Here is a 283,794-nt window from a genome sequence, read left to right on the forward strand (position 1 = left end):
CAGAGATCTACAGTCGAAAACAGAGTGAAACATTAAAAAAATAAAACGCCATAGATGATTTTATATTAGCGAAAGGTGAGGGAAAAATGTATATGATCTCTTACTAATATTCTTAAACTGGTAAAAGATAAATAATTTAATAGAAAATGAAAACCAAATATTGAAAGAAATGTAAATAACAAATTAAAACAAGAAAAAAAGTGCTAATTCGTTTTTTTTTTCTTTTTGGGTCACACCTGGCAATGCACAGGGGTTACTCCTGGCTCTGCACTCAGGAATTACTCCTGATGGTGCTCAGGGCACCATATGGGATGCTGAGATTCGAACCCGGGTTGGCCGCATGCAAGGCAAATGCCCTACCCACTGTGCAATCTCTCCTGCCCCAAAAGCACTAACTCTTATGATCAGCACAGACCTCCTTAATTAGTAGAGGCATCTTTCTTATTCAGGAGATACATCTGGCAACACATAAATATATGTAAACATATGTAACATCTAAGATTGTTGAGAATCTTATGTCTGTTTGAATAAACTGTTAGTGGAAGTGACAATTGGTGTAGTCTTTTATTAGGGAAATTTTATCCCATTAAAATTGTATCCCATTAAATTTAATTAAATTTTATCCCGTTAAAATTTTAAATAAATGTAATTTATTGAAACTTTGGTTTTTGGGTCACCCCAGTGATACTCAGGGATCACTTTTTGCTTTGTGCTGAGGGTTCACTCCTGGGGGTGCTCAGGGGATGATATGGGATGCTGGGGATTGAACTCGGGTTTGCAGCCATATTCCTGTCAACTCTACAGCCCCGTGGTTGCATATGCTTTTGTCAGGAAATAGGACCCATTTCACAGAGATTCTGGCATTTTATTTGAGCGTTTCTTATTAGCATGAATGCAGAAGAGAACAAAATCACTTAGAATGACCTAAAAAGTATGTCTCTCTATGGGATCCATAAACCACACTCATGAATACAATTTTTAAGATTTTATTTCTTCACATGGTTATAGTGCTTTTACAGAGTATTTAAAACTAGTAATGTGGCTTAATTCAAAGGTTAACTTCCAAAGAATAAAGAATAATGTGTTGGTTAGATTATCTTACATTTTGTGTTTTTACTTTAGCTGAATAAAATCTTCAGTCAAAGGAGGAAGTTGCTGACTTTTAGGAAGTCTCATCTTCTTTTAGCTAAAGGCACTCTGAAGCAATGTTAAAACCTTTATAATTTCATTAACTTCCTTCACATTCCTTAGTTTTGCAATTCCATTTCCATGCAACTCAGAGAAATAGTCAGTGCAAAATGATACTCACAAGGGTGTTATCTGGAAAATCAATCTTATTACTGGAAAAGCGGAAACAGCAAAAAGTAAATAGCCAAACTGACTATATGTTCATATTATAGAATATTGCACATACCATATAGCCTTTCTTTTACAATGAGGTAGATATATCTTTATATTAATATAGGTAATTTTTCATGGCACATGCTTAGCAATTAAATTAAATAGTAAATAACTAATGAACAATGTATTTTTTGTGGAAATGAAATTTTTATTAAGTTATAAAATTGATTTTCGAAAATAAGTAGAATTTATCAGATAACATAAGTTTTTCCTGTAGCAGAGAATTTCCATTTTTTTTTCATTTTTTAGTAAAGTATTTTCACAAAGGATAATATTGTCATCTATTATTTCTTAAAAAGTGACTTTTAAAAATAGTTTTTATGCTTATTGTGATGAGATAAAATGCTTCAAGTTTATGGGTATCTTACATATCTATAATATGTATGCACCATAAGAAAATAATGGAAATGCTTACCTAAATGAAGAAAAATTTAAATACTGTAATGTGTACATTTAAGAAGATAATTCAGTTTTCATTTGGATATCAAGTAGCATGAATGCAGTTAAGGATCCATTTTAGTAAAGCCTATTCCAATTAGTAAATTTATTAAGTTTCATTATGGAAATTCCCAAAGGCAAGTTGTGGCATCTAGTAATTTAAAAACTGACAAGTTAAGTATTGCTACAGAGTGAATCAATAGAGGAGTAAATTTCTCTGTCTAATATAAAATAATCTTTATGTTAAGCAAAGCACATGAAGTTAAAGAATATTGTTAAAATGTTTTTCAACGTGTTTACTATAAAATGTGTGATATGATCATGAAGCAAATATAAATTAGAAATTCTTCAAGCCTCTTAAATTTTATTTTCCAATAATAGCAAGATGCAAAAATAATTTTGTAAAACTTAGCTAATTTCAGTTTTTAATTCTGAGTAACTATCTGTACTGTGCTCCAAATGCAAAGAGCAGATTCATTTGAAGTAGTCTCTGAGTAGTGTTCAGGGAGTGCAGCGAACAATCTTACCAACACTCAGTCCATCAGGCCGGAGGGGTCAATGGTTGGATCTGGCGATGGAGCACTGGCTGACATCAGGGGTGGACTCAGAGGTACTAGGGATCAAATTCAGGTTCTTCTTCATACAAGCCATACACCCCTATTCCCCAAAATGTCTTCCTGGCCCCACAGAGAGGTTGGCTTACTCCTGACTTGATCCTGTGTTCAAGGATCACTCCTTGCTGTGCTTCAGGGACCATATGTGATACTGGGGGTCAAAACTGGGTCAACTGCCTGCTAGGTAAGCACCTTAGCCTTGAAGAGTAGATTTTCAAGAACTCTTACTCATACACAAATATCACGGTATGTTGATTAACTAGAAAGTGCAAATCTTTTCCTACTTGTATACACATTGAACCATCATCTCATGAACCACAGATGTTTTAAATTTTGCCAACTGTACATAACAAATCTGGAAAGACTGGCAGTTCAATGAATGGACATTAGTCAAAAGAAAGCACACACAACACTTGCTTCAGAGAAATGTCTTCGCCTGAGAATTCTAAGTGTCTACTGCAGTTTTAGGGACCACTCCTAAAATTTTTTATTGATGTTTTTCTTGTACTGTAGCTTGATGCAAAAGGCTTGTTAATATAAATGTAAACTTGGGTAGAAAGAAAACAAGGCTTGAGGAATATGAATAATTACGTAAATTTGAAGCTAAGGATGTGAGTTGTATATATATATACATATACATATATATATATATATATATATATAGTCATCATTAAGGCATCATCTAGTCCTGTATTACTAAATGCTTTACTTGTCTTCTTTTTATATGAGGATAACAGGATTCACAACAATTCTCTCTGCGGCTCACTGCACAGGGCTGCCATGCTAAGAGTTTCAGTGGTGAATGGTGCAAGGACAAATACATACTTTTGGGTACTGTTGTTCTCAGCAAAACTCCAGTCAGTACTTGGGGTTTTCACAACATTCAAAACAACTCAAGTAGAAAAGAAAAAGTTCAAACCAGTCACCAGATCCAAAATTAGCATTTTATTCAGAACGCTGGGGTCAGAGGTGTATCATTTATATTCTGGTACACAATACAGAGGCAAAGCTGTTGTCAGAAGTCTCTCCAGTTTAAAAGCTTTTTCCCCCCCCATTTTTGTTTTTTAGAAAACACACACTTAGTGCCACCAGTGTCAGACCACCCCTTTCTTTCATTATCTTCCCTTTTTTTTTCATTTTTGGTACAAATTATGTAAAACGTTTGTGCTAAGAACTTTTCTCCCTTCCCTCCCAAAAGAAAATAAAAATAAAAAAAATTAAAAAAATTAAAAATTGAGTATTCTAACTACAGCTCAACAATTAAATCAAATGTCACTTTGTTTTGTAAATACTTTATCCATAACGAAAGATATAAACATGCAAAAAACCTGAATCCATAGTCCAAATAATACATACACATGTTCTGAAGTTTCTGCACTTCTCCATAGACTATGCCAATAAAACATTATGTACACATACCATTTTTACAGTGAAGTGGAAAAAATACAGTAAATAAAAAAGTGTACATGGATTAAGACCAAAATGTGTCTAACATTCTAGTTTATGAAAAAATTTAATTTTGCTACAAATTGGTGATATGAAAACTCCCTTTACTTGCAACCAGCTGCGTAAGTTTTAAGATTTTAGTGAAAAAAGAAAAAAAACAAAAACAAAAACAAAAAAACCCGAAACTAAAGTCTAAAACTAGAAGTAATGTACATTTTCCAATCTCATGGTTTCATCCCCCAAGATAATAAAATCGCTCCATGAGTTTTTTGTTTGTTCGTTTAATTCCGTATTTTAATAAAAGCAAATGCAATGTAACAAAAGCGTGTTGAAGCGTATCACGGTTGAACTTACTGCTCCCACCACAAAATATTTTGTCTTTTACTTATCGTTTCAGAAATCAGTACCATTAAAGCCTTAAACATAAAACTAATTCCAATCTGAAAAAGGTACAAAAAGGCACATAAAATCCCAGTGCTTCTGTACTGTAAAATTCAAGTGTAACTGAGCTCAGTGTTTTTCCAAACAGGATTGGATCACTGATATTCCCTCTGAGCCCAAATTGGTTTGCAGCCTATGCCAAAGCCTCCAGCAAGCACGGTGCTAGTAGACTACAAAGTTAAAGCCTAGCTTCTGTATGCTTTTTGGGAATATCAGTTGACGTTGTTTGTACTTGTCCAAAAACCAAGTTCACCCTGAAGTTCAGTCATCACCTCCACCGTACATGTCAGCGAGTTTCTTGAAGCGCGGCCCCCAGTCGTTCAGGTAGTCATAGTCCTGTTCGCCACCGCTACTCGAGGAATTCAGGGAGCTCAAGGACCCGGCAGTGGAGCCACTGCCTTCATAGTCAAAGACTAAGAGGGAGTCATATGGCGGGGCTGTAGGGTCATTGTCAGCAGCTTTAAGGCCCTAGGAGTTGGAAAGACAAAGACAAAAAACAGACTGGTTAGAGTTGCTTAAGTCATAGAAATTGGGTGTATTGAACCTGCTGTGAAAGTTAGACCCATGTTAACTTTTGTCTTTCCCCTGCCAAGAAAGACCCCCATGAGTCGAGCTCGGCGAGGCAAAGATATACATTGGGAGGAAGTTAAATGGATACTATATTGGACAGAACGAAAGAATGAACAGCTTGAAGCAGAAAGGAAAGGGCTTAAGGAAATAAGATTACAGTAGTGTTGATACGTATATTACTGAAATATAAAGCTAAACTTATTATCAGTGATTATCACAAAATCAATTCATTTACTCATTCATTCAATGAACACTTAGAAGGACAATTATGACTGAAACTGGGCCAGACAACTTTTGAACGAGCAATTACTGCTGAAGCACGCTATTGAAATACTCTGAAGGGCTAAGACACCTCCATCCCTTCCTCCTCCCTCTCTCTCTCCTTCTTCCTTCCCACTTCCGGCAGGTGAGCTTCTACCATCTGTGCTCAGAGGAACATGTGGTGTCACGGAACAAATTCCACATGTGAATCATCCACACTAGCCCTATGCGTTATTTCCCACACCCTAGCATCTTTCCTCTTCCCTAAAATATCTAGCAACTGCAAACTAAGCGATAGGTGATTTACTTAGTTCAGCACTAACGTAGGTCCATATAAGAACTGGCTGAGAAAGATCTGAGAGAAAACTAAGAAAAGTCAAAAAAAAATTTCTAGTGAGGAGAATGGACCCCTTATGACAAATATACAAATATTGTTTTAAATTTTTGCTTTATGGGTCACAACTGGCGATGCTCTAGGGTTACTCCTGGCTCTGCACTCAGGAATTACACCTGATGGTGCATGAGGCACCATATGGGATGCGGGGGGAACTGAACCTGGGTTGGCTGCGTGCAAGCCAAACACCCTACCTGCTGTACTATTGCTCCGGCCCTGACAAATATTCTTTTGATCATATTGATGCTGTATTTCATTTCTTCTTTGCCAAACCCAGTAATGCTCAGGGCTTACTCCTTGCTCTGAACTCAAGGGTCACACCTGGCGGGCTCTGAATACATGTGGTGCTGAGGACAAAACCCAAGTTTATAGCATCAAGGCAAGCCCCTTCCATATTGTGCTACTTCTCTGCACTGATATTATTTTTATTATGTCCTACAGTAAAGCTACAGAATTATGATACAAACAACATGATAATTACAATAGAGACAGCACAGACGATAACCAAGGTCACTGTGTTCTGGTTGTCTGCTTTATCACAATACACAACTCAAAAAGACCCATGCATGCAGAGTTCAGTCCAATCCTAATGCTTTCAGCACCACACTGGAAATACGGAAAGGTTAAGACTAACATTAGCTTTGAAGAGTCAGTGGCAGGATGTCCAGTGTGTCTGACTTCAGTGGAGAAAACAGTGCTCGTTGATGTTAACTCTGACTTAGGAAAAACTGCTGGAAACTGCCATCTTCACAAGTAAGTTAAAGGACCTGAGAATCTTCACTGACTCTTAAACCACCTAACAATATTAACAATGATGGTAATCTAGTCTCAAAATCATCAGGGAAACAAACAAAAAGTGCTCATTCAAAAATTTTTATTTTATCTCCTACCTTGGATTTCTGAATATCTCAGTGATATTAAAATCTGTTTAATAGTTTTTTTTGAAAAAAAAGAAAAGATGCTAGGTGGACTAGTGGATGTTTCCGTGGCTAAAACTGCCCCTTTGCAAGCCTGAGGTCATGAGTTTGATGCCAACACCAGCACGGGTGGGATTTGGTGTGTGGCTCAATATCAGAGGGTGCAATGTCTCGAAGACAGTGGTATTTTCAAACATCACAACTGAAGGATGGGTACCACCATTAAAGATAAGGTGTGAGTACAACCCATGGTTAGCTTATCAACTAGCACCATGGAGACTCCCAGTGAGCAATATGATCAGGATGTGGGAGCTCCACAGACAAATGGGCGTGCGTGTGCAAGCAACACAATCAGAAATATGATCCCTAATGAGTACCACAGCTGAGCATGTGCAATGCCAGGTCACAGCACCAAAGGGAAAGGAGGGGGGGCAAGTAATAAAGAGGTTAAGGCCATGTAACCCATTAGGGAACATGATAATATGCTAGAGCATTGCACTATCTCAGGTTTTAATAATTTTAAAGGGCAAAACCCACTGAACTTTTCAAGAATTCTTGGGCAATCTGCCCGTCGAGGGTGAAAATTAAATACTGTACGCTCCTTCCACTTGAATAGCAATTTTCATCAGAGAATAAAATATGATTCATCTGGTTGAGGCGCATATAACCCCCTGGTACTATTTCAATCATTTTAAAATGATCATTGTCAAATACTAAGAAACAGACCAAACAGGCATGCAGCCAGAGTGAATGCACAGAAGGAATCCAGTGAGTCACATGACCTTCTGGACCTCCCTTATGGGGTTTCTTTATTTTGGGTTGTGGACAGCCCTTCATGTGATGGGAGGTAGCTGCTAGCCACCTGCATGAATTTCTCCCTTCCTCCCGAGTTTGAATAAACCTAGATGAGTATGTGTTAGTATTACTTCTGGAGATCTTGAAGTCTACATAAATTGGTACTTTATTTTTATTTATATATACGGGCTGGAGCGATAGCACAACGGGTAGGGAGTTTGCCTTGCACGTGGCCGACCCGGGTTCGGTTCCTCCGTCCCTCCCAGAAAGCACGGCAAGCTACCGAGACTATCCCGCCCGCATGGCAGAGCCTGGCAAGCTACCCATGGCATATTCGATATGCCAAAATCAGTAACAACAAGTTTCATAATAGAGACGTTACTGGTGCCCGCTCAAGCAAATTGATGAACAATGAGATGGCAGTGCTACAGCTTTATACACACACACACACACACACACGTGTGTGTGTGTGTATGTGTGTAGAGACACAAAAAGAGAGAAAGAGAGAGAGAGAGAGGGAGAGAGAGAGAGAGAGAATGAGAGAATTGGTGTCACCTCTGTCAAATGAAAGAGCTGTGGCTCTGGCTAGATTTTTGCTGGTTTTATTTATAGACTTCTGATCCTAGATCTTTCTGACACTTTATGGGTAGAGACAAGCCTTCATGGGGACAAAAACTTGCTACATATTTTAGGGAAATATAATGTGAAAAGGTCCATTTCCCACATCCTATCTTCTATTGTCTCAGTGGGTGGGTGCCTTCCCTGAGCACATTATATTGAGCATGATCACAGTGACACTCTTCTAGTCCACTGTACTATTTCTCTTTCTTTCCTATCAAGTACAATATATATTTTAAATTTTTTATATGTGTGTGTGTGTGTGTGTGTGTGTGTGAAGTCCTTGTTTAAGAGGTCCTTGGGTCATAAAAGATCATTTTGACTGGTCTACTAAAAATTCCCTTTAAATTAGAATGCTTTTTTAATGTTTTATTTTTGTGTGGCACACCTGATGGGCTCAGGGACCACATGTGGGTCTGGGGATAGAATCTAGGTTAAATGTATGCAAGGAAGGAAGGGGTCCAACATATGGTACCTACCTACCAGCCCCAGAGTTCATTCTTGATTAAAACACTTTCACATTAAATAATAAAAAAATATGTGAAAAACATAGAGACAGATGCTATTCAGTGCCTGATGTTTGGATAACTTACAGAATTTAGACCAAACCATTTAGAGCAGCATTCAGTGATCCTACTCTGCTGACCACATTTTCTGTTTTACTTATTCTTAGTTCCTGTAGTTAAAATCATCACCAAATTATTTGTCCAAATCTCCCAAACTTAAGAAAAGCGACAGTTTTCTGAAGTTTATTAGTGCATGTTAAATTACTGCTAAGTATTGACTCTTTATTTGAAATATTTTGTGTCACATTTTAATTTAATTAATATCCATATATCCATCCATTCATCCATCCATCCATCCATCCATCCATCCATCCATCCATCCATCCATCCATCCAAGCCGATTAGTGATGTCACTTAGATTGCATGACTTTTCTCTTCCAACCATGAATAAGAGTGATTTTCATGGTCTCTCTGGACCCCTTTACTTTTACTGTTGTGCTTTGGTTATGTTACATTGCGATCCTATCTGCTGGGTTTCTTTGTATTCATCTTATATCTTGGTGTCCAACATACTACCTGGTACCAACAGGAATTCTAGAAGGTAACCTTGCATTGTAATTGTCCTGGACACAGTTTCTTTCACCTCAAGACTTACTTACTTTTAAAGCTCCATCTTTCAGGAGCAGCTAAGGTCCACATTATATGGGAGAGGACAGGTGACAGCTCTAGGGACTGGCTTGCAAGCTTCTCACGCAGAAGTGAGCTTAATAGTCAGCATCATATGATCTCCTGAGCCCCCGGACACTGTTAAGTGTGCACCACCCAATCATAAAATAAACAAGAAACTCACCATCGACACCACCACCACCACTAAACGCACATAAAAAGACATGAGTGCATAGAAGTATGACATGTATATAATTACAGCAGAATTCTATGCCTTGTCAATGTCAACCTTACTAGATTAATTTCTATGAGTTTACTTTTACTTAAAATGAATTGTTTTTGGAAGAAGAGCCTTTTGTTTTATTACAAGGCAGTAGAAAGTTTTAACTTCTGAAAGGTATCTTCAATAATTATTAATCTCATACTGATTAATAATTGAGAGACTTTAAATTTTGTGACAAGCTATGGAAAATGTCCCAATCAATTTACTTGGATTACCTCATTTAGTGCTCTCTAAAAGGCTCTAATATATCCCCATTACATCAATAAAGAGAATTATAAATTAAAAAGTTGAAATCCAAAGGCTTTTACTTTTGCAAACAGCTATAAGGCAAGGCAGCTGGAGTTGAATTAAACTGCCCAACTCGTAGAAGAATGTAAAAAGACATTTTTAAAGACAAATTGTATTTAATTAATAGGAGAAAAAAGTTTTAAAGTTTAGTAGTTTTAAGCAAGTTATTCTAAAAGCACTTTCCACAGTTTTAAAGTGATATTAATCAAAAGTCAGTCTTGAAAAATGTCTGTCTTTTAACAGAGTATGACCTTGGTTTTCATACTTATGAGATAAAGAAATATACAGGATTAGTAAAGTTATTGAAGGTATGCTAAATCTACTGTCAGACTGAGATTAACATAATTTGTTTCAACTTTTCACCCTTTGAAGGTCATGTTTAAAAACCTCAAAATAGACTGAAATTCTGTAGGTGAAATTTAAAAGTGTATGACTTATTTTATTCTATATATTCAAAATAAATGATCACTTTTGATATTCAAGGCAACATTTGTTCATTACTAAAATAAACTAGAAAATGTTCTCATAAGCTTATCTATTCCTTACATTTATGAAAATACCCCAATTATAATCACTACTATATAATTCCTAATTTGGAACATTTGGTACTATGCTAAATCAAATAAGCCCTGAAGATAAATAAATCTGTCTATATTTCAAAGTTGTTTATAAATGTGCTTGAGTTCTTCCTCAGTACCGTCAAGTATATATATTCAGTTTATATAAAGATACTGAGTACATCTCACGATGTCTGAGGTTGAAGACTCTCTACTGAGTTATGTCCTGTTTGGGCTACTAGAGAGTTTCATTCCCATGATGTTCCTCAAAGGAGGAAGATATTTATCTCCTTGCTGAGTATCAGAGAACTGACTTCACACCCCTGTACCCCCATTGTTCTCTATGTCATCTTAACCTCCTGAGATTTTTTTCCTATTCCAAACTGTAGTGCATTTCATGGTACAGACATTTTATCTTTTTCTTATTTTTTTATTTTTTATTTTTTTTGCTTTTTGGGTCACACCCAGCGATGCTCAGGGGTTACTCCTGGCTTTGCACTCAGGAACTACTCCTGGCGGTGCTTGGAGGACCATATGGGATGCCGGGGATCGAACCCGGGTCGGCCGCGTGCAAGGCAAACGCCCTACCCGCTGTGCTATCGCTCCGGCCCCTCTTTTTCTTATTTTTTTTACAAATTAATTTATGCTATAATCACATTAAATTTTATGCACTTAGTAGCGGTAAGGGAAATGCTTCCTAAATGTAAGACTTTAATGTAGTCAGATATTCACCAATCAATTTACCTTCTCCTTACCAGTCCCCAACACAAGGGAAGCATTTCTTCTCTTGATAGGTTTTTTTTTTTTTTTTTTTTTTTTTTTTTGCTTTTTGGGTCACACCTGGCGATGCACAGGGGTTCCTCCTGGCTCTGCACTCAGGAATCACCCCTGGCGGTGCTCAGGGGACCATATGGGATGCTGGGAATCGAACCAGGGTCGGCCGTGTGCAAGGCAAACGTCCTACCCGCTGTGCTATTGCTCCAGCCCCGGTTTTTTTTTTTTTTTATAGGAGGGTTCCTACTGGACAGATGGGAACTTCAAATGGAATAAGAGTTTAGGTATGATGGGATGCCACAGGGTGGCATTAACTCACTCCATGTGCCTGCAAATTCTGTGTGTTTGTAAAGACAACAAAAGGTTTAATGTCAAGATAAAGGTGGAAGGGCATTCCAAGCAGAAGGAATGGCACGAATTAGACTCTGACATGAAGTTATAAGTAAGAAAGGAAACTACACGTAGAATTTCTCTAGATGGCCTGAAAATATGAGTTGGGGAAGACCTGAAATGACGTTACAGTGTGAAGAAGAATCAGATTCAACAGATGTCCTATACACAAGTCAAAAAGGTTCCCAGTACTTAATTATCTTCCTGTTACAAAGAGTGTGTAGTAGCAAAGTAAGAAGGCACACACAAAAATCATCTATGCTTAGTCCAGTTTCTTATTTATATTACTTGCTTGGTTATATACACAAAACAGATATTCAGTAACTGTTTTTTGAAAAAATGATCTCAGGCCCAGAATGTTGATTTTAAAATGAGCCTTAACAAATGCAGAAGAATTTAAAATTATCAAATGATTCTATTCTACAAGTTAATTTGAAAGTTGTCTGGAGCAAAGTCAGCCACATAAGAATTCATTCATCAAGGTCTTGAGTCATTTGTTAGGCAATGTATCTAGGCATTATTTTAGAAAGAAGTTACAAATGGAAAATGTTACTATGGCATGAGAGGAGAAGGGTAACTGAATATAGCTTATTAACTAGGCATTGCACTCCTTTCTTGACTGTTAAATCCAGTTACAGCAAAAAAAAAAAGAAGCTAAAAACACACACAAACTCAAGGCATGCACTAAAACATAACTCAAAAGAGACAATATCATTGTTTTATGAATGTATCACCACTAGAAATACAAACTTTCTGACTTGAGCATTGATAAGCCCAAATTAGCACACCCAAAATACACTCAGTTTTATGCACTACACTTTTGCCTCCATAGTTGGACTCTTCAAACAAACAAAATCTAAAAGCAAGACAATATAGCAAATTCTGAGGATATGCAAAGGATAAGAAATAATCTCCTTGGAGAGCATATACATGTTCACATGAAACAGGGACAGGGTGGTAGCTTTATCCCAGCGGAGAGGGTTATGGTAGATGAAGGATGAGGGATGTGTGGATTTCCCCTGAAGTATGAAATTAGTCTCCTTAGAGAGATGTTGGGATTGAATGTGATGTCTCAGTGAATATTTCACTTACAGCTAAGAAAGCAAGGCCTTTCCATAAATGACATAGTAGTTAAAAGTGATCTGAACTGTACCATGTAACACTGGATTTGCTGTGAGAAACAGAACATTGATGCATTCGGTATATTTCATCAAAAAATGCCATGGACATTTTTATATGAATTACACTGAATCTGTATAGTGCTTTGGGAAGGACTGTCATTCTGACTATATTAATCCTTCCAATCCATGAACAGTGATGAGTGCCCATTTCCTGGGTCTTATTTTATTTTCTCAACAGTAATTTATATTTTTCTTTCATGTCTTTTGTTAAGCTGATTTCCAGGTGTTATATACTTTTGAAGTGCAGTTGTGACTGAAATTTTTAAAAAATATTTCCCTCATCTATTTTGTTGTATGCACCCAGAAACGCCATAGATTTCTATGGCTTACTTCTGTAACCTGCCACATTACTGTACAAGTTTTACATGGAGTATTAACCCCCCCGCCACCTCCCACCACCACCACCACCAACAAAGTGAAAGCAATCCTAAGGAAAAAGAGATGAGAGGCTTTATTTTTCCTAGTTTTAAATTATACTACCAAACTACAGCAATTAAGACAGTGTGGTACTGGAATAAGGACAGACTCCAAGGCCAATAGAATAAAATTGAGAGCCAAGAGACAATACCAAGGTATACCAGTTAATCTTTTGACAAAAGAGCTAAGAGTATGGGATGATTTACAATACTATTATTATACTAGTAATTATAAGGCTTACCATACCTAGGATTAAGATTTATTCACTGTGATTTACAATACTATTCGAGGCTTTCACAATGCAATACTAGGGCTAGAGTTTATTCACCATGATTGTGAGACTATCAATGATAGGGTGCAAACAGTGTTCAGACACCCTTCACCACTGTCTCAAGGTTCCCTCCTCAGCCCCTATCCCAGGCTCTCTGCCAAAGTAAGTTCAGTTCTCAGGTTCTGCTGCCTTTGGCAATTAATAAATTCCTTACTATCCTGTCCCACATAAGAGATAATTCCATATCTGCTCTCTCCTTTTGGCTGAACTTCACTCAGCCTGATCTCTTCAGTTTCATCCACATGGCCGCTAACTGCAGGATTTCATTTTTTATAGCTGAGTAGCATTCTACTGTCTATAAACACCACACTTTCTATCACCAGTCATCTTCTCTCATACACTTAGGTTGTTTCCAGATTTTGTCTATTGCAAATAGTGCTACAATGAATAGAGGAATACAGTTGTCTCTTAATAAAACCTGATCCTAGGTACTGCAAGCCTTACAATTAATAGCATGATAACAGTATTGTAAATCACTGTGAATACAACCAAATGAAAAGAAATTCAAAGTGTGGTGCCTTTGAGGAAATATTCGTAGCTCAGTTGGGCTTGGCATAGGGAGGGATGTCGTTTGGGAAGAGGGCAGGGATTGGATTAGGGATAGACTGATAAATCTTACTTACTGCATAAACCTTATTGTTAAGAAGAGTGCCACGAATGGGAGGGAATCCCACAGAATAATGATACATAAGGGGCAGTAGAAGCATTCAGCTAAGAATCCAGTGAATTACACTGAAGCCAAACTCCTACCTTTAAAAAAGTCTAGTTCTCACATCTGAAAGATTCACTATATCTTGAAACCTGACAACCCCAGGAATAACTAAACAATTTTTCATGATAGTGAAAGCCAAATCAGAAGTAAAATCATCAGGCACTCCTACATATTCAAAAGATCTATCGTATGTGTAAATTCCTGCACATTTCCCTAAGCTGGCCTATATATAAAGAAGCTGGAAAAGTCAAGGCATATTTTTTTTTAGATAAAAGTTACTGGCAATCTGTTGTTTTTGCCTTTTATCTGCTGTTAAATCATGCCTACTACAAATTAACCTATTACCTATTTAACAGAAGTGAATACATATGCTCAGAGAGCAGCATGTTTTTTATGAAGACAGCTATGCAGTTATAAGAGATAAATATTCTGACTTTGTTGCAAAACTTTGAAAAAAAAGAAGTTCATGTAGAAACCTAAGGTAGATTAATTATACCTACATAGAGTAAGAGGCTTTGGCAAAGACTGATTTCCCAAGTGGTGCTCAGAAGAACTGGAGGTCAATCTCAGCAGTTCTCCGTCAACTGGGCCAGTGCTAGGGCACAAGGATGAGGTGCTTCTTGGGTCCTGTGGCTTGGGAAACCCCAAGGATACCCCAGTGGTGTTGGGCAGGGTGATCATGCTAGCTGATGCCTGGCAGTTCATATGATGCTGGGGTTTGAATCTGGCTTGGGCACATGCAAAACGTGTGCCCTCATCCTGCACTATCTCCCCAGTCCCAGGCCTAAGTGTATCATCACAGCCCTGAACAGATAGATTGTGTTTTGTAATGCATTAGGCCAATTCTGACCTTGAGATAGAACATGTATGGCTAGAGAGTAGACATCCTGGCATACATTCACAATCCAAATTGATACCAAATGCATTGCTTACTTATGCTCCCAATAAAACCTCAAAAGAAAATTGTAGTTAAGACTGTCACTGTCATCCTGTTGCTCATCGATTAGTTCAAGCGGGCACCAGTAATGTCTCTCATTGTGAGACTTACTGTTACTGTTTTTGGCATATCCAATACGCCATGGGTAGCTTGCCAGGCTCTGCCTTGCGGGCGCGATACTCTCCGCAGCTTGCCGGGCTCTCCGAGAGGGGCGGAGGAATTGAACATAGGTCGGCTGCGTGAAAGGCGAATGCCCTACCGCTGTGCTATAGCAACCCAGACTATAGAAATGATTTTAAAAAATTTAATTCAAAACTTAAGTATGAGATGTAGCAGAACTCTTTTGGTCAGTTGTAAAATAAAAGAATGGCATAATAATTTTGACAGTGAAAACCATACATGTTACATTCAACAGAGAATTAGCTGCCTCTTATAGAAGCTCTTAAAACTCCTCAACTCGACAAGTATTTAAATCACTTACAAAATATTTAATTTAGCTGCTCTTCCTACTAATCTTATTTCATAGACCTCTTTAGTCGTTGAATAGGCTCTGAATTCTCACCATTTGTGAGATGGGATTCAAAGTGTGGAAAAAATAGAAAGTGAACTATTATTACATTTATCAGTGCTAATAAATGAAATTAGAATAACTATAATAGTATCAGTCAATTTATTACTTGTAATCTAGGGGGAAAATCCTTATTGGAGATAGTGTGACTAATACTGATAATATATATTAATGTCAATTACAAATGCAGAGTATTAATGACAGATCTCTTTTTTTGGCTGATCCAAGCAATTGAATCTGTTGCTTCTTATTTACATCACATTTGCTTTCACACAGATAATTTTAAGTCAAACAAGGATGCTTCAGTGAACATAGTAAATGTTTCATGAAGAGTCCAAGTAATTTGGGACAAACATGACAAACAACAAACAGCATCAGGAAAAAGCCCATGTAGGAGCAGGGACACAGTCCAGGGGTCAGCAAATCTGAACCTTTCCTCAGGTGAGGACCATTTCCCAGCACCTCCGGGCATGGTGCTGCTGGCAATGCGGATGGTCCCTGTCACTGCAGGCCCCAAGCAGCTCTGCGTCCTGGGGCACTAAGTCACTAAGTCCCCTGAGCAATGCTTGTGAGGTGCCTCTCCCCATCACTGTATTACTGTATCACTGTATCACTGTCATCCTGTTGTTCATCGATTTGCTCGAGAAGGCGCCAGTAATGTCTCCATTTGTCCTAGCGCTCTCTCCATAAACAACAAAAACAAAAATAAAAACAAAAGAGTCGTCATAAAGAAAGGGGCATCTTTTCCTACCTCATTAATGAAGTCCCCAATGTCCCCAGGGTGTGGGGCTGCAGATCTGACCGGGTACTGGGGCTCAGCGTGGATGGGTCTCTCGTCTAGCCGGCGAATTCCTACGGGCTTAATGGCATCAGGCTCCACGGTATCAGGCTGCTGAAGCTGGCTCAAGTCATAGTCCTACGAAAGATAAAATTGAAAAAAAAAATCATGGTGGATGGGCATAAAGATGGAAAATTACAACCTTTGTTTTTAAACACATACCCAGAATGCATAGAAATGAGTAAAATTTAACATAATGGAAAAGTTGCCACTGTGAGTTTTTCATGTTATGATTAAATATTTCTTTCACACAGCGATCTCTTCTCTGTTTTTCATTTCTACAGTCTGTGCTCCATCTGCTTTCCTATGTTCCTCATCAGTTTCCAATGGAAAACAGCAGTGAGATGAGGTCCCACTGTAAAGTGATTAAAACATCAACTAGAAAATAGAGTAGCAGCATAGAAGCAATGACTTTAATTTTATGGGGTTCAACACACCATCCTCGATATGGCACCTTATCACAGTCAATATCTTTCTTGGGGAGATCACACCTGATATTGCACAGGGGTGCTTAGGGGTGACTCCTGGCAATGTTCAAGGGACAATGTACAGTGAAGGTGATCAAACTGGGGTCTGCTGCAAATAAGGCAAGTGTCCTACCCCTTAACCCCTGCACTATCTTTCGGGCCTCAAATTTACTTTCTTAAGTAGATGAAATTCAACATGTCTTCCCCTCCCTCACCCTCCTCTCTCTCTTTCTTTCTTTCTCTCTCTCTCTCTCTCTCTTTCTCTCTCTCTCACACACACACACATACACACACACACACACACACACACACACATCCTTCATCCCTGAAATGGATGATAACACTCCCACGGAAAGGTCCTCTCCTATTCCAGAAAGAGGAAAAAGGAGGATTATTAGGAGACAAGGAATTTGGGGACACAATTTCTGTACAAACCAACCTTATGATACAAACTCTATCTTCCTAGTCATCACTGCACCTTTACTAGCCCTATTAGCCTTCTAGCCAGGCCCTTCACAATTCACTGTTTCTTTGCCTTAAAGGAATAAAATATCCCCATGGTGGTCACTTCTATGCATCTTTATTCTTTTACAAAGGCTCCTAAGGATTTGTATAAATTAGATAAAACGTGTGTTCTCTTCTCTTTTTAATCTTTCTTTGTCTTTTTACTTCTCAGCAGTGAGCGACCTAAGGAGGCTAAGAAAACTTTTTACTCCCTGACAAGTTCGTGAATATTTAAACAAATGAAAAACAACAATAACAACAAGACCCTGGCGTGTTTTTCTTCCCTTACGGTCCATCAAAGCCAGTGTTCCTTCCTCCCTCCTTTTTCTGCTTCTGTAGGGCAAACTAGGGTCTGCAGGCCTAGCCTGTTATTTTTTGCAAAGAATAGACTTTTACATTTTTAAAAGGGCACTTACACAATAATAACACACTGAAAGAGGAAGGCTGTGCCACAGAGATTATAAAGGCCACAAATCTCGTCCTCACAGGAGAGTCTGCCAAGCCGGGGCCCTCTCGGAGGCGTGCGGACTCCTTCCCCACACAGCTCTGTGGGAAGGTCTTGGAAAGCCGCCTACCCGCTTTCAGAGAGAGTACTACTCTAAAGAGGGTGGGGTGGGCCCTCCCTCCCAACTATTTTCAGCTTTAACATTAGCCAGATGGACAAGAATGGACAAAGAGACTGACTATAATGTGGCAATGCATCTAAATTTTAGGTTGGGGTAAAGACTTTGTAGTTTTCAAACCTCTAAATTCTGGTGAGATAAAATGTCACATCCCCAGCTTAAACCACATTCTCCAATTCAACATTTAGCATTTAGAGAAAGTACACATTTCCTGGTTCATCTTCCCCACCCCCACCCTCAACTTGTTTTTGGTTTGGGGAACATGAACCCAGAGCCTCACATCTGGAAGGCCTGTGCTTGAGAGATGGCACACACTCCTGGCTTTCTGCTGGGAGTAGCTTTTCGCTACTCATTTTTGTTGGGGCCTCTGTCTAAAATCAGTTTCCAAGGGCTACAATGAGAGTAAAGAGGTTAAGGTGCTTGCCTTGGCACAGAGAACAGAATGCTGATGCTTATGACTGCATACAAACCCTCGAGTAGGGCACCAGGAGGAAGCTACTGAATGTGACCACCAAATCAATACATGAATAAACAACAATTAAGTCAAATCAGTTTAACATTGTGGCGGCCGGGAAGATAGCCTCATGCTCACAGGCACCTGCCTGGCATGCCCAGGCCTGGAGGTCACCACATAATGGGTCCCGTGGATAACACCACATGACCCAAGTTCTCCTTTCCTTGTGTTCCTGATGGTGCAGTACTGGGGGAAACCTAGCACTCTGGGTGTGTGGTCCTGGTGGTCCATGGCCTTGCCAGGCTGACCCAGATCCCAGCCCTCAGGCCCGCCCAGTTGTCATAATATCTCTGAAAAAGGTCCCGGGGCCCCCTACGTGCTTCTTGGGAAGATCAGAATCAATGGAACAAAGAAAACATCCCTAAACAAACAAAAAAACCCCAAAAACCTAAAACCCAAAGCATAAACATCTTGTTGTAATTCTCTAGAGGTCTCAATTTATTCAGTGGTCAACCTGTTCTATGTTCAAGATGACATAAGCACAGTTTTTCCTCATAATCTTCTGAATAATACATTATGTTTCATTATTTTAATTTAAAAATTGAATAAACATTCTCATATTACTTAAGTAACTTGTCCATTTTCTCAGACTGACTGGCCCAGAGACAGACTATAACTTCAACTACATGAGACTCTCAGAAACTTAAGTATGGAACTTTGCAGAGTTATCTACATGAGTGAATCACGTTTGATCTATGAGGCTGATTTCTGTCTAAAGTGTAGGCTGAGGAACAGGGAGGCACAGGAATATGAGGAATGATTTAAATAACAAAGGACACAAAGTCCACTAGGGGCCAGATGCTAGACTGGGTTATAAGTAAGTGCTTTCTTACTACTACTTGTTAACTCACACTTGTGAAGAATTATTTATTATCTTTTTGGATAAAGAAAACAAACTCAGACAGAGTAACATGACCCAGGTCACAGACCATATGATTCAGATGAGAATTAAAAGACAAGTGAGATAACTTCATAATGTTGATCCTAAACTGAAGTGTCAGGGAGACTGGTACACAGTTGAAAGCATGCCACAAGTGAGCCCAGAGAAGGGACCACTATGACAATGAATAGTTGGAAATGATCTATCTGGACATGAGCTGAGTGCTGAAAGTATAGGAGAGGAGGAGGAGGAAGAGGAGGAGGAAGAGGAGAAGGAAGAGGAGGAGGATGAGGAGAAGAAAGAGGAGAAACAGAAGGAGGAAGGGGAGGAGGAAGAGGAGGAGGAGGAGGAGGAGGAGGAGGAGGAAGAAGAGGAGGAGGAAGAGGAGAAATAGGAGGAGGAGGAGCTCTTGTCATAAAGGCAAGGAAACTGTGGACATTGGTAGTAGGAAATGTACACTGTTGAAGGTACAGGTGTTGGAAGATTGTGTGACTAAATCCAATCATGAACCACTTTGTACCTGTATTTTATGGCGATTCAATTAAAAAGAAATATATATAATCTATCTATCTATCTATCTATCTATCTATCTATCTATCTATCTATCTATCTATACATACATAAACCCTAAAGTTTTGTGAGGCACACTCATCCTGATAACAGTCCCAAATAATCCTTTACCAAAATATTGTTTCTCTGACTGGTGCAGGAGCTGAGAATGTGTGTCCTCTCAGGAGCAGACAGGTGACATAGTGATATGGGGGCTAGGGGATAAGAAAGATTTGCCACACAACAGTATCACAAAGGAGCACATTAAAACTTGGTATATCACATTGTCTCGGATACCCAGCGAGGGAAGTTGGCTTCAGGTTTGAGTCCCGAATACATGGGCCTGGAGAAATCAACAACATGAAGAAAGGCGTGGAGATGCTGCTTGCTCTCGTCAGGATGGAGGATTTCTGAGCAGCCATCGAACACTTGAGTGAAAACATCTTGATCTTGCATAAATATGCTCCATTTAAAATCTCATAGAATTTCTAAGTTTTCCTTTATAGAACAGCTTAAGTAAATGCATAAAATGCTATAACAGCTGTGAAAGCTTTTGAAATGTTGAAATGTTAAAGAAAATAAAAAGAGGGATTTGTTTGGCGAAATTTGAGAGCAAGCAGAGTAAGCAGCAGGCCTTTCCGGGCCAGCTTTCACTGAAAACCAAGCATAAAGAGAGGGGGTGGGGCCTGAGAGTGTGCCTTTTAATCATTATTGGTGCTTTTTTGAAGAAAGGGGAAAACACGATTCTATACCTTGCTTTGTGATGACAGTTAATAAATATTTTTAGACTGGGGGTGTAAGGTGTTTGATTAGAAGTCTGAGTTACGTGAACTAAGCCATCTAATCTTATGCTGAGGGATGGCCTTCAAGCTGGGTCAGAGGGCAGAGCTGATGGTCCTCCATGGGACCACACAGTCCTCGCCATACCCCAGGGTTCTGAACGCAGAGAACTTCCTTGGGACTCTTAGAGACAGAGGAGGCCTTCAGGCTTTGCTAGTGCTCTTTACTAAAACCTCGTTCCTTCCTCAGTTTCCACTGTATCGAAAGTTTACAAACACAAATGCATAAAAAAATGGTCTGAAGGGCCTAAAATGGTTTCTTAATAAGTTATCAACTTCAAACATTGGCATTATTTTATGAACACAGGAGGCTCGCACAAATCAGAGCTGAAGCTCTGATGTCCGCCACTGGTCGCTTCTCCTTTGACCTAGTCTCCGCCCAGGCCCTTTCACTGTGCTTCTGGAGTCACAAGGAGGCACGTTTGTTTCACCTTTGTCGATAACTTTCCCTAGTCTTTCTGACTACCCAACAAATCAGAAAGTAGGACTAATCTTAAAATACTTTTTTTTGTTGTTCTGTACAGTCCTTTCTACCAGTGATAACACTGCAGCTGATGCTAATTTTAAAAGTCCATTGAACTAAATCACCTGAGCATCCAAGTCCACTTCACTCCACTCCCTGGCACTGTTTCACTATTAGATGGGAGGAAAGGACCCTGCCCCATTGACGAGGCTCAGTGTCATGTGGGTATCGCCCCCAATGATGGGAATAGGTCTTGGTTCACAGTTACAATACTAGAAAAGGTATTCTATGGAAACGAGAACTGAATTAGAAAATGGGGTATGTCCAGGAGAAATAGCACAGGGTTTAAGGCACCTGCATTTTCTGTGTCTGAGCCGGGTTCAATCCCTGACAGCACATGGTGTCCTGAGCACCACAGGGTATGCACACCAGAAGACCCAGTGAAGGGTCTGTGTAAATCCCAGCAGCCAGGTTGGCGGAGTACTGCCAGCGGAGTACACAGGCCTCCAAGCACTGACTTGGAGACACTCCAGATGAAAACAGAAGTAAAAACACAGGGTAGGGCCTGCGATAGTTTCCGCTTCCTATTTGACGGTATAAAAAAAATCAAATGGTCCTTATCTCTACTATCCTTAGGTGTTAGTCTCCTATTATGTCACTTTATATTCCACAGGTGAGTGCAGTCATTCTATGTCTCCACGGCTTAGAAGCCGATCTGGGGAAAAGGCAGCTAGGATAGAGAAGGGACTGCTAAGTAAATGAGGACTGGAGGGTTTGCTCGGGATGGGAGATGGGTGCTGAAAGTAGTCTATGGACCAAACATAATGGCCGCTATGTAGGTGTATTGCAAACCATAACACCCAGAAGAAGAGAGAGAGAGTAAAAGGGAATGTGCCTGCCACAGAGGTGGGAGGTGGGGGGGGGAGGGGTAGGGGTGGGGATGGTGGGAGGGATACTGGGAACTTTGGTGGTGGAGAATGGGCATGGGTGGAGGAATGAGTACCTGGACATTGTATGACCGAGACGTAATCATGCAAGTTTATAAGTCTGTAACTATATCTCATGGTGATTCGTTAAAATAAAAATAAAATTAAAAATCATATGGTGGTAGGAAACACCATGGCTGTATTTTTGGGGCAAAGGGGAGAATCCCCACTCGATCAGGGCAAAGGACAGGAACCGCCCTCCATCAGGGCAAAGGACAGGATCTGCCCCCCCTTAGGGCAAAGGATAGGATCTGCCTTCCATCTGAAGCAGATGGCAGCAGGTCTGACCTGAGGTTGCAATTTTAAGCCTTCTGATAAGGGGTCAGTTTATGTGAACCTTCTAAATTACACATCTTTACGATCCCATAATGTTGTCCTGAAGCACACAAATTACAGCATGTAAGATGAGCATTATAAAGAAAATTACAGAAACCCAAAATGTTCTCAAGGTCGTTGGGTTCAGTTTCACTTCTAGAGCCTGGAAGGAAGTGGTGCGAGGTCTGGGGAGGTGGCTCAGAGGGTTGGAGCAGGAGCGTTGCAGCGGAGCCAGGCTAGATCTCCAGCACCACAAGGTCTCCCAAGAACAGCCAGGGCGTGCCCTCCGAGCACTACACTCAGAGTAGGCTCCAATGTGGCCAAAGACCAAAAAGAAAAAAAAAGAAATATAATAAAAAACCAGAATTAACAATGTAAAATAGTTTGGCTATGACCTAGGCAAGAATTTGTTTTTTTGTTTTGAAATTTTTAAGGTGATAGATGTTAACTATATTGTGGTCATGACTTTGCAAGGCATGCAATCATTAAATCATTATACCTGAAAGTAATGGTTTTATATGTTAATTTAAGGTATTTGTAACACCTCCATTTGAAAATAATCCCTAAAAAATCTTTACATACACCATTTTTATTTTAGCATTTTTTACTTTTTTGTGTGTGCTCACATACACATGTATATGTGTATATATACATACACATATATGTGCATGTATATATATATTACATATATATGACTCCATAAACATAAAGATTGCAACTAGATGGAGGTCATAGTAATCATTATTTAGCAATGAGATACGTTGAGATTAAAAGACTTTTTTTTAAAGGAGGAGGGGTTGTTTTAATTTTTTGTTTATGGCCAGGGCTTGAGAGATAGCACAGTGGTGGGGCGTTCACCTTTCACACGGCCGACCCGTGTTTGATTCCTCCGCCCCTCTCGGAGAGCCCGGCAAGCTCCGGAGAGTATCGCACCTGCACGGCAGAGCCTGGCAAGCTACCCGTGGCGTACTGGATATGCCAAAAACAGTAAAAATAAGTCTCTCAATGAGCGACGTTACTGGTGTCCACTCGAGCAAATAGATGAGCAACGGGATGACAGTGACAGGGGCCAAGGCTTACTCCTCGGTATGGTATTCAGGGATCATTCCTGACAGTGCTCAGGGAGCATATGCACTGCTGAGGACTGAACTCAGGTAAGCTCTGTGCAAGTCAAATGCTGTACCTGTTGTACTACCTCTCCGACCACAGAACAAGACTCTCACAGATCCATTATACTGCACATTAACAGATTATGTTATATGTAAATAGCTTTTATATATATAGGGAACAAATTATAACCGCCTTATTGAGATATCAGGATACTTGGTTCCTAAAATTCTTTAGAGAAAAAGTGGATCTGCAGATTTTCATAAAGCTTCAGTTTTTATAATGGAAAATTCCCAAAGAAATTTAATTTTCAAATTAAAGCCAAGGAAAATCTTACCTTCATGTTTGGAATATATTATTTGACAATGACTATCAGAGGTTGGCATGGATTAGGCTTTTAAAACATTAACATTAAAAATAACAACATAATTTTTAGGAACTATGATTTAAAATATTTTAAGAGTGATAGAAAATTAGCAAAATGTTAATTGGCAGCTGAAGTTCTAGTTCTTGTTGAACTTTCTTGTTGAACACCATTGACGTGCAATGATTTATAATTGGTTCAGAAAATGATACAATAAATCTACCTGGAGGCTTTGTTTATATTTAAATAAAATAAAAGGCTACAGCAGTATGAACTGAAATTCTAGAATTCAAAGCAAAAACTTCAGAATACTGCATTCTGATAGACTCTCTAAAAATATCATACAATAAATCTGTGCTAGAGAGTGATGAAAACATTCATTTACTATTTCACAAGTGTTTAAGGAGTGCTTGCAGAGTGCCAGATGCTATTTTCAGCTCCAAGAGTGTGAAAGAAGAAAACCATCCTCAACCTGGTGCCCATTAGCTCTCAGGATTGACGTTAGGTGTTTTCTCATGTGGTATCTAATAGACTTCAAGCAAACAATCCTTCGAGTGAGCGGGGTCTAACTGTTCATTCCATAGATCATCACCATTCACAGAGGGTAGGGAGCTAGTTGCTCAAGGTCATGGGTACAGTTAAATGAGGGAGAGCGAAGTGGAGACTGCCCAAACAACTGAACTACAGCAACACAGAAAGTTACAGCTTGCTCTCACTGCATGCATGCATGCACTGGTCATGTGTGTGTGTGTGTGTGTGTGTGTGTGTGTGTGTAGTTTGGACTGTTGTGATAGTTTACATAGTAGGGTCACACTTGTTCACACTGTCGGTTAAATCAACTCTAGTTGAATTTTTTTTTTTTTTTTGTATCTTTCACTTTGGTCCAAAAAGCCTCCAGCAACCTGGAGGGAAAAGCAAAATTCAAAGGTCTTTATCTGTCTCCACTGGGTAAGAACCAGTGATGAAACACAACAGCTGTTTTTGCTATCTCTGAGGCAAGGGCTGGTACAAGTGGAAAATTTTCCTTTTATAGTAGTGAAGGCAAGTAGCTTTAAAATTCCATATAGATAAGAATAACATTTTTATTGTTTCAAGATGAAGTGATGGAGAGAAATAAAATTGCTAACAGGAAAGTAAATGGATAAAATTCTAAAGGAGGGGAAAAAAAAAAGGAGGGTATCTAGAAAAAAAGCTGACTGTGGCACAAGTGAGAAATCCCTCAGACAGACACTAAAAGGAATAGAAAGGGGAAGAGAATATTATTATCTCACACTCTATAGCTCCTGGCATTAAAATAATTGAATAAAATAGCGATAAGGTGTCAACACATTACCATACAATTGCTGACAAGAAAGTCAAATACCCTTGCAAGCTTTATGTAAATTACATTATGACCTGATTTTCTTCCCCGGCGGAATATAGTTATGATGGTGACTATCTACACAGGCAAAATGATGTGGAAAACTAAGTAGATTCTATGGATTATTAAAGCCCCTCAAAACAAAAGATTTGCTAAAAGCTTTCTGGTTTGAATCAGCAACCTGAAAGAGATAAGATCACTTGAGGACAGATGAAGGACCTCTCTTGTGTTTGCACATATATTTTGAAGAACCAGTTTTCCAGCTTCCCACAGGGGAGGGGACTGAGTCCCCATTAAGGAGCTGCTCCCAGGGCTAACTGCTAAAGCTATCCTGTCAAGGCTTCTTTTCAAATTCTGATTTCAGAATTATGAATGAGCTGAAACTCTCTTCTTTGGCACAAAATTATAGCTCCGCTTTAGAAAGAGGAGCAGTTGGAATTTTATTACAACTCATTTCCCATTGTAAAATTACAGCGTCTTCTTTGGGAAAGAAATGCCACAAATACAGCTTTGAGCCCAGAAACCATTTCTTCAGTCTCTCTCTCTCTCTCTCTCTCTCTCTCTCTCTCTCTCTCTCTCTCTCTCTCTCTCTCTCTCTCTCTCTCTCTCTCTCTCCAGGCTCAGTTACTGACCCCATAGAACTTTTAATCTCCAGTCTTTTTAAAGAGACATTTAGAGGGATAAAAGCGATATAAAATAGAAACTGTTGCAAAGATATGGAAAAATGAAGGAAGATGTCAGGAGGTCAGGAGAGTGGCTGGCAGGCACTTCACCAGGCAGACTCCTGGTGACTCCTCTGAGGATGGCACAGGGTACCAGCTACTGAAATGTGGCAGCTAGGACTATCGAGGTTTTAAAATCCCCTTGCCATTAGTTGAGAGTCAGCACAAAAGTCCTTGGATACCTTCAGAGGGGCGGGGTTTTGGGGGGGATAATCGAGAACAGCACGGAGAGTTTAGGCAGGGATAGGGAGGGAGAGAGGAGACCCTACACCAGGCAGAGATCTGAACCCAGAAGGCCCCATGAGTCCCTGGCAGGACCAGCATTTTGACGGATGCATGGGCGGTGTTTCTTCCACTTACCCGCTTTCCCTCCCGGCTTGGACAAATGGGGCTTTCCTGAGCCCCAGCCTTGAGGATCTCCTCCCCTCACAGAAAGATAAGGCTTCCCTTTGATGTCCAAATTCAAGTTATATTCTAATATTTTTCATTCCCCATATTTCCATTGCAGTCTCCTTACAACCTTGCGCAGATCAACGTGTTTCTTCACCCCTCCTCCCCACCCCCAGCTGTTTCTTCTGCTAGAGAAGACACACACCAAAAAATGAGCTATCTAAGTGGATCATCAGTTGCACATTCTCATTCCAAGCTCCTCTTTCTCCTTCAAAAAAGTAAAATTGGTCCTATTTAGAGGAGATCAAAGTCATTCTATCTGAGTGTAACCTATTATTCTATTTTGGAGGAAACCTAATAATATGTAATAAAGAAAAAGCAACATTTGGTTGGGAATTTGGTGACAGAATATCAAAATATTTCATGATTTATGTCACATTATTTTGGAATTTTTAAAGAGATGTAGTCTTGGCTTCTTATTAAGTTGATGGATAACTCAATACTGCAAGGGAGCATAGTCTTATGAGCTGAAAAGATGGATTCTGAAATTAGAGCAGCTGGATTTTAAATTCTCTCTCCACCATATCATGCTGGGTGATTTCGGACAGATTATACAAATTTCCTGTGATAATGTGGAAAATAGTCAATCTTTGGAGAAAGAACTAATGATGAAATCTGTTTATAGAAGAGGTCAGAGCAAATTTTTAGGCTTTAGGGATTCACAACATCTCAATTCTAGGACTGAATAAAGAACTCAAGGGACTATTGTGCATGTTTTGCACGCAGGAGGCCCAGTTTGGGGGCCCAGTTTCAATCACTGCCCTGAACGTTTCCCCAGCACCACCGGGTGTGATTCCCAAGCAACTGGCAGTACCTGGGTGTGGTCCAAAAATCAATAAGAAAAAGAGCAAAAAAAAAAAAACTTTGCTGAGTTGGGATAAAAAAAATGAAACTATAACACACAGATTCAGGTCAAAAGCATATATTTGCAAGAAAATAGGTAGTTTGTGAACTCGGTCAATTCCTCCAGCTCTGGCATACCCCATAAAAATACTATTTATAGGGCCAAGAGACAGTACAGCAGGTAAGTCACTTGCCCTGCATATGGTTAACCTAGGTAACATGCCTGGCACTCTTTGTGGTCCCCAGGGTCCTGACAGGAATGATGGATCCCTGAGTGCAGTGACAGGCGTAAGCTCTGAGCACTGCTGGGTTTGAGCTCTCCAAAACAAAAGCAAACAAACAAAGCCACCATTTTTTTTTCAAGCTTAATTTGCATGGTTTGAACATAAACTTAGTATTCAAATCCTTATCACTGTTACTTTTATGGGGTACTGACACCATTCTACTCCTCTAAGACTAAAAAATCATAAACTAATTCCTAATATAACATAATATAAAAAGGGAGAATATTGATATAAAATTCAGAAAAAGATTGTGTTCATCCCAAGAAGTAACAGGAATAGCACATAAAGAGTCATGTAGTGTACAATAATGTGTACAATTTTGTACACATAAAAATATTTAACGTGCCATAGGAAATGGGCACGGAGTGGTTCAGAGGATACCCTGTCTGTAGCTTACACTCACTGTGTCACCTGACGTGAGAAAGAGCGTGCAAAAACAGACAATGGCAACCCAGTCCCAGCTGAAACTCTGCTCCTGTGGCATCAATCTCATTATCTCAATAATTAATATATGCTAGTGTTTGCAGGTAGGAGTAAGTGGATAAATAACCTGGAAACATAATTAACAATGTACTTTTAGCCAACAATTAACATGTTGAAAGTGGTCTCCACAGTTATGTCCAGATTCAGCCATCTGTTAGTATGCTTATCCAGCACAACGATTTTGTTCAGCAATTATTCCAAGGAGTCAAACATCCATGGCTAAATTACCTAGCTTTACTTTCTGCTTGAGTCAGAGGGTTGGGCGTAGTTGCCATGTGCAAATTGTTTGCTGAGGCTGGCAGGGAATTCTCAGACACCCCCTGCTCCCTACTCCCTCTCTGTCCCACTTCCCAGCACAAGCAAACACCCCTTGAGTCAAGAAGTGGTTGGTTTGATGCAAAGTCGTTGGTTTGAACTGAGTCCTATTTCTAGGCATTCAGCTTAGATTTTAGATTTTAATTGCCGAGATCCTATGCTCAGGCCATTTAAAAAAAATCATAACTTGGCTGTTTACGTTGCATCCCAAGATTTAAATTTTGTTTATGTCCAAGATCTGCTCAGCTCAACTTTGTATCAATGACTCTTAGTCAACAAATAGGTAATCAATAAATTGGGACTTATTCATTGCCAGTTCTAAAGTCAGATTACTTGTGATGATTTGATAAACTGTGTCGTCTAATTAAAGTGTCCAGCTTCACTAATACTACCTTCTAATAACTATTACGGACCAGCCTGAAAAGTTCAAATTTTTGTCAATTGACTCCCAGCACAGTGCTTAGAATTGGTCTCACAAGTCATGTAGAACCAGGTTTGGCAAATGAACCCATGTCAGTATTTGCCACAGGACTGCTCCATGAGGCAGACAACAGAGCATGCACAAGTGACTGACATACAGGGGCTCCAAGAACACTAGCATCTATGATAGCTGTCATCGTTTCCTGGAGACAGCCAAGATTTCAAAGAAAGAACCCGAAGTTGCTAGGGGTGTACTGGGTTCTCATTAATCCTGTAATGTAAACTTGCAAACTAAGAGATTCATGGAAAGGGCTTAATGCACAAACATTTCATGAGTACCTGCCAGGTGCTGAGTGACCTAGATACAAGAACAAGAAATGAGTATGACAGGTCCCTGCATTCACAGAGCTGAAGGTCAGGACTGCAGATAGACACAGAAATTGGAAACAGAGACCAACGCAGATGCAAGAGGAGGCACTGAGCAGATACACCTCACTGAACCTGGGATCTACCCCGAGAGATTCAATCTTCAGATACATTTTGGGAACTAAGCAGTTGGGCAGGTGAGCGCCATGGACTAGCTACACATAATGTGAACTTGTATGACATATTGTATGACATAGGCATCCAAACACAGGCAGACAGACACAGACATCTAAATGCAGTCAGCTGGGTCTGACTGCAGGTTAAAATGCGCCATGGAGTGCCGACAGTGAGAGGCGAATCCAAACCGCCAACCTTTCTAGTGCCCTCTCTTCAAAGCCAGACCCCAAGTGCTCACAGACAGTCACACGGCTGCCTCTTCATTCTCAGCACTGGGACCCCTCACCAGGGTGCTTCTTGTGTCATGAAGATTCTGTGGTTCTCAATGAACAGAAATGCTGAGACTGACCTGCATAAGTCACAAATGCCAGTCTAATTTACAAAAGCAAAACCCCAAGAAAAACACAACTGAGGTAAGGGAACGGCACCTAGGATTTTTGTATTTTCAAAACCAAGACTATTAAACAAGCCCTCCTGACTTGATATACCTCAATATATCAATACCTGAAATGAGGTGAGACTCTTTCCATGATCACAAAGACCTCAGCAATCTCGGAGGACAGCAAGTGATTTCCAGGGAAGGAAAATAAAACCTTCCTGGTTTTATTTATTTATTTTTCCTGAGTGATCTACAATCTCCCGCTATCAAGGGCTGTTGCATGCCCCATCTCCTTTGTGTCAGGAAAGACCTTCTTTCCTATTTACCTATTGCCCTCTTTTAAAACTGGAGAAAAAAAAATTACCCAGTGTTTCCCCAGAAATCATTCTACTACTATAAGGGAACAAACTTTCCCCATCTTTCTGGCAGAGCTGGGTTATCAGAACAATGCAGGGGGTCAAGCAACCTACCTTAGGTATGCAGAACTGTCCCACAGTTCTGTGAAACTCTGTTCACAGCAGAGAAGGCTGGGTAAAAGCTCAAGGACAGAGCCAGGGTGAGGCTGACTTGCAACTCGTCGCCACACACACTGATCCTTATTTTTAGGCAGCAGTGAGAGTGCTGTATGCCACTTTCAGGACTGCCCCATGGAAATCGATGAGTCAGGCAGGGATTGATCGCACACGCACAAGGTTATGGTGGCCCTGGAAGCCACACGTGGGAGCAAAGATAAGCCACCGACGGGCACTCTGGGTCCCTTCCCATGACCTGAAATTCAGTTACTGCATAGTCAGCCGGAAAATGATTTCAAAATAGGCTTAAGTGGCTGAAAATTTAGTTTATTAGAACAGCTAAGAACCCTTTCTCTCTCCCCATCTCATCTTGCTGCCATGGGGGAAATTAAGCCATGTAAGGCATGAGGTCTACCACTGAGATGTTTCCCCAGTACATTAGTCTATTTTAATATGTATGGATAAACATATCTGTGGCTAATTCACTCTTTAAAAAAAAAAACCTCAGTATTATAGAAAACTATCCTAAAGTTTCAGAGCACTGTGGTACCTCCTACACATTGAAATCTATTTTTGGTTTCCAACAATTGTTGTTCTGTCAAAAAGCAGGCTATGTTTCTAGGTCTTTCCAGTGTTTGAAAGGATTGTAGGATCCAAAATTTAAAAAAAAAATTATCTTTGTTAGCCAAACACAATGCAGCCAAGGGCTTTATATAAACAGATGTTCCAAGTATGAACTGTGACTTTAAAGGGATACAGAATTTAGCTTACAGACAGGTCCCCTCATAGAGCAGAAGGCCCCAAGCTTATTTGGCATATTGCCCCCTTTTCAGGGAAAAAAAAATTACTCAGTGTCTACCCGGAAATTATTCTACTACTATAAGGGGACAAACTCAAAGTACCACCCAGTGACCCCTGAGGCTACTACCATCCCTGAATCTTTCCAGTGGCCCCTCACTGGGGCGGAGGTGGGGGAGAGTAGTATTGCCCCCTGGGGAAACTCACTGCGGTGTCAGTCATCAGGATGGTAACCTGGGACTTTCTCTGATAGCTGTGAATAATCGCTTAGGCAGAAGAAACAGAGCAAGTCTCCCAAGTTTAAGAAGGCACATCTGGGCATTCCCATAGAGGTCTCAGGGTCTTGGAGTGGGAGACTGGAGGACAACTGGTACCCAGCCTCGTTTGAAGGGTCTGAGATGATGGTGCTTCACTTGTGGTGCTATACTCAGCAGCTCTCTGTATGGAAATATGGATTTCCAGAGTTGCAATGCAGCACTCCTTCTCTTTGCATGGAAATGTAGAGACACAAAGGCCAAGGATCCAAGGGAAATCAAGCAAAAATGGGTGTAGGGGGTCTTAAAGGAGCCATTTTCACCTTTTGTCCACATTAGCTCTGACAAGATCACTTTGATCTCTAATGAACCGACTCTGCCTGAGGAAGTGATAAGTCTGAATTCCTCACAGGTGATGTGGTTTCCTTAAGCTCCAGTCAGAGCCCAAAGGATTCCACTAGTCGGTGGTTGTCAATTATGAACAGCAGTGCCGTCTTTCATAGACCAGAGTTCCCACAGCAGCCTAAAATCCCGGGAACAGAAAATAGAAACTTTAAGTGCAGGGCAAGCTGATGGATACCTCAGAGCCTATCCCAAAGGCGGGGCAATCCTTGGATTAAGTCGATTGTCAAAGTCTTTTTAATTGTCTGGCAAAGTCTGAGTTAGGCCAAGGATAGTTTCCAATATGGTAAAATCACCATCTTTGCACACAGGTAGACTGGAACCCAACTCACTTTATGACTTTCTGATGTGTCCGACTTTGCTGCAGTGTGGGAAGGTCAGCAAAATAATGGCTCTCCAGTGGGTGCTACAGTATAAAGGATACAATAATAGATCCTCTGCCATTATTAAAGAGAATATGTATCATTGTATCACTGTATCACTATCATCCCATTGGTCATCGATTTGTTCAAGCGGGCACCAGTAATGTCACCATTTGTCCTAGCTCTGAGATCTTAGCAGCCTCTCTTTATTTATTCTTCTCAGCGGTGCCATATTGGAGGTTCTTTCAGGGTAAGGGGAATGAGACCCATCATTATTACTGTATTTGGCATATCGAATATGCCATGGAGAGCTTGCCAGGCAGGATGCTCTCGGAGAATATTTATAATATGGAATTCAGACAGTTTGTTTGAAATATAAGAATCATGAATGGTATAAATGCAATATGCACAAAATCAGTCTTTTTTGTGCATAAAAGAGCAATAATAACTAAATTTAAACTATAAAGAGAAGGAAACAATCAGTTGATTTATTTGGGGGTGGAGGGGCACATCTGACTGTGTTCAGGGCATACTCCTGGCTCCGCACTCAGAATCACTCCCGGTGGGCTCCGGGGACCATGTTTGGAGCTGGGGATAGAACCTGGTCTTCTGGGTGCAAGATGAGCACCCTACCGAGTGCACTATTACTCTGGCCACCGGAAACAATTTCTGTATCCTCCTTATCCTTGGTAGTGAAGGGAATGGTTCCAGAGCAGTGAAATATGAGCTATACTGTACACTTGCTGTGATTTTATTGGTGATGCTGAGACAGAAGGAACTGGATGCAAAGATCATTAAAAGCAATACAGTATCTGCAACCAGCCCCACCAGGCAAAAGGGCACTGAAGGACACTTACTAATGAGGATAATTAAACATGACTTGATAACAACCCAAAGTCCTGCTGATTATGGCAGCGAGGCAGATAAAGAACAAACCTTATCCTCTGAAAAGAGATTGAACATTATAATAACACTGGCTTCCAGCAGCTGAGAGCAGGAGAGGAAATACCACACCTGTTCAGGCTACATCCCTCCTTTCAGTGTAGTCCCAGGCAGGTCTCCTGAATTTGAACCAGAGCAGAATCTCTCAAACACTGCTATCTACTCTACACAAAACAGGAGATTTTCTTTTTTATGTAGTCCTTAGCTGCTTAAGGAAACTGGCAACCTTTACTTGGCACAGAATTTAAATAAAGATGCTAATCAATTGCAGGGGAGATAATGACTACCCTTGTAAAGGACTGCTGTACTTTGTTTTCTTTCTAATCAGTTAGCTCCTTAAAGAAACTTTCTCTTGGCAGGAAGAAGGAGAAGCTTGGCTAAGAAGAGCCCAGCTTTGGGCTGGGGTGTCTAGCCTGGGAACAGCTGCTGCAGACCAGCTCTTGCCTATAATAAAGGCCATTAACTCCAATCGACAACCACATATACAGATCTCTGAGACCAGGCAGCCTTTAAAGCAAGGCAATTCTTTGGGATTGTGCAGCTGAAACACCATGTAGGCCATTGCCTGATTATTACATACCAGATCTGCATAGTCTTCATGCATATCTTGAAGTTACATGCATGCACGGTAAAACACCAGCTATGTGTCATAAAAACCTATTCGAACATGTACAGAATGTATGATGGGACCTATCTCATTCCTGAACACTACTCTTATAAAAAAAAAATTCTAAGCAGGCTGTTTTTTAAAAAGGATAAGACATATTCTATTGCTAAAATTCTAATGCATATTCAAGAAGAGAAATTCTGAAAGGAAGTCAGGTTGAGTTATGGAAAGTATAGTTCATCAAACCATACTTTTCAGAAACTGATAATGAGTTTTAAGACTTAGAACTATTATATATTATTTAGAAAATACGGGGGGGGGGGGTTCTGGATCGATAGCACAGCGGGTAGGGCGTTTGCCTTGCACATGGCCGACCTGGTTTCCGTTGCTCCGTCCCTCTCGGAGAGCCTGGCAAACTACTGAGAGTATCCCGCCCGCACAACAGAGCTTGGCAAACTACCTGTGTTGTATTCAATATGCCAAAAACAGTAACAACAAATCTCACAATGAAGAAATTACTGATGCCCGCTCGAGCAAATCATGAACAATGGGATGACAGTGCTACAGTGCTACGGAAAGTGGGGAAGTATTTAGGCTTAATTCAGTCCGGAAGTAAGGGCATTGGAATTGAAAGATTGTAGCAGGTAGGGTGCTTGCCTTGCATGCAACTGATCTGGAAATGGTTTCCTGAGTCTCAATGGAGTGAGCACAGAGCCAGGAGTAAGCCCTGACCACTGCAAGCTGTGGCCCAAAAGCAAAATAAATGGAGTTCTACATAATAGTTAATTTAAAAAATGATGAAATCCACCCAAAACATGCAAAAAAATGTTGATGAATTATACTGGAGAATTTATTCAAAACAGAGGAAGATATAATGAAAAGTGTTAGCAATGAAAACAAAGTGGGGCTGGCCAAAGAATAAACAAATTAATCAATAGTACAGTGAGGACTCTAGAAACCAACCCAGAGACCCACACCTAGATAACCACCTGCCACAAATGAGTGACTGCAATGAGGTGGAGAAGGGTTATCTCTGTAGCAAACAGTACTGGATTTCCAAAAGAGAAAAATTAAAAAAAAAAAACATCTGCATCTTTTATGAGAAGAATAATCTATTACAGACTGATTATAGACTTAATATGATTATAAATAAATAAATAAATAAAATTATATGATTCAAAAGGACAATATGAGGAATTTGGACATAGGGGAATTACATTAATTTTCCAAAGTATGTAAACACACTTAAAATAATAGGAAATCTGATAAATTTGGTCTCATTAAAATTAAAAACTACTGCTCATTATAATATACCATTAAGATAATAAGGTAGCAAGTTACAGAATAAGAGAACATATTACAGAACATCTGAGAAAGAATTGATATTCATAGTATATATGGACCTCCTAAAACAATAAGAAAAAAGAGAACTCAGTAGAAAAATAGACCAGCAAGCTGAACAGAAACTTCATATAGATATCAAAATGATATCAGAATAAATATCTGAATTAAATTACAATACTGATATGATTAGAGTGGCTAAAATGTTGTAAGAGAAGAAGAAAGTTCCGATGATGATGTACCACAGGTGGCATTTTCATACACTATGGTAATGAAAGAAGGTATAGACTGGTATAATTATGGGGAAACTGGCAGGGGTTGTACTAAAGCAACAAAGACAAGTATCTGAAGCAGCTAAAAGTTTAACCACTGTGAACACACAGTAGGACTGCACCCAAACATATGCAAATAGATGTTCACAGACGCTTTACTTGTCATGACTTAACTGGACAAAATTCATGTGCAGTGTAGTACAATGTAGAAATAAAATGTGGCTAACTCTTATAATGAGATAGCAATGACCCCCAAAACCCTACAAATAGCATGATGAATCTCACAGACAATGTTGTGCAATGTAAGTCAAAAAACCTGACCATGTGATGTTCATTTGTATAGATTTGCAAAATCCCAAACCAGGTAGTGTTAATCTATGGAGTGAAAAATTGGAAAAAAAAAAGAAAAGAAAACAGGCAATTTTTGGCAGTTATCATCTGGGTTGGAGTGATAGCACAGTGGTTGGGCGTTCGCCTTTCACGTGGCCGACCCGAGTACGGTTCCTCTGCCCCTCTCAGAGAGCCCGGCAAGCTACCCGTGCGTATTGGATATGCCAAAAACAGTAACAATAAGTCTCTCAATGAGAGATGTCATTGGTGCCCGCTCTATAAATCATCTGTTATAGGGGATATATGCAAACTACTAGGGTACTAGAAATGTTTTTTCTTTATAAGTAAGGATTAAAAATTTTGAAAGACTTCCACTTCTAGATAAAATATAGGAAGTCATGAGACTATTATTTGTATTCTAGAACCAAGAGCAAGGCAGGAGTTACCAAATCACAGATTTTGTGTGTGTATGATGTTACATGTATGTGTATGATCAAACACAGAGTTTCATACATGTGTGGCATGTACTCGACCACTGAGTATATTCCCTGTCACAATTACACATTCTTGAGACCTTTAGAGAATGTAATGGTTCTAACTGTACAAGAGGAACAAAAATAAAGAAGTTCTGAGAAAAAAATACAAATACAAGCTCTTTCTAGAAATAATACTCATGGGTGCTTCCATCTCTGGAATACAGAGGGGACTATGTTATTAAACAGAAGTACAAGGGACCCAGACTTCCAAGGAGACAGAAGCTGTTATGGGTGGACAGGTTGGATGGAGTCACATCCCAAGGGATTCTGAACCCACCAACAACTCTTCTGACAGCCTCTTACTAGTACCTGAGAGGGCATGCTGAAGGATGGATGTAGGATCACAGAGTTGTCAGGCTAAGGAAGAAGTTTGGATCTGACTGTTTCCAAATAGCAGCGGGGATAAGAATCCAGAAACAACACACTCAGATTCTGGCAGGAAGGTGATGATTCTAACTTAAGGTGTTGGAGGCAATGAATGTGTTTCATGAGCCATTTTAAACGTAGAGGAGACAGAACTCTAATGCAGCATTCTTATACTGCATATTTTGCTTTTATGAGGTAAAAATTAGAGTGAATAAAAGACCCATTATGTAATTTTGTCACATTTTCTATAATGAGCACTGCAAATGAAATCGTAACAGAGGATCGAAGATGGGCAGAGACTCTTGATCTAGACTAAAATTCCATCAAAGTACCCGAAGGCTGCAAAATGATGCAGCAGGAAGAGACCTGTTATAAATAGAGAAATTAACCACAAAGGGCAATCCAGAGAAAGCTCCAGAAAAAAAAAATCTTTGCACTGTTGGGAAATTGGATGGGAAGCAACACATTCGGGTCCCTGAGTTTATGTGAGAGGCTATGACAATTTTAGACATCAGGAAAAAAAGAGGTTATAGATTTATGATGGAGATTTTAAACTTGCAAATAAGTCAGGCTCACCATTTGAGCTCAAGTATCAACCTAAGTGGATAAAGTCAATAAAGGAAGATAGATGTTCCTAAAAATCACAGCATTAAAATTCATTTAACACCAATTTCTTAAAGGAATTGGTGCATGGGGGACAGAACCAGCACAGGTGACATATCAGGTGCTGTTCCAGCCCCACATGCTGAGGACTATCTTGGTTCTTGTCTCTGGCTCTCCTAACCTAAGCAAACTCTACTCAGGCTTCTCTTGGTTACTATTTTTACTGAAGCTTCATTGGCTTGGGTTTAGTTTTATGCCTACAAAATCCTGTGCAATGACAAGAAAAAATGCCGAAAGTAGATTTATGAGAGAATGCGATCAATATACATCTGCTTGAACATAGCTCAGGAAAGTGAAAGGATAGATTAATTAGGGATTAAGCTAAACATGAATTTTAATATCTAAAGACATTTATAAGCAAAAACCCCGAGGGTATATTTATAGAGCCACTTTAATTAGTCAGTATTCAAAACAGCTTTACACATGAGTCAAGTTTTCAACAAATTTTAAATACATGTCTCTTATAAGGGAGAAAGTTAAGGTATTGTAAATAAAGCCTAGAATTCTGTAATCAGAAAACGCAGCATTGAGTTCTGGCTCTGCCAGTTACAAACTCTGAGCAAATCATGCAACTTGTCTGAATATAGCAAATTGAAAACGCTAATGGGCTGTCACAGGGATTAAGCACAGTATGTTTTTATGTGGAGTGCATTGTGAAACAAAAATGCAATATATCGTTTCTTCATAGAAGTGAGGAACAGAAAGGAAAAATGTTATAACTTTACTTTCAACTCAACAGTCTTCTCAGTAATATCTACACCCCAAAACTTGAGATCGTATATTTGAATATGAAGATAATGATTCCATGCAAATAATTCTTTTAAGACCTACTGTTTCTGAAATTTACATTGGTCAGTAGAAATTACTTAACTGAATCATCTAGCAAATACAAGTCCTAATGATTGCTGGTGGGCTGCACAAAAATCTTCAAGAAAACTGAGTGAAACTATCAGAGAAGTTAATTAGGGTTATGGGATCAAAGAGCTGGATTCAAACTTAGTCATGCAAATTTGTATAATAAAACCACTAAGGCTCTGTTTGCTAATACAAAAGTGTAGATATTTACATTATAATACCAAAGGATTAAAAAATGTAAGAGAAAACATTTAATACCCTTACATGAATGGTATATAATACAAGAAGAATGGTATATCATACAGATCATATGAACAATACTTATTATGGTCTTAAAATTATTTTTCTGAGAAGAGAAAGATCTTCACTTCCTACTTGTTGCATTTTGTTATCCTCATTGTTATTGTTATCCACTGCCAAACAAGAATGCATTTCCTTATCTACACTCTTGGACAAAAACTCTCATAATTTTATATTCAGAAGGGACATTGATATTTATTGAACAACTATTATAAAGCAGGAATCAAGACAGATACTATGGATACAAAGATAATGTAGGCATTCTTTGAAATTTCAAATATTTATTAAGTATGTAAAACACTGGAGGGAAGTTAATTTGGGAGCTCTGCCTACCTCTATGTGACCAATAATTAAAATACTGAATTTGTTTGTAAATCCATGTGGAATTAATAGCTTAGGTTTATTTTTTATGACATATGTATAAAATTGCTACTATCAATTTAGAAACTAGTGTTACTTCTCTTATGTTTTTGACATTGTGAAAAAAGGATCAATATTTTTTATTTATAAATACAGCTAGAATTAAGTTTGGAGATAAGTCTCTTTATTTTATATTTTTTTGTAAAATAAACACACTGACATTGGGTAGCCTGAATAGAAATTTCAAGAAGAAATGTGCAGGACACATTGGAAAGAATTCTTTGATAATGTGATGACAGAGCGAAAACAATGCCATTATAAAATTGAACCTATTGATATTTGTCCTACTACATAAATTGGACAGTAAGTGTTCATTTTAAAACCTTTAAAATATTGCTCACCTGGTCTTCTTCTCCTCCACCTTCTTCATCGTATTTTAAAATGTTATCTCTTACATCATCTTCTGGATCAATTAAAAGTTGCTTGGCCTGGCGTTCTTTATCCCGCCGTTTCATCCAAACCACAAACATCAGAACAAGGACTAAACAGGAAAAAATTAAAATAAAAAAAAACCACAGAACATTTAGAAAGTCGTAATTTCAAAAACTTGGCCTACCCAGTCACAGTGTTAAACACTAAGAATTTACAATGTGGGGTGCAAAAGCTTATAATGCATCTTGTCTTTGATTATCAATTTTCAGACACAGGAACAGAAACAGGACATTAGCAAGAACACTGGGTTTTGAGCATAAAGACTTGAATTCCTCTGGAACTGAACTCACTGGGAGAGTGTTGTGAGTTTTCTCAGTTGCAAGTGGGAACAATAACTATTTCTGTATTTCACTTTGGCTTGGTAGAATATAGGATACCTTTTATATAATGATTTGTAAATTAAAAGTCAAACCCACAGAGTATACATAAATTTTTTACTGTTTATTAAATTGCTGTTTCATTCAAGATGATCAGTCATCATTACAGTTGCCAAATGAGGAAAAAAAAAAATCCCAGCATTTCTCAAAAAAAGGGTGCTGTATGCCAAGATGATTTAAGTAGCAAATTGGATCTTGAAGTCATAGGATTCTGAACAACTAGTGTTTTTCTACTGCAATATTGGGCATTCCCTTTCATATTAAACTTCATATTTCAGGTTAGAAGGCCAGGAGACTGTTTGAACACTGAAAAAACATTAGGAGTCCATGGTTTACACTTTTATGCCAGGTCCAGAACCATACATTTTCCAAAGAGTTGATGTTAAAATCAGCATTAATTCATTTTCCTTCAAAATGTTGTACTCACTTTTCCATGCCACAATCCATCATACCTAATTTGTTCTTGATAAGGTTGGCATATATATTACATTTTGGTTGAAATTGAAACATATCCCATAGTGCACATCTAGGAACACATCTCTCTAAAATCTGGGATATCAGTTTACATCCTGAAGCAAAAGATTTAATGACTCCTATTTGAGTACATTTTTTTTATTGGCCATAAAAGTAAATATCCTCCTTTGAAAGCCAGATACATGATCTCATTAGCCATTGTTCCTGGCTAAATCTAGCAAGTGGATTATTAGTATAACATGCAGGTTTCAAATTATAGTCAGAGTAGTCTCCGCACAGGAAGTAAAAAATGCTCGGGCTTCTATCGTAATTGCTTAGAATAAAGGACAGAATTCTAAATTACCACAACACTTGTAAATGGAGAAAACATAAAAGGAATGGCCAACATTTTCAAGAAAGTGATTGGTGCATAGCATGATGGCACAATAAACTAAGTCCTGCTGCTATTCAACAATAAAACACAGGGCCTGGGCAATTTATTCTTTTAACCTGCATGCTTAGAAGTGGTTCTTAAAGCACTTTCCAGTGGTTAATTTCTTGCATTCCATTGAACCAAAGATTGCAAACTATCTTAAAAAGGAGCAATTCCTTAATCCAGACTTGCTCTAAAGACAGACAATTTGTTGAGCTGTGTAATCGTTTCTATTATCAAATGTGCTGGATAAAGTACAACCTCCCACTATTTACGCAGCCCTTTAGGAACAAATATCTTGATCCTTGTGTGGTTCCTGCAAGTTGCTGACTGTGCTTTATAATGAAGGAAAGGGTAGAAAAGCAATATACTTGTTTTCATGAATCATCAACTACATGCCATAAATCAATCCAAATTGTAAGGTAAGTACCCAGATTTAGGAGAGTAATATTTCTCTATGTTAAGAGTTTGTTACATCTCCCCAAGCTCTAGGAGAATGGGAACAGGACATGGAAGAGATTTGCTGGCTGGATTTGCGCCAAAACTGGAGTGCAGGAAACGATGTTCAAAGTTTTTTTCTTATTCTGAAGTGGATGAAAGTGTCCCATAAACAATCGGCCAAAATAAAGAGCGCTTAGTGGTTTGAGAGAGCTCTTAGGAATTATTTTGAAAAGCAAAACAAGGAGCTACTTCTGCTAAACAACCTAGAAGCAAAAAAGAATTACTACCTAAGGTATAACTAAAGTACTTACTGAGCAGAATGATGATGCAAAGCAGAATGGCAATGATGGCACCTGTGCCAAGCCCTGCGCCGACAATTCTATCTACATCCGTGCAGTCACCATTGGAGTCACACTGACAAACTTTCACCCGGAGGATGGAAATATTTGACTTCGGAGGATTGCCTGAGTCGGTGATTGTGATGGGAAGTTCATAGATCCCAGCCTCGAGGAATTTTAATTTTAAATTCAGTTGAGCAAAATCGCCTGAAAAACAGAGTTTGATAGTTATTATGAAATATGGTTAGAAACACATTTTCAAGAATGTCTATGTTGCAATTTTAGATAGAAAAAGAATGACAACTATACTGCATTGTAAACTTTTCACTATTGCTCTAATTACTTTTTGTCTTTTATTTTATTTTATTTTATTTTATATTTTTTGCTTTTTGGGTCACACTCAGCGATGCAAAGTGGTTACTCCTGGCTTTGCACTCAGGAATTACTCCTTGCGGTGCTCAGGGAACCATATGGGATGCTGGGAATTGAACCTGGGTCGGCCGTGTAGAAGGCAAACGTCCTACCTGCTGTGCTATTGCTCCAACCCCTATTGTTTTAATTTTATGGGATGTTTTAATACCTTATTTAAGCTTTAGGCATCTTTTAAAGTATATTTAATGAGGAGATGGAAAAGCACTGAAAATTAACTTTTCACACCAAGATCCAAAAACCTCTCAACTGCACATATATTAAAATAATTAACCTGTTCTTACCATTAAGCCGCGTGATGGTCCAATTTTTCCTGAAAGTCAATGGAGACGTAGGAAGATCAAAAGCAAACGGTCCAGCATTTGGATCAATGTCATAATCGAGTGCTGTGATGTTAATTGAATTGGGGTCTGGAGTTTCACAAGTCTCTGCCTCTTGAGGTATCACTTGAGGGGCATTGTCGTTAATATCAAGTAAATAGATCTGCAGTGTTCCTGTTCCACTCATAGGAGGAATTCCTTAAAAAGAACAAAAGCCACAAACCCATGTTGAACGATACTCTCCCATGAGTCTCAATTACAGTAAAATTCTCAAAGCTTCTTGCATTCTTGCCCACATCACTGCGTAACCTTGGAAAACTCTAGTTGCCATAGCACCTGAGCAGACTGTTTCAGGACTGTTTCAAGCCACTTCTTCTGTTCTCAGATGATCCCCCATTGTCACACTTTGTCAATGGGAGTGGACATTGTGTGTGCCCAGGCGGGAGTACATTTCTAAATCTTTGTGCCCTTGCCGTCTGTTTTTCTTCACCCTGTGCATACCATCCTCCCCAAGGTACCTCAGGGAATGTAAGAGAAGCAGAACACCAGCTCATGATCTCATGGACCATAGTTCTGAGGGAGAGCTAAGACAGGTGCACAGAAGGACATAAGAATGCCTATGAAATGCTTAACGAGACTACAGACAAAATCATAAATTCATTGGGAAACACACACACACACACACATACACACACATAGAAGAGAAATCATTTGTCCATTTGTCTTCTTGGAAGAAGTGTTCAGCTGCTTCACATACTATGATATAAAGCATTATTTCCTTGTAAAATAGTAAAATTTATTGTGATTATATCATACGTATCATCATAGTCTAAACATATGAAGACAGATTAAAGAAATAAGGAACTTCTGCCTCTGTAAATGTCTCATAATTCCCCACACAAGTGGTGGAGGTTGCTAGTTACACCATGCTCTTTGATCCCAGACCTGTTTTATTGCACTGTAAAATATTTCTACCACTTGTGCTAATTTATTTTGTTCTGCCGTGAACAAGCATTTGTTTATATATATTTTGGTACAGTCACCACACCCTTTGGTAGTGAGGGGCTACTTTTACTTCTGGCTCTGTGCTCAGGGGTCACTCCCGGAAGTTCTGGAGGAACGTAGGAGGTGCCGTGGATAAAATAGGGGTCAGCCACATAGAAAGCAAGCAGCATATCCCCTGTACTTTCTGTATGCTCTGGGACTTATTATAAGTTATTCATTTATAGTTTGGATTTTGGGTCACACCTGGCAATGCTCAAGGCTTATTTCTGATTTTATGTTCAGTAATCATTCCTGGCATACTTGGGGACCACGTGGGATACCCGGGATCCCAACAAGGCTAATGCATGCAAACTAAGCACCTTAGCCTCTGTACTATCTCTCTGGCCCTCTCTACTATATTTATTAAAAATTTAAAAATATATTATCACTGTATCACTGTCACCCTGTTGCTCATCAATTTGCTTGAGTGGGCACCAGTAACGTCTCTTTTGTGAAACTTATTATTGCTGTTTTTGGCATACCAAACACGCCACGGGTAGCTTGCCAGGCTCTACTGTGTGGGCGAGATACTCTTGATAGCTTGCCAGGCTCTCTGAGAGGGGCGGAAGAATCGAACCTGGGTTGGCCGTGTGCAAGGCAAACGCCCTACCCACTGTGCTATCGCTCCAGCCCCATTAAAAATATATAATATCATAAAAGAATCACGGTATATATAAGCATAATATATCATTTTAAATGGCAGAATGTACATATATTGAACATATTCTATTGCCAGAAATGAAGCATTTATAACAAATGCTTACATATTAGACTCAGAGGTTTAAGTAATCTTCCCAACACATGCTACTTAGAAGATATGTATGGAAACATCTAAAGATCCACTGTCACTGTCATTGTCATTCCATTACTCATCGATTTGCTCAAGCAGGCATCAGTAACGTCTCCATTGTGAGATTTGTTGTTACTGTTTTTGGCATATCGGTTATGCCACAGGTAGCTTGCCAGGCTCTGCCGTGTGGGCGAGATACTTTCGGTAGTTTGCCGGGCTTTCCAAGAGGGGCAGAGGAATTGAACCCGGGTCGGCTGCATGCAAGGCAAATGCTCTACCTCTGTGCTATCGCTCCAGCCCACAGATTCAATAAGAAGAAAAATTTATGGATCTCTCTGAAGAATATGGGTAAAATTCACATAGCTCTGAGAGCCACAAGAGTTAACATGGAAGGCAGAGTGACTGTTATTAAGTCTTATATTTATATTATCATCCCCATCAGGATAAGATGTAGTTTAAGAACCTTTCAACTCTAGTATCACATTTAATATTATTTTGCTCATAACAATAGAATAGGGAAAAAGCAAAACCAATTTATCAATATTGAAACTAAGGTGCAAAAAGCCTAAGAGCTTGATGCCTTATTAAGGAGCAGAACTGAGAATCCAAATCCAGCCTTGTCATTTAAAGGCAATATATTTGCTATGCATTCCAGCTACAGAGACTCGGCCACTCACTCTTTTCCAATAGAAAACCATCTACCCTGGGGAAAGGAAATCTGGTTGCAACTCACAGCCAACCTGGACATATGTACATGCATGCGTATGTATGATTTTAGAGTTCTTTATAACACATAACGGTGTTATATACAGCGCCTTGTGTTTCACTGTGGAGTGCTACCTACCACTGACACACAGCAGGAGAGTATAAAACAGACCCGAGAGTTGTTTGCTCTGACGTGCAATGGCAGAAGCTGTTTCCACCCGTTTTCAACACGAGATATTCTTATATAAGAAAGGATAACAAATATTTCTTTAGCCCTGTCATCACACACATTTACAACAGATAACAACTCATTGAATCTTATTATGTTGGATATGAAAGATTCACTGAAACGGTTACAACAAAAGTGTTGATAAGAAACATCTGTCAAACTGCCTATCTCAAAACTATTTCAAAATAGTATGACGACTCAGTTTTAAAACTCTTAACACAGAATAGAAGCATTTACTTCAATACTTGTGGCAGGCACTGCTTTATTAAAAGCTTTATTTGTACAAACCATTTTATTTTCCCTGAGACACCATGAGTAAGATACTCCAATCATCACTACTCCTTTTTTTCTTTTTCTAAGGCTCTAGATTTAAGAGATTGCTGCCAATTACAGTCACAAAGTGGTAGAGTAGGAGTGTGGACCTAGGGCTTCAGCAGAACAGAACTGCCCATGTAAATACACATCACACCAGTGTCAAGAAACCATACTAGCCTATTGTTAGGTTTACACAAGTCACTTTTGTCGTAAAGTGCTATCAACTCAAGGCAATCACTTAGAATCCAGCAGAAAAACCAGAAAGAAAAAAGGTGCTAACCCATACACTCCCCACACTATACCCTTAAATAAGATTCCCTAGCATTTGGCAGGCTAGAGACTAGAAAGAAGAAAACTGCTAGACACAGATCAACCCCTGACAGCAAATACAGTCTCGATGTAATATAAATAGATTAATTAAAAAAAAAACACAGTGGGGGCCCAGGGATGGCAAACAGTGCCTTTGAAAGAGGACAAAGTTCAATTCCAAGACTGCACACATGTGCCAAGCATGCTCCCGGTGGTGGCTCTGCTGTTTGTGCTTCCTAGCATAGCCAGGTATGTGCTAGCTAGCACTGACACTGAATCATACACCCCTGCAAGCATGTCATCCAAGAATGTGTGACACCCTAGCAGAAGTGTGAACCCTGACAAGCATGTGTGTGAGCAGCACAGAGAGATCACAGCAGACCCCTGGGAGTGCAATAACTGGGATGAACACTGCAACAAAAAATGCATGACTCCTGGCAAGCACAAGTGTATGAGCACGGTGACCACTGGTGAGTGCCACAATCAAGTGTGTGGTCATCACAACCAAATGTGCATGCATCTGTTGGACATTATAACACAGGGACAAGAAGGAGGGGAATAAAATGGTTGATTATTAAAATAATAGTCTGTGGGGGCAAAGAAATAGTACAGCAGGTAGGGTGCTTGTCGTAGAGGCACTGACCTGGGATCAATGTCTGGCACCATGTATTGGTGCCCCACAGCCCTTCAGGAGTGATCTATGGGCACAGAGCCAGGAATAAGCCCTGAGTTCTGCCAAGTAGTGACTCAAAATCCCCAAACAAACAAACAACTGGGAAACAATACTGCGTCAATAACTAGCATATACATATACCAGACCAGAAAAAACACACAAGCACGTAATCACCACAGGAAGCTATAAAGGAAGGTGTGTAGCTATTAGGAATATTCACCGAAGAAGGGAAGATGTGTGTTTTTGACAACCCAATGAAAATAGAAATTAGAAGTTGGGGTCTTAGAGTACTAAAGGTCAGTTGTCTAGACAACTGGGTCATCAAGGAAGTCTTGTTTTTGGATGATGTACTCAATATGAATCTCTATTCTGTGTTACAGCACAAGGTTAATACAGTGACCAGATCAAATTACATACCATTGTCAGAAGCAAGAAAAGTAGCATTATATATATTGTTTTTCACATTTGGTGATTCTCTGTCCAAAACAGCAATTGTAGTAATTTGTCCATTCACAGGATCTATTTTTAGCCAGTTGGCAGGATCAGATAATTTTGTGTACCTACAAAATGGAAGCACATTGGATTTAATTTTTTTTTTTTTACATAAAAGCTTTGAGGAAATAAAGCAGAAATTTCAGGTTTAATTCCAGATGCAACCAGCTCATTAATGTGCACTTTTGCAAATGCAACCAGAAATACAGCTTTAACAGGGGAACATATTTTTACAGCATTTTGTGGTTTGGGGAACATGAAGGGTGTGTATGAGTGGGCATGAAGGAAACAGCAAATAGGGGTTGGAGAAAAAAAATCAGGAGCTACAGAAAATTGAACAGGTCTCATTGTAAGCTCAGTCTAGTTCCTGTTTTTAGCTTATTTAGTTCAACTGATAGCAATGTTGCAGGTAAAACAGCTTATAGATAGATAGATAGATAGATAGATAGATAGATAGATAGATAGATAGATAGATAGGCAGGCAGACAGATAGGAACGGGGGCTTGGGTCTTTGGACTACTATGGCTGTGCATTGGGCTTATTCTTGGCTTTTTGCTTAGGTGTCACTCTTGGTGGGCTCAGGGGATAATATGCTAATATGTGTTTCTAGGGATGAACCTGTTGTACTATCGCCTTCGCCACTTAAATATACTTTCTAAATAAGCAATAGTCCTAATATGTAGGACTTAAGAGAAAAATCAGGAATTGTACTTTTTATTTTCTGCAATATTTTCCACCTTTATCATGGCAAAGAGTTTAGAACTATAGTCCTATTAGGAACTTTTATATCGCAATAAGCCTCCAACCAATACCACTCAAGGGAAGTTGTACAGGCTGAGTCTGTCTGAAGCATTTTTATCAGTATGAATACATTTATCAAATGAAATTTATTTTTAAAATTTGGATGGCTTGTCACCGAAACTAAAATTGGGAAAAAAATTCTCTATTTTTCAGGTAAAAAGTTCAATATGCTATTTAACTATCTTGATTAAACACAAAGAGAAATGAAGAAGGTGCAGTTATCTGTGAGCAGCAGCTCTAAAAGAAGTTAAATAAAATATGAGCTAATTAAAAAAAATTACTATCACCAGAAATGGATAATAGTTGAGTTGAGTATGCTTTGCCAACCATGGACTCCCTCATCAGGAAGAGTAAATTAGATTCTGCTGAGGTTGGAAATCTTTACTGATGTTTTATAAATCCTATAATTACTATACAGGTAAGGGATGAAAATAATTAGCTCTTACATCTTATTTTTGGCATGAGTTTTTCTTCCTGATGTGTGGAGAAAAAATGAACATCAGAAGCTCCCCTAATATACTCACAGAAGATTTTTTCTTTTGTATTTTGGGGTATAAAGCCTGAGGGTAAATCATAATTATCATTTTTTTATGTAGGGAGGGCATGAAAGAACAGCAAAGACATTTTGAGTAGATATTTCCCAGAAAATACACTCATTAATCGATTGAGGGGAAAGTTCATCAGATAATTATAATTTAAGGGCCATGGAAATAGGTCTCAGTGGTAGAACTCATGACAAGCATGTGTGGAGCCCTAAGTTCTGTCATAAGTTTCCCAGGTGGGTTCCAGCGGGCTCCGAGCTGGGGTCTCCAGTTGTCAGTCAGGAGTTCAATGGATAGGGGATGGGACTCCAGTACACCCCCGCCCTGAAACTAGCTTACAGCATGGAACAAAATATACATTTCCGTAAAAGGCATTTGATACCTAATATTTTGCTGCATATACCGATCTGGGTCCTGAGCAGTAAATGTTGTTAACATGGTACCAGCATGAAGGCCTTCTTCTTGGCGAATGACCTTGGGATTTGGAGCAAAATAAGGGTTTTCATTCACATCAATAACTGTAACAGACACAGTTGCAGTCGACTGAGGTGGATGCTGGATCCCCTTGGCTAATGGCACTTGATTTTCCGCAGCAACAGTAAGGATAAACATCCTATTTGTTTCAAAGTCAATTGGCTGGAAGAAAAAAAGGGAGCCATATTTTTGCAGGAAATCAGGATATATGCATTCAGCGGTTTATTCTTCTAATAACCCCATTTCCAAAACATTCATTTGTTATTCACTACACAATAGGTTTCTTTCAGATTTCTGGAAAACGTGTCAATATGGACAATGGTTAAAATATTTATCATAATTTGACCTGTCAATATAAGATATTTATAAATCTTATGTGCTCTAGAGTTTTATGTTCATAAAATAATACATTTTACTATGACCCTGACTATATTTGTTAACTGCATATGATTATTCTAAAGACCAGCATCCTGACTCAAAATAGCACACCAAAAAGAGAATTTCTTTGCTCTGATTAGTCACATGAATGACCTCAGACTTAACATTGACTAATGCAAAGTTGTGACACAGTTCTAAGTGTTTCAATGAGCATAGACTTATTCACAATACCGCTAGGATTTAGGTACTGTTATTAACAGTATTTTCTGGAGGCAGAACAAGAGACATAGAAAGGTTATGCAACTTGCCACAGTCACATCAAGAAGAAGGGCGGAGTTGAGGTGCAAACATGCTTGTGCTCTTAGGTCTGTGTTCACATCCCTGTGTGGTTTCTCTGCAGGATTTTCAGCTCTATCCTTTTGGTGGAGATTCCACTAAACTCATGCACCAAGAAAAAGTCTTAGCAACTAACACTGAGTGCATCTCTCTATGTAAGTTCAACACTGAAGAGTTCACTTACAAACCAGAAGTGTTGGGATAGGACTCCAGGGAGAATAAAGGGTGTCACTTAAAGAACTCTCACTAGGATGGACACTAATGATGGGCCGAGAAACCGTCACTATTAGCATTGTAAACCGCAGAATCTTAATGAATAAATTCAAAAAACGTGAAGAGTTCTCACAATACAACTATGTATTTTTTTATACTTGAACTTTCCTTTTGCTTCTAGTATTCAGTTTTATTCATTTAGTTTTCGGCAATTATAAATGCAAATACCCATTTTTTTTAAGTCTTTGAAAATAGCAATATAAATTCAAAATCTCTTCAAAGCATAGGCCCTCTACTGGTTTGTTCCCTCTTACTCTGTGATCTTCAGTGGTCTGTGTGCCCTAGGTCATTGGCAAATTGCAGATGCTAGAATAGCAGATGTGGGGAATCATTTCTCAGTGCTTCCAATTGGGGAGTCATGGTTTCAGAATGTGACATATCAGTAATATATCAACTATATTGACAGCTTATATCGCTGAGGGCAATCCTGTCTTCAGATTCTTAAAAACCATCCATGCCTGTTTTAAAACAATCACAGTCCAGTGACTATGTGACAGGATTTATTCTACCTTCAGCTTCAACATGAACTGTAGCACTGTAGCACTGTCATCCCATTGTTCATCGATTTGCTCGAGCGGGCACCAGTAACATCTCCATTGTGAGACTTGTTGTTACTGTTTTTGGCATATGGAATACACCACGTGTAGCCTGCTCTGCTGTGCGGGACAGTGCTATAGCATAAACTAAATGTTAACAAATACATCTCCACTAAGATGTCAATTCCTGATGTTTGCAAAATATATATAAAAAAATTCCTATGGTTTCACCACAATACATTGTGTGAGCATATGTGTGGATGGGGGTGGGGCAGGGGGCAGGAGGAAGCTCTATATTGAGCCCTGAAACCAGAGCGAGACGACCAGAGCTGCATTTACCTTTACCACGGTGACTAAGCCGTCATTGCTGTTTGGGTCCGTCTGGATGGCAAAGCGGCCAGTGGGGTCCCCACTACTGATCCGGTATACGGCATTCCATGCTGGTGTATGAGGCTGATCCTTATCAGTCACCGTTAGATTTGCTACAATGACATCTACTCTGTTCTCAGGAACTTCGCCATAGAACTGCAAGGGAGACAAAGCTCAATTGGAGGAGCGCTGTGGACCCCTGAAGGACAGTGAGTTTTGATGACCACACCGCCCCGATTTTACTGCCCCATTAAATCTTTATGATCAACACTAAAAGAGGAGATCGGTAATACACGTAATCACAGCATTTATGCTGGACTCTAAAAAATACCATAACTTTATGTGCAGTAAATTTTGCCCCAAATTATGTTACAGTTTCATTAATATTAAAATGAAGCTTTCATTAGTGACTGCTGGCTGATTAATGGGCAGCTGGAGGAAAGGATCCGTCTGAGGAAATAGTTCAATTCAAGAGATAATCATCACATGATGACAAAGTCTCATGTTGGTCATGTGCCTGAACGTATTTATTGCAAATTGGGTAATGTATTATATTTCTACATAGCTGATATATTGCACATTCTAGTAATATAATTGTATCTTTATTATAAACTATATTAATTGTAACAGCATCAAGTCATTTTCAAGTAATTCTTCCAGGCAGCATATTTTAACAACTTTATCCATGGACTGGGAGACTATGAGAAAACAAATTACCTAGGGAGCCTTACTTAAAATCTTGGTGACAAAATATGTCTAAGTCAGCAGTCACTGTGCAATTAGGTTAAGAAAGTTCCACCTCTATTTAACACATTTATTATTCATGAAAAAAACTTCTCCATCATGGACCTCAGACCCGAGGATCTCTGAGTGACAGTCTATACTCACAGTCATGGCGGTAAACTCTGGAGGATTGTCATTGACATCTGTCACGGTGATGACAGCCGTAGCTGTGTTTGAAAGGCCATATGTGGGATTGCCTTCCATGTCTGTTGCTTGAATTATTAATGTATATTGTTGCACTTTCTAAAAAGACATAAAGATAACAACTTAAATGAAACTAATTCCTCAAGAAGACATAACAGTTGTTCTGTAAATGGCTTTTTATTACACACCGAGAGCACCACATCATTCATTCTGATTAACGTGACCCGAGATTTCCCAAGTGGAGTTTACTTTAACTTGTGAGGCACAGGTCTGGTTCTTATCTGCAGAGATTTAACTAGATATATTCACCTCTGCTCGTGGAAAGGAACACATTGGAGATGTGTGAAATTCACAGCTGAGCTGAAATTTCCAGCTTGTTTCAAACTTTCCCTTCTTTCCGACTTCACAACAAGTCTTTGGTTTATATTTACTTAATCATATGTTCATTTCTACCAAGTTTAGGGCACTGAAGACAGCAAGGATTTTAAGAGGACGAAGAAAGCATGAAAGAATCATAAAACCTACACACTGATATATTATTACATGTGGAGTTCTATTATTATAGGTGTAGGATGACATTACTTTGTCCTTTCCCCTCTTGCCACAAGGAGCTTATCCGGGTTTATCCCGGAGGAGTTTAGGCTTACCCCAGTCACACCCATCAAGGTGCTCCCATCCCTTTGTTTAGCTGTAACTACTTCTCTATGCTCTCTTCCCCAAAACAGTTAATCAGCTTTCCCCCCTAATCTGACTCTGTTAATTTGTAAGGTCAGACCTTTCTAGGACACTGAACTTATATCATAAGTTAATACGGCTTTTCTCCTCTCCTTCTGTCTTTTGAATAGTTTACTTTAAAGCAATATCCTTTTTGTATAGACACAAGAAGACAACATTATGCTTTTGTAACTTGGGATTTAATTGGCTTCGAATATTATTCATTCCCAGGCATCTGCTTTCTCCACTTAAGCCTCAGATGCCCTCAGTTCCTAGCACCCCAAAAGCAGGGTCCCGACAAGAGATGAGACAGACCCAGGGCAAGCGGTGTTTATGTGCTACCCTGGCATCAAGATGGGCCTGGCCAAAGTGCCTAATGCTTAACTATAAGTTAAGAGCTTGGCCATGGACAAATGCTGTCATGATCCAAAAGTAACGACGGGACTAGGACCCTGCTAGGGATAGGAAAGACTAATCTGGCCTGAGCACTGTAGTCTGAGATCGAGATGACCACAGGAGAGCAATTCTATAAGCTTAATGCATTTCTTATTGTGTCCATACAAAATGATTAATATTATGAATGCTTGTATGTTTGCTGGATGAGGAGAGGAGAAATACACTCATGGGACTCCGCCCTGTCCTAGAAAGAGCATCCCCGGAGGGAAAGAACTTTACCCCTATTGATTGTGACCACACCTATGTGTAAGCCCTAACCCTCTCATGCTGGGGGGATTTAACTAGGCTGTAAGAGGGGGTTGGGGGGCCAGATCAAGGGGTGAGATCCAGAGCCAGGAGAGAAGCAGAGAGAGAGAGAATGAGATAAACGAAAACTGATCGATCAACCGGCTTGGCCCTCGTTTTCCTCCTCCGTCTGCCCCATGGCCTGGGCCGCTCCAGCTGGGTGGGCAGCCCAGGACTGTCCTTCTAGAACCCGGGGGTGGCCCACAGGGAGAGCCGCCGGGGCTCTCCCCCGGTCATCCCCCAACCCCCGGCCCAGTTCCATCCATTAGTGTGTATATACATATACATATATATATATACATAACTCTATATGGTAAGATATATTCTTAAGTATAGTCATAATTAAAAGGCTTATGTTTAAATCCTTTGACTCGGAAGACAGTTATTTAGTAGCTGCATATTGCTATTTGGGCATAATATCTATTGTATTCACTGTTATTAGCACAGATCTATAAAGGATAGGGACATACATGTGGATGTCTATTACGAAGGCGGCATTATCATTTTCAAATTCAATACTGAATTTTATGAGAAGGTGTAAAAGTACCCTGTAATGTGTCTAAGAGAAGACGCTGAGATTGTTTGAGATGTCTGCAGCACTAGCTGACATCTTATATGTTAAAATCTAACTCAAATGAATGTCTAAAATCAATGAAAATCTCTGTGGAGATTAGCACAGATAAGAAAAACAGAGATCATTTTCACAAATGTTAAAACATTCCGAACAGCAAAATAATTCTTCATACAAAAATAAACTGTCACCGCAGAATGCGTTTCCTGGTTCTAAATATAGCTAACATTATGAATGGCCACTCTTAAGAGATTTCTGGAACTTGGATAGAACAGACACAAATTGCAGCTTTTGATTTAGTTGTTAGTGGGAAGGGCAAGGAAAGAGAAAGAAGTGGGAGGGAAAACAAAACCTCACACATTTGATTTGAAGTCTCTGTCCACCCAAATGCCAATCTCTAACAGTGATTTATGTAAGGTTTTCTTTTTTTTTAATTGTCTTACTAAAAAATAAAAATGCAACACTTCTTGTATCAAAATCAAACAAAGATATAGTGCTGGTTGATTCACTTTAGTCTACTTTAAGGAAAGAGAAAAAAGCAAAAACACAAGACAAAACAAAACACATAGCTGTTATATGGAAATACAATCCATCATTAATACCTGCTCTCCAAATACCTGTAAATATCTTTAAAATGACCCAAACAAATGTGTGCAGTTTCCATTGAGTTGAAATATTGAGAGTTCTGTACCAAATGCTGAACATTTTTTTAAACTTTTAAAATTGAATCACAGTGACACACGCAGTTATGAATTTGTTCGTGGTTGAGCTTCAGTCATATTATGTTCCAACACTCACCCCTTCACCAGAGTACCTTTCCCACCACTGAAGGTTCTGTTCCTCCACCACCCCCCACCCCCAACTCCCAGAGGCAGGCACTTTTCTTCTTTCTCTCTCTTTGACATTTAGATTCCATAAGCTTCTGATTTCCCACTCTTTCAGTCCAACATTTTACCAAGAGGAATTTGCTTAAAACACTTTCCTCACTGCCTGTTCTCGATGGAAGAAACTCAACTGCGTGCTGTCAACTATTCCCAAAGTGTAACACAGCTGTCTCCCAAAGCCATCTACTACCTTTCATTCACTTTCCTGACACCTCTAGCTTTTGTATCTATCTTCAAATGTCTATCATGACCCTCTGCCATTGCATTTGACATTTTTTTATTCTTATATCTGAGAGGTTTTGCCTTCTAAAAGACATTTGGAAATATCTCAAAGAATTGTTGGCTACCGAAATTGGGGGATACTAATGGCTTACTGATTCCTATTATTATGCTATGATAAACCAGACAGATTTTCACAACAAATATTAATCTCATCCAAAACATGAATAATGCCAAGGTTGAGAATTCCTGAAACAGAATCCATTCTTCTAAACTTATGTGCTAAGCACTGCATTGTATTAAGTAATACTGCATAGCAATACTGCTTCACGCAAATAGAGCTAAAATCCACATAAGGGATAACTTTTGAAAGTCCTTGATCCTATCGCGTTTGCACGTTACATTTCTACTACTCTTTTAGTTTAAAGTTTTTTTCAGTACACACACCTTTCTTCACCTTCTATGAACACATGTGCACACTCCATTCCCCAGGGCCCTTACTCTGCCAGTGTTTGTGTTGTTGATACAGAACATGAAGTCTGAGCTGACAATTAAAAATTGCTTTTGAATTTGAGGTTGCATAAATGAACGAATAGGAAAAACCTGTTTGTTGTCTTATTAGATTTTAAAAATCATCTCAACATACCTTCTGATTTATACGGCATGCCAACATTTATTCATTAAATCACAGAGTGAGAACATAAACCAGCTATTTCCAAACTACCGTGATTCATATAACATCCTCTCAATTCTGCAATATCCTATTTCTATACCATGAGTCACTTCACTCCTATTTATCTTGACATTGACTCCCATTTTAAAAACATAAATTAATTTATTATGAAAGAAGTAAATGGAAAACTAGCATCCCTTGCCATAAGTGTGTGTAACTATAAAAATAAACACAATATAATTCTTGTACTCTGGCCATCCCTCTTTGATGCAGTAGTATCTAAAAGGCTTGTGGTCTGGTTTCCCCTAGAGATTTTCCTATGTGTATCAATTAAAATAATTTTGCTTGTGTACCACAGTTTGAAATACCGAACTAGTATAATGTCAATGAATGAAGAGGTGAGAACATTCAGTCACTTATTGGGCAAACAAGTGATGAATGTCTACAAAAGGCCAAGCAATGGGGTATTTACTGGGACAAAACAATGATGTAAACAAGTCAAACAATATTTAGTTGAACAAAAACAGAGATGGCCTTGTAGACATTAAGTGACAGTGACAGATATTCATGGATCATGGTACCAGAAGGTATAATGAATGCAATTTTAGTGAATAGGGAGAAGTGACACAAGGAGTCTTTTTTTTGGGGGGGAAGGGTTGGGGGTTTTACACCTGGAAATGCCCAGAGGTTACTCCTACCTCTGCACTCAGGAATGACTCCTGGGAGAGCTCAGGGATCTTTACGGAATACCGGGAATTGAACCTGGTTTGGCTGTGTCGAGGCAAGAGCTCTACCTGCTGTACTAGCATTTTAACCAGTCCTAAAAGTCAAACAAGAGGCATTTCCTGGGTACACTGAGAGGAACTTACTACTGAATAGATGACGAGTAGGTTTATGCCAGGGTATGATGAAAAAAAGCAGACCATGAGCTTTGGAAGCCTGATAAGGTGGCGACTGTCACATAAAAGAGAAATATAGGGGGTTGGAGTGATAGTACAGCAGGCAGGGCATTTGCCTTGCATGCAGTCGACCCGGGTTCGATTCCCAGCATCCCATATGGTCCCTTGACCACTGCCAGGAGAAATTCCTGAATGTAGATCCAGGAGTAACCCTTGTGCAATGCCGGATGTGATCCAAAAAAGCAAAAAAAAAAAAAAAGATAGAGAGTAAAATAATAAAGAAACAAAAATTTGTATTAGATTAAGGGATAAACAAGCTATTAATAATATCACTATACTTTGGGAAGTAGATATTTATAAGCTTGTTAAAATTCTTAAATACTAAGGTCTGAAATGGGACCGATACTACCTATGTTATAAGCTTGTGACCTAAAATATGTCTAAATGTTGACTGCATGCCAACATTAACTGAAGACAAGGAAATGCAATGGCTTAAAGGGAGGGATGTCTATATCACCCTTGGTCCCACAGTGTAGGGAGAAGAAGGAAAGACAATAGGGGCAGGAGCGTGTGGGGAGGACAGTGAGACGGGTAAGGGTCAAGGTATATCGGTGGAGTTAAGAAATGACAGAGCTAGATATCCAGACTGCTGAGTCAATAACACTGAAATCAGGGGACCCAGTCTTCAGTAACTAAACTTAAATGGTTCCAGGCTGGGGGTGAAGGGGAAGAAGAGGGCACCTGGGAACACTAGTGGAGGGAACTTGACACTGGTGATGGGATTGGTGGTGTCTAAAACCTGACTATGAATAACTCTGTAACTATGAAGAACTTTGTAAGACACAGTGCTCTAATAAAATAAAAATTAGAAAATAAGAGAAAAGTTTTGAATAAGAAATAACAAACGTTTATTGAGATAGAGCAATACCTATGTGCCAGGCACTGTGTTAATATAAACACTGGCGTGATCTCGTCAGTCCTCAAAATAATCCAAATAAGCCCATTTATTTTCTTTTTAAATTTTATTTAATTTTTAATTAAAAAAAAATTTGGGATGCCAGGGACAGAACCCAGTTCTGTCGAGTGCAAGGTAAACAAAATACCTGCTGAACTATTACTGAGGCCCCTCTTTTTAAAGTTTAAAATAAGAATTAACTATGAAGAAAACCATGGTTAAGGAGGCTAAGTAGCTTATCCATTGACAGCCAGTCATAGGAGGCAGTGCCAAAAAATCTAGATCTCTGAGTTTGGAGTTTGCATCATTCACAGTCTCACTGTATTAGAACCATCTATGAAAGTCAGAATTTAGAGATGGGGTGTGTTCCTCATGTTTGGGGGAAGCATGAAGAGAGCCAGAGTTAAGGTGATGAGGAAGGAGTAGAAATTAAGTCTGAAATCTGTTTTCCCCTAATAAGAAGCGTAGTGATGAAAAGAAGAAAATCCAACATAGGGATTTCTTCAGGGTTTCTGTTCATGATCTCATAAAAGGTAGACGAGAAGAAAAACAGAAAACTTAGTGACTACTGGGAACAAGGCAAATATAAGCCAGGCTTCTCAGCTTGTGTACATTTATGGGTGCAAATTAGAGAGGGTGCCCAGAGAAAGAATGGCTGGAGGAACAACCCTCAGAGTCAGGATTTACCTGCTATAGTCAATATAGCAGGACTGGCAGAATGTCCTTATGAAACATTATATTTGTATAAAGAGTTTCTGAGCTATTTGCCTGGTAGGCTGTTACTGTTACTTAAATGCAGAAGGCGAATGAATTCATGAGATTAGGCTAAAGAAGGCTTTAGGGTCAAGATCTTAGAGGGTCTGGCGTGCCACGGGCAAAAGAGTTTCTGGATGTGTGAATGCGTGGCTTGGCTTTGTGGCTTTAAGAGAAATTTCACCTCCAGATTCTCAGCATGTCTGTAGATTATGCAGAAACCTGTGGGTTTTGTAGCAAGATATCCTGGAGAAAAGTAGAGAAGGGGAGATCAAGACAGCAGAAAACAGAAGAACATTCTTGCAGAAAGAACAGCATCAGGATTACAATGAAGAAGAACTGTTAGATTTGGAAATCATGAAGTTTAATATTTTCTTGGACATGAGAAAAATGACGATGAGATGAAAAAGTGATGGCACTCCCCGAGCCGATGCTGAGGCTAGATTTTAATGGCAATGGGGGGAGTCATAGCTAATATCTGTCCGGCAGGCACTCATGTTTATTGAAGACTTTTTGTCTTGTGTTATCTACTCGTTGCAACCATTCCACGAAATAGGTTATATTATAATCCCCATTTCCAGACTCGGAAGAGGAGACTTTGGGTTAATACACTGAAGGTAAAAAGTCCCATAAGAGGCAGAGGCAAAATTCAAGCCTAATGAGACAGAGAGTGATTCATCAACAAATCTGGCTGAAAGAGCATGATGTGGGCATAGAGGAAAAAAGGGAGACAAAAAAAGATGTGCCAGGAGAATGCTCCATCAAGTAATATGGCAAGAAGTGAGGTGGAGCTTAAAATCAAATAAAGAATAGGATGAGGGGTGGGTAAAGCTTTAGACCTAGAGAACCAAAGAATTGATATATTTTTTTAAAACCTGGAGATTAGAGGAAAATAAAAAAAAGCTGAACCTCGGTAAGCATTTCAATGATTAGGAATTCAATCACTTAAAGATGTCATATATCCTGGGAGAACGACAACTGAAATGACTTTTGACAGAAAGAAAACTGTGAATTCTAATAGAAATAAAAGAAACTCAAGCCTGCACAAGGCCTGGAGAAGTCAAAGTAATTTATTCCCGGCCTCAGGCAGAAATTACCATAAACCTTCTGAGATAGATACATTTTTTTTCTGTTAAATGACTTTCAGAAAAGGAAGGTTTTCCATGATTTCCCCTAGTAAGTCATTGTTTTGTTTAATAATTTTACTGTCAAGAAGCTATTTCTCACACTGTATCTAATGCATGATTCTACAGTTGCAAATTCATTTCCACATTCATTTCATCAGGAGTAGGGCATATCTGCTTCTGTCCACTGCAAGATATACTTAACTACGATCATGGTCCGATTTCAGACTTTCGTCCTCTAAGCTAAATACGATCTCTTTGATTTTTAAATGGTCTTGGTCTACTTTAGTAAAAGTGATAATTTTCTATGCCTCTCTTTTCATCATAAAACAGCCAGGATAAATGTGAGAGGAATACACACTGTACAAAAACAAGAGGAAGCCTCATTTCAGACTCAGAACCAGGATGTGAATCAAAGAGAAATATTAAGATTCAGAGAGGAGCTTCCCCTGTTTAGTCTATGAGCACCTGGCACTCAAGAGAATGCTGAAAAAATACCCCATATTCTCATTCAAAGTAAGGCATTCATGCAGTTATTGGCATTTAGGAGTAGTATTTCATAAAGTGATGGAGGAGATAAAAATATATACATGTCCCAACATCACTGATTGGATCCATGACACCTGGATTGTTGACACCTGGGAGCTAATGGGTAAAATATAATCGGCATGTATCTACCTCCTAAATGAAGCTCTCAGCTGAGTAGTGAATAAAGGAATCTTGATTGGCTCAGATTACATTATTACAGCACTTCCAGTACTATCTTGTGTATATAATTAATTGCAACAGTAATGTTTTCTTCAATCCAATTCAAGTGAGTGCTACTAAGGCAAATAAAGCATCGTAAGAACCAACTCCTAAAATTCTTGTCAATACTATTTATTATGGTAGCTATTATGTTTCCTTCTGACATACATTATAAGATGTCTCATCACTACGAGATCTGGCTCAGCCAGAAATATTCAAGGTATGAATCTCTGTGGGTTAGTATACTTGGAGAATTCACTACTACAGTGACTGCTGATGGTCAACAATGACCTTGGGGATCTGTGAGAAAATGATCAGAAAAAGTAAAAGAAATGGTGTAAAAATTCATGGTGGATGAAGTTTCCAGGAAGGGATTGTAAATGTTTGAGTAAGAGCATGAAAAAGTAAAAGGTGGAAGATCAAGAAAATGATACAAAACATTCCTGGCGGCAGAACTGCATGGAAAAAATCATATAAGTGTATCCACTTTGTCTATGACAGTGAGATGAGATGATCCCCCTGAAAATAACCAAAACCACCATTCTATTTCAGACTTTGATGCTGTGTACTTTCCACACAGCCAGCCTTTCATGCCTTTTCAAAAACACTGTCAGTAAAATAACTTCAGTTGTTGAAATTTTAAATCTGTCAAATAAGTTAATCTTAGCATTTGTACAGAACTAGGCTATACTCAAGGGCCACACACTTGTTAAGTGCAGATTTTAATATTACCCCCAATTCACCCCAATGTTTGGGCATGACTGTGAACCTATTTGCACATGAAAGTGTTTAGACACTGGGGGAAATTGACAAAATACCACAGATAGATTTTAAAAATAAGATGTCAGAGGTTTATTGGTTTAAGTCAGTCAATCATCACAATAAATTATTAGAGACTAGCAAAGGTTTAGCCAATAGGTACCATTATACCTACATTTAATCTATGTAAACTACTATAGAACAATGTTTCTCAACCAGCAAATAGTGTCTCCCATCAGTCCCCAAGATATTCCAAAGGGGACATCAATGAACACTTAATAGAGAAGGAAGCATGGCATGAGCATAGGGGTTAACTGGTAGAAGAGAGGGACAACATGAAGAAAGCAAGGTTGAGAAACTCAGCTATACAAAGTACAACTGCTTTTTAATGAAAGTAAATATTAAAATAAAGTTGTTGACATATTATTTCTTATGGTAATATGTATGTCATACCACATTACCTTAAGAACAAATCAAAATACAGTTTTTGGATGACTTACTTCTCTGTCAAGTCCAGCTGCTACTGTAATAATATCGCCAGTCTCATTGTTGATTGTAAACATGTTGGGAGAAGGGGTGCTTGGCGCCTGGGACACAATTCTGTACCTCAACATCCCATTTTGGGCATTTGGATCATCGGCATCAATTGCAGTGACTGTCATCACATACGTTCCTAGACACAATGCAAATGGATAATGAATGGTCACTGTCACTTCAAGGTGGTGTCCTAAAATCAAGGCAGACTTACTCTTTAAGTCAATCTTAGACTTACTGATTAAAAAACCAATCACTTGATTATCCAGGCCTAATTAAAATACTACTAAAATGAACAGAACTCATTTAAAAATACAAAACATGGGTTAGATACCAGGAAATTATTTTGTTATACATTTTTATGCAATTTTTCCAAGTTCACTCTATAATTCAAAGAAAATATCACTTCAGACTTTCACTTACCCCAAATGCAAAAATAATATCAATAGCTTTATAAACATACTTTATGGTCACTGTCAAATTTTTCCATTATGCAATAATATATAAAATGACATGCTGAGCATGATTATCCCCAATGCCTAAGTCACTTTCTGAAAGTAAGCTGTGTGCATAACGATGCACACTCCATTTATTCGGGTCATAAGGAATTATTTCAAGCATTACTGTCTTGGTACATTGAAGAGGAATTTGGCATTGTGGCTCATTATTTCCTAGGAGATTAAAAAACACTGTGACAAATTCTGGGAGTTCAATTTATTAGGTATTTTGGAAAGGAAATTTACAAAGCATTAGGATCAAATAAGTTCAAACTAGCTAGACAAACCTGTAATTTAGAAAAGAAATATAGCTACTGTTGAAAGTTGTCACTATTTTGTGGGTCTTTATAAAAGATAAATTATGAAAATTTCCTTTCCAAGCCTACCTCCTTCACAGTATTCTAAAGCTTTAGAGCTTTTACAGTTGCTATCCCTTTCCATGGTCTATTTGTGGCCAGATTGAAGAGTTAAGTATGGTCACATTATTCAAATCTCAAGAACCCGTTTAGTGCTTGACTGAATGAAGGGGTTATGAAAATTTTGTTTTAAAATAAACTTTTGATTTTTTAATAACAAATGATTTATCCTCATGCTTATTTTGTATCCCTGGAATCCTATAAATATTTTCTTGAATGGATATGGGCCTCCAATAAAAAAATTTAGAAATTTTGCTCTAAATAAGACACTGATTATGCATTAGATCTACACTTATGCTACTGTTTTTTTTTTTCAAAACTTTTTGGGTACTTGCATTTTTTTCCCCTTTTTATCTATTCCTTATAAAAAAATAAACACTAAAGGAACAGGAAGTAGCTGGTCACTGCAGTATGAGTGCTGTTGAGATTGCTTAGTACACAGTCCAGGTCTAAACTAGGTTAAATGAAAAGATTAATGAATGATTAAAACAAATAAACAAAAAGCTTCAGCATCTCAAACTAAAGCACTGATTACAGATCAGATGAACTCAGGGTTGATGACATCAAATACTGCCTAGAGGCAGGAATGAAGCAGTTGAGTGTGAGTTCAATCTCTAAAATTATGTCCATTAGGGGTTCAATCCTTGACATTAAAATATGAAGCAAAAAATAAGATTTTTTAAAAAGATAACATTTAATTAAAATAAAAGAATATATGTATAAATCTATTTGCATTTTAATAAGCAGTCATTTAACATGCTTGGATTTTCCAGTATTAAAATATGAAGGAAGTACATTTTGTGTCAAAGCAGACACACAGACCAAACTTCCTGCACAGACCCTTCCTCCAGTTGCTTCTAGCATTAACTTCTGAGGACAGAGACAAGTGTTTTTGGATCAAGAAAAAACATACACAGTCATATCTATAAATGGTCTGGTGCATAAGGGAGATTCCTAAATTCATGGAAACGACTAAGGTAATGGTACATAGCACATTTTTAAAAGCTGAGGTTTTTAAATACAAAATAGTGATAATAGAGCTAATTAAATCTCTCTAAACACCAAATTATCTCGGAAAGCCTGGTAAAACATGTCTTTTACCATCCTTATACCAACAGATTTTCTTGTTTACTAGGTTTAAAACTAAAAAGGCCTTTCCGTCCTTGCTGATTTATTGTGACTAAAAGTCTATTGTGCTTCTAGTACAAGAATACAAAATCTTGGTCAAACATCAGTTCACAATGCTGAAAGGCTTTTGGCAACTGCTGTTTCTAGGCTGGGTCACTTTCCATGACATTCGTTTAAAAGCTAGGTCTGCAGATGACATTAGGGTCAGCTTGAAAGTAAACATCTCATGCAGCTATAGGGCAGTAATCACAGCTGTCACCAAGCCCCTTTTCTACTTTTGGTTACACATCAGAAACACCCAGTATTTAGGACCCTCCAGCTGCATTGTAGTTGCTGCTAACACTAATACAATAAAACCTGTACTTCATGAAAAATGAAAGCTCCTGGTGCTCATTTTCTAGCTGTTCTGTATCCATGATTGCAGAATGGAAGTGCCCTACATAGGTTCTATAGTACAGAATTAGGTACTATGGTATCTAGACAAAGGTGGGCGGTATATTTTCAAAGGTATGAAAAGCCATTGTGAGGTAAAAAGTGATATTTTCTTGTTCCCCTCTTCCATTAATTTTTCTCTAAATGAATTTCTTTTCCCCCCTAAAAGCATTATGAATGAAAGAAAATGGCACCAATAAGCTCACCACAATTTTCACCTCTTCTTGCTTATCTAACAGTGTTGGATCCAGAGTTTCTTCCTAAGCCATCCCCTGACTACTATCCCTCCATAATACACTTACCAGGCTTTGATCCCTCTGGGACCGTCCCATTCCAAACCTGGTGTAAGAACTCTGGTCTATTATCATTCATATCAATTACATTGATGACAATGTCAATGGGATTCTCCACTTGATTTCCATTAATATCCACTGCATGTGCCCTCAACTGCAAAAGTAATTAGAAAATCAAAACGATTTAATAGATTTTATACCTCAAGTAAGAAGATAAAATACCCAGATACCATACTTACTACTAAATACCCAGTAACCATATTTAAACTAAAATAGCAAACAAGTATTGAGAAACTGGTAGGGGGAGAGATGGGGAGTAAAAACTATTTCTCCATAAAAATGTAAGCTTTACCAACTCTATATAATTAGGATTGATACTGTAGCAAAAAAAAAAACTACTGGTAGGTGTTGTTCTTATACTTTCATGGATTTTAATTCATTTAATCATCTTATGTAAGAATGTAGTAAAGATGGTCATCATTTGGAGATGAGGAAATGAAGAACGGCTAAGGAACTTTGATGTCTATTCACAGCCCAAATAGTCTGTTTTTGTTCAGCAACCAAATTCTTTTGGTAAACCAGTATGAAAGTAATTTTTTAAAAAAGAAGTGGCGCTGGCATAGAGTAGCCATGGAGATAAACAAAAAGGAATCCAGAAATAATCACTTATATACAGGAAATTTTGATGCTAAGATTTTTTTTATTACTGTAAAGTCACTCATAAATATTATAAGTGCTTGAGTATATAAGATAGCTGTGTCTTTCCAAAGTCTAAGTTCTCAATTTTATAGATTTTTTTCTAGGAAATTTTCTTTTCTTGTTAAACAAATACAATCACTCAGCTATTCTTGGCAGAATATCTTAAAATCTTTTCATCCAGTGTCCATTTCATTCTTTTCAATAGCTGTGGAGTGTTCCACTGAATAGCTTCCCTTAATAGAAATGCTTGTATGGTTTTCCTTTTAAGTATGATGCTGGCTATTGGTTTCTGTTGGGCATTCTTTATGAAATTAAAGAAGCATGAACTATTTTCTTATATTTAGAGGCTTAGCATAAAATATGACAAAATTTCTTATCTTTCTAACATTCTAGAAATAATTATTTCTCGCCAATTTGATTTCAAATATTACATTAATGGAGTACTAAATTGGACTCACAATTCTAGAAAATATTGTATTTTTAAAATGATTACCATTCATATACAATTAGTGACAAACTGGATAGTAGGTATTTACTCCAAAATAGATATGAGTTTTATTTCCCGAGTTTTAATTATAAAAATTTAAAGAGTAACAATTCAAATAGGAAGGTATATTTAGAACTTTTTGTATTGATACTATATGCATTAATAAATTAGATTTTAGTTTAAAAACAAGACTATTTATGTGCTGTTTTAAATCTATTATTGTTACATTTGTGAAATGTTCTGAGGCTTTATGTCTTTTTATTTTAAACAATTTATGAAGCATCATTAAAATAACTGATAAAACAACAAAAATTTTTGGAGAGAGGAGTTTTGAATGATATTCAATGTAAATAATTATTAATATCTCATTTTCTAGTTTGTGCATTTAGATCTAAACTCTTACTGCACCATATTTCAGTATTTTAATAATTAAAAATTTCAATAATTAAAAAATTCATAAAACTAAAAAATTCAGTACTGAGAAGATAAGAGCTTAAAATAAATAAGAAGTAAAAATTTTGAAAAACTAAGCATTGGTGATAAATCATTTAGAATACCCAATCAATGTATGATATTAAGTATCTAGCCTAGAAAAAGAAAAACAAGTGAATCAATTGTCCTTCTATCCTTTTAGTTCAATTAATTCCACAGAGGTTAAACATTCAGATGCAAAAAATAAATAAATTAATAAATAAATATGACATAAAATTTATAATGCAAAAGCCATGTATTATAATTGGGCAAAAATTATAAAGTTAAAAATACAAACAACGAAAGGAAAAAAATATATAACAGATAAATTTCTATTATCCCAATAGATAAAGAATAACAAACCAAAAGAAAATTTAACAAAAGACCGGAATAGGAAAATCTTTTTTTTTTGTGGGGGACTTCATTATTGTCAATTTATGAAAACCAACTTATACAACATAAACATCAAGTACATTATTTTTGGTTTGCTTTTGTTCTTTTTTTTTTATCTCTGAGGAAAGGAAGAAGGGTAAGTGGGAGAGAGAATAGTAAGAGTAACGCACTCAAGAGAGAAGGAGGGCTTCTCCAAGGGTGGAGAGAGCTCTACACACATCCTAGCACTGGACATGCAAGCATGAAAGTACACATTTCAAGAGGGGAGATGCAGGCGACACACCGCATGTGCTCGGCCACGTGGGCACAAGCAGCACATGGGCTCAGGCAGCATATGTGCCTCTTTTGTTCTTTTGTTTTTGAATCACAATCAGTGGTGCTCAGGGAGTATTCCTGGCTCTTGGCTTAGATACCACACCTGACGGATCTTGGGAGACCATATCGGGGTGCTAGGGATCAAACCTGGATTCGCTGTGTGTAACGCAAGAGGTTTACCTGCTGTACTATTGCTCCAGCCCAAAGACTTTTTACAAATACTCTGGCAAAAACTAAATGCTGGGATTTGTAATGGTATCAGGAGGTACTACTATGAAAAAAGAGGGTGGAATAGAGCATACTTATTCCAGAGAACAATTTTACTCTATTTACTGGAATAAATTTATTCCAAGGACACTGGTTAAATAAACAGGAAGAGCTTCATTGCCCCATTTTTTATAGTTAAAAGATAAAACATTAAAAAAAACAAAACTAACTCGACAAAATATCTACCAATAGGCAAAAAGTTAAAAATATTCTACAATTATTTAACAGAATAACTGGAGGGCAATAAAAATAATACTAATATTTACTTATTTACTGACACAAAAAGTATGTGGCAACATGTGGTTTCAGAATAAAATATCAATTTTAATAAAATATCAATTGATTCTTCAATAAAAAATCAAATTTAAGAATAAATTTATAATTCCGCATAAAGGAATATCTTATAGAATATCACCAAAACATTTAAAACCTGAAAAAAGATTATTTTTTGTATTGGTATTACAAGTAACTACATTTTTAGGATTTATTATTTGAACAATTTCATTTTTTATTTGAATAGTTTTTACATTTCTTGTATTATTTTTTAAAAGGCAATGACATTTTCAGTAAAGGTTTTGTTATTCATGAAAAGAATTGGAAAAGCAATAAAGATCAATTTAAGTTTCTATATTAAAGGCTATAAAAAAATGTTGAAATCTTATTCCAGAAAAATGTATAAGCAAGGCTAGAGGAACACAAACAAAAATGCCTAATGGAGTTTCTATTTTAATATTAGGTAATTAGTGAGTTTTAAAATGCTTTCTACAATATTGTTTTTAAATTGAAAAAATTAGTATAGAACAGATTAATCAAATCAATATATAATATACCAATTTAAAGATTATATACATATAACTAACATCAAGAAGCTTTTAAAGCTGAAAACAAAATGAATAAAATTAAAAAATTCAGAACATAATTTAAAAAGTAAGATAAGAAATTTAACTAGATAATATAAGAAAAGATTGTTAAAACCAAAGGCTGGCAGAGCCCGAAGTGAACTGAAATCTCAATTTCCAGTTGAAGTGTAACAGTGGTACATCTTTCTAACTAGAACAGGGCTAGCAAATACAAAATACAAATGTGCCACCTACTTTTTTTTATTATTACACTTTATGGTAATAACTAAACCAGCTAGACAGACAAATGACAACATAGATGTCCACTGACATACAACTGATTAAAGTTATAGTCTATAGATACAATAGTATACTATGAGGTCATTAAAAGTGTTACAATCTCTACTTAACTCACATGCAACAATCAGAGCCTCTTTAATTAAATTTATTCTCATAAGTCTTTAGGAACATCATCATGTAGAAAGAATAAGATTAGGCAATTGCACTTTCTTCTTTAACACTGTTTTGTACTACGCATAGATAAACATTTTATTGTTTTTCTAAAATTGAACATCTGTTAATTTTAGAAAAAAATTACATTGAAATTACATGGAAAAGGCTACATTTTTGCAGTTAAAGCTGAGTATAACACTAAAGCTTTTATGTGGATGTGAGAGGCAAATGTTAAGCTTTGCTAACACTTAGAAGAGTTTTAGTACACAGAATTTCAGCTGGTTGAACTCTTACATGAAATCTGGCTATCAGCTCTCGATCCAGAGGCTTAGTCACCGACAGCTGTCCCGAGATGGGGTTGATAATGAAGATACCAGTTGGAGGCTGGTCGGCTCCCGGCCCCGTGACGCTGTACCGCAGCGAGAGGTTTTTATCTCGATCAGACCTGATCTGAGGATCAAGAAGACAATCACATTAAACCACAGACAAAATGAGATCTGTATCAGGGAGAGGGCATGCCCCCCACTCAGGCCCCTTTTCGGTGGCAAACCTACACCATGTCTTCACATAAGTCACTGAAACTCTCCCAGCCCTGTTCCTCTTTGTTTCTTGGTGACAGACTTCAAAAAGAGATGTCCCCACCACTGGAAGGACAGGGACACCATTAAAATCTGAAAGAAGAGCCCTGTAGGAGCCGTGGAAAAAGTCAAAGTGAAGGAGTGTCAGTTTGGGAAAAGAATTAAATTCTATTCTAGCAGTTTCTAGGTCAGAACATTTAACTTAGCAACAGATGTCCAATTTATCTAATATAGGAATTGTTTACCATTGAGGGTCAGGTATCAAATAACTGTCTAACCATGGTGTGAAACAGACTCACACAGTAATTCTCACAGGGTTGGGCGTGGAGGTCAGATCGCTATGGTTGCATTATACTGATATTACTAATTGCAATTTGGGTTTGCTTTTGTTCTTTTTTTTTTCATCTCTGAAAAACTGTCCACAGTGTTTTAAGGGGTCACTTATTACTCACAGTATTTTATTAAAAATAAATAATAGAAGAAACAATTATTTTGGAGGAGACACACTCAGCAATGCTCAGGGGTTACTGGTGGCTCTGCACTTAGGAATTACTCCAAGTGATGTTCCGAGGCCATGAGTAGTGCAGGGATCAAGTCTGGGTCAGCTCTGTCCAAGGCAAATGCTCTACTCTCTGTACTACCACTCTGGCCCCAAGGAATCATTTTAAAAGTAACCTTATTCTCTCAAACATTACAAGCATCAAGGGCTGATTACTTTCTCTTCCAGACACAATTTCCAGTAAAAGTAAATTTACAGACGAGTGGTCAGAGGAACGGACAGAGTGAGAAAAGGAAGAACATCACCAAGAAAAGGCAGAGCAATGCTATGGAGATCTTTGCATATACACACTTCACCCAGCAACAGAATCTACAGTGGTTTTTTTTTTTGTTTGTTTGTTTGTTTTTGTCTATTTATTACAGTAGAAAAAGAAACACCCTTTTTTGAGGATTATGTCACTCTTTGTTGAATTCAACTATACCATGCATTATAACGTAAATGACATTAAAAATACAGCCTCCAGAAAGTATGCATTGGAATGCTACATTAACCACATACAGAAACACCTATCTCCTAATACATGGAAGTACAATGGCAGTTTTATGCTCATTTTGTAATACATAACAGTTGCTAATTTTACTAAACATAAAAAAAATAGGCATAGCTTTTTTCTTTGTATCTCATGCTATCCATTTCAAGTAAGTGAAAAAAAAAATAACATCTTCTAAATTTGAAAGTCTATGTTTTTGCCCCATTCCATGGATTCTGTCAGTGGTAGCAGAGTCTGTTAATTTTCACCTCTCAAAAGCTCTTGGTGCTAGAAGTTTCAGCAATGACTCATCATCATCATCATCATCATCATCATCATCATCATCATCATCATCATCCTGTTGATCGTCGAATTTCTCAAGCCGTCTCGGTAACCTCTCCATTCATCCTATCCCTGAAATTTTAGAAGCCTTCCCAACGATGCTGATGCCGCATTGGAGGCTCTTTCAGACCCAGCTTGTTGCTGGCTTTGGCATATGAATACACCATAGGAAGCTTTCCAGGCTCTCCCATGTGGGCAGGAAACTCTCAGTAGCTTGCCAGTCGTTAGTGATGACTACCCCTTTTAATTTTCTTTGGCTGAAATCTATCTAATCAGGGCAAAGATAATCATGGGTATTGAGAATTTCAACAAGTAAACTAAGGGGTGTGTGTGTGTGTGTGTGTGTGTTTAAAGTTTATGTACTTAGATATCATACAGCTTAAATGTACAAAGAACACAGAAGTGCAGAGAAGTCTACCGATAAATCACTGAATTAAACACAAAGACTTTCTACAATGTTGTGCCATTTACTATTTATTTCATCTGCAAATGTATGTATGTATGTCACAAACTATTTATTTCATCTGCAAATGTATGTATGTCACAAACTACCTTATAAAATAGACAAAAATACTTCTAACATACAATCAATATATTCCAAAAAGATATTTAAAGTTGTGTCACCTACCCTGACGAGTTCTTGAGGAAAAGGTCCTCTGGAATTTTCTGGCAAGTTGATTGGAGGGATAACCCAGTCTCTCTTCTGCCTTTGCAGGTGGCCATCCTGCTTAGTCAATTGTCTTGGAAATACTATCTCTTCAATTTCTTGTGATTCCTTTGCATTAAAATACAAGACATTCCTGAGAACTATGAAAATGTTTTCAGGAAGTATATCACGATCAAAGGATATCTAAAAACACATGGACTGTAGTGTGAACAAGAAAATAAATCTGGAGGCCCTTCCCTTGTCCCTTCTTTATTATGGAAAATTATAAAGTTCATCAAAAATTGAATAGTAAACAATTAATTATGTGTCACAACTTTGTAAACTATTTTTAGTTTCTACAAACTATCTTCCATAGGAGTTCATACTGAGCAAAATTTAATAGTACCCTTTAATATATTTCTCATTAGTTTAAACCACAGTTCAGGTAATGTGCTACTGTACATTAAATTTAGATCTTGATGCGCTAAAATATAATTTGAATTCCAAGAGAAGTTTAATACATACTGCTAAGGAATGTCTCAAATATTTATGACCCTATTAAATCCCACAGAATTAATGCTGTAATTATTCTAAACCTATGTCAGCCATGATGGATGCTGCAGATGACCCACTTTGCACACTGAGTATTAATCTTTGCTGGATGTCAACATTTTCTTCTATTTCTCCCTATATCTGTAGACATTTCAGCCATTAGTCCTTGCTGCTTCACTGAAAATGCCCAAGCAAGTTTGCTGGAACACTGTGAATCATCATCAACAACAAAAGCATCTTTTCACTCGATTAGTGATCGGTTTCTCACTTTATAATACCCAAATGATATGATTCCTCTGAACAGTTAATACATTAACAAATTACATTTCACATAACCAAAAGCCCAATACTTACAAAAGAGAAAATGTTATTCCCTCTGATATATTTCTTATATCCTATTTTATTATGGGCATGCAGCTCACATTTACAATTAAATACAGAAAAGAATATGTGCATTCCTATCTCTTGCAGTTCAATGCATATGAAAAACATAATACCATAGTTCGTAATTTCAATAATAGTTCAGAATATAAAAATGCATATCCCCTCATATTGGTTTCAAATTCACTCCCCAAAATACACTATTCAGAAAAAATATAACTTTACTGGAGAAGTTACTGTATTTTATTTACAATACTAATAAAAACAAAATAAGTGCTCAATAAATTGATAAAGGTCTGCTGCACTAGGGCAAACTGTACTCTTTGGAAATGTCCCTGATTTATCTTAACTCAAAACAACATCCACCAGAGGGACTGAATTATTCCTAAAAGCCATGTCATTAATGTAAATAATTCATTCCCCACAATTTGATTATTAAGGGACAAGACCAAAACCCTATATTCTTGCCAGAAGGGCTTTACTGTTCCTACTGCAAACCTGCTCTTCACATCTCATAAATATGACTGGTGGCAAGTGGCATCTTGCTAAGAATTGCTTATTTTGTGGTTATATTTAACACCTTATAAGGAATATAAGAAAGTTGAGCAGCTACTTCTAATATAAAATTAAAATCTAAAGTTCCATGTATAAACCTTTCAAGTGTAGTTTCTAATTTCTTAAGTAATAGTGTTTTGAGTGTATTTTAAAACTGCAAAATAACAAAATGCCATTGCAATAACTAAGGTTGGTAACAATGCAAATACTGACCATCCATTAATGTGATGTACAGCAAAGAATACAATGAACTTAAATTGTATATATAAAAAAAACCCTTATATTCAAATCTAACTTCAAGTCATATTTCAATACTCTACCTTCACTGAATCTTCGGTTAAGGTTGGCTTGAGGCTCAATTTGACTGCAACTTGCCACTTTTCCTGAGTCTCTTTGTCTTGGGCATATATCAGGAACTTTGCGTGTTCAGAGGAGAGGGGGAAACTTCTCACAGCATACACCATGCCATCTTCATCCACCTTAAAATCTGCTGGTTCACTGCTTTCATACTGCACTTTCCTCTTTCCATTACAGTTGCTGAACTTCACTGTAAAAGAGCATAAGAAACCTCAGATGTTTGATTATACTACAAAGGCAAAAAGAACATCTAAATCCAATTCCTGCTTAGGTTACACGATCAAATAGACAGAAAAGTTTTATTTTCACATTGTTAAAAGAATTCTCATAGTAGAGGTCCCTGGACAGTGCTTCAAAGTTGTTCCCTGGCATTTCCTTGTTCCAACTCTTCTGCTTTCTGTCAGAATCACCTTGATCCTGAGCACTTGTTTCTTCTCGCTCTGGCTCTCACTACCAGGGCCTGCCACTATCTCACTTCCACCCCACTCATCTGTCAGGCCCCAGCTCACAGGGCATGGAAGTGAGGGTCACTCTGTCCTCTGTTTTACATTTAGCAACCTAGATTCTGCTACCACACTTTCACAGCCATGTCTGATATTCACTGTGAGGAGAACTTTAGGGCAAAATTAAAAAAAAAAAATTAACTGAATCACCATGAGACACACAGTTAGAAAGTTCTCGTGATGGGGTTTTAATCACAGGATGTTCTAACACCCATCCCTCCACCAATCAGTGTACATTTCCCACAACCAATGTCCCAAGTATCCCTCCTGCCTGCCCCAACCTCCCAAGCCTGCCTCTATGGCAGGCACTCTACTCTTCTTCTTTCTATTTTTCCCTCTACTTTTGGGCACTATGCATTATGATTTGCATTACGATTTGCAATACAATATCAAAAGGCCATCGTGTTTGGTTCTTTACCTACTTTCAGCACACATCTCCCATCCAGAATGATCACTACCAACCAACAGAGTCATAGAGGTCCCTTCTCTATTCCACCTGCCCTCTCCCCCAGCACTTCAGGCAGGCTTCCAATTGTGGACCCAGTCCTCCTGGCCCTTGTTTCTACTGTCCTTGGTTATTAATCTCATACTACGGATGTTTATATCCACCAATGAGTACAATCATTCTATATCTGTCCCTCTTCTTCTGACTCATTTCACTTAGCATGACAGTCTACATGTCCATCAATTTAAAAGTGAGTTTCATTACTTCATTATTTTCTAACGGCTTACAAATTTTTTCAACCCAGAGCAATTTCAACTTTGTTTATACCTGGGAACCAACCATGGTTAATGGACTGGTGGTTAAATCAATAGTTCTGACTTATCTTGTGTGCTGTGCACATTTCTGTCACATAGTGTAAGTATTCAATTTCTGACTAAATGTTTAAAGAAAACAATGGTATTTATTAACACTGGGAAACATTCAAGGACTTATGGTAATTAAAAGATAATAATATGCAATTTCTTCTTTTGGAACTTATAGTCATTCTATGACACAGTGACAATTTTATACATATTAAAATAAAATACAAGAATATCTCAAAATGCAATTTATAAAAATGCCTCCATTACGAACAGAAAATTCAGAAATATTTCAGTAGCTTAATTATCTCTTACAAGTAACAAATTAAAAAAAATGAATGCCTCATTAAAATGCTGTCAACATGATTCTATTTGGAAAACAAAAGTTAAAGCCCACATTTATAAACATGTACCAAATAGAGTTAAGCTAAAAAGAATTACAAAACAATAAAAATATATTATCTGTAAAAAGATTATTTTTTGAAGCCATTAATCATTCCATTTGGAGAAAAGTCTATAAAATAACAAAAAGTGATTTAATTATTTTTCTTTTCTATAAGCTTGTGATATTATCTGAGGACCTCAATCACATTAGGGTACACTTTGGAAATGTACTAAATGGTTGGTACACATTTACAGAATACAACACATACCTTTTGTATTTCTTAATACTCCATATACAGTGTTTCTGATTAACGTTTCTATTCCCCATACATGAAATTAATAGATTTCTTTGATTTTCATTACTAAAATTTTACCGAGACATGCACAAAATTATTGCCAAATAAATGAACAAGCAGCATACATATTTCCCTTTGTGCTTTCAACCAGTGGAGTCAACAGCTTAACAAAACTAAGGCAACAGTCAACTAGAAATGTTTTCCTTGGTGAAAGATTAGTTCTGACTGGTTTTAAATTAATGCATGTATACCTGCTTTTTTTTTTTTTAGCAGAGTCTGATGCCCCTGTGCCTGACTGTTTTCACTGGGGCCCCTCAGAGGGGGCAGGTTGATTTTCCCTCCCTGTCCTGAGCAGCCCCAGCAGCCAAAGACTTCCAGAACCCAGCCACAGCCATGCTCAAGACCATTCTCCACACGCTTGGATGAGCCTCACACATGAAGGAACTGGCAGAGGAACCCATGTATGAGGGACCCGGGACTGAGATAGCCAAGCCTGCTTGGATCAGGACTGTGCCTCCTCCACCCAGATCTCCCATTTTCCAGTAGTTAGGCGGTCACACCCAGAAACTGCCCCTGGCTCCTGTAATCCCATCAAGGGCCAAGATCCAGAGACTATAAAACAAAGCTCCTGGAATCCTTATTGTCTAGTTCTTTCTCTTGGAAAACACGGCAATCTACCAACAGTATCTTGCCCGAAAGGCAGAGCCTGGCAAGCTCTAGATGGCATTTGATATGCCAAAAACAGTAACAATGATGGGTCTCATTCCCCTGATCCTGAAAGAGCTTCCAATGCTGCACTGTTGGGAAGGACGAGTAAAGAGAGGCTGTTAAAATGTCAAGATAGGACGAATGAAGACGTTACTGGCACCTTTTCAAGCAAATCAATGAACAACGGGATGACAGTGATACAGTAATACAGTGATACAGTGATACCTGCTTTAAATGCAGATAATACACATATACCACCTGTATTAGGGTGGCATGTTTCTCCAGTGAAAATCACACTTCTGTTTTTGTCATAACATTAAATGGCTTACCAATTTCAGTGGTGTTATAATATTATCTATACCACCAAATTCATATTTTGAAGCACTAGCACCTGGTATCTCCATCACTGTATTACACTGTATCACCGTCATCCCGTTGTTCATTGATTTGCTTGAAAAGGTGCCAGTAACGTCTTCATTCGTCCTATCTTGACATTTTAACAGCTGTTCATTGATCTGTGTGAGCTGGTGCGAGAAACGTCTTCATTCGTCCCTGTCGCGTGCTACTCTAGCCCAGTAGCGTATTGGGGGCTCTTTCAGGATTAGGGGAATGAGGACCGTCGTTGTTATTGTTTCTGGCATATTGAGCACACCACGGGTAGCTTGCCAGGCTCTGCTGTGCAGGCAATATCTCCATATGTAATAAAAATTGTAAGTTGAAGAGAAAGTACAGGGATTCAGGCCCTTGCTTTGCTTGTGGGAGACCCCAATTTGACCTCCAGCACCACACATTCCTGAGTGTGGCGCAACCCTGCCCTTCAAATTTTAGATATGATCTTTTAAGGGCATAATTAAAGTTAAATGAGTTGATTTAGGTGCACACTCATTGAGGAAGACCTTATATGAGATAAAATTTTGACACAGATGTGCATGTTCACAGAGGAAAAACAAGTGAGGAAGCAAATGTAGGTCAAGGACAAAGGTCTCTGACACATAAAATCTGCTGACACCTTGTCTTAGACATCTAATTCCCAAGCTGAAATGAATGGCTGCTTAAACCATCAGTGTATAGTCTGTTATAATGTATGATTCATGACTCCATTTAAAACTAGTGGTCAACGTTTCGTTTGGTTCACTCAAGGCCTAGAATATAATGAAGAATATTTCCTTGAGTACTTGATAAGATTCACCTCTGTCCTAGAACCAATAATCGTACTCAAGAGGAACTCTTTCATCTTGAAGGAAAAATGTAGGAAAAAAAAGCAAAACTCTGTTATGCTGAATAATCTAATATGCACTGATATGCATTCATATTTATAAATTTTTCTGATGATTTCTAGCCTTTCAGAGAGTTATTCCTGCAGGCTTATGATAAAATATGTGCACAGAGCAAACCTCAGAAAAATGAAAAGAGTGGAAGTCGTTTGTAAAGGAGAAAGATATCCAAGTGCATAGTTTAATTGTTTAAATTATTAAAATTGGATTTAAAATTTAACTTTGAAGATGCAGAAACCAGGCAAATATCATAGATGTGTGATTCATGATAGGATAAGTATATAGTTAACTTATCATGCTAGGATAAGTATATAGATAAGTACTTAAATTAATTTGCTCCTAGTTTTAAATTTTTCCTAGAGAATGGTAGGCAAAAAACTATGAAAACTATAATTTAAAAAAATTATACTTTTATCTTATAAGACACAGACACTTTGTATCATTTGTAATAAGTGGGTTTTTTAAAAGGTGAAGAAAGATTTTGCTTTATTCAATTAATTACCTTTATTTTGTGGTTTTGGGTCACACCCAGCAGTGCTAGAGATCAAAGGCAGAACTCCATCACGCACGGCATGTGATTCAATTCCTAGAGCCACCTTCCTGGGTCACACATTTTACCTTAATTTACTTTCTGTTTCTTAGGTCACAACCAGTGGAAGTCACAATTACTCCTGGCTCTTTGCTATGGGTTGCTCCCAGGGTTTCTCGGGGACCATGTGGAGTCTCTGATCAAACCGAGGCCTCCAAAGGATAAAGTGTGGACACGAGTTAATTTCTCTGGCCCCAGAAGTTAATTCTATTCATTTCCTTATTTTGATAATTTGGGGAAGGGGCACAATAGTGCTCAAGAGCTACTTCTGACTGTGTTCTATGGTCACTCCTGGCAGTGTTCAAGGGACCCTCTACAGTGCCAGGATTAAACCAGGGCTGGCTGCATGCATACAAGGCAAATCCTGTAACTCCTGGGCTATATGCCCCCCCCCAATTTATTTTTAATTAATATATACCCTGGGTGGTGACCATACTCTGGAGAACAATGTAACAGTGGACACAGTACATCATGCATTTGTCCAGATTCTTAGAATTGCAACAACTCAGTGAATTCTAATACAAAGTTTGAAATTTAGTAACTAAGAATGTACCATTGATAGTATGATAAATGAGCCATAATGATTCAAGATGATAATTAACACACTGAAAATTTTGAGAATGAGATGAGAAAATCTGTAACCTGTATTTTGTGCTCAACTTTACCGTAAACCTAAAATTTGTCAAAAAACAAATTCTATGGATTTTTTAATAAATGATTCCTTACAGGTGATGACCTAACCTTATAAAGTAGGTTATATGACTAGACACTGAAAAGCAATGAATTGCTGTCAATATTCTCTATCTCTTGCAAATATGAGTTACAGCTTTAAGGCAGTTATTAGTCTAAACTGTGTAACATAACTGAGTCAATAGCTTCATATAATTACCCTAGGTGGGTAAATACTGAGTTGATATTTCACGAAGTCATAGTGTTTCATCGGATACATGAAATAACGTTGAAATTCTATTGATTTTAGAAAGAATCAGAAATATCTTTTAAAATATTTTACTGACAGAGCAATCTTCTTTATACTGAAACATTAATTTTGCTTCAGTACTTATATAAACTCACAGGAAAAGAAACTACTTAGATCACTGTGGGGACATCTGATCCACTGGATTTTCAAATTTAAAACCATTCTGCATAAAATTAAATGTTTGTGGATAAAACCTTCATAATATTAAACAAGGAGTTTATTATGAGAGCTCCTGAATAGCTTGCTTGTAAATACGCATTTGCAAATATCTATTTACTGGGCTATAGCCGACATAAAACTTTGTTAACATGATTAATATAAAATTAAACATTAGGGAAATAATTATTTTAAACTACTTTTATACTCAAAGAAATATCTCAAATTAATGCTAACCATAAGAGCATAATATCTAATAAAATATTAACCAGAAACCATATATATTATACATTAAATGTATTAGCAGTTAATAGCACTGCATAAACTATATAAATGAAAATGTGCAAATACCTAAGTATGGTTTATAATTTTTGCTCAAGTAAAACATCACAATGTACTTAGAAACAATTTGAAGAGAACAGAAAAAGAACTTTGTAAATATGCCTTCAACATTTTTATTGTGTTTCCACTTTAATTACTACTTTGAATGCTTAGTGATACAGTACTAGTATCACAGAGTTATACCACAACTCTGTGTTATAAGTTCTTCTTCATAAGTACAAATCATATTTATTAATGTCTTAGGCATCAATTAATAAGAAAACGTGAGGGAAGAAAGGTAGGGTGAGGTTTCACAAGAGTATTTTAACATTTAGAGATAATTAGTATATAAAATTGTAGCACTATAGCACTGTCTTCCTGTTCATTGTTCATCCATTTGCTCCAGCGGGCACCAGTAATGTCTCCATCGTGAGACTTGATGTTACTGTTTTTGGCATATCGAATATGCCACAGGTAGCTTGCCAGGCCCTGCCGTGCGGGTGGGATACTCTTGGTAGCTTGCCGGGCTCCCTGAGAGCAATGGAGAAATCGAACCCGGGCCATCCCTATGCAAGGTAAACAGCCTACCCTCTGTGTGATTGCTCCACCAAGATATAACATTCTGTCAGGTAATAACATACTGATTTCATGTTTGCATATATCATGAAATTATATAGATTACAATATGTCTAATTCACAGCTATCACCATGCATAATTAAAATTAATTTTGTGTGATTAAAATTTTTAAAGTAATATTGTATCATTTTTCAAGTATATGACGCAGCATTGTCAACTATAGAACTATGTCCATAACCACATTTTATATTATCTCCTTAGACTTTTTTTATAGCTGAAATTTGTACTTTTTATATTTAGCTCCTATCCTGTCAGCTCTCAGCACCTCACTTTTAATAACCACCAATCTGTTCTCTGCCCCATGAACTCATATTTTGTTTTTGCATTACACATAGGCAGAGAACATATGGTATTTGTCTTTCTCTGTCTGATTTACTTCACTTAGCAAAATGCTTTAGGTTTATCTAAGTTGTGACAAGGTCAAGATCCCCTTCTTTTTGATGCCCGAATAGTATTCCACTGTGCCTATGTATATGCATTTTCTTTATCCATTCAATCATGAACTTTCAGGTGACTCTTAAAATTTGGCTATCGTAAATACTGCTGAGATGAACAAAGGGATGTGTAAATGTTTTCAAGAAAGTGTTTGTTGTCTTCAGAAAAAAAATACTCTGAAGTGGTATCACTACATCATGTGGTAATCTACTTCTAAATTTCAGAGGAATCCCAATAATTTTTTTCATATAGGCAGCACCTATATATACTCACAATTCTGGTGTTCTAGGGTCTCTTTATATTCTTCCTTACCAGTACTGATGTTTCTTTTCAATTTGATGATAGTTTTCCAACATATGTGAGGTGATTTCATAGTGCCTTCATTTAGGATTTCCAGTGATAATTATCAATGATATTTCCAATGATAATTCCAATGATAATTATCATTAATCAATGAAAAATGTATTCACAAGATAGCAACAAATGGTTGCAGAGAACTCACTTTCACCCCTCTATATTTGAAAAAAGGTCTTTATTATCATGAACCATGGGAGATATGTACATTATTTTCATTATTTAAGTGGTTTCATATATATATATATATTTTGAGTTCTGGAGACGGAATTAGGGCTTCATATACATAAGGTAGTCAACCTACTGCTAAGCTACATCCAGCTTTCTGGACACAGTTATTAATTCTATGTTTTTTCCATCTTCCATAAACAAATATGTTTAAATTCCTCTTAAAATTGCTAACATTTTTCTACTATTGGTATCTAAAAACAATGGTAATCTTTACTTCAAGAATGCAAAGGTATTTCTCTAATAACTTTTTTCATGGGGATTGAAAATGTGACATGAAATCTTTTGGCCAATGTTAAACTTTGTCTTCAAATTCACAATCTCTGTGCGTAAGTGTAATATTTTTTACATGGCTTTTGCAGTTTTTAATTAAGTTCACTCAGGTGCTCCGAAATGTCTGTTAGCTAAGCTATTTTTTCAAGTGAATAACTCTCCAACAAATCTACAATGAACAACATTAAAAACTGACAATCCATGCTTCTATTAGCTAATAAACTGAAAATAAACTCTCCTCTGGACAGCTTGTGCTCTTGGTATATATCTGCAAATATGGTCGTCTAATTCCTTTATCTACGCATAAAGCTGTAGTAATTTATCTTCATAACATCAATTTATGGGGAATTCAGATTTATGAGCACACTTCTGTATGCAAGAACTTCTATGTGAGTAAAAACTTATAGAAGGACGGGTGTTCAGTCTTAACTCGATTTTTCTATTTTCAGATCATTTATATTCTTTATATCTTCATGGCCTTAGGCAAGAGCGTCAGACTTGTTTTCACTTAGCATCAGGTTTTAAAGAAATTGTTTCCCTGACTTTTAACTCATAGAAATGAATATTTAAAATTATTATTTATTTACTTCGCAAGACTTGGGATCAAACTCTGGCCTTCTGCATGTGAGGCTGCTTGGCTTGACAAATTTCTTCCCGTTTGAGCCACATGTTAGGTCTTCAACTTAATCATCTATTTTACTATTTCTGTCACTGTGATGAGTGAAACGCCTGCACAAGTTCCCCTGAGTGTATAACTCAAAACCAGCTCTTTTTTCTATGTCTTCAACATCACTGGCTCCCTGCATACAGTTAATAATGCCTATACGGCTGGTAAAATACAGTACTTTGCAATTGAATGAGGCATCCTGGCATAAGACGTTAAACTTGAAATCTTAAAAATGGCTTTTAAAGTTTGATAATATAGTGATGCCCTCAACCTCCAAAAGGAATTTCCTTACTTCATGCTTAATAGAATCTAAGATTTCTTCTGCCTAAATTGGCTATTCTGAGGCATGGAGCCCACAAAGTGCCAATATATTCTGTAATGCTGTTGGGATATTGTGGCCCAGGCAGCCATTATTGATGTCCATAGAATTCCCAGTTTTTCCCTCTTCCTAGACATTGTGGAAAAATGATAGTTTTCATCTCCCTTGGCTATATGCTTGATTGCATGGACTGTGTTGGAGAATCAAGTATGAAGACTGATGTGACCCATACTACTTTTCAGCAAACATTTAAAAGTTGACATTATTGCACCCTACATGTAATTAGAAAGAACACGCAAGGCAGAGGCAATGTAAGATTGGATGTCCATAAGAAGTGAGTACAAGTGAAGCTGCCCCACACAGAGCCACCTGCATCCACAGCACTTTTCTGGGGTTTTAAAGAGGACCATTGGTCAGAACATTCTCCCCTGTGTCTTGCCTGATATGCTCTTCAGCTGAGTGGCCAAAAGTTTCTCAATGCAACAGGATTAGGTAGTCATCTATGAAATCAGAATTGAATGTGATATAAAATGAATATAGGCAGATATCGTACTTTTAAATGTCTTGGATATTCTATAAAAAAGGGGGGTGTTAGCGGGCTGGAGCAATAGCACAGCGGGTAGGGCATTTGCCTTGCACGTGGCCGACCTGGGTTCGATTCCCAGCATCCCATATGGTCCCCTGAGCACCGCCAGGGGTAATTCCTGAGTGCAGAGCCAGGAGTAACCCCTGTGCATCGCCAGTTGTGACCCAAAAAGCAAAAAAAAAAAAAAAAAACAAAAAGGGGGGATTAAAATATAAAAATATTCTGTAAAAGACTATAGACCGAACATGATGGTCACTTAATACTTCTACTGCAAACTACAACACCCAAAAGGAGAAAGAGAGCAAAAGGGAATTCCCTGCCACAGAGGAGGGGTGTGGGGGGAGGATGGGGTGGGGGTGGTTGGAGGAATGCTGGGAACATTGGTGGTGGAAAATGGGCACTGGTGGAGGGACAGATACTTGACCACTGTATGACTGAAATGCAAGCATGGAAGTTTGTAAGTCTGTAACTGTACCTCACGGTGATTCACTAATAAAAAAAAAATCTGTAAAAAATATAAAGTATAACAGAAAGGCTGCTAATTTAGACCCTTTCCAGGAAAGTCATATAATATTTAAATAACATTTGCATAGAAAATTATGAATGCAAGAATGGAATAAAGAGCCAAGATAGTCTTCTTGGTATAAGTTTCAAAAAAAGCAAAACAAGCAGTAGAGTAATTATGATAGCAAGTTGAACGAAATTTAGATTTTCAATAGTCCAATAAGGCTACTTACACAAATTTATGTATTAAACGATAGGATAAGCAGTAAGATTAGTGCATTTTCCTGTAATGCATTCTAATAACAAGAAGTGAGCTGCTATCAATTTCATTGATATTCTTCCTCCAAGCATTTCTATGACATGGAATTCAGGAAACTCCCTTTCTTTTGAAAGAATACAGCTAAAGATCACCAAAATTATCACTGCTTAAGCACATTCTCTCTCTCTTTCTTTTTTCCAGAATGTGTCCATTAACAAATTACAGTGAAATATAACTACCTCTGATTAAATTACTCTGACACAGCACAGGTTGTGTGGAAATTCCTTATCCCAAATGTACAACATTAGTCTCTTTAATTTGGTTCAATTTAGTTAGACTCAAAATTAAGACTACTTATGTTAAAAAAAAATAAAGAATCTCAATTCTTTTTGTGGCATGTATTTGTTAGTTTTAAAAGAAAAGAAAAAAAGTTTGTATTATAATTTACTGGAAACACAAATTCTTGCTAATTGGAGGTTTCAAAATCACCACTAGAAAAAGAGCAAAACAGGGCCAGAGTGACAGTACCGAGGGTCAGGTGCATACCTTGCACATGACCACCAAGTTTCAATCTCCTGCACCCCAGAGGCCCGGATTCATCAGGAGTGATCCCTGAGTGCAGCGCCAGGAGTAACTCCTGAGCACTTCTTGCTATGCTGCAGCTCCCTCCCTCCAAAAAAAGAGAAAAACTAAACTTGTTTCTATCAGGTTAAACAGCATAACCTTAAAATGTGCCACAGACTGGAGAGAATGAAAATCTTCCTAGAATTTCTAACTTATTTGGACAGAGATACACCAAAATAAAAAAAAAAAAAGATGCTATTTGCTTATGAAACTTGAATAAAGGAGTTCCATAATGGTGGGGAGAGGGTTCAAAGGGCTAGAGCATGCTTCAGAATCGCTGGCATCTCACTGTTCCTGGAGCACTAATGAGAGTGAACCCCTTCTCAAAGCACTGTCAGGCGTGGCTCCCCAAACCCCTCCCTCAATGCTCTATAGATCATAATGACCACTCAATAAATTAGCTCTACTAGTCTGACATGATACCACATTAGCTGAGTGTAAAACTCAATGAACTATTAAATTCAACACATTTTTCTCCTGAGCACTGCTTGATGTGGCTCAAAATTCCTCTCAAAAATAAAAAAAAGCAAAACGATTTCCTGATAATTATAACTGTCAGTAAAGTGATAAACAGAGCAAGAGTTTATACTAGATAGTTAAAAATAATTCAAGAAATACTTATTCATTTATTAAGAACTAGAAAAAATCATTATCATTTATGAAGAAACAACAATGAAAAACAGTTATTAGCCATTTTTTTCATAAAAATAGCTTATTTAAAACATGGGTGGACTCAAATTATTATTGCCAATTCTTCCCAAAATACCAACTTACTACTCACATTGTAAGTCATGAACACAGACCATCCACAAAAAGCAAATTATAAAAAATTATCAAAAAAAAGCAGTATCAGATCCCAAAATAGCATATGCATTATTTCTAAAGGCTATTTACACTATGAACACTAATATCAAATGCCTCCATTTTGAACACATACAGCATGACCTGTATTAAGCACTTAGTATGTGAAGGATTCCATAAAAATGTCATTAATATTATTACTATTTCTTTAAACTTTTAGAGAAGCTATTCAATTACTTATAGCCCCTAGGATCCTATTGAAATTTAATTTGCAAAAACAATTAGAAAACTAATATAAATTTATTTCATTAATGATATTACCTTACAACCTAGGGGAAAACATGGCCTCCAGAACATCTTTTTATTATCTTATATAAATCCTAAAAGGTGTCCTAGTAGCATGAGAGCATCATTCCAACCACCAGATATTTCTTGTATTGAGTCCAATTCACTCATACTTAGTCATGTACATAAAAATCAAAATTCTGTGACAGAAATTTAAAACATGGGCTATGGTCTTTAATACATTAGCAATTCGATATGCCAAAAACAGTAACGATAGGTCTCATTCCCCTGACCCTGAAAGAGCCTCCAATCGTTGGGAAAGACAAGTAAGGAGAGGCTGCTAAAATCTCAGGGCTGGGAGGAATCGAGACATTACTGGTGCCCGCTCGAGTAAATCGACAAACAACAGAATGACAGTGATACAGCCTAGAAATAATAAGGGTTAAATATCATGTGGCTTCATAATAATGTATAAATGCTTAAGTAATACAGTACTACTTTTTTCCCCCCAGCAATACCCTGTAATGATCATGGGTTATTTCAGAATCTTCTCTCAGGAGTGACCCACGGCAGCGTTCAGGGGAACCATATGCGATGCTGGGAACTGAAGTGAGTTTGGCTGAATGCAGGTGCCTTCCATTCTGAACGATCTATCCTTCCTTTTTCTTTTTTATGGAAAGTTATACCTGGAAGTGTTTTGGGGTCACTCCCAGTGTTCTTGGGGGCCCACGCAATGCTGAGGATCAAACCCTGTCCTCTGTGTAAAAAGGACAGGCTCAACCCTTTGAGATATCTCTTCAGGTCAAGGGATACTATTTTAAGAATCAATTAGTTACATTTGGAAATTGTATTTTATGCTTGCTCAGTTTTTATTATAACATCCAGAACTGGATTCATTTCTGTCACTGGTTAAAACAGATGAAAGTGTCCCTTTATCACTGTCCCAAGTCAACATCTACTTCTGTGAACACAGCAATTCAACAATATGAAGAACTGGGCAAGAAGCTGATGTTTTGATTGACAATAACAATGTGCCTTACCCTCATTAATGGGTTGGCATTTCCTCTTCGAGAAATGGTTTTTATATTTTAGTATTTTCATTAATAATAACGAAATGAATGGGATTGTCACACTGCAACATATGGTTGCCACAAATGTGCTCCACTAAGTATGAGTTATATGGAAAGATCTGAGTCATATGCCAATTCAACCTAAGGGCATTCATCTTCCTACCCCATCTCCCAACCCCCACCCCGCCAATCCCTGAATGCCACTATACCATTCACAGTCCATCCCAGTACTTTTAACTTTTATAGAGATAACATTTTGAACATTTCATTTTCCCCATGTAAATATATGAGCATATATTAAAAGATTTCCATTACATTAACCAAGGTGATGTCAAAGAAAGTTGAGGATGCACAAATTTGTTTCCAAGTTACCATTTCCCAATCTGTATGTATTAGCTATAATGAATTGAATTAAGCTAAAACAATATCCTTACTCTGTCCTGATAAGTAGCTGCAATAAGGAGATTAGTCTGACATATTTTTATATAAAAGCCCTCGCAATATTAATGCTTTAAGATGATATATTAAAATTCCAATTTAAAAAATGCCAGAGCAGATATTTAACTTCCAGAGACATAAAAATGAAATAACATAACAAGGAGTAAATAACTGAAGCAAACATGGGGCGGGAGGGAAAGACACACCTAAACAGAAATAATGAAAGTTATATTAATTATGCTTTTCAACTAAAAGAAGACCAATTTTAATAAAATAAGGAATACACAAACCAAGAACAGATAGAAGCGTAAATCATGGAGGAAGGCTTCATTCCACATAGTATGGAAGGCCTACACTTGATACCACACTTGATCTTAGACAAAAGGTCAAAATGGAAGGCCTGGGCTGGAGCGACAGCACAGCGGTAGGGCATTTGCCTTGCACACGGCCAACCCGCGTTCTATTCTTCTCTCCCTCTCAGAGAGCCCGGCAAGATACCAAGAGTATCTTGCCCACAGGACAGAGCCTGGCAAGCTACCCGTGGCATATTCTATATGCCAAAAACAGTAACAACAAGTCTCAAAATGGAGACATTATTGGTGCCCGCTCGAGCAAATCGATGAGCAACAGGAAGACAGTGACAATGACATGAAGGCCTAGTGGGTCTACATTTTTTTGTTGTTTGGGAGCTACACCTGGCAATGCTCAGGGGTTACTTCTGGTTCTTTTGCTCAGCGCTCATTCCTCACAGTGTTTAGTTTATGGTGCTGGGGATAGAACCAGAGTTGATCTTATGCAAGGCAAGTGTCTCTATCTGCTTCACTATTGCTTCAGGTCCACGCTGACATTCTGGAAGAACTACCTTGTTCCCAGTATTACACCACAATTAAAGATCTTATTAAAAACATTTTTTTTTAAAGTTACACCCTATCCAGGATCTAAACCTATAGCTATGGGAAGGAATGAATTAAATCTAAATTGCCACGTGAATAGGCAGGAAGTTCCGTGAAGAGAGAATAAAGGAGAGTCTAAGTGAGAAGAAGTAGGTGTGAATCTAGGATGCACTCAGACAGCAAAGAATGAGGCTGCAGCTGAGGGTGGGTTAGCTGGAGGGCAGAATGGCACGGAAACGAAAATCATACTCCCAAGAAGCCTGACATTTTCAAACTATTATGCATTGAAATAACGGCAGTGAACAAAACTGACAGTCTCAATCTAACATACTGCAACAAAATAAATTTCCTGGAACATCCATCTGGTTCCCCCTACCTGCTGGCCACGCCTTCACCTCTGACATTCAAAGGCATCAACGTTTTATCCAGAACCTTTACTTCTTTCTATTCCACTCAAGGTGATTTGAGAAGCACCAGGATTTTGAAAACCACTTGCACGAAAAAGATGAATATTGAATACATAAGTATAGACCTCAGCCATTCGGCTAACGGCTAGACCCTGCCGTGGGACATTAGAGTCGCCATGTCCGCTCAGGCATCTAATGGGCAACTCAAAGCGAAGAGGTGTCCACGTCAACTTTTGATTCACTCCGTTCCCCAACAACAAATTTCATTGGAAACAGTTTGTCCCTTCACCCAAGTATCAGACTTAAAGAATTTAAGAGTTGAGCTTAACTCCTGTCATATACCTCTGTTGTACTGAAAAAGTCCTGTCAGCTCTCCCTTCAAAATATATTACCAAAAAGGCCATTTCTCATCACCTCTTCAACGACCATCTTATCCCCAGACATTAAGTGGGCTGAATCATGGCCGGAGGCTCTCACTGGTCTATCACTTTCACTCTTCGTGACACCTTTATTTAAAACATGAATTAGATCATGCTCAAAGGATTCATTTTATACGGAGCACGAAATCCTAAACCAAAGCCCTTGGACCTGCAAACTCATTCCCCTGTCCTCTTCCTGGGTCTCAGGGGGGCCTGGCAGTCCGGGAGGCTTTCGTAGGATATGACAGATAAACCAGATCAATGCCTGCCATGTGGCCTTTTCTGTAAATCTGAAATATTACACAATACCAGAGAGAGGAAGGAGAGAATAAGGGGATAAGAGAGTAAGCAAGAAAATGTCGGAAAAAAAACAGGCAGGAGAGTAAGACAATGTTCCAGGTAACAGTTTACTAGGCTTGTTTTGGTCTTTCATAGGCTTCCTTGGTTAAAGTTACCGTTCCTTAACTTCCCCACCTTGCTTTCCTTTCTTTCCATGTAACTGGCATTCCAACAATTATTAGAGTCGACTTTATCCAGGTAATACCGATAATAAAAATAAGATTTTTTTTTTTTGGAGTAGGGGACACTGGTGCTGCCTGCTATGTACTCAAGGCTCACTTCTGGATGGAAAGATAAAATGAACTCTAGAAAGACCAAAGACAAACTCTGTGTGTGTGTGTGTGTGTGTGTGTGTGTGTGTGTGTAGTTAAATAGTGCTACTTAGGAGTTAAAAAAAAAAAAAGGAAAGAAAGAAGACTTACTCCTGGCATAGTGCTCAGGAATCTCTCCTGACAGTCCACTGTACACAAGTGGTTCTCAGTGGGGCTGAGTATTAAGCAGGGCAGAACTGTCTTGGCCCTGACTAGATCTCTGACCCCGTGACTAGAGCTGAGGGACACCCTGGCATGAATAGGGAATGCTTGTAGCACAGACACATCTTAATAAGAGCTAAGCAACTACAGAGATGTTTTTAATATAGTCATTGCCTTACTGACAGACAATCAAGAATGACAGGCATGTCACATATAAGCCATAGTCCTTCCTCTATTGCACCACGGTGCCTATCAAACAACACTGAACTAAAAACTCATCAAAGCAGAAGGTGGCACAGGACGAACACATTTCGCCTCGCTTCTCAGCAATAACAAACAAGACAAACAACAATGTCCAGGTGTGTAGCCAGTGTTCACCCACACGAAACCTTCTCAAATTAGGACAGTATGAATTAGCATAATGTAATGTACGGGCCACCAATCAGAACCTTGCTCAGTGAGAAGGCTCATAGGATGGCTTTTAAAATGAGGAAGCAAAGGGCAAAGATGAGGGGTTGTACCCACTGTCTCAGATTCAGTATTACTTGTCAATATTAAGATGCTGAAATATGTGTAGATTTTTCAATTTGCATATGAAAGTTAAATGTTTAGCATTATATTCTGAACTGAGTTGTCAACTATTAAACTACTGCTTCTGTTTCACCTGTTCATAATATATAATATGATGAGAAAAACAGGGACAAATATAAAATGGCTGCATTCATTTGTAGGATATAAAAATAAAAGAGTATAAAACTAATATCGAAGGCCGGGGAAAACAGAAGCCAGGAAAATTGGTCAATGGTTGAAAGTTTGACACAAGAGAGTGTGTGTAGGGGGGTGGGGGAGAGAGCAGTTAGGATAGAGAAGGGACCAGTATGACAATAATAGTTGAAAATGTTCATTTTGGACAGGAACTAAGTGTTGAAAGTAGGAAAAGGGATATACCTGATGACCTTTCAGTATCTATATTGCAAATCATGAGGCCCAAATGGTGAGTGAGAGAGACAGAAAGAGAGAAGAGAGAGAGAGAGAGAGAGAGAGAGAGAGAGAGAGAGAGAGAGAGAGAGAGGAAAAGTGTCTTCAATAGAGAGTTGATAGAGGAAAATTGGGACATCGGTAGTGGGATATGTACACTGGTGAAGAGACGGCTGATGGAACATTATCTGACTGAAACCAAATTATGAACAACTTTTCATGTTTCTTAAATTAAAAATATATATGATATAATGAATTTAGATATGGGGGATATCATTTGGATATCAGCTCCAATGTCTGAAATAATTTCATGCACTTTTTTCTATTCTGTTCATACATGTTTCCCTCCCTTATGTATGAGGAAACAAAAGGTCACAGAGCAGCCAGGGAGATAGTACAGGTGACAAGGCATTTGTCCTGCATGCAGCTGACCACAAAACCTAGAATTGCAAATGGCTGCCTGAATACTACTGGGCACGGTGCTGGATGACCTAGAGGCCCAGGGCACTGCAGAACCCAGGCTGCACCGCATCTTCAGGACCTATATCCGAGTGCTGGGCGCCACTGGCTAAAAATCGCCATGAGCAGTCGCTGGCCCTCTGAGAACTGCTGGGTAGGTCCTTCCAAAGCTGAATCAAACCAAGCAAACCAAACTGAGAGTTTATAAATTACCTGGGCCACAGAGAGTGTTAGAACTAATGCCTCCCATTCTCTGGACATTCTGAGAGGCAACCACTACATTTCAAACCCAGCGCAATCTATGTCTTGCTAAACTTCCTCAATGAAAACTCCCCACAAGCTTCCCCATATGCTACTTAAAGTGACTACAGAATGGCAGGTCCTTAATGTCCAGGAGTTCAATTGTAGGTCTCAATTACTAATATTCGAGTAAATACAGCATCTAACCAGATGAAGAAAACAAAAGTTCCTGACAATTATATTTGAAAGGAGGAAGGGATATAGTGCATATGTAATGGAAATGGCAGCTGGCATCTGATCTGAGAACAGAAGGAAAAAGAGCCAACAGACTGCCAGTGAGACAAATCTGTGTTTCTCAAAGTGGGTAACAATGGCCCCTGCCCTCCAGCACTGGGATAATGGCAGAGGGCGGAGGGGGGTGGTGGTAATGGGGGAGTAATGATAGTAGCTTTGGTGCAAGTGGGCACTTACAGTTTGCTCCTTTAAAGAAGGTAGATTTCCAGGGGACCACCACACTATTTATTATTATTATTGTTGTTATTATTATTATTATTATTATTGTTTTTAATGAAAAGGAGGAAAGAGGCCAAACAAGTCTGGGGACCTCAGGACAGGTTAGATGATAAGCAGTAGTTTTATCATAACTTAGGCATCAAACCCGGCAGTCAATGGCATTTTCTTTCATAGGAACCATCAGTGTTTATGTAGGGTGGTGTCACACAGCTCCTTTGTCAAGTAGGGATATTGCAAAATATATTTTTGTTGGGTAAATTATTTCCGTGTGTGTGTGTGTGTGTGTGTGTGTGTGTGTGTGTGAGGTGAGAATGTTTGTAGGACATACCTTTTTATCTGGAGTAATGTGGCAATATAGGACATAGAATTTTTGTGAGGAATTTTCAGCATCTAGAGTCTCTAAATCACAATCACGATCACGAAATCCCGTTAATCACCGATTTCTCGGGCGGGCTCAGTAACATCTCATTTCATCCTTTCCCTGAGATCTTAGAAGTCTATCTTGGCCCTCTAATGATGTTGTACTGGGGGCTCTTCAGGGTCAGGGGAATGAGATCCAGCTTGTTACTGGATTTTGCATATGAATACACCATGGGAAGCTTGCAAGGCTGTCCCATGGAGTCTCTAAATAAGAAAAGCATTTTCCAGGTAAAGTGAAATCCTTTACACAGAAAGAAAAATGTGAAGATGGGTAAAAAGTAAAGATCTAATACTGATTCACACACTGGCTCAAAGGATTTCAAAACAATTGTGTGTGTGTGTGTGTGTGTGTGTGTGTGTGTTTGTATGTATATGTCAAAGAGAGAGAGAGAGAGTTGCATATCTTAGAGAAATTAGTTTTAAACTATAAATGTCATTGTAGCTTTCTGTAAAACTTCTAGCATTTTTTTCTGTACCTGAACTAATGGGTTAGACCTATTAAGTTAAGGAAGATCATCCATGGCACTGTTTTAAAAAATGGGAATAATTCAAAAATGCATCGAATATGCAAGATATGATTATATGGAAATAGGGTTGATTTCATAAGTCACATAAAAAGTAAAATTCATTATATAACAAGCATGCCTTGTATAAATTATAGTCCAACTAACAGGGGCACTAAATACGCATTATAATTGAGTACAGTAGTAACTGCACTATCTAATGAGATGAATTATTAATAAAGCTAAAAGTTACTAAAAATGCCTGCTTGTAAAGAGGCTAATTCTAATCTTATACATCCTACAGGTAATCTTGAATAAATTATTATCATTTTATACTCAACTGAAGCTCCAGCTTCCCTCCCCACCACAAGCAGAACTCCTGGCGGTTGAAGACCACTGGAACCCAGCTGCAGCCATGCTGGAGGCTCCTCTCTACATGTTCGGACAGGCCTCATGCATGAAGGTACCAGCAAAGGAACCCAGGTGTGTGTAATCCCATCAACGGTCAACATCCAGAGACTTAAAAGCAAACTCTCAGAAGATAAAGATAAAGATAAAGATATCTTTAGCCTGCTTCTCCCTTTGGGAGAAACTGGCAGTCTTCTGAGAGTTTCCTGCCCACATGGGACAGCCTTGCAAGCTTCCCATGGTGTATTTATATGCAAAATCCAGTAACAAGCTGGATCTCATCCCCCTGACCCTGAAGAGCCCACAGTACAACATCATTGGGAGGGCCAAGTCCAGATGGACTTCTAAGATCTCAGGGAAAGGATGAAATGAGATGTTACTGGGCCCGCCCGAGAAATCAGTGTTTAACGGGCTATCATGATCGTGATCGTGATCGTGACTCAACTGAATCATACCCTCAACTACTTTTACTTAGTGTACTTTTGAATAGTAAAACATTGCATTGACAATGAGATTTTTAGCATTTTTTTAATATTAAATATGGGCAATAGCCAGTAAGTTCAGTTCTGGATGTGGATCTACAAATATTGAGTAAATCTGTAAGGAGCTTTGAAAGTTAATTTATTTTGCATTCATATAAGAGAGTCTTACTTCATGACGTTAGTTGCTTTGAAACACTAAAAAATACACATACATGGTCTAAAATCAAATACTATAACAAATCCCTGTGAATACCATCATGAGGGTTGTACTAAAGTTTTTTATGTTTTTTCAAATTTTTATTTTCTTGATGTTGAGCAGGTTATGTTGGGGGGAAAATACTTTTCTGAGACAAAAGAGCAATCTAAAGGATTTCACTCCTAAAAGAATAAAATTGTTTTAAATATATATTTTAAATCTATAAATCACAAAGCAGCGTTAATATTCCAATAACAAGTTCCACATAACTAGAGATAAAAGAGAATTAATAACAATAGTAATAAAAATCACTGAATTTACTCAATAGTGACAATTTCATACATTAGCAAATTTCAATGCTATTATTGAACTGTAATTTAGAATGAGATGCTTTTCTTTTGCTGAAATTTGTATGTTGTTACAAAAGCCAAAAGAAACTCACATCATTGTGTTTGAAACACCACTATTCTTAGAATATACCAGTCTCCTTCTTAGCATGAAATAGATTTCTGTCATTTCAGCACTAAGGAATCAAAATGAGTTAACAACAAATCTTGGAAGATCAATTGATACTACCAAGTATTTCAAGTTCCAGCGCTGTACCTGACAACTTTTAAAAATTATTGCGTGTCACTGAGAAAAGTTAAACTCAGTCTTCTTTCGTGTCCGTTTCTTGAGATCACTCTGGTGGGCCTTAGAGGATCATAGAGAGTGCTTAGCACCAAATGCCGATGGGCTGCTTGCAAGACAAGCATCCTTTCCACTCAATATCCCTCCAGTCCCCCAAATGACTCTTAGGTTTAAAGTTACAACCTAGAAGGTGCTCAGTTTTCTGTGATATATTTTCTTGTTTAAGCTCTTAATAACAGGGCCAGGCTGACAGCTCAAAAGAGCTGGAGGGCATGCATTGCTTGTGGAAAATCAGGGTGTGATCCTGAGTTCCACAGGAACCCCAAGTGCGGCCAGGAGTCACTGCAAGTTCTGAGTGAGGAGTATCCTCAAGCTCCAGGAGATGTGGGCAAAGACCTACACTAAAATTTACAGGGACACTGATAGTCATTTCCATTTTTTAAGATTCTTCTTTATAGGTGTATGATACATACACTTCCGAGTCTGAATATCACATACAGCTTTCTAAAAAGAGGGAGCATGAGGCATAAAAAAACAGGGGGGGAGCATGTGTTCTGTCATCAAGAAAGTTGATTTTATTTAAAAGTTTCTCTAGTGGTTGAAGTGTGCTCAACAGCTCAAAATGTGAGTTTATGGATTTGATTCCCAGCACTGCAAAGTAAGCAAATGAAGAGCTCCAATTCTAAGGGATGGGAAGATGGGTCAGGCTCAGAGGCATACGCCCTGTCTGCTTGACAAGATTCCAAATTGGTTTCCCCACATCCACAGCACCTGCAAGGAGTAGCGGGTATGTTCATGCAGGTCCCCAACCACCATCGGATGTGGCTCTGAAGACCCCTAGGTACTGTTTGGAAGGGTACAAAAAAATGAAAGAAAAACATTTCTCTAGGAATAACTACATGAATTAAGATGAAAATATATAGAGTGTGGATTAAAGAAAGTGAGTGAAAAAATTAGTAATTAATACAAATTGAAATATTTAGGAAAATGATTACAATATTATATATAGTATAGATCACCACAAAAGTATTTGACTTGTAAAACTTTTGCTTAAGTTTGAAGTATGTAAAGAGACACGTATAGCTTGTTGCAAAATATCACCTATAAAACACATACCTGGTTTTGAAACATAAATGTGCAGTTCAGGCCTAATACTGAAGAAGCCAAAACACAAATATTTTAAACATCCCTTTCTTAAATCACCACCCTGCTCTCACAGAATACATCTGCACAGTTTTATGCGATTATGTTTTAGTTTGGTTTTAGAATAACAGAAATTCATAGGATCACTGAATTCTTTGTTTAAAATATGAAATGTGCTTTGTACATAAGCTGCCTCATTTTATGCTAAGTTGTTTTCCAATTTAACTGAATCACCTTTAGCTTGAATAAAAGAAAGGCAATTTATGTTACCTGAAAGGAAAACATGATTTTGCTTGGTTCTTTAATTTTTCAGGAAAGTTACTCTCATAGCTCTTTAATAGAAACATTCCATCAACTTTTATTTCCCATAATTCCTTCTGCTTAGTGAACAAAATCATAAAAGGTATGTCAGAAAGAAAACAGGGATAAAGTTCTTTCAGGCTGACGGAAGCGCCAATGCAGCTCTTTATAACTGGAATACGGACTGTCAGGAAAACAGGGATTGGGTGGCTCAGACTGAGCCCCTATTACATCTGACTCACTGATCCCTTTCAAATTCCTGCCCCAACCCCAGAGCAACACAAAACCTCCCTGAGCTCTGCTGGTCCTTTTGTCTGTTTGCCAACCCAATACAACATAAGACCAAATTCTTAGTGGATAAATCTGCATTTTCATCTGGAAAAAGATAGCCCTTTTGGGTTATCTTATGAAGCGTGTTCTGTCTAGGCTCCCTCCCCCCCAGACAGTAACCATCCCTCACCTGCTTATTAGCAATCTAAGTAAAACTATCTGTAGCATTCCCAGACTTCTCTAAGCAAGCACCTTGGATGGAAAGTCAGTAATAAAGTGCCCAGCAGTGCTCACAGTACTTACAAAATAATTAAGATTGGTAAAAAGTTATTGGTTCTATACCCCAAGTTGAGTACGAAGCCAAGAATAAATGCCAAGAGAATGTATCTGTACACAAAACTTCACCATTAAAGAAACACACTCAACTCAGATTGAAAAAAATGCTCTAGGGGCAGAACTCGCCTTAATATAATTGTGCTGGGGCTGGAGAGTAGTACAATGGGGAGGGCGTTTTCCTTCCGCACAGCCAACCCAGGATCCATCCCTAGCACCGCATACGGTCCCTCATTCCCCACCAGCAGTACAGAGCTGGGAACAAGATCCAAGCACTGCTTAGTGTGGCCTCAGAACAAATCAAAAAAAAAAAAAAAAAGAAAAAGAAAAAAAGAATGGGAAGAAAGATAATTTAGTTGGGTATATACAATAATATTATTTTTTTTTCTTCCATAGATTTCCTGATACTAGTAATGCCATCAAAAATACTTTGTAAGGTTTCAGGTAGGCATCCCACACAAAGGGCAAAGCACAGGCTTGTCAGGTGCTGTCTTGTTCTTAAATATCTGCCTTTCAACAACTAACCTTCCTGTTCACTCCATGTGCTAAGGAGGCTAGTACATAAAGCCTAAGACAATTCTGAGAACAAGTGAGAAAGACTCCAGAAATACTCTGGGATGATGCTGAACCTTAGAGGATTCGAGTGTTGGCAAGTCTAGAAAAAAGGGAGGACCAATTCATGGCAGAAATAACACAGAACAGAAGAAAGCAAACAGATGACAGGCCCAACGACAGGCGAAAGTCAACTACGGATTTAAATACAGGGATTAGGGCTGAAGAGACAGTACAGGATTAAGGCACTTGCCTTGAGATCGGTCAACCACTGTCCGATTGGGAGCACCACATTTGAGATCAGTGAGCATCACAGGGTGTACTACTCTACCCCCCACCCCCATAAGTTAGAGTTTTATGAATTCAGTGTGTACATATTATATAAATTTTGTAAAAACTTGTGAGATAGATGCTGGAAGTTTGGGGTAGGGGAAGAACATGTGTCCTAACAAACACATAAACTGAAATTACAAATGAGAACCTGAATTGGCAAAGCCCTGAAGTACCTACACATGAACTGAATTAGGGAAGGAAATGGGAATTTCAAAGAAGAAATGCATTTCCCAAAAGGTGGAGAAGAAGGAGTGTGTATGAATGCATACTGATTAGAAGTGAGGAATGACTAAGCAGAGCAAGGAGTCCAATGTTTTGAATCTACTTGACTGGTAAATTATGAATGGAAATGGGACTAAATTTGAGAGACTAGGTAGTTTTATAAAAGATTATTTTCTCAGAATTTCTTCTTTCACATTAAAACACATGAATTATGCATCTTTTGAATGCCTGTCTTGACACTTGGCTAGGCAGAGGATTAGTGAACTATCTATCATACAGGCCTTACCTAGAGGAGCTCTGAGTCTGATTATAGACAGACACACAAATCTGTTTCCTAATTGAAGCCAGAGAAAGAAGGCAAAATTCTTCAGGGAGAAAGTCATGTGCCATCTAAATTTTTTTTCCTGCGGAGTTGATCTTGTTTAGTTGTCTTATTGACAGAAAACATCTGAGACACATATCCTATAATATCTTTCTAAAAAATATGAAATGTTACTGAATCAGCCCTCACCTTTCTTGCCTTTACTTATCAAATTTACTCATTTCTTTACTCAAGGACCTGTCTCGAATTTTGTTATCTGCAAGTTCAAACTTTTGAAATGCAAAATTCACAGAACAAAATCTCTTCTAAAAACTGAGTATTGGTAAAAAATGCCAGGATAAAATCTGAATCCCTCTTGAATGAAAACTACTCTTTAATCTTTGTAGCTCCAGTATGGCTTCTTCTCAGCTTATACATTTTGGGGGGATACTTGACAAGAGAGCCATGCAAACCTCATTTCTGGTCATGTGTACAGGCAGGGCAATGGCTTCTCTGCGTGTTTCTTTAGATTTTTGGTTCCACTGTTTGATTTTAATTCTCTTCCAGATTTATGCAGTCCAATTTTGAGAGGAGTTCCTTCATTCAGTCACTGCAAGCTCAACTCTAGTTGAGTTCATAATATTAGATGCTTCCTGCAGGAATCTACATTTCTGACATCAGAGGATTCTATAACACTGAGAAGAATGGAAGCATATGATGCAAAGTGTGTGAGAGTTATAAAAAAAAAACTACAGTGTAGGAAACATAGTGACTAGAGTGTTAAAGCTTATGGTGCTGATTTGCATTTACTGCAACCAACAGCCACCAAGTGCTGGAGACCCTCCACCAGTGCCCCCGGAAGTGAGAGGCTTGGGGACAGGGCAGAGAGGCAAACTGGTACTGAGTACTCTCCTGGCTGCAGTCAGCCAGGGTTCCTTCCAATCTCCCAGGGACTTAGATCACTATGTCACTGATTTCATAAACTATCTGATCATTACAACTCACTCCAGTCTGAGCAGGCAGCAACTCATATTTCCACTTTATAAATAAATTAATTTTGCTTAGGGAGATTAAGCAACCGACCCTAGGCACCACAACTGCCACAAAGAACAAGCTGCCTTTCTTTCTTTCTTTCTTTCTTTCTTTCTTTCTTTCTTTCTTTCTTTCTTTCTTTCTTTCTTTCTTTCTTTCTTTCTTTCTTTCTTTCTTTCGTCACATCCAGTGATGCAAAAGGGTTAACTCCTGGCTCATGCACTCAGGAATAACTCCTGCAGTGCTCTGGGGACCATGTGGGATGCTGGGAATCGAACCCGGGTTGGCCGCGTGCAAGGCAAATGCCCTACCAGCTGTGCTCTCACTCCAGTCCCAACAAGCTGCCATTATTGAGGACGAAATGAAGTACAAACAATGATAGGTTTCTAGCTTACATTTAGTTTATGGCTTGTTATAATAACCTATTATCTGCTCTACCAGTATCAAGTCAGAATTTCACAGTCTATGTCATGTATTATTTTTGTTCTCGCCAATTATTTGTGAAGCAAACAATTTTTTTCAAATTTTCTAGATATGGATAAGCATTTCTACTGAATTTAGAGTTATTGTGTGGCTACACAACAAATCTTGATATTTCATATGCTACATACACAAACAGTTCAAGAAAAGTTGGGTATATCAGCCAATCAATGAGTCAAGGTTTCGGGGCTGGAGCAATAGCGCGGTGGGTAGGGCATTTGCCTTGCATGCGGCCGACCCAGGTTTGATTCCCAGCATCCTATATGGTCCCCTGAGCACCGCCAGGGGTAATTCCTGAGTGCAGAGCCAGGAGTAACCCCTGTGCATTGCCAGGTGTGATCCAAAAAGAAAAAAAAAATGAGTTAAGGTTTCTAAACAATATTCTGATAATCATAGGTACAAAAATTGGCGATGCCAAAAACAGAGGCAAACATGACTAATGAAACACACATAAAAGTGACTTTTAATTATGATAAAATATTAAAATAGCACTATTAACGTAGGGGTAAAGTGATCTGCCTGTTGATGACTCTAGTTCAATCCTCAGCACCAATTATGTTCCCCTGAGTACTAACTGGAATAACCCCTGAGCACCACTGGGTCTGGCTTATTTCCCATCCCAAATGGTATTAGCAAAAAATAAATAATTCTTATTTTTGTTAGGGCTAATGATGCTTATAAAAACTGCAAGTACGTGTGATAGCTGTTAGACAAGAAAAAGAGATTAAGGGCATCCAGATAGGAAAGGAAGAAATCAAACTCTCACTATTCGCAGATGATATGATACTATATCTAGAGAAGCCTAAAAGCTCTACCAAGAAACTCTTAGAAACAATAGACTTGTACAGTAAAGTTGCAGGCTATAAAATCAATACCCAAAAATCCATGGCCGTCCTATGTGCAAACAATGAGACAGAGGAAAGGGCCATGAAAAAAAGCAATCCCATTCACAATCATGCTCCAGAAAATCAAGTACCTCAGAATCAGCTTAACCAAGGAAGTAAAAGACCTCTTCCCAAGGAAGAGATACGAATGGCCAAAAGGCACATGAAAAAGTGCTCTACATCACTAATCATCAGGGAGATGCAGATCGAAACAACCATAAGATACCACCTCACACCACAGAGACTGGCACACATCCAAAAGAACAAAAGCAACCGCTGTTGGAGAGGATGTTGGGAGAAAGGGACCTTTCTACACTGCTGGTGGGAATGCCGACTGGTTCAGCCCTTTTGGAAAACAATATCGACGCTTCTCAAAAAATTAGAAATTGAGCTCCCATTTGACCCAGCAATACCACTGCTGGGAATATATCCCAGAGAAGAAAAAAAGTATAGTCAAAATGACATCTACACTTATGTGTTCATTGCAGCACTGTTCACAATAGCCAGAATCTGGAAAAAATCCAGGTGCCCTAGAACAAATGACTGGTTAAAGAAACTTTGGTACATCTATACAGTGGAATACTATGAAGTTGTTAGAAAAAATGAAGTCATGAACTTTGCATATAAGTGTATCAACATGGAAAGTATCATGTTAAGTGAAATGAGTCAGAAAAAGAGAGACAGACATAAAAAGATTGCACTCATCTGTGGAATACAGAATAACAGAGTAGGAGACTAACACCCAAGAATAGTAGAAATAAGTACCAGGAGGTTGACTCCATACCTTGGAAGCTGGCCTCACATTCTGGGAAAAAGGCAACTCAGATAGAGAAGGGAGCACCAAGTAAAATGTAGTTGGAGGCATGCGGGGGGAAGGGTGATGTGTGCTGAAATTAGACTCGAGATTGAACAGAATGGCCACTCAACACCCCTATTGCAAACCACAACACCCAATTGGAGAGAGAGAATAAAAGGTAATACCCTGCCACAGAGGCAGGGTTGGGTGGGCGGAGATGGGATTGGGGGGTAGGAGGGATGCTGGGTTTATTGGTGGTGGAGAATGGGCACTGGTGAAGGGATGGATTCTCCAACATTGTATGAGGGAAATACGAGCATGAAAATGTATAAGTCTGTAATTGTACCCTCACGGTGATTCACTGATTAAAAAATAAATTAATTTTTTAAAAAAGAAAAAAATTAAAAAATTAGCATTTAGGCAGAGAACCTTGAAATAAAGTATCTAAGTGGGAATGTAGTATGTTGTGGCCTTTTTTCTTTGCTTCTTCACCTCTAAAATAGAGCTATTTAGCAAAGAGATATATAATTATATTGCTATCTTATCAAGATAGTAATAGCATCACTGTCTTATAGCATCATTGCACATTGCTTTATCACTTACAAAGCTGTCTTCACATAAGCAGAGGTAAATGAGTATTTCTGATATAGCTGTACTCCAAAAACTCTACGTTAATGGCATATGGTTGCCCATATTACTAAGAAAACTAACCCATTTTAACCGGGTAAACTTTTATAATGAACACATTTATTAATTTTATTAGGTCAGTGTTCCCATAAAAACTTCTTCTTGGGTCCAGAAAGGTAGAATAGAGGTTAATACACTTACCTTAACATGCAGTTGACCTAGGTCTTGATCCCTGGCAGAACATATTTGGTTCATTGAGCACTGTTGTGAGTGACCCTAAGGAACAGAGCCAGGAATTGTCCCTGGGCAATACCAGTATAGCCTCCCCTCTCCAAAAACTGTTCCTCAAGGGAACTGGTGGAGCATCTCATGCAAGTTTTTGATGATGAAGTCAGTTACTCCTATACACCAAAACAATGAATGGATGAACGTGTTTTTATGTTTAGTTTATTGTAAACCTATAACCTAAACTAAAATAACTACACTTTTTGAAAGACATGTGGTAGCAGGTAATGGGTAGTTTAGAGGTGATACTTTATACATCATAACTAAAATTTCTAATGCTATTGTAACTGTGTTAACTGAGTACCAGAGAAATTAAAAAAAAATGGTGTTCCTAAAAAAAAATGGTGTTCCTGCAATCTGCATTCAGTGCAAAACTTATAAATCTTACCTGCTGTTAACAGAAGTGTCAGGTACAAAATAATCTATAGGCAGAAGAACTGGCAACTACTTGAAAAATGTTAGCTGCAGAAAGCAGAGATCACAATATGAAGTAGACACGGAGTTGACAGAGCACTGCCTAGCTTTGAGTTAAAAAATCTGCAAAGCTTCACTGCAGCAAATATTGCCTTACTTACTACAATAAAATTAAACACAAAATACCGAGATGGATAAGTCCAGTCCCGGTTCTCCAGAGATTCACACTACAGTGAGTGAGCAACTAATATAAAGGATTCTAGTTCATTAGTAGCATATTGAAAATATCTTGGTTCAATGATTATTCAGTGATAATGCTGAGCACGTTACGTACACTATTTCATTTCATCCTAAGAACAACTCTAAAAGGCAGATGTGATTTTAGAGATGGAAAAAACAAAACAAAAACAAGGTCCTATGAGATGAAATATCAGGCCCAAGGTCACACAGTAGTGGAACTAGTTTTTGAACATGGCTGTGTAACTCTAAAGCCTAATAGACTTTTCCAAAATGCTTCACTGCCTTTCAGTTATGGGAGAGAAACCCATAGTGTGCACCAGTGAAGAATCAGAAAGAAAAAACCCATAAACTATGAATTCATAATTTTATGAATAAACATATCTTTTTGTTAGGAACAGTTCTCGATCACACATTTATAAAAATAATGCCATCTTTTCCATTTGATTCATTTTTCAAACAATCTCTTTTAATTGGCATGCTTATAAAAGCAGTTGGAAAATCTATCCATTCTATCAAAATATGATCCACAGGCACCCGTGCTTTCAAAGTGATTTTGACTTTTCTAAAAAAAAAAAAGGGGGGGGGGAGTCAACATTTGTTTAATTTCTCACTGGAATCACACATCAATTTTATATATGAGAAGAAGGATGTATTTATACCGAATACTTTCTATTTAATCAAAGCCTGAATCAGACCCCAGACTCACCAGGCAATGTAAAAAAAATGTCCAGTCAGCAGGCGTCTGTGTGTTTTCAATGGATAAGTGTCCATGACAACAGGGAAAAAATGTCACAGCAGTGCAAGCCACAGTGTAAGCAGGCTCAAAGAGATTAAGGAGAGAATTAGCCCAGAGATCAATGTACTCTATCCATCCTCCTCAGAGGGCCCAAAGTTCCTTGGCCTACCACTCCCTTTTCAGAAAAATCATTCAGCACCCACCTAGAAATCTGCCTTCATTAAGAGAACAAACACCAAGCAGCCCCCAATGGCACACCCCCTCCTGGGATTAATCCAGCAGCCCACCAACCTCCGGGGGGCGTATCGCCCACTTGGGCAACAACAGTAAAAGAAGAGCATTCTTCACAGAATTAAGAAGCACTGCAGAGGCAACGACCTGCTTCCACTTCACTTTTACACCCAGTTCCAGAACGGACAGAAGGTTTTGTTCCCAGTATCGCTCATCCGGCACTTTTTAACCACCATACACTTTACATAGTTTCTCATAACTCAGTAATATATTACAGACACCCCAGTAAATATATATATATATATATATATATATATAGAGAGAGAGAGAGAGAGAGAGAGAGAGAATGAATGAAAACATTAACTCATTTCCTAAAAATCAATCAGTAAGGGCCATACAGTTACAATACTTTGGCCCTGGCCGTGCATGAGGCTAACCCTGGTCCAATCCCCAGTACTATTTATGGTCCCCGGAGCACCACCATGAGTGCCACCTGAGTACAGAATCAGAGTGAGCTGTGAGGTCTGCTGAGTGTGGCACAACACATGACCACACATGAAAATGGAAAAGCATGCCATTCTATCAAAATGCTTCCAATTACCTAAGAATTTTACCCGACTTCACTTAAACATCAATACCCCACCAGCATTGTCTTTGGATCCTTTTCTGGGAAAAGATCACTTCAATTGAAATAAAAGTAACTGGGGTTAGAACAGGGGCCAGGTTGCATGCGCCTGACCCAGGTTCAGTTCCCTGGCACCACAGCCCACCACACCAGCATTGCCAGGTGTAGTCCGGGAGGCCCAGGGCACTGCTAGGTGTGCCACTGGGGACCCTTGAACATGGCCACGGCGTCCCTGGTCATCCCTGACACTAAATGAGCACTAAATGGCTGGATAGCCCAAGTGCCTGAGAATTGCTGGGTGTCCCAGGGTTCACTCCCCACCCCACACTCTCCCCCGTAAGCCCACCCCAAAGCCAAATAGGTAATGAGAGAAGAACAGATTGAACAAGAGGCCTGAAGCAGCTGAAATGCCCGGTTTACAAGTGAAAAGGCTTTTCAGGTGATGACAAGCAGTGGTGAACCCACCCCTAGCTGGACCCCACAATCCTTTCACAGCCTCTCAAAATGTAAAATACAGGCCAGCTGACTTTATTTTAATCTTAATTTTTAGCTGTACCCAGAAGGGGAAATCCATGAAAGTACTCTACTTTGTTTCAAGATTTTCCACATATTCTTCCAATGCACAATTCTTTTCACTTAAGTTGATTTCTGTTACCAAAAGAACATTAATTTTGCATCCCCTATCACTGATATTTCTGAATGCTTCATTTCCTTTTTTGCTGAAAAATAGTTTTTTACTACCAATAAGATGTGGAACAGGGGCTGGAGCAATAGCACAGCGGGTAGGGTGTTTGCCTTGCACGCGGCCGACCCAGGTTCGATTCCCAGCATCCCATATGGTCCCCTGAGTACCACCAGGAGTAATTCCTGAGTGAAGAGCCAGAAGTAACCCCTGTGCATCGCCGGGTATAACCCAAAAAGAAAAAAATTGTCGAACAATTTTTATCAATAGTTTTAACATTCTCTGAAAAACATTCCTAATAGGATTTCAAATCCAGATATAAATGTGCAGATGTGTAGTCTCTCACCATTTCCAAATGTCATCTTACTTCCAATACTTCCTAAACACCCACAAATGATCATGGGAAAGGTGGTGGCAATTCATTTAATAACAGGTTTGGGCTCAAATGCTAAACCTGATAATTATCAAATGTGGAAGCTTGCATGTACTTTTCTTACCTCTCTGAGCATTAAGTGAAAATAGTCACCTATCCAGAACTGTCACTGTCACTGTCATCCTGTTGCTCATCGATTTGTTGGCCTGGGCACCAGTAACGTCTCTCATTGAGAGACTTATTGTTACTGTTTTTGGCATATCCAATACGCACAGGTATATTGCCAGGCTCTGCCGTGCGGGCTCGATACTCTCAGTAGCTTGCCGGGCTCTCTGAGAGGAATCGAACACAGGTCGGCCGCATGAAAGGTGGATGCCTAACCGCTGTGCTATTGCTCCAGCCCAGAACACGTTTAATAAATAAGTCACTTTATTTTATTATCTGTATGAGTTCAATCTGTATCTCTAAAACACTTTAACGGAGATTCAGAATCACAGACTTAAGTGTATATGACTGTACTTTTCCATTGTGAGGACTTCAAAAATTTCAAATTTAGTCTGTCCAAAAGGAAAACTGGTATCTTGAATCCTTTCAACCTGGATTCTCTTATGTCACCTACCTTGAAGAACGACACTATCATCTACCAGCCAGCCAAGCCAAGTGTGACTGTATCCACTTCCCTCTGCTTCTAGATACCTTGAAGACTAGATCAGCTTCACAGATCCGTCCTTTCTACTTCCCCCTAGCATCAGGAGTCCCTCTATCTCTTATCAGGCCTTCCTGAACAGCTTTTTAATAAGTAAATGTTCCTGACCAAATGTATCCTCCCAACAATTAATGAACAGACTTCTCAGAACTCAAAGCTGATCATGTTTAAATCTATTGATAGCTCTCATATGATTTGAGAATAAAGAATAAAGTTGTACTCTTAGGACTACACATGTCCTAGACAGTGTGGTCATAAACTAAAGTGAGTTCTCTCATCGTGTCTTATCATAGAATCCTACTTCAATCATATCCAGCGGCTTATACTTTTAACAGTACATTGGACGGTTTCAGGTTACTTATGCCTAGTCATGCTGGTCCATCTGAACACGTCACTCTTAACTGCAGTAGTCTGAGGCAAATGGCTATGCAGGTGTCCAGTCCACATCCTTTATGGAGCCCTGGGCAATCCAACTCTAAACCTTCAATCTTCTTATCACATCATACACACATCTATTTCACTTCTTGTTTTTATATTTTTTCCAAACTGAAGGGCAAAACTGCATCTTATTCCTTTAGAGGCTGCGATGTTCAATGCAGGCCTAACATACAATAAGCACTTGCAGAGTAAAAGAAGGTAACAGAAAGCCTGGGGAACTTAGAATTTTAATTTCAAGAATAAAAAGTAAAATTCAGAGTATTTTTGGAATCTATAGACATACTGTATTTCACAGACCCTGAAACAAAACAGAAAACGGTGACTGTTCATAATTAAGAAAGCATCCCAAATGAGCTATCCAGAATTTCCTATTTATAGCAATCAAGTATGTTATAACCTCACACATTCTTCTAAAAGGTTTTTGTAAAATGGCTATTGCCCCTCAAGTGACAATTAAAAGACATTTAATGGTTTATAAGCTAAATAATTTAAAGTATATTAATAAGCAACAGAAAATACATTTTCTTTTGTTGGGTGATTTGTGACCACCTCATGTGTTATTAGGAAATTTAGATGCTTTTTAAAAATATGCACATAACTGAGAGATAGTCTAGGTGCACACCTTGCATTCAGCAACCCAGGCTTGATCGCTGGCACCACAATAGATTTCCCTGCACACATTCAGGGGTGATTGCTCAGCATAGCACCAAGAGAAAGCCCTGCGCCCGGCTGGGTTCGACCCAAATCCTTCCTACTACAAAGAAAAAAATCACACAGAACTGCCTTAATGGTAATAGAACTTTGAGAAACAATCTGAAAGACTGTGGCCCAGAATATGGTTTAAAGCAGAACGTACACCTCGCATGCGAGAGGCCCTGAACTTGATGCCTACAGCCAGGCAGACTCCCTAACAGTGAAGGTGTAGCACTGGTTTCTCCTGAGCATCACCAGGGGGACCCAGCGGCTCCTAACACAGCTAGGTGGGAGTGACCCCCAGGTACTCACTCCAATTTCACCCAACTCTGCCTGGCATGGCAGAAACAGTCTGGAAAATAAAGGCACTATGACTATCTGTTAATTTGATTAAAAGAGAGTTTTAGTTTAAATATGTCGATAGCTACATCACAGTAAAACTTTAAGATATGGTCAGAAATAAATGCATAAATAACAATAAGGATTTTGTGACAAAGTGGTTCAGGTAGGCTAGAATTTAAACATTACTCATAATTTAAAATACATTATTGCAAGAGTGGATCAAATGAAGCTGTATATAAGATTCAGTGTTGAGAAACTGCAAATTTACACAATATATTTGAAGCATCAGATATTCTATGGAGCACTATCATGATCATAATAAAATTGATATAATTTATCCATAAACTGAAACCTCATCAACAAAAATACTAAAGGGAATGAGTATATCTTTTGAGAAAATTTTAGAAGTACTACCCACTTTAACTTTAATAACCCCAAACCGTTATTAATAAGTTTGTTTGAAGCATCCAGTGAACTTCACTGAGAGCTAAAAACATAACTTTGCATTTAAGATTTCACTTTTGTTGAATGGGAATGGTGAATGAAAGTGACAGGAGCTATGAATGATTACACACAAATAACTTTTTCTTTTAAAGGGACCTTAAGGCAGGCATATAATATTACCTCTGTGAATCTATAAAGGGCTGGAAAAGAAAGACTTTTGAATATCAAGAATCATGCATTACTAGGATGTGCTAGAAGCCAAATGACTGTATTTGATGTGGTTCCTGGAGGGATTCCTTTACACTTCAGATCTTCTATGGCCTCCCAATCTGTCAAGCTCCAGGCAGCTCACAAACAAATTACTAACACGTCCATAGGAAGTGGATCCTTCACTGCAGAAGAAGCGACTGCATTACAGAAAAGCATGAAGAGGTTTAAATACCTAGAAGCTTGCTGGAAGCCATGAAGAAATGAGATACTGAGAGAAGATAGATATCTCATCAGAACACCTTGGCCCTCTATATTCAAAACTAAAAAAGAAAGTATAAAAATATTCTTGATTTTACTTTTCAAGATGTTTTAAGACTACAGGGTAAGACAGAGTGTCAAGTATTGGCCAATAGATTGCAGTACTTAGAAGGACCCTTTTGAAATAAAGGAAACAACTTGCTTTCTAATGCCATGTTAGTCTTTCATTTCAGTAGGTGTCATGGCTAAAAAACAAGTTTCAATTAGATTCTTTTGCTATCAGAAACCATTTTAGATTGTTACTAACATATGTTAAAGGTATATCTACAAACAACTCTTCAATACTGTACCTTACATCCTGCAAAATAATAACTCTGGTGGTTATAAAAAATAACAGCATTTGCTACATAATATGGGTCAAATACCCCCAAAGCATGCATAGTGAGTACCTAGAGACCAACATGGGAGTTTTTTGGCATTTCTTCAAAATTGCAATGTTATTTATGATGCCATTTCCCAGTCAACGTGAAGGGGGTTCGATTTAATAAATCTGAAGCGTCATAAGCATGCCATGAATGTGAATGCGAGCAAAGAATGTGGAACCCCTAACTAAATGCAGCAGTCTCCCTACCTCGGAATAAGCAAACACTGCCAACAAAAACAACAAACTAAATTTCTGTTGAAACAAAAGCGGCAGAGCGTGAACTAACAGCCTGCCATCAGACATTGGGAGTTTGATTTTCATCGATGGCAGCTGAAACAACCCTCTCTCACTTCAGTTTGAGAAAAGAGACAATAGCATCTGCACACTCGCATGAGGACAAACCCTGTCAGTCTACTTCTGCACTCCAACAGAAACCACAGCAGCGCAACAGGTCAGGCTGGCTTCTATTTCATTCCCAAGTACTTCCGTTATTCCTATTTACTGTACATGCAGGGGAATACACAGTGGTTTTTAAAATATTCTGTTAGTGTCACATCATATATTGGAAAAGTTTTCAAGCCGAGGGCTTCTGACTGATTTATTTGGAGTCATGTGGATGCAAAAGAAAATGTGTGAAAAATAAGCACTTAAAAAGTGGTGAGTGGCAGATCCACCCAGCAAGGTGAATGCATTTCAAAAACCTCCTCTGTGATGACCCTATGAAAACACACTAATGCTTGCAACACACAACAGACACTGCTCTCCACCCAGCTCTTGCCAATTCCCAGTTACAATGCTAAATATACTCCTGAAAATCCATGTTTTGTGACAGAGGCGACTCTTCACATTGAGATGAAAGAAACAATACAATACTATGACAAGTAAAATTATTTATAATAATGTAGATGGATAAAGAGAGAAAATGGTCATCAACAAGCATACTGAGAGCAGAGAAGTACCAATGTGCTTTAAAAAATTTCTGCGCAGGGGCTGGAGCGATAGCACAGCGGGTAAGGCGTTTGCCTTGCACGCGGCCGACCCGGGTTCTAATCCCAGCATCCCATATGGTCCCCTGAGTACCGCCAGGGGTAATTCCTGAGTGAAGAGCCAGGAGTAACCCCTGTGCATCGCCGGGTGTGACCCAAAAACCAAAAAAAAAAAAAAAAAAAAAAAATTTCTGCGCAATTTTTAATTAGGGGTTTTATATTGGTTATAAGGAAGGTGAGCAAACTGGAGTAACTATTCTTTGAATAATATCTTTGACAAGGCCATACACAGTAAATGTCAAAAACACCACTACCACCACTAAAAAAATTCTGATACATCCTATTGATGCATCACAGACATTAGAAACTTTAAACATAATTTAACCTGTATACGACTAATGAAATCACAGCATTTGTTTTAATAAAATGTATTATTAGATAGCGAATCTTCACAACTTCTGTTTACAACATACAGCCATGTTCTATTAGTTTTGGAACTGTGTTTTGCTTTAGGTGTTGGGAAGTTAGTGGATGTGACACAGCAAATGCTTGAAATGTATTTCGGGCTTACCTTCCTAGAGGATGTCATCATCATGCAGAGGAATGTTTTCTGGCTACCCACTGAGTTAAAAGAGGATGAAAGGACTGGGGAGCAGATCTAAACTCAATCTGCAGCTTCTATCCAAGTCTAGCCTGGATCAGCTGAGCCCTACCCAGTCCCTGAAGTGCATGTGTCAGAATACTGATTGCTGTTTTAGGCACTGAGTGTAGAATGGTTTATTACATGGAATCACCCCAGCAACATCTAGCCAATATAGAAATATTAACAATAATATAATTAATAAACCACCACAAAGAGCACCTGTGTATTAAATGAAGGGTGTAGAGCAAAAGGAAAATACAGAGATTCTATTCAAAACAGATATAGTATAGTCAGAAGCCTTAGTAAAACTGGACTTTCTTAGTTCTACATTCTCAAATCAAACCTTCAACACCCACAGAAGTTGTTGGTGCCATTTATTAAATACTCTGCCTTAGTATCTCAGGTAGTAAACAGTTTCCTTCTCATTATTTGATTCTTAAAACACTCCAGTAATAAAAATTGATCCCTCTGACTGATAAAGAAATCAAGATTCACAGAGGTTACAAAATTTAACTTTGGCCACAAAGCTAATAGGATGTAACTCTTAGATTTTAAGTAAGTGCTTCCTTAATATTTACCATATTGCACTGTTTATTTATTTTTTCCGTGCTTAAAACTGTTTAAAGGAGGAGTAAGTCACCTCTATAGGGGAGATGCAATGTCTTTTTCACTTTTGTTGCTCTGTAGGGACTCATCTGGCACTGAAATAGCTCTCCCATCCCCACCCCCAGATGGTCCACTTGACAAGGAGAGGCCTCTGGGGAAGACTGAAAGCTCTCTTCTTTCAAAGGAGTGAGTGCAGCCTAAAAATTCCTTAGATAGCCCTGAGTTTCAGCTTAAGAGAATATTTAAACCAAAAAAAAAATCTTATTTCTTTTCATCTAAGTCATTGAGAGATTTCAGCCTTGATAAGGACTATGCGAAGAAAATAATCAGTTTCAGTTTTGGAAAAACACACCATCCCCTAACCAGGTGTAATCCTAATTACTCCAGAGTAAAAGAATTGAGAAGAAAACACTCAGTTCTCTCAAATAAATCGTTTTTTCCTAATTCTACCTCTCAAGCATATTATTTACAAAATAAGAACATTTTTCTATGAATGCTTTTCTTGAAGTAGCTCTGACAAGATACTGGTACCAAGATTAAGTCTTTTACATTTATAATTTATCAACTTAAATTTAAGCAGCTTAACATGAAATGATTTATATTAAGAGTTCTGCTGCTTATCTAAATGCCAACGTATTTCTTACTACATTCAGGTAGTCAGACTACCCCCACTTTTCAGCCGGGGACACTATAATAGAGCTATAGGACACTGAGCAATTAAATAATTTTTAAAAAGTCTTTAAAAACTTTAAGATGTGCTAAAACCATAACAAACTATATATTCTAATTAGAAACAACAGTACCTTTGCTGTTGACACCAAATGCACTGAAAAATAAACCCTGCATAGTACATAGGAGGACATATACGCAACACATGAGGCTTGCAATGAACATTTGTTCATCTTGAGAAAGATAATGTGTAGGTAAATAAAGAGGGTTGCATGTAAGATGATGAATTCTATAGTGAAATTATTCTAATGCCTAACATAAGTGCTTGGCTTAAAAGAAAATTCTAAGTGACTGGCAACACTGTAAACAAGCAAAATAATTTATTTGCTGCAAATGAACCACAACCAAAACTGTTTTCAGGTATAGAATTTCTCTGCTCTGGATAAAAGACAGTAAATAAGTTTCCCTGAGACACACCTATTAGGAGTGTCTCTAAGTATAAAAAAAACAAGCTATAGGAACCAAGCTCTGGAATAATGGTATTATTCCCAGAATTTTTTTTGAAATAAATGTGGAAAGTATAAAATTAAATTCAAATTCATCATCTAGATGGGACCAAAATCAAGTTTTTCTTATTTTTCATTTTTTTCTTTTGACATCACTGCTTAAGTGGTTTAAAGAAAATTCCTGATGCCATTTATAAGAATTGAAAAATTATAAACACTTTTAACTTTATATTATACAGAAAATCACATTCACAATGTCAGTATAATCCTAACAGAACCAATAACAATTATTTGCATCATGAAATAACCGATCATTTTTAAAGTAAGTTTGGGTTTCATCATAATATATTTTACCAAAAAAATAGTTTCTACTTCCTGGCACTATAATGCTTATACAAAAGGGCAAATGAAGAAATGAAAAAGTAATTAGAAGAATCACAATTTCCACTTTCAATTTACTATGCATGAAAGTAATTTGCGTAAGGGATTTACAACTAAGAGAAGCAACAGCATCAATAGTTATATCAAATGTGTAATTAAACAGATAAATGAAGAGAAATCATTACTTGAATTGTAATTTATGTTTGCTATAATAATAACAGCTAAAAAATTAAACTTCTTTATGTTTGCTCTCATTGAAAAGGCTAAGGAAGGGAGCTCTAAGCACCTCATTTCTTAAAACAATGTAAGTGAAAAACCAACATATTTAATGGTTTGCTTTTTTGTGAAGTCTTATTCATATGTTCGGAAAGGTAGAAAAAGTCCAGACTGCAGAGCAGGGTTTTAAGGTTTCTATATACTATTCTAACTAGTATATAAAACATTTCAATACCGGGGGAAAGGAGAGAAGTAGGATGAAAACAAAACACAAAGTTCCTTGGGTGCATCTGCTAGTTCAACACCAAAAAATTGTTCACTGAAACAAACTGACTTGTTTCTGTTTGTCTTGTATGTCCTTGGGTAGGCCACTCCTTATGTTCCTCAAGGACTATTCCTGGTTCCGTGCTTAAAAATGACCCCACAGGGCTGGAGCAATAGTACAGTGGCTAGGGCATTTGCATTGCATGCTGCTGACCCAGGTTTGATTCCCAGCATCCCATATGGTGCCCGTGCACTGCCAGGAGTAATTCCTGAGAGCAGAGCCAGGAGCAACCCCTGAGCAACTCTGGTGTGACCTAAAAAAGCAGAAAATAAAAATGACCCAGGTGGTAACTTGGGGACAATATATAGTGTTAGGAATCCAAACTAGGTTTAACCACATGCAATCAAAGGTCTTACCTCCTGTACTATATCTCCATCATCAAAAAGCTGACTTTTCTCTTTAGTTAAAAAAATCATTCTCCTTCTGATAGCTAAAATTTAATAGTCTGTATGTGTTTAGGCTAAGTTTTGCCATTCTGAAATTCAGATTAATAGCTTAATCCTCAGAACCTTTTAATTATAAGAGCATTTGGAGGGAAGGTGTTTAAAGTTGTAATTAAGGTTAAACAAACTGAAAAGGTCCAATGTATAAACCATGATATAGTATTACTGATTAGGTAATGCACAGTCACACAATTATTTGGCATCATGAAATAACCGATCATTTTTAAAGTAAGTTTGGGCTTCATCATAATATATTTTACTGAGAAAATTGTTTCTATTCCCTGGTACTACAATGCTTATACAAAAGGGCAAATGGAGAAATGAAAAGGTAATTAGAAGAATCAGAATTTCCACTTTCAATTTACTATGCATGAAAGTAATTTGCATACAGGATTTACAACTAAGAGAAGCACACAGACACACATACACACAGACAGACAGACAGACAGACACACACACACATTTGTAAGAAATCAGTTTTTTGGGGGTGGATGTGGGTTGGGGGCCACACTCCAGTACTCAGAGCTAAGTCCTGGTTTTATGCTCAAGGATCACTCCTTGCAGTGCTGAGGAAACTATAAACCATATTTGGTGCTTGGGACTTAACTGGGTTGGTAGCATGCAAGGCCGATATCTAAACTTCTGTATCTCTCTTGTCCTGAAAATCAATATTTTTAAAATATACTAAAATTGCTTTCCATTTAACCTTACGATATCTCATTACACTGATTTTACATCTTTCCCTTCTTTCTTTCCACCAAAAATGTGATTATTCAATACTTCGCCCCATTACACCACACAGTACCAAGGCAGAAGTTTTTCCAAAACTCGGGGCTGGAGTGATAGCACAGCAGGTAGGGCGTTTGCCTTGCGGCCGACCCGGGTTCGAATCCCAGCATCCCATATGGTCCCCTGAGCACCGCCAGGGGTGATTCCTGAGTGCATGAGCTAAGAGTGGCCCCTGTGCATCGCCGGGTGTGACCCAAAAAAAAAAAAAAAAAAAGAAGTTTTTCCAAAACTAAAGATTACTAAACATGACTAAAAAAATTCAAATTTTCTTTTGCCTTTTTTTCTTTAGATCTCAAGTTATGTCACTGAGGATACAGAGCCAAAATTAAAATCATTTCTAATTAAAATGATTTTAATGCTCTTTCTCTTTGTAACTGGACATATAGGCAACTAGATGTATGAAATTTATTTATCTCATCTTTTAATGATTGTCCGCATTCCAACTCAACTGTATTTATATTCATGTAAAATATGAACATGCTCCCAGAGTTCAAGTCCTCTTTGACAAGCAACAATAGTTTATTCACATATACTTTCGTCAGCTGTACTTTTTAACTGATGCCATAGAAGATATAGATAATTCTCTTCTTTTTTTTTAAGAACTGCATAGCACTTCTTTAGGTAGATGTATTCTAATATGTCTAACCAGCCCCCAACTCATCACTTGATTTTTTCTTGTATACTATACAAACATTATATACAAAGAACAGCCTTAGTTTATTTATAATAAATGCATAAAATATTTCATTTTTACTAGCCACTTATTGTTAGTTAAAACTTTTAAAAAGAGTGCCAATTTCAGTAACACATATAGCAAGAGTGAAATTATATAGAGAATAATGAGGCTCCTGAGTATAAATGATACACAAATTCACAAAGCATTGTATATTGAAAAAAAAAGCTTAAAAATGGCCAGGTTTTGCTAAACATAAAAAAAAATACAACAGGGGCTGGAGCGATAGCACAGCGGGTGGGGCGTTTGCCTTGCACGCGGCCGACCCGGGTTCGAATCCCAGCATCCCATATGGTCCCCTGAGCACGGCCAGGGGTGATTCCTGAGTGCAGAGCCAGGAGTAACCCCTGTGCATCGCCAGGTGTGACCCAAAAAGCAAAAAAAAAAAAAAAAAAAAAAAAAAAATACAACAGGTTAGACTGATGCAACTGTCAACTGAATTAAAGGTTTTAGCTAATTTTCCAACAGAGAATATGTCTTACTCAACTTATTAAATATGACTTATAAGTAAATATTTTTACTTAAGTTAGGTTGGATTTGATAGCACAGAGGTAGGGCCTTCACGCGGCTGACCTGTGTTCGATTCCTCTGCCCCTCTGGGAGAGACTGGAAAGCTACTGAGAGTATTGCACCCACAGAGCAGAGCCTGGCAAGCTATCCATGGCACATTGGATATGCCAAACACAGGAACAATAAGTCTCACAATGAGAGATGTTACTGGTGCCCATTCGAACAAATAGATGAGCAACGGAATAACAGTGACAGTGACTTAAGTTAGCAAGTCTGTTTTGTGTGTTGCCATTACTTTTATATCATACTAAAGATGAAAACTGTTACAATTCTAATTTTTAACTATAATACTATTTTAGAAGTACCTGATGCTATAAACCAAGCAAAGCACATCATGCAGCTGAACTATTCATGCAAATATTCTCTGTATTAACAAGAGATTAAGTAGCTGCCTATATCAAGCTACTAAGTTTTAGTGCTACAGTGCTACGAAAAAGTAGAGTGAAACATTAGCAATATTGAAATACACATTTCATAAAAGCCAAATAATTTTCTCAAATTGTTAAAACTACATAGCAATGCTAAAAACAAGCATTACTTTAAAAAAGCAACTACTGGGGTTGGAGAGATAGTACAGCAAGCAGGGCACCCGCCTCGCAAGAGATGAAATGGGTTCAATCCGTAGCATCCTCTATGGTCAGCCCTGTGGGACTGATCCCCGTGGGCAAAACTGGAAATAATACCTGAACACCACTGGGTATAGGTACCAAAATAAAACAAAGGAATATATTTTAAAAAGCAACTCCTTAGGTATAAGCCACATTGCATGTGTCCTTTTAAGTCAGCTTCATGATGAGTTTTAGATAATAAAGCATAACTATTAAATTCTGTTTAATGGAAACCTTATTTGGAAAAAGAACACTCCAGTTTACAAGCCAACAATATTTACACCACTTTTCTTGCACCTTGAATCTTAGGCATGTTTCTGAACATCTCAGTACTACGTGTTGGAATTCCCCACTTTTTTCATTTTTTCCGTAGTAAGCTAGTGAGTCAAACTAAGAGGACATGCGTGGCCTAAGGGTGGAAGACTATCCCAGTGTTTGGAAGGATGAGAGGTAAAGTGCTTTCTCTCCAGTGCAGCAAAGAAAAAAGGGAAATTCTGGCAAAGAATGTATGGTGGCACATACCCGACCACTTCAGCAGCCCTCTCCCACCTATTGTATTGAGCTCTAAAGCATCATTAACACATCCTAATAAAAACTTTTCACAGGGGCTCTTTCTCATCTACATGCAAAACTAAATGTCAGCAGGAGGCCTATAGCTTCAGGAAGTCATAAAGTAAAGCTTGAACCCGGTAATGATCTGCAGCAGGGTGTCTACTGAGACAAATTTACTTGGCAAGGACAGATCTGATGCATAACTTGTGTATATGCAAAGACTTCACACCATTTCAACTTCAAGTCACAGGGATTTGTAGACAAGAAGTATCTGCTTTCGTGCTCAGAAAGTATTAAAAGCTTTTCTGCATTTGCTTCCTAATGGAGTACATACCATTATTGGTAATCATCTATATTCAAAAACATTAGCAGCAGAGCATAGTGCATAAAAAAACTGGTCCAATTTTTGCTGTGACTAAGACTAAGGCAACAGAAAAGGTAATATAATATTTATGGCTTGTCTCAGAAGTGTTAACAAGCAAAACAAGTCAAAATCTGTGCTATCCTTCATGTATTCCTCTCGACATGTCTGGATAAGAAACATCTGGAAATCCCTGAAAACCCAATTCCTCATAGAGAGGGGAAGGGGTGGAGAGTTTCTCTCCCCTGGCTCAAAGGGAATCTTGGTTCTCAATATGGAAGCAATGTCTGTCTGCAGTTAAGATTTTCTCTGTGCCTTTTCTTTCCTTAAAACAGCAGCGAGTGTAAAAGGAGACATAAAGCAGAGTGTGAATAAAAGGGCATGGTAGGGCACTAAAAAAAAAGATAGATAGATAGATAGATAGATAGATAGATAGATAGATAGATAGATAGATAGATAGATAGATAGCTAAATGAGGCTGGAATGGAACTACAGGGGTTCAGGTAACAGGCTACCTCCCCAGTTCTGAAGTGATGTGAAAAAAAAAAAAAAGAAAAAAGTGAAATCCTAAAATCCTAATGAATGGGGTGACTAAATCAGAATCACTCACAAAACTGAAACCCTATTCTTAAAAAGTAAAAAACATAAAATACAGTGTATATTTACTTGAAATGAGAAAATAAATCACTCCAATGACTAGAGCCCAGAGAGATCCAGGTTCCTTTCTTCTGAGATCTCTTCAGGCGATTTACCAGAAATATGTCCGATTACAACCTGGCTTCTCCTCCCCTCTTAGGACATTCTGAAATAGCTTCCAGCAAATATCATCACTCAGGGTCTGAAAGCAAGGGGCCTTGAACTTTCAGCTTCCTTAGCTTCAAGATAAAAACGCCTCTGCTGTTTCCTACTCCCCTGGCTAGACCTTTGCAAAAGCCATGAATTTTCAGGTCCCTTCCTTCCCAGCAGCTGCCAATGTTAAGAACATTTCTCATACCTAAGAACACCACAAATGAAGTTATACTGCAATCCAAGTGCTATGCTTAGTGGCTACTAAAAATTATAAATTACAGTGACCACTGTAGTTTGTATTTCACTTTTCATTCCCTCTTAAAAAGAAAGTTCTTGGGAGCTAAGCCAGAGACAGTCATCAAGAGGTTTATCTCCTACTGACAATTCATTGTTTACAGAAGTGACAGGATCTAAGCCAAACTCTAAGCTGCAGTCCCAACACTATGAAGCTGAACAATTTATTATCTACACAACAAAATATCCATATAGCAAGATCCAGGTAGTAGATTGATATGATTATCAGAACCATTTTAATTACAGAAGATGCCTGACCCTCCCTCCACACCCCCAAAGGAAGCACTTATGTTTTAGGAAGAATGCATTCTAAGCATAGGAAACTTTCAAAAGGAGTGCTATTTTCAACTATAAAGGCTTCTATTTCCTAATATGGAAGAGGGATTACAGTCCTGCATTCTCAGACATTGGCTCAAGTGCTAAGAATGTTGGCTACCCTGATAATCCCATCATTGTCAACCTCCAAGGAATCCATGGTCACTCACAGAGAATTGGTTCCTTGTCTTCTCAGGATGCTGACATTATAAGAAATTACATCAATCTCTTCATTTTCATCTCTGTCGTCATCATCATCACCGTCATTATCACCATCATCACCATCATCATCCTGACCACTTCTACAGTATTAACTTCTTCAGAAGTCCATAGGCAAGAATATCTTAAATGTATAAGTATCTCAGTAGCCCCCTATGTTCTGAGGTAACTAATGGCAAAGGAAAAAAAGACAAGGACCACCATTTATTTCTTATAGGCAAAGGCAGATAAGGCAATGGTGATTGCAAAATTAAATATTGTTCTAAGAGCTAACTAATTTTAATTCATATTCATGAATGATCTGACAAAGAAATTACCCTGGGAGTTTCCAGTTATAGTGGAGACTGGGTATGGGGGAGTATTAAGGCTGGAGAAACATTCCCCCTTCCCTTCCTTCTTACATATCCTATAACAGAGTCTGCGATGATTGACAATTTGCCCATACATTTATTTGCCACAACTCCTTTTCTAATAAAAATTTGGAAAATTTCAATCTCTGACTTAAAAAAATATTCTTCAATTCAACGTATTTATATCTTAAAAACTGTAACTCAACTGGATGGAAATGAAACATGTTTTAATTGCACACAGAGAAAAGACTTAGCCAAAGCAGACACTTACTAAAAAAAAAAAAATCTTATCTTCCAAAACACCAAATTTATATCATTAAAGTAAAACTTAGGCTGCTAACCAGAGTATTTTTAGATTTTTAATGTTGCCACCTTCAGAGCAAGGGTTCAAACAAAGGCTCTTATGTTTAATGCATCACAAATTTCAGGATAATTCTTGATAGCAATGCATGGAATTGTATTGACAATCCTCTTCTCCAAATAGACCCCTTTCACTTTTCAAAGGCAAAACTCTCCCTTTAATACTGCCTATCAAACAGACAACCGTGTAATTAAAACCATTTTAACTAATTCTCTTTTTAGTTTAGGTGCCACTGAAAAGCTAGTACTACTCTACCGTTTGAATAATGATTTCTATTATAGTCAAGTTGAATCTATGCTGCACAAAAGATAAGTTTTACCATCATATGAGAGAGAAAAATTAATCCATACATTACAAAAAATATTTGATGCCAGATTTTGAAATTCACAGTATGAGAACATGTAGCCTTTAGAAGAAGACTCAATTCTTGCGGCACTAACATATAACGCTCCTTGCCAGAGGAGGAATTGGCAAATCTCACAAAACATAAAAACTAAAAGTAAAGTTTAACATTTTATATTAAAGCTTTAAAGTAAAAACATTACAGAAATTATTTTCTATTTGGATCTTTCTACTCATAAAAGAAAAGCTATAAAAATAAAACTTCATAAACTGGTAGAGGAAATGAACTCTACAAATGTATAGCAAATAAGTTGGATAGCTTTATGTACTTCCCAGCAATATTAATAATCAAAAATTATTCTACAAAACTCCATAAGCTCTGAAAACATGCCTTCCAATCTCATTGATTATGCAATATGTATTTGTAGGTTAAAGGTAAAATTAGTGACACTAATTTTTAACACTTTGTTGAGATATAATATAGTCACATGTTCTATGTGACTATATTTTATGTACAACATAAATTCACATATTTTTAGTACTCCATTTAATAAATGGCCTTTATGTGGTAATAGAATTCAACTCCATTCAACACCATTTTTGAACATATATTTTATCAAAAAAAAAAAACAACTTTATCTCCTAGTCATCAGCCTCTCTCGGAATCCAACTCTCAATCACCTCCTTGCTTAAATTCCAGTTTCTGTAGATTTACCCTCACTGTACATTTCCTAGAAATGTAATCATATAATAGGTAGTCCTTCGTGACTTGTTTTGTTGATTTACCATACGTTCACCCATGTTGTTCACCCATGGAAGGTTCACCCATGTTGTAACATATTCATACTTAATTTTTATGTCACTGTCACTGTAACTGTCACTGTCATCCCATTGTTCGTCAATTTACTCGAGCGGGCACCAGAAACTTCTCTATTACACTCAGTGCTGAGATTTTAGCAGCCTCTCCTTACTCGTCTTTCCCAACAACTGGAGGCTCTTTCAAGGTCAGGGGAATGAGACTTATCGTTACTATTTTTTTTGGGGGGGGTTGGGTCACACCCGGCGATGCACAGGGGTTACTCCTGGCTCTTCACTCAGGAATTACCCCTGGCGGTGCTCAGGGGACCATATGGGATGCTGGGATTAGAACCCGGGTCGGCCGCGTGCAAGGCAAACGCCCTACCTGCTGTGCTATTGCTCCAGCCCCTATCGTTACTATTTTTAGCATATCGAAAACACCACAGGTAGCTTGCCAAACTCTGTCTTGCGGGTGGGATACTCTCAGTAGCTTGCCAGACTCTCAATGAGGTATGTTTAATATCTGTTACCGTATTCGGGATATGAATACGCCACGGGGACCTTGTCATGCTCTCCTGGGTGGGCAATAGACTCTCCTTTATATGTATGTAATTTTTTATGTAATTTTTGTGTATGGCTGATAATTATGTTGTCTGAATATATTGACATTTTATGTACTTGCTCATAAGTTGATGGGTATTTGAGTTACTTTCAACTGACATCTTCAAATAGTAATTCTTACCTAGTTTTACTTTACTAAGTACAGACCATATAACTCTGAGCATCCTCTCCCATAGTGAAATAATTTACTCTCTATTGAAAATTATGGACAGAGTCTAAAGGCCCATGAAGAGTCAAATCTTGCTTTTTATTAGCAAGACCCACTGCCAGGAATATCAATTTTCTCATTATACTGGATTAAAAAGTATGATAAAATTAATATTATTTCAGCATTTCAAAATATATAACATCAGAAATTAATGCTTAGAATGGCTAAAAAATCAAAAGAAAGCTGAGCAAAATTTAAAATTTAGCATGACATACAGTCAATCCATCATGAGATAAACGTTTTTTAAAAAAGTTCTGATTTATTTCTACTTCTTTCTTCCAATCTTTGCGAAGAATTCACTGGTTAAATCCATCCAGAAACAGAGGGCAAAGAGCCTAGTGATGTCTATACAAATCAGCTTCCTGGGGCAGAGAGAGGAACTGGAGGAGTAAAGAAGAACAATCTCTGATCCCAAAGAGTTTCCAACTGTATTTCAAACTTTGAAAGCTAGAGGATAAAATAGAAATATCAGAGTTGCTTGCTGTAAGGTCTTGACATTATTAGCATGCATAATGGTTATTTATAGCTACCAAGAATGTCCTGAGAGTCCAAGTGATAAGTAGTCTGTATGCATTTCTGAACCACCAAGTAAGCGAAATTAACAAATGCACACACACAAACACTCATAATGTCCCTATCAAGACCACTTTGAACATTCTGAAAAGGAACACACAGATAAATGTTCCTAACCAGTACAAAACTTATCAACAAATTAAAAATAAACTGAATTTACTCATATAGCAGATAATGCAGACACTCATTATTAAAAGTGGAAGTGTTAACAGCATGACCAAAATAGCTTCATTAAGCCTTGTGGGAAGGTTATGACATGAAGATAATAACATTAGCTACTATCAATCAGTTCAAGAAGCTTTAAAACTAAACTTGGACAGGAAGACTGACAAGAAATGCCTCCCAGCTAAAGTAGAACTGTAGAACTATCTTATCAAGGTAAACTAGATCCATGATATTCTATTAACCTATGACCTAATTTGACACAATCAGGTAGTCACTAGACAGAAAATGCTATCCAATTTAAAATATATTTAATATAATTAATATTACACTAAATCAGAAAAGAGAAAGCCATTCCCTACCATATACTACACCTTATTTATTCTTTCTCTCTTTAGCTATGTTTTGGGGAATAGAAAGAATACCATCATCACATTTACACAGGAATGTTTCCTGGAGTTCTCTCTCCATCTCAAGGCTATGCCTGACAAACACTGAGGATATTTCTGTTTACAGAATAGATAGGCCATTAAAAATGCATTCACTTTCTCATACGTGGTATATAAAGAAACCTCAGAGGGGAGTATAAAATACCCCAAGGCAATAGAAGCAAAGAGCAAGAAAACTGGTCTTTAGTAGGAAGCTTGCCACTGAGGCAGGGTTGGTTAAGCTAGAGAAAGGAACACTGGGACACTGGTAGAGAGAAAAAGTGCCTGCCACAGAGACAAGCTGGAGGGTAGAAAGGAAACTGGAGACACCGGTGGGGAGTAGTGGACACAAGCACCAAAATTCTATTACCAGGAAGATAACACTTAATCCGAAATTTTTATTTAGATGTGCAGATACAGTTGGGGAGCCAAAGACCACCTCTATTGATCACCAGTGTGCAAAATCTGGCCTCAAAAAATAAGAGTTCTTTGCCTTCTTATATAAATTGCTTCTTCTGTCCATGCACTCAAGAGAGTTCTTTGAAGGCATGGGTCTGCCAGCATCCATTTGCTGGTTTGTTGCTCATAAAGCTCTTTCTCCAGTTATCACCTTGGCTCCCCATTGCTTGTCCCTGGAGTAACAATGGATGTGCCTCTATGACATTATGTACCAGCTCTGCAAGGACAGTAATCCTGACAAAGTTTTTATTTGGAAAGCCATACTTTATTTCAGAATGTGTGGCATGCATATTACTTGTATTACGTGGAAGTATTTTCAGTTTTGTAAATTTAGTAACTCATGCTAATTTTCATTTCTCATGTTACTCTAGGATTTGACATGCTACTTCCAGGTTTTTTGAGGGAAGGGTGTGAAAAAAGTCTATACGATCTTGAAGTGGAAAGGGGAATAAATTTTATTCTGAACCTTCAACATTACTTTCACAAGGTAGTTACTGAATTCCATTCTTGCCAGAGGAACTGCCCGCCTCATACTGTACCTGCTAATACTAGTCCCATCTTTGCCTTTCATTCCAACTGTTTAGTGTCCACTGATACTTGGGCTTCAAGAGACTCAAATGAGAACCACAGTACTTTAACAATACTTCCCAGGGCACCGGGACTTCTCAGAGTGGCATCTTACTTTACACACTCCTCCTGGTAATCTCGAAGATAGAAAATATAATCTCCTATATCTCCCTAGCAGATAACTAATGTCTAGTCACTGAGCTCTCACAGGACTAATTCCATACCTGCACTGCATCACACCAGGAAAAATTAGTACCCAGCATGATGGAGGAGGGACACAGGAGGGATTAGTGCTCACCAGGATGTGAAACACCCTAACACTTCCAACACGAGAACCGGAACTAGCACCACAATGACCTATGCTCACTCCCGGCCAGGTCCAGCTCAGGCTGGTTATCCTGCCCTGAGTTGCCCTTCTTCAAGTTGCCCTCATGGTGCGTTATCTCTAGGTCACTATTAAACAGCTGATGTAAACATTTATCTCAACCTAAGTGTCCTCTCCATCAACATGCACATAAAACCAACAGGTGGGACCGGTGCAAAGGAGGAGGGCGCAGTATCTTAGCAGCAAACTAGATGTGCAGAGGATCATAGATGGGAGGGCAAGAATGGGGCACGGGGGGTTGGGCACTTGGTCTTAGAATTTTCTCTGGAAAGTCACCTGACTAAAAAATAAAAGTTGCATAGAAAGTACAGCGTTGCGGCTATTGTTCCGTTCTCATACGTGGCCAATTCCCACTACCGTCTTTACAAATGCTTTCAGAATCATTATTTTCTGTAAGTTAAATTATTATTCAATGAGGTTGGTATAATGACCGGATTTAATAGCTAAGACTGGAAACATGAGTGAAACTTGTGATGGCCCCCAGGGTGGCGTATAAGTAAGTGGCGTTTCACTGACTCCCAGCCAGGTGTTCATGCCATCAGGAGACTGGAGTCCATCAGCCCCCACAGGAGCCAGGCTCGGGATTCAGAGAATAGTGTGGAGTCGGTGCATCTGAGCAGAAAAGCACCACTGGCCTTGCCTCTATTCCAAATATGGACTCCTCACTAGATCAATAATCTGCAAAATAAAACCTGCTTGATTTTCCCTGATGCAGGCAGGAGCCTTCCAAAATAACCACAGTAGCCAAGGACTGGGGCTGCAGTATGTCTGGCTCAGTTCTTAGAGAGTTCTTAGATTTCCTGGAGACACAGAAGTACAACCTGACAATTAAACCTCATAAGAGAAACATTTATAACAGACAGCGCAGGTAAAGCAGTGAAATATCAGGAAGTGATCACGAGCAGACCCCGGTGCTAATCAGAAGCACTCCATTAGTGGTAGGCTTTAGATTAAATTACAACTAAATTTAACTTATTTATTATTCATGAGACATTCTGTTTTTCAATTATTTTTTCCTTCCCTACATTAGCCCACCCATTTTCAAGCCTCCAGCATTCATTTGATTTCCCGCCAATAATTCGAAAATAATGATTTGCGTCTTGGTTCTGTCTGCATGGCCCGTGCTCTGATAATTTGCAGAGAAAATGATGCCTGTCTCCTTCTCTGTTCAGGCACTGGCCTTCGGGGATTTTATTCATCATGGGGGCAGCGCCTGACAGATTTAGGAAACAGGAAGACAGAAACCCAGAACTGAACAAATCTGTCAGACTCATTTTTCTTTCGGGGTTTTCTGCCAATTTGTGTTTCCTCCCCCACTCTGTGTCTCTCCCCGCCCCCCCACCCCCACACCTCTTTTTGGCCATTCTCTTTTCAGCTACAGGAAGGAGTTAGAAATACATACATTCCCGAGTCCTACGGGGACCAGGCCCCAGTGCTGGTGAGCAAAAACGCAGGTGTGCTCAGGCTGGAAGTCAAGTCTGAGCCCTGGAGAGCAAAGCAGGAAGCTCGGCAGGGGAAGTGAGTGAGCGCAGGAGCAGGGGGACCGCGGGCTGGAAGGGCTTCTGCCTCAGTGTCACAGACCAGCACACACATCAGCTTTCTCTAAGAAGCCTGGAGGACTGCCAGAGGGAAAGGGATGATTCTGGGCCTTCCAGGGCCAGCAGGACTGACCTGCCCAGCCCTCCTCCACGTCTTACCTCCCCAACAGTCAAATGCAGGAAAAGAATCAAATCTCTCTCTTTTTTTTTAATTGCTAAATAATGAACAAACTGCTGGCATTCGGTCAAGCTGGCATACATTTTCTTCATCAGCAACCCACCCGAGTAATTTTGTTTATAAGCTACTTAAGATAAATCCTGTCGCTTAAATATTTTAGATTTGCCTTTAAACGCTGGCCACTGCCCTAAAGTAGCTGCTGTAACCCGACCACCCCTACCTAACCCACCGCCCTTCACTCTCTTCTAAGCTGAAATTTGGCTCCTTTTCACACTCAGAGAATTACAGGGCTGAGCCTAAGACAGGCAGTAGCCACAGTTTCACACTCAGTAGGAGCAAAATATTATTTGGTTTATGAGGCTTTATTATACACTAGGAATTCAACAGACGCGAGTAATAGGGTACTGCTCTTGGTAAGCACTTATGTCTTCTGACTTGAACCATCTGCACCTTACACTGCAATTTAGCTCTCAGGTTCCCATCCCATTCCCTTACCCCTCCCCCCTCCCCCCTTGCCACCTGTCTCTCCCAACTATCTCTCCCACCACTCTCAGGAGTGCAAGCCTGACCCAGGGCTGCCTAGAAGTATCTTCCGTTGAAATTAAGAGCTCTCTGATGCAGTCCACATTAATGACCCACTCCACTCTGACTCTGGTCTGAGGAAGCCCTCAGACTGCAGCCCTTCAGCCTTTGAGAAGTATCTGCATTCACAGGCTTCTTCCCTTTTACTACCCCAGGCTCCGCAGAACATCTGGCAGTCTACTCTGTCTGAGAGACTCTGCCCACTACGAAAAAGTCTTCTCCATCCTCACCCAAATTTGGGATCTTGCATCTGTCTGCTGTCAGCCTGATCCACCAGTTACAAGTGGAGGATTCGGCTCTTCTTTGCTAACCACCCTACTCCTCTAACACTTGGCAAGAACGATATCAGTAAGGAGTCCCAGGTAATAAAACATAACAAAAGGGCATCTCCAAATGACACAGACTAAATCCAAACCAAACCAATAACTCCCCATGAAACGTTTACATGTCACACAGTGAGACGTTATGGTACAATACATTATGAATTAAGATACATTTATTATTATAATACATTATTACTCCAATAAAAATAAATCAAGTATCTTAAGTAACTATTCACATCCAATCAAAAAAGTCTGCCAGAAGCAAAGTAATACCTTAACATATGAATGGTTTCATAAAATAAAAATAAAATCTTATCATTGTGCAGAAAACAATTCTGACTGGATTTGGGGTTACCCAAACCATTAAATATGTTTCAACCTATGTGGATATCCACAAATTCACATATCAACACTCACGCATAGGATTCCTATTACTGCTTAGCTATGAGAATGCTAATTGTCAGTAAGCCCATAAATTACAAAGATGGTGAGAGTGATTTTTAAAAGAAATATTATTTTATATATGCATAAAGCCGGAGGGTATTGCAAGAATATCAATGAGAATCATTATGCCTGTAATTTGGATTACATTTCCTTCCATTCTCTCGTGTAAACAAATCTCCTCTCAAATAGCCCTATTAGTAAATGAAATATTTACTACATCAATAAATTTGCCAAAATTTGCTGACCAAAAAATGTTTTTAATGTAGAGAACTTCATTGCATGAGGCATTTATTTCATATCCTTTGTCAAGGTTCACATACAATGAAGGCCGTTAAAAAGCTTAACAGGCCTGCTTTTAAATGACATTTTAAAAATTTTATTTTAAAAAAATCAATATGAATACAGGATCACTTAGTTTATTGTTCCTGAAAAGTATAAATCAAGTTACTGAAGCTTTATAAAATGAAGACACTTTTACATCTACTTTTAAAACTCAACCATTTCACTGCCTTAGTTTATAAACATATACATGCATATTTTCATATATATGTATATGTGTGCATATATATGTATGTGTATATAAGCATATATATGTATGTATGTGTGTATGTATGTATGTGTATATACACATATATGTGTGTATATGTGTGTATATATGTGTATATATACATATACATATATATACGTATAAATATATATATGTGAACTCAGGTGTTCAGGGTTTACTCCTGGCTCTTAGCTCAGGATTATTCCTGGTGGGGCTCAGAAAAAGAGCTGAGAGCCCCCAGGCCTCCAAACCTCATGGACAAAGCAGTCATGGAGAGGTAGAGTTTGGTAGATAATCTTGTTGAACAAAGGTCTCATGATGCCATACCATGACAAAGGAAGTTCTGATATAATTTGAATAATTTTAAAAGTTGGCTAGCAAACATGAATAATGAACACTGAATCCACAGTGTTTTTCAAAGTATCTATGGCACTGTATTCATACTCTAGTTACAATTTTAACAGCTCCTTAGATTTCTGGTGCGAGTTCAAAATTAATTTGTCTTTACAACCAAAAGACCATGTATTATAAAAAGTTTAAATGGTTTCACATATTTTTCATGTGTGCTTGATGCTATTTAAATTTCTACTGAAAGAGACTCCCCATTTATTTCTCAGAACTAGAAACACTTTTTAGAGAATGCATTTGGCAATCTTTGCTGTAATTTACCTGAATAATCTCCAGTCTTCAGTAGATAGAAACTAAGAATTATGGAAATATAAAATGGCATAACATGGATCAGAGAAAAAGCTCAGGAGTTTGGTGGAAGGGGGCTGTCTCTGCCATCAGGACAGTCCAGGGCCCACCCCTGGCACCAGTGTCCCTGAACACTGCCGGTGATCCTTGGATAGAATGCTGGGAGAAGACCACAAGCACTGCCAGGTATAGACTCTAAATAACAATAAAAATGTAAAAATAATGAGATAATACATGACACATAAACTACCGGTATTTGGCTCAAAATTAAAGTCCACCATTATTACCATCATTATTATAATCATTAGCTACTATTATCTATGTAAACATCTTCTACTGTGAGTATGAAACCTGTGTCTTGTATCAAACAGTCCAACTGGAAGTAAATTTTAATTTAACATTTTTAAAAACATTGTTTTTCCATTTACTTGGCAACACTTTGTAATTTTAAGTATGCTAAAACTAGTTTATAAAATGAGAGTCGGTTGGGGCTGGAGCCATTGTACAGCAGGTAGGGCGTTTGCCTTGCACGCTGCCAACCCAGGTTCAATCCCTGGCAACCTATATGGTCCCCCAAGCACTACCAGGAGCAATTCCTGAGTGCAGAATCAGGAGGAACCCCTGAGCATCACTGGGTGTGAGCCCTTCAAAAAAAGCAAAGAGAGAGAGAGAGAGAGAGAGAGAGAGAGAGCCGGATAGATAGATAGATAGATAGATAGATAGATAGATAGATAGATAGATAGATAGATAGTACAGTGGGCAGTAGATTGGGTTGGGCACTTGTATTGCATATGTCCTACCTGGGTTCAATCTCTGGCACCACTATGAGTGATCCCTGAGCACTGAGCCAGGAGTAAGCTCTAGACACAGCTCAGTGTGGCTCAAACCTGCCTCCCACAGACCAGTAATGATACAGTATTGTGCTTATTTATAACTAAAGTCATAGTCTTTGGAATACATATAAAATGAATGAATTACCTTCAGAGATGTTTAGATATAAAATGAAAACTTAAAAACAAAATTGCTATCAGATTGAAACAGGAATTCGATGTAATCAGGAATCTGAAAGTCCCAGAGATGTAATAACCAAAAAAAGAGGCCTTGGGCACAATAAAGTTTTCATAAAAACAGAAATCCTAATAAAAAGACTAAGATTCGGAAAGTTCCAAAGACTACGTAAAAGCACTGCACATGATTAGAAGCAGCAATCTTATGAGGGAGTCCAAAGAATTTATGGGACATGAAGGTGATATCCTGCGACATTTATTATCCCATTTGTCATCACAGTGAATTTTGTGCCCGGCTAGCTGGGCACATGTCCTCACCCCCATCACCAAACCACTTGTCTTCCCCACAAAATAGCATGGTTGGCTGAAGAGGGAAACTCTCCCCAGATAGAGATGGGTCCTTCTTCTGTCAAGAACATTTAGAACCTCCAATCCTTTCAAAACCATTTATGCCCCAGAGAGCTATGAGCATGATAAAGTTTGGGAAGGTCCTAACAATTTATGAGAAGAGCGCCCCAAAGATTTACAATCCAGTAACTAGACCCAGAGAGTCTGCTCATTAAAATCACTCAAATCAGGGGGACTTGGAGGGATAGAACAGTGGTTTTAAGGTGACTGCCTTCTTTGCAGCCTGAGGATTCAATCCTAAGCACCCCATAAGATCCCCTAACCACCACCAGGAGTGATCCCAAGAAACGAGCCAGGAATAAACCCTGAGTACTGCCAGATGTAGTCCCTAAACCAAATAAATAAAGAAAGCATAGATTTTTTTCCCCCTGAGGATGCTTCTAAATACAAAATAAAAGTACTTCCACTGGAGGAGCTGGTCTGGTGTTGTAAACGAAAAAAAAAAAAAAATATATATATATATATATATATATATATACACAAGCTTCTAACTTCAAAGAACACACTCTGCAGGTTCATGCTTTCCATCTCTGGGCTCTGGGCACCACTGGCAGTTGTGTGGGTCTTCTTGGGACCATCCTAGGGTCAGGAACAGGAGAAAATAGAGGAGGATCTCTACATCCTTGTAAAAGCACAGAATCCTAAACAAAGAAGCCAAGGGCCTTAAACCACTTCATCTTCTTGTGGGTGACGGACTGCTTAATTAAGTTTTCTTTTCCTCTTTCCATTTCTGTCTGGCCTATCCTTCCTCTCTGCTGAGATCTAGGCCTGCGATGGTGTCTGTGTAAGTGGTCCAGTGGAATAGACAAGAACCAGAAAATCCTGGATAAGGGTCTTCCCTCTTTGTTTTTGCTGGTGATAAGATCGAAAACAAGATGAAAATGTTTTTTTAGATACAATCACTAATACAAAAATACCTAAAATTCCCTGATCATAATAAACCTAAGTATTCTATCAGTGCTACAGGAGAACCTGGAAACTATTTTCAAATTTCCTCTAAAAACAAAGGCCGAAAAAAAAAAATAAATGCAAACATTGATCCTGTTTGAAAAGGAGAAGGACCATCGTTATCACTTCCGTTTATTTACTTTCTAGAAAGTGTCAGCCTTGCAAAATTCTAGATACTAAATCAAATAAATAGCCATTGCAAGAAGTTAATATTTGGTGATGAAGTTCAAGTTTGATTAACTTCTGTTCAAAGAACACTAAAATTGGATAGATGTTGTGTACACCAAATATATGAAATATATTATATGTATGCTATGTGCTATAACATATATTCTTACTACATGCAAAATCCCTTGCACAGTTTTATATATTTTTATTGCACTCACACTAGACATGCAAACATTTGTATAAAATTTTGTAATAATACATTTCAAGATACATTCTGTGTCCCATAAATTTTCCAGAGTGAAAGGATTCTCTAGTGCTAAATGTGTTAAGTTTGTTAAGTTCCCCATCTTAGGCAAACCATTATTTAATTTGTATACTTATTTAAATTTAAAAGGGAAGTAGTGGTATTCACCTAAACATGAAAATGAAAGTCATTACTAAATTTCATAACTCTGTGTCAGTGTTTCGACCAAGATATATGCATTCGGGCAAGCAAGAGAGAAGGTAGCAGTGTTGAGGAAGAACTTTTCTAAAAGCAGATTTAGGCACCAGAGCTTACCATTTGTATCTGGGGGTTCTGAGGTAAGAAACTTTACTGATGCTCCAATTTAGGGACAAAATAACTTCCTGATCTTATGTGTACCTGCCTCATACTTATCCCCAGCCTGCACCATAACCACATTTATCATCCTAGATACACTAAACTTTCACTCCCAGATTCTTCAAGTACTCAGATTATTGGCAAGTAGAGTCAGCTGCAAATATATTTTCCAGCTAAAAACTTGTACTTACATTTTAAGCACCTAGAAAAACATTTCCATACATCAAAATCTTTCTATGCACATCCTACCAACAGTTTAATCTTCTGTTCTTTTATGCATACAGAGCACACAGCTTGCTCGCTCTTATGTAGTGGGCATGCTTATTTCACAGTGGGTTGAACAATCAAATTTGTGATAACTCTGAAAGGAACTTTTTTTTCTGGACACTATGAACATTATTCCTCCACACAATAATTAGAGAATAGAAGCAACCTTGAACTGTAATTATTTGCTTACTTGGTTTTACTAATAGACTTTAAGTTCCAGGAGCCTGCAGGAATGCTTATCGATGCATCTACTACCTTTGTAAGCATTCAACAAACATTTTCTAATTAAATAATTTAATAGTCTAATATTCAGCAATCTAGATTATCGACAATTTCTTTTCATTATTGAATTCCTCACAATAAAATTGCAGCTAGAAAGCACTTCTCTTCACTCTTCCCATCCATCGATGTAAAGAAATGTTTTTTATACTCATTTTAGATTATAAAAACTGCCGTGGGGGCCAGAAAAATAATTCAGCTATTCAGATAGGTGCTTTAAATGCAGATAATCTCAGTTTGATTATTGGCACGGGATACGGTCCCTTGAGCACCACTGGAAGTGATCCCTGAGCAGAGAGGAAGGAGCAGTCCCTGAGTACTGCTGGGGTGGGGCTCAGACCCTCCACCCAAGAGGAGGCCATGTTGTTATTTCATTTTCCCCATTAGTCATTAGAAAACGGCAATATATCCAGAAAACAATATTTTACTATCAAGACACAATGGCAGGTCTCCCTTCATTAACAATTCTGAGTGGGTCTGTCAGTATAGAAATAAACATATATTCAAATGGAACTGGGTCTCTCCAATAATTCATGATTCTGTTTCTCTTTTCTTCCCTTGATATAAATTATTCTGTTTTAAGTAATCATAGGTCTAAATGCATACCACCCCCCCCCCAATTTTTTTTTTCTCCTGTAGGTAGAATTTACTGAAAGGAGGGAGAAAGAACATAAAGGTCATGGCGGTCTTTCCAGTCAGTGGTAAAGTGCCAACGGTTCCCTGTTCCGGTGCTGCTGTCAGCTCAGAGGCCAGGTGAGCTCCTCGGGGAGAGAGCAGGAGTTTGCGGCCTTGGCCTGTGTGGTTACACCAGGCCCATGGAAGGAGATTTTCATTCTAGTGGTGGGGGGGGAGTGGGGGAGACTTTTTGAAAAGTGAAAAATGTCTCTTCCAAATAGCTCCATTATTTTTATATACAATAAAACATACTAATCCAGCAAGGGAAAATTGGAGGTGAGAAAAACGTCTCCCTCTGACACAAAAACTAAAATTCGCAAGAAGGAACATTTCTGAATATGATTTCAAGAGCCCAGAGAGGTTTCAAAGACTAAGCCGAGTCCTCAGAAATCGGACACAGGGAAGATATTCAAAACGGGAAGAGTATTCTGATAATTAATTCACCAGAAGGTGGAGGAAAGACAAGCCCTGAGGGCAAAACAAATACAAAAAGAAAAGACTCAAGATCTCAGGCCAAGGAGAGACAGGAGCGAGGAACACTGAAGGTCACTGTCTGGACTCTTAACACGGCCTAGAGTCTTGGAATACACCAGGCTGCAGGGAAAAAGCGAAGCTTATATATCCCTTACTTTTTCCAAATGAATTAAAATTCTATCAAAGTTTTGTTAAAACACAAATCTCTTATTCTAATTCATCGCTTTTTTCTCAATTTTGAAATTGTTAGAAGATATCCCATACAATGAATAAGTAATTCTCAAAAGCTAGCACTGTGCAAAACAGAGAAAATGAAATATTTATATAAACCCCGAAACTTTTGTTCTTAAAAGGTTGCAGAAAAAAATCATCATAAATTTGATTATTTTAAATAATTCTGTTAATGTGTTAAATCATGTCCATACTAAAAATTTTATCCAATTGGCCAGCTTAATTTGTTTTTAAACATTTTTTTGAGATTTTTTAAAATTAATTTATTAATTGAATCACCATGAGATACTTGGTTACAAAGATGCTCAAAGTTGTTTTTCAGTCACACAATGTCCCAATACTGGTCCCTTTACCAGTGTACATTTCCCACCACCATTGTCCTCAGTTTCTTTCCTGGGACCCCCCCCCCCACCCCACCACCTCCCTTTGCAACCAGTCTTCCTCTATGGCAGGCACTTTCTTTTCTCTTTTTTCGGGCATTATGGCTTGCAATACAGATGCTGAGAGCTTCTGTTTTATTCCTTCACCTACGTTCAGCATGCAGTTCTTATCTAAAGTGATTATTTCCAACTATCACTATTTGAGGCAGAATTCCAATTTAAGTAGTCTAAAGTAAACTGAGAAATATTCCAGTCTCCTTCACTTATTCAGCTAATAGTGCTAAGCACATATGATATCTAAAACCTTGTAATATTAAGGAAAACATTTAACAATACACTAAAAAGACCGATGCCCCATTCTGGGATCTACAATACCCAGATTTCTTTTAAGCCTACCACCTATTAACTCCTAGAAAGCACAGCTGTGCGTACATAGGACTTTGTAAAGCATCCCTTCTATCTTGAATTCCTTCTACTCCAAAGTTGTCAGTTTACTGAGCAATTTGTGATCAAGGTAAAGCACTGAGCATTGGCCTCCACATTGAGCTTCTGCAAGAGTCTCACATGATTCATGTAGCCCTTTTGGACAGAACCAATCTTATACCCTGAAGCATCTCAGAAAGTTCTAGTCAAATATGCACTGATTCATTTATTGTTGGAAATCTTGCATAGAACCCCTGAAAATCACTTTAGTGCAAATAATCTACACTGCAAGACATTAAAATTAACTTTTAGAAAATAAGTATATTATATTTTATGTATCTTATTTGGGGGAGGGGAGATCAGACACACCCAGTAGCACTAGGGGCTGATCCTGTGCTCAAGAGTGACCTCTGGGGATACTTGGGGGACCATATCTGATACCAGGGATCAAATGAAAGTTTGCCACATGAAAGGCAAGTGCTTTAACCCCTGTACTATCTTTCTGGCCCAGAGTGAACTATTTTAAAAATATGTTCGGTTTTATTTAAACTAGTTGCAAGATTTTATAAGCATTTCTCAAGTTCAATGTTAAAAATATTTAAGATCTAAGGACACTCTCTAACAGCAATTTTTCTCCATTTATGAGCAAATGCAACAGTAACTGTAGTATTTCACCTATATTTTATGGCACAATCTTTCACTGGGGAAAAAATGCCATTATATTTTGGGACTTTTCATCACTCTCTTCTAAATAATGATTATGTTGTCTCTGTAAATAGTAATTATGTCTTATGCTACAAGCTTACAGCACATGTCAATAAGGTTAAAGTGGTTAGTTTAATGCCTGTCAAAGCTCACATATAATTCGGCATTATGGTAATGAAAAAGATGTAAAATAATGTTTGCCAAAGGAGACCATTTTAGAAGGAGGTATTGCATTTGATCAAAATAAGTAGTACAAGCAGGTGAGATATCCAGAATTGTGCATTTTCTTTATTGTCTTCTCTGGAAGAACATCTTTTTTCTCTGTATCAGCTCTTCAAAGAACATAATGAAACAGGCATATTATAAACAAATAACTAATACAAATATCTTTTCATTTATTATAAGGATGACATTCCATCCTTGTAGCTATAGTTACTTTCTTTCTCTACATCCATCTTCATAGTTTTTATTCTCTAGACAAATCCAGACTAGCCAAAATGCACCAAATTACTAGTAACAATTTTGTCTGATGATAGATTCTAATAGGCACCCCAATCTCGAAATTAATTTACTTATTTTCCTGTAAATTGCTCAAGGATTCACAAAGCAATTCTTATCATCTCATTAATCCTATTTTATACTAATTATAAAATGGTGTTACATATGTTGTTTATGACCACACAGCTGTTCCTTAAATATCTGTTTTCTTAATTGTGCTTAAGCTTTAGTTTCTTGAATTAAGCAGAAATACACTTTAAAATTTTAATTACTTAGGACAGAAAGAAAAAGAACAAGAAAAGTACTGTCCATACATACAGAGAATTAATAATTTTTCTTTAGGGGTATATGTCAGTACTGATGGACCGCTTGTATCACCTACTCAAACGTTCTTTCTCACGTTGTCTGAGCATAAAGTAGGATTTGTGTTGTTCTTCTTCTCAATGAATTAAAAAAATGGGGTCTAAAAATGCTTTATGAGAAATCTAAAAGCAAGTAACAATTGTGCCAAATGAGCACAGAAGAATTCTGATATTAAATTTCCTGGCTATGTACATCAAAGAGAAGAAAACCTGGTAAGGCATGTTTGTTGCTATTGGTCTGCTTTCTAAGTCATTGCCTAAATTAGCTGCAGGAGACACAGATAGTATAATTAAGTAACTAAAGATAACATCCCCTAAGAAACGCTAAAAAGGAGGACCAAAATTACAGCAATACCTTGTTTGAACTTCCTATTTCATTGTCCCTGCCCACCCTCTGCTGGAAGTGCTAATGAATAACCAAATAGTCAAACCTTACAAGAACACTGAGTGTGAAAAAGAACTTAGACTCAGATACAGAAACCTGGGTAATCAAGATTTTGAGCATAAAAGTGGGAAATACTGGACCACAATAATTTAAACAGAAAATAGCAAAGAAAAGGTCACTTTTAAAATCTTTCTAAGACAACTAACTGGGAATCACTGAGAGCTGGAAAAAAGGCCTTAAAGATCATTTCATGGCTGCAGAAACAAAGCCCAAGGCATTAGGCTATTTCGTTTATTATAGGAATGGCAGCTTTCATTTTTCATATTTCTAAGCCAACATTAACCCACCAACTCTACACACTTGATAGACGTCTGATTTTAAGTGCTCTAACCCTACAAATTATGGCATTTAAATATTCAGAGAAAATAGTCAAATGAATGAAACCACTTTTTCCTGTTGAGGCAAATGGAAACAGGTTTGGCACTGAATCACACTATCAAGCTCACAGGCATCTCAAAGTTAAAAGGAGCAACCGTGGTCCTAAATTCAGTATTTTGAGAACACACTACATTGGCTCCATGAGCCACTACGCACCTTCACATTACTACAAGGGGTGAAGAGGTACTTAATTTAGTTATTTCTATAATTGCCTGTAGAGTTCAGCAGAAAGAAATTCTGCAGAGCTTAGAGAGATGTCTGTGACCTGATTCATACATGATATGCAGACCATCCTGGGTAGCCAGTAAGCAAATCAGCCATGAAGACTTTTGTCTGACAAATTCAAGTTACCAAATGCCAACAATCCATGACTCAGTGTTGGCGGCTAGTATAAATGGATTATGTTTGCTTCATTCTCTATACACCTATCACCCTCTGAGCTACTACAAATATCATTCAGATGTTGTACCTGCTATTTTATGTTGCTGGAAACCGGAATGTAATGTTAAAGATAAAATTCAACCTCTAATCAGAATTCTAAGGATGCCAAAGGGGCAGGACCTGAAAAAAAGAAAATAAAATTTTGAACTACCTCTGTCTCTGTTGTTTTGTTTTTATAGGAAAACCCATAATGAAAAAAAAAAAAAAAACCAAAGAAGAATCACCAGCATTCTGCAAGCTGGTGTTTGTTCTTTTTGTGTCAGCAAGCATCTAAGAAATGGCCAGAATCACCCTGTACTTCACTTTCTGTACTTGACTTTCTTACCTGGGTAAGAAAGTCAGTTTCAACATATTTCAGAGAAAGAAGGGACCCAAGGAACAATGGCAGTGCAGTAAACCCCCCTCCACACACACACACACACACACACACACACACACACACACATTTTGGTCAACAATAGCTAAGCTCCAGGCCCTCCTCACGAGCTTACTGATCAGCTAAACAATTATTAGTTCCCAGTCTGATCCTTCAAACTTATCTATGCCAGAAATCCCTCCAAGCTGGGATCAACAGGGCAAAGCACCATCTCTCACCCATAGGTTTGAAAAAAATTCTGGAGAAAATTCTTAAGACATGCTGTGGGAAACCAGTAGTCATAATAAAAGGTTGTTTAGTTGTCCTTGGTACACTTATTTCCCTTGTTCACTCCAGATTGTTCGGAATCATCACTAGGCTCCGACCTAACCCCTCTAAGTACCTTTATCTGAACACGTCACCCTGATAATGAAAGTTCTAAGTGAAGTAGAAGTCCCTTATATCACTATTCAACCCCAGAACCCTGTCTACTACCCACTCCTACTCAAGAAGTCCAGAGCATCTTTTCCTGTATGCAACTTGCCTTTCCCTGTGCCCTTGACCCCACCTAGCCTGCAGCATAGACACCCCCCATGTTCTTTAATTCAATCTTCCTTTCTATCCTTTCTTTATATACTTGATGTAATTTTGAAACAAAATCATCCGTTTTTCTTCTCATCCTTTATCTTAATATACTTCTAAGGACTTTGCTCACACTCTATCCTTCACCTCTACCTCCTCCCTGCTTCACTCACAGTGTCATGAAAATGGACAAACAATTCTCCCCCCCCAACTCAAATATGTCAAGCAAAGACATCCCATTCCCCTGTGATGCAACCACAACATTCCATTCTACTTATCCCACCTTACTTCTCTGAAAAGGATTTTTGTTTTAAATCTCAGGCTCATAATTTCCCTTTCTACCCCTTAAATCTGTATTCTCTGGGGCATCATTTTCATGTCATCTCTCCTCTCAATCACTTGAATGATCACTCATGGTATCCACAAACAATTCTCCAGATCCTTGATCTGGACCTATCAGTCCAAAATTAAACTCCATCTTCAGAAAACCACGCACAATCATTATATGACACTGCCTGAATGGTGTTGTGTTCGTGTGAATCTCAAAATCAAATCTGACAAAACTTCCTTCTGGATGTTTTTGTATGTTCTTTCCCTAACACTGGAGCCACAATAATGTTTAAACCGCTAATGGATACCGATGGGTTAAGGATTTAATACATAATTAGTATACATGAGAGATGGTACTGAAGTTCAGGTGCTTACCTCCCATGTGGCAAGCCCCTGTTAAATCCCTGACGTTGCATGGTCATTTCCATCACCCCCAGCCCCTGCACTTCGGGGAACAACCTCCCACCAGGCAGAGTTGGAAGCGAATTCTAAGAAACAACGACTTTCATTCAGTACAATACACCCCAGAACCACAAAAAATAAAAAAAAAAAAATCCAGAATATTTTGGATCACAAAAAGCAATAACATCATAGTTAAAGCTGTAGATTATAAACTATAAACTCGTTACACCCATCCTTCTCACGCACCTGAAAGCATAGATACCACCGTATAATAAACTTGTTTTAGAAACTAATGATGTTCCATGACCAGACTAAATAGACCTGTGAGACCATTTTAATTTCTGCATAACACAAGGGAGAAACTCAACTTTCCAGCAAGCAGAAAATAGTGAGGTTAAATTTACTTTGAAACAACCTGGTTCAGAATCAAGAAGTTGAGAAGTTGTTGCAATTAAGAAAATGTGTTTATACCTTCATAAAGGATTAATGGGGGTCACTATTTTCTTAGACCTAATAAACTAGGTTTCTTAGGTTCAGAATAGGCCATTCCAAAATAAAAATTCCATAATTCTCATGTTATTATCATGCTTAAACAATTTCTCTACTTCTACTTGATTCTTTAAGGCTCCAGACCAAACTTTTGTCACTGTCTTTTTCGATGATGCCATTATTGTTTTTAAGTAAAAAGTCATTTATTTATCATCCAGTCATGCTTGTGGCCTTTCATCTCCTACTGAGAACAGCCTGTGTCCATAACAAAAATTTTCATTGTAATCAGGGATAGATAGGACAAATTTTCAGGGCCAACCTCACATCCTGTCAAAAACCAAGAGCCTCTGAATTTTGTGGGACAGTGGCTATGTTCTAAATAGTATATGAATCTGGATAATTTCAAAAGTATGTTTTCGGGGTTTTTTGCTCATACACAAGTCCCACTGGGGGCTCGGCATCAAGTTGAATGGCTCCTTGTTTTCAGTCCGTTTCCCAGCCTATGCTCTCATCTCATTAGAATTTCAGTATCCTCTGGTCTTGCAGAGTTCCCTTTACCTTCCTTTGTATCAGACAAAAGATGGTAATTTACGTCTAATTAACGGAACTGAGTCATAATGAGTTCTTTTCTCTTAGACAGCATTTGAATGTCCAAAATATCCAGGGAGATTGGTCTTTTTCCTTCCCTTCCAGCCTAAGGTTTTCTAACACAATGCTCTTATTCAGGCCTCCTACTTTGCATACAGTCAGAGGGCTGGAGGTTATCCACATTGTGAAATTCTTTGGCTAGTTATGGCCCAGAGTGATTTAATGGCATGCAGGCAAATTTAATATTTTCTGCTAAGCAGCTCTGTTGAAACAGTCAAGCTTACGATTGCATCCTTTTTATGGCTCTTCCTTATACTTTGAAATGCTATCTTTCGCCAGTTGATGAATTTGATAGCATCCTTTATGAGATCAATTTCCTTGCAAAAGACACAAAAGACAGGATGAAAGACAAGTTTGATGCAAAGCACACAAAGAGCTGAGCATCTGTGTGGAGAAGCATGATAAAGCATAAAGTGGTTCTCCCCACACCAGGAGGAGGGACAAAAAAACGGAATGATGCAAACACAAGTCTGCCTAAAGAAAGTGAAAGTCACATGTTTCTTACAGACACAGTAACCGGGTTAGAGTCCCGAAGGCATCTTCTCACTCTCTCACATGCCAGGGTATTTTAAATTGCCTTCTACACATGCTGTCATGCCAACACCAACAAGCCACAGCGTTTGAACGTCACTTGCCTGAAGTCCTCCTGCAAGATATCCTTTCAAAATGCTGCATTTTGCTCCTGGAACGGTACTCATCCAAGCGTCTGATTATATTGGGTTTAGAAGAAAAGAGTAATTCTTGTCTCTCTCCCCAAATACCTCACTACCCAAATACAGAGTCCTTTGATAGAATATTTTTGTATTATAAAAAAGTTATGGGGAGACCACTGAACTGTCATCATCTGCTGAAATGCACATTCTACTCTGTTTCCATCTTACAAACAAAAAGAAAAGAAAACAAAAATAACGCTGACCAAACTTTCATCACCAGAGCCATGGGACACGGAAATTATAGCTGTGTTACACACAAGGATAGCAAATATAAAAGACAGATGCTTAGATGTTTATTGTTAGTTTCCACATTTTTTTTCCGCCCCCATCAAAGAAAACAAAATGTAAAATTCACAAATGGAAGCATCTCAACAGATACACTACACTGGTCTTGAAATCATGGAAATATTACTAGGTAACTAGGCTGCGTGACAAAAGTATTAATCCAGACACTATCTCAGAGAAAATTAGATTCTCCCTTGAGTATTTAAACTTAATGGGTAATAAGCAACCAATTTCTAATCCTAAAATGACAAAAACAGGCTTAAGGAAAAAGTGTTCTTTTCAGAATAAAGTCTGACTCCTTCCATTTTGGAGGATGTAGATAGACTGATACTCAAAAATAAACTCTGTTATTGATTACATTACACGCTATTTTTTTTTCAATGTAACTGTCCAGCCACAGAGTAAAAATCTAGTATCTGAAATAACTGATATATTAAGTCCTAAACAAGATAACAAGGTTGATTATTTTTTCATATAGGTAATATTTGAAGTTTTTTTTTTCTAAACTAAACTGAATAGCATGGACAGCACTTAGGTCAATCACAGAATCCTTTCTAACCTAAAGCACAGTGGATTAATAGCATAGAGACCCTTACAGCCTGTCTTCCACTTATGTATCTTCCACACAAAGAGCGTCAGTGATGTGTGTAGAAATGTGCCAGGTATAGCTGGTTCTTGACGGTGGTAGTTTCAGTGCCATCAGCTCCCAGACCCCCTGGTGGAGGGAAGGCATCTACACAACTCGATCTACACAACTCGGTGTGTGACACAGCAGCTACCTTCCTATCAAGTCAAGTGTTTCTAAATCAAGACTGCTTGTACTTACCAAAAAAAAAAAAAAAGATAATCACCACACTAAACAATATAAGTGAAAAATGAGAAGCAGCAGATACTGCATACCATTAGAGAAAGCATAAAATTTTAGTTGGATATCAGGTAAAGTCTATAGTACACATCCAAAAATACAGAATATGACTTACTACAAAATAGACATTCTAAGAATTCTATCATTGTCATCCTGTTGCTCATCGATCAATCTTAATCTTACATTCATTAAGAATTCTATAGAAAAAAACAGAACTGTGTTTTAATTTTTCTTCGCTTGTTCTTCCCATAAGTGAATACACATATAAAAGAAAAACCTACTTTAACAATATCAGAAAGTAAATCCCCTATACTTAACATTAAACTATCTAAGCTTTAGAATACATTTATCATCAGTATCATAAAATAAGCTAAAAAACAATATTCATTAAAGTTTAAAATGTCCAACAAACTTCTCTATTAGTCATATTAGAACAGTAAAAACTAGTAACTTTCAAAAAAAGATTTCAGGACACCAAATAAAGGCCTCATAAAAGTAACAAAAGTTCTTCTAAATAACAACTACCAGAACATGTATGAACATGTAAGAACATGTGAGAACAACTACCAGTACAGTAAGTCTGTACATCAAAACCATAGCATTGTAGCACTATCGTCCTGTTGTTCATTGATTTGATTTGCTCGAGCGGGTACCAGTAACATCTCCATTGTGAGACTTGTCATTACTGTATTTGGCATATCGGATATGCCACGGGGAGCTTGACAGGCTCTGCCGTGCGGGCGGAATACTCTCCGTAGCTTGTCTGGCTCTCTGAGAGGGAAAGAGGAATTGAACCCAAGTCAACTGCATGCAAGGCAAACGCTCTACCCGCTTTGCTATTGCTCCAGTCCATCAAAACCATAAACTTGAAGGAATATAGCTCAACAGGCTGATTACCTCATTTAAAAAGAGGAACCGGATTCTATCCTTGGCACCTCATGGTCTCCCTCAGTAGTACCAAGAGTCAAAAAAAAGTCTAAGTGAACACTATACTAACCATCCTAACTAAATAACAACAGAAAACAACCCTACCACAAACAAACCAAAGAACAGTCATAAATTACTAGAGATAATTAATTTAAAACATTTCTTCACAACAAACTATATATTTTTTACTTTTACTTTGCCACTATAACTAATCGCATATCCCACACAATGGACATTTAAAAATAATTATGTCTCTTTAAGCAGTTTCTTATTTTCAATAATCTTTCCCCAAAAAGGTTGAATATAAGTTGATAGTCATGAATAGTCATACTTTAAATATCATCTAATTATTTACATAGAATGTACAAACATTTCCACTGTTACTTTGTACAAGAGCAATAATCTTTTCTAAATAAAATGTCTATATCTAATTTTGCTATTTCCCATTTGGTTTCAGTACATTTTATTGGTTTCTTTAAAAGAAATTAAGAACAATAAAAGGAAATAAGGGGAACTGAAATTATGATTAAGAGTCTCATAAAGCCTTACCGGAAGAGATAGACCTATTTGGTAGCAACCCATTTATTGACATATATTTAACTTATAGCAAAAATATAAGGGATATTGAAGTAATCATGACCATGTTTATTTTACTTGTAATCAAACTCTTTGCTGTTCATATGCAGGCTCAAAAGACAGAGGAATGTTAATAGCCATTGTAAATTATGTTGAACAAAAGAATGACTTGGTGTTGGAGGGATAGTATAGTCTATAGGGTTTGCCTTGCAAGTGGCTAACCTGGCTTTGTTCTCCAACATCCCAGATGGTCCCTTGAGGTACCCAGTAGTTACCCCTGAGCACAGAGCCAGGAATAAACCCTGAGCACCCACAGGTATGTAATTTTTTTTTAACTTTTGAAGAAAGCTTTTGCTTATATAATTTCACTGTCTTATTAGATAAGAAATTAGGGCAGTTAAATGCTTCAAAAACTGCCACAGATGTAAGGGGTTGGAAACCAGATAGTCTGGCTGTCCAGATCTTCTCCAAGACCTATTACGGATTTCTAACTTATAATCAAAATAAAGCTATATAATAACATTTACTCTGTTGACTCCCACATATTAGTTACTACATTTTTTTAGGATTCATTGTCTTAGATAAAGCATAAAGACAGGCTCCCTTAATCCAGTCTGCTTTTAAGTATACACATTACATTAATTTCACTAATGTCTAAGTTAATTTGAATCTTGATGGAATTGTGATGAATTCTGTGGTATTGGTTAACATATAGATTTGTGTATTGGGTGAATATTCTGAGGCCCCTTAAAAGGGATTAAAAACTCTACTTCATCTTCTTCATGCCACCACTGAAATATAAATAGAGGCCAGAAATGACTGAACCATCTCCCCAAGGTTATTCCACTGGCTAGCAATACAGATGACTTGACAACACAGGGTCAATTAGGTCTCCTGAAGTGATATTTACAAATATCCAGTTAGATGCAACCACAATGTTTTCCCCATAGAATACATTGTTCCACCTAAAAATTTCAAAAGTGAACCGGGTGTACTTTTATTTAAACCTTTTATACAGCATTCAAGCTAACTTTTGGAAATGCAATAAAACCTTTTCCATTCCAATATTGTGGTAGATAAGGATTTATCAAAAGCTAAAATATAACTTCAGGGCAAAAAACAAATTTATTTTATTGTACTATAGAATGTTATATCTATCATGGCCTAAAAATACCCAGAAGCCAGTATAATGTTTCTAATGCAACATGTATCTTTCTGGTATGAGAAAGAAAAAAAGTCCTTTCACCCTGTCTACTAGAACATGATGATAAGAGAGATTAAGTCTTAAATTTCTATATCCACTAGTGGCAGAATCACAAGAGGACTGAAAAAGCATTTGTCTCTACAAGCTAATACCCAAGACGTTAGTCCTTGGGCAGTTTACATTGATTTTACATTTAATTGCATAGGCTGACTTTCCCATATTTCCAAGGACAAAGTTATAAAAATGAAAGAAACTAGACATACTCTAAAATGAAGTCAAAAGAACGAAGTAGACTTAGGACTATTGTTTAACACATGATTACAGGCAGTTGGCATTTCCCTCCCCCCCACCCCCGGCCCCACTATAAGAGAAATTGGCATTAGAAATCATAAACCAAATTAAAAAGCAAGGTTAAAAATTAACTCTCTTCCTTTTCCCTCATTTCTTCCTTGTTATAAAATTATCTTAAGAAACAGGAAAAAATGAAACATAATGCCTGACACTTGAATGCCTTTCACTAATCTCTGTAACTAAATGGGTTTAATTCTCTTTACTTCAGTTTCCCAGAAGACCTTGTCCTTCAGTTGGCCTGGCAAATATTTCACAACGAATTCAATATGTTTTTATACAGTGGTAGGGAAAAAAACACCATTAATTTATCTTACCATTAAAGAAGAATAAAGCAATATTTTGATGGGAACAGAGCAATTAATCCTAATGATTAACTCGAGTATTTTTCAAAGTCTAGGTTTGTTGAAGCTTCATAGCAAAAGATACTTTAAAGCAAACTACTGATCTGTACTTGAAGGAGCTGCCATTGAAAATTAATGAATAAAATACTGATGGTTTTACCCTCAGAAAAAGTATGACAAAGTGACATTAATAAAACCTTGTTTTGTCCGAAGAAAAAGATTTGTTTTTTTTCATTTGACTAACTGAGCAATTTTAAAGCACCATGACCCCACTTAGTTCATTTGGTCTATCATTGTAAAGCACAGTTTCAGTGGCTTAAACCAGAAGAATTAATTTCTCACAATTCAAAATACTAGAGTCTGAGGTCAAGGTATCATTTGCAGGATGTTTCTTCCTCCACCTCTCCCGTAGCTTATAGATGCCCATGTTCTCCCTGTTTCCTCAGGGCCTACCTGCACGGTGACCTCTTCTAACAAGCACCCAGGTCATGTTGCATTAGGACTGGTCTAAGACCTCTCGGGTTAATTACCCCATCTCCAAAAGCACTCACATTTTGAGATTCTGCATTTTTCATGCTTTTAAATTTGTTTCTGGGCTACAGCTGGTGAGGCTCAGGAATTACTTACTCCAGGTTCTGTGTTCACGAATCACTCCTGGTGGTGTTTGGGGAAATGAACCAATTTAGCTACACACAAGGCAAGTACCTTAACGCCTGCCATTGTTCTCTGGTCCCCGTTTCAGATTATGACATGAAATGTGAGGGCACTAGTACAGTCCACAATATCCCTGCACATCATTATCTAATTTCCACAGCCTAAAATTTTCCTTTTTCTTCACTGTCGTCAAAGAGGCTTGAAGGAAAGAGAAAAATGACTGACTTGATGTCAAACCAAATATATGATTATCATGGTCTAATCTCAGCTTTTCTTATTGAGGGAGCCATTGCTTTTGTGTACATATTTGAAATTATTAGCACAGTGGATAGGGCATTTGCCTTGCACATGGTCGATTTGGGTTTGATTCCTCTGTCCTTCTCAGAGAGGCCGACAAGCTACCGAGAGTATCCCATCCGCACAGCAGAGCCTGGCAAGCTCCCCGTGGCGTATTCACTATGCCAAAAACAGTAACAACAACTCTCACAATGGAGCTGTTACTGGTGCCCGCTCAAGCAAATCGATGAACAACAGGACGACAGAGCTACAGTGCAGTGCATTATTATAGAAAGGAATAACTGTTACATAAATTTCAGTCATTTCATCGGACACTCCAGTGCAATTCAAATGTACTCAAACCAATTATCAAATTCCTTCAACAAGCTAATATAAGAAGAATAAAATAGTTAAAAGAGAAAAGAAAAATCCAAAGCATGAACAATCTTACAAAATGAAGCAATTGAAAATCCTAAAGCATGTTAATATTTTGTTGGAATTTTTTGAAGAAATCACAGAAAACAAAATATGTAATTAGGTTTAGTATTAAATCACAATTCTAGTACTGATCAATTTATATATATTTAATACTTGAAAATTATAAGAATATTTTAAATTTTTTCATGTCTACCCCATCACTTTAATGAGGTGAATAATGAGGTTCATGACAAATAAATATATATATATACACATACATACATAAATATACATATATATATATATATTTTGCTTTTTGAGTCATAACCGGCAATGCACAGGGGTTACTCCTGGCTCATGCACTCAGGAATTACTCCTGGTGGTACTCAGGGGACCATATGGGATGCTGAGAATCCAACTCTGGTTGGCCACGTGCAAGGCAAACACCCTACCCACTGTGCCATAGCTCGAGCCCAAATAAATATTCTAGAAGCCGTAAAGATAAGCACAGTGAATAAAGGGTTTGCCTTTGAGGTTTGCTTTTGACTCACTTATCATTCCTTGAGCACCACCAGGAATGAGCTTGGAACCAGAGGGGCATATCTACCTGTGGTCCCCCAAAAAAAACAGAAAATGAAGGAGAGGGAGGCGGAGGAGGAGGAGGAGGAGGAGGAGGAGGAGGAGGAGGAAGAAGAAGAGGGAGAGAAAAGAAAAGAAAAAAAGAAAAACTTTGCCAACCAAAAGAATCAGTCAGTATTAAGTCTAAACAACACCTCTACATTTCAATTATATGTGCTTCCCAAAGGCCAATAAAGTTGTGAATTTCTCATATAACTGGGCAAATCACAATCTCTTAATACTTCTGGTGGACTTCAAAAAGATAGTGGCAATTAAGTTTGCTATTTCATGAATTACAATCTGCATTCGAGTTTAAAGCTTCTCTTCATCTTCTTATTGGTCACGAATATCTTTGAGAACACAGCTCTTGATGCAAGAAATCTTCATTCTCCAAAAAATGAAAGTGGTACACATGCACACAAAATTCCACGTTTCAAGAAAATCAAGTGCTCCAATAAAAAGTACTTAAGAATGAAAACTTATGACAAAGACCAATACAATGTCTACATTAGAAGATATTAAGTGAAATTCCATGCCCTGAGCTCTTGTATTAGATGAAAGAGTTTACATGTAGTAAGTAAAAAGGTAAGAGGTCTAATTAGTTTTCAGAGCCCAGTGAATAGATAACTTAGAAATTCAAAGTTTCCTTTCTGCCCTTTCCACTGCTTTTAGACATTTGGAGACAACTATGTTAGGCTTATCTGGTATGATTAAAATAAATTATGCCTATCTTTTCCAGCCCATGCATAGTAAAGAAGAAAAACAAAATACTGCATTCTCAAAGCTAATAAAACACTTGACCATAGGTACAGGAAAAAAATATTGTGAAAAAAAAACACAATAACTGCCAGCAGGTTGCATGATTAATACAATTTTCTTAACACATTTTATTTCATTCCTTTATATATGTACATATCAAACTGAAAAATCTCAAACTTAAAGTCAGTAGTAATTTGAACATGTCTTCATCACAGAGAATCATGGCAAAAACTATCAAAAGTTCATTTAATCTTCATTTAAAAGCAAAGAACATTCAGCTTAAATCAATAACATGGTTCCTAGATCCATGAAGCCATTTTTTCTATGTACACATAGAATGAAGAGGAAATGGGATGGGGTAGAGCACATATAAGGCCAACTGGACATACTGTTTTGACCAACGTCCAGGAAAATCTCAATTGTTTTTAATTGTTTTTGGATTAGATTAAAAATTCTTAACCTGAGATATGAAAGATGTGTGTTCACTTCATCATATCCTATTGAAATATATCCTTCTATATTACACAAAATTTCTTTTTTGAAAAATGCCTTAATTACTCTAGGGAGAGTTACAAATGCTTTGAAGTTCAGTTTTCTCAACTCTAAAGAAACGTTTTAAGTAGGTGATTTCTAGGTCCCTGCCAGTTCTAAAAAGTACAAACCTGAGACTTAAAGTTTTTCACAAATGAGGTGGTTATTTATAATTGGTCAGACCAGTTTAAATAAAAATCTACCAACTGAGGACTACTGTGTTATATCAAGAAAGTAACTTTCAACAATTTATAATACCCATTTGCATATTTCCCAGTAATGACTGATCATTGCAAGTTTGCTAAGGTACCTCAACATGTTTAGAGCTTAAAAAGTCATTCTAAACTTTAAAACCAGACTTCACACTCTGGAAACACAGCCTTCCCAACTCCACCCCACAAATGATCTGGCCAGACTTCAAGGACCACAGCCTTTTCATCTTCATAAATACTTATTATCCAATAAAGATTAGAGACAGCACTCAGATATCCAATAAATGCTTGGTGAATGAATGAATACATTAGGAATGAATGCAATGCTATGTGTTAATCCCGAGGAATTAGAGGTTTCTGAATATGGGTTTCTACTCACTACCCAGGAAGCATCTAGAAGGAACATGGCCATATGAAAAAAGAATTATAAAGTGCTGTCAGTAGGTCCCAGAAAGGAGAGCATATATAAAGTACAACGACAGAGAAGAGAAGTAAATTGGTATGAGGTGCAAGAGATTACTGCATGTTTCAATGTCAGAAAATAAACTATATGAGAATTATGCATTTTTTTATATCCGAACTCCCTTTACCTGTATTCTGAGAGTGAGTTACACATTTTCATTGCTTCAAGTGTTGAGATTAATTAAGAACTCAGAAGCATGAGGTACTATACCCTTTATATTTCTGTGTCTTTAAAGCAACATGTTTAAAAACTTTAAACATCATGTACATAAAAGTATATTTAACTTGGAATATCTCCATAAGGAATGGATGACCTCAACTATGGCAATGAAAAGGCTCTTTCAGTTGAGTATTTAAGTCAAAATTATGACCAATAATTTTACATAAGTTCTCAGCAGTAAATTATGAGAAAAAGACTGATCACTACTATTAATAATACAGAAAATGCTCATTTAACAATCACTGGTACATTCTTGGAAACAGTGACTTTCTTTTTCTTTTTTTAGTTTGAAGTAATGTTAGTATTTTTTTTCAGTTAAGGTTATTCTTCTATTTCTTTTCTTTTTATTATTATTATTACTATTATTATTATTATCATTATTATTATTATTATTTACTGAATCACTGTGAGATAGGCCCTTACAAAGCTGTTCATGATTAGATCAGTCATACAGTATTCCAACGCCCAACCTCCACCAATGTACATTTCCAAGCACCAGTGTCCCCAGGTTCCCTCCCATCACCCCCTACATCCCTGCCACACCTCATGCCTGTCTCTATGGCATTCGTTTTTCTTCTCAAACAGTAGGTAAAGGGATATTCTTGATAACCTTTCAGTATCAATATAGCAAACCGCAATGCCCAAAAGGAAAGAGAGAGAGAGAGAGAGAGAGAGAGAGAGAGAGAGTAGTGACTTACAAAGGAAAGTCCAACAAAACCATGTCTTCAATAACTTTTTTTCTCCAACATCAAGTGGGGATTGTTTTCTTCTCACCAATCTTAAAATTAATGACATGGAATAAAAAAAATCATCTGAATCCCTGATGTAGAGAAATGAAAGCAATCTAGAGATGCCATTTTATGGTTGCCAAAAAAGCAAGGAGTTATTTTTTTTAATAACACACAATGCTAAGATAACTATATAGGGAATGGCATTAATTAAAAACAATTATTGGAAAACAATATGAAACTACACAAAAATAAAATAAAGTACTTGCAAAATTCCATTCTTAACAATGCATACTCTAAAACTATTGAAGAATAACAAAAAAAAGTAATAAGCACTACATAGCTCAGCATTATCTGAAGCAGAAGTGAAGCAAAATGCAAAATGATTAAATTAATGAAGAATATTCAATTAAAATGTATGGACACAATCTAATATGATGCATTCAATAATTTATGATAATAAGGGCACTGAATAAACAAACAACTGTTATGAAGAAATGTAAAATGTACAAAATGTCACATGCATTTGATAAATAAAAATTAAAGAATGTAGATCAATATTTGCTCCCTAGTAAGCAGAAATACTTAAAATAAATGATAAGTTAGACACACTTCTACTCAAGAAAAACCATATGCAAAATTAAAAATCTGCTGTGTAATAGAAGTATGCAAATTTATAGCATTAGATAATTTTCCCCATGAACATAAGTGATCTTTCAATGTCTAGTGCACATGTGCCTTTTCCAGTCACCAATTCTCACAGCTGAAAGTAATATTAATTCCAACTTAGTGTTTCCAGTGCATTTCCCTTATATTCCTGTGTGTCATTAACCAGGGTCTCCCTTGTAACATAGGGTCCATCTGTTCCCACTGAACTACAGAAGGGAGTAGTCCACCTTCACTTCTGCAACTATGTCTACAAATAATAGATATGTGATTCATGTGTCCTGCGTTTAGACATGTGAAACAACGCTACAATAAAGAAGTCAAAGGCAGGCTAGAAATGGAGGTGAGTTTGACTTATCCTCAAGGCCAATGGGCTATGTTATTCACAAGAAAATACAGCTATGTTATCATCATCATCATCATCCCACTGATTGTTGAATTTCTAGAGCAGTCTCAATAACGTCTCCATTCGTCCTAGCCCTGATATTTTAGAAGTCTCTCTTTACTTGCCCTTTCCAATGATGCCACATTGGAGGCTCTTTCAGGGTCAGGGGAAAGAGACCCAGCATTGTTACTGGTTTTGGCATATGAATACGTCATGGGGAGTTTGTGAGGCTCTCCCATGTGGGCAGGAAACTCTCAGTAGCTTGCCAGTTTCTCCCAGAGGGAGAAGTAGGCTATAAGATGTCTTCTGGGAGCTCAGTTTTAAGTCTCTGGATGTTGGCTGTTGGTGGGATTTCACGATGCCAGAGGCAGTCCCTGGGTGTGACCACCTAGCTACTGGAAAATGGAAAATCTGGGCGAAAGAGGCCCAGTCCCAGTCTGAGCAGGCTTGGAGGTCTCAGCCCCAGGTCCCACACACCTGGGTTCCTCTGCCGGTTCCTTCATGCGTAAGATTCATCCGAACGTGTGGAAAAGGGCCTTGAGCATGGCTGTAGCTAGGCTCCGGAGGTCTTCAGCCGTGGGAGTGCTGCTCGGGGCTGAAAGGGAAGCTGGAGCCCACCTCCTCTGAGGGGCCCCGGGGAAGACAGCCAGGCACTCGGGGCAAGAGACTCCCTGGGTCTCTCTCTTCCAGAAGCTTGGTTTTAAGTCTCTGGATGTGGGCCATTGGTGGGATGTCATGTGGGTCTTATTAAAAAGTATAGGGTAGGATAAATAATATAGGGGTTGAGACATTTATTTGCCTTGGTTGTGGCCAACCCAAGTTCAGTCCCAGTTTCATATCTAGTTCCCAGGCCACCTCTAGAAAATACACATAAACGAGAGAGCTAAGAGTAGCCCCTGAGTACCACCAAGTTTGGCCCAAACCCACTCCCAAATAAATAAAATTTTAACTAAAAGTCATTCCTGCCAATTATCACTTATTCAGAAAATATTTTAGAAGATCGCAAAGGTATCATACAAAATGTAAAAGTCTAAATTTGCATGCCTTGTGTTTCAAAAATTTCATTTGCAGAAAATTTACCCTAAGGAAATAATTATAGATGCTATAAAGATTAAGCTACAAGAATGCTTAACAGTTCCTGTTATAGCAAAAACTTGGGGTGGGGGCTAGTATTATTTTATAAAAAGGAACTTTATTAAATAAACAGCATACCTGTATGCTACACAGGCATTTATGATGTTAAAGATATCAACAGCACAGGAGTACATTAGAAATATACAATACTAAAAGAAAATGTACAAACAGAGTGTAGAACTCAATGTTTGGGGAAAAAAAAGACTTCTTATTCATAATAGTCTAGTATTAAAATGTCCCTGAGACAATAAATAGCAGTACTCCTACATCAATAAAAAAAAATGCCCCGGAGACATCAATTCCACAAATGCTAACTATTGTTTCTAACAGAAATAGGAGTTCTTCAAGTCTCTGGTCATCAGTCAATACAAACCTTTTTTTTTAAATGTATTTCTATTTAAAACCATATTGGCAACTAATTAACATTGAACAGAGCCAACTCTCTACAGTTCATGCCTAAAGCTTATACAGATTGGCTTTCAACATTTCTCCATGGACACAGGTTGGATGAAAAATACTGTCAGTTAAGCTAGTTTTTCACAAACCAGCAGAAAATTTCTGTAGAACAGTCACCAACACATGGAACAGTGGTTGAAAACCATTGACAACCCATGTATTTTCTCCAAAAGGCTCATCACAGTCTTGAACTCCTAGGCAGCCTTTCAGTCCTACATCTGTGGCCAATTGAAAGAATAAATCACCATCGCTTTTCGGCCTTTTGGCTAAGATCAAGTGAAAGAATGAAATCACTGGTAAAAGAGCACAAAAATGTGAAAACTTAGCACTTACTAGACTGCAAAGAGGATGCTGGTTTAAAGTATGAGAGCTAAGAGAGGAAAGAGATGCTGTTAGTCCCATCTCTGCTGGTAAGATGTGTGTCCCTGTGACACCAATTTTTCTCTAACTTTCCTCCCTCTTCCCACCCTCCGAGGTGATATAAATAAAATCCATGGCTTTACAAATGCAAGGCAAGTACTCTACTACTGAGTCACATCCCTGCTACTCAGGATGCTTTTTGTGTTTTATTTCTGCTCTGCGTAACTCACGTGCCTGTGAATTACCATGAAAATCTGCTGGTAGTGATTTTTCGATGATGTAAAATGAAAGGTGATTTTACAAATATAAAATCCATGAAAAATAAGAATGAATTTCACATATATATCAAACTAGGAGGAAATTGGGTAGATATAACTGATGAAGAAGGAGTCTTCATCAGGTGTTACTGAAGTAGATCTGTTAGGGGCAAAAACTGATTTGCATCGTTTTGCTCATTTGCTGTTCCAAAGAAAACTTACTATCCTTCATTTGCTTAAAGACAAACATGATTATGTAGTCAAATCTACAGCTTCTGCATGGCAACTTATTGATTAGAGACAGAAAACTAAAGACAATGAAATCCTGAAAATGATGTTGCTCCTATCATATTTTAAAACATTAAGTATTTAGTAACATTGAGATTTGTTCTCTACCTAAGGGCAGTATCTAGTTCATAGAAATTCAAAGGAATGTAGGTCAAGAGAACTTTGTAATTCTATGGTGAAAATACTAGACTAAAAGGAAGTAAGCTCAAATTGAGAATACAACATTCGTTTATTTTAAATATGTTGAATCACATTTTACATTTATAAATCATGTTTATGTTCATACACACCCATGCCCACACCCACACCCTCCCCCACACACCCCTATAAGCTCCTCCCTGGAGCTGTACAAGAGACTGATAGCCTCTCTAGGGAAGGAAACTGGGAGATGGGGACATTTTGTACTTTCAAAATCTTGATCTGGTAGGGGTGCCGTGAGTGCACTTAAGGACAGAAAAGGGTCCACTGTGACAATGAGAGCTGGACATCACTCTGGGCAAGAAGTGCTGAAGAAAGGTAAAGTGATATAAATCCATGATACCCCTTCAGTAACAGTATTTTGCAAATCACAGTACCTAAAAGGAAAATTAAAAATGGGGATGGGGGGAAAAGGTAACTGTCTGCCAAAGGGGAGTAGGACAGGGGACACTGGTGCAAGAACGGGCGTTGGAACACTATGACTGAAACTCAATCTTGAACAATTCTGTAACAACTGACTATCTTGTGTACCTCTGGGTGATTCGATACAAAATAAAGAAACATTGGATAAAATGCTCTCTTTAGCACTGTACAACAGAGAACAGACACACTTTCATGAGTGTGCCCCTTACAGGTCCTCACACCGAACCATCCAGACCACGTGGTACTGGGGACCTTCCCCTACCCCACACAGGGTATCCCTTACAGAGTCTTCCTTGCCTCAGACTCCCCAGCAATCACTAGAACATTTCAGCAATTTCTTTCACGAGTCCAAGACAAAAGGAGGGAGAGTGGCGTGCGGCCATGTTAAGAAAGCAGTTGACCCTTTACCATCTCCTCCTCTCTGTGGGATCTGGGCCTCACCTGGTTTAGGGATCACTCCTGGCAGGGCTGGGGACGACACTCGGGTCTGCGGCCAACAAGGCCAGTGCCCCTCTGCTGGACTATCTCTGGTCACAGTGTGCTTGAGAATGTTATGTGACTGACTCACATTACTGGTCACGGGCATTTCTCTGCATGAAATCCTCCCTGAGCACCTCACCCAAACCGTGTCCCCTGAACCACCACAATCAGAACTGCCGTAGGACAACGGTGTCAGGCCAGGCTGGCACAGTGCCTGGCGCCCAGGTTCAAGCCCCATTCAATGTTGGGAGGTGTCTCCCTCTGCCCTCAGTGACGCCTGCACATCCTGAGCCCTTCACTCTCCAGGTCACACCAGACAGCCCCATTTCCCGCTGCTGACACTTTTCCTCATGGACCCCCCTTGCTTCTGCTGCCCTCACCCCCACCTGCCTGGGGTCAGCCTTAACCTGGGTCACTAAAAAAGTAACCTCTGAGAACTTTGTTTTAAGAAAGAGGACAATCCCGCAAACCGCCAGCATCAGAAAGGAGCCCTGGGGTGGCTGAACTCCAGTGGGTGTATGGGTGTGTGTTGGTGTGTCAGTGTGTCGGTGTGTGTGTTCATGTTTTCTCCTACACCAGGTGGAACTGTACTTAGCACTCACTATCCCGTGCACCACCCCCCCTTTCTTTGTAGCCATTGTGGCTTCAGAGGCTGGGGGTCTCAGATTCCTGGTTGTGGCACTTGCTGGGGGAAATCGCATCACACATACCAATTGCAGGATTTGCACACACAGTTGGGGGGGAGGGGCACACACAGTGCTGCTTGCAATTGTTATGAGAAAATGTTGCCAGAGGATGCTGCTGAGTTGGCGCAGGTGTGGGGCCACACTGTCTCAGTGCTGGAGACAGCACCCATGTACACACACACACACACACACACACACACACACACACACACACACACTGTAGGACTGCATGGTGTCTATGGGCTGCCCTGGGTCACAGACTTACAGCCTCACACCTTCAAGACCAGTAGTTCTGACAGTTGAGCCATTCCCCCAAAGCCCTGTGTGATGCACTTTTACTACTTTCCATGTGAGGCCGTTTCCACTAGGGGCGCCCCAAAAAGGGGGCAAGTGAGAGCCCTCCCTGCCCCAAGGGACCCAGCCCCAGCAGCTGACCTCCACTACCCAACCACCTCCAAGCTCCAGGCCACTTTCCTCACTTTTGGGCAGAGCCTCACATGAGTGAACATATTCCTGTGATACATCATAAGACACTCCCTACCCATTTTCCATGAAATCATAGAGGAAAAAAAAATATATATATATATGTATATATGCCTGCAGAGAGTCCAGCAAGCTACCGAGAATATCCCACCCACACGGAAGAGCCTGGCAAGCTCCTTGTGGCTTATTTGATATGCCAAAAACAGTAACAATTACAGGTCTCATTCTCCTGACACTAAAAGAGCCTCCAATCATTGGGAAAGACGAGTAATGAGAGGCTGCTAAAATCTCAGGGCTGGGACAAATGGAGACGTTACTGGTGCCCGCTCGAGGAAACTGATGAGCAACAGGATCACAGTGACAGTGACAGTGATGTTCATAAGGTGAAATCTGAAAAGTTATTATCTATACAGCAAAACTAAAGAGATTTTGTAAGAAATTCATTTGGAGCAGAGTGAACCAAATAAAATTTAATTAGGATGAAGACCAGATAAATATATATAATACATATATGTATATATTTTTTCAGGGACCATGAAAGAGCCTCCAGTGTGGCATTGTTGGGAAGAACAAGTAAAGAGAGGCTCCTAAAATATCAGAGCTAGGATGAATGGAGACGTTACTGAGACTGCTTGAGAAATTCGACGATCAGCGGGATGATGATGATGATGATGATGATGATGATGATGATGATGATGATGATGATGATGATGCATATATATACATATATATGTGTGTGTATAATGACCACAGTAAGTATAAATAACTATTAAATACCATGGGAAAAAGTCAAAAAGAGGTGATGAAATATTTGAAAATTCCAGAGGCACTGTGATATTAAAGGAAGCACTGGGAAGGTAAAAAAGATATAAGATTTCAAAGGAGTAAAAAAAATGTCTTGGAATCTTTTGGGTAATTCTGATTACCTTCAGAGGTAGGTATAGACGTCAACTTGCCATATACACAAAACATAAAAGTGAAAAATACTTTATTTCAATACTTCAAAGATTGGCAAACTTCCAGCTTTTTAACAAGTGAAAACTGAAGTATTTTAGATTTACAAAGCATAAAACCATTCATGGTGGGCATTCACTCATTTACCTACAGACATTATACGTAATGGATAAATGTATGTGTCAACTTGATTCCTTGAGTAGGTGATCAAACATTAGTGATACTGAATGTTTCTGAATGATACTGAGACTTAGAAAAAAGAAAGCAAAGTGATCTCTCTAAAGTGGGTGAACTTCATCCAACCCATTGGTGACCTGAAAAGAACAGAGAAACATATCCTCTGTCAGGTAAAAGGGAGTTCTACTATCTGCCTTAAACAGTGATTTTTTTGTTGTTGTTTACTGTCGGCAGCCTTGAACTGAATGAGCAACTCTTCCTCAGTTATGAGTGCCTTCAGCTAGCATTATACTCTGAAACTCCTGGGTCTTCAGCCTGCCAACTCAACCTACATATTGTGAGAATTATTCACCTCCAAAACCACATAAGCTAAATCCTTAGAATAAATCATACATGCATGATAAACACCCACAATGATCTGTCTCCAGCGGGTGATTCTGGTCCTCTGAAGAACCGTTACATAAGCAACTCTAACTATTACTCTCTATAGCTATTAATTATCAAAGCTAATCTGAAAACAACAACTCAAGATAGGTTATACATGACAGTAACATGTCAACTCACTCATTAGAAATTTACCCATCTGTCCCACTGAGTAAGAAGGTCTGTCTACAGCAGAGTCTAACAACATCAGGAAGGTATATGAAGTTCACTCCGCCAAACTCAACACAAAAGAGAAACATTGAGCAAAAAAAAAAAAGTAATAAGCCGTACTAGAATCAAAAGATATAACATTTTATACCTGATCATCAAACACACACACACACACACACACACTCACACACACACATTCTAGAACCTCTTATTGAAGAACTGACCATTTAGTGACATGATGCGCTGGAAAAATAATCCACAGTCATTTGCTTCTCACTTAACATCCTATAGAGCCAAACTTTTTTTAGAGACTATTACAGAGCATCTGGGTTCCACAATTTTAAACTACATATATAACAGATTCCTCCCTAGCAATGCCTTCTGACCCCCAGAGCTTTTTATAGGGTCCTCACCAACTACACAAAACTTAATTTCCATTATAATGAGCTTAGTGGTAAATTTCCCTGTCTTTCAAAGTCATCTACACCTGTATGTGCTTCTTTAATAGCACCCTATTAACTTGTATTTCTCAAAAAACCAGCTGGAGAATTGACTGTAACCACACCTGTGATTTATAAACAAATATACCACAACACATTTGGGAATTTAATCTCACCCAGCTTATTTAATACCTACATGCAATTTAATTTAAGTAAAATGAGGCTTGCCTGAAATAGAAGTTCATGGGGATTCAGAGTTTTTTAAAAGAGAAAAATTGATTAACAAGAAGAAACTTTTCTGGAATCTGGGAGACTAAAGTGCATGGCTTAAAGCACACAATAGAATACAAAAATCCGCCCTAAGCATCAAAGGGCTTTCAGCTTTCCCTAAGAAGGAATCCAAATACATGAAAGAAAAAAAATGATCTCATCCTACAAATATTCCCTACTTCAGTCATAATGAAAATCCGATCAAAGCAAAACAAGCCACTTGTATACCTGTTTCAGTTTTTATCTCTCCTCTCCACAATACGATGAATGTCTCTTTCCATTCCTCAATGCTGAAAAGGGAATCAGCAATAGATATGCATAGTGTGAAGCTAATACAAGTCCCTATTTTTCATGGGCCATTTTTCATGTGCATCTGTAAAAAAATATGCCCCAAAGCTATAACAACTCACTGCAAGATAGGATTTGCTGCTAGTTCTACTATAAAATTGGCCAGGCGCTAGTTTACCTAGAAAAAGCAAAGACAAGCGGTTCCTTCATTTCGATCTTTTAAACAAAAAAAAAAAATAATTTCAAGTGTATGAATTATTATCTAATGTCCAGAGTATGAAAAATTAAGACATTTCAAGTACATTCTTTCTACACTGAATGATTTCTTAAAATGTTTTATTTGAGCTAAAAATAGAGTATAGTATCCTTGACCAATATCTGGACTCTGGGGTTTTTGTTTTTTGTAATGAATGACATGCCATGAAATACAGTTACAAATCTGTTCATGATTGGGTTTCAGTCATACAATGTTCCAACATCCATCCCTCCACCATGTACACTTTCCCCACTGATGTTTCATGTTTTCCTTCCACCACCACCCCAGCCTCTCTATGGCAGACACTTTCCCTCTATCTCATTCTCTCTCACACTCTTTCCTCCCCCCACTCTCATTCTCTCTCTCCCTCCCCCCTTTTCTCTACCCCCTCTCTTTTGGTCATTATGGTTTGCAGTACAGATACCTAGAAGCTATCGTGTTTGTTCCTGTACCTGTTTCAGGCACCCAGTTCTTCTGCAGACTGACCATTTCCATTTATTTTTGTCACAGTGGTCCCTTCTCTATCCCAACTGCCTTCTCCCTCAGCACTTGAAGCAGGCTTCCAAGCGTGGACCATTCCTTCTGGCCCTTGTTTCTACTGTCAATTCGAGTTACTTTCATCCAGCTCTGAACTCGGCCAGTGAACACCAAAAGAAGCGAGGTTTATTTTCACACACTATCCAATCATGACGGACAGCAGTTAGTTACCCTGGGGAATGAGATTGCAGGGCCAGATTTACACTTTTTAAAGTAATACACAAATCATTCATTTGCCTTCTTTTGTCATCAGTTTATCACTGTCACTGTCACTGTCATTCTGTTGCTCATCGATTTGCTCGAGTGGGCACCAGTAACATCTCCATTGTGAGACTTGTTTTACTGTTTCTGGCAATTGAATATGCCACGGGTAGCTTGCCAGGCTCTGCCACGTGGGCGAGAGGGCGAGATACTCTTAGTAGCTTGCCAAGCTCTCCGAGAGGGGCAGAAGAACCGAACCCAGATCGTCTGCGGGCAAGGCGAACGCCCTACCTGCTACGCTATGGCTACAGCCTATTTCAGTTTATCAATTATGGTAAACTTAGTTACAAATGAATTAGTGTCATCAGAAACATCTTGTGGCTTATTTGTAGAATAGGTGACAAATGGGAAAGAACTTGCTTAACTTGTTTGAGGACTTTAAATGGAAATCCGGAGTAAACAAAGATTACCTATGATAAATATGCAAACATACCTGATACACTTTGAAACTAGCTTTGAGACTACAAAAAAAGTGTAAATGTATGCACATATACATAGGGTTTAGGTGATTATAATCATCACAACTTAACTGAACTGAAAACTAGCACAGTTGTCACTGTGACTTAGTAGTTGATTGTTAGTACTCAGATAGGAGCACAGTAAATAGAAAGCTAAGAAGTAAATGAACAGGGGCTGGAGAGAATATAGGGACTAAGATACTTGCCTTGCATCCTTCCTACCCTGGTTCAAACCTCAGTCATTATATATGGTTGCACCAAGGACTCTTGAGAACAGAGTAGTCCATGAATAGCATCACCTGTAGCCCAACACCAAAAAGAAAAGTAAAGATGGAAAGGGAGGGTAGAGGAGTGAAGAGAAGGAGAGGAGAGGGATATAAGTAATGGTGCTATGTCAGACTGATAAACTCATATACTTAAACATACTACAATCCTGCAGGGAGTAAGAGGCTCAAAAGGATCCATATATTCAATTTTCAAAAGGCCAAATTTGGACCTATAATGTGAAAAGAGATGCACACTGTGAATACCAATTTCTCAGGACATGTCGGAGCAGCATGTTTTCTGGCAAACTCTACCAGCTATGGCCAGTAGCATCAAGCACCTTTTTGGTGCCAACTGGCTATGACTTTTTCCTGACTATCATGCTAAGAGGCAGTGTTAATTAAAGTTAGCTATATTATTGATTCTGGTTTCATAATAAAGGAATACTACAAATGGTAACAACTATTTCTGTTAGCACTATACCAAGTATTAGGATCAGAAAACATATCATCAAATACATTTAATAAGGGCTGGAGCAATAGCATAGTGGATAGGGCACTTGCTTGCCAACCTGAGATCAATTCCTCTTTCACTCTAGGAGAGCCTGGCCAGCTACGGAGAGTATCCTGCCCGCACGGCAGACCATGGCAAGCTACCCGTGGCGTATTCGATATGCCAAAACCAGTAACAACAAAGTCTCACAATGGAGACATCACTGGTGCCTGCTCGAGCAAATCGATGAACAAGGGGATAACAGTGACAGTGACATTTAATAAAAGCTTCGAAAGCATCTTCTGAACAAATTAATGGAAGAAAAATTAAGAATAAACGAGGAGATGCTTGTTCTATATAAAAAAATTTGGTTACATGAAAGTTTAGAAAATTTCTGCTGCTCTCAGTCAAAAGTTTTGAAAGACATTTTGATTTTCATCCTTTTTTAAAAATTTGTAAAAAGTAACATGAAGCAATGCAAGAATTCAAAATAACTACATTTACATAGTCCACTACTATCTAGCAGTGGTATTAAGGAGCAACAGTCATAAATGAGGTCATGAAAATAGCAAAATTATCTTCTTCCAAGTAAAATAATTCTCCTCCTAAGGAACCAACATGTTGTTTTAAACAAATCTAAAAAAATAACTATGGATACATATAGATATACGGCAGAGCCTGGCAAGCTACCCATGCCGTATTCAATATGCCAAAAACAGTACCAACAAGTCTCACAATGAAGACATTACTGGTGCCCGCTCGATCAAATGGATGAACAAGGGGATAACAGTGCTATAGTGCTATATATAGACATTTAAAAAGATCAACCATAATGCAGACTAAAGTTAACAGTCATTCTCAGCTTTGCACCAAGTCTTTGAAGCTATAATATGCGTAATGGACATAACTTTCCACAGTAATAATACTTGACCTGGCGCTTAGAAGTTCAGTTCTAGATCACTCTCACATTATTCCTAGCTATGTGTCCTTAGACAAGCAAGTTAATTCCTCTGGACTTTGTTTCCTTCAACTTAACCACAAAGATTGTGGTTGAAGAGCGTTAAAGTTCCATCCGGTTCTAATAGCCTATGAATCTGTGAAAAAAGTTCATAAATATTCCATAATCTTTCTTTTACCAAAATGTTACTTCCAAATATAGATAACCTTTCATGACACAAAGCAAATGTTATGACAAGGTACTTTTCAATTAATGCAAATTTTTAAAGTTACTATTTAAAACAATTCAAAAATAGAGCAGACTCTATCAAGATGTTGTGATTTCGGATTTTTCAGAACACAACATAGGGATCGCGTGTCAATCAAAATAAATCTGAATGAAGCAAATTATAAGTATGAATTTAGAGAGTTCTGGAATACTTCCAAATTCTTCCTATCCTTTTCAAAAGATGCTTTTCTTTGGAAATCCAGTAAAGTCTTATTCATTAGAAACCCATCAATTGCATATATCTAATGTTTAAAGTTACATTTTCCTCCAATCTTAGAAGGAAAGTTCATCTGGAAAACAAATTTTTATTAGGCATTTAATACACCTTTTTTTTCATTTTAGCTAAATTCTGGACATGGATCACAGAATTTGAATACAAAAATTCAAACTTTGGAAAAATACTCCCCCAAATCAATTCATAGGCCTCAATTAAAAATAATACTCATGCTCATTAATAGTATATGATAGCACTCGATCCTTACACATTTCATAAATATTTTTAAAAGTTACCAAGAGTATCGCGCCCCCACGGCAGAGCCTGGCAAGCTACCCGTGCGTATTGGATATGCCAAAAACAGTAACAATAAGTCTCACCATGAGAGACATTACTGGTGACCGCTCAAACAAATCGATGAGCAACGGGATGACAGTGACAGTTTTAAAAGTTTGAATCAGATCTTGCTTAGCAATCCCTAGCATGACACGGAGTCCCATGAAACATGGACCCTCCTAACATCTCTAGGTGTAACCTGGGCTGCCTCTGGTATGAACCATCAGGGCTGCCAACTACCACGGAGACGGGGTGGAGGGGTTGGGGGGGAGGGAGGGAGGCTACTGTGCCTCCAGAACTACTCCAACCTCATTTGTTTATTTACTTACTTACTGGGGGGAGGCTGCATCTAGCCAGGCCAAGGGGCTGTTCTTGGCTCTGTGCTTAGAAGCAACCCTGGTGGTACTTTGGGGGTCATCTGTGGAGTCAGATTTTCAAAACAAAGTGTGGTCACCAGAGCCACATGCAAAACAAGTGCCTTGATCTCCTTTACAACCTTTTAGGCCCTACAAATTTATTTTGGTAGGCTAAGAGTGGCCCTTATAAATGAAACAAAATTGGGTGAATAAAAGAAAAATGTGTGAATGTAAGTGGTACCCAGGTTAACCCCCTTCTGACTTAAATAACCAGAGAAAGGAAACACTTGACTGTGTGGATTCATTCACTGTGGGTTTCATGTGAAAACAGCAACTAGGAGTTAGAATAGATGGGCATGAGTAGAACACTCCCTTTAAGATGATATCCTCGGGATATACTTGATTGGCAGCAACTATCCATATGTTCCCTCTTCTGAAATTTAGAATGTGAGATTCTCGAAGTATTTTATTTCTCACAAGTAGCCATCAAGACCAAGTGTAAGGTAGATAAGTGCTAAGTATACGTGATGGGTATGAATGCCCAGGGATTCTTGTCCTCTTAGACAGTTTGAACTGCATTTATTCATCTAAGAAAGAGAAGTGCCTCTAAGAATTATCCACTAGAGCTATAAACTTATGGATATAGTATGGGAAATCATGTTAATATGTAACTATCAAATAGTTACATTTGAAAGCCCACAAAATAAGCTACTCCTCTGGTTCTGTATTTTAGAGTATCTGTCCCATTTAATAGACTCTTGTTTCTGGCTTAATTCAACTGTTAAGAAATTGTTTTTGATTTTTTTTATTCTATAATGGTAACTATTACATGTTATAATTTTTAGAAAACAAATTCAAGTACATAAGTAAATAATTTTGAGCTATCATCTTATCTCTAATTGTATTGTTTATACCGCAGGTAGAATGAGATAATTGCTTTTTATAGTTTAGATACACAAATGTTCAGCTAAAATTATTTTGGATATAAACACAGTCTAAATTATGTACAAAGAGGCAATCCAATATGGCTCTTATTAGAAACACACACACATTTGTTACCAATTCCGTGACAAATATCTCCTTATGTGATGAAAAACTTGAATCTGGAAAGATTTAAAAACTCCACATATTTCACAATTAAAAACAGACAAAACTAGAATGAACTACAATAGCAGAGTTAGGATTTACATTTCTCATGAAAATCTAGCAGTGCTTCAGGAAGTAAAATCAAAATCCATCATATTAATAAATGAACAAGACACCAAAAGCAAAAAAAAAAGTATGATGTCTGTATAACACCCTAAACTCAATACTTAGAGATTTTGTGCTTTATCGTTAAAAACTTAGTTGACTTTGGAGTAACAGAAAAGTATGAATGAGACAGTAGGCACATGAAAACAAAGATTCTTGAATTGGTGGTCTATGGCACTGTAGAAATTGTGGGGGCCCTTGCCTAGGCCACTGACAAGGAGATTAAATAAGAAAGAGTACAGTGTAAAAAAGAACTAAATAAATGACCTCAAAGGAGCATAGTGTGTACCCTAAAATACTGATAAATATTGGTATAGACCTTGCACTGACAAGCAGGGCTCATATCCCCAATGCTTAAGAGTTACAGATAAGCACATTCGAGTTCCCAGCTGTTTAAAGAAGCAGTCACTAAAAAAGGAAGGCTGTGACACAGGGTGTTGCAGGTCAGAAAGGCAACTGTCAAAGGAAGTCTGCTTTCCTTTGGGAAAAAAGCGAAAGTTTGTATGCATTTTAATTAGCCAACTAACATACATAGAAAAAAATCAGGTGAAGACTACTAATTATCGCCTTCTAGCCCCACTAACACTTTATAGTCTAGCGAAAAGGAAAAAAAAAACTTAAGAAAAAAAATATTTAAAAAAAACACCCTCTCAAAAAAGAAAAAAAAGCAAGGTTTCCTCCAGCATCCTTCCAGCAACTGACAAGATTTATCTTCAAAGAACTTTCTTGTTTACAATACAAATCTTCCTCTCTGTTACAAATTAAACCCAATTATCCAGTGAATGGTTCCCATAATAAAACCTGGTAGACAGAAGAAGCAGAAGCCTTTCTCTTTTTTCCTCTTTCCACCTGATAGTCTGCAAGTTTCAAGAAGTGAAGAAAAAAAAAAGACTTTTACTTATCCCATTAACACATAGGTGTTGAGAGGGCATGGAAACCCCTGGAAAGATAAATGGCCTCATTTTCCTTGGATCATGCTTTGGAGACAATACTCAAACATCCAAAAAAGTGCTGAAAACTCTCCCTTGCTTATTTGATCCATAAATTTAAAAACTACTATGGGAAACATAACATTCTAGAGAAAAGCATCATTAACTCTTTCTGCTCAACAGAATTCACTGCCAATGATAAATCTAATCATCATTGAAGGACAAACTGCAAATTAAAAAAAAAAAAATCTTTCTGTGGAGTTAGCAAATAAGTCAAATACAATCACAAAGTCCCAACTCCTGACCAATTCTAACCCTGACATGACAGGCTAGGGTTTCCACTTTTAATTAAGCAGCTGCTCAAAGACATAATTAATGTTCCTTTTTTTTTCTTTTCGGGTCACACCCAGCAATAGGGGTTACTCCTGGTTCATGCACTCAGGAATCACTTCTGGGTAGTGCTCGGGGGGGACCATATGGGATGCTGGGAATCAAACCCGGGTCGCCCACGTGCAAGGCAAACATCCTACCTGCTGTGCTATTGCTCCAACTCCCACAATTAGTGCTCCTTTTACAGTCAAACTCCACTTGTGAAAAACAGGAATTCCAGGAAAGCAAGAGTTGTTTGCTATTTTTTAGTACTCAACATTCATTTGTAGATGCTTAATACCAGAACATCCCAATTATAAAATAAAAAAATTCAAGTTTATTATAGTTTGCATTGGGCAGATGACTTACCAGAAGGTAGTATCTAGCCATTTTCTACTGAAGTGAGCTAGGATTTCTAAAAACTTAGAGTGATGCCTTAAAAAAATACAAGGAAAGAAGCAGCTTTATACATTGTTGGGGGTTGGGAGTGTTACGTGGAGAGGGGGTGCAACACCTAGAGGCACTCAGAGCTCAAAGACTACTCTTGGCGGCATGGAGGCAGAGGTGGTCTCTTCCTGGTGGTCCTCAGATGTAGGGCAGAGGATCAAACTGGGGGCACATGCAGGCAAGGCTAGCACCTTCACTCCTGTACTAGCTCTCCAGCACTCCCAAATGTTATTTTCTTTTTTGGTTTTGTTTTGTTAGGGGGATCGAATGTGGGTCAATCATATGCAAGGCAAACAGTCTATCTATGGTACTATCATTTCAGCCCTTCTTCCAAATTGTATTAACCTTTACTAGAAGCAGGAATAAAGAATAAACAAATAAAAATACTTTCTTTCTCTTCCATAGAATTTTATTTACCTGACAGTTCAAAGAGGCAGAATAATTAAACCAAAGTTCAAAATTTATTCATGTCAGATACTAACAATACACGGAAGACATGGCAGTGCCTGCTCTAATACTAAAGCAATATGAATATTATTAAGGCAGCATCTGAAGCATGGCCACTATGAGTTGGAGGAATTCGACTATTAGTGATATATATTGATGCTACAGAATCCTATTACTGACATTAATAGGAACAAAAAGCAAAATTCACTCTCAAAGATGTCCAATACAAATATACAAACATTTCCATAAAAACAAAATTTTGATGCTATGAATAATTTCTGTGCTCCTAAATAGGCTCCCCCCTTTTTTATAATTTTGACCATCTATGACAAAAAAAAAACATTTTACTAACTTACAAAGAACTGACAAATTTCTAATGGAGTATCATCAATTTTAAATGGCCAGTGAACTGGATCTTTTTATTCCACAAAGATAGATACATGAGAAATAAAAAGAAGAGATGTAGGAATAGTATTATATAGGAAACCCTCTACTTACAATAAAATGGCATTTTATTTTTATGTTGTGAGGTTTTTTTTTACATATTAGCTTTCTATATTTCTGCCCTAACAGTGCTACAACTGGTGTTAGACTTAAGTGTCACAGACACATATACAAAACTGCTAATACACTTCTGTAGCATAGAAATATGCTCATTATCACTTACTTTTAGAAAAATGCAAATAAAATTGACAACGAGACAGAATAGCACCCCTATGAGAATGGCTTAGATCAAGAAGACTAGTAACAAGTTCTTGGAGAGCCATGGAGACAAAGAAGCTCTTTCTCTGTTGGTGGTGATGTAATGTGGTCAACTTCTATGGAAAACAGTATGGAGATCTCTCAAAATAAGAAAGAAAAATCTATCATTCAGTGCAGTGGTTCCTTTCCTACTCATCTTTCCTAAGAACACTACACCCAAAGCTTGATGCACTCTGGTACTCACTGCAGCACTGTTTACAACAGCTAAGAGCAGGAAACAACCCAAGGGTCCAAAACCAGGTAAGTAGGAAAGTGATTTTGGTATGTATGCACCATGGAATACGACTAGTTATAAGAAAAGATGATTTTTTTTTGCCTTTTGTGACTACATGGATGAAACTGGAGGCAAACTGGTAACTGAAGTAAGTCAAAAGAAGACAAATACTAGTGATGTCACTCATGTATGTGTAAGGAAACAGACAAGAGTTAAGAAAAACAAACCTTTGCCACAGAATTGCATTTACCAAAGCAATGGGACAAGTGGGTTGAAAGGGTCAAGGGGGTCGAGGGTAGAAGGAACATAGTGAGGAATATTGGCACTTTGGTGAGAGGATGTTATGTTCACCTACCTTTTGAAGATGTGTAAAACTGCACCCCTAAAACCTACAGGAATCTTGTAAACCAGCATGACCTCAAGAGCAACAATCCAAAATAATGCAAATTAAGCAGAAAGCTTTCCTCCTCCTCAACAGTCTGTTGGGTAAGATTTAAGGAGGAAAGTTCATTGAGCAAAATGAAAACTAAAGGTGGAAATCTTTGGCAGGTCGTCCAAGTATTATAATGAAAATCAGAAACAGTATGAGGAACAAGGATAGAATAGCAACACAAATATTACACTCTGGACACTTATTCTCCATAACTGCCTGCTGATCTATTATTGCAGATTTCAATATTCTTCACATCAAAAATCAAGTAAATTTTATGAAAAACTTAGAAATTACTGATTGCAAAGTCCCTTCAACACTTTCTTATCTTTGATATAAAAAAAAGAACCATGCTTAGATCATTCAAAGACGAGGGGAAAAACTAATGTTTAGACAATTATTTTTTTTTGCTTTGTTGTCTTAGGGCAACAATTAGCTATTTTCAGGGTTTACACCTGGCTCTGTATTTAGGGATCATGACTGGTGATGCTGGGGATTGATCTGGGGTCAGCTTCACACAAGGCAAGCTCCTACCCATTGTACTATTTATCCAACCCTGCACTCTCATTTTTAATGGATAGAATTTAAGTAACACGAACACTTATGAGACAAGCTGATTTTTTATCCAAATGTCTAAATAATATATATATACTTTTAAATGCTGGTTAACAAATGTTCTTCCCTTCTTTTCTGACTGATTAGCCAAGAATTTCCATACCATACTTCTGACTTCTGGGGAAAATCATTTTTGACAGAAGGAATTGTCATGACAAGAGTAAACAAATATATGGCCATATGGTGTCCTTTCTTCAGACAAGAGGCAAGAGGCAATAAATCTGACAACAGAAAAAGTTTTATCCCCTTTCTCAACTGTATACAAGGCATTGTCCGTGTTAACATACGAAATGAAGACATGTTCACTCAGCACTAACTACTCACAGGACTTCTGCTGTTGTCTCTACTTTGTACAAGATCCTGCTTCACAGTACCAGCTGAAGATGAGCATAAAATAGCAACTTTGCTTCAAGAGACTATCAGTTGCATTCTTTCACTGCATCAATTCCTTCTTGAGAATAACCCTTTGCCTTTATCCCCAAAATCTGAAATCATGACAGTTCTACAAGTCTGTCCACTAAGCAATAATAGGAATTATCAAGAGAGATAATAACACACATGCAGCTAGAAACTGGGGATGTCTTTCTGCAGCAAAAAAAAAGTGACAAAAAAAAAAAACAGTAAATACATGACATAAGTGCTAGTGGATGTGTTATTTACTTCAGTGAGAGTTCAAAGGAGAAAGGTGTCCATTTCTAGGCACGCTGCAACTGATGAAGATTAAACCTGACCTATCCAGCTGCACAGGACCAAGCTGTCTTAGTCTCCCAAATCACTCTTGAATTATCAGTTCTCTTCACCAAGATGTACTGTCGTCACAGTCCATTTCTGAGAAACGCCAGGGCTTCAAGTTATTCCAACTGAACGCGGTTGGTATAAAATAAAAAGGAAAGAACACCTCTCCTTAAAGAGCACCCTCAAAAAAGTAAAATTAAAACAAACTCATGCGCATCTGCAGAGTCAGAGATTTCAGATTTCGGGCCTCCGTGCTCTGTAAAAGGAAATCAGTACTTATGCACTTTCCTCAGTGGCCAAAGCTGACCTTCAGTGGCTGGCCTTGGTCTACTTAGAAGCCTGAGAAGCAGACAAGAAAATACTGAAGGGGAAGAAAATGACAGGAGGATTTCTACTGTCAAGTCTCCAAGCTTAGCCCGACCACTGCCTGCTAATGCTGGCGTAGTGACCTAAACAAGACACCTCAGAGCACGGTCCCTACATGAGAGTGTGCCCGCTGCCCTTCATCCCAGCAACAGATTTTTATAGGCTTCCTTCTCTGTGGTTTCATCTGGATTTGGAACGTTACTTAACACAATCTTGAAATAGAAGTGGTTTCTTAAAAGATTGGAAACATATGTATTCGAGGTAAAAACACTGCCCACATTAAAAAGGAAAAAAAAAGAGAAGGAATTCTGTACTGTAATTTGTGTGAGTGAAAAGAATGTTAGGAGGCATCTAACCATAACCAAGACCTATCATTTCATAAGTAAAGGCGTCTCAGGGCGTCAGGTGTTGGTTCTTTGAAATTGAAAAACCTGTCTTGGTTCACCTGAAAAAAAAAAAGGATGGGGATAAGGACCAGGTGGTACTAGGGGTGAGGACCAGCCAGGGACTCCTGTCTGCGTATATTCCCGCCCTCTGAGACATCTCTTCAAGCCCTTCCCAAAATTTCTTGAAGGACAAGAGCCAAAAGCATGCAAAGAAATTCTTAAGCTTAAATGGCAGAGATTCAATTTGGGTTTGTCTCACACTATCAATAAGTCTAAGATTTGAAAAAAAATGCACTTACTGCATTCAAACAGTTTACTAATATGCAACATGGAAAGAGTAAGAAACAGTTTATCTATGAAGTATTTTTTCCAAAGGTCTAAAGTTCTATGATTCTTTCCAACTTGAATGAGAATAAATAATGAGAACAAAATGTAAATAGCTAAATAGCTAACAGCATTTACACTGACTGCTTTCAAATTTTTAAACTAACCCAGTTTCCAAGAGTACAGTTCTTTTTTTTATATATTTGCTTGCCTAGCCTCTGCCAAACATAAGTATTTTTGTATCTATACAACTAGGACAGTTTGACCTTAGCATATAAGGGTAACAGACAATAAGCCTGACAGACAATTAGCTGTTAACAGTTAGATATATTTAGCATTTAAGAAATGTCCTATCAGAGCACTGAAAGTATTTGGAAAGTTCCCTTACCAGCAGATAGAGCATGAATCACGTCTGTATCACTACCAAACACTCATCTAATCTCTTCTACTATAAATGCAAGACACTAAGTCACCAGGGCTGGTTTGTTTCATATTTCAGCTCCACAGTCGGACAAATTCACTGATCCAAAATAAAACCTTCTGACTTTCTGCACTCACTGTCCTCAGATGGGTTAGTGATGTCTCTGCCTGCAGAATTTCACACTGTGATCTTAATGAACAGAAAAGCACTCAGGGCTGCTCGGGGCAGAGGGGACAACAAATGGTCAGTGAAAAGGTCAGACCCAAATTCCTTTGAAGGAGGCAGTAAGGTGATGGATTCAGTAAAAGTCTGTTAAGTCCATGTAAAATTTCACTAAAGTTTCAAAGACTCGAAAAAGACACTAACAGGCAGTTTCCTTGTTTTAGTTTGGTGGGGAGGGTAGTTCAGAATAACACCAGAGTGCTCATTTGGTCATTTTTTAATATCCAATAACCTTTACTTTCATGATGGAAAGTCTGTGGCCTCTTACAAATGTCCTCTAATTGGTAGCTCAACACGTTACTTTAATAGAGAAAGCAAAAACAAAAAACAAAAAGTAAACTTCCTGAGAATCCCTGATCTCATTAAAGAAGGGGATTTACAAACTCAAACAAGCATATAAAGGGGGTGCGGGAGGAATTCAAATACGCAGATCAAAGCCCATACTTTAAGACCCCTTATCTCCAAGGGCTGGCAAGCAAACAATCCTTGGCCACTGAAATAGTGTCTAGTGGTTTTCTTAAGAAAAGTCAATGGCACAGAAACAACATGAGAACGGAAATCAAGAAACCAAATACTGAGGGGGGGGGTAAATTTATACAATTTTTCTAACATTGAAAAATGTTCAGGGTGTAAATAAAAATACAGAAAATGCTCACAGGATATAAAATTGGAGAAATTTCAACATAATTTATGTTTATCAGGCCATTAGATAATGAATATGGATGCTAATGAGCTAAGAAATTTAGAGTTTAAGGTCATGGCTCCAGAGAAAGCATCTGAAGTGTGTGTATAATTTTTAAGTTTCCAATAGTCTATTATAAGCCAAGGTTAAAAGAAAAATAAAGAAAAATGGGACCAGAGAGATAGTACGATAGGTAGGGCATCTGCTTTACACGTGCATGTGGCTTACCCAGATTCTATTCCTGGCATGCCCTTAGAGTGATCCGTAAGTATAGAATTCTGAGAACTACCAGGTGTACCAAAACCAAAAAAAAAAGATGAAATTAATTGTATTAGTTTATCTAAACCAGCATATACATATGCTATAATTTCAGGATATAATTAATATTTTTAAATGAGTTTTTTATATCCTCCATGATCAACAGAGTATTATATAAATATATAGTTAATTGGAATGCATAAGTATCCAACTATTGTCTAAATTCTGGTAGAGGTGGGGGCTGGAATGATAGCACAGTGGGTAGGGCATTTACCTTGCATGTGGTTCGATTCCCAGCATCCCATATGGTCCCCTGAGCACCGCCAGGAGTAATTCCTGACTGTAAAGCCAGGAGTAAACCCTATATATCGCTGGGTGTGACCCAAAAAAAGCAAAAAAAAATAAATAAATTCAGGTAAAGGATTAAGTAGATGATGATGAAAAGGTAAACATTAAAGATATGTCACAAAGATTTTCTCTTTATGAGAAGAAAAAGATAAAGATTTGAAATAAATGAAGTATAAATAATTTGAGTTTAAAAACAGCAACAAGTCTCACAATGGAGATGTTACTGGTGCCCGCTTGAGCAAATTCGATGAGCAACAGCAGGACAGTGACAGTGAGACATTATAAAGAACATCCTAGCTATTGGGACTGAGAATTTTTTTCTAACATATATAGCCTTTTATAAATTTTTTTAAAAATTAATTGAATTGCAGTTATAAACAAGAGTTACAAAGTTGTTTATGATTGGATTTCAGTCACAGAATGTTCCATCAGCCACCAGTGTGCTTGTCCCACCACTGATGATCCCAGTTTCCCTCTGCCACTCCCACCCCCCTCCTTCCACTGTGGCAGGCACCTTCCCTCCCTCTCCCCTTCCCTCCCTCCCTCTCTCTCTCTGTCTCTCTCTCTGTCTCTCTCTCTGTCTCTCTGTCTCTGTCTCTGTCTCTCTCCTTTTGAGCCCTTAAATATTTCTACTGTAGATATTTAAAGCATTTTATTCAGAATATTGTATAAAATAATATGCTGATTTCAAATAATTTAGAATTACCTCTACTGCTAAACATTCTTTCAAGCTTTCAATGATGACTTCTAATAAATATATTAGAAGACACAGTAGAAGATATACTAGAATATACTAGAAGATATACTAGTATATCTACTAGATATACTAACTTTGAGGTAACTGTAGGTACCCTCAAAGATTGAAGAATTTATGCAAATTTCAAGGAAGTATGATAAAAAAAATATTTGTCTTTAAAAAAACAATTAAGGAAAATTTTAAGTATCTTAAAAGTGAAAAACATAAAACAAACCAGTTATTTGTGGAAAAAAAATTTCATGATGCTTTCATCCTCCACTAGAAACGTTAAAATGTTAAGGATCCTAAAATATTTTCAGTTTATTCTGGGCTTGAGTTTATACACTACTAATTTTTTTTTTCTACTCAACTCTCAACATACAATTAATGTAGAAACATGTTCAGTAAAAAAAAAAGTGATTAAATACTTCATATTTGGATTACTTAAACATTTCTTCAAATGCATTCCTATACTTAAATGACAATTAAACAATAATGAAAATAGCTTTTATTTTCTTTGTGTTACATAAAATGTGCTCTTTTACTTTAAGTTCTATCCCAGGTAGCTGCCAAAGATGGATATTAATAATGATTCCCCAACCAACCTGCAGTTCAATGTAGGAATTACCGTAATGCTTAGGTTACTATGTCATGAGAAGCTTTGGTTTGGGGACCTCTAAATGCTGATAACTGAAATCATATAATATCAAAACACACTAATATTTATCAGTATTGCCAATGACTTTAGGCATATTACAATATTTTCTACATTTCATACACACATCTTAAAAAAGTCAATGTAATGCTTTCAACTAACTCCATATTGGAAAATAAAAATTTAGGGATGAAGAGACAGAATAATGGGCAAAGTGCTTGCCTTGCACATGGCTCACCTGGGTTCAAACCCCTGCACACCACAAGCTCCCTGAGCCCTGCCAGGACTGGTCCCTAAGCACAGAACCAGAAGTGAGCACCGAGCACAACTGACTGAGCCCCTGCCTCGCCAATAAACATTTAAAAAATTATTAACAATAGTAGGTATACTTCGCTTCTGTTTTTTTAAAACAGTTTTTAGGCACCCCATGGTTCTCAAACATATTCCTGCCCAACCTAAAGAACAGGACTGATCAATACGGGTCCTAAGTGGTGGCTGTGAGATTTCAAAGTGGGCAATGCCACGACCCCATCTCTCACTTCTGGAGAACGTCCCTCGATGATCAAAATTCAAAAAACATTAAATATCGAACTAATGGCTTTTATTCCTTACTTGATGCATGGAATCAAAGTGATTCTGGAAAGATGTGGGGTTAGTCAGAGTGGCTATCTCCTGGGGAGAAGTTGTGACTAGAATATTCTGTGGGATACATTCCTAACAAAGATTACCCCACTCTCCCACCCACCCCCCAAGGTGCCACAGCAATCCTTTCACAGGAAGTGCTCTGAGGTACAGGACAAAGAAATCAGATACTTGCATTCCTGGCTTATCTGTCAGACCTTGCAAACAAAGAGGTAGGAGTGTCCCCAATGTGAATCACCATGTTCTGGGGCTGAAAATCTCAAAGGCCACCATCAGTGATTTTGAAGAGGAAATGAATTGGTCATCTCATAAGGATTCTCAAACATGAGCCTGGATTTCCAGAGGGTTCATACCAAGCACATTGCAGGCCTCTTGTCTGAGAGATCTCCCTGATGCCAACCAGGTTCCCTGGCTACAGATTCCTTATGATCAACAGAGGGCCATACTGGCAACCCTATTAGAGTCACACCCACACCACCACAACCAATTAATTGACCAGATTTGCAGCATACCCAGGTTATTTCAATATCAAGAAACTGATGTTCAAAGTATTCCATTTATGCAATCATGCCTAGAAGAATAGAATTTTTACAATAGCACTTTGTAAGGAAAAGAACAGTGACATCTAAACTCCATTTCACCTTGTACTAACTGGTCTAGATCTGTCAAGCACACATCACAAAACAAGTAAACCCAACAAATCTCACCAAATTTTAATATTCACATTGGTATTAAGTCAACCAAAGTTCTCTACACTCTTCTTGAGAAATATAGGAGACGTTTTGAGAAATATGTCCTTTCTTCTGACATTTCTAGCACTAAATGATGACAATAATTGTTTCTTAACATTGTAGTTCCCATCAATGGGCTAGAATCTGCCCTCCAGGTAGTATTTGGCAACTCTGGAGCTATTTGTAACTAGGACATTGAATGGGTAAAGTTCAAGGGCATTTCCAAACATTTATAATGCCAGGAACATCCCACACAGCAAAGAATTATCTGGCCTGAAATGTCAATAGTGCTGAGGTCGAGAACCCTGTGTTTAAAGTCTTAACCAGGCATGTTTTTAAACAGTTTTGAATTTAAGTTTATTTTTAACTGAAATTAACTGGAATTGCAAGGTTAAAAGGGAGACTTTGTTAGGGAGAGACCACTGGTTGGCAGAGCTTAAAAATCAAAACATTTTGAACAAGATCGAGTTTAAATCTAAGAATCTGGGCTGGGGGGATAATAGGATAAGCCCATAAAGTGTATACTGGCAATCTGGTCACAATTCCCTGCCCCACAGTCCCGTCAGCACTGCCTGGAGCCTTAAGCACAGAGCCTGGGGCAGCCCCTAGGCACTGTCAGGTGTGGCCCCAAAACAGAGAGGAGAAGAGCAGAGGACAGGTGAGGAGGGGAGGAGGAGAGGAGAGGGAAGGGGAGGAGAGGTGAAGAGAGAAAAAGAAAAAAAAAAAGAGAAGTCTGAACCTGAATAATAAAGTAATAATAGATGACATTTTGAATGATGTCTTAATTTTACTGAGTGCTTAAACATTTTTTCATCAAATTTATCATTATATGGAGTATCATTTTATGGATAATCTCAGTGACACGACAAGGATTCTTAGAATTTTTATTTTCAAATAAATTACAGCTAGTGTCATGTGTCTACAGTGGTGCTGGCATCTAGAGTCATGGTGGACAGTGACCTCACCTCACCATCACCAAAGTATCCAAGACCACCCCACCCCCCAGGTGCCCCCTCGCATTACAAGGATTTTAGATTAGCATAACGCAGAGGAAATAATGACATCCGCAGGAACTGAGACTCTCATCACTGTGAGGTTTTAAGTGTACAGTGAATGACCAAGCATATGCCTTTTTTAGAAAGAGCTTCCAAGAAGATGGTGACAAAAGGTCAACAATAATGAAGGCTTCTCTATAAATAATAATAAAACTCAAAACAACTTTCCAAAAACCCCTTTTTTGTTACTAGTTGTTCATGCTATTGTCCTGTGTGTCCTAGATCTTGGGCACTGAATCTCTGTGACACAACAATGTTTGAAACACTCAATTATACTGTATGAACTGAACTAGATCTTACTGAAGGCACTCTGTCCCAAAAGTTTTGAGACAGGCACACTCCAAAAGATAGCTAGTAATTTTATATAAAAAGTAACTGTTTCAGAAGGGAAGGGAAGGATCAGGATTAACCGTTTTTTAAAAGACTAGATTATTCAAAATTTTGTAGGTCGGGTTAGATTCCCTAAGTAGCTCTATCTCCCACAACGGGTGTCCAATGGGCCCACATATGGACTTTATACTTTTTCTCACACAGGTTGTATTTGAAATAAATTGTCTAACTTTCACACTCTGAAAAGTGAGTACTTTGTCTTATTCTTTTTTAAAATCTTAATATTGACAGTAAATACTACTTTCAATTTAAAACTAATGGTCACTATCAAAAGGGCAAGCTATGACACATGAAAAGAAACCCATCCATCTACTTATAAAATCCAAACTGTTAGATTAAGTGAAATTGGACATACCGACCTCGAATCAAATAAACTAAATCCATATGGCCAGATCTGTGATCCTGGGGAATATGGGAATATGGAAACATGGCTCAAGATAAAATATATGACTGGGACAAATGTTCACAAACAGCAGGTCAGAGATATCCCTTCCCTCAGCCACCTGCTCTCTCACCCACAGAGGAAACACAGCACATTGTCACGGCTGCCCACGCCAAATTCACACCAACAGCTTTACTTGTGGACTCGTTCAGTAAGATTTCCTGTAAGCACTGTGGAACATAGTACAAAGAGACTTGGGTGCAACCACCAACGTATTAAAGCTTAATGCCATTCGTTTATAAACTGTATGACTAAATAATTTAAATAACCAAGAGGCATGCTGCATTAAAGTAAGATGCATTTGAATATGTGTGCTAAAGTAGCCTTTGTTTTATTTCATGTTCCTTTAATATCTAAGTACCAATAAAATGACCATCACACTCCTGAGAGGAATTTTAACAATCACATAGGCAAGTTCTGCATTTGACAAATGAGACATTAAGACCCTGTTACATGTCCTGGTGAAGTACACTGACGTTAGCAGCACCTGAGCAGACCCTGAAACCAAGTTCCTGGCAGCTATGCTGTTGCACTTCTTTAGCAAATTCAGCACCATATCATCTAAATAACATGCAATGCATAACCTGAGGAATAAATTTAAGAGTTTTTATATAATCCAACCTAAATAGTCCATTTGTTGTGGTAAATGTAATTAAGACTTGATGAGTGTTTTTTTTTTCAAGAGAGAGAGAGAGAGAGAGACAGAAAAAAAAAGAGAGATTGTGTTTCGAGTTTTCAGGAATATAGAGAAACAGCATGTTTTGCTATGCTTGGGATTTTAAGAGTAAAATTAAAACTGAGTTGGGAAGTGTGGCAGGAGAGAAATCAGGGACAATGGTGGCGGAAGCGGGAAATGTATACTGGTGAGGGGATGGAATTGGGAATTGGAACACTATGACTGAAACCCAATCATGAACAACCTTGAAACAGTGTATCTCATGGTGATTCAATTTAAAAATTAAAGGAAGACAGGAAAATGTTGAGAAACCAGGGGTTAGCCCAGCAAAACATGCTCCTGGACGCACAAGCTTGAAGAGTCTGAAGGTCCCCCAAGCGCTGCTGATTAGAACCTGGGGGCCACCAAGCACTGCCAGATGTGGTCCTGGGGTGGATCTGATTAATATCCGTCCCTAGCAGTGAACTATCTGGTCCCACTGGGCTACAGTACTACGAGGAACCACCCTGAGCACTACTTACTCCACTGTGCTCCACACACACAAGGCTAATAAAGAAGTGACATGAATTAACTCCTAGAGGAATATCCCAAAGGTAATCAGGACAGACCATTTCGAAGTGCCAGGCAACCAATATATCCCCACCTATTATTAAGGACTACAAACATAACCAACTTAATAGGTACTTTAAATTTTGATATTTGATGCCCTGGAGTCTTCCAATTGAAAGAGGTATCATGCATACTTCATGAAATAATCAATAATGTCTTAATATTGAATGATTTGAGTGGACATTCAATAAGAAATGTATAATAGGATAATAATGCAAATACAAATTTCTGCTCTCTACAGCTCCACTGTGCCCTGGAACAGAAACAGGAACTTAATACTCATTCTTACCTTGTAAAGTAACAAAACTTTTAACTGGGCACAATTGTTCAATCTCGCCTTCCTTCAAGCTGTGCTGTACTTTAACCCATGTATCTTAAACATGCGGCCAATGACATGCCAGGAAATGAAAGGTATTACTTCCAGACAAGCCTCTGGTCAGGGAGCCTGACTGCTAGACATTCTGGAACCTGAAAATGAGGGCAAAAGTCTGGGAAGAATAAAATGTCTAAGAAGGAGCCTGAATCTTGAGTTGACATCGTGGAGCAAAGCCATCAGCCTTACCTAAATGCCAGTTTACAAACGGTTATATGTGGAAGAAATAAACATCCTTCTTGCTTAAGTTATTTCTAGCTCCTGTTTCCCACAGTCAAATTTGTATCTTATTTAATTCATAACTGAACTGAATAGAACCCATAGGTTTTCATTATTCCTAAATATTTTGATTAAATCCTCTTCTCTCCTTCTCTTCGCCCTCCCTCCTTCAATGAGATCCCATCTCTTTCTTCACACACGCAAAGACTGAAACAATACATACATATATGTGTGTCTCACATGGTATCATATATGTGTATACATGTGCAGGTCTTCATAACTTTAACATAGACTGTGAAAGGCCCATGAGATTTGGAGTCTGTGTGTGTGTGTGTGTGTGAGAGAGAGAGAGAGAGAGAGAGAGAGAGAGAGAGAGACAGAGACAGAGACAGAGAGACAGAGAGACAGAGATAGAGACAGAGAGAGAGAGACTTGGGGACTTGGGACCATACCCAGTGACACCCCAGGACCATTCCTGGCTTTGGCTTGGAGACTGCTTACTGAGGTGTATGAGTGACCATGCAGTGGGGAGGATTTCTGGGTGGCCAAGGGCACTCAAAGCAAGTGCTTTAATCCTTATATTGTCCCTGTCTACCCCAACAAGCCCCAAATATTTATTTGAGATGATGTGGGGTTATAACTTGCTCAAGGATCAATCTGCTATGCTCAGGGATCAATCCTGGCAGTGATCAGGGGAATATGCAAGATGCCAAATATGGAACTGGGGTCCAATGCATGCAAGGAAAGTGCCTTAATCAATTTCCTTCCTCTCTGCTCTTCCCCCATGGTATTGTTAAACTACATCTCCCTGCTGCATTCTTTTGGATTTGGATGCTTTAAAAATGACTACTTAAAAGCTGAAGAGACACTCAAAAGGTCAGAGCTCTCTCTGTGCTGGAGCTCTGGGATTGAGTCCCAGTAGCACAAGGACCCCTGAGTATCGCCAGGAGTTATCCCCACGCACATTACTCCAGGAGTAATCCTCAGGAGCAGTCTCTGAGAATCCCTCAATGCTGCCCCCAAGCAAATAACTAGCTGATACTCTAAGCAAAAATTACAAAATGTTCAATAATAGAAAGGAGAGAACATAGGGTGCAAATATTCATGTATTATACAAATTAAGCTGTATTATTTATATTTACATATATCTGGATATCACTGAGGTTTCTCTAAAACATTTTGCTGTTGCAGTCATTAGTATCAAATATATACCTGCACACAACAAATACTGACATTCCATCCAATAGGATATGGAAGGCCTGTATGTATTTAGTAGACATGGCTATAATTAAAGAGAAGTACTATAATCAAAAAGACAGATGTAAAAGAAAGTCATGATTATCTTCAAATCAGACAGAAAATCTATGGAAGTTCTTCAACCTCATCACCCTCATCCTGTGGTCTATGAGTTTGAGCACTGAGGACATATTCATACTTTAATACATGTGGGTTACTTCAAGAAACAGATATTACCCATACTACCAAGAAGTTTTCTGGTTCTTATTTCTTTCAATAACACTATATTTCGATAAAACTTTCATAGTTTAAAAATTATATCATTTGGCGAGGACTTCAGCCTTTTTTTTCCACTGGTCACCAGTGTAACTTTTATTCAAGAGATCTCACTCGACCCAGAGGCACTGTGATGGTGTACAGCTAACTGGCTCATTGCAAGCCAAAGACAAATAAAGCAATCCATGGAAACCACAGTCAAACACAAATGTTATTCTGTATTTTCACATAAGGGGTTTCACAAAAGGGACCACTATTTAGAATATGTTTTACCCAACAGCCAGCTCTCAATCAACTAAAATTCAACTACAAGAAATCCTTAGGCTGCCAGTTATTCAGGAGTAAGGGGTCAATAGAACACACCTAAATAAACCCAATTGTCCAGCACATCATTATAAATGACATGTGAAAACATAGGAATGTTTTCTTAAAGAAACTTGCATTTTCCTAACCACTCTATTTAAACCCGTCTCAAGGGCCTCAAAGACTTCCCATTCACCAAATGCAACCTTTTCATTATGCCTCATTTTTCTTGGCCCTCCCTGTGGTATTTCAACTCCTTGGTCACTCCTTCATTCTTGAGATTTTCTTTGTCCTGGATTTATGTGGTACTGAATTCTCTCCCCCCCACCACCACCTCAGCCTCCTTTAGCTCCATACTTGAGTTCCATGTTTTAGTCCTTCTCTAGATTCAAAGCACCAGCTCTAACCTCCAAGTTGGTTCAAGCCACAATTGCTGGATTTCCTTATATTTCCAGCAGTCAGAAATCTTTATCCTCTTTCATAAATCCTAACGAAATCTACACATACACAGAGTGCTGACTGCGTGCCTGGGATTTGACTATGGTGAGCAAGCAAATAAAGCTTGGTCGTGACTGCGCCATAAAACACAGCCACACTCAGGGCGGTGAGATAAGCCAGAAGAGGCTCAACTGGGAGGCTGAGAGCACCCTTCCCCGTGGTTGTGCACGAGGCTTCACACTTGACCCAGATTTTGTAAAAGATCACAAGCAATGACATGAGTAAGGGAGAGTGGGCGGGGAGAGATGGAAAGGAGCACGGTAATATGTGCAAAGGTGCACAGCTGAAGTAGGGGAGGGATTGCAGAGCTAGAACTAAACGTTCTAGAAAAGGAGGATCTTCTTCCCTTTTCACTCTTGAAATGAGGCCTGCTCTCAAGACTTCCTTATGCCAATGAAAAGGACCAGCAATCTTCTCACTACTGACACGTAAGCCTTGAAAGTACTGAACTCCTTTCTCTCTCTGGTACCCCACCATCAACAAAGGCCAAGCAGAAAATCACAGCTGCTTTCATCTCATCCATGTCTGTTCAGTCAGAGCTCAAATGCCAAGGGTTCAGGAAACCTATTCTAATCTCCACCTCAAGAAAGAATCACTTCCCCAAGGAGCTCTGAATATTTCCACTACTGAGGCTCACCTCACTACTTCTCAAGAAGATGACAGGAAACAAAAGGATTTCTATCTGGTTTGGGTTTGTTTTGAGGCCACATCTAGCACTGCTCAGGGTTTACTCCCACCTGTGTGCTCAGGGACACTCCTGACATAAACAGGGATCAAACCAGGTTTGGGCACCTGCAAGACTGGCACCCTGTCTTCACTGCCCCATATTTCTATTTTTTTTTGCTCTGTAATATTTGTGCAAACCAGATACTCAAAGGTGCTGTCTTTTTCCAAGTAGATTTTTGCCTACTCATCTCTATACAACTTTTTATGACTGGAGTATTGAAACAATCGAGTTTCATTCTATTAACAAAGTCAGCATAAATTGTTAGCGAGGCCATCTTATTTCTAATGAATGCATTATGGGAATTGGAATATCACAGACCATCTGAAATAAACCCTTCCAACTCTAGAATTCTGCTCTCCCAAAAAAATGGCTCATAAAAAAAAGACTATTTAAAAACAGCATCAATACTTCTAATTATAAAACGCTGAGAAATATATTTTTTCAATCTAATTAATTTTGTATAAAGTTGTTCACAATCATTCATTACAGTTAATATTCAAACACCAGTCCCACTATTACACCTTCCCACCACCATATTTGGATGTTTCCACTCCAAATACCAAACCGTGCCCCCAAAGCAGAACCAAAAAATTAATTTTGAATTGCTTGTTTTGAATAATCCAGTAAAAATGGTCCAATAAAGTTTCTTTAGAGGAAAGTGTGTGAAGATTGCTGTCTTTCATCCTGGAGTCATTACATGTTTAAATCAACATTTAAAAATAATTTCTCCACATGTTTAGGGCAAGTGGGGACTGAGACACAGGGCATTTAACCATACCCACTGTGCTCAGGACTTACTTTTGGTTCAATACTCAGGGATCACTCACTACTGATTGTGTTCAGGGACTGGATCCCATCAGTCACATGCAGGACAACCAACTTAAACCCTGTATTATCTTTCTGGTCCCAATCTTCTCCAAACTTTCTTAAACACACTCGCTCTTTTAGAACTTAGGATAAAAAGTCTTGTTTCCTACCTAAAAGTATAAGGCCATACAAAATGCAGTAAAATGAACACTAAAAATAGAAATTTTCCCATTTAATTAGTTCATGTATTATTCTTCATATTACTTAACAGAGCTAACTTTATGTTTTTTTAAAGGAATATTTTTCAAGGACAATTTTCAGCAAAAAACAATGAGGAAATATTTTGATCAAAAATATGAAGATGAGTTAACCAGGCAACAAATTGTATTTGAGTACTCTCTATAATGGACTGATTTTCAGGCCTACACTATTTCCTGTATTGATGCAAGTGTGAGTAAAAAGATATCACAGATACACTGAAATATGAATCAATATATATTTAAACTAATTATTCTGAAACTTGATGAAAAATGCTTAAAAGTATCTCTAAGATGAAATGCTGAACAAGATATTTAAAATTAAAGCAAAATACAATACATTTCCAATTTATTTTATTCATGCAGCAGAGATCTATCTATATAAAAATTATAGCAGACAGACCACCTCTCTGCCACTGTGTTTTTTTCCAAAAGTTCCGGAAGTGCAGTGCTAACCTGTGGGCATAATTTCCTAAAAGGAATTTTTTTTTTATTTGAAACCATTTAGCAGCTATCATTTCATGTGCTTCAGTCAGAGATATTAGCTGAAACAGTATTTCACTGATACTTAATTTTTCTCTGCTGAATCACATGATCTTTCTTCACTCTTTCATCATTATTACAGAGTGTGCATGTCTAGGGACAGACACCGGAGTTTTGTTAAGCTCTTTGCAAGGGGGTCTCAAAAGCACTGTCCCATCCTGAACAATAAGGGAAAAAAATTCAAACATAATTTTGATTGCGCTTCAGAACAGAGAGACAGGCACCTTCCTAGCCCAGCAGTGACGCTTGGAAGGGAAGTGGAACATAGACTTCATTACACTGTATTGATCTCACTAAATAAAGGGTTCTGAATGTATTGATCAGCTTGGATTAAACCCCTAACTGTTTGCAGGACTGAGCACGATGTGAGGACTGGTTCACTCAAGAAGGAAGAACAGAAAGCACTTTTGTTCTTGGGCAGCCACAGAGCAGCATTTTACACTAAGTAGTAGATTAACACGATTAAAATAATAGACAGCATTCAGTTACGAGAACCGAGAGGAAGATAAAAACTTGTGCTAAATTTAAAGATTTCTTGGTTTTAAAAAGTGGCATAATCATGAGTAAAAGGTAAAAAGTCTTTAACAGGAGGGATAATTTTTATTTCTAAGCAGAAAGACAATTTTGTCTCCTTAATATAGTTGCTCCTTCAACCTTCCCTCCCAAACATGTCGGTACTAATTTTTTTTTTAACTCTAAGTATGCAACAGCTTTTCCCTCCTCTTGTCACTTTCAATATAACTGTGAAATGATGCATGCAGGAAGGGGTAAATCCAGGCTTAATTTTAAGGTTCATTTTGTACATCTGCTCATTTTCATTTGGAAGGATATGATTTTCTTTAGTCTAACTCAATTTTCATCCAAAGTAAGCCAAAATACGCTACAAACTGATCATAATACAATAAAATAGCGCTACCCAAATTTACAGAGGACTTTAATCTTAGAAAAAGAAAAACCAAGTTCCTTTTTCCTGATTTCTAAAACAGAGACTAAACAACCATTAGTGAATTTTATTAGTTTCCATCTTTACACTTTGAAAGACTTTTTGATGTTTTTGTTGGGGGTGGGGGCGTGGAGGGAGGGGAGGAAGACAGTCAGTCACACCTGGCAGAACATGAGGAGCTATGCAGTGCTGGGGATCAAATCAGAGTCAGCTGCATGTAAGGCAAGTGCCTCAACTCCTTTATTCTCTCTCTGAACCAGGAGTTCTTGCTTTAAAAACAAATAAGAACAATGTAGCTGGAGGAAAACACTCCTAATAGGGAATATCTGTTTAAACATAAGCCAACTAAATATTTCCAAAAGCCTTTTAAGGCTCTTCCAAAGTCAAAGGGCTAAGTACTCTGATCCACTACCATATTTACTCATTACTACTACTCTACCATTACTATCCAACATTTTACTATTTAAAATAGAGGGAGGCAATGGTTTAGCATTAAGTGACTACATAATCTTTCTGATATTTCTTAAGTCCTTTCAACCTCACTGACTAATAATGATTACAGTATATGACTCATTCACAGAAATAAAGAAATTGGTTGCAGTTCAGAACTGGAGGCAGGAGGCAGATCCAGCTCAGAGACTCAACTGATACTTGTACACAATCCAAATTGTGTAGCAAGTACAGGTTATGTGGTGCTGGATCTTAGCAAACAATTATACTTCTCGGGTTTCCTACTATGAAATCTCTACTACCTCTTCACAGAGCTGCTTTCTAAAATTTTTAAATGATCATTTGAAAACAGATACAATTATCATATTGTTGTAAAACCTCTTGAGAATTAAATTTAATAGCTGTATGTACAATTTTCAGGAGAAAGTCATAGTTAAGACATTGATATTAAAAGGAGCAGGGGAGAGAAATATACATCAACATTTATGTTATGTATGCAGTAGAAGAGAACTCTACTTTCTTTGAAAGTCAGAAAAGTACTTTTTAAATACACAGACTGATACATTTCATCAACATTTATAAAGTATCTAGAATAAATAATCGGCCTCTAATCAATAAATACATTAAATACCAAAAATATAGCAAACACAGTAATTCTAAAGATGGCGCAGGGAGTTGAACCCAGGTCAGCCATATGCAAGGCAAGTACCTTATCTGCTATACAATCTCGCCACTCTTCAAAGAAAGTATTAAATTGAGTTTATTCCTAGGAAGAGGGTCAGGATTCGATTGGGGATATATGAGACAAATAAGAAACTGAATCCAAATACTTACTTGAAGAATAGGTTCATCTACCCAAGATGCATCCATAAACATTCCCTATGCAAATAAAGCTGATTTCAGAAAATGTGCTTGTTGAAAAAGTTTTAGAGAAAAAGAAACCCTCAATTATCATAATGAGTTTTCATTTCACATTTACTGTGCTGGGCACTAAAGTAATTAACTCATCAACTTATCCTAGCAGGTGCACAAGTTCATGACAGCTATTATGTAAACTCAGTATTCTAAGAAAAGTGAAGGAACAAATCCCAAGTATTGTGACCTAAAGATTGCAGCTACTGATTACAATGTACATAAATTTATACTAAACCAGCGTAAAACTTATACAGATGATTTCATCATTTTCTTTACTTCTGAACTGAAAATAGTATGGAAACTGAAAAACATAAAAATGTACCTGAACGATAGTATTTTTACAGGAAAAGCTATGGAGTCTTTGATCAACTGCAGAATCTAACATTTACTTGTTTGGAGAATGACAGGGGTAATGGTTTACACTTAGAGAAACACAAGGAAACATTTCACTAAAATGAGATTGTCAAAAGGTCACTTCTTTTTATATCTGCTTGGCATAAAGAATTCTAATAACAGTATGGAAGATAGCTTGGAAAGGAATTGAATTATTTTTAAAATAAAGATTACACTGCCTAATACATCATCTTTTCCATTTAAAAGAATAAAACAGAGAGCTAGAGACGTAGGAACCAGTAAGGCATTTGCTTTGGACACGGCTGATCCGGGTTCCGGACTTGGCACCATTTATAGTCTCCTGAGCCTCACCAGGAGTGAAGCCTGAGCACTGAGGCAGGGCAAACCCTGACACCACTGACTGTGCCCCCACCATAAAAAAAAATGAGAATAATAAAAGAGGGCTTAGGGATTAGTACAAGAATCAGTAGTTTAGTTTTTATCTCCACATGAATCGCCCCAGTACGACAGGGTGTGGTCCTGAAGCCACCCAGTCACCTTGGGCTGAAACAGCACCAAATTCTTGGGCTCAAACATGGAAATCCCAGGCCCAGCTGTCTGAGTATCTCCAGAATTGGGTCTGGGGACCCTGAACACTGCCTACGAGGCAAAATTATAAAGTACTCAAAGACATATTAATCAATGTTCCAATCCATCCACTTAATCTGAGAGAAGTTCCATGAAAATCTACAGGACTTCTCCTGAAGAGGAACTACTGACTTAGTTGATGAATTTAACTTCTGAAGAGCTTTGGAATTTATATGCTACCTTCAAGAAGAGCAAATTCAAATTCTGGTAGCCATAGTGATGTAGTACAATCTAAGTGTGGGAAGCAGCTATTAGTCGTTAGGCGAAGAAAATATGCTTTCTTCATACTAAGAAGCAATCAAATAAATTTAATCAAAATATATTTAAGGCTTTACTTACAACTATATGAATAATGCTTAGTCTACTTTTAAATTAGTAAAGTGGACTATTTACATATCACCAAGGCCAGTTACAGTAAAGCTACTGAAACTATGCCAAGATAAACATGATGCGCCACTCGATTACAATTAGATCTGAAAGAAAATAGTGTTTATTATGGATGGCAGGAGAGTTTCCCTAATTTATCAAGCTCTTTAAGGCTATTTTAGCACAAAAGTCATTAGAAGATGGATGAGTTAAAAAGAAACACAACATATGACACTTCCTCTCTAATTTTATATGGGCACATGAAGTCAGTGCCTGTATGGTCAGTATGTTGTGGAGCTATATGTGCAGAGAGTAAAGGGAGATATTAGGCAAGGCTGAGGGACGTGAAGTATTTGGCAAAGCCAAACCGTTACCATTTTATTTAGAATTCTAAAAGAATGCTTGATGACAAGTATTTTAGATAAGAAATGAAAGGATAAAAGGATGATTGATGACTAACTGACTAGCATCCGGGGATCATTCCAAGTCCCAGAAGATGTGATCAAAGGACACAGACAAAAGTATTCAAAGTTTAGTTTTATATGATTAAATGGCAGTCAAAAATTAAGGAACTAACTGCATGGGGGCTAGTATTAACTCCATTATCAATGAGATCAAATTTCACTGAAGGCCATAAAACATAATCCCTTTTGCTTCAATACTTCAGTAGCCAAACTATTCAGTTCTAGCTGATGTACCGATGCCTATATTGAATGCTAGTTTGCTTATATTTGAAAGTAAATTTATATACAAATTTCAGATGCATCAAGTTACACCTACAATCTGATATCAGATGGTCACATATAGACTTGAGGTATTTTTCTGATAGTCTCAGAATAAGTAGGTTTATCATACATTATGTGATTTTTTGTCCCATATGTGAACAAACAGTCCAGAGAACTGCCTTTGTATGATCAGATCAACAGCTACTCCACTGATGATTACTACTCATTTGCCTTTTAAAACGTCTGCATCAAAAGTGGACATATTCCTAATATTGCTATTTTTTCTAGAAAAAAGTTTACTTATACTTAATATTTTTCATCGGAGATATAGAATTTAAAATCAAAACATAAACTTGCAGATAAAAATTCTAGCTAAAATCTAAGCAAATGTTTTAATTGTGGTAATTATAAAAAATATGTACATATATTGTTTGAAGGGCCACACCCAGCAGTACTCTGTGTTTATTCCTAGTTCTGTGGTCAGGGCTCAGGGAACCAAATGCAGTGCCTGGGATCGACCCAGGCTCAGCAGCGTTCAAGGAAAATGCCCTTGCCCCTTAGCTCTCCGATCCTAAAAATAAATAGGTCTGGATGTCTTTGGTAATGTAAACAGTAAAACAGGAAAGCTTTATTTTTAAATGAAATTCCAGATTATGATTGGCAAAAGAGATGATCATCAATTATATTCTGATCATCACGTCTTGGAAAATATGTGATGTTATTAGATATATGAAAACTGGAAAATGCACGCTTTATTATGTCAGCACCATCATTTATATACCCATCTTATTACCTATTTTTAGGAAATACATAACTGCATTTGTCTTATGTCAAGAAGCAGGATGCTGGGAATGATATGACTTTCTGTCCTTATCTGCTATTTCCTTGGCAGAATAGTAAAACTCTCTTATCACTTGTGAAGTAGACATAAAAGATGATTGAACTTATGCCTAATGTTGACTATGAGGCATACAGATGCTAATTCCTATAAGATCTTTCACAAGTAGTTCACAGTGTTTAAGAACTACATATTATAGCATCAAGGTCATCGTGTAATTGAGTTAATACTAGCAGTGACCAGAGACACAGATAAAACTGGTCCGTGTCTTATCCATGTCCTTATCCATGTCTTATCCATGTCCAGACATCAGAGGTCTGTTTCTGCTGGAGAACAGACAAAAGTAATTCTGGAGGCTTCAGCCTAGAGAGCAGGGCAAAGACCATGCTATTCAAAGCACAGAAAACAAAGATTTGGAATGAAAAATGGATGACATCACCTGTAAAATGTGAGCATGGTATATGTATGTGCAAACCATAGGACCCATTCCTCTGAAAATGCTCACCAGTCACACCACTTGACAGTTACTGCTCTCAAAGCCAGGTAGCCACTCCCTGCAAGTAGGAAACCCGTAAGGTAATCATCCCCCATCTACTCGGGGTCTATAAGGCAGACTTAATTGGCTTGGAAAATGGAGAGCAGCGGCAAGACTTGAACATCGCAGAGCAGCAAGATGTGAGAATAACAGGCCTCTTTAGGGAGCCCAGGAGGAGAGGATTTGGGCTCTGTCCCCAAAGACTGAAAGCTAAAATTATGTTACCTCCTCTGGGGCCCAAAGGACTATAAGGATGCTAAGACTTTCCAGAGTGAAGTTTAACTGTGAGAGCAATAACCCATATTTTAAAGCAGTTTTGAGTAGTAAAAGGATTGCATTTTCTTGGGAGACTGAAATCCAAAAACTGATGTAAATATAATTAACCCTTTAAGAGTCCTTTAAATTTTTAGAATTGAAGATACATATCATAATCAATGCACTCAGCAGAATCTTTCTTTGTAAAAAGCAGTTCTTAAAAGAAAAAAAAAACGGGGTAATGTTTGGCCCACATCAGTGTTCAGGGACTATTTCTGACTGAGTGCTTAAAAGTGACACTATCAGTGCTCAGGGGACCATTTATGATGCAGGGATCAAACCAGGGTCACAGACAAAGTGGACACATGCAGTAGATTTGCCTTATTCTTGTACTGTATCTCCCCACCCCTAAAAACAGGGTTTTTTTTTAACATTTCTTCAGCTAAAATGAAATATTTTCTAAAACTTTCCAGAAATCAAAGGAAACAAAGGTCATTTTGTACAAATAAGTACCATCTAATTTGGTAATTAAATGCAAACAAAAAAGGTCAAATAGATATTCTAAGTTCTACAATTTTTGAAAACTACAATCTTCCATTAGGTTTTCTCTTTCCTTTCACAGATTTAGCATTAAGTATCTATTTTTCCCCAAATAACAATAAAATTTCAGTTTTCTGTATATAGGCTGAATCTCTGTGTGCTACTTATGTCTAACGTTGACTATGAATCATACAGGTTCATTCAGGTTCATAAAGCATAAGCTACCTTCTCCAAATTCACATGCTGAAACCTATTTCCTAATATCCTGGCATCTGGAAATAGAGCAGTAGAAGGTGATTGTTTCCTAAAACCTCCAAGATGGACTTACTGCTCTCCAATAAACAACTGGTGCCCTTTCAACATATGAGGATACAAAAAGAACTCAGAGGGCCATGGATTAGGAAGCAGGTCTTTATGAATTAACATGAGTCTTGATCTTGAACTTAGGAATTTCTAGTACAATCAATTTCTATTGCTTATAAGCCATCCAACTTAAAGTACTCTGGTACAGCACCCATAACAAACTAAGGAAGAACTAGAGAAAAAAAAATCTCAGGCTGTGAATTTTCAATTCATTTTTTTAAAAAGTTAACACTCAGAATGACTTTTACATACTGACTTTGTAAGAACAAGGCCACAGGAATAAAAATGATCATAGCAAGACCCTTCTGCAAGCACACTGTAGGTTTTTCATGATAACATCTTACTTCATATGGAGGCAAGTTACAGGAGCACTTTGATAGAACCATCACATAGCACATCAATCACTACCGTGGTGATTTTCAGTGAGCAGCTGACCTAGAAAAAGTCCTTATAATTTCTTCCTATTCTCTCTTATAATTCATTCTTATAAAATATTTAGAAAGATGTATAAAAAAGTTAGTATCCTTAGAGGGAAAAAATGGAGGATAAAGTAGAAAAGAAATGTGTCTGTGAGTGTGTATGTGTATGTATATGTGTATGTATGTGTGCGTGTGTGCACACACATTTGTGACCTAAAACAGTGTGATTTCACTCTTACCTTTACCCAAATACTTTCTACCAATGCACAAGGCAGCATTTCAATTTCATTAAAGCACTGAACATTTCATTTCTCTCTTAATTTCCATACTATTCCTTACAATAAATAATGCCCTACTTGCCCTCATTTCCTTTTATCTCAGTAAATCACCAAACTTTTGTTCATACGTAATTCATTCATACATCAACCTGGCATTACAGCCAAGATTTGGCAGACCCCATGCTGGGCACTGGAGTTCTGGGGAAGTGTGTGGCTCAGTCATCATTGCATAGAGCTGACTACCATCGTGGGTTCATAGCAAAACCCATGGCTTAAGGCAGAAGAGATAGTAAGGGGTTGAGGTGTCTATTGACATGGTGGCCCAAGCATCACCAAGTGTCGCCCTAACTGCCAACCCCAAAGACCAACATTGGGGTGGCACTGTAGAGGGGGGCAGTCTGCAAGCAGCACCACTTCCTTGTGCCCTCACTCTGGCTGGCACAGGCATGCAGCCTCTGAGCTTCTCCCTTCACTTGCTTTCTCCCTTTCTGGCCATAACCAAAGCAAGCAGCTCTTGCAGCCCTGAATCTCTGGGCCCACTATCAGCAAGGAGGGCACCCATGCCCTGCTCGTGATAGACAACTCCTGCTGCCTCGCACCAGGACAGGGCTTATCAACTACACTGGCCAGCCGGCCAACGATAAGGAAGCTCTGTATTGCATTAATTCAGCTCTCCGGTAATTGCATCAAAGGCCAGGTTTTTCTTTCCTTCTTTCCATTCTGCCTGGAAGTACATGACTTATGAGAACTGTTTTAAAAAGTATTGAATCATGGATTACAAAGATACTGAGTTGTTCGTGATTGAGTTTCCGCACCAGTGTTCCAACACCAATCCCTTCACCATTATCCACTCCCCTCCACCAATGTCCCTAGTTTCCCTCCCACACCTAGCCTGCTTATATAGCAAGCACATTTTTTCAGGTTCCCCCCTCCCTTTTAGGCACAGTGTTTTAGAATACTATTACCTTTAGGATATCATGCATATCACTTTATTTTCAGCAACCTGGCCCTGGCCCGGAGCAATAATTTCCCTCTGTCATCATCATAGTGATCCCTTCCCTGACCTATACCCCACCACTATTGCCCCAAACTCATACACTCACACAGTGGCAAGCTTCCTGCTAAGGACAAGTTCTCATGTTCTTCATTTCTATTGTCTTCAGACATTAATTATTCCCTTAATATGCTCCTATATGGCATATTATGGGAATATAAGCATAAATTAAACATAGAGCCCACATACAAGGGAGATTGTTCTGTGCCTGGGCCTCTCCCTCTGACTCACTCATTTCACTCCACATGATACTATCCAGATATACCCATCTTGAGCTTATTTGTTTCCCTGCCCCCATCCAGGAAAGGAGAGATCCATGAAGGGAACATGAGTGGGAATGAAAGAACAAAAGTCATAGAAATTCAGAGAGTGCAGAATTTCCTTAAATGTGGCCTCATTGTCCATAGAGTTCTTCTATAGTCAGATGACCAGGACTATGATGCCGCTTCCTGGAACCAGAGGATCTCTCCTCTCCAAAAGTCTTGAATTGCATGACATAGCTAGAAGCAGATACCCAGGGAGAAACCAAGCAAGGGATGTCAGGGATAACATCCTCATAGCCACACCGATTCCACAGGGAACATCAGTCACCTACTGTTCATAGTGTTTAAAGTTAGCTTCAGTGGCCCCACAGTGCCTGTAGTAGGCTAGTTTCAAATAAGATGAGAAAGTATAATAATAACGGTGGCTTCAACCATACTGTTCTCTCCAAAATCCATAACTGTGCATTCTCTTTCCCAGCTCTATGTGATTTTCACTTTATTAGTCAAGTCAGTCACTCACCCTGGCACTTGAGGATAAAGGACTTGATTTCCTGAGTCCAGAGTTTGGGAGAGTATTTGTCAATACACTTTTTCTTACCTCAACCTGATCTCTCATATAATTCCATCTCTCTCTCCTTCTCTATCCAATCTTCAAAAATAAGATCCCTCACATACCTGAATGTGTTACGCATAGCCTATGGAGACACCGTGGACTAGTATGACTAGCATAGGAACAGGAATCCCACAGATCTGTGTCAACTCTTACCACAATCAATTGCCTAAGATAAATCACCTAAGAACTACTAACATCTAAACTTCCTTACTTATATCACAAAGAATTTCTATTAAGAAAAAATACAATTGAACTTGACAAATAAAAAAAGATCTATTATCATTATTGAAACTTGCAATCCCGCTTTTTCATGTGCCTTTTAATTTTCAGCACTCTCCTCCTCGAGCTGTATTTAGTAAGTCTTCCAAGACAAACAAGACGATTCATCTCTAAATTTGATTTGACTAACTGTGGGTCATTGAATAATAGCAAAGTAGAGGTTCATGAGGACTCTATGTGTCCTCCATTTTTCATCTATAAAAATAAATTTCTAAATGGCAGGTGAAAAGAATTCATGGCAGAGTTCCTGGGGATAGCTCAGTGGCAACTCATGGCTTTGGAAGCATGAGGCCACAAGTTCAATCTCAGTGTCATCCGCATGCGCCAATGGGGCTCCTGGAGATTCTGTTCTATGGGATCTTGACATTGCAGCCAAGTGCACAGTTCCCAAGGCATAACAGCCAACTGCAGGGACAACACAGCAAAGCATATGCCTGACACTCCTTGCCTCCACCAGTCATCACAACAGTAACAGGAATGCAAGAGGGAAGAAGGAAAGAAAAAGAAAACAGTCATGGCATATATTTTTTTAGGGTAGAGCCAAGGATATAGTTCATATGGTAGAGTATGTACTAGTCCCTAAGTTCAATGTGCTCTACCTCATGGTCCAGAAAAACAGGGAGAGAAATGAGTCTGAAAAACTGACTCATTTCAAACTCCTGAAAATTATCATAATGAGAGAATCAACATGCGTCTTGACTGCAACCTATAGTTAAAAACACCAGATGAGTAAGTACTGACATGCAGGGTTTGAGATGGAGGGAAAAGAAATGCTTCATTCAAAAGACCCTTTCTAAGACCACTGACCTCATTCATGAGAGAGGAAAAGGATTATGTACAAGGGCATGAAACTTCAGCCACTTATGAATATTATGATTCTCAGCAATTCAACTCACCTCCATGTATGTGAAGATACAAAAGCACCTCCCAGCTTTCTATTTGTCTCACAGTTTGAGGCAGCAATAAAACAATTCAGACAATTTCTGGAAAAGCAAAAATGTGGGGCTGGAAAGAAAGTATAGGGGTTTAGGCTTTGCATATGGCTAACCCTGATCTGACCCTGAGCACCACATGGTTCCTCAGTATCTCTCAGTGCAGTCGAAAGGACCTCCAAGCACTACCAGGTGTCACCCTGGAGATCTCTAGCCCTGCCAAGGTGACAGGGGTAGGCCCAGTATTGCAGGGTCCACGCTGCACTTCAGCCCTCATCTCTCACATTAAATCAGAAGACCAACTGATCAATTTTTTTAAAAAAAACCTGTCTTCACCATATAACTGCTAGGTCCCTGAGCCCCACTACCGTGATCACCCTCAGTACCAGTTGTATCCAAACACTGATGTGAAAGCAGAATTCAGTGTAGCATTGCTAAAATATCCATTTTTTGTATACCAGACATCACAGATTACTATTCAACAAAATTACTGCTGTTCTTTGTCACCTAGTTTATTAAAATGGTTGCCCAGCTGATAATGTTCTGATTATTTGAGATGGGTTAAACAAGTAGGACATTTGAATACAGAACCACTAAACCTCTGAGAAAGAGACACTTATCCAGTTGAGAATTTATGTTACTAATTCGCTAATCACTAGTGGAGAAACAATACCATATTGGGGCTTTATCAGTTTGAATAGTTCGTATGAGATTATCCCATAAGGGATCATTTTCCTACAATATAAATGCAACAAGAAGCTTTAATAAATGTCTTCTGTGCTGATAGACTTAGATGATATGTCAATAAACATGCCACAGCAATACTAAGTGACTAAACCAAAGGAATAATTACATATATGTCTAATGTGAAAATCTACAGGGTTTAATTTCATAAAGGATTAAGAGAACACATACTGAGTTTTTTATCTAAACAGTTCATGTAAATGGACCATTGCTTTTGGCCTTTTAAACCACATAGAATTTCTAGAAAGGAAAATTTATAATTTAAATGATTGCTACAAATTATAACTGTTTTCCTTGCTTCTACAACCAATGAGTATTAATTGGGCACTTGTATTTTCCAAGCCACTGCCAGTAACTTTATTACCCATAACAGAAAACAAATATTTGTTGAATAGATGTAGAAAACACAAATACTCCCCAGGTTCCAAGAATTTCCATATCCATGTTCTTCAACCAAAACTCCCGGCTGGTCTAAGAATATTTATTTTAAAGTCAGCTTCTGAAATGAAAATCAAAGAACAACGAACTATTCACTTCTTGGAGGCTGGTAAATATAATTCAACAAACCTTCAAAAATCAAATGCTTCAGGAAGACTGCCAATGTAAGAAGAAAATACTTCCCCGTTAGAAGTCTTTAGACCACAACATCAGAATATAAAAGGAGCAAAGGAGAGCATAGCCTTCAGGATTTAACTTACTGGTTTCTTTATTTAACTACTTAACATTTTTTTGTGAAATAAATATTCATATGTATAAAAGTAAATAAAAAGGTAATAAAACTGAATGCAGATATAGTCTGACCAATAATTAGTGTAGCATTCATCTATAAACTAGTTAATTTCCATTATCATTTTTCATTTTGTGTTTGGGGTCCACACTTGGTGATGCACAGGGCCCACTCCCATTCCAGTGCTCAGGATTGTGTCACTGATGTCAACCAAAGTTATATGGTGTCAGGGAGTGAACGGAGGGATCCTGCATTCAAAGGCTGCATTCCTGTCTGATGAGCTTTCTCCCAGCCTTAATCAATATTTCTTCAATTTGCTCAAGCGTGCACCAGTAACGTCTTCATTGTGAGACTTGTTATTACTGTTTTTGGCATATGAAATCTGCCATGGGTAGCTTGCCAGGCTCTGTCGTGAGGGAGGGATACTCGGTAGCTTGCCAGGCTCTCCGAGAGGGAGGGACAGAGGAATTGAATCCAGGTCGGCTGCGTGCAAGGCAAACGCACTACCCGCTGTGCTATCGCTCCAGTCCAATAAATATTTATTTTAAATAATCAAAATATCTATCCAATCAAGACAAAATAGGCTTCTGTATCTAACCAGATTCTAATATCAAACAAGCAAGACCAAAACTACCACCTTTAAAGCTTCATCTGAACGAACAGGGTTTGAGTAAAGACAGAGGGGAATATATGTGAATATGACATGTTTCTGTTGTAGACGTATATACTAAAGTCACCTCTGCAAGGTTGGCTGAAAAAACACCTCTTATAGGAGTTCCCTGGAATACACATGCAAAAATGCATATTCTTGTGACCCAGATCTTAAAAGAGTAGGTGAGTCCTGGGAATCTCTAGAATTACAAGTTCCACCAGGTTGAATCTCAAGCACCCTAAGACTTGAAAACCCTGAGAGTTTGAAAACTTTTTTTAGACCTGAGTACCCGTCTATAAAAGGAAAGTTAAACAGGAGCTCATTCCTGTACTTGTTAATACAGATATGAGGAATTCAAAAGCATGGAAAAGAGCAAATCACATGCAGAATGATGTAATAGTCAATTTAAAAGGAAGTATAGTTAAAAACTGATCAATTCTATGTCAAAAGGATACTGCCTGATGTCACTAAATACCTGACAGGAAGTGAAATGACACATTCTCACAAGGAAAGCTGTTTTTTTCCGAGTGGGGCCTACGAGGCCAGACCTGGTTTAAAGATGCAGGACTTCAGTTGTGGACAGCTTAATATCATTCCTGACACAGTGTACTGTAGAAATGTGATTATTCCCATTGGGAAAAAATGTCTCAAAATCATTTTTTCCAAAATACCAACAAAGCAAGACACCCTTAAAAGGAACCTACTCTACACTGAAAGAGGAAAAAAATCATAGATCAAAGTATAAAGGTGTCAGTCCTGATTCTCTTGTAGCACTGTAGCACTGTCCTCCTGTTGTTCATTGATTCGCTTGAGCGGGCACCAGTAATGTCTCCATTGTGAGATTTATTGTTACTGTTTTAGGCATATCAATTACACCACAGGTAGCTTGCTAGGCTCTGCCCTGCGGGCATGATACTCTCAACTTTCTAATGGCATAACTGACATTAAAGTCCAATCTGAAATTCAGATTCTGAAACAGAGAGGTTTCATTAGATATGTCCATTGTCCATTCTCAGAAAGAGATCACTTTTATCTCTGAATAAAATCTGATTCTTGAATTTTTGAAGGAAAACTCATTTTGAGTAGGAATCTGAAGCAGAACTAAGGGATCTTACTACCCATCTATTTATAAATTCATATATCTGAAATAGGTCTTTTCTCCCCTGCCTGACATTAAGACATTCTATTTTAAGAATAGTCCAGGCCATAAGTTGAAATATAGTGTTAACATATGTCCTAAAGTTGCTATAAGCTGAAACTCAATGATTTAAGAAGAATGTGTGTGTGTGCATGTATTCGTATTAGGCTCAACATCCGTTTCTTACACTACCTAAAACTTACAGATGTGATCATGTATTCCTTTGTTCAAATGAGAAATTATGTAAGGTCTAAGCTTGATTCCTGTTACTATTATGTATTCTAGTCATCACTGAGGTCTTCCTGATAGTGCTGATGCCTTGGAGAAAATAAAAATCAAATTACAGGTCCAACATTTGAGTTCAAAAATCAATTTTACAAGTGGAAGATGGCAAGCAGTTCATCTGAAAAATACCCAAGAGTTTTCATTAACCACAATCTTAGCAGGAGCCAACAGAATGATTCAGTTGTAAACAATGCCAATTCCACCTTAAGGTGACTTGGAAAGAAGTGCCACATTCACATCAAAGGCAAAGAGAAGACCTGTGCAGTGTGGGCAAGTCACAGATGATTGAAGTTCAACTAAGGAGGGAGCCTTCCTTTCCTCTGTATGAAGCCAAATGTTCAGAACCACTGAAGGAGTCCTTTGATGTTGAGCTGAGAAGATTTAAGGAGCTCGGGTGATTGTGCTGAGGCATCTGACGATCTCTAAATATGTTCCTACGGGAGGGATTTTGCCTGCCTTGTTGACCACCGTTGCCTTATTCCTTGAAAAAGGCCTGGCGTATGACAGATGCTCAAACATTCTCGTTGAATGAAAAACGATGAAATGAATGATTTCAGAGCATTAGAGAATATACTTGCTGTGTATGGTGCCAAAAGATGAAACAGACATCAGTGGGTAAAAAATTTAGGAACATATGCTTCAGCTAAACTTTTTAAGAAATAGCTTTTTAACAGTGAGAGCTCTCCAAAGATGAAGCAGACTCTGTAAGGGAGTGTGCCCCGCCTGGTGAGGGGGGAGGCAGCGGCACTGGTATTCTTGCAGAAACTGGATAACCATCTGTCAAGGATTCTACAGCAAGGAAAATGCTGTTTACATCATCCAACACCACGAGGGCTTTTCATTTTTATTCTATCTGCCATTTCTATGAGAAAACCTTCTGCTGACATAAAATCATCAGGCTAACATGAGGAAATTTAAACCATGTTAGGAGTGACTCAACAAAATATATTGAGTAGTTCCCCAATGCAGGTACATTAAAACATCTGGGGAACCATTTGTAAACAGAGGCCTAAGTTCTACTTGATCTCATTTCTTGAGCCTACTCCATGGTATTGTCCTAGTAATGATCTCCTCTCTGTATCAGCCCTTTTTCCCTGGCTACCAGAGTTTTGCTAATACCATGAAAACATCTTACTCCCACTTTGGGAAAATACTCTCAACTGATTGCACAGCCCTCTCTATAGATGACCCATTTCTCTTACTTTTGAAAGAAAACTTATTTTTCATCCGGAGTCTCCCATTGAACTTACTGTTGAACGCACTCAAATTGTATAATAATAATATAATAAATTCTCAGTCACCTCCATATTGCATCATTATGGTGAATTCTCAGTTCCCAATGGGCTGACTTTTATTTTATTTTTTATTTTTTTGGTTTTTGGGTCACACCTGGCAACACACAGCTGTTACTCTTGGCTCATGCACTCAGGAATTACCCCTGGCCCTGCTCAGGGGACCATATGTGATGCTGTGAATTGAACCCAGGCCGGCCGCGTGCAAGGCAAACACCCTATCCACTGTGCTATAACTCCAGCCCCATGGACTGACTTTTATTCATTTTGTCATCTTGACTTCATAATGCTGAGTTAACACAAAATTTATTTAATTATACTCAGGTCTTTAGCAATTTTGCATGGTAAAAAAGATTTACTTACTTCTTACATATGTCGACTCCTCATTTGTAGCCTGGCCATTACAATGAATTCCAAAGTCATATCTAAGTCTTCTTGATATCCCTGCTATTCATCTCCATGGACTTAAGCCACAAATCTGTGCTGCCCCAACTATTAACATCCTTTCCCACGGCCAAACATCTTTAACTCTTCTCTTTATGCATCATCTGCCTAATCATCAAACCTTCTCTGCATGGGAACATATTCAGAGAATAAGACCCATACCATTTAACAATGAACTCAAAAAGGGTCAATGAATTAAATCTACGAACAAAAGTTATAAAACACTTAGAAGAAAACATAGAGATAAATCCCTATAAGCTTGAATTTAATCAATGGATTCCTAGATAAGGCAACAAAAGAGCAAAAGAAAAACAGAAAAATCTGACTTCACTAAATTTTAACTTTTGTGCATCAAAGAAGTTATTAAGAAAGTGAAAACCCACCTATAGAATGGGAGAAGATAAATATAAATCATCTATTTGGTAAGGGTCTAGTACCCAGAATGTATAAAGAATTCTTAGAAATCAAAAGCAACAAGGAAAAATTTAAATTTGAAAATGGTTGACATAAGTAAACACATCTTCGAAGAAGGTATCAAATTATACATGTTAAAAGGTATTCATATGACCAGTCATTAGGGGAATGAAATCTAACCCACAGAGGACCACCATTCCACATCGCCTAGGATGACTCTAATTGAATAAAAGAAGTGTTGATGAGATGCAAAAATAACAAAACCCATGTGAACAGCTAGTGAAAATATGAAATGGTTCCACTATCACTGAAAAGTTCAACACTTCCTCAAAAACTTGAACACAAAACTACCACATGAACCCAGGATCCCACACTGATACGTATGTACAACATAATTACAGAAAGGTACTCAAAAAGTAAGTTTATACTGACATGTATATCAAAACAAAGAAGTCCAAAGGGTTACTGTGTTTGGCATATCAAATATGCCATGGGGAGCTTGCCAGGCTCCTCCATGCTCTGGAATACTCTCGGGAGCTTGCCGTGCTCTAAAGAGTAAAACATCCAAAATGTCCATCTAGTCAGTAAAAAACTTATGATTAAGTATATAATGGAGTATATATGCATTCCTATATTTCTGTCCCACAAAATGATGCATTGATACAATGATGTATTGATACATATTGCTATATGGATAAATATCCAAAATATTTTGCTAAGTGAAGAACTTAGATATAACAGGTTTATGAAAATAAGAGTACAGAGGAAGAAGGAAAGAAGGAAAAATTGCTTCGTAGGTCAAGAGGTTTCACTTTGAAGTAGAATAGGTTTGAAACTGACAGAGGTTCTGATCACATATCCCTGTAGTACTGTAGCACTGTCCTCCTGCTGTTCATCGATTTGCTCAAGCAGGCACCAGTAACGTCTCCACTGTGAGACTTGTTATTACTGTTTTTGGCATAGTGAATATGCCATGGGTAGCTTGCCAGGCTCTGTCCTGCGGGCAGGATACTCTCAGTAGCTCGCCGGGCTCTCCCAGAGGGGTGGAGGAATCGAACTCGGGTGGGCGGAGTCCAAGTCAAATGCCCTACTGCTGTGCTATCACTCCAGCACACATCCCTGTAAATACCATAAAAGATGTTCATGTGGGTCAGAGTTACAGTACAGTAGGTAAGGCACTTCCCTTGCATGTAGTTAGCATAAATTCAACCCCCAGAACAACATATGGTTCCCAGAGCCTGCCAAGAGTAATCCCTGAGCATAAAGGCAGGAGTAAGCCCTGAGCACAGTTGGACATGGCACCCAAACCGAATAATCTAAGGAAAATAAAATGGCTGGTTTCATTTCATATAAATTTCACTTCAAAACCTTTAAAAAAATATATGCGGAATCCAACAGCTTCATCTTCCACTGCTGTTCCCTGGTCCAAGCCACCATCTTACATCATGCACATTCTGACCAGCCTTCTCACTTGCCCTCCTTCGCCCCTCTTTCTCCTTTGTCTATTCTTAGTCCAACAACCAGAATGATACTATTTTGTGAGTCAGGTCATGCTTTGCCTTTGCTGAAAGCCCTCCAGTAGTTTCAAACTATACATAGCTCCAAAACTAAAGTCTGTGCGGTGGTCTGCAACACCCTACAAAGGAGTTCATCAATCCTGATCTCATCATGCGACATCTTTTTCTCTCTCGTTCCTCTATGGTCCCATAAGTTCCTTGCATCTCCTTTACTATTTCACCCAGATTCCTGCTCTTGGACCCTGCACTTGCTGTGTGCTCTGGATTGAATATCCCCCCGCCCCTCAGATATACTGAACTCCCAGATCATCTCCAACATCAGTTCTTATGCAAACAGCACCAATGCAACAATATCTCCCCTAATGAGCCTACTGAAGTTGCATTACCATGTTTTTCAAATTTACCTCTGCTTAATTTTTCTACACATTTTTTTGTCTGATATATTGTACACTTCACTTATTTGCTAGATACACGTTCTACTCCTTACTTTATGTTTATTCTTTAAGATCCATAAGGGATATAGAGAAAAGGGCTCTCTGATTTTAAAGAGACAGATATTAAAACATTTTTTTTGCAATTGTTTGTAAATATATTTGCATGTGTGGCAGATATAAAACAGTGACTTGATTTCTTGAATGCAGATCTGGGTACTACATTGTGAAGGAACAGACATCAGTTAATCCAAATTACTAAAGGCCTTGAATCACTGCCAAAGGACTTTGAAAATAAAAGTGGCCACCCAAATGGCCACTTTTAAGTTCTCTGTGCTGCATTAAATCTAGAGTTTAGATTTAAATCTAAATCTAGAGTAATAAAAATATACACAATGATTCCATATATTTGATCCTAAATAATAGGATGAAAATAGGGATGTAATACTCTAGCTTCTATAATCCCATTATATACTTAATTGCTCTCCAAAACAAAAATACTTACTCATAAACCATACATACACACAAAAAAAAAATCACACGCAAATTCTCCATCCCTCAGAACCTAAGTATTTCATTTTTTTTAGGTAATCCATAATAAAAAAGAACAATTTCAGTAATTCAGCACCATTTCCCACAATCAACTGTAAGTTGTTAAAGTGTAAAGATCTTGCTGACTTTATAAGCAAGATGTTTACAGGCTATTTTCAATTATCTTACAATATTTATTCATTAACTAGCAAAATTATTTTTCAAAATTAAAAAAGTAAATTTAAGCAAAACCAATTAACCTCTAAAACAACAAAACGGCTTAAAATTTGCACAGCTTCCCAAATAATTAACATTTATCACATAGAATTTGTCATGTTACTGAGAAAGTAGTGATGCTGTATAGTTTCAGTAAACTCATAAAAATATTTCAGTACTGTCATTTGAAGATACCATACTGCAGCTTCCTCTAAGTATGCTAATGTGGACAAGCCTCAATCAGGCAGCAAACTAATCTAAATAAAATTCCATCTAGTAGAAAATAATCATCATGAGATGCCCGGAGCTAGTGAGTATGAATGGATTACTGAAAATATTCATGGTAATTGCAGGTTGCTATTTACGTTAACCAAAGTTGGAGGGCTTTACTTAGTGAAATGCCTAAGCACGCAGACCATCAGTGAAAACACACAATAAAATCACTCTTGACATCCACACTCAACACAGTCCAAATTTCCTTCTGCAATGTCACAGTGTGGTTGTTATTTCATGGTGTCAGATACACTGCTGGTGACAGAATGAAAATTTATGATTGCAGTTATTTTATTTTCAAGTAATGTGTGACCACAAGAGTTTTTTCTCGTTTGATGGAGTGTAAGTTACAGATTACACACTATTATCTTCCAGTCCCTAAATGTTTCTGCTTATAAACAGACATGTGCAAGAATGCTAACAGTGACAACAATTGGAAATCATTTTTAATTATAGGTAATATTTACCTTACGATCACAAATTCCTGTATTTGTTTGGTAACACATAAACTAAAGCGCATGATGTTAAGTGGGGGAATAAAGAGGACTCGCTTGAAGATAAATTGGCTACAAGACCCTTGGACATTTAGGTTAGCTATATTTGCTCTCACTCTTCTCTGGAATATAACATTATGCTTTGTAATCATCAGAAGTACATTAGGAATCTGGAAACCTGAGTTCTAATTCCAGATTTGCAGCTAACAATCTAAGGAGCTGTATAATCATGGAGGAAAGCCTATAATCTCTCTGAGCTCCAATTTGACTATCTGAAAAATGAGGGGGTTGGTAATAAATGCTTTTAAAACAGAATAGAAAAACCCAAGGTAAAAATGACTGTCATACTTATTAAAGTTGATCCTAATGTATAAAGGCAAACACAGAGAACACCACAGGATCAAAAGGAAAGTATGTCACCTGCAGGGAAATAGCAACATAAAAAACATCATAAAATTAAGTATTAGTAAGGATCTAGAAAAGAACCAACGTACTTTCAGCCCTATTAAAAAAAAAAAGTCCTACAAAAATGAAAAAAAAAAACAGTCATATACTGTACTCTCTTTGGCCTAGTAATCCTATTTTTAAACATAAACTCCCAAATAAAATATCCATAAAGAACAATTAGTTAAAAAGGAAGAGAGGAATCTCCATAGGAGCACTAAATGTGAGAGAGAAATTTAAAACAACCTGTAAGTTCAAAGATAGAGGCAAAATCTGGGGTTGCTAAAATAAGATGCAACAGAAACCATTTCCTCGAATTGGAAATATTCAATAAGATATAACATGAAATATAAAGGCTAGTCACAAAATATAGTTGTCCATTCTATGACTTTAATGAGAGAAACTGGAGTACCGTAAGAAGCTTGGTGCATTTCATTCTTTAAAACTCATTACAACAGCAAAACATGTTGTTGAGGATTGAGCAGAGAGAAATGTGTTCAAATTGTAATTCACATTTTGCATTTGATGCTTCTACACAGATTTCTCAAAAATTACCAATAAAACATTTTATCTATTTTTAGTGCTTAATATTTTTTCCATTATCTTCACAAATACTGTATTGCTTTAAAAACTAAAAGCATTATGGTATTCGTACACCAAAAGGTTGATGTTTTGATCAAGGTCTCAAGCGCCAGAGTTCATTCTATAATTTAGTGAAATCATTTCGAGATATATTGTTGGACTCTTGATTTTCTCTTTCCAAATGTCATCAACAAGAAATTAAAGAAAGTGTCAAGAGACAGGAGTTAAAATTTCAACAGGCTTTCCCACTAAAAACTTTAATATGGTAGAACTTGCTATGAGGCAAATACCACAGAAAACTCTTTTTCTATCACATATGTTCAATTGCTTCTTTCTTTACTGTAAGTCACAAAACCAAGGCAAAAGTTATCACTCTAGCAATAGAGCCCTTTGAGTATTGTATATTTGGTAAATGAACTTATTGCAGCATACAGAATTCATGAATATAATTAAGGCATGGAAATTAAACTCAGTGTACAGATACAGATTTGGATTGTCATTCCATTGAAAACTCTAAAAAGCAAAAATATATAAATCTTTAGAGTAACTATTCTCCAAAGGAAATATAACTGGTGACAGTTATAAAAGTTGTAGAAAGAAATTTTGATAGTTTTTACTCTTTTTATTCTTGTAAAAAGAAATTTTATTACTTCACCCAAAAAAAAAACAAGCAAATTCTCTTCCTTAAATAAATGATTGGGTGGATGGATTTTAACTAAGAAATAGGTTGTACTCTAGTTACCCTATGTATCATTTAACATATTCTTGCGTATAAATACGTTCCAGAACATAAACTATGAATAATAAAGAAAAAAGTAATGGTGTGTCATAAAAAATAAGGTTTTAAAGAAAGCTAACAGATAAAAATAATACAACTGAGCACATCAAATCTATAGACATACTAGCAGACACTATCACACACTTCTCAGTGTGGCTAGAGCCCAAAGTCAAAAGTATTTTCCATCTTTCACATTTACAATTCCAGAAAAATCCTGTTTCTAGATTATACCAAAAGTTCTCTGGCAAGCAGTTATGCTCAATATCTTCTATCAGAGGCACTATCTAATAAGTAGAAACCAGGCTTCCATGTTTTAAAATTATTCAACATGCTAACAAATTTCATCTTAAATCAATGATCTCTAGTTACAGACCATGTGTTTATTTCTAACCAACAAATTATAACAAGCTTTTTAAGAGTAGAAGCTAAAAAAATTAATTTTCCATTTAAAAATAACTCTCAAAAGCAAATTTCGAAAATGCAAACAATTCTGGGATCAGGAGATAGCTAGCTTAAAGGGTAGCAATGCACCTTGCATGCCCCAAGTTGAATCCCTGGCACAATATTCCCTCTGCCAACACTGCCAGGTCTAGCACTGTTGACTGCCAAGTACCACTGGGTGTGGTCCTGGTGGTCCCTGAGATCTAAATAGTCAGGTCCCTCAGCACCATAGAGAATCATCCCACAAAATCAAACAAAGCAAAATAAACCAAGGATTGAACAGATTCCACTGATAACTTTTATCTATGTGAATTGCTAAACAGAGTTCTAACAACATTTTCACTATTTAAATACTATTTACAAATGGCAAATGTCCTAGGATTCCACATAATAATTTACAAATTTGAAGAAAACAACAAAGGTGGCTAATTCTAAGATGCATGATAAGCTAAGCAAAACCTACACATTTTTGTTTTACGGAACCTTTGTGATGTCTATGATAACCAGGCAGATGAGACAGCACTTCAACGTGGAAACAGACTGATTTAAGCATTCATCCATCAAAATATCATGTTATGAGGCAAGGATCAGAGTATGTCTTTTGTTTTAATTTAGCTTCAAAATAATCAGGTGTTAATAAATCACAATCAGAGAGAAGTGAAAATAAAATGATCTTCTGCCCCAAAGAAACTCAGTACCCAAGAGGCTATTTTATTTCAAAGTTCTCTGCTCTGGTATTCTTAAGCATTGTAGCATTATGGCTTGTCAGTGCTGCAGAGACACTTCAATTAAGGCTGTGTGGTAGAGCTCTGTGTAAATTAATTTGTTGAGGTTGCACAGATTCTCTAAAAGCAGCTCTCTAAAACAGTCTTGGAGATAGGCACAATTTGCAGGGGGAAAGCATTTAAATACAACTTACTAATCAATTCTTCTTGCTTTCACATTTCAATGACATTTCATGTAATGATAAATAAGCCCATGAAAATACTACTAACCAAAAGATTGTGTTTGCTTTCGATTAGAGATAAAGGAAAGGACTTCCAGGCTTGCCTTTGATATTCAAGTTTTAGCTCAAATTCTGCCTATACTTATTGGCAATAACTTTCACAATAATTAAAATGAACTTAATTCACAAGAAGATGGGAATATATTTGAAATTTACATATTCACAACTAATCTACCTAGGAATTTCTATTAACATATAGAATACAGATTTTTGTGCTCCTGCATCAGGACTTCACTGTTCATCTGCTCATTACAATTTAAATTTTATAGATCATCTTATTTTGTTAAAGATTTATTTCCTTTTTTAATTCAAAAATACTATGTCAAATTGGGGGCCCGATTTCTCAAAAACCATTAGAATGTTTCACAGAATGTTTCATAAATATTATGAAAGTAAGCAAAATGTATGTAGAAAAACTATAAATTAGTTATGTAGTGGTTTTAATGTAAATTTAAAAAAGAAGCAATCTTAAGTTTTGAAGAGATCAGGAGCCTTCCAATTATGTACATAAGAGATTCATGAGCTCTTCAGTAATCCTAAAATAAAGTCCCTACAGTCTCATTATAGTGATTGTGAAAAATTCATACTTGTTATACAGTAGAGATGATTTAGGGACTTTTTAATGGCTAATTTGTTTCAAGAGCAGAGACAGTGTATGTATAAATATATCTTTTGAGATGGTACCATTGAGAAGAGGCTGTCCTTCATGCACATTCTGCGATAAGACTGCACTGTAAACATCTTCAGGAAATCCAGTCTTGCATAATGCGATTTCACCAGAAGCCTCTACAGATGCCTGCAACACAAGAAAAAAAAAAAAAAGAAATGTGTGCAATGATTGCTACCTCCTTCAGCTGAGAAACATTCCACTTGGCATAAAGCCTCATTTTCCAACTATCTTCTACAAACAACTACCCTTTGTTTCCTAATGGCTACAATTAGAATGGAGGGGGCAAGGGGTTAATCTTTTAGATAACTGGAGTATAAGAAACAAATCCCACTTGTCCTGTCCAGTAAAGTCTAAATAATACATTCCAGGCTCTTCCAAAGACTGAACATTTCCATTAAAATGGTCATTGCTGATGGGGAAAAAAAAATAAAACATCAAGTGGACGTAGGAGCAGGAGAGAGTCCCGTAGTATTCACACTCCATAAATTACCAGCACGAAAACTTTGCAAGAAAAAAATACACATTCAAGTATATTATTTTTTTTTACTCTCGTATAATTCTTAGACTATGGAGTTTATTTCAATGATGCTTATATCATCTGCAAAATAGAAAAATGATTTCAATATACTGATTCCAAAGTAAGGAGCATTGTATTCCAAGTAAAACCAATCAACCAACAGTATACATGTCTAATTTGAAGGGCAGGATTCATTAAAAATACAAAGAGGGCTGGAAAGATAGGTCAAGAGGCTGAAGGCATGCTTGGCTTGCCAGAGACCCGGGTTCCACCACGGCACTGCACGGTTCCCCTTGCCCCAGCCCCAACCACCGATGGGCACAGCCCTGAGCACAGAGTCTATGACAGCCCCCAAGTACTGCTGGGCATGCCTACCAGCCAAACACATATTGACATATATCAGTAAAATACTTAAAGTGAGAAAGTAACTGATTCTACAATCAATCACTCAATCATCACAGTTAACTATTCAGTATGTTAAAATTCAGTCATACCAAGTGCTAGTTTGTTACACTACTTTGTTTAGCCCTCTGATATTATTTTTTTTAATTTATTTATTTTTAATTAGAGAATCACCGTGAGGGTACAGTTACAGATTTATACACTTTTGTGCTTATACTTCCCTCATACAAAGTTCGGGAACCCATCCCTTCACCAGTGCCCATTCTCCACCACCCGTAAACCCAGCGTCCCTCCCACCCTCCCCAATCCCATCTCCCCCCCACCCCACCCTGCCACTGTGGCAGGGCATTCCCTTCTGTTCTCTCTAATTAGCTGTTGTGGTTTGCAATAAAGGTGTTGAGTGGCCGCTGTGCTCAGTCTCTAGCCCTCATTCAGCCCGCAACTCCCTTCCCCCACATGGCCTTCAACTACAATGTAGTTGGTGATCGCTTCTCTGAGTTGCCCTTTCCCCGGAACGTGAGGCCAGCCTCGAAGCCATGGAGTCAACCTCCTGGTACTTATTTCTACAGTTCTTGGGTGTTAGTCTCCCACTCTGTTATTCTATATACCATAGATGAGTGCAATCTTTCTATGTCTGTCTCTCTCTTTCTGACTCATTTCACTCAGCATGAAACTTTTCATGCCCATCCACTTAACTACAAAATTCTTGACCTCCTTTTTTCTAACAGCTGCATAGTATTCCATTGTATAGATGTACCAAAGTTTCCTCAACCAGTCATCCGTTCTGGGGCATTCGGGTTTTTTCCAGATTCTGGCTATTGTAAACAGTGCTGCGATGAACATACATGTGCAGATGTTGTTTCGATTGTACTTTTTTTCCTCTCTGGGATATATTCCCAGCAGTGGTATTGCTGGGTCAAATGGGAATTCAATATCTAATTTTTTGAGAATCGTCCAAATTGTTTTCCAGAAGTAGCCCTCTGATATTATTATAGAATGGTAACTCCTCAGTATAGCCTCATAACATTCACATATGCTCCAACTAAATTATCTCTTTAGTGATTCAAGTATTCAGATTAATTATTGGAAGCTGCTAATCTGTTGATGGGGATAGAAAATGGAAGAATGGACTGAGGCTACCCACAAGAGAAACTCTGGCAGCTAGGATGAGAACTGTGCTCTGTAAGAAGGCTCAGACATTGAGAGAAGCCCCGGAAGCAGACTTCAGAATCCTGAGCCCAGCCCTACAGTATGCTGTCACAATTTAACTACCTGGATTGCGCAAATAAAAGTGTTGCAACTTAAGTTGCAAAATGCAGACAAATCCAATACTTGAACTATTCTTTTGGATCTGAGAAAAGGAAGTAAAATCTGAATTCCTTAGATAGCATATGATTTAATCTCCACGAAGTATGAGGAGGAATGATGAGATATTAGGTCACTCTAATGAGTTAGCAAATGGTGGTAAACCTATTAATGTTTAAGACAGGATTTTGGAATCAAGGACAGTGCCACCAGTACTTTTATATAGGTGTCAGTTAAACTGGAGTGTAGTTTGGACCCTTGTAAAAAAATGAGTATTTTTTTTGCACAGTTGCCAAATGTTTACCCCAGCAGGGTTACAACCGTGGGAATGGTTGTAACCCTGCTGGGGTAATGGTGATTACCTAACACCAGCAATGGGAGAAAGAATCAGCTGATCAATGTCCCTATCAGTGAATGGAACATTCAACAACATGAAAGGGAAAAAAATTTTAGATATATTTACATCTCAAAATAACAAAAAGTCAGTTTCTTTAAGTTTTATGTAAGATTGAAGGAGAAATAAATTACAAATAAACCTAGGCAAGCCTATTATTTCAATTAATTTCGGAAATCTATGCAACATTCCAAATTCAGTTTGGATTCATATCACAATGTAGCATGAATCCTGCAAATAAAGATAAATATGAAGCATGATTGATGGTGCGGCTTATTTAAGGTTTAAATATAATAAAAAGTTTCATACATAACAAGTATGTAGTCAGAACAGAAATATACAAGGTAGTGGTAATAAATTTAGGATAGTGGCAACCCTGGGGAAGAAAACACAAGAAAAGTGTCAGGAGGATTACACAGGTAGCTGGCATCTTATTTGCAACAATTCATTCCTTTCAAAAAGAATCATAAAGCAGACAGTAAAATGTAAAGATGGAGCCAGAAAAACAGTGCAGGGGTTAAGGGACACAAGTTACAAGCACCAAACCTGTTGGATCCTGGTAGTACATATGAACCCCCGAGCTCAACCAAGAGTAATCTTTTGTAGAATGAGCAGTGAGTCACCCGCAACGAAGTGGAAATTTAACAGAAATTAAACACCAGGTGCTGAACGCAGGATGTGAAAATCCAGAGAAAGATAAAAACAGATCTACTTTAGCTATGGAAGTGAGCAAACATATATAGTCCTTGGCCTCAAAGTCTAAAAAATAAGGAACTGTATCTTGGGGGGAAAAAGGTAGACACAACATCTGAAGGAGGCCCCACTAGAACTGGGATGTCAGTCCAGGCGAACCCAGATAATAGGGAAATGGGTCAAGGACCAGCATTAAGGATCAAAAGTTTCATCTGTAAGCACCGGTGTGTCACTTCTCATCAGCCACCCACTTTATAAGACTGATATTAAAGACCACTGAAAGTCACACTTACGAAGATTTTTATGTCCCTGAATCTCTATTTTTAGACCAGTGAGGTATTTCTTACACCCTGAGCACAGAAGCAAGAGTAAGGCAAGAACTGCAGAATGTAGCCTACCCCCAGACCCCCAAAAAAGAAAAATGTCACAAATTATATTATTCCTCATATATCTTACATGCTGCATTTCTTAAGAACAAAGATAAAATACTAGGACCTGATTGAAAAGTAAGCTGGGTTCCCAACACCCAGTAAATTTAGGAGATCAGTACATAGTGTGTTACCTGACAGCTCTAAATCACCATGCACTTCCCTGAAAATAAACCTTTTGCTTTTAGCCAATAAAAAAAAAACAAAACCTGCTAGGATCACCATATGAAATGGATCAACGTGCTATAAATCAGTTTCCACTGAAGGGCGAGGGGTCATGGTCACAGGGTGGGAGAGGGAAGTAGAGGCCAAGTCAGCCGGGTCCAAAAGCAAACAAAGGAAGACAGGAGTAAACAGGGTCACATTCCATCCGGGCCCCGGGGTTAGGGCAGTGTGCACTTGTGCAGGTACAAACCCGGAGATCAATCAATGGAGTCAAAAAGGGACTGTGATCTTTAACTCTACAGGGGAATGGACAGCAACAAGCTTCTCAGCAGAGCCCTGGCAGGATCTCAGGGCGGCCCTGATGATCAGTTAGAACATCAATGTCCATTTCTGACCTCTGTCCATTGTTTTTGAACAGGGACCATTTGCCCTCCACACTCCACCCTCTGTGGAACTTCTCTGTCCATTTTCCTGGTGTAGAAATGGTCCCTTTCCGACACAGAATGACTGGAAATCCTAAAACGGTACTTGTCAAACACTTCTCAAACAAATACTAACTACTGATAGAAAATACTCAGAAATCATGTGTATTTCATATTCACTTGTAAGATCTCAGCCTTTTCCAAACTCTTCCCCATGAACGTAACAAAAATACGTTATTAATCTACAATGTATTTTCTTTATACGAGATTCATATCATATCAAGAAAAAATCTCTCTTCCTATTAAGTTATGGTTAATTCCCCCTTTTAACACCCAGTCTAAAAAAGAACAAAATATGCACAAAGAAAAAAAAATCCAACTCATACAGAGGAAGAACTGAAACATGCACAAACTCTAAACCAATGACACTATAGACTGCCTCGCACCAAGCACTGAGTGCACAGCCACACCTCACTTCTTACTCCCGATACCCCTCGAAGGCCAGGCTAAACCTAAGCTTGCGGGGCTCCACAGTGTTCTGGGCATGGCCCCGCCCAGGAAGCAGACGCCACTTGCAAGGCCTCTGGTGGCGACAGCTATTGTCTGAGGGCCTCCCAAGCAGTGCCCAGGACCTCAGGTCAACTTCCAGCAATTACGAAGTATGGCTGTGTGGGAATGAAGGTTCAGTGCTCAGGCCTGCACCTCAGTATTGCTTGGGTGGCAGTGTTGGAAGTCATCAGGCCAGCAGTGCCTGGGCCAGGAATAGAACTTGGGGCTGAGGCATGCAAGGCATATGCTCAGCTGTCTGAGACCCCTCCCTCAGCACACGGTAGTCTAAGCCTCATCTAAGGCCTGAGTGTCACCCAACAATGGATTGTGACCCAGGATGGTTTTGACTGGCAGGGGACGCCTGGTACTATCAGGAGGCATTTTGAGTCATCATAATGAGAAGGGAAGTGCTACAGGCTTCTAGGGTTAGAGGCATGGGGTGTTGTCAACCATCACACACTGGACAGGACAACCCCACCAAGGAGAATTACTCAACAAAAATGTGAATAGGGTTATGGCTGTGAAACACTATTTGACAGAAGGGGTATCTTACCCTATACACCCTCCCAGTGAGCTAGGCATTCACTATGTTTTTAGAAAAAAGAAACCAGGAAAGTCTTAAAAGACCACTCTGCTTTCCAGCTAAACCCACAGCTTCTCTCTAAAACTAGCTGATCACCCTACCAGGCCCAGAACAAAGTGCTGAAAAGTTGAGAGCAGGAGAGAACTACCTTCTCACAAGGTCTCTGTGATGCAAGAAAGAGTTGCCAATCACCTGCATTTCCCAAAAATTAGGAAGGTCCAGACAGAGTCTAGCTTGAAAGCAACAACTCTTGGCTGAAAGTAGATAAAGGACCAAACGTAATAGCCTCTCAGTATCTGTACTGCCAAGCTAATGCCCAAAAGTAGAGAGAGAATATGAGGGAAATTGTCTGCCCCAGAGGCAGGGGGAGGGGTGGGATGGAAGGGGATAGTGGGGACAGGGATGGTGGGAAATGTGCACAAGTGGAGGGATGAGTGTTCGATCGATCAAAGTTATGACTGAAACTCAAACAGAAAAGCTTTGTAACTGTATTCACGGTGATTCAACAGATATATATTTTTTAAAAATTAACAACTCTAATACTGTCATGCAAAAGCAGCTTATGACATCACGACATCAGAAATGAGTAAGCGCAGCTCTCTTCACTTGAATGAAACTTTGTGGACACCAAAATTTAAAATCCATTCATTTTTCTGGTGTCAAAAATCTTCTGCTTGGGCTGGGGAGCTAGCTCCATGGGCTGAAGTGCTGGCTTTGCTCAAGAGCAGCCTGGCTCCAATCGCTCCTACTCTGTGATCCCCAGAGGGCCTCCAGGAATGATTCCACCCCACTCCAATGAACATCAAACCGAGTAGAGCCAGAACGCTCCTGAGAATGGCCCCCAAACAAATAGATTCTATATAAATGATTCTGTTGATGCTGTCAAAGAATTGACACATGTAAACAGCGGGGTAGGAAACATTCTTGGTCATACCAAGAGAGGGCATTAAAACTGAGATTTGTGGATACTAGGAATAGAGCATTGCTACCTTAACTCATAATATCCCCTCTGAAAAGAGTGCAATGATCCACATTTTTTAGAACAGAGCAAAGAGGTTCTCACTCAGAGGTGAAATGCCTAAGACCGCACCTCCAGGAAAGGAGAACTAGCAAGATCTCAAGCTTAGAATACATGCATGCACAACAGATTATTACAGCTCTCCCAAGAAACTCGAACTGTCCATTTGAATCGGAAACAGAGTGAGTCACAGCACTGCCCATTAGAAGTCCAAGGCTTACTGTGGAAGCAAATAAAAAGATGATGATCCAAAGTGCTGAGGAGAAGTGGATAAGCAGAGGGCATGAGGAGAATCCGGGGTAGGGGGTCTGACAACCTTCGAGCACAGCCCAGGGGCAGCCAGGCTGTGGGGGGTGCCAGGGAAGCCATCCCAGCGGCTTCTGCTGAACCAGAACAAGGCGGCAAGAAACAGCAGACTGCCTGGGGAATTACAATGAGTTCAGTGTCACTGGAGTCCAAGAAACGAGGCAGAAAGTCAAAAGTTGAAGCAGGAGAGTGAGATGGGGTTAGGTCATAGATGGTTGGGGCCTTGAGGTTATTCTGTTGGCACAGAGGCGCCCTGGCTAGAGTTTTAAGCATGGGTAAACTGTGTCTGATAGAGAATTCTCTGAGACTCCCAGGGAACTGTGTGTGGGCTGGGGGTGGGGGAGGTCAGTGACAGCTGGGAGACAAGTTAGGACAGAGGCTGGACTCAGCGGGCACGGTAATATGAAGAAGGGCAGCTCGTGGCGATACGCACACAGTTCAGAAACACCAGGGCCCAGTGAGGGCTGGGCTCGGTGTGGAAAGGGTGCCCGGCAGGAAGAGCCCTCTGTCCACCCAGGGGTCCCCTGCTGAGGGGCTGCGGACATGGGAGAAAGTATTTAAGAAAGATAATCTCAAATCTATCACTTCGGGAACAAAGTGTTAGCGCAGCAGAAACAATGAGATAAATCTGCCTGTGGGAATCAGAGGACTCAGTCACAGAAGTGACATTTAGGCTCTGTCTTTAACGATGATTAAAAATTGGCCAGAGAAAGAGGAGGAAGTGGGAAAGGGCATTCCAGGCGAAAGGTGCTGCGTGGACAAAGGGCCTGTTGATTTACAGCAAGCTCGTCGGCAATTCCAATAACCCCGATCTTTATTCTACCCAGCAAATGTGGAGTCGTGGCTTCCCGTGTCTCTGCTACTGATACGGGGCCCTCGGGGGCACCCATTTATATGGAACCCTACAAATTTTGGTGTCTATGAATTAATAACTCTGCCTAAAACTTTCACATGCGTCCTCACTCTCTGTATCGTGGAAGTCTAATGAGCTCTCCGAGAATCTCCGTAAAGATACTGCTCAAATGCTGCACAACTGCAGCACACAAGCCCAGACATGACCCGTGGCAGCAATCAGACTCTTAAAAGGGTAAATTTGGGTATTCTCTGGAGCACAAACTTGGAACAAGCCGGGCTGCCGAAATCTGAATCCTTTCCAGAAAAGTCACAGTTCCCCCATCTGTACAATATTACAATAAAGACAGCACCCACTCCTGGGGTAAGTGAAGGGTTAAATGAGCTCATACTACTTAGGACAGCATCTGGTGCCTAGCATTGGCTAATATTAAAACTATAATGACAACATGAATCCAAGTCATGGTATGTCTTTTTTTGGCGGGTGGGGGGAGTGGGGTGGTCCTATCCCACACTCAGAGGTGCTCAGGGTCAGTTCCTGGCCCTTTATTCAGGAGTGAGCATTGAGAGTGCTCAAAAGATCATACATGAATACGGCTGGGGACCTTGGAATTGGCGCCTGACCACATGTCACCGCAAAACATTCACCGTGCCTCCTGTACTATCTCCCTAGGCCCCTCATAGCATATCTTGTATAGGTCAGTCGTTCCCAAACTTTCTGAGACTAGAAAAAAAAATTGGAATATTTGTCTAAAATACTAATCCTGGATCTCATGCCATGACTTCCTGAAACACTCAAAATATAAATACGAAGCACTAAAAATATGAATACACTTGTACATTTAGCAAATGCCTGGGAGGCACTCCATGGCCACGGTAGCAGTCCATCATCTCTGGAAACATTCTGAACTCCAGATTACAACATAGCTGTCGAGGACTGAGACTCAGGTCTTAGTCTTCAAGTCCAATAATTTACGAAGACAAAAAAGAAATAAATCAACAATTGGCTTTTCTGTTTTTAGCAATACCATGCTGTTTCCTAGTTGCTGTGCATCCCAGAAAATTGAAGCTACAGGTCATCTTTGGTAATTACGGGATCCAGAATTTTGCCCCCGTCAGCATGAGGCTCTGCGGTCCTTTGTTTGAAAACCTTACATTAGGGATTTTACTTTTGTATTTTGTTCTTAATTGGAACATTATCTCCTGCCCAGGCTATTAGTAATTCTCCTTTTCTGCCACTATTCCTCAAAGATTACAAGCAATTGCGAAGTCTCTCGGCCCACCAGGAGGAAATTCACGCTGGCCAGAGGATCTGAACTCATTTAGTGCCGCTCCATGCTCCCACACAATCAGCTCACCTATCTTGAGTTTCAATTTCCTCTTACAAGTATTTGCTCTACTCTTCCCAGACTGAAGATCGACCTCCTCGTGTAGAAAGGACAGAAGTGTAATAGGAGCAGGGGAGTCCGGCCAGTCTGCTAGTGTTAGTCTATCTGTTCCAGTTCTGAACTTGCAGCAACATCTCTTTCTGTTCTCCTCAAAATTTGTCTCGTCTCATACTCTGAGGTTTAGAGCACTGAGAATTTTAAGGTCCCGTACGCAGTATTCCTTTCCATAGTTTGGTCACTGATTCCATTTCTTATGAGCCACTCCAAAATTCAAGCTCTTAAGGATACCACTGAAGTCACAATGGATGCAGTCTCCTCCCTCGCCTCTCCTTTTTTTTTTTTTTTTTTTGTTCTGGTGAAGATCAGTTATGGGCATCAGCTAAACCTTTCATCCTTAAAGGAGCCCTAGCTCTGGAGATGGCCCACCTGAACCCCGAGCTCTTCTGGGTCTCATCACTCCTAAGCAGCTGGGTCCTGTCTCCTGACAGACACTCTATGGTGAGATTCCAGGAACAATTAGAGTCTCCGAGGTTGATTATCGAATGCAGTTAAGGATGCTGAAGACTTCCTTCTATTTTATGCTCATTCCCTGAAATCTTTACGATAATGTGTGCAGTGATAAAGACTAAAAGCTCTAGAGAAAACTTAGTGTTTTTCTTTTCTCTCTGTGTGTGTGAGAGAGAGGGTAGAGGCAGGGGGGAGCACACCCAGGAGTACTCAGGACTTATTCTGTACTCGGGAATCACTTCTGGTGGTCCTGGGAGGCTATATATGGTGCCGGGTATGAACCTGGGTCAGTTGTATCCAGGCAAAAACCCTATGCACTGCACTATTTCTCCAGTCCCTCCCCTGCTCAGGCTTAAACTCTATCCCAACTCCTTTTAATCTAGTGCCCCAGTTTCTGCCTTTCTAATGAGAAAGACAAATATGACGATAATAATGACAATAATGTTAACAGCAGTGGCCTCATAGAGTCTTGTGAAGCATGGAAAAGGCTTAAAAATAATATCTAACTCACGAGGCGAGGAAGATTAGCTGCTATGATGATACTGTTGTTCTACTGTGGATACTTTTATCACTCTTATCTGCAAATACCTGAGAAATATTAAGCATTTTAAAATAATTTTTGACATAGCAGTATAATAAAAACTATGCAATGACAAAAATGTAAGTACATGATTTATGCAGTGGGTAATTTTGGGGAGAGGAAGAGTTTTAGAAATACACGAGAATATTCCATGGCATGTCTTCCAAATGATATGAGAATATGTATTTGTTACATACATGATAACAGAAGAATGGGACTGCTAGAAAGCAATTCTACATGAGTATGTTCTCTTATTCTTGAATGCATTTATCATAATACAATTATAGTCACTAGATTCTCCATGGGCTGGAGCGACAGCACAGCGGGTAGGGTGTTTGCCTTGCACACGGCCGACCTGGGTTCGATTCCTCTGTTCCTCTTGGAGAGCCCAGCAAGCTACAGAGAGTATTCCACCTGCATGGCAGAGCCTGGCAAGCTACCCAAGGTGTATTCTATATGCCAAAAACAGTAACAACAAGTCTCACAACGGAGGCATTACTGGTGCCCACTCAAGCAAATTGATGAACAACTGGATGACAGTCCTACAGTGTTACAGATTCTCCACATTTCATGGGATGCCATCCATGATGTTTTAAATTATTTACGAAGATATTCTAGATATCCTGCCATTCTTTAAAGATTTTTCAATTAATGGCATTGATAACACTTAATTTCATATTCCTCAAAATATACTTGAATTATACAAATAAATGTCTAACCTGGATTGTGGTTTGTTGGGTTTTCTGTCTTGTAACACACACTTTTGAAAGAGGAATGCTGTTTTTGAAGGCATCTGGTACTTTAAATATTTTACATTTGAGACCAACAAAAATGCAAAGAATACCTAGCCCAAGCCATACATTTACTTTCTTGGATTCACCTAGAGATTTCCATCTTAACTTCACCTGCATTATTTTGATGGGTCCTTGACGATCTCTAAGATTCATACTTTCATATTTCTTATTGTCATTCCTTTTAATAAAGTCACTACAAAGAGAACTGTCAAATAATAATGTTAATCAATGCTGGTCCAAGAAACTGACAACTTCGCTGAAACTGAACTGAACTCTGAGCTAGAAGACAGCACCACAAAGCAATAGCTTGATGGATAAAAATGTGAGTTGTGCATGCACAACGTGTTCCAGAGTGTCAACTTCTCAGAAGTAAGGCCATAGACAAGGCCACATTAAATGAAATCCACCAGTCCTATGCAATTCCACACTCCTTGGCCTATGAAAGAGGAGACCTCCCAGGCAGGAATACATCCTGGAGCAGAGTCCCAAGAGACAGACCACAGTTTACCCAAGTTTCACAGGACACATGAAAAACAAAACACCTACAGATTTGCTTTGCTTTGGAAAAGTGTATAACACTATCAAGAGATAGTGATTCTGGCAGCTATGCAATTAAACAGCCATTAAATGTTAAAAAAATGCCCAAGGCAATTCCAGAAGAGAAGGCAAATCCTGGTTTAGATTGATTTTTGCCCCATCAACTCATTACACTCACCAAAGATTAAAACAGGCTATATGTAATGCTCAAAATGTCATCAAATTATTTATATAGTAGTGGGCACTAGTCCATGCATTTTACCTTAACAAATCTTCATAACAGCCCCATTAGGTACGCAGGTGCAATTATTACGTGTTTTTTTTTTAACGGACAAAGAAGCAAACAGAAAGGAAACTACAAGGACATTTAGTCTACCCAGAGATGGCATTAAACCAACACCTAATGAAAACGGGACCATCCTTAACCTCTGCCCAACCATTAAAAACAAAAACCAAAAGAAGTATACAAACATCTGAAAGCATCCACAAGAATTAACTTAAAACCTAACTAGCAAAGGGCTGGAAATTGTCCTTTGTAAATCAAAATCAAATAACAAATCTAGTATTGTTGTGAAATTTTCCTTAAATATGACTAATACCTATGTGGCTAAAATAATGACAGTGTTTCTATTCACTCTGGGGGAAAAAAAATTAGATGAGGTCAAACTTTCTTAAACACAGTTAAAACCACTCTCACTCTAAGTCTCCTAAAAGTATAGAAGAAAAGTCCTCAGTAAATACATATCATGAATAGTATACTGGGCTGGAGCGATAGCACAGTGGTTGGGCGTTCGCCTTTCACGTGACCGACCCGAGTTCAATTCCTCTGCCCCTCTCGGAGAGCCCGGCAAGCTACCAAGAGTATGGAGCCCACACGGCAGAGCCTGGCAAGCTACCGTGAGTATTGGATTTGCCAAAAACAGTAACAATAAGTCTCTCAATGAGAGACATTACTGGTGCCGGCTCAAACAAATCGATGAGAACGGGATGACAGTGACTAATTTATGGTAGCTGACATTCAGTAGGTAGATGAGGAAATAATTAGAGTGTGTAATAGGTTCTTTATAGGCTTTTTACACTGTAGGTACCCCCGCATTCATTCATGTACAATTTGGTTATATTTCATAAAACCTATTTCATAATTTTACTTTTCAAACATGGTTTCAGCCATTTCCAGTTTCCATAACTGAATTTGAATAGCCAGCCATGGTGGATAACACATCAAATCCTGAGTCCTTGATAAGATAAGCCCAACCCAAGTATAACATTGTCTTGTGATAAGATAACATTCATAGCCCAGCTTCCTGAAAGGTGCTGAGAGTAAAGAGGGCATAATCAATACATCAGAATGCAAAGTCATTCCTGACCCAGCAGTGTTCTGGGCTAAATAATAAAGAAGCACCCCCAGAATACTGATAACAGAGGGGTTACATATAGACCTTATTACAGCAGATGTTCCAGCTTCAAATCAGGGGCTTGAGCCCTTCTTGAGAAGAAACACTGATTTTCTACCCAAAGCTCTCATGAGTGATTCAACTATGGCATTTGGGCATTTTCACTGTGAGTGCTGCAGGAGGCAGGGGAAGCGGGAAGCGTGTCCTCTTCCTGATGTTTCTTTGCATGTGTAAGAAACACTGCCAGGGGTGGGTGTTTGATCATTGTGTGATTGTAATGCAAACAGGAAAGCATGTAACTATATCTCATGATGAATCAGTAAAATAAAAAGATTTTTTAAGGATTCAGAACTAACCTATTTGATTAAATCCAAATATTAAAAACTAGAAATAAACCCTGAAATAACTCAAAGGCACTGAAAATTGTTAAGGTTATTGTATTTACCAGTAAATCATGTATGTGTCAGGCTTCAAACAATAAAATACTCAGTGCACACAGGCTTAAAAAAAAAAGAAAGGAAGAAAGGAAGGAAGGAAGAAAGAAAGAAAGAAAGAAAGAAAGAAAGAAAGAAAGAAAGAAAGAAAGAAAGAAAGAAAGAAAGAAAGAAAGAAAGAAAGAAGGAAGGAAAGAAAGAAAGAAAGAAAGAAATGCTGCTAATACCTCCCTTTCAACTCCACCAATCATATCTTGAATGGCAGTTCTCAAAGTATGGTCCCCCTAGGAGTTTCCAAGATCTTTCCAGGAGTACTCTAAAAGGAAAACTATTTCAACATTAACGTTATTTGCTTTTTCTTTCTTACTCACTCATAAGTGTAAAGTGGATTTTTCTAGAAGCTAGGTGGTTATAATCCTTAACTGAATACGTGCAGCAGACAGTCACAAGAAATTAACTGCTTTCTACCGCTTTTTTTTTTCTTTTTGGGTCACACCCGGCGAAGCACAGGGGTTACTCTTGGCTCTGTACTCAGGGATTACTCCCTGGCGATGCTCAGGGGACCATATGGGATGCTGGGAATCAAACCTTGGTCGGCCGTGTGTAAGGCAAACGCCCTACCTGCTGTGCTATTTCTCCAGCCCCTGCCTTCTACCACTTCTACCCCCTAATCATCACACCCTGTTTTATCAAAACAAAACTTGGCATGTAACATTAGTGACATTTCATTACATTAATGACATGTTATAATTCTGTTCGTCGTGCCCCTTACAAGGCAAACAAGGCAGTGATGTATTTCCCAGTGGCAAATGGATGGGTATTTGTCTTCTCAAGCGCTGGGAGCTGGGAGCCTAGAAATCTTGTTGCATGCATATCGCCTGTATATTTCCGCAAGCCGACTTCCTTGGTTTGTCCAGAGTGTTGCAGTGCTAATAGTACTATCACTCAAACCAATGATGAGCCACAGACACAAAGGAAGATGTAAGTCACATGATATGGTAAGATTCCCATATTTGTGTGTTAGCTAAACTGTACTGGTTTTTTCTGCCAGGAAGACACTTAAAACAACCAGATCTGCTTTACTGATACAGCTTACAAAGGCAACAGGTGTTATTTGCTGAGGCCTATCTTGCAGTCACTGGACATATGTGTGAGCAAACCCTTGTAATACCACTGAATCACTATTCCAACATGTGGGTGATGAGCAGTGATCACCCACCGATGCCCAGATGAAGCACCAAGCTGTGTCCTTGGAACGGGTTGTTAAGAGCTGGGACTTCCCCCCACAGCAGTCGGCCAGAGATTCCAAATCTCAGAGACTTGGAAGTCCTTGACGGAGCTGAAGAGAACACACCATAGCAGAGTGATGAAGGAAACACATTTTATATGAGTGGTACCAAGAACATGCCAGATAATGAAACCAGTGATAGAGGTGCAGAATCTCGGGACACATTAAATCTTGAAGTTTGTACTTCGGAAAATTTACTGTAGTAAATTTTCTCAACTGCAATATTTTTACTATAATGCACAAATCAATAGCAACTAATATGTTAGCATTTTTCCCCCCAGGCAGGAAAAATGTTCAGTAAACTGTCATGAAGAAATGATGTGCATCGATCGGACTATTCAATTTTAACATATATTCATGAGTATCGATGCATCCTCATCTTATACCAAAGAGAGTTTAGTGGTAAATTATTTTTAAGTAATACAAGCATAATTTTGTTAAAAAGTGTGGCATAATGGTTATTTCCCCCTCAAAAAGAAAAAACAAGATAAATCTACTATGATACTGTGGTGAGATACAAAATAGACACTGAGGAAATTTGCAAAGTGTAAAATCACAATACTACTCTTCCACTAATTTTGTTTTTGTTTTAGAAAGTGTTTTTTTCCATAAAAATTGGTATTTATGATGGATGTATAAAAGGGATTTATATTTGAAGATGGTAAATAAATATAACATAATTTTCTCACTGCCATGCCTATCTGCTAAATACAGACAGACATTACTCACACTATAAAAGTCCTTTGGTGTACTCTCTAAGATATAAAGGGACTTTAACATTGTTTGACTGCAATGCAATCATGAAAGTCTATAAGTCTGTAAATGTTTCTCACAATGATTCATTAATGTCACTGTTACTGTCATCCCATTGCTCATCGATTTGCTCAATCGGGCACCAGTAAAGTCTCCATTGTGAGACTTGTTGTTACTGTTTTGGGCATATTTAATACGCCATGGGTAGCTTGCCAGGCTATGCCTTGTGGGCGAGATACTCGTGGTAGCTTGCCAGGCTCTCCAAGAGGGACGGAGGAATCGAACACGGATCAGCCACGTGCAAAGCAACGCCCTAACTGCTATGCTATCAATCCAGCAAAACTTAAAAAAAAAAAATAATTAAAAAAAAAATTTTTAATGATATAAAGGGTCTGTGAGAGCAAGACAAGCTTGAAGTACTAACCTCGGGAGGCGGGATGGATTAATTCTCTCTTTATTCAAAAGAACAACCTGGGCATCTGGTGCTTGGCCGGTCCCTCCTCCACCCACCTGGGACTCACGGGCCCACAGCAAACAAGTGTGATGATTTCATTTTCCATGGTGGGAGTTCACAGATCCCAGGGGCATTGAGGGATGAGGAGCAGGCCTGTCCTCGACGGCCGAAGCCTGTCTGTGGGATTCTAGGGTTCTGTGTGAGCAGCGGTCAAGCCCAGAAGGCACCCCTCAGCCTCGCACGCCTCAGCGCCTGAGCGATGCTGCCCTTCCCCACTCCTTGGTTTTCTGGCTTAAGAAACTGTGCACAGGTCAGAGCTTGGTTCAGGGACAAGAGCTTCTCTTTATTGGGCACTTCAAAGAGTTGGGCATTTGGCATGCTGCCAGGGGTCCTGGAGTCAGACAAAAGGAGTCCACCCTGGAGGAAGAAAGTAGACGTGAAGGCACGAAGGCGTCAGGTGGGGCGGAGGGGCCTTGGTCATTTACTAACTGGGCCGGTTACAGCCTTGATTGTGCAATGCAGCTGGTTTTCATAGTTGAGCCAGTGGCTTCTAACATCAGGAGGCTTTAATTCCTAAACCACAGGGTATTTTAATCTTGGTGTGTGACCACAATTCCTGGTGGTTATTCTCCAGGAAAGTGGCTGTTTACAGCAGTGGAGCCTACAATAAACAAAGTGAAGAAAACCTGCAGGTGAAGGATCTCAGAAAAGTCAGGATTCTCAGTGAATATCTTAGGGAACAGTGAGCACTTTTGGATAAGAGCTACTGCAGCTGGACCTTGGCGAAGGTCTGAGGCAAGTCGGAAATGTCCACGTGGGAGCCATGTCTAAACAGGCAGAAACAGCGGAGACACAGAGAAGAGGGGTGTACACAGCTTCTACTGCCCAATCAGTGGCGAACAAAATAATCTCTGGTGTAGTTAAGCATCACTGAGCTCAAGAGCCCTGCCCAGGGTTGCATTTTAAGGACAGCACCAGACTAGCTGCCTCAAACACTTATCTGTGTTCAGCTGCAGGTGGGCTAAGGGATCAGGGATCAGCCTCCACCCAGTGACCCAGGGTAGTACTGTATCACTGTCATCCCTTTGTTCATCAATTTGCGCCAGCTGGCACCAATAACGTCTCCATTGTGAGACTTGTTACTATTTTTGGCATATACAGTGAGTGATCCAGGGTAATGGCGGGCCCCTGAACAGTGTGCACCCCAAGTCACCTACCCACAGAGCAGCCCGCACTAGAAGCTGTCATTCTTCAAAGGGACTCGGAGACAAAAGGTAAAGTAGGGGCTGCAGAGAGAGTACAGAGGGTAGGGCACTTGTCTTGCATGCGGTCGACCTGGGCTCGGTCCTCAGCATCCAATCTGGATCCCTGAGTCCGGAGTAATTCCTGAGTACAGGTGCCCTAAGCACCTTCCAAGTGTGGCCCCGAAACAAACAAATGAAAAAACGGCAGGCGGTTGTAAAGTAGGAGGTTTGAATGCGCTACTGTAAAGAGAGACTCTTCTAGGAGAGGCTCAGTCAGAGGAGGTTAAGTACAGTACTTTATTGGGGAAGATAGTGCTGTACTGGGAGCAGCTCCCCGGGGAGCTTAAGCTCAGTGACAGGATCCATGCGGGCATGCTAGGGTTTCCTTCAGACAGATGGCTAGAGAAGCTGCCACCGGCATGAAAGATTCAGCAGCATCTGATGGGACCGTTCGCACCATGCTTGAGGCGTCACCCTTTCCTGTCCCGCAGGTACTCTCTCTTTCATCCCCCCCTTTGAATTCTGCACTGGCTCAAAGGATCACAGACCAGAGGCTGAGCCCTTAGAAGAGTTCAAAGAGCCTAAACAGGGCAGAGTTTCTCATCCAAGTAAGCCCTTCCCTTGAAAATGAGACTCAATTCCAACCCCAGGGGATCGCAAAGACGCAGCACACCTATCTTCTCCTAAAATAACTCTTCCAGGATCAGGGCATTGTTTGCCTCTAACTTTTCGGTCTGTGCGATTTTTGCTGTGGTCGTCTCACATGCCCCATTAGTTCCAAGCAGTCTTTAGAAAGTGGAACCATAGATCTTCCAAGATGTCATGAATTTGAGAGCAAGGCGGTCTCCACAGAAACCCATCTGCCATTCAGAGGGCAGTGGCTAGAAGGAGCACATGCACTGCATGGCTAAGAACATAAACCCAACAGCTAATTCCAAATCTGAGACAACCCCATTGAACACCTGGGGCCCACTCCTAGATCAAATAAGTTACACTAGCAAAACTTCTGATGACCTCTGTCAACCTCTGTCCAGTTTGTATAAAGCAACTGGGTCCACAGAACCCAGTATTCTCGCCAGCTCTTCACTTTGGGGGAAAGCAGTCTGTCTACTCAAGGTAAACATTAAGATGTTTCAAATCAACGTCTGGGGTCCTAGCAGGAGCTAGGCCCCGCCTGGCACTATTAAAGATGGGAGACAAGAGAGAGAAATCAATGCTGAGACCCAATAACATAAGCCACATCCTAAACCCTTGTCTCTGTAAGGAATAAAGGCCCTAAGGTGGCTCTCTGTCTCCTGACTCTTGCGTTTTATTTATCCAGAAAGGAGCTGGGAAAAGAACTGTATTAGGTTCCTTCAATACCAGAATTACCCACAGAGTCACATTATTTAAATTTAAAACATCAGAAAGAAAAAAGGCCAAATAACATCTCTACTACCACCCGAGGCTGGTGGTCACAAGACACCTCTGTGGGCTGGGGGCTGAGGGGGTAGGAACAGATAACCAAAATGCTTTGAATGTTTGGGAGAGACCAAGGGTAGAGAAGAGTATATGAGACATATTTTATGTGAACCCAGTGACAGATAAGTCACACGAGGTCAATGAAAACATCAGGCAATGCAGTTCTCAGTTACTTGGATTACTAAATTATCTCTTGAAGTCATCACCAAGGAGCACATGGTCGGTGACAGAAATTCACGCATGCTTCCAGAACAGCCTATCCCACTTCTGGCTAAATCTGTCAGATCTCAGCCTTCCTACTGAGCTCACAAGGCCAAAATTTGCTGCTGGAAACTCAGAACCTTTAAGTCCTCGTTCTAAAGTCAAATCTTCTTCCAGGGTTAAATCCTTCAAAACCTCGACTAGACAAGCTTATCTTGCACCTTCTGTAGCCTCAGCTGCCGTTTCCGAGAGGAGAGGCAAAAGACTGTTCTCTAAAATTCCCATTGTCCACCTTTTCAAAAGGTGTGACTTCAGAGAATAGTTAAGGCAGGCTTTATTTAGACATCTCTAGCAGAGATCATGATAAGAGGGCCCACCTACCTCAGGATGCTCACAGGAGGATTACAAGAAACAATGCAAGTAAAGAGTTGGCCTGCTACAAAAGAAGAACTCAGTAAATATTAGATTTAATCACGAGTCCGCTCTCTTACTACTTTGGAATCAAAACTTACAAACCATGATTGAAAATGTCAGGCAAAGAAAACAGAAAACAGTGAGTCCAAGCTTTAGAAAAGTCATAAACTTTACCCTGGAGGCCAAGATTTGTACCGACATATGGGGAAAAGGCTATAGCAACACATTAAAAAATAATCTCAATTTCTTTAGTAATCAGAATGAAAATCAAACCCAAATCACAGACACCACTACACAGACCACTAGACTACTTGCCAGTTTGACAAATATACAGAAACTATGGAAAACTTGGGGCTGGAACGATAGCACAGCGGGTAGGGTGTTTCCCTTGCATGCAGCCAACCCGGGTTCAATTCCTCTGTTCCTCTCAGAGAGCCCTGCAAGCTACCGAGAGTATCCCGCTCACACAGCAGAGCCTGGCAAGCTACCTCTGGCGTATTTAATATGCCCAAAACAGTAACAACAAGTCTCACAATGGAGACGTTACTGGTGCCCGATCCAGCAAGTCAATGAGCAGCGGGATGATAGTGATACAGTGATGGAAAACTTAGACTATATACATGGTGGTCGGGGACAAGTTTGAAAACACCCTTGCATTAAAAGTGAATGCAGAGTTTTCAGCTCAGCAACTCGTCCATGGTGCATAAAGCAGCGCAACCCAGCATTCCATCAGCCAGGAGCTCGGGAGACATGCAAATTATCAGTCTCAGCCACAGACTAAATGATTCTGAAACTCAGTGGCTGTGGCCAGGATCAAAGTTTCCTCAAGACTTTGGTGACTCTTCTAGATGCTAGAAGTTTGTGAAATGCAGCCCTGAGAATATCCTTGGCATTAATATCCTCCTCTCATGTACAGGAAGGTTCACAGCAGCAGAATTCTACAGTTGCACATACAAGCTCACCAACAATAAATTGAGTAAGTAAATTGTTATCAAATCCATAGCCTGCAAAGCACCCTAAAGCAGTGAAAACATGCAAATTATAGCTCGCAACTCAACTGAATACATTTTACAGACATGATACAGAGCAAATGAAAGTAACAATACATGAATACGTATATACATACGTAAGATAATTATGCATACATGATATATACATTAAAGATATATACATTAAAGCTTTATATAGAAGATTAGAGAGATGTCTTGGTCTAAAAAGTTAATGATTATTAAAAAAATGAAGACAGTGGTTACTGAGAGGAAGGATGGGAATGGAGATGGGATCAGACCTAGAGCAGTGCTCTCTAAACACCCCTTCTAGCCTTTCCTACCTGTACTTGTCCCTACACTTCTGGTTGAACCCTAAGTATAGACTCTGGCCCACCATTTACACAATTTTCATGGAAGGCCCCGATTGGTGGAATATCTTAGGGGCTATAGTTAACGCTGCCCTCGATTTCCAATGTAATAGCAATATTTAATTTCTTAACCTGGCTAGCAGTTATTCAATATATTTTAAAAACCTTAACCACACACTCCTCCATATGTATGACATATCTTATTTCAGAAAAAGCAAAGATTGTATTCCACTGTACTCATGGTCCCTGAGCACTAAGACACAAACTAAACACCTCTACTGTGGCCCGAACATCTCCTCTCCCCTGTAAAAAAAAAAAAAACAAAAAAAAAAAACAGTGAATTTCAAACATAAACAAAATAGAACTGATTATCAACCTTGTATTGTATTTTTCTGTTTTAATGCATACCTGAATATTGCATGCAATCCTAGCTTCATCACAAACTAACTCTGAGCCCCTTAGTTCAGCCTACCTTGATTTGATGTCCCCATAGGTAACATGAGTATACTTTTTTTTCTAATTTAAGTGAGTTAATATGTCTAACTTTCTGCGATTAATTCCTGGGATGCAATAATTATTCAAAAATGATCCAGTGGAGCACCTGTTTAGAATGTGAGACCTGGGAGGGGGGGTTGTCAATTCTCAGACAAAAAAAATAGTAATAAATTATATTACTAATACAGAACGAATTACTTATGATATGCAAGTTAAAGAGAACATGTCTCTTCTCTCATCACTAATAGATCATCTGCAGTGAGCCTACTGGTTTTGCAGATCCTGTGCTCGCACCAATAAGGCTAGTATTACCCTCACCCCTTTCTTCTACAGAGTCCCCACCATCAAGCTAAATATATTTAAAGTAGCATGCATATGTACGTTCAAGGGGCTATAAAATTACACTAAAGAAATAAAATCTGAAGCAAGGGGGCCAGGAATATGGGTCAGCAGCTGAATAACTGTAACAACAACAAAGTAGGCACAGACCTAGAAGATTCTAAAGCTACTCTTTCTCTGTGAGTTCCAAATTAAATCGCTGAGGTACTCTTTATATATATCAATCCCCTTCTCCAATGCATCAGTCCAGATAAAATCTATTAGAATTTTGGGAAGATGGGAGAGATGGCACAGATGGCCTTGCAAAGCCTTGACCCCAGTTGATTCTGAGCACCATGGGGTTCACTCCTGAACAGAAAAACAGTTGTCCCTGAGTACCATGGGGTGTGACCCAAATCTTTTGCCCAGGCATACCCCTTTCAAAGAAAAAATTCAGGAAGAATATTAAAATATGAGCCCTTTGGGGCTGGAGCTACATAGCACAGTGGATAGGGCGATAGGGCGTTTGCCTTGCATGTGACCGACCAGGGTTGATTCCCAGCATCCCATATGGTCCCCTGAGCATTGCCAGGAGTAATCCCTGAGTGCAAAGCCAGGAATAACCCTAAGCATAGCCAGGTGTGACCCCAAAAAGCCAAAAAAAATAATATGTGCCCTTCATTTGTGGCTTTCAAGGAGTGCCAAAAAAGCACGGGAGGGAGGTAGTCCATGAAGAATTACTTGCTACAAGCGTAAATCACTGAACATAAACAGAGGCTTAGACATAGCAAGTGTTCAAACTTACTCAACTAATCAAGTACCTCTTTATGTAAGTCATAGAATATAAGAGGACAGTTACAGATAATACATCACTATATTTATGTAAAACAATGGTAACAACTTTTCAGAAATAAATATAAGAAAAAATGCTTAGAGCTTACTATCTGAAACTAATTTCATGGATAATTTATATTTATTAACCCACTAACTGTTAATAAATATAAATTATTTATTAACAGTCTTCAAGTAGAAATGGATATACTGAAAAAGGTAAAACCTGTTGTCTAAATCCATAAAACAGCCCAGAGTAAGAAACAGGATAAAAAGTTCCAGAGTCCCTAATTCGTTGTGTGGCCTGGAGAGCGCTGGGTTGGGACATGAGGCTGACTCCAAGCTCTGTGCTCAGGGACCATTCCTGGTGACAGGAGGCTCATCTGTGTTGCCGGGGATTGAACCCGAAGCCATGTCCTTAATCTTCAGCCCCCACCGTTCCTACTCTTTTAGAAAGAAAAAAAAATCTATTTCCCAAGAATTGCTTTAGCTATCCATGGGCGTTTATTGTTCCATATGAATTTCAGGAGTGTTTGATCAATTTCTTTGAAGAATTTGTTTGTATGTAATCAAAGTAAAGATAAAGTAAAGTGAAATTTATCAGCTACACAGGCAAGGTGGGGGGCTGGGGGGCGGGGAGATAGTGGGGGAGGTTTACCGTGGTTCTTGGTGGTGGAATATGTGCACTGGTGAAGGGATGGGTGTTAGGGCATTATGTAACTGAGACTTAAGCCTGAAAGCTTTGTAACTTTCCACATGTTGATTCAATAAAAAAAAAAAGAAAGAAATGATATAGCTGCTGTCTGCTAAGCCTGTTCCAATCCCCAGGAAAGAGAAACAGTAGTCACCAACTTAACAAATTTGATTAATAGAATATAATAAATAAGTTTTGAATGAAAAAAAATAAAAGCTGTTATATTTTAAAATAAAAAAATCTATAAACATTATATTTACCAAAAATGCAATTCAGTTTAGAATAAAAACATCTTCTCTGACATATGCCACATGTGTTATGTGTGTATAGACACACCTACAATAAGTAAGCTTCAGGCAAGTGTCATGGCTAAATATGAAATATAAATAAAATGTTGTCTAACAAGATTTGAGAAATCTATGTCTGCAGGTAGGTAGTCTCAATATTCTGGCTCATCCACCAAAGAAAAGACTTCCAGAAGAATAAACACATGTATAAATGTTGACAGAGAGGTAAATATATAGAATTTATTTATTTTAATTATGAACATCAAAGTCTTCAGAAAATAGAAATCAGAATCTTGACAACATATGGAATTACAAAAAAAGCAACCTGCAGTTTTCCAAAATGCTTCTATTGTAAACCATAAAATATACTAAGACATGTACAGATAATACAGTGTTATCTACATTTAAATATACTGTTATCCTCATTTAAACATACAAAAAGGGCCATAGAGAAAGCCACAAGTAAGGGGAAGACTATAAACCAAATCATGGACTTAATGCAGTTTCATTTATAAGATACTTAGCAATAAATTTGTAAATTAAATAAATGGTTATAGTATTCACAAAATATTCATAGTTATTGGTCAAAAATAAAAGGCAAAGCCGCAAATAAATTTTGATGTCAAAAACACAAACACTATTTGTAAACAATCACTTTATGGTAGAGAACTATATAGGGCTGAAACGCAAGTGCAATACAATTGATAGATCAGTTAGCTAATGTCACACAAAGAATAAAATCTTTTGAAATATTATGATGTGAAATCTGTACAAGTAAGAACATAAACTAAAGTTGTGAGAAATATTGTTCATCACTTCTGGAATTCAATTTCTTAACTCTTCATCACTAAGCATAAAAATTTCCTAGAATCTAAATCTACTCATTATAAACAAGAGAAAAGGCATCTAGGAAGAAAGATCTAGTACTAGCATGGCACTATGCATTTTTTTTGGCAACCTCATCTTTAAAAATAACAAATATAAAAGAATAAATTGCACCCAAAGATGTATTGACCATCCAGAAGACTAGCAATCTGTGGCATTATAATCCCTCAATTTAATACTTTTTAAATTAAAAATGTGTGTATTAAAATTTTTGTGTATAAATGTGTGTATAAATAAATTTAATAATTTATTTTAAAATTAAAAATAAAGTAAATATAGGACCAAACATGATGGCCTCTCAGCATCTGTATTGCAAACCATAAGGCCCAAAGGTAGAGAGAGAGTAAGAAGGAAATTGTCTGCCAGAGGGGCAGGCAATGGGGTGGGGTGGGGGTGGCAGGAGGGAAACTGGGGACACTGGTGGTGAAAAATGTACACTGGTGGAGAGATGGCTGTTCAATCATTGTATGACTGAAACTAAGCCCCATCAAAGATGGGAGAAGAAATTAACAGAAACTTCCTCAAGAAAGAAATGCAAACAGCCAAAAGGCACATGAAGAAATGCTCTACCTCACTAATCATCAGGGAGATGCAAATCAAAACAACAATGAGATATCATCTTACACCACAGAGACTGGCACACATCAAAAAGAACAAGAACACTTCAGTGCTGGTGCGGATGTGGGGAGAAGGGGACTCATTTTTATTGTTGGGGGGAATGCTGATTGGTCCATACTTTCTGGAAAAAACTAGAAATTGAGCTTCCATATGACCCAGGATATATTCCACTTCTGGGAATATATCCCAGGGGTTCAAAAAAAAAAAAGCACAGTAGAAAGGACATCTGTACCTGTATGTTTGTTGCAGCAGTGTTCACAATAGCCAGAATCTGGAAACAACCCAAGTGCCCAAGAACAGAAGACTGGTTAAAGAAACTTTGGTACATCTACACAATGGAACACTATGCAGCTGTTAGGAAACATGAAGGCACGAATTTTGCTTATAAGTGGACATGGAGATTATCATTCTCATTGAAATGAGTCAGAAAGAGAGGGATATACATATAATGACTGCACTCATTTGTGGGACATAAGATAACATAGTATGAGACTGATACCCAAGGACAGTAGAGACAAGGGTCAGGAAGATTGGAAGCCTGCCTCATGAGTTGGGTGAGAAGGCATCTGGGATAGAGAAGGGATCACTAAGTCAAATGATGGTTGGATGGATCACTCGGGATGGAAGATGTGTGCTGAAAAGGACCAATCATGATGGACCAAACATGATGACCTCTTAGTATTTATATTGCAAACCATAATGCCCCAAAGTAGATACAGAGCAAGAAGGAAACTGTCTGCGATAGAGGCAGGGGGTGGGGTGGGGTGGGGTGGGTTGGGGTGGGGGTGGTGGGAGGGATACTGGGGACAGTGGTGGTGGAAAATGTATACCAGTGGAAGGATGGGTGTTCGATCATTGTATGACTGAAACTCAATCATGAAAGCTCTGAAACTCTATCCCACAGTGATTCAATAATAATTTCATTTAAAAAAAGGAAGGGGGAAATTTTGAATTGTTTTTAAAAAATAATAATTCTGCTAGAATTTCTTTGAGAAATGGGTCACTAGTAAATTCTAAAAAGGTTTTAAGAAGATTAGTATCTATTAAAGCTCAAACCTTCTACTCTAATACTTCAAGCCAGAGAAGAGCAGAGAGGTTATAACTTAGAGAGTTCCAAATGTCTTTGGCATTTGACTGAAGCAGTGCTGCCAAATGACCAGAACCAGGAGGCGTCTGAGTAAGAAACTCATGGAAGGGGTTTCATGGCTTACGTTACAAACACATGAATTACAGCTGCATTGAAACACTCGGTTTGTTAAATCAACTTTCAACTTCCTAACTTCACATATATGCCTTGTGTCCATGAGCATTTTCTAAAATTTGACTATCAAAAATGGATGGTTCCAATATATGAAGAATTATTCAAGTGAAGTGGGAGATATCAGATAGAAAATAAAATGCATTATTTCAAACACAAGCAAAAGTAATGTTGTTAGAATAAAATAGCTACTATCTGGAGTAGGATTAAAAGTAAAAGGGAAGGGCTGGAGCAATAGCACATCAGGTAGGGTGTTTGCCTTGCACTCGGCTGACCCGGGTTTGATTCCCAGCATCCCTATGGTCTCCAGATAACCGCTAGGAGTAATTCCTGAGTGTAGAGTCAGGAGTGACCCCTGTGCATCACCAGTGTGATCCAAAAAGAAAAAAAAATCATAAAAGGGAATAATTTAATACCAAGAAGTGTGTATTTATCAAAGTATATTTAGGGAAAATTACGAACTCAAAAATATTCAAAATCAGTAAAAGATAACAAAAATTAATTCTTGTATTTATTATAATAAATGTGTATTTAAAAAGAAAAAGAGCAGAGGGAAGGAGCAAAGAAAAAATTCCAAGGACTCGGGTACCTACTTAGCATGCAGGAGGTCCAACCCCCAGCACTAAATGACTCTCTGTGCATCACTGAGGTTGGCCCCCAATACCCCAATACCAATCTGGGAGTGACCTCTCAGCACTTTTGCTGGGTGTGGCTGGAAAAACCTTTTTTTATTTCTTTTTTATTTATGTATTTTTATTAGTGATCAACGTGGGGTAAAGTTACAGACTTACACATTTTCATGCTTACGTTTCAGTCATACAATGATTGAGTACCCATTTTCCACCACCAATGGTCCCAGAATCCTTCCCACCACCCCCACCCTGTCCCCTTCATCCCACCCTGCTTCTGTGGCAGGGCATTCCCTTTTGCTCCATCTCTCTTTTTTGGGTGATGTGGTTTGCCACAGAGGTATGAAGTAGACATCTTGTTCGGTCTATAGTCTATTTTCAGCCTGTATCTCCCATCCATAGTGGGCCCGCCTAGCACCCTTTGCTTGGTGTTCCCTTCTTTATCAGAGCTGCTTCTTCACCTAGCATGTGAGGCCAGCTTCCAAGCTGTGGAATAGTCCTCCTGGTACTTATCTCTACTATTCTTGGGTGTTAGTCTCCCATTTGGAAAAACATTTTTTTTTTTTTAAAGAGGGAAGAAATACCACTCGATGCTAGTAATGCCATGTCTTGGCTGGGTGGTGATTAAGACATATGCTCAATTTATGAACATTCTGTGCTTTCCTTCATGTGTTTAAAATCTCCATTTGAATCCCCTGAAATACAATAGAGGAAGTAGGATGTTAAGAACCCAATTTTGGAGATACTGTCACCAAATAGACTTCTGGGGATAGATGCCCACAAGGCAACAACTAGAGGTTAATATTTGAGCTGCCCAAAGCACATTTTTCTTATTTACTGAACCAGAAAGCCGTAAAGAATGAACTTCAGATTTTGAATTGTTGAGTTAACCAATTAAGAAGACAAAAGGGAAAAAAAAAGAAACTGAGTGATCCCAGAATCTAGTTCATTACAGATTTAAGGGGAGCAGAGGAAGTGGATTATATTTCCTTTAAACATAACAGAATTAATGGTTGTAAGGTCATTATTTTCAGAGTTCGCCTAATAGCTCCCCAACGACCAGACATTTTATAGGAGATTATAGTCAAACCAAGTGTATCCACCCACACAACAGGTCAAGTTACAAAAACAAAGGAAAAATAGTTCTAGGTTTTCTCCAGCAAACAAATAAAATCTGAACTCATCACTCCCTGTGACACACAGACCTGTTTGTACAGGTCCTTTTAAGATGGGGACCTACACATTTTACAAAGTGCCAAACAATTTTATTTGTGGCAGAAAAAATTTACTCAAGTAAATTTTAAAATATGGAAAACATACTATTATATACAAATATATTTCCATCTCTTAAATTTATTTTCACCAATTTTTTGAAAAAAAATATGCCATGGCCCCAAAATGCAGAACCCAATTTAACACAGTTTAGTCAAGAAACTTTGAAGAACACTATGCAGTCAGTTATGGGTCATTTCCCTACAAATTTCCTTTTGAGAGAGGTGTTTTTTTTTTTCTTTTTGGGTCACACCCAGCAATGCATAGGTGTTACTCCTGACTCATGCACTTAGGAATTACTCCTAGTGGTGCTCAGGGGACCATATGGGATGCTGAAAATCGAACCCGGGTTGGCTGAGTGCAAGGCAAATGCCCTACATGCTGTGCTATCGCTCCAGCCCCAAGAGAGGTATTTTTTAATAAAAGCATAGAGAGGCCTGGAAGATAGTCCAAAGGGCTGGAGCACCTGCTTGCACACAGGCAGCCGAGGCTCAGAGCTCAGCACTGCAGGAACTGTGGCCCTTGAGCACCAAACCGGGAGCAGACCCCAGGACTTCCCACTGAGTATGGCCCCAAACCTAAAAATAAAATTTTTAAAGGCCTGCAAATTTAACTAAGTCTTAAATTCTGGCTTCACAGGTCAAAATAGATCCAACTTTTATATAGAGCATGTGACCCAGAAGTTAACTACTTTAAACAATATTATTGACTCCGGAGAGACCAACTGAAATTCCTCTTTAATTCAATAATCACTCTTCATTCGTGAGGCTCAACTCTACCATGACAGACATGGTTTGACTCTGGATTTTCTTATTACTCAAGTGTCTGTTTCAACTCTAGTTCCAGATTCAACTCTAAAATCACCGGGGCTAGAGCAATTGCTCAGTGGGTAGGGCATTTGCCTTGCACGAGTTGAACCCGGGTTCGATTCCCAGCATTCCATATGGTCCCCTGAGCACCGCCAGGAATGATTCCTGAGTGCAAAGCCAGGAGTAACCACTGTGTATCGCTGGATGTGACCCAAAAAGCAAAAAAGAAAAAAAATAAATAAAATAAAATCGCCTATCTGACAGTTACAGAAATAATTATTGAAGTATCAGTTTCCTTCCCTGGAATTAAAAAAACATTTCCTTCAGATTTTTTAATTTTTTAAGTTCTTACAGGTCTGAGCACCAGCAGACTATTAAAAAAATAAAAAGTTTTAAGAGGTGGCAACAAATGTCTGAAGTTCCAATGGGCTTTCTCTAGAATACATGTTCTTGTAAGTATTTTGAATGACCTGCTGACAATGACTAAATAGAAAATAAACTGTTAAATGTCTTAAAGCAGCAACCATGAAAATAAACCAAAAAAGGCAATCTTTAGAACCCTTACTGCAAACAGTTACATAGAAAGTGGATACTTCATGCAATAGGAGAAAATTCAATGACTTCCAATTTTATTTTAATAATGAGAAAAAATAGTCATTTCACAACTTTATATCCAGTAACTTCTAGAATATCCCAAATTATGCCTTCATTTTTTTCCGATTCATTACCCAACCAAAACACTGAAAGAATGACATACTATATCTAAAAGGAGAAAAAAAATCAAGATAAAAAGTTTTAATTATAAATGTCAAAAAGTTTTTTTAACTAGCATATAACTGAGTCTCAATACTACAATATGTGGTAGTATACAAATATACTCTATTCATATTAACACATTAATAACAACAGATGTGTTGAAAATTTCTCAATTAATAAATAAGCTAACATTAAAAGTACCATAGTAGTATTTACTTAGTGCTAAATATGTTAATATGTTTTATGAAAGAAAACCTAAGAACAGATCATGGATAAGCACTTTTCAAGTGATCCTATTATGAATGTCATGTTGTATTTATAATAAAATCTGCCTTTAAATAGTTCAAACTGTTGAAAATACTATTACATTGTGAATTCTTCAATGCTATGGGGGAAACCCATTTCAAAGCTTACTTAATTGAACCAAAAAACAAGCGCATCTAATCCCGATACTATCTGTTCTTCTGTGTCACAAAATTGAGACACAAGACAGTATACTCTAGATTACACTTCTACCATAAGGACAGATAAAAACTACCCCAACAGTTGAACCAACAGAAAATACTGTGTGGTCATACCATGACACAACATGGAAACTTATCTATTATTTAAGAGCCCATTAACTTAACTAATCGTCTTCTGGACCTACTTAAGAGTTCAGTCTATGATCATTTGCTCTCAATTCAATTTTAGGCTGTTTGGATGTTAGTTCAGACAATCTTGACTTTAAACCTACCCATCTTGATTTTCTATTCTTTAGTTACAGCTTATACCTGTGGTCTTTACCCAGTTTCTCCTCACTCAGAATCCTTGAAGCCCCACTGATTATTTTGGCTGTCTTCCCTGTAACTATTCTAAGGAAGCAGCAATGCCAAAAGCACTGGGGGGCTTACTTATCATTTTCTTGAATTACAACTAAAATATTTTATGCTACACAGCAGGTAAATTTTCAAGACTGACCACATACTATGCTACAACTTACTAAGTCAGTCCCAATTATTTTTTTCAGAGATCAAGTACTTCTGTCTTTTGTGATTATAAGCAGTGCTTAGATGTATACTCTTGCATATTTATATGCATCATGTGTATATCATAAATATAGACATCCAGAAAAAATAACTACAGAAGGGTATGCAATGTTAAAGAACTTCATTCTGAGTGCTAACTCATCTATATGTTTAATGTGTACATATATCAGTCAATTCAATAGCCCCATAAAGGTCATCAAAGAAACATAAAAATATACAATAAAATAATTTTATTTTTAATAATATTACACTTATCTTCCTTTACCCCTCACCACCACCATCCTCACCCTCTTCCCCCCTCATCCCAACCACCAAATATATACACACAAAATATTTTAATGGTCAAAGCAGCACAGAAAATGAAAAAACAACGTTAAGTTTAAAAGTCAAGAGGGATCAGAGTGATAATAGATAATAATTTGCCTTGCATGCAGCTAACCCAGGTTTGATCCTGGCACAACATATGGTGCCCAGGTCCCGCCAGGAGTGAACCCTGATACAGAATCAGAAAGTAAACCCTGAGTATTGCCAGGCAGGGGCCCCAAAACAACAACTAAAGTCAAGCATATAAAAACTTCAAATGACCTCCAGCTTATCACATATGGCAAACTATTGTGACTTTCACTGTTTTTGTATTTCTTTAATGTGGCACTGGATACTTTCCAAGGCCTCATACAATGTGTAAGACATGCATTCCACCACTTAGACCCCAAACCCTAAACTGTGCTTAGGGATTTGAAAAAGCACATTCTACCACATTGAGCATCTTAAAGTCCCTGCACTCCCGTGAAAGATTAGTCATTCCAAGCACTGTAAATAGGCATGATTGAGGTAGTTTGAAGCAGTCCCAAGAAGTACAGAGCTAGAAAAATCTGTTACAGAGAATAATACAAGCAGGCTCAAGATTTCCCTACTAAGAAAATCGAGAAAACCAAAAACTGCAAGAGTAAACTACTCTACATCAGATTAGAATCCCAGGCTCCCTGCCCATAACCCCAGACCTTGCCCTTGAAAATAAGTGAGAGCAGTTCATTTCACAGAAGAATGTTGTTTGTTATACTCAAAGTGTCCAAACTAACTTGGATGACACACACACACACTACCAATTAGCTACTGATTGACACTTCAGGTCAAATGCTAGTAAGTGTTCTGTAAGAAACATATCGTGATACAAGGGCCCAACATACAGATGACATGAAAGCACATAACACATACATATGAACCCACGGGTTTGAATATTCTAAGTACAGCTCGAATCTCAGATGAGAAGTGCACTCAGCTCTAAAGAATAATAAAGATTAAGAATTATTTGGCACTGGGGTCAGGAGAAATGTATAGGAGTTATAGAATATGCTTCACAGGTGGCCCTGCAAGATCTCCTGAACTTTGCTTGTCCTTGCTCACGCCACCGCCCCCACCACCAGAAAAATAGAAAGGAAAAGAATTAAGGATCATTAGAGAATGGATAACCCAAAATTTCCTTTAATAACGTGGATGGGGCACGGGGGGGAGGGCACCCATGTAGTACCGCAGGTATAGTGGGGCTTGCCTTGGACACAGTTAACCAAGGTTTAATTTGGGTACTGCATTGGTTTCCCTGGGCACCTACAGTAATGATCCCTTTGTACAGAGCCAGGAATAAGCCCTGAGCACTGCTGGATATAGCCCCCAAAACCAAAATAAACAGAAATAAAATAAATAACTTTTTTTAAAATTGTTCAGAATAGACAACCTAATCCAAAATCTAAATCTTTCAAGGAAGGTACTTATTTAGCTCCTAAATTTACTACTTAGCACCTGAAAGTGCTATCTTATGACTAATTTTTTTTCTTTAAAAAATGTTATTAGGAGGTCTGGAGTGATAGTACAGCAGGTAGTGTGTTTGCCTTGCACATGGCCGACCTGAGTTCAATTCCCGGCATCCCATATAGTCCCCGAAGCACCACCAGGAGTAATTCTTGAGTGCAGAGCCAAGAGTGACCCCTGAGCATCGCCGGGTGTGACCCAAAAAGAAAAAAAAAGTTATTAGGGGCTGGAGCCATAGCACAGCGGATAAGGGCATTTGCCTTGCACGTGGCTGACCCGGGTTCAATTCCCAGTATCCCATATGCTCCCCTAATCACCGCCAGGGGTAATTTCTGAGTGCAGAGCCAGGAGTGACCTCTGTATATCACCGGGTGTGACCCAAAAAGCAAAAAAAAAAAAAGTAAAAGTTCTTAAAGCATGACAATTTAAGAATTTATTCAGTGGATTTTCGACATAAGATGCCCCAGCGCCAATGCCACCACCAAGGTCTTCTTACCCCTAATAGTTCCCCAGGTTCCTGACCATATGCCACCCAATCCCTAGACTACGACCTTGACAGGAACATTTTTAAGTTTGACGGTTGAAGTCTGGATCTCATTTTCAGTGCTGTTGGCTGGGGTTTGGACACTCAGCTACCACTCCTTCACACCGCCATGTACTTAGATCCCCTTGATTCCTGCTCCCCATCCCTTCCATCTGTGTCTCCTCCCCGCCCTGTTATTTCTTCCCAGGTAGATCACTTGCCTTGTACACAGCAGACCTAGGTTTAATCCCTGGCATCCCATAGGATCCCCAAGCCCTGCCAGGAGTTATTCCTGCATGAAGAACCAGAAGTAAGTCCATAGCACAGACTATTGTGGCCCCAAACAAATAAACAAACAAAAGCATTATTTGAAAAAGTCATCACTATATAGAAGACAAAGCTCTTACGAAAACATGTATCTATATAAACCCCTTCCTTGGCATGAATATGGTTGTTTAATTAAAACGTACCTACATTTAGTTAAATATATAAAGACCAGCATCTGCTCAAATTAACTGATATAATTTGCTGAAAATCTTGAATAAAATCAGTTTTAAGGAGGAAAAAAAACAAAAATGTAAGGCATAATGATTTGTTGCTACAAATTATGCTTTAATTTACAATTATGGATCCAACTGGAAAATACTTGGGTTCTAAGAGGTACATACTAATCACAGATATAAAATATCCAAATGACAAATTTTCCTGTCTTCTAAGTAGTTGATAAAAATTCACTTAAAGTCTGTGTAGTACTGTGTAGTATTTGATTTCTTTTGCATTTGAGCCAAAAGAACAAATTTAAACAATGTTAATGGATAAAACTGTAAAATACATATACAAACATTGTTACAGAGCTCAAATTGTGCTTTCAAAATAACTCTTCTTTGCATTGTATGTAAGAGGCCCAGGATTTAATCCTGGCACCTCAAGGAAAAAAAAAAGAAAAGAAATGACTCTTCTAACTTCAAAAATTAAAACAGAATGGGGATGTAAGGTACTCATGCTCTTTTTTAAAAGGCATTTTAAAGCAAGATTAACTGTTGCTTTAAATCTTGACACTTCCAGATTAATAACCCTAAAGTTTAATGAGGCACAGCAGATTTCAGAATTAAAGATTTTTAATGAGAAAGGAAATTAAGGACAGTTTGGTGCAATACACTGTCACCAAAATAATCTATTTCAGGAAGAGTTTAGTATCTATATGTAGAAAATATGGACTCTCTAAAATGAATTTCCTCTTAAAAATCCCAATCTAAACCTTTAGAAAAAAGATCAAGAGAGTCCTTGGCAACACTATAAAAGTAAAAAGTATGCATGCATGTAAATTCTAAAAACTGTATATATAAATATATATACAAATACATGAATTATTACAAAACTGACCAAAATATATTAAGATACAAATTATTCTTTCAAACTATACTTGTAGATTTGCAATGCATCATTAACTAGTAATGACCATATCACAAGGTGATGAAGAACATGTGCTATGTCCAAAGAGTTGAATAAATATGTTCAACAGCAGCTATGCTCATCTTCTTTCCCATGAGAAGAATGTCTTTCAGACACATAAAATCAAATAAACACTAATAATAGAAACATGTCTTATGCCCAAACTATTATCATACTTGATAGTCCACAATGCTTCTTGTATGCATGTCTCAAGTGTTGGATATTGAATGCGTATAGCTAACAGGTAAAATTCCACACATGGCTTAAAAATCTTTTTCACAGGTCCTCATCCAGGGTTGCAAGTAGAACCTATATAATGAGACTATTTAATACTCATATCATTTAAGATGACATCCTTTGTGTTCTATAACCCAAATAAATGTCTTTAATGCTGAACAATGGAGCCATGCAATTAAAATGTGAACTAGAAAAAACAAAACAACTCTCTATGCATCATGGACAATAAAAGTAAAATGTTAATTCCTTTCCTCTGGTAAATCAATTTAAGGATCTGAAAGTCACTTGTATAATTTAAAAGGAAAGCTGGACTTAACTACGATTTCCCTTATCACTGAAGACTACTGTTCAAATTCTGCTTTATTTTTATATAAAGAATTCTAATGCCTTAAATTAAAATGAGAAATAGAGAAAATATTGAAGCCAAATAGTATAGCACTCAAATATTTACTAGTTACATAAATCTAGTCAGCAAAATAATTAAACTAATAAAGAATCCCTCAAAGTAGAATAAAACATTCAAAATAAACAAGAACTACTTCAGTTACAAATTAAAGGCATTGGGTCTCTTGAATATTCAATTACTGTTTTTCAACTGCCATGAAAAAAATAAGGTTGCTGTGGCCACAAGTAGCCTACACATTATCTTTTCTTAAATTCTTGGCTCCCTAGTCTGGCACGGAGGGAAAATAACCTAGACTTTTAATAGAGATGACTACAGAAGGGCCATTTTCACCTTGCAGATAGATCTTGGTTATTCTGGTGCTTAAAGCAGACCATTAACACAAAGTCATGTCTAATCTCAGTTGTACAATCCATATGGTGCTCTTAACTCTTAAAGCTCTGTTGTATAAACTACTCTGCTTCCACTCCTAATGACCTTGCAAATCATTCAATGTTACTGCTTAACTTTTGCATCCCGGAATTAAAGACTGCCCAATAACTTGATGACAAAGTTTCTCCGTATTCAATGAAGGCTTACAAAAATCAGCATAGCATCAGTCTAAAAGAAACAGAGAGAACATACGATGGGAAGATAAACTTGTCTGATATCTACAAACGACATTTTTGAATGCTGGTATTAAAAATGATCTACAAAATCCACACCTAAGGCAGATGATTTTGAAGAGAAGAAAACTGAGGCAGTGGACCCACAGTGAGTCCCCTGGTATCAAAGACCCCCACAAAGGTCTTCTCTTGTCCTAACTTCACTGCTGGATATATTCAGTAAAAACTTAGTTTCAGATTAAAAAGTTAGTGAACATGCCATCGGCTACTGGATTCATTCTAAGCATTTTTTATAAATTATTTTTAAGTATGTCAGACCGTTTGATAATATCCCTCCAAAAAGGTTGTTAAAGCTTTTTTAAAATACAGCGTCGCCTTTGTTTAAAAAAAGCAAATAGCTCATCTATAGTCCACCCTGCTTTCCCCTTAACTTTAAACACTTGCAAGTAGTGGTTTTTTCCTTCTTCCACTTCAGCTTAATCTCTTTACTACCCCCCCTTTTTTTTTCAAAGAAGAAACAATAAATGAAGTGACAGGAGGTGAAAGAATGAGGAGTGTGGCTCCAAGAATAAAGGGAGGTTTTATAACAGGAGGTACTTTTGTTAGCAAGTGACTGGCAGGTCTCCTCCCCCAAGGTAGGAGAAATTCCATCCGCTCCCCCAAACCGCACTGGCCAAAAAATGTCCAGTCTAATAGTTCGGAAAGCCCAGAGTCGGGTCAGAGCAGATGGGGGCGCTTTGGAGAGTGGGGGAAGGGGAGAGCTCAAGACCAGCAGGAGACCAAAGAACAAAAGGAGAAACCTAAGAAAGGAGAAAGGCTCGGCGGGCCCCGGGAGACCCACGAGTCGGGGATGGGGGGGCAGGGAAGAGAGCAAAGTGGGGGAGCAAGACCCAGGGGAGCAGAGCCCGCCGCGGGGCCGGGCCAGCGCGCCGCGCACCATGGACAGGGCTCGGCGCGGCCCACACCCCTCTAGGGGGAGGCGGGAGGAAGCGCCGGAGACCGCGGGCGCCCAGCCCGTCCCGTCCCCGGGGCCCGCCTGGCCCTGACCCACGACGGCCAGGCCCGGGGAGGGGGGGTGGGGGGGCGCGATCCGCACCGTCTGTCCCTCGGCCGGCCACCGCTGGCCCCGTGACACTTCGGAGTGAGGCCGCGCCCGTACTTTTCAGAGCTGCCACCCAGCTGCCCCCCCGCCCCGCTCTGCCAGCCTGGTGATGCGCTGCCCGGGCACACATTTCCCGGGAGACCCTACCCCGCAGACACACCCCTCTCCCGGAGTGGCTCTGGGACCCCGCTGCAAGCAGGGGAGGCTCTGAACACCCCCCCCCCGCGCGCGCCCCCGCAACCCTGGCCCCTGCAGGAGAGACGGGGGTCGCAGCAGCACGCGGGATCGCGTTTCCAGCCTCGGCTAACGGGTCAGGAGGGGCCTCGGGCCGGACGCTGCGGGAAAGTTGGGCGGCAGATCGGGGCTGGGGACCCGCGGTGCCAAGGAGAACGGGAGCCCAAGAGCTGCCCGGAGCAGGTGCGCGGGGCCGCGGCGGGGACGGAGAGGAGCGATTCAGCGACCGCTGGCGGACGCGCTCCCCCGGGCGTGAAAAGTGCGGGAGCCGCTAGGCGAAGGCTCCCCCGGGACCCTTCATCACGCAGGGCAGAGGGAGCGGGACGGACCGAGAGAAATAATCACCGAGCAATGAAACTTCTCCCCGCCCGGTGGGAGAAGGAGAGGCGCGGGGAGAGGAGGCAGGGCGCAGAGGTCCAGGCTGACATGGACTCTGGGACAAGGAGACCGTTTTCGTCCCAGGTGGGCAGCAAGAGCGAAAATGATGTGGGTAGAAGACCACGGAAAGAAGGCAACTCCGGGCTGGGATAAAGACAATAGGACAGCAGAGTCCTTGGGCACCCGAAGGCGCGCGGGTGCCAGGGTGGGGTGGGGTGGCGGCAAGTCCCGGTAACTAAGACACCAGAGTGAGAATTCCTACTGCAAACTCGCGACCCATTCTGCAGAAATAAACAAACCAACCAAACCCCCAAATCGGAGAAAGTGCCCTGCGATGGGGCGAGAAGCGTCGGAAACTGCAGAATCGGGATGCATCCCGCCTCCCCTCCAGCTGCCTGCCAGCACCCTCCCGTGAGCTCGCCCGGCCCGAAAGAGGGGTAAAAGGGGGCCCGGTGGTCGTCCCTCCGGGGTCGGCCCGGAGCGGCGCGGGAGCTGAGCCGGCCCCGGCAGCCGCGTGCCTGCGTAGGTCCGGGCCGCGCGGTGCGGCACCTCCCTTCCCGGGTGCGCAGCCCGGCCCCGCAGCGGCGCGGGGAACAAAGGGACCCGGCGCCGCCCGCCCCACCCCGCCCGCCCGCCGTGCCCCGGACCCGGCCGCCTTACCTGGAGCAGGGCCGCCAGCAGCGGCAGCAGGGTCCGCGGCGCTCCCGCTATCCGGCACATGGAGGCGGAGAGGGGCCGAGCGAGCAGCCGGAGGCGGCGACGGCGGCGGCAGCGGCAGCACCAACAGCGGCGCGGACGCGGCTCCCGGCAGTTTCCACCCCCTTCTCTCCTCCTCCCCACCCCACCCCCCGGCTCCGCGGCCCTCCGCGCCCCGCCAATGGAGAGCGAGCTGATGACAAATAGCGGGCCGCCGGGGCCGCGGGACTCGCACAGCGAGCAATGAGACAGACCGGGGGATCAAGGGGCTGCGGGGGGGGGCGGGGGGCGGGCGTGCGTGTGGGAACGCGTGTGTGCGAGAGAGAGAGAGAGAGAGAGAGCGAGCGAGAGCGGGCGCGAGAGAGCGAGAGAGCGAGAGAGCGAGAGCGAGCAGGCGACCGGGCGGCAGCGCGAGCGGCCGTGCCCCAGCCCGAAGCGCAGCGGAAGCCGGGAGGGATGCGGGCGGCGGGGCCCTCGGCTGCCCGAGGATGCGGAGGTGGAAGTGGAGCGGATGGCGCTCCCCGGGACCTCCGCCACGCGAGCTTTTGATCTGGCGGCTCTGGCCGCCCCCGGGCGCCCTAGGCACGGCTGCACCGTCTGCTCCGGACGCTCGGGCCGAGCGCGGCGGCTAGGGTGCTCCGGGCCGTGCGCACTGCGCCCACAAAGGGCAGTGGTCCCGCCGCCCGCGCCTCCGTTGCGTGGTGCGGGGTGGGGGGAGGGGGAGAGCTGCGGGCGGTTGCTGCGCTCCCCTTTCCGGTCCCCGGGCTAGTTAGAGAGATTGTTCCCGGGCCCGCGCTGCGTGGAGGTGAGGCCAGGAGCCGGCCGGGCCCCTCCGCCGCGGCTCCGTCCCCGCGCGCCGGCACCCACCCGCTGCGGTCGCCCCGCGCCGCTCACCCGCGCGCGCCGCCCCCGCCCCCAGCCGCCGCCGCCGCCGCCGCCGCCGCGCAGCCCGCTCCGCCCGCACGCGCTGCCCGCCCCGCGCGGCCGGCTCTCCCCGCCGCTCCCCTCCCGCGGCCGCCCGCCGCCTCCGAGCCCCGTTCCCGCCGCGGCCAATCGGAGGCCACCAAGCTGCGGCGGGAGCCGGCGGGAGCCGCGGCCGTCCCCCACCCCCGCCCCGCCGCTGCACCCCGTTTTTGTGTCCGTGTGTAGGACGGTTTTTCTTTTTTCCTTTTCTCTTTCTTTCTTTCTTTTTTGTCTTTTGTTTTGTTTTGTTTTTTTTCCCGCAGCCCGCGGGGGGCCGCCCGAGAGAAGTCTGGGGTGCGCGCAGCACCGCCCGGGCAGGTGGAGGGGCTGCGGGAAATAAAAGAAGTTGCGCAGTAACTTGATGGGTGGCAGGTTCATCCGTGGACCGCTAGGAGAATCAGATATTAGGAAATGGGAGAAACGTCCCCTTGATCTCCGAACGCCCGTTTTTGCTTTGGCTTTTGCCATTCTCGTTATAGATTATCTTTCTTGGCAGGGGGCAGTCACGGCAAACTACGGCGCGGGGAAGCCCGTCCAGGCTATTGTTGTCTGGGGGCGCTAGTCGGGAACCACCTGCGATCCCCGGAGGGGGGTCCCCGCGCCTCTTCCACCACTCCCACCTTGCGGACCTGCTGCAACAGCCCAAGTTTCTATGCTCACGATGGGGGAGTTTGCGGATGTGTGTTTCCAGCGTTTGAAAACGCCTTTTGCGTTTCTCCACCTTAGTGGAACTGTTCACTTTTTTTTTTTTAAATAAATAGTTTCGGGGATTTTGACCTCTTCCCCCTGACACCTCCCCCAGCAACAACGGAGAGAGAAAAAATAATTTAGGAAGGAGCCACGCAAAGACACGACTCGCTATCAAAATAGGACTAACTAAAAGATAATGGTTAGCAATCTGATAGAGTTTGAACCAAGTGGGGAGGGGTCTTCGCTTCCTCCGTTTAAGACATGAATTTGGAAAACAAAATGTGAGAGACTTTTAGGTTAGGGACATACATTTGTGGACCGGAGGGGCGATGGGGAGCAATTAATTTTGACCAGGCAACGCGCTTTTTTCCAGATCCTTTTTGCTGTTGTTAGCTGTTACTAGTGCAATATATTACATATATATATAAACACACATATATACGTGCTCGTAATAGTTTTTATCGAAGCGTTACAGCGATTTGGAAGTCGTCGAAGTTCGTTGCAGCTAATGAACATTATTCTTTTGCTTTGAATATCTGAAGAATTAAAATTATTTAAATTTTAATTTCAGGGTACTGGTCCTCTAAGAACTTGACGAATCTAAAAATCAAGTACTAATTTCTTTGACATAAGTTGTAGCTTTTAATAATGTACTATTACTGGCTAGGCTTTTAAATTTTTAATATTCACAAGGAAGCTTATTCAATTTTAATTAAAACAATATTGTAGGCCATTTTAAAAGGAAATTTAAAAACATTTTCCTAGATAGTTTCTTTTCAGAAGAATTAGGATATATTAACTAAGTTTAAATGACAAGAGTGGTTCTTTTACTCCCCTCTTTTTTTCCCTAGGTATTACTGTCACATTATTACTTGTTGGCCTGAAATTTCTCTTTAAAGATGATATTTTTAAATTCGAGTTTCAAGGACTCATACATAACATCCCATATAAATATATGGATATCATTTGTTTAAATACAAAGCAGGGTTTATAAATCTCATCACCATGCCTAAGAATTGTTATGATCCTATATCTTAGTTATATCCTCAAGATTCCCACCAATTAGAAGTTGTTTATTTTTTTCCATGCTCATCTTAAGGTAGAATTAATTTCAGCACGCACAGTTCTTTTGCTTGTCAAATACTATTTGCTTACCACTTCATACATTATCTTATGGTTTCAGAATCACTCTGACAAGTCTGTCAGTTGACGAATTATTTGATCCCAGTATTATTTTCTTCATCATACTGGTATACAACCACAACTTTTATTTTATTTTATTTTTTAGTACATTGTGCAGGCCTCTTACTCTTTAGAGACTAAATTTCTTTGGGATCTTCCTCAATTGTTATCATATCAGATGATCAACAAATTTTGCTAATGGCTTTAATTAGAAGACAAACCCAACATAACTGGCAAGCCCAAGCATGACTGAAGACTTGGTGCATCCATTTGATATGAGTAAAGGTAGATCTAGTATTCTCTAGCATTATTGGAACGATAGCACAACGGGTAGGGTGTTTGCCTTCAACGTGGCCAACCCGGGTTCAATTCCTCTGTTCCTCTAAGAGAGCCCAGCAAGCTACTGAAAGTATCCTCGCCGCACGGCAGAGCCTGGCAAGCTACCTGTGGCATATTCGATATATCAAAAACAGTAACAAGTCTCACAGTGGAGACGTTACTCGTGCCCGCTCAAGCAAATCAATGAACATCGGGATGACAGTGCTACAGAGCTATCATTGACTTTGGTACCCATTACTCCTTCACCTCCACTGCACCATACTACAGATAATATAATAACCATTCCTTTCTCTGAACAAGCACTCACCAAATTGGTCCAAAGCTCACCAAGTCTGAAATTCTGAAATCTAACCTTCCCTCAGTTTGCATAGCTTCTAACTGCAGGTGACTTGATAGTGGACAAAAACACTGGAGAGTATATAAGACAAAAGAAAACAATTAATACTAGAAAGTACAACTATGAAGCTCTCATACTTGTGAGATGTTGCTGATTTCCTTACATGAGGTCTGTGAATGAGGATGTGTACCAAAAATTGTGGACAGACTGCAGAGAGAAGTTCTACTGCAAATATTGTTACCAGAGTGGTTTTAGCTGTCTCAAGGACTTATATTTGTTAAAAATAAAAATAAAAAGAAAGCGCGCAGGCGGCGAGGCAGGCGAAGGAAGGAAGAAGGCCAAACTGGTTGCTCGATCGGTTTATTTCATGTCCATCTCCATTCTCCTCTGATTCTCCTCCTGCTTCTTTCTCCCCATCCTACTTCATTCTCTCTCTCTCTGCCTCTCTCCCGGCTCTCGGTCTCTCTCTCGATCTGTGGATCTGGCCCCCGTGGATCTGGCCCGTGGATCTGGCTCCGTGGATCTGGCCCCTGTGGATCTGGCGCCGTGGATCTGGCTCTGGCCCCTCATACAGCTACCTTAAATCTCCCCCGTCCCCTAGCAGCCTGGGGCTTATCTAAAGGTGTGGTTACAATCTATAGGGGCTATAGTTCTATCTCTTAGGGGAATGCCTTCACTAGGACAGAATCTCTCTTTCAGCAGGAGGATCCACCCAAGGGCAGAGTCCCATGAATGTGTTTCTCTTCTCCTCAGCCAGCAAACATATAAGAATTCATAATATTAATCATTTTGTATGGACACAATAAGAGATGCATTAAAGCTTATAGAATTGCTCTCCTGGGGCCATCTCAATCTCAGACTATAGTGCTCAGGCCAGATCAGTCTTTCCTATCCCAGGCAGGGTCCCAGTCTCATAATTACTATTGGATCATGACAGCATTTGTCTATGATCAAGCTCTTAACTTATAGTTAAGAATTAGGCACTTTGGCCAGGCCCATCTCGATGCCAGGGTAGCACATAACTCACCGCTTGCCCTGGATCCTTCCCGTCCCACGTCGGGGACCCTACTTTGGGGTGCTAGGAACTGAGGGCAACTGAGGCTTAAGTGGAGAAAGCAGATGCCCAGGAGGGAATATCGAGGCCAATTAAGTCTTAAGTCATAAAAACATAATATTGTCTTCTTGTGTCTATACAAAAAAGACATAGCTTTAAAGTAAATTATTCAAAAGGCATAAAGAGGAGAGAAAGGCAATGTTATAATATTCAGTGTCCTAGGAAGTTCTGACCTTACCAATTAACAGAGTTTGATTAAGGGAAGAGCAGATAAACTGGTAGAATTGGTTACAGATAAACAAAAGAATGGGAGTGACTCGGGAGCACTTTGATGGGTGTGACTGATAAACCTAAGCTCCTAGTGGCAAGGGGGAAAGGACAAACCAATGATATCCAACATATATTTAAATACTTATGTTTAAAGTAAAATGGTTGTTTTATAGTGTGTTTTCTCAGGCAGGGTATGTTGCATGAGTTTTTGTCTTTTTGAAACCAATGCTCAACTTGAATAGTCTAGTCCACCTGCCCCCGCCACCCTCAGGGCACATGCAACACCAAGTGCTCTAAGCAGGCGCCATACTTGTCTGTTTCTCTGACACCCAACTGACTAATTTCCAAGCGGTCAGTGAAGGTCCTCCTCCACCCTACCTCCTTCTCTCCAAACTCTAAGGCACAATGGAGGGTTCCTGAACAATCCTTTACATTGCAAGTTTTTTTTTTTCTTTCCCCACAACATCCTATAGTGTATTGAAGCTAATTGACTTTGATGGGATGATATTCATTTCATTTTTATGGAATCGTGAAATGGGGGGGCGGGGGAGAAGCCAGGGCTGCTGTTTTTTTTTAAGTATTTTTTTAAATGAATTGCTGTAAAATACAGTTACAGACTTACTGGAGTGATAGCACAGCAGGTAGGCGTTTACCTGGATCCTGGTTTGATTCCTCTGCCTCTCTAAGAGAACCCAGCAAGCTACTGAGAATATCTCACCCCCACGGCAGAGCCTGGCAAGCTACCCATGGCTATTTGATATGCCAAAAATAGTAACAAGTCTCACAATGGAGATATTACTGGTGCCAGTTCGAGCAAATCGATGAACAACAGGATAGCAGTGCGACAGTGCTACAGTGGAATGTTTATGATAAAACTGAAAGATGGTCTTTGAAACCCCAGTATGGATCTTAAATTAGTGAATGCTGTTTAGCCTTAACAGCAACTTGGAGAAATTCTGGAAATCCAGAATGTGCCACACTCTCGGTCTTACGTTGGATCTTTATATTATTTTAGAAGATGCTATTTAATGTCAGAAAATACAACTATGTGGAAAGAGAGGAATGTTAAAAAAAGAAACTTAGTGATCCTAGAAGTTTGCTTACCATTTCTCATTTATTTGATTCTTCAGTGTATTTGTTAAATTAGAAATATACTCTTCTTTTCTTTTCACTGGACTTTGTTCTCTGCACCTTTCTGAGATAGATCATCTCCTTTTATTTAGTGTAATTTGACATTTAAAATTACTCTTATCTTAGATGCAACAAGACTGCTAAACATAAGTTTGTCATCATCTTGTATTCATCCAGAGAAGTGGTGATTTGTTCCGATACTAGGGGGGAAAATGACTTTTTATTTAAAATTTCACTCTTGTTTGGAATTATTTATATGCTTGTTTTCAGTATTTTTAAATTGTACTCAATGCACTCATGGGAACTATAGCTAAGTAAAACAAAATACATGTTTCAAGTTAGTGAATACATGAGTTATAAATTTGTCTGATGAAAGACGTATGTCATAAGCATCATTATTACTAGGAGCAGCACTACCACCAGGAAATTAACAATAACAATAATAAAAATACCTAATGTAATGTAGATGGTATTATGGATTATGAATAGAATGCAAGTGCCTGTTGGTCTATTAATTTAAGTTTATAGACCCTTTAAAGATATTTTTCTTATCTCTAAGATATAGGAAATTTTCAGCTTTCCTTTAGAAAGTGTGATGTGAACATAATAGAGCATAGTAGAAGCTTATTATATTGTTTTATATTTATCTAGTCTTTACTGACATTGAGAATTTAGAACAACTAACATAGGAATCATAGTAAATGCTTCTCTCATTTTCCATATTTAGTCTGAACTTTTTAAAAAATGTTTTAAATCAGAGTTTTATTTGGAAAGTTCAAATTTTATAGAACAATACAACATCCATAATGTAGAAACTAAGGACCATGTAAATAATCTACTGACTGACAAACATAATAATTTTCTGACTTAGCTTTAGAAACAATAAACCAATGAAGTGGCAGGCTCCTAAATCATATACAATAATGTGCTACATTTCTATTTGCAAACAACAAACTAGAAGAAAAATAAATCAAAAAACAATCCCATTTGTAATTGCATCAAAAAGAATTAAGTAGCTAGGAATAAAACTTAACAGAATATCAAAACCTTTCACATTAAAAATGATAGATCACTGTTAAAAGAAATAGAAAACATAAAGAAATGGAAACGTTTCCATGTTTATAGAATGGGATGTGAATATAGTTAATGGGATAATAAAATAGTCATCCTGCAGAAAGTATTAAACAGATTCATAGAAATCCTTATGAAAATTCTAAATGTGTTCTTCAAGGATATAGAGCAAACTTTACTAAAATTTGTATGTAACTACAGAACTTCCCATATCACCAAAGTAATCCTGAAAAAAAGAAGATGAGAAGCACTGAGATCCCTGTTTTTAAACTATGTTTTAAAGCTGTACTAATCAAAGCAGTGCTGCATTAGGATAAAACTAGATAATTACAGGGATAGAGTAGAATTGAAAAAGCCCCAAAAGTACAACCTCGAGTATGTGAATTTATTACGAAGAAAAGAAGAGCATAAATTACAAAGGGAAAAAAAAGGTCTCTTCAATAAATTATCCTGGGAAACAATAACCATTTGGAAAATAATAAAATTGATAGTACTCCTGAGTACCTCATGAAGAGCTAAACTAGAAGTAACCTTTGTGATCCTTAAAACTTCTTATAAAGTGCAAAGACATGTTAGACAGACCAGGTTTAGATAACCCATAGGAATATTGAAAAAATTAAAGATTTATCCACTTATTATCAGGAATGTACAAACAAAAACAATAAAGGAAGGATAATCAATATCAAATAATACAGAAACACTTCATATCCTACTATACTATATACCAATGTCCAATGACAAATTTTGGGATAAAAAGTTGTGGCATATATACATACAATGAGAAACTATGAAGCTGTAAGAGAGGATGATATAATGTGGCTATTAAAATTTTGTTGGAACATGTTAAGTGAAATAGGTCCAAGGATGGAAAAAGACAAATACCAGATGTTCTCTCTCTCACTGTCACACTGTCGTCCCATTGTTCATCTATTTGCTCGAGCGGGAACCAGTAACGTCTCCATTGTGAGACTTGTTACTGTTTTTGGCATATCGAGTACTGTAAAAAACTAAAGCTCGCCGAGGGGCGAGTGCACTCTCGGGCTCTCCGGGCGGCTCTGTCTCACCACCCGCGTTCGGTGCTCTGGAACCGCAGTGTGTGGACTGGATCGGGACGGCCGGTGGTCAAGGACAGGCGAAGGAAGAACGAGGACCAAGCTGGTTGCTGATTAGTTACCGTTTATTCAATCTTCAATCTTTCTCATCTCCCGCACTCCCAGCTCCGGCCTCTCTCTGGATCTACTGCTCAACTGCTGCCTCTCTTTGGCTTCTCTCTCTCCTCCCACTTGTCTGTCTCACCTTGCCCTCTAGGCTACAACCAGCCTGGTAGCAAAATCAACATAAGAAAGCCCTTCCTGAGGGCAGGGCACTCCAAAGCCCTGCCTCACTCTTAAGGTTTTTTTCTTTTCCTTAGTCCAGGAACTTATTAACATCTTAATACTAGTTTTTTTTGTATGGACATAGCAAGGGATACATTGAGGCTAGCAAGGCAGCTCTCCTGGCAACATCTTGCCACAGGCTCAGACCACAGCACTCAGGCCAGATTAATCATTCCTCACCCTAGCAGGGTCCGAATCTAGTTATCACTGTTTGGATCATGACAACATTTGTCCATGATCAAGCTCTTAACTTATAGTTAAGCATTAGGCACTTTGGCCAGGCCCATCTCAATGCCAGGGTAGCACACAACTCACCGCTTACCCTGGGTCCTTCTTGTCCCACGTCGGGACCGTGCTTTGGGGGTGCTAGGAAGTAAGGGCAGCTGAGGCTTAGGTCAAGAGAACAGATGCCCTGGAGGAAAATATCATGTAGAGTCAAATGACTCCCAGGTTACAAAAGCATAACATTTGTTAAGTCTTCCTGTGTCCATACAAAAAGGACTTGCTATGAATAAACTATGCAAAGGACTCAAGGAGAAGAGAAAAACATTATTTACAAGTCAACAGAACACTAAGAAAGAAGCTACAAATAAACAAAGAGGAATAGGAGCACTGTAAGGGGAGTAACCCAATAAACCTAAACTACTGAGGCTATGTTATCCTACAGAGTACGCCATGGGTAACTTGCCAGGCTCCGCCATGCAGGCGGGATACTCTCCGTAGCTTGCTGGGATTTCTGAAAGGGATGGAGGAATCAAACCGGGGTGGGCCATGTGCAAGGCAAACGCCCTACCACTGTGCTATCGCTCCAGCCCCATGTTCTCTCTCATACAAGCAAAAAAAGAAAAGCAATGTCAAACACGTGGTCCTGGATTAAAAAACTGAAATTTTTAGGAGATAGGAGGTGGGTGGTGACTGGAGGTAGGAACATGAAGAGGTAAACTAGAAGTAACCTAATTTCATTGGTGGCATTTGGAGACTTTGGTGGTAATGAAACGCAGTACCTGTACATTAAGACCATAAACATTAACCCTATTGCTGTATATATGTTACCTTAACTACAACAATAGCCACTAATAAAAATTTTCCTTAGAGCACAAATTTAAAAAGATATATGCACACCTATATTGAGTGCTTTTTCTAAGATATGGAAACAAACCAAGTGCCCAATGATAGATGATTGGATAAGGAAGATGTGTGCTATGTATGTTCCCAATACAATACTATTCACCTCTTAGAAAACATGAAATTTTCCCTTTTGTGACAACTTGGAAAGAACTGGAGGTAGACCCAAGCAAAATATGTCATAAAGAGAAAACATTGGGTGATTTCTAACTCATGCTAAGGAAATAAAGAAACAGGCAAGTTATAGACAAGCCAACCTAAATAAATGTTTGGTCTCTTACCACAGGACTGAGACTACCAAATAGAGATGGTGAGAAAAAAGGTTGAAATGTGAAGGGAATCCACTGATAGTGGTAGAATTGTTTTTGCATTTGGGTCTTTAGCATACATTTTGGTATGGTATGGTATGGTATGGTTGTATACATTTTGAAGTAATGGGGAACTTTACCATGAAACTTACACAATTTAACATTTAAGCCAGTGTTACTGAGACTAAAAGTAGTTTTTTCTCATATTTTTAAACTAGAAAAAGGTGATTTATATAATGTCCAAAACACCAATATAAGAATATGAATATATTCATAGGAAGAAATATGTCCATATTAACATTTTTACTTCATATATAAAAAACTAGTTCATTGATAATACTAAGACCAGAACTAAAACTCATATTTTTTAGAACTGTCTCTCCTAAAACTGAGTTATGTCATTTATCTGATCACTTTCTGACTGTGTATTTCCAAAGTCCAGTCTTCATAGTTGATTTAATAAATTTTGCTTAAGCCAGTTGTATCTGAGTTAGCATGTTGTATATTTATAATCAAGAAAACTCCCTTCTGCACCAGAGTAGGGGTATTTATGGGCAATACATAAAATTACTTAACAAAAGTCTATTTGCATATATTCTATTTGTATATCTATTTCAAAAGATAGACACTCTTTTAAAAAACTCATAAGGAAACTTTGCTAATGTTTAGTTATGCTAAACGTTTGCCATCATTTCCTTTTTAAAGCAAAAAAAAAATCTGTGTTCTAGAAAGTTCTGAAATGCAATTGCAAACGGTTAAAGGATAGTAGAACATTTAGTATTTAAACATATGTTGACTATGTTCTTTCCTGCATTGAAAATCAAGGACATAGGAAAAATATTTCGGGTTCAGAGACTACATATATTTCCTCAGGTCATGGCTAATTGAATAATTTTGAACATGCTACCTAATTTCCATATATATATATGTATATATATAGGCTGTAGAAAATACATCTAGAATCCTCATTAAAATTCAAAGAATGGTTAGCAAATAATACCAGTAAAACCTATTATTCAGCAAGTTCTAGGCAAATACATGGAAAATTTTTAGACTCTGCATTAAATTATCACAAAGAAGAATGATTGCTACCTAAAAGTTAAATCACTTTTTATTTTATTTTATTGTTTTTGGGGTCATATCCAGCAATACTTGATGCTTAAAAACTACTCCCAGCTTAATTGGTAGGTGTTGCTCTTGCAGTACTAGGGAAAAGATATGGGGCCACGGAGAAAATCTGGGTCTTCTGCATGCAAAGCTTGTGCTCCATCCTGTTGAGCTCTTTCCAGTGAGTAAGTTACATTTTAATGAAATGACACAACCAGCAAGTCACAAAGTGTTCATTAGATCTTTCTTGCTTTTTCCCATTTATCCACAGAAACTTAAAATAACACATATTTCCATTAGAAAGTCAACACATGATCATGCATATACATTTTTGAGATACTTATATTCTACTATTTGCACCAAGATAATTCTTGATGATTTCTTAAGTTGAAGGTCTCTCTGGGAAGACTGTAGCTTGAGCTTCTCATTTAGAAAATGGATGTGAAAATCAACAATAGGCCCATTTATTACAGAATTCACAGTGTATGTCTCTGTGATTGATTCTTTACATAGCTCATAAGAACTGAGTGATTTTCACAAATAAGCATTATCTTTATGGGAGGTCTATTATTTTGAGCCACCTGTGAATATGTTTTACTCAAAATCATGTTTGCAAGAGATAGGATAATTCTCATTTTTACACTTGTTAAAAACAATATTAAATACACATTTGCCTTCCAAGACTAAATTATCAGAGCCATAAGAAATTACTCTTTGAGTATGATGAGGGTCTTGTTTCTTGAATAGGAGAAGTACTTAAAGAAACTTGGTCATAAGGAATGGGAAGGACTAGAGGATTAGAGACAAGGACAAAATGGCACAAGTGGATATTAGAAGGGAATGACCAAGCATTTGGCTTGTGCTCCAAATGAGAGAAAGGGATCATGATGTGGACAGAATGTGGACTCTGTCTAAACTACATGATAAAGGCAGAGTCATAGCCTTAGTAACTGCTTAATAAATGCTTATTCAACTTCAGTAGTTAGTCATGTGCATCTCTCTCTCTCTCTCTCTTTCTCTCTCTCTCACACACACACACACTCACACACATACAAAAGAAAACAGAAATCAGAGCATGGAATTTGGGCAAGAGTGTAGGTACAGAACTGATAGGAAGGTCTACACAACAGAACAAACAGTAGTCTATCAGAGCAGTCCATCAGCCATTCATCCCCCCTATCCTCCTGCCACACCGAATTTGTATATCCTTTGGTAAAAGCTAGTCACCCTGGACAGAAAGTTTCACCTTAGATACTGACCAGTGGAGGTATACACAGATGTTTTCAGTTCCCAAATTGTTACCACAACAAATATTTTAAAACCTAATTATATTTCAGAAATTTCCATTTAAATTATTTTCATAAAGGTGAAAATGATGTAACATGGATATTTGTAGCTTGTAGCCTTTATTTCCAGTCAAAAATAAATAATATCCATATATTAATGAAATAGTATAATAGTTAACTAAAGAGGATATAAGTTGGTTTCTTTAGTATTTTTCTTTCTTTGTGACACTCCTGTTTTTTAAGACTATGGGTCTTCACTAATTGATCCTGTATTTTCTTTCTTCTCAGTTTTCTCTTCCCTCTTTTCTCTTTTTCCCTATTCTAAATATTTTTTTTTCCTGAGAGAATTTGTTAACTTTATCTTCCAGACTTTCTTTTAAAAATTTGGTCATATTTTTATTTCCAAGAGCTGTTGGTTGTTCTCTGGTGATTTCTTTTATAGAATTTTGTTCTTGTTTCACAGATGTGAGAGCTTATCTCATTATGTATTGTTTAAAAGCTTTATTCTGCTCTCTGCATCTCAGTTTCCTCTTGGTTGCTTTTTCTTGAAGTGTTTATTTTTGACTCTGTCTTTCATGTTATAGGCTTTCTGAGGGAGGGGGATTAGGTTCATTATGCAGAATTTCACTTAATCCTCCTTGTTTTCTATAAGCTACTCTACCCTGGCCTCAGCTTTGGGAGGCTCAAGAGTTCAAAGCCTATCTCTAATACTTCCTCTCAAAAATCTCCTCTGAAACTCTTCTAACCTCTGTTTTCTCATACTTTAATGAAATAGGTTGTTACTCTAGTGCCTATACTCTGCTTAACCCCATGTTTCAAACCATGACTGCAGACACAGATATCTGGCATATCATATATATATATATATGGAGATATTGGATATCTATACATATAAATAAATATACATATATATCCATATATATATAATCCATCCTCACTGTTAGTTGTATAGAGTACATGTTTTGCCGTTGAAAAACTTTGGCTAAAGTGAAAAACCTTGCCTAAAGTGTTGTAGCACAGCGGGTAGGGCATTTGCCTTGCACGCGGCTGACCCGGGTTCGATTCTTCCATCCTTCTTGGAGAGCCCAGCAAGTTATAGAGAGTACCTCACACGCACGGCAGAGCCTGGAAAGCTCCCTGTGGCTTATTCAATATGCCAAAAACAGTAACAAGAAGTCTCACAATGGAGACGTTACTGGTGCCCGCTTGAGTAAATCAATGAGCAATGGGATGACAGTGGTACAGTGCTATATATGTGTGTGTGTTTGTGTGTATACACGTACATATATATGTATGTATACACATATATGTATGTATGTATATATACAAGCTACCAAGAGTATTGCTCCCGCACGGCAGAGCCTGGCAAGCTACCCGTGATGTATTCGATATGCCCAAAACAGTAACAATAAGTCTCACAATGAGAGATAATTATTGGTGCCCACTTGAGCAAATTCGATGAGCAACAGGATGACAGTGACAGTGACAGTCTCAGCTGGGACTGGCTCAAGCGGCACTGTACCCTACACACTGCTGGTGGTTTGATCTTACTCTGTCCAGGTTTAATTTGTGCTTACTCCTTAGCAAAGGAAAAGGAGCAGTGATTTTCTAGAGGCTGTATGGCTGCTGATAGTCCCTTACTTCTGTCTGAGTAGGTTATATACCACTTCCCAAAAATGAAAAACAACCATGTCAAAGGACGCCCATGGCCATGGCTGCAGCTTGATTGTCTTTAAGTTTATGACTCCCTTCCTGTCCCAGTCCTTTCTAAACTTAATGAAAGAACTCTTATACTCAGAGTAATGCGATCAATGGAGTCACCTACAAAATGACCTAACCCCAAATCCTGGTTTTAACCCCTTATTTCAGATTAATCACTTTTTGTTTTCTCTTGCTTCTCAGTTAGTAGGTTTGTTATTGTCTTTGAAAAATATTCATTAAAAATATCTTGATTTGATTAATTTAGGTCTCAGAAGCCTAGTCCTGAACTGTGAAGAAACTTGCCTTCTGAGCTACTTTTGAAACAGAAACACCTGGGGACGCATGGTTTCACCTCCTTTTCAAACATCTCTCAATTTGTTTTCTCGTAGACAGGGTCTTCCCATATAGCCACATGAGCTTTCTTATACAGCTCCTTCATCATGTCTGGATTTATGTTCTCTGTGTACTGAGAAAATTATTTCTTTATAAGCATTTTCATCTTCCCTTATGTAATGCATGAGTCTGGAAACTTCTGTCCCATGATCATTTTCTGACTTATGTCTCCTTTAAGTATTTTACTTTCCAAGTCATAACCAGGGCATAATTTGGTGAGAGATGTACAGGCCTCCACCCACAGCTCCTTTCAGGCTACCCAAATTTTGTTTCCTATAGAGAAACAAAATTCTGCATCTACAAGATCTGGCAAGTTCGCATCCACGCAGCAGGTGAAGGCAGCAGAATGTCCATCAATGCTTTTCACTTTGTTCTCATCTCTGGTGACCTCTACTTGGCCTTCATAAATCTTTTTGATGCTAAGCCTATTGAGAAAACTTCGGGCCGGCATAAAGCCTGTTCAATGAGCTGCAGTCTAATCTGTCAGACCAACCATCACATCACACTTTGGAAGTTCATGAACATAAGCTGCTCAAACCATCACATCTCCTATACAGTCATAAGGAATCTGACAAATGCTGTCTTGCTGGTTACACAGACAATTGTCCTATATTTGGGTGTATTTATTTACTTTTATCCAGGATTGCCAAGTGTTTTGGAACATAGTAATCATTTTTGTGCTCTTACTCGTTTCTCAGTTTCATTGGCTTCTCTTGAAGTATTCCTTGTTCTTGAGAACTTTAATAAACCACATCCTGCATTACAGAAACCTGCTTCTGCAGTTTTCCACAGATCTGTTGATTAATTCTTTTGCACTTGCGGGGCATACTCAGCTGTGGGCAGGGCCCACTCCTGGTTCTTCACTCAGGTATCACTCCTGGTGGGATTTGTGGGACCATATAAGGTATGGGGAATCCAACCCAGGTCAGCTGCATGCAAGGCAAGCACATTACCTACTGCACTGTGCCTTGGCCCATAAACTGTTTTTAAAGGCTCTATCTTCAACATAATAATAGTTCTATAATTATTTTGGGAGGGTCATATCTGGCCATGCTGAGGAACCATATGGTGCTGGTTTTCAAATCTGTAACTCTTTGAGCCATCTATCTGGGCTCTAAAACTCACTTTTATCAGGTCTCATTCCCTTGACCCTGAAAGAGCCTTCAATCATTGGGAAAGATGAGTAAGGATAGACTGCTAAAATCTCAGGGCTGCGAAGAATGGAGACATTACTGGTGCCCGCTCCAGTAAAGTGATGAACAACTGGATGACAGTGATACAGTGATGACATTTATTCAAGCAATTCATAGGTATGTTTTTATCTTAATGTGCCCCTTGAATTCACACTAGCTCCAATAACAATACATATGAGGTATTATTCATATAATTGACATAAATTTATGTTTTCAGTAGGTAATGATGAAATATAAATATACAGTGTTGGTAAACCAAACCTGAAATTTGGAGTAAATGAGAAAGAAATTTACCCCAGTTACTTATGCATTGAGAACAATTACTTTCAACTTTTAATAACTGCTGTTGTCATACTATGTATATACACTAAAATATAATTAAGAAATGCATCTTCATTGGGGGAGTTGTACCCAATGAATTTATATAAATCAGTAGGTGCTTTGTTATACCTCACCCTAAATATTGTGACATTTTCATGATGGGAAAGATGATTACTCATTTTCCTGTAACACTCCTGCTATTGAGAATCACTGACTTAATATTGAATTGTTCTTTGCTCTAATTAGAATAAATATGTTTATTTAGTCTCGTTATCTTTTTATTCAAAAGTGGATCTCCACTTCATCTTATAGAAATTTATAAATAGTTCATCAATAGTGTGATTTTAAATTTTGAATTGTAAGAGATGTTAATATTCATTTAACACATGTGTAGCAGTCATTCACAATTTCCCTAGAAGTTCTGTTTCTAGATAATCTGCTCTAAGAAATGTATTTTCCCTGCTTAGAAGATCCAGTGTACTCTACAACAAAATTGGGTTTGTTACCATTTATCAGTTACAATACATTTATTAACAAATGAGATTTTAAAAGTTGTCTTTAATTATAAAAGAAGTACTTTCTCTTCTTTAAAAAGGTGGCTTTTAATTTGTTTTCTTTTAGGCCCCTCCCAACAGTGATTAGGGTTACTGCTGACTTGATGCTCAGGGCACTGTGCAGGGCAAAAGACTGTATGAACCCAGGGGTTCATACATGCCATGCATGAAGACAGCCCTTTGAGGTTTTTTTCCAACTCAAAAAACAGTGTCTTCAAAGAATGTGCCCAAACTGGGGAGTTTTTCTTATTTGTTTTTATGGGGGTCACATGGAGCAATACTTAGTCTGTCCCTGTGTTCACGTATCACTCCTGGTGTTACTCAGGTGTGCTATGGGGTGATAGGGATTGAATCCAGGCTCTGAGCATGCAAGGAAAGTGCCCTGCCTACTGGGCTATCTTTCAGGAACCCAGAGGGAGAACTTAGAGTGAGAACAAATTACTAGACTGATATAGCAATTTCTTATCTTTTATCCTGAACTCTACAAACAAGCAAACTTCAGAGTAATTATGATGAGACTAAAAAGTGTCTTAGAAAAAATGGTCAATGGACAGGCAGATGGAGGAAGAAACCTTATTAGAAGGAACTTGGGCGAGTACAGGATCCAAGTGAAACAGGTATTTAACAGCATGCAGTTTTATGCCAGCTTTTCAGCATTTAGCTGACATACTGCAATGAATCATGGGATGTGATTTTATTGTACTTTTATCAATACCAGCAGAATGCAAGATAGTATCCAAAGACAAATATACTGCTTTTTTGTTTTTGTTTTTGTTTTTGCTTTTTGGGTCACACCCAGCGATGCTCAAGGGTTACTCCTGGCTTTGCACTCAGGAATTACTTCTGGCAGTGCTTAGGGGACCATATGGGATGCTAGGGATCGAACCCCGGTGCAAGGCAAATGCCCTACCCGCTGTGCTAGCTCCAGCCCCAAACATACTGTTTTTTAAAAACCCTTAAGGACTCCACTTTTCCGCTCTATACCCTAATTGTAATACATTAGCATGACAAATGACATACACACCAGGACAGTTTACAATTGCTATGGCAACTCTCAGATAGAGCTTTCTAAGGAACTAAAAGAGTTGGAATCCTGGTTCTTGGGAAATTGACCCCTATTTCTCAGAAAATTCATTAATAAATCTTTTCCTCCTTTGCACAATGAAAATAATGACCATGAAAGACTCAGTGGGTTTCTCCTCAGGGAGTCAACTTGGGTCCAGTCCCCTTTTCTCTCTCCCTTTTTGCCCAGGTAAAAACCCCTTTCAGTAGAGACTCATTCTTATGCTTCATTGCCTCTTTGTGATTTCTATCCAAAAGGAGCACAAGGACTTCCTGCCCAGTAACACACGCCCCTGGCAAAAGCTAGTGGTGAATAGATGATGATTCCTACTTCTTCTGCCCCAAGAAAAAACAGCCTACTTGGATTTGAATAAGCAATAAATTCTTTACTTTGGACAAGGAAACCTAGAAAATTTAACACCAACCCATAACTAAAACCACAAAAGCATTCCTTTGTGGTACATTTTATTTTCTAGCTTAAGACTTACAAAATCAATTCATTTGCTTATACCTTGTATAACAGTAAGAAATTCCTTAGCATGTTTCTGTAAGGCCTGCTGTTTAGATTACTGGCATCTGCTATAATCAATATAGCAAAACCAGGCCATTATCAAAGTTAATTGTAAAAAGAGCGATTGTTATTTTGGTTTTACAAAGTTAGTTTCAAAAATCTTCATTTTAGAATGGGAGTATGGCAGCAACCTAGCAGGAGCCTTGTATATGTTTGGCCCTGAGGCTTAGCTATATAATCCTGTACACACAAAAACCTGCACTTAAAATTAGTTCAGGAGTGATGGGCCAGAGGGCTAGTGGGTAGGGTGTTTGCTTTGCACAGCACACCTACCTGGATTTGATTCTTGGTACCCCATATGGCCAGGAGTGATCACTAAGTGCAGAGCCAAGAGTAAGCCCTGAGCACAAGCAGGTAGGGCCCCTAAACCAAAAATAAACAAATAGATAAAAATTTAGGAATAATTCTTGTTTCCTTTATTGCTATGTTTCCACAATTATTTTCACTTAAAAATATTTGCCTTTGAATACAGCCTTGACAAAACTTGTCTTAACCTTTCCTTCTTGTTTCAAAATCCATAACTAACACACTTTTTAGTTCCCCATGATTGATACTATTTGTTTTAAAAGGTGTATTTTGAGTCAACTTAAAACATTTTATAGATAAGACTTTTTTATTTAAGTAGGAAGGGAGAAGGTGAGGAGGAAAGAAGAAAAATATGGACATTAATACATCTACAGTGTTGAAATTTCCTACTTAGTTTAGACGCTGAATTCTAAATTGGCTGTGGTATGACCCTGCTATGTGAACCTGCCATTAGGAGGTGCTCATAGTTTAGAACAAACTCTTCAAACCTTTCAGTTACTTAGTCTAATTTTCATGTTTCATGGAACTTTAATTTTAGAAAATTTATTTCACTTTAAGTTGTTATTGTAAAAATTGTCAAGTTGACAGTTTGAAAGCTGAATGTAACTAATTAGTCTAAACAAAAACAAAAACAAAAGCAAATGATTATGTGGTATCAGTAACTAGGGAACAGTGAAAGGCCCCAGACAAAGGCAACAGGATAAAAGAGAAACTTCAAGGGCCACACTCAGTGGTGCTCAGGAGTTAATCTTGGCTCTGCAATCAGGAGTCACACCTGGTGGGGATGGAGGGCTGGGGATTGAACCCAAAAATATAACTATGTTTATTTTAAATAAAAAGGTACATTTATGTCCTGATGTGTCTTTGGACAGTTATTCTTTCATAAATCAGCCTCATAACCATTTACCATGGATGCCATTCAAACTGTTGCTTCCTCCCTCCCACCCTTCCTCTTTCCCCCTTTCCTGCCCTTCTTTCCTTCCTCCTTTCTCCTTCCTCTTTCCCTCCCTTTCTTCCTGTCCTCCCTCCCTCCCTCCTTCCCTCCCTTCCTCCCTTCCTTCCTTCCTTCCTTCCTTCCTTCCTTCCTTCCTTCCTTCCTTCCTTCCTTCCTTCCTTCCTTCCTTCCTTCCTTCCTTCCTTCCTTCCTTCTTTCCCTCCCTCCCTCCTCCCTCCCTCCCTCCCTCCCTTCCTTCCTTCCTTCCTTCCTTCCTTCCTTCCTTCCTTCCTTCCTTCCTTCCTTCCTTCCTTCCTTCCTTCCTTCCTTCCTTCCTCCCTTCCTCCCTTCCTCCCTTCCTTCCTTCCTTCCTTCCTTCCTTCCTTCCTTCCTTCCTTCCTTCCTTCCTTCCTTCCTTCCTTCCTTCCTTCTTTCTTTCCCTCCCTCCCTCCTCCCTCCCTCCCTCCCTCCCTTCCTTCCTTCCTTCCTTCCTTCCTTCCTTCCTTCCTTCCTTCCTTCCTTCCTTTCTTCCTTCCTTCCTTCCTTCCTTCCTTCCTTCTTTCCTTCCGTCCCTCCCTCCCTCCTCCCTCCCTCCCTCCCTTCTTCCTTCCTTCCTTCCTTCCTTCCTTCCTTCCTTCCTTCCTTCCTTCCTTCCTTCCTTCCTTCCTTCCTCCCACCATCCATTTCTTCATACCTTCCCTTTCTTCTCGTGCCCTACCCTGTTCTCTTCCCTGCTTTGCCTGAAGAGACCAAAACTGAAATGGTATTTGTTAGGTGTGAATATGAAAATTCATGAAACAAAGCAAACCAAAGAACAAATAAGGTGACCAGAATTCTTATGTAGTTTCCATTGTTTCCCAGAAACTGTTAGAGGTAATCAAAGATTTTTGGTTGTTTACTTGTAATAAAAATAATTGTTAAAAGTTGGAGGTACCTGCACAATACTAAAACTTTAGAATATAGTGCATTAATTACTGAATTGACTTACTGGTAACTGCAAAAATCTTATTCCAAGTGCAGTGTAACATTCATTGACACTAACATCTTTTTTGGTACTAAAGAAAATCAGCACAAATCATCTTAAAGTAAAAGTGATAAAAGAAAGAATTAATTCTGAATTAATATTTGAACCCTGCAGAACCTGGCAAGCTATCCATGGGTATTCAACATGCCAAAAATAGTAACAATAAGTCTTACAATGGAGACGTTACTGGTGCCCGCTGGAGCAAATCGATAAACAATGGGATGACAGTGTTACAGTGCTAATATTTGGAGTTAACTCTAGACAAATAAGAACACTTAATTTATTGTAATTTCTTGGATACGTTAGCCACACTAAATATTAAGTCCAGGTACATTTACCACTCTAAATGATGGAGATCCTGAGACTCATTACCTCCATTGATTATTCCACCCAATTTCCAAAAGGCATTTATGCCTTTGTTACCTATTCTGGGGTCAAGTGGTATGGAGTCATCACCCCTTTAATAAGTTGCGTTTCCTTGTCCAGTTATTCTGTATACCACAGATAAGCAAGCTCATTCTTTTTCCGGTTCACTTTACGTAACATGATATCCTCTAGTCCCATCCAGTTTGTAAAAAATTGCGTGATTTTTTCATTTCACGCATTTGCATAATATTCTATTGTGTATATATGCCACATCCTTATAATCTACTTATCTGTTACTGAAGTGCTAGATTTGTTCCATCTCCTGGCTCATGTACTATGTGCTACAGTGAACACTGGTGTGTATATGTCCTTGTGAATAAATTTTTTGTGTTCTGGGGTAGAAATCCATGAATGGAATTGCTGTTGTACACCTGCTCAATTTGTTCTTTACTGTGAATTCTCAATGCTGCTTACCGTAAGACTTAAACCAGACAATATTCCCACAGACAGTGAATAAGAGATTTGTTTTCACCACACCCCTGCCAACACGGATTGCTCCCAGTATTTTTGATATGTGTTATTCTCAGGGACTGTATTGATAGCATAGCGGGTAGGGCATTTGCCTTGCATGCAACTGACCCGGGTTCGATCCCTCCAACCCTCTCGGAGAGCCTGGCAAGCTACTGAGAGTATCCTGCCCGCATGGCAAAGCTTGGCAAGCTACCCATGGCATATTTGATATGCCAAAAATAGTAACAAGTCTCACAATGGACATGTTACTGGTGTCCACTCCAGCAAATCGATGAACAATGGAATGACAGTGCTACAGTGCTATTATTCTCACTGGTATGAGATGATATCTTATTGTCATCTTGACTTGTATTTCTCAAATAATAAATGATGCTGAGGCTTATCACTGTTTTATGAGCCTTTTGACCATCTATCTGTCTTCTTCAGGGAAGTACCTATTCATTTCCTCCTCTCATTTTGTTATAGGGTATTTGGATTTTTGTTGTTATTTTAGTACTTAATATATCCTTAATCTGATGTGTTTAATGCATCCCCCCCCCCAATGACTAAGATGTCTTTATTTTTAGGTTGTGTTTCTTTTGCATGTTGTGTTTCTTTTGCATGCAGGAACTCTTTAATTCTGTAGCTCCATTTGTTTTTTTTTTTTTTAATTCTCTTTTCTTTGCCAGTGGCATCATATCAATGAAGGGCCCCTTAAAGTTCAAATCCTGGAGTATATTGCCTGGGTATTCTTTTGCTCAAACATTTTTTTGTTGTTGTTGTACTTTTCGGGTCTCTTGAATCAATGCCGAGGTCTTCCTCTAGAGACTGAGGAAGATCTCACTTATTATTTCTTCTATTAGTCATACTTCCTTTTTCTCTCTTTTCTTCTTCTAATATTCCTACAACTTGGAGATCATTCTTCTTCTTGTTCTCCATCAAGAATTTTATATTCCTATCTATTGTTTTACTTCTTTTGCTCCTTCATTATTGCTGATGACTTGCATTTTGTCTCCAAGATTGCTGATATGGTTCTCTGCTTGTAGAATTCTGTTACTGTGGAGGGGGCTGGAGCAATAGCATAATGGATAGGGCATTTGCCTTGCACACGGCCAACCCGGGTTCAAATCCCAGCATTCCATATGGTCTTCTGAGCACCGCCAGGAGTTATTCCTGAGTGCATGAGCCAGAAATAACCCTTGTGTATCGCCAGATGTGACCCCAAAACCAAAAAAAAAAAAAAAGAATTCTCTTACTGTGGCTTGGTAAAATTCTGAATCAATTCTTCCTAGAGTTTACTGATTTTTCCCCCCTCCCAGTGATTGCTTAATTTCTATTGCTATTGCATGGAGTGTTGATTTGAAATCCTCCCTGATGTGGTTCAAGAATATTTTTGAACTCAAGGATTTTCTAGGACTTCTGTCCTGTCTGCCAGTGTAGGTGAGCCCCCTTGTCTCTCCATTTGCCTTAGACTTTTGAGGGTAATGACAGTTAAGCTTTAAATTCTATGTTACCTGAGTACTGATCTGATTTGCTATTTGACACTGAGACTATTACTTCTGATCTGTTACCCTAACAGTTTCCATGCCCCGGGGATGGTATTTCAGTAGACAGGCCAGTGTAGGTCTAGTTATCCCCATTTACATAACCAGGATTAGTATAGAGGTACTCGGGGACAGATATAAGATCCTGCAGTTACCCACCCACCCCCTGCTCTTACAGTTAGAGTTTAGAGGAGTTAGTTGAGTATTAGTGGGGCCACTTTGGCCCCTCAAAACAACGGGCTAAGAAGCAGCACTGACTTTAGCAAATCTGTGGGGGTAGCCTTGGGGATTAAGATGGGGCAGGGATGCCTCAGTAAGTCCAGAGACTGGGGGAATCGGAGTCCCAGTGCCAGGTGGAACAGGATGGTGTGGGCAAACTCAGAGCTTTACAACACTCCTGAATTAATTCAGAGGCAGGTTGGTTTCCATGGGTCTATAAAAGTTAGCGTTCATTTTTTAAAAATTTCTTTGTTGTGTCGATCTGCTGTATTTCCATGAAAAGTTCAGTATTGGTTTTATTAAGTTACTGAAAATCATATTTGAATTTTACTTAAATTGAATTCAACTACCAGTTAAATTGGTAATAATTTAAAATATTTAAAATATTCAGAATCCCACATGAGTTCTTCATCACTCTACAATAACTCAAATATTATTCATATATTAAATATTTTCAATCAAAGTGCATAATTGGATTCTATACTTTTGTTGCATAAATAAAAAATATTTGCATCTATAGTTTATTATTAGTGGAACATAGGAATGCTATTTTTTTATTATTCACTTTTATTATTCACTTTTAATAAAATAATTGTATATATTTTAACAGGATTTCATTTTACACTTTAAAAATGACTTGCTGTTCTTTATATATCATATTTTAAATTCTGTGTTATGTGTTTAGCATTAGCTAACAATCTTCTAATAAAGATGTGAAGCACATTATTGTTTTCTTAACCCATGTAATTTTTTCCCCTTGTTGATAATTTACAAATTAGCTTCCATAATTGTATGAATGTTGGGAGGATATACAGTATTTCTGGGTCCAGGATAAACGATATTATCACTCACAGCAACTGTGGTCACTAGAGTATTTGCTCTGCTTTTGCCTGTCCTGATTTCCTCGTGTGAAAATCACCTCTCTACCATGAGGCAAAAGGACCAGAAAACATCTTCAAGCACAGAGGATAAATTGCAGTATAGGAACCTGAGCTTATGGTTCATGGCTCTTTTTATTTTTAAAGTCAGCAAATATGACTTTTTGTTTGTTTATTTGTTTGTTGTTTGTTGTTTGTTTGTTTTGAGGAAGACTATCTTTCTAGACTAAACAGGCCAGCTTGACTGTTTCTCTTGCTCAAAGTTATTTTCTATAAATACATCATTGGCAAGTTTCACTTGAACAAAGACATCTAGAACTTTTGTTCTCGAGATGAATAGACAGACATGACACGACACCTAATGGGAAATTACTAAAACGTAAGAATAGTTGATAAAACTTCATATACACATCATATACATATAAAATTGACCTCATTCAACTTCCTGATGCCTTTTTTCCAGCTTAATCTGGATACTGATATATAGATATTTGTTGTATCCATTTTTATTTTATCTACTTTTCATGTGTTAGTGTGTGATACTTCACAGTTGAGGGCGATGGATTTAATAGGGCATTTTATTTAATAGGGCATTTTCTATAGTTAGATAGTACAGTGAGGAAAGTGCTTGCCTTGCATGGAGATGACCTGGCTTCAGTCCCTTTAACATCATATGGTCCCTTAAGCCCTGTTGGGAAAGATTAATGAGAACAGAGAGATATGTAATTTTCTATATATTTTGTTATTTCCTATCACTGTCATCACTGTCATTGTTCATCAATTTGCTCAAGCGGGCACCAGTATTTCCATTCATCCTAGCCCTGAGATTTTAGCAGCCTCTCTTTACTCATTTTTCCCAATGGTGCCGTATTGGAGGCTCTTTCAGGGTCAGGAGAATGAGACCCATAATTGTTACTGTTTTTGGCATATCGAATACAGCACGGAGAGCTTGCCAGGCTCTGCCATGTGGGCAGGATACTCTTGGTAGCTTGCTAAATTCTCCGAGAGGGAGAATTAGATAATAAGATCGCTTCCAAGAGCTTTGTTTTATAATTTCTGGATCTTGGCCCTTGAGGGGATTACACAGCTCGGGGGCAGTGTGTGGGTATGACTGCCTAGCTACAGGAAGATGGGGTATCTGGGTGTAGGAGGCCCAGTCCTAATCTGAACAGGCTTGGAGATCTCAGCCCCGAGTCCGCACACCTGAGTTCCTCTGCTGGTTCCTTCCTGTGTGAGGTTCCTCCGAGCATGGCCTCCGAGAATAGCCTTGAGAATGACCGTGGCTGGTTTCCTGAGGTCTTTGGCTGCCAGGGCTCTGCTGGGGGTGGGAAAGGAAACTCAATCTGCCCCCCTTTGAGGGACCCCCTGTGAAGACTTCCAGGAGAGGGGGCAGGGGACTCTGCATAACTCTCTTCCGGGAGCTTGGTTTTATAGTCTCTGGATCTTGGCCATTGATGGGACTGTACAGCACTGGGGCAGTTTCTGGGTGTGACTGCCTAGCTACTGGAAAACGGGGGATCTGGGTGATTTCCTGTATATTATATATTTTTTAAATTTAACTGTTTATTTTAATTAAATTTTTATTGGATATCAGAGTTTCTAATGGTAATAGAACAATTGCTTTATACTTGCAGTACTGCTACACCAATTCCTCTACCAGTGTGTCAAGAAATCTCTACCATTGTCCAGAGTCCCCTCTCCCAATCCACTTAGCCTCCTTAGTCCCCAGCTTTATTGATCATGTCTCAAAGCTTATTTCTGTTGGGACTTATCTAATCACTTTGTTTCTTTAGATTCTATGCATAAATGGAACTATCTTCATTTTCCATGGTTTTAAAAATTGGATTTTAAGCTAATTAGCTTTAAGTACTGATATTATTGTTTCTTTTACCCAATTTTATCAGCACCATTTTTCATCCCATTTGTATAAGTTACCACCTCAGCAATAATTATGTGTAATATTATATAGGTATTTGTCTATTGAAAATAATAAATCATGGAATTAGTTTTAATTAAATTTGAGACATTTTGCCTTTTTAATACAAGAGTTTAAACTATATTAATTAATTTTCTTCATCTAACTTAGATCATTCGTCTTCTGTTTTTTGTTTGCTTAACATTTGTCCTCTATCCTACAGGCTATTTTATTAAATTTTCTTTTCTTTTCAATGGTTGAGAAAGCAGACATCCTGTGTTTAGTTCTGCCAGTGACTATCTAATCATTATTAAGATATATTCATAACTATTTGTTTATTAATAAAATAGCAATAAGTCTCTTGTTTATTCATTCTTTTTCCTTTCCCCATTTTGTTTCCCTTACCAGTCTGTAGCAATTAAGCTGGTTATGTAAGCTGTGTTCTCAGTAAATCTTTATACATTCCTCTTTTCAATAAATTTGAGTTTTTTAAGCTGTTGCTTTTCATTTTTACCTTAATAAAACATAATTATTTTAGTTTTCAACATTAGCTTTATTCTATGCGGTCATATTTTGTAACAGCTGTTGGAACATGATGCTCACAAATTGAAGGGCAAGAGATATTCTTCAATTCTCCCAATTTCTTTGTGCCTTGGAGCAAATGTGGAAGTGAACGGCAACTCCAGTGAGTCTAGAAAGATGTTAATTTTTTTTTTAAATAATGTAGGAGTACTGCTATTTATTCAGCCATTGATTAAGCTGATTCAATTGGGCATGAACGCCACCTTGCTTTCTTTTTATTCTATTCTGAATCTTAATTTTATTTTATTATTTATTATTATTCCCCCCCTCTTTTTGATTCACCGTGAGATAAGCTTTCATGTTTGAGCTTTATATAATCATGAAACACCCATCCCCTAACCAGTACGCATTTTCTACCACCATAATCCCCAGTATTCCCCCCAAAAAAACTACCCATTCCAACCTTACCTCTGCCTGTGTTGCAGACAATTTCCCCCATACTCTCTACTTTGGTTACATTCAATATTTTGACACCAGTTTCACCACTACTCAAACCTGCCGAAAAGGCAATGCTAAACAATTTGCTCGTATTGCTTGTTATGGATAGAATATAATGTCCAGAAATTCTGTGTCGTTCTCTTCTGGAAGCTTTAGTTTATAGTTTCTGGGTCTTGGCTATTGATGAGATTACATGGTGCCGGGGGCGGTTTGTGGGTGTGACTGCCAAGCTACTGGAAAACGGGGGAGCTAGGAGAAGGAGGCCCAGTCTTGATCCAAGCGGGCATGGAGATCTCAGTCACAGGTTCTCACATACCTGGGTTTTCCTGCTAGTCTACTCTCTGGTGAGGTCCATCCTGGAAAGACAGTAAGTTTAAGGGAATGAATATGACTCTTCTGAAAGAAGATGTAAGAATGATGAAGGGGGAGAATAGACTGAAAGCTAACTCTATTACAGCCAAAATTTATGACATGCTTCCAAGATTTCTGGGAATCTCTCTTCCTCTTAGAGAGATTGTGGTATCTGTTTCTATTATCTGCTACCCCCTCCTTATATCTCTAGTATTCTCAAAACTACAGGCCTCAAACTTTACAGTCTGATAAGAATACTTTGTAAGAAACCCCAAATATGTGAGGATGTTTGTATTACTCTGGACTGGTAGGGAGTTTGCCTTGTATGCGGCCAGTCCCGGTTTGATTCCTCCATTCCTCTCAGAGAGGCAGCAAACTACCGAGAGTATCCCGCCCACACGGCAGAGCCTGGCAAACTACCCGTTGCATATTCAATACACCAAAAAACAGTAACAAGTCTCACAATGGAAAAGTTATTGGTGCCTGCTCGAGCAAATCGATGAACAACGTGCCAACAGTGCTACAGTGCAGTGCTACTTGTATTACTCTACTCTTTCTGCCACTACTAGCTATCATAGACTCAGGAGCACTAAAGACAGAAATCTGTTGTTTCACAATTCAGAGGGTCAAAGAGAACAGGATACTAGCATGGTTGGCTTCTAGTGAGAGCTTTGTTCCTGGTTTACAAATATGTATCATCTTAAGGTCTGCTCGCCTGGGATTTTCTTGGTATGTGCACTTAAATGTAACCAATTTTATCTGATTAAAACTCACCTTTTGGACTTTATTTAACATTAATTATATTCTAAGAGTCTTCTCTGCCAATATGGTTCTGTTGGAGTTTAGCACTTCAACCAACAAACTTTTGTATGGGGGGGGCACATCATAGTACTGGAACTATTGATGTCTTTATTTCTACTTTGATGTATAGGTAAAAACTCATCCCACTTTTTCTTAAGCATCTAAATTCAGACTAGTTTAAGGCCATCCCATCCAGGAGGCTTTATGAAGTCTTGGAGTGAGTATAGATACAAGTACTGGTGTGGTTGGGTCCATCCCTCCAGATTGCAATTCCTTTTCTGCTTTGACTAGCCCCAGTGGACCATAAAATTTCAGTCACTGCCAATTTCTTATTATCTTATTATCTTAGTTCCTTAATGACTAGCTTGGAGTAAGGGATAATATTTGATATATGTAAAGCATAGTTATTAGCCATCTATATTAGATGAAACACTAGAAAATTAGAAGAGAAATGGAAGGAGGACTGGAATGAGGGAAAGGTATTAGCATGAACCTGATTCTGGGTAGCAGAGTTCTGGTCTTAGTATTTGTCACTTGTCATCCCATTGCACATCGATTTGTTTGAGCAGGCACCAGTAACGTCTCTCATTGAGAGACTTATTGCTACTGTTTTTGGCATATCCAATACGCCAGGCTCTGCCGAGCGGGCTCGATACTCTCGGTAGCTTGCCGGGCTCTCCGAGAGGGGCGGAGGAATCAAACTCGGGTCGGCTGCGTGAAAGGCGACTGCCCAACTGCTGTGCTATCGCTCCAGCCCCAGTCTTACTGTTTAACTAAAAGAATTGCTTAATCTGATGGGAGGGAAATCACAAGTTTAGAACAGAGTGAAGACAGTACAAATATTTTTCAAACATTTTGTGTCTTAGTGAAAATTTGCTACAAAATATACTAGTTTGTAATATGGAATCTCAGAAAATCTGTTCCATTACTGTATTGTCCAGAGGACATATACTTTATAAAATGATCAAAATCAGTATAGAATAACAAGCAGAAGTCTTTAAGGAATCATTTGGATCTCCCCATGTAGTTCTTTTTCATTTTCACTGTTAAGGAGACCTCATGGTGATAATAAGCATGTCCTTTATAAATTAAATGAAGACTGGAGACCCTTGGAGTTAGCCAGAAAGTAAAAATAAATGTTAAACTATAGTGTAATCAAAGAATTTGATATGCCTTTAAGAGCAGAAATATGAGAAAATTATCACTAGTCTAATTATTCCCACCACTGTTCTGTAAGCAGTACATATACATCATAGGAAAAGAGAAAGTTTCAGGGCCAAATCTTTTTGCCACGCATTTTTCTCTCTTTCAGGAACATACTGTACCCCAAGCATAATTTCTTTTCTGATTAAAAAATAGTACTAACTGTATGACTGAAACCTAATCATGAACAGCTTTAAGGGTCTATATCACAGTGATTCAATTAAAAATTAAAAAAAAATTTCCTTAGAGGGAAAAAAAGATTCTGCTGCTGGGAACAAGTAATATCTTAGATTATACTATATATGCATATATATATGCAGATTTGGTCAAGATCATGAGGAGAGAAAAACTTTATTTCAAATGTCAGTGATCTTCTGTCTGTCTATGCTGCTCAGTTATTAATTTTATTTTCCCAACACAAGACAAAGTCCCACTTTCTCAGTTCTCCACCTTCCATATTGGCAAGTTCATACTTGTTCTCCATGCAGTCTTTTTAGAAATGATATATGACAAGGCCCAGGGCTGGAGTGATAGCACAGCGGGTAGGGCGTTTGCTATGCATGTGGCTGACATGGGTTTGATTCCTATGCCCCTCTCGGAGAGCCCAGCCAGCTATGGAGGGTATCTTGCCCACACAGCAGAGCCTGGCAAGCTACCCGTGGCATATCCAATATGCCAAAAACAGTAACAAGTCTCACATGGAGATGTTACTGGTGTCCGCTCGAGCAAATTGATGAGCAATGGGATGACAGTGACAGTGCAGCGATATGATAAGGCCCATGGTATCTGTTCAGAAATATTCCCTGAGTACCTGGACCTCCTCTGCCAACGTCACACTGAAAAGGATAGGAGTGGGGAGGGTAAATCAGGATGTCAAATTCCATGAGATCCTTTAATGACAGGCAAAGTAAGGATTATTGTTTCACATTATTAATGGCTCTGCAGTCTTGATGAAATTTGATAGTTTTAGAATACCAGACTACTTAAGTCACCATTAATAAAACAGATACTAGCACCCTTTCACCATATAACAAATGTATATGAATCATTTATAATGTGACTTTTCTGTCAAATGATGTTTGACAATACTCCGATGATAATTAAATGTATAATTAATAATAAAAATGCCAACATCTGTTAAAAATAGCATAAAACCTTTGATAAGCAAACTTCTTCACAAGAGGGCTAACCCTTCTTATCCTCACTTAACAGAACTGGTTTACTGTTGTTATGCCTCAATTTCTTTTTGAAAGCTGAATTTCTTGCTAATTTCCCTATTAGAATTTTGTGTAATCGCCACATTAACACTATCTTTTATTTTTTTCCCCATAATATTCATTTTCTCTTTTAACCCATCCTGGGGCCTCAGCCTTGTACCTCTAGACTCTAAAGAAAACCCCATTTTCCTGATATCTTCTATATTGGTAGGTACTGGGCTTGTTTGTCAGAAATAACACAATACCAGCAACCTGAGGTCTTACTGCTTCCTCTTCATACTCTCCCACCTTAACTTTTCCTAATCAATATTAGTTGCATCCCCCAGTGGTGTTTATTAAAAGAACCAGAGCTTGGTCTGGAGGATAATGCAAAGGTTAAGATTTCTTTCTTGTATCCTGCTGATTCTGGTTATATTCCTGTCACCATATATTTCTTCCAAGAATTGCATGCTGCAGTCCTGGAGTCCAGAGCATCACCAAGTGTGGCTCTGAAGGCCCCTGAGCACCACCGGAAGGTCTGCATAATATTACTATGGCAGGGTCTGAGCTGCACCACAGAACCTTAGCTGCAACACGCCCCCCCTGCCTCCATTGAACCGCTGATGCAAAATTCATGGGGAGAGTCCCCAGGTCTTAAGAGCAGGTCTTAGTAGTTTACCCCTGCACCCCATGCAAAACAAACAAAAAAATGAAAGCAAAGAACAAAGATCATCTAAACAAATCATTTGAAGAAAATAACTTCCTTTAGGAACATTTTTAAGAATGGGTATTGGAACATTATATGACTGAAACCCAAACATGAACAACTGTAACTGTGTATCTCACTGTGTTTCAATGTAAAAATAAATAACCCTTTTAAAAAAAGAAAATAACTTCAAGCAAGAAGGAGATGAATTTATTTGCATTGCAGAGAAATTTTTAAAATTCAATTTATTAATCTATGATTGAGTAAAATAAACCCATATACAAAGTATAATTGATAATCAACAAAAGAGTTCTCCTAGACCAGGAGCATCTCCTGATTGTGTTAATTGCTACTTTTAAATTTAAGTGAGCTCTTTTGCTTCAATATTTTTCTTGAAGCTGAAATACTAAATAAATATAAAGACCTCTGGTTCAGAAGTGTACTCAGCAATTTAAGCTAGACAATAAAATAGGTTTTGTTGACATAAGAGTTGTAATTGTGCATTTGCAAATATAAAAGCAGCAACTTCTCCAAATGTTCTTGTCACAATATTAGTCATACTTTATTTTTCTATGATACATCTGAGAAAAGATTTAAATAATTTTCTGAATAGAGAATTAAAAATTACTTCGGTTGCAGGTAGGTATTTTTTTCTCAAGTGCAATAGTAATGACAAAAGACTAAAGTATGTAAAAATATTTCAAACTATGAATGGATGCCCTCAAAAAATTTCCTTCATTGACAACTGAGTTAATTATAGTAGCTGTTATTCAAAGCCCTATTATTTAGCTTTAAAAATCATTGTAGGTTAAAAATGGACTAATATTAGCTGCTCTATAGGTGTAGGCATTATATATTGAAAGAGGTTATATTCTTTTCAAAATCCACTGAATACAGATATTCTAATACAAATGTATACTCAAAATGGTTATTCTGTGTCATAAACTCTGAATTATAAATACTTCAGTGTAATACTTTTAGTTTGGATTATAAAATAAATTTGGAAGAATTACTGTGACCATAATATCAATACATAAGGCCATATGCATTTGATTATGGATTTTATAAATTATATTGATTAGAGAATGTTAACTCTCTATGTCTTTAGTTTGCCATGCAGTTCTCTGGGAAACCAGAATGTGTCTATCAGGGAGTCATTCGATTTTAACAGAGATCCTTTCTCTATAACTAATGCAACGCATGGCTATATGGGTAATTTTGAACAAGTGGATCTTTCTCCAACCTGAAAGGCTGCCAGGAGAGAGAATGAGTGAGAAAAAGAGGATTTCAAAGGAGTCACAGAGAACCACAAAGTAATCATGAAGCACCACTGTATTGCCACAATCCCCTTACAGAAGTGCTCTGAGAAGTGCTGATATAGAACAATATTACTAAAAAATATCGAATATCTGGGACAACAGCAAGAAATGATTTTTATTATGAAACAGAATTCCAAATTATAGGACATTTGGCTACTTTCATCTTCAATAAAACTTTAAGATATTATTCTATTTCCCTCTATTATTTTACAGCATTTTCACATGACAGTGAAATATGAAATTCAGAAAATAAGAAATGCAAAATAGGGACAGCCATCATTGCATATTAGATCACATTTAATGTACAAAACATATTTTACCCAAAGGTTACAAAAACATACATTATGATTAATTATTCTAAATTTGACTATGGCTGTTTTTTAAAAACTCAAGTTAGTGGATGAATTATTAAAAAGAGTCCAGTCTTCCATACCCATGAAATCCTCACAAATGAATCTCTCTGGGGTCATATCGTAGTACTAAATTTATCAGAAGGTGGAGAAAATGTGATTTTGTAAATGACAGCAGAAATATTTTAATAGTTCTAATAAAATAAAAATATCAATAAATTAAAATAGTAACAGTGAAATTATTTCATTGTTATTAACTTCAGCAATAGATAGCTAAACAAATATTCCTGGAAATATTCTTTTTTTGAAAATACATCAGCAACCCTACCGTAACAGGTCCTGAGGGGCCATCTTTCTGAGAGCTTTGAATATTGCTTAAATATTCCTTGCCAGATGTGAAATTTGATGTTTAATCCTAGAATAATAATGGATACAGAATTGAATGCTACACTTTACAAATGTCCTTATCAAATAAATGAGGTTAGTTTAATACTAATAGGTGATAAAGAGAGGTAATGTTTGCTCCCCTTCCATCCTTCTGCTGTGAGACTAGGGTCTGCTCACTATACAATTGTTAGTCATTTTGTTGTTACTAGCTTGGAGAGAGGGTGTCACACTTTAAGTTTTAGTTGTCATACTCATTAGCTCATTCCGATGTTTTGCTCTTGAGGGTTGTTGCAGGGCTCTTGCATGTGTTAACTAAGATTTCCACTTTTTTTTTTCTTTTTGGGTCACACCCAGCAATGCACAGGGGTCACTCCTGGCTCATGCACTCAGGAATCACCCCTGGCGGTGCGCAGGGGACCATATGGGATGCTGGGATTTGAACACGGGTCGGCCGCGTGCAAGGCAAATGCCCTACCCGCTGTGCTATCACTCCAGCCCAGGATTTCCACTTTTTGATAGTATGCATGCACTTGCACATATTTGTAGCTGTGGTACCTGCCACAGTTGCACCATTTTAACTTGCGATGCTTATATATACCTGGTTTTGGAGAGGCCAGAAATCACCAGCAATGTGGATGTCAGACAGCAGAGCAGACAGGCACAAATAGCACAGTTGTCAGGTCAGGACTGATCTCGGAGGATGTGGTGACACCTGGGATAGAACTCACAATCATATGCTTGCAAAGCAGACATTTAGCCACTGTTCCAATCACAGGCCCAGAAACTAATCTGAGTGAAGACCAAATCAGAGGTGATTTAAAATGTGCTCATTCATTTTCAACCATTATATATAAGCATGGAAATATGTATTTTAGGGTATAGAATTGTCTATAAATTATGTTTTAAAAGATACTAATTGAAAGAACCTAAGGAGGAAAATCACATGTTAAAAGGAAAATTTTATTAGAATTAATTTGGTAGCATAAGGATTTTTGTGTGAAATTTGCATCTGGTAATACACTCAGGAAACTATTACAGTGCTTCTAATTCAGGTGTGATATGATAAAATCTTGAATTTTAATTAATATGTGCTCTTTTACAAATCCTCAAATTCATCTTCTTTATTCAGTCACAGGTATCATTGATTATATTAAGCAAAATGAAGATTATTAAGACAGGAAAACAAAGAACCAGTCAGGAATGAGACTTTAAGATATAAAAATATAAAATGAATTTTAAAACTCAGTGGACCAATAGAACTGCAATTTAGGGTTTTCAGTGACATGAGTAGATATTAGAGAGAATAGTAATCTGTATAAAGAGCAGGGTCTTTCGAAAATTGTGCATTTAAAAATCTGTGTTAAGTCCAAGGATACAGTATAGTGGGTAGGGCACTTGCCTTACACGTGGTCAAGCCAGGTGTGTTGGCCAGCATCCCATAAGGTCCCCTGAGTGATCCCTGAATGCAGAGCCAGGAGTAACTCCTAAGCACCACTGAGTGTTGCCCCCCAAATAAACAAACTAACTACCCAAATGTAACACACATTTTTAAAAGTCTATGTACCTAATAAACATATAGATTCTCTCCACACAGGAAAGACAGAAAAAAATAACAAATGATCTGACAATGAGAGGAGGAAATGTACAATAAAGAAAAGAATAAGTAAGACAATACGTAGAATAAGTCATAGCTCAGAATTCTGAGAATCAAGGCTTCTCTCCTGAACTTCTCTAAGATCAGTTGAGGAACCCTATAGAACGTTGGAGGGATCCATATTTTGAGATTCAGCATAGAGATAAATTGTCCAGTTTCCAGATAGCATGGGGGAATCTCCAACTCATTAAAGAAACCCACTATTACTCACGGAACCTAATCCATAAAGTAGAAATGGCCAAAAAGAGTATTCAATAATATTCCAAGCTCTGAGCTGACACATAAATATAGGACGAAATCAGACAATCTGACCAGACTTAAGATGAAGTAGAAAGGTCACAGAGCTGGCCTGTGAGTAGATGAGGACATTTCAGTCATGAACAGAGTGAGCTCAGTAACACAAATAGCAAAGACCAGCAATGGCCATAAATTTCATGAGATATTTAAGCAGATAAGCTCTGATATAATTTTGAACAGGTACTTCTCAAAGGTGAGTTACCTTAATTTGAATTACCTGGAGACCTTGTGAAAAACAGATTTCTGAGCCTTTCCTCCAGAATCTGATTTAGATGTTTTTGTTTTGTTTTGTTTTGTTTTGTTTGGGGGCTATACCCACTGATGCTCAGTGGTTACTTCTGGCTTTGCACTCAGGAATCACTCCTGGAGGGATTAGGGGACCATGTGGGATGTCAGTGATCAATCTCAGGTTTTGGAAAGAAGTGAAAAAGATGGAGAATAGATATATTCTGACAGCCTGAGAAGTTTTGCACAAGAAATGAGTTTAGATCCCCCAACTTCCATGAGCAATTTTGAGTGAGTCATGATTTCCACATAACATTCATCACCATCATCAGAAATTAGGCCATGAGGATTAAACTCAATTCAGTGACAGAAAAATTGAGGCATGTATTATTTACACACCTAAGTGAACTTGCGGTGCACCAGCAGGTAGAACAAACACTATACTAAGATTAAATACAGATTGAGATGTCCTAGAGAAAAAACACACAGAAAGCTTTGTTATACCATACCATATTTTACTTTTTAGCCTACCTAGATAGTTCTAAAGCCCTCGTATCACCAATTTGCTCCTCATTCCTGGGGCCTCATCATTGAACAGTGGAAATAGAAGACCCCCTGGGCCTTCTCAGAGAACAGAGAAAATGGGAGCTATGTCTGAGTGGACAGCCCTTCTGAGAGCGACAAAAAAGCAGAGCATCTGTGCGCTTAGGAACACAGTTCCCACAGTCACAGTTCTCCATCTGGGCCCCTGCATAAACAGACTTAGCACCTCATTCATGGCTTGCCTGGGGTCCTCCTACATCCACGTCAAATAACAACATTCAGTCTCCAATGGAGTGGGATCCACTTCTTTCAAGGATCCAGCAAAAATATAAGAGCCCATCAGATGGCTTGGATACTTCGGCAGCTGTTAGCATTTGTATCTTCAATGGCAGACTGATGATTTAGATTAAAACTGGATTTATACCAGTGCTTTTTTGCATATTACCTTTGCAGGGGAGAGTTAGATTTATAATTATCATTATAATTCTAACAAGCTGAGTGCACATTCTTGAGAGTTAACTAAAACAAATCTATTATACATAATCCAATGTCCCCAAGTCCTCTTGGAGTTAACTTTTCCTTTGAAACTTTGATAAAATCACATGAGCACATCCATCTCTAGCAACTGATGGAAAACCAATGCTCTTCCAATACTTGTCAGAGGGTGAAAAGTAATGTACTTAAATACAGATATGCCCTCTTTCAAAACTTTGTAGTAAGCCATTTACTTTTACAGAAGTGAAAGTCGAGACATTTTACAAAAGACATTAGTAATGCCCTCATAAAACCTAAGCCTTAGCAACTGGGTCTTTGAGCAAAAGGTGTGTAATAAAACCATTATTTTTACCATAGGCTAATTAATATAAGCAAAGGTTGTTTTGAAGGCAAACTTCTAGATAAAGATCCTGGAACATTTCTAATACAAACTTTTTTTGTGTTTATTAATTCATTCATCACCAAACCACTTATTCCACAGAGGTTGATGTGGTCTGAGCTATCCTGGCAGATCAGGGTGTAGATGGGAACTCACCTGTACAGGGTGTCCTTCTGTTGCAGAGAACTCACAAACACACATACACACACACACACACACACACATGCATCACTTCCACCGGACAATTCAGAATTGTCTGTTAATATAACACCATAACTGTAGAAAGTAAGAGGGGCCTGGAGCACTCAAAGACCACAAAGACATGGGTAGAACTTGTAATCACACAGATAACTGCACCAATTAGTTCATTTTCCTTCTCCTCAGTTTACAGGGAGGGGGGATGTGATTTAAGGACCTTTGTACCTGTTTTAAGACAAAAGGTGAAAATCAAACACTAAGCATCTGTTTTGGACTTCTGTTCTAGAGCAGCAAGCACCCAGAGCAGTACCAGGGGTCTGATCAACTCCTTAAAACTGCTCAGCATCTCACCCGCAGGTGGCTTGGCCTTGAAGTGTGACCATGAGCACCTGGGCATATTCTCCATTTATTTCATATGTCCTTCAGCAGGATGTGTCCTGAGGGACCAGTGAAGCCTGAGAGACCTTCAAAAGGTTTGTCTTGAGCATACTGTAAAACTGAACGTGCTGAAAACTTACAGAATATCAAATGGCCAGAAAGTGAAGTCATTCAGGAACTGAATATAAATGTGTGACAATTTTGCTACTATGGACATCCTCCCATGATTGCACAGTATGACTTGAATTTTGAAAGAGAATGAAGGTTTGAGTCAGGCTTATAGGATGCTTTAAGTGTCTACAGTGATTTGTATTGGAAAATAAAAAATATGTGAAGTCTAGCTTTCCTCGTACTGTTGTACTTCAAACTTCCATGTTACTAATGTGAGCCACAGCAGAGGGTCAGTCTCAAATCCTGATGGACTAAAGTTGACATAAAGCCAGGTGTAGAACACTTTAGAGTGTTCCCTAAAGTGGATGGATACCGGAATGGTTCAGAGGGAGATGGCAGCCTTGGGAGCGGTTGGGGGTAAAAGGGGCAGTTGGCCAAATAAGGTAGGAGACTTTCATTGGAGACTGGACTTCTTAAATTTTTCCAACAATGTAGAGCCATTTTTCACCAAAGAAATGTTTATGCAACCCTGAATATGTAAATGAAGTATACAAATCAGACATTCACTGTTAGTAAAAGTACTTTTCAAAATACTTTTTGATGATCCCCACATTCAGCTATGTGACCCCGTATGCGAGTCACAACCCACAGTTTAAAAAGTGAGGGCATAGGTCATAAGCCTTCCTGCCATGATGAGTCAAGTCCAGAGGAGATGCCAAAGGTTAGGCTGCTTCTCTCTTCTATACCCCAGGACCCTGACCTTGAAAGAATCAGCCGAACATTACAACATCATTTCTTAGCCTTCCAGTTTGCCCCCTGTCTTCCTGATTCTGGTAAGTGAATTTATACTGTACATGCATTCTTTCTTCTTCTTTTTCTTTTTTTTTTTTAATACAGGCCGTGTATTTATCAAATCATTTCTGCTTTTACTGTGTGTGTTATTTAAGGTTTTATGTGTTACTTTATATGATTTAGTGGGTTATTTTTGGGAGCCTGGGAATGTGCAAATGTTTTTCATATAAATTAATTACAATTACTTCTTTTGCTTTATGCTATTTAAAATGTTTAGTAGGAACACTTTAGAGAGCAGGAAAAACCTGTGCATATCTCTGACTACACCTCTTACTCTGAACCACTGACTATTCTAGAAACACCACTGATTCAATAGTCATTTATTATTATTGTTATTCATTTTTTTAACCGAGAACCCACTATCTGTCAGGCAATGTTCTAGATCTTGGATACACACTAAGAGTAAACTCTTGCACACCTAGGTCAAATATTATGGTTTATAAACCATAGGAAATACCTCCACAGGAACCATATTTCTTCTGAGGAAGAACTCAGCTTTTTACTCAATACAATATCTTTTCACAGCAGAGCCTGGCAAGCTCCCCATGACATATTCAGTATGCCAAAAACAGTAACAATAACAGGTCTCATTCCCCTGACTCTGAAAGAGCCTCTAATTGTTGTGAAAGACGAGTAAGGAGAGGCTGTTAAAATCTCAGGGCTTGGATGAATGGAGATGTTACTGGCACCTGCTCGAGTAAATCCATGAACAAATGGGATGATAGTGATACAGTGATGCAATACCCTTTATCATGTATTTTCTCAGGTTCAGGAGTTGCTTTTTTAACATCTTTCTCTACTGATGTACCAAAAAAAACTATATAAAGTTCATTTTAAAAATAGAACTTGGTCATTTAGCTTAGTCTTATTTTAGAACCCTGGATTAGAACTGAAAACTACTGAACAGTCATTGCTCAAACTAAATAGTCACATGCCTAGAATAGGAGTAGTCAGTGGTTAAATCTAGACCATATTTTCATCATTAGAAATAAAACTTAACACAGCCATTCATGAGTGGACTAACACATGCTCTATGCTGTGGGTGAATTATAAAGTTCTGTGTTTATGGTAGTAGAAAAACAATCAATCTAGTACTCAGGCAAATTGGAGTGAAGATACTCTACAAAGGCAAATAAAAGTTTTATTTTATATTTTTATTCTTTTTATTTTTTTCTGCTTTTTGGATCACATCCAGTGATGCTCAAGGTTACTCCTGGCTCTGCACTCAGGAATTACTCCTGACAGTGCTCGGGGGACCATATGGGATGTTGGGAATTGAACTCGGGTCAGCCACGTGCATGGCAAATGCCCTACCCACTGTGCTATAGCTCCAGCCCCTATATTTTTATTCAAATAGCTTATTGAGAAAGCACTTTTTTGAACAATAGCTGTTCTATTGATGTAGTGGTGTGTGGGTTTATAAAAATCTACATCTGGAAAGATAAATCCAACTGGAGGTATTTTAAAATTATATTTACAATACCCTACTTTATCTTTGTCTAAGGTCATCTATTTTTCAGTCTTAATCAATTAGATCTATTAAATGAAAGTATGATAGATATCTTACAAAGAACCAATGTAACTATTTTGACATTGAGTTATTTTTGTCCACTGTCTTTTCAAAAAGTGAGAATGCTACCTGATATTGTATAACATATATGACTCAGTCCATTTCAAGAATCCCTAGGGAGTTGAGAGTATTATTATGATAATGATGATGATGATGATGATGATGTATGTATATATATTTTTTTTTTCGGGGGGGGGGAGTAGAGGTGCACACCTAACTGTGCTCAAGGTTTCCTCCTGGATCTGTTCTCAAAGATAACTACTCATTGGTGGAGGAATCATATGTTGTATAGGTGATCAAACCTGGGTTGGCTATGTGCAAGGCAAGAGCCTTACCCACTTACTAAATTGCCAGCTCTATATTTTTTAAAAAAAGACACTGGATGCTTCTTTAAAACAACTTGGTATATGCTTCATTTTAAGGCTCTGTGTCTCCAAACTGGTGAGAGTCATACTATTTACTGTGGGAAAAAAATGAGATCGAAAATGCTTCCAACTATAAAAATTAAGTAGGTAGCATTTCTATTTTAATCCAGTGGCTACTCTGATTTATTTTGTTCCCACTGGTGATTCCTGTGGCTTAAATAATTTTGATAGCTACTTTAGCCCACTTGAGGAATCTGTCTACTTGTCTCTAACATCTGAGTAAGCAGTAACTTGACCTCTGTGCTTTTCGGGTTCCCATTATACCCTCTAAATTTATGAACTTGTCAAAGGATACCCCAAATTCATCCTGGTTTCTTAGTGCTTTGGTGAAGATGTATTTAGGGAGCCCACCCAGGTAACATTTTGAGGGGATGAGCTACAGTTTAACTTGATTGAGTTCCATAAGCATTTCTGTCTCTCCTTGTATAACTTCATGATAC

The 283,794-nt window shown here is 38.6% G+C and overlaps 1 protein-coding gene and 1 pseudogene across 1 annotated transcript; both read right to left on the bottom strand.

Moving 5' to 3' along the window:
• Window positions 1-3,378: 3,378 nt before the first annotated feature.
• On the bottom strand, window positions 3,379-243,336 carry CDH2 (cadherin 2). Its single transcript, XM_055127782.1, has 16 exons — window positions 243,129-243,336; window positions 205,423-205,534; window positions 71,795-72,021; window positions 69,969-70,115; window positions 67,687-67,842; window positions 63,478-63,622; window positions 60,669-60,841; window positions 51,091-51,228; window positions 50,173-50,358; window positions 48,219-48,472; window positions 46,419-46,561; window positions 41,901-42,134; window positions 41,161-41,394; window positions 39,055-39,194; window positions 16,257-16,421; window positions 3,379-4,808 (listed from the first exon to the last, which is right to left on the bottom strand). The coding sequence occupies exons 1-16, from the start codon at window positions 243,186-243,188 to the stop codon at window positions 4,602-4,604; spliced, it is 2,721 nt and encodes a 906-aa protein (XP_054983757.1). The 5' UTR covers window positions 243,189-243,336; the 3' UTR covers window positions 3,379-4,601.
• A 14,138-nt stretch (window positions 243,337-257,474) lies between these two features.
• Window positions 257,475-258,251, bottom strand: LOC129401881 (60S ribosomal protein L5-like; annotated as a pseudogene).
• Window positions 258,252-283,794: the final 25,543 nt, after the last annotated feature.

The sequence above is a fragment of the Sorex araneus genome, chromosome 2 (genome assembly GCF_027595985.1).
Source record: "Sorex araneus isolate mSorAra2 chromosome 2, mSorAra2.pri, whole genome shotgun sequence".
NCBI classification, from domain to species: domain Eukaryota; kingdom Metazoa; phylum Chordata; class Mammalia; order Eulipotyphla; family Soricidae; genus Sorex; species Sorex araneus.

Bases quoted from the DNA above. Each gene is read 5' to 3' on its own strand.
- CDH2 (XM_055127782.1), bottom strand. From the start codon at position 243,188: ATGTGCCGGATAGCGGGAGCGCCGCGGACCCTGCTGCCGCTGCTGGCG. The intron at 51,229-60,668 runs GTAAGTCATCCA...ATGTCTTTTTAG, and splicing joins CAGCTGGACTTGACAGAGAA to AAAGTGCAACAATATACATT. The intron at 16,422-39,054 runs GTGAGCAATATT...TATCTTTCGTAG, and splicing joins GTGGAGGAGAAGAAGACCAG to GACTATGACTTGAGCCAGCT.